Source organism: Copidosoma floridanum, unplaced genomic scaffold (assembly GCF_036245765.1).
Source record: "Copidosoma floridanum isolate Cflo_tuat_1 unplaced genomic scaffold, Cflo_Japanese_pri ptg000025l, whole genome shotgun sequence".
Taxonomy (NCBI): Eukaryota; Metazoa; Arthropoda; class Insecta; order Hymenoptera; family Encyrtidae; genus Copidosoma; species Copidosoma floridanum.
Genome location: NW_028321902.1, coordinates 7216340 through 7467579, shown reverse-complemented (window position 1 = coordinate 7467579; position 251240 = coordinate 7216340). Strand labels below are relative to the sequence as shown.

Here is a 251240-nt window from a genome sequence, read left to right as displayed (position 1 = left end):
GCTTGGCCGATGCAGTTTCGGTGCCAGATCTGCGACACTTGATGCTTACCATCTGGCACGGGCACTCGGTGCTGAGCGAAAGCTCGCAGCTGGGAGATTTGCGTTTCCCGCGTTACGAGCTCGACCAGCCCTGGAGTTCTTGAAACTGTGTGCTGCTCACAGAGGACGAAGCTGAGGCCCACTGTTGCGTTGGGGGTGGCGTGGGGGTACTACTCGGACCATCTTAAACGGAAGATAGGCTCAGCATTTTGGGTCACGAGGATGGACTTTAAGTAAAAGTCTTTTTTATTCTTTCTTTTTGTTATGATTTTGAAATTAAGGTATGATTTAATACATATCAACATAGAGCAGGCAATGATCATTAAAAGAACAACAATAATAATAATAATAATAATACCAGTAACAATAACATTTCTTTGCAAGTTAAAGATATTAAGTTAACGTAACATAAAAAACCCATTGACATTTTTTTGCTTACTCAGATTTTTATTATTAATATTAATATTATATTTCATATAAAATTAATAGTACTTCTTAAAAAAGTTTATGAATTGAAACTTATGAAAACCGACAAAATAGTCGTATTTTATGGCAAATGTGATATTATTTATTATCTTTTTAAATCTCTATCTCCTTTTTACTTATAAGGATGTATATTTCATAAAATTACATCGTTTTTTTCTAACGAACAGAGGCCTCATTGTATTTAAAGGACGCATTGATTTAAAGAAAAAAGAATAATGGACCGTGACGAGCAGAGAAGACGTCTCTACTACGGCAGAATCGGCCAAAACAACGTCAAATACAATAAATTCGTGAAATATCAGCCAGTCAATTTACTTTTTTTTATAGTGTGTCCGTTTACTTATTACCGAGAACAGTGCCAATAGAATTGACTGGAAAGCCATGCACATGGACTTTTGAATCTTGGGATAATATTCTTGAATATTTATCATAAATCAATTCAGATTCTCAAGGGGCATTAAGTAACAATACAATAATTTACAATATTTACTATGATGGATTCGTAAAGAAAAATTAAGTTTATTCAGTAGTTCTTCAGTTCTGATACCGGAAATACACGCAATTGGAGTAACCATTAGTGATTCCTCTGCCAGATTATAAGCTGATTAAATAACTCTAAGTACATTCGAGAATCAATAAAGTAAAATAGCTAATTTATAAAATTGAACATTAAATTTAGGGAAAAAGAGTAGTGACAAGCAGATGTACTTTGAGATTTAAGACCTAGAAAAACGTCTTTTAAACTTGAGAATATCACAAAATAAAGATGCCGACCACAGAGAAATATTATTAAAGGGTACTCAACAAATAATATCAAGAGTAGATTAATCTGCAGTAGAAGTCAAAATAATATCACTAGTCTTAACTGACGAGAGACTGGCGTACGTGCACAAAAAAAAAAAAAACATGCAAATAGAGGTTAAAACATCGAGCACGCTATTCGTAAACGGGAGTACAGCAAAGGAAATAAAACACAGGACCTATAAACGTCAATTATACACGCTTGATAGGAAGATCTCTGAGTTTTCTAACGCCGTCGAGCAATTGGTCAGTTTAAAAGAGATTATTGTAACGTATTGTGACTCATCAGCAGCAACGCACAAGAATAGGAATTCCATCTAGTCGAAGCGAGTGCGGCAAACGAAGCTATGATCACGGAAACAATAAAAATGAATCCAAGGGCAGAAATAAACTGGAGTTGGGAACCGCATTCTAGAAGATACTGTAGGAAAAACTAACGTAGGTGCAGGTTTACCGAGCAAAAACGAAAATAAGAGGATAGAAGAGAGTGACCGAGAGGTTCACCAATTATTTATTGTGAAAAAAATATATTGAAAAAAATATAATAAAAAATAAATAAGTAAAAGCAATTCAACAATATATTCATACGTACGGCTTCACCTCCCTGGTATATATATTTATTCAACCTTCTAGTAATAGAATATGACTTAATTTTTTGGATTTTAATTTCCTTTCTATCTATTATTCTAGTGTTGTCACAATTATTATACATTATAAAAACTATATAAGAATAATATTTTCCAGATCTTTATTTTTCTTTATAATATAAAACCTTATCATTATATAATCCTGTAACTTTCAAGTTAATGTCTTAAAATAGTAAGTCTTTCTGTACATCTTAAAAACAAGCAAAATTTACTGTTACAAAAAAATTAAATGAAAAACAAGATTAAAAAATGTCAGACTTCCTTAACACTTATGAAATTAATGCAAAATTTAGGAAAAAATTGTTGTTGAAATAATCTTCAGACATAAAAAAAGGAAAATTGTAGGAAAATATAATATAGCAATAATAGATCCTGAGGTTCATTAACAATTTCTGAAAGTTATTATTAAAAAAAAAAATGTTGGGTAAAAAATATTAATCAATGATAAAAAAAATTCGTAAAAATAGTTAGTCTGCAACATTTAAAGGTACTACAATTGTCCTACAGGTTCAATCGATCATATCACTAAAATTGATGTAAGTTTTGATCAAATCAGCACAATTATAATTCCTTTTCGATAACGGCAATTTTTTGCGTCGTTATTAATTTCAGAAATCATTTATGGCGATGATATACGAAAAAAAGCGTGCTCTCTTCTACACATTAATAAAGTTTTTAAATCTAAAGACAAATCAAACTTATTGTTTGATTAACTTATCCCAAAAAATATCATATATACATGGAATAGTGTTGACTAGTTCTTCTTTGTTTGTGGGCTCTATACCGATGCACGTATCTTGCTAAATACGGCAGTGATGTCACGCACGCGACACTTAGTAACACTAGAATCTACTTTGGTTTTCGTCAGTGACTCTTCAGACTTTTTCAAACAAGCATTTGCGCTGTTATATTCTAGTAGTTTTATAAAAATGAGTGATTGGGAAGATCCGATTACTGGTGCAACTAGACCGGCATCAGAAAATACTATGTATTCATGTCATCTGGATATGATAACTATACGCAATTCCTATTTGAAGAGCATGGGTCATCAGATCACGTCTCCTAGCAACATATCAAGAAAACTGGATGTTGAACTCAGCGTGGATTTGTCATCAAAGTACAATGCTAAAGTAAGGCCATGAGCTAGATACTCAAATATAAATTTATTAATCAAAATGTATATTAATAAGTAAAAACTTAAAAGTTGGCTTTGTTTCACAATGTTTTACAGACAGCAGTTTCGGCAGTTACGCCATTGTCAGATGCTCGACACACACGATGTGTATGTCGAGCATCTGACAATGGCGTAACTGCCGAAACAGCTGTCTGCGAATAATAAAACATTGTGAAACAAAGCCAACTTTTAAGTTTTTACTTATTAATATACATTTTGATTCGAAATGTTTCACCAACCCCCAAGCGAGAAATCAATTAATAATAAATTTATTGTACCCTCCTCCAAAAGACGACATTTCGTCTCTGTTTTCAGGAACGAAAGCGCAACATTCTTTTCCGGTGAAACTTGCGTTCTATGCTCATACGAAAGTGTTTTGTTACTATTGCATATTCATTACCTGTGCCCACGGCTCGGGATAAAATTTATACGCAGATTTAGCCAAAATACTTTCATAAAAGGCATATGATGCAAATTTTACTTGAAAGGTTGCTACGCTCTCTATCTTAAAAATTTTGTTGAAGGGAGGTAAAAAATTTAGTACGCTACACGGAATAAAAGTGCGGTATCAAATTTGGGGTGTTCGAACGACCCGATGGAACTATACCGTACTATTGTCCCTTGGGGCGTATAACTTTTATTTTTTTTATTCCTTGAATACTTAATAAAGTGGTATATTTGTAGGCCGTGAAAAAAATTGATTGCACGGAATTTATCATGGATTCAGTTAACGTTGTCGTAAGTATGAAGTTCTTTGTATCTTTTTCTCGTTTTTTTTTTTTTTTAAATTTTCAATTATATAAAATCCTGCAATGATGATCGAAAACTTTTCGATATGGCAATATTTCTCTTAATTGAGTAAGTATTTCCGTAAATAAGAGAGTATAAAAAATTGGCCACCAACGATCAGGCTTATGAGCAGCTTGCCTCGCACGATTTTAAGGTATAGTAATATTTACTAAGGTGGCTTTCTCGAACACAATTGCCTATCTTCCCCTTATCCTCCTCCCAGTAACCGAAGGCCACCCATCATCCCTTCCCTCGTCCCTTTTTAAAGTGTTGAGTGCCTATCTTAAGTAGAGGACCATTGTGTAGTAATATGCAAAAAATACATATGTGCGTGTGAATCTGCGTTTTTCTTTCCACTGCTTTTTTCATCTATGCGGTCCCGCAAATGGCGTCTTTAGCTACACTCCGATACTCTAGGCAAGGTGATCACAAGCCTACCCTTTGACTGCCAATTTTTTGATTCCTTCTAATTGACCAACTGATGAAACGTTACACATCACAACATTGGAAATTTGCAATAAATATTCTGCTAAGATTGTAAAAGACTGGAGCCGTAATATTTACAATTTGAAGAACATACACTCATAGTACATTACGCAGTTTGCGAGTGAGTTGAAAATGCTTCAGGCTTCATATAAATAAATAGTAAATATGAAATCTAGGGCACTTTTTAATCTCCAAACGTAGTGCGTATACTATTTTACGTTTCCTGATGCTTGGAAGTAAAAACTTCCAAGTGTTAATAAAAAAATATGTTGAATTTTAGGTCACTGATGAATCCATTTCAGTAACGGGCATTAGAAAAAATGAACAAGACGACGACTCTGTAAATGCTTTCCCACATCTCATTATAAAATATAATATCCCAGATGAGTGCGATGTGGATAGCATTGAGGCAAGACTTTGCTCTGACGAAGTTCTATGTATCCGGATTCCTGTAAAAATTGAGTCAGTTGTCGATGTACCAGATTGTAACAAAAATTAAAAATATCGAATGATTCATTGTTACAGGCAATAAAAGAAAATGTAGCAAGAAAAAAAATAAATAATGACGTTTCATTATATAATCTATATTATTTACAAATAATTAGCTAAAACGATTTTATTTATCTTATAGTTTTAATCATATCAACTTAAAGTTAAAAACACAATCCAATCTTTTTATAATATAAAATAATTGATCCACTTTTTACAGTCGTCCATTTACTGTCCAATAATGTTAAGATCAATTTTGTTGTCCAACACTCATTTCAGATACTTATAACTTGAGAGTCTACTGTAAAAATACCTGTTATGTAGTAAGCTTTGTAGAAAAAATTTTGTTTTAAGCTCTTATATCAGTAAGTATTATGATGATCTGACCAACAAACAAAATTTTAATACACTTTGTTAGCGTTCATCAGCAGTATAAATTTTTAGTTCTCAGATTACATCTGTTATCAAGTCATTGATTTTTACTCGCAATTGTCTGATAAGTTTAATTATATTTTATGTATTAATAAAAGGCATCTCATTAAAAGTTTATGGTTACAGTTCCGTATTTTTTTAGAATAAATTTTAAGAATGTTATCGTAATGTTTCATTTCTTTTCGAAATTATTTATAAAAACTTTTTCATTTTTACAAAAAAAGGAGTAGAATTTTAGGAGGTCCAACTTTATTTTCTCCCTTTTTTGACTAAACATAGGTTTACACAAACGGCTCATTATGGATCAATTGCGAACAGTGAATTAGGAAACACTGTTAATTTCTTTCACAAACGCTTAAAAAAGTTTGTGCGAGAATTCTCTTATTAAAATCATTTAATCTGAAAATTAATTTTTGTAGTTTGCTGTATCGATTTAACCGTCTTATGGGGTATAAGGCCACAAAGGACGTGGCTGCGTGTCCCTGTACTGAGAGTAAACTGAAAATGGCTTCCCATCATTGTACAAACGGTTGGTTTTTTTTGGTTTCCTAAGTTTCTTGATTTTCCTACATTGTTTTCTTACTAAATACAGTACTATCCGTCTGTGATATTTCTCATATAACAATACGATTAAGCTAAGGATAAATCCACTTAGTCAAAATACAAACAGCGGAGCGAGCTCAGTAATACCAAATGATGTAAATGAAACTTCTTTTACAACGAGATGTCTGGGATGAAGAGCGTTTTTTTCGAGACATTATTCCATTCTCTCTGTTTTTCTGCAAACTGAAAACAAAAAAACGTTGTTAAAATTCTTGGAAAATAATTTTTACTTACAAATACTTACTAATTATTTGAAAATCTAAGAATTGGGTCTTCTTTTCTCACAGCAATACCTTGTTTCCTACAATTACCTAGTGGAATGGACTTAGCAACGTAACTGTAAAATTACTGAATTTGGTATATACTATACTATACTGTACTATTTTCATTACATGGTCCAAAGTTGAATAGGCATAAAAATTGTAAAATACGATTTTTCTATATTATTGCGTTAAATATATGTTATGCTAATATTTATTTATTTCAGACAAACTTTTTTTTTTAATTTATGGATAAATTATAAAATCGAAGGTACAACAAACTTGTACGAATGTTATTCAAGTGTCCAGAGCAATCATTTAATTGTATGAGTAGCCAAAGTCGAGCTTTTTTGAAAATTAAATATTTCAATTTTGAGTGATCCTAACATACCGTCCTTTTGGCCGTATCTGCGTTATTCACGAAGATATAGCGATTTTAATATTTCAATGATTTCTGGCCTGAATATTACGCAAATAAAAGCAAGACACTGATTTTTTCAGGTCCTCGAAGGTACAACAAACTTGTACGAGTGATATCACAATGTCCAGAGAAATAATTTCATTGTATAAATAGCCAAAGTCAAGCTTTTTCAAAAATTAAATTTTTTCAATTTTAAGTGATCCCAAAATACCGTCCTTTTGGCAATATCTGCGTTATTAACGAAGATAGCACGATTTTAAAATTTCGATGATTTCTGACGTGAATATTTCGCAAATAAAAACAAGTTACTAATTTTTTCAGGTCCTAAATGGTACAACAAGCTTGTACGAGTGATATCACGGTGTCCAGAGCAATCATTTAATTATATAAATAGTCAAAGTCGAGCTTTTTTAAAAACTGAATTTTTTCAATTTTGAGTGATCCCAAAATACTGACCTTTTGGCCGTATCTGCGTTATTTACGGAGATATGGCGATTTTAGGATTTCGATTATTTCTAAATTGAATATTTCGCAAATAGAGGAAAGCCACTAATTTTTTTAGGTCCTCGAAGGTACAACAAGCTTGTACGCGTGATATTACAGGGTCTAGAGCAATTATTTAATTGTATGAATAGCCAAAGTCCCGCTTTTTTAAAACAAATTTTTTGGTTTTTTTAAGTGAACTCAAATAACCGTTCTTTTAGCCGTATCTGCGTTATTTACGGAGATATAGACATTTTAAGTTTTCGAGGGTAGTAAAGTTAATGATACTACGCCAAAATGATAGCCGCAAGTTTTTCTAGGCCCTGTGTGGTATAATGTGGCGTCTAGTCTAATACTGGGCTATTTTAAATGAATTTTTTAATGTTTTATCCAATTAAAATGGGACGGATCGAAAAAAAATTTTTTTTTTCTTTGATGACGAATTAACGTCCATTTTGCCGTATCTTCATTATTTACGGAGATATAGCCATTTTAAGTTTTCAAGGGTAGTAAATTTAATGATACTACGCCAAAATGATAGCCACAAGTTTTTCTAGGCCCTGTGTGGTATAATGTGGCTTCTAGTGTAATACTACGCTAGTTTAAATGAGTTTTTCAATGTTCTATACAATTAAAATCGGACGGATCGAAAAAAAAATTTTTTATTTTATTGATCTCAAATTTCCGTCCTTTTTTTCGTATTTGCATTATTTACGGAGATATGGCCATTTTAAGTTTTCGAGGATAGTAAAATTAAAGATACCACGCCAAAATGATAGCCATAAGTTTTCCTAAGCCCTTTGTGGTATAATGTGGCGTCTGGTGTAATACTGGGCTATTCTAAATAAGTTTTTTAATGTTTCAAACATTTAAAATCGGACGGATCGAAAAAAATTTTTTCTCTTATTTTATTGATCAAGAAAAACCGTTCTTGTCACCATTTAAAGTTTCTGTGAAATTTAAGATAAAAAATTGTAATGCTAGGATACAGTCACTAGTTTCTTAAGGCTTTGTGTGTTAAAATTAGAGAGTCTGTGTGAAATTTGACGATGTAAAATATAGGTATCATTACGGTTTTGAGCACCTAAAGTCTCACAGATTGAATAAAACTTTTTTTGTTAAAAGTAACCAATCTTTACTGGGATTTAGCAACTAAAAGTTTGTTGAATTTTTCAAGTGAAAACTCCTGTTTTTATAGGGAAAATTTATTGATCAAGTTACGGTTTGTTAAGCATGTTTCAAACATACTACAGTGATGTACAAGTGAAAGCCGCATGTTTTAATGATTACCTCACCTGATTTTAACATGTATCATATTAATGGTATAGGGACAGACCTTTGTGATAGACTTTATTGTAGATACACACTTTTCTGCCAGGTAAGCTGGTATTCTCTGCGTGAATGGTGCACTGAAACACCCGTTGCTATGCAATTTTTTTTTGGAGAAGTCTTTCTATTATTAGTTGCCTACTTCACACCGGTTGGTACCTGGCACCTTGCATTGGATTTGCTTATCTCTACTTAAAAACACCTTACTCTTTTTTGTATTCACTTAGGGCTTAAGACATACCGGACATGAAATGAATCTCTGGATTTACACCGAAGGATTGTCATACTGACAAACTGGCTTTGAAACAGCCAAAGTTGATGGCGAATTCTTTCTTTCTAAAAATAGCTCTCCGGAAAAGCCTGCGCATTCACTAGGAATGAATCCTTCGATCCCGAAGTCTAAAGTCAGTAATAAGCGTTTCCACCACCGAGTCAACACGACTTCGTGCCTATTGTATGGTATTTATTGTTGAACACTGTCAAGATGTTTATTGATTTTAAGGTATGGTTTATTGTACTTTTCTAAACTTTTTTTCAATAAGTAAATATGAAAGTCGAAATAAAAACATATACCTATATATCAGTAACAAAAACGTGATATATGCATTTTTCAGTCAATATTTGTTGTGAAAATTAATCGTGTATGGTCAGATAATTTCAAGTTCCGCCCAAATCCATAGTATCATGTCCGAGTTGTCACTTTTGAGTCTCTTCATGTATACGTTATCAGGCTATTCGTAATGACGATCTCCAAACTATGCAAGAAGGTTTACTTATTGAGACTTTCAATTAATCAAGTACTATACTTAATTTTTTCCAATGAAAACAAAAATTCTGAGAATCACCCTCAGTTTTAGTTGATCACTGTTATGTGGATGAAAAGTACAAAATCTCGTTCGAAGGCATGCTTTTTTGGTCAGTTTTAACAAGTAGGGAATCCACTCTACATACCGATATTTCATACCAGAGCGTTTGCTTTGAGAAAAATCGGCATCGTAATAATATTTAGTTGTCAAACGCTGAGTGCCACGTGTACGTATGGTCATGTATGTACGTACACGTGTAGGCCCAGGGAGCGCGCAGCGCGGGAGCTGATGCACTTCATGGTGGTAATTACTCCACTGACCCAATTTTCAACGAAAGTGACCTTGCACCGCGACGCAACCGCTCAAGCGCGCGCGCGCAGACACGTTTCTGCCCGATCGTCGCGGGCGACTTGGTATAAGCATAGACGATGATGGTTGTTGGTGGGAATTAAAATTCGTCTCTACGTATACTTATGGACGAGCGAGTAAAAATTATTTTGCAACGTTCGCGTTTCGAGGAGGAAAAAATAAAAGGCCCATCGGGGGCGCGTATAGGTTGCGGAGCCGAAAATACACCGATCGATCGGCCGATTAAAAAAAGCCCCGCTCGCTCGACCGGCCGGGAGCTTTTTTTTTTTCCTCCCTCCTCTCGCGCGCGCGACATACGTGTACAGGGGCCGGGAGGAGGAGGAGTAAGAAAAAAAAAAAGAATCCTCAGTTTTTCGGAAAACGCGGAGTAGGTGAGGTGGACAAAATAGGCCCCGCGACGCCTCATGTCCTGTCCTCGCACTCATAACATCTATTTCCAGAGCGACCCGAGAATTAATTTTAGAACCGACTGTTCCATATAGTCACACGCGCGCGCGCTCTCCCTCTCTTCTTCTGTAGGAGTGCATCTCTCGGCAGGCGCGTTGGGCGCAAGCTATACACACTCTTCGCCCACACGCTTTGCGAAAACGCACCAGCTGCTCGTTACGAGAGCGAGCTTTCGCGTCCGATGGCTCACCATACACTGTCTTATCAATTTTCTTTCTCTCCGCCGTGCTCTAATTGATTCGGGTAATCTCACCCCCCCCTCTCGCGGGGGCTTTGATCTTCCTCGCTTGCATTTTCACACCCCTGCGTTGTTCTTCCCGCCAAAGTCCTTCTATTTATACGTATTCCTCGTTAGGATAATGGCACTATTGTTTTTTCCCACCTTTTGCGAACTATATGTATCTCGTGCTAATATATTATTATTATTATTATTGATTGTGTAAAAAGGAAGAAGAAAAAGAAGACCCAACGTTTGGCTGCTCCGCAACTAATCACCCGCTTTTCCCTGACACGCGCAATAATAACGATAACATCCTGGTACTCGCGAATTTTTCCACCCGCGTACGCAAACACAGACGTATGGGCGTAAGAGGTGCGAGGAGTAGCGGAAGCTGGTGTTTTCACTTCGAGGGGTGTATTTTCATACGAGTCAAGAGCTTTTCCGTAGGTGGTTACCGGCAGGCGCCCGATGATTATAAACACGCTGCATAAAAAGGACGTGCGACAGGACCAAGTTGGCTGCGTACCGTGCATACCTTTGAATCCGAGAGACGGATGATGGACATTGGTAGGGGGAGAAAGAGGGGGGGGGGCAGCGATTTTTGTGAGCGGCTAAAAATGCCCGGGGCTCTAAAAATATGTCGAGCATGGCGTGGTGGCGCGGGAATTCGCAACCAGCCGCTATATGGCTATTGTGTGTGTGTGTATATGTCTTTCCTCCTCGGCTCTCGTTTTCTCTGTCTCGGAAAAAAAAAAAAAAAAGGAAAAAATTTAAGTTTATAAGTATGTTTCCTGGGAGACGGAAAAATCCTCGACTCCCAAGCGGTGCACCGAAGTATCACGCTCTTTTTTCTTCAACTCGAATCTCCATCTCCTCTACATGTACCAAGTACTCCTTCCAAAACGCGCGAATTTGAAGTACCTTTGCATTGGTACATGTACACGAATGACTCGTCAACAAAAAAATCTATTCTCACATCTTAACGTTAAAAATAAAAAATAAAAAAAATAAATTAGAAACGATCCGCGCATTGATGCTTCAACTATAAGTAGTCCACGACTCAACGGCGCGCACGACTCGAAAATCAAAACAAGCAGGAAAAAAAAGGGGAGGGGGGGGTTCAAGAGCACTTTGTCGCCACAACGTAATATCGCGGGTGCCCGTGTAACGCAGTTAGCGCACATAACGAGATTTGACGAGTGTTCGTCCTCTCTCTCTCTTTCTCGTGTACACATGAAACCCATCGCGCGAGCAACCAACAAAAAAAAAAGAGTATAGATATATACGTGTATCAGACCACGAAGACGACGATGATGCTGGGTTGGGTATAATGGGTGGAGGGGGGGGGGTTATATTTAGAAATTGGCCAGCTCGCCAAATCCCCAAGTTCGCCGCATCGCGCGGGCGAAAGAACCCAGAGAGAGAGAGAGGCACATTCGTATACCTATACGCGTGCATGAGCGATGACTCGGATGAGGGTGGGTGGTTGGCGGAGGGAGTGGGGCACACGCGCATCGTTATTATTCTTCGTCGATCGCCCAATTAATTACACCTCGACTCTGCTCCAATTAACGCGGCCTGCCAGCTTTTTCAACGCTCTCGGCTATATACGATCTCTGCTTCTCTCCCTCCCTTCGACTTCACCCCCGCTATACGTGTACACGAGAGTGCATGCGTGGCTTTTCGTTAATTCGTGATTAATACTTTGCGGTATAGGTGCCGAGAGAAATCGGTGTGTATCTTTTTACGCGCGTGCCTCGTTACGTGTACAAGCGTAATAAGCAGATTTTTTTTTTCAACTGTAGATTGAGAATTTAATTTTTGTGATTGTTATCCCGGGGGGTGAAAGCAATCGGGTGTTGAGACTTTGACTCATGTGCACCACTTTTACGTAACTTATCCAAAATATAGTGTCCGATCGATTTTTTTTCCAGGAATTTTTTAAGATGCAAATAACACTTTCAATGTCGTGTGCAGAGGTGCGTACCGTTTGATCCCCGTACGGCTCCGAAAATAAGCTCACCAAACGCGAGGCGGAAAACTTAAACAAACACGTCAATTTTTTCATTTTTGTTGTTAAACAAAACAAAAACAGAATGAGAAAAAAAAATAACATGCAAGTAATTTCTATATACACTTGGCTATTTTCCTTCTGTTTTATTTGGATGCAAGTACCCTTTGACTTTACGCAACACCCATAGATCTATATACTTTGCGTAGTGAATCAGAGTTGTTGTTTTTTTTTAAATGTCCCTATTGAACCTACGTGGACGTATACATGCCCCCAAACGGGTGAAAAATGTGGGCAAACAGTGCGGGCCAAAAACTTTGTAGCTAATGTGTAAGCGATGACGAGTCAGACCGAGAACACGAGCGATCCGACGCAGCCGAGCAGCTGAAATCTGACGTGGCTATAATTAAACCGGGCTATCCTGTCGCAAGTGGAACGGACAAAACTCATAATTTAATCGAAATAATTGAGCCGCCCAGCTATGTATACCCCCCATGGGCGGTGAATGGCTGGGCCATTGTGTACACGTAACCAAACGACAACAATTGAGAAAGGAAAAACTTTTACCTCACCCACGAGTATCACCCTCTTTGCTCTACAAACCATTATTATTACGTACAAGTTGAAAGGGGTATAAAAGTTTTAATTAAAGCTTTACGCGATTTTTACTGTACTGCAAAACGGGTTAGTATTGTCAACACCTTCAAATAGAGCCAAGGATTTTAGGAAAGATTTTTTATTGCCTTACACGCGTGTCACATCGTTTGCGTGTAATTGACACGCACCTACTCTGACATCATTAAATATTTGTAGGATACGGATGTCAGTTGCAAAATATTGTATAACGTGCTCAATCGTGTCAATTTATTAGTATAGGTTGTAAAAACTCACGTGTTTAAGTAGAGCTTTTTGTAACGTTTGCGAATCGGATTATTGACCCAATCGCTGAATTTCTTACCTGTACGATTTTTGGAGACGTTTTTTTTTTTTACTCTGTAAATCAATGAAAAAAAAAAAATTGCCTCACTTGTGTGCAGGTAATGCAAAATGGGCACTTTGGCTGTAGTTAAAATCAACGTACAGCGTAAAACAATTATTCATTTGGCATCTGCCGATGAAAGAACCAAGTGAGGAAATTTGCAATGATTGGGAGGGCGAGTTGTGGATCACCGGCGCGATAAATCGGATGGAAAGAAGAAGAAAGCGCGACACATGAAAATAGCCCGATGATACAATCGCGGGGCCTATTATGACTTGCGGATATCGCCTCTTCTCGGCGCCCGAGCCAACAAGTGCGGCAGAGACGGGGATCGTTTGGTAAAAGAAATAAAAAATAAAAAAATAAAAAATAAAAAAAAAAAAGAGAGAGAGGAGTGGCTCGTGGATGGGAATGAAAAAGCTTTGGGAGAGCTTTCGGCGGCTCGAGCAGCTGCCGCGGAATCAGAGCCAGCGGCGCTAGTGGTGGTGGTGGTTGAGTTTTTGAGATGGAGAAGGAGATTTAGGCTGGTTAGTTGACGCGCGGGGCCCCGGCGACAGGGACAGCCGACCACGAGAGAGAGGGAGAGAGTGCCGAGATACTCAATCAGATTTATATTGATTTTTTTTTTTTTTTTTTCCTTCAAAAAAAAAGAAAATTAAAGGTGCCGGATGATGTACACGTAGGAAAACAAAAAAAAAGAAAAAGTGTGCTCCAGAGTAGCGGAAGAAGAGTCGATGTAAAAGTGTGGGAAAGAGAGAGTAGGAGAGAAATTCGGGTGCGACGTTATAAAAAGCTGCAGTGCTCGGCAGAAGTGACCGAGGACCCAACGACGAACACGAAATTTCACAACAATTGTCTTTTTCTTTTTTTCTTTTTTTTTTTTTTCTCTCTCTCGTTCATTGTTTTTGTTTTTTCTCTAAATTCAACGAATCCACATTTCCGCTCGTTCAACGATATACAGTGTGCGACGAGGATACACGTATACTACAGAGGTCCCTTTTTCCTCCAAGTAAGTTTTCAATTCACTCACATTTTGGATTTTTTTTTTTTTTTTTTTTTTTTTTCAACAAAAAAAAAGTAAAAAGGTGCGCGCGTGTATATAATGTATGTGCGAGGGGATGAGCCAGTGATGCAACTTTGTGGATCAACGATCACCCGCAGCCAGTCGGTGTATAAATATACGTAAATATATTTATAACTCCACCTCTCGACAGCCATACTCTCGCGCATCTTCGCACTCCGCATAACACCAGAGGATAAAAGCTCTCGCCGACTCTGCGAAACCTGTCGCTTTACGTAAGCCGCTCTTTATTTTTTTTTCTTTTTTTTTTCCTCAGCTGCGCGAAAAAGACGGGGAGCGCGTATAGTATAGGACGATGAAAAGACGAAGAGACCGAGATGAGGAGGGAGGGGGCCGATGTAGGTAACTGGGCTCGTTGTTCGCTTATTTTTAGAGAAGAAGAAGAAGAGCCGCACAGCCAACCGATGCGTGTGTATCAGAAGCTCGATCGTCCCCATCTGTCATTGATGCGTGCGGGGGCCAGAGTAGGCCGCCTCCCCCCCCCCTCCTACACAGGTTCTATTTTCGGTGCTGAAAAACCCGAGATTCCGCGTGAAAAATCTCGGTATACAACTACTTTACGTGTTTCTTCTTTTTTTTTCTTCCCCTTCCGCCGGAAAATCCGCGGTTGTAAATTTTGCCGCGCCCGCTTGCCAAAACCGCGCAACTTGACTAATTCGGTGTCTCGAGCTTCGAATAAATATCCCTCCCGATGCTACGGACAGCAGAGTTCATTGCACGATTATTTTCAATTGTCCGGCAAACGGCTTTCCCATCGCCAAAAAATTTACCATTTCCTTTATTTTCGGTTGGTGGCCCGGATTCGCGACAAAAGTTGCGCTCCCCCGTCACGCGAGTCTCTGATATTGAAATTCCCGAGCGCGGCTAAAATAACGCCCCGGCGAAAATAGCGGCCAAGCTTGGATTATCTTTATTATCCTCCTCGTTGGCGTTAAAAAATAACCCACCCATTTTCCAGCCCCGCCCCCGTCTTACGTAATTCTTATTTGGCAAAAAGCACATATTCATCGATATAATATAACGAGGAAACTAAAATCCTCGTGGATGATTTTTTTTTTTTTTTTTCCTCCTCCCGTGCGCGGGTACGATATCGCTTTCCTCCGTTCGCCGTCGATGCTCGAGAGGCACGTATAGTTTTGGCGCCGGCCGCGATCGCTACGAGAATAACTTGGACCGAAATAAATGTCGGCAGAAACGGCACAAGAGAGAGTTTTCGTGCCGTACAATAACCGGCGCTCGTATGTCGCGCTAGATGCACCACCGCCGTTTTTACAGAAAAAAAAAGCCCACCTACCCCGTGCGTATGCCGTTGACCCTTTACCACCTATATTTACACGTAAAGAAAAAAAAAAAAAGCCAAGCCCGAGTTTGGTCGGCAAAATAACTCGTGCTTTCCTTCCCATGGATTCTAAGTGAAAAAAGAAAAACTTCACTCGGGGATCTATCGGAGGTGTGGTGTTGATTCGCGTCAAATTTAAAGGGGAATCTTTAAAATAGAAGGCGCCCGAGCGAAGACGGATTCTCGCGTTACTCAATCGGTCAAGCTCGCAAACAAAGTCTCTCTTGCCCCCACCCCCGCGGACGAGCTTTTTTGCGCGAATCTCCCTGTCCTCTTACCCACCGGCGCGACGTCGAGCCAAGTGCTCTCTGGCGGAAATTTGCTCGTTTACTTGGGTAATGTTTGGCTCGGCGCACCCCAACGTGACTTTTCCCTACTTTCCCACGCGCCAATCGTAAATCCCCACGTAAATGTTTTAGCGGCCAACAGTATATTATATGGTTGTTGACAATCCCTGTATCGCCGATAGGTTGCCTTTCGGGGGTGCACGTAATTCCGTCGTAGTTCCGAGAAGGCAGCCTCGCGGGGATAAAGGGAGCGAGGGTATATAGGCGATAGGGTCAAGGCGCGTTGCTAATTAAAATTGTTGAAGGTGGCCGAATGGTGGTGAAAGACGGCGGCGGGCCGCACTAGAGCGGAGGGCTCACCGGGACTAGTCCCGAGGGAAGGATCATCAAGGCTTGAGGGGGAAAAAGACAGCCGAGGGGAGAACGGGGGGGCAGACCCCCCCAATAGGATACCAGTAGCGGCCGGAGGATGGGGGTCGCGGAGGATTTCGCGCCTAGCTTCACGCAGAAGCCCCAACTGCGCCAGGAGGACGAGGGCAACCGGTTGATATTCGAGTGCCAGCTGGTGGCGGCGCCCAAGCCCGAGCTCGCGTGGTTCAGGGGCGAGACGCAGCTGCACGAGGACGACCGGACCAACTTTAAGATACAGAGCGTCGGCGCGAACAAGTTCCTCGTCGTTCTCGAGCTCGACGATGTCGTCGAGACAGACGCGGGCCTGTACAAGGTCAAGGCCAAGAACAAGATGGGCGAGGTCGCCGCCTCCATCAACCTCAACTTTAGCCGTGAGTGTACAACCTTTTTACGCGCACTTTTCTTTCTTTTTTTTCATTATCATCATGCATAGCTATATAGTATAAACGTTACCACAAGTTCTTTTTTTTTGCGATGGCTGGATCAGTAGAGCATGTTTTTTTTTTTTTTTTTCGCGGAAATCAAAAGTGTTTTTTTTCCTTTTTGCTTCGTACATCCTCCACGTCTCTCGATTATATCGCTCCGTTAACGTGCGTTGTATTTTCCAGCTGTGGACGAACCTCGAGAAAAGTAAGTTTAGAAGACGCGGACCAAAGTATCTTTTTTTTTTCTTCTTCGTTTTCGTTTATTTTTGCCTCTTTCACACGCACACACGTATGCGCTTACAATACCGCTTCTCACGTAAAAATGACGATCCCAAATATGCTGCAGGTTTTGGAATTTTTTTTTTTTTTTGTCTCTCGTAATCGGCATAACCGATTGAAACATTGTTTGGCGCCATTAACCGAATGTAATTTTTTTTTTTTTTCAATTTGCAAACTTTCACTGATTCTCGCCTCCACTGAGTTACAATGTAGGGTTTGCTATTCTCGCTTAATATCTCGCCAGGCGGCATGTAATGCTTTTCTTTTTTGTGTTTATGATTTTAGCGGCTGAACCTGTTTACAGACGGTGAGTCTGGCTTATGGTTGAAAAATCGCACGATTGCCCGCGTTTTCCTCCGTTTATTTATTTTTTTTTTTTTTTCATGCTACATAACACGCAGTGTGCAGGTTTTCATCGATAGCCGTACATAACTTGTTGTTTTTGTGTACGTGTGTGTGTGTGTGTGCGTGTTTTTTGGTGTGATCTACATCCCTTTAACCCAGAAGTAAAGTTTAACTCCCCCGAAAAATGTATTAACGATATCGTAATTTTGAGAGAAGCAAAAAAAGTACACATGAATTTTTCATCAGACAAATCGACGGTATCGCACCGACTTTTGCGAAAAAACCCACCATCAGACAGGAGGACGACGGAAAGCGCCTTGTCTTCGAGTGCCGCATCACTGCCGACCCGACGCCCAAGGTGTCGTGGTTCCAGGACAGCGTTTTGGTACAAGACTCCGCCAGGCACAAGGTAGCGTATTATTTTATGACCATACAAAATTGTTGGAAAAAAAAAAAAAGTATGGAAAGTATTGGTACGACTAAAAAAAAAAAAAAAACGCATCCGACAACAGCTGACCGTCGACAAAGACGGCCACTCCTACTTTGCGAGCTTGGAAATAAAAAACGTGACCGTCGAGGACGCTGGAAAATACAAGGTCACGGCGAAGAACGAGCTTGGCGAGTCCAACGCCACCATCTCCCTCAATTTCGACAGTAAGTTGCCTAGTTTGACATGACGCAAAAATATAATAATCATCATCATCATCATCACATTAATTAATAATACCCCACGAGACTTTGGTACACGCAGTGTAACATATTTATACACGATCAACCATCTACGCAAAACCGCACAAACATTTTACAAATAAGAAAATCTACATCACGATTGAGGATAACCATGCGTGCCCAATTTTTACCTCGCATATGTATTATTACGCTGTAAATTATTGTTGTTACATAATCATTCATGCGCATTAGTATGCGTCGCGTTGCATCATAATTGTGTGTGTGTGTTTTTCGTGTTTAATAATACATTTATTTTCGAGGAAAAAATGAAAAATTGGGAAATGATTCGGACACTCGGGAGGCAAAGGCTGACGGATTGAGCCACCCGAGAGATTATTTACGAGCTTCTCACTCTTCTGCGCCATGTTTCTGGGGCAGAGTCGGACACGGAGAATCGGGGTCGACCTTACAATAATAACACTATATGTATACATATATTTTTTTCTTTTTCTTTTTTTTTCTCTTCATTTTATGAAAATAATATAAAGCTCAAGGACAAAGTGGCCACTTTTCTCGCCGCTATATTTATTTCTGCGGAATTTCGCTTTCGAAAGGAGGGAAAACAAACAGGGATTACGAGGGTAAATCGGCCACACGCCACAGAGACGCGCAAAGTCAAAGAGAACGCGTTCAAATGGATGTATACGCAAATATACAAAGACATTCAAACGCACAGTCGAAATTTATCAACACGACAAAAAATAAAACCACACCTACCAACGCTGATCTGGAGTTTAATTAGGATTATTGATTTCGCCTCGATTAACTCGATTTTTTTTTTTTTTTTTTGCCTTCGGTCAGATAATGAGTAACAATTTTTTCGTTAATAGCCGAATAATCTGGAAGAGAGGCGTTTATGACTTTTGCAGTCAACGTCGCAATAACAATGCGTATATACACGTTATGCAGTGGCCAATAAATGTCAGAAGCGGTGTTTTTGTGGCATTTGAGTGGTACTTGCTTAACACTTTAACGCATACTCAATGCAAGTAAAGTTGGTTTTTTTTCTTTTTTACTTTTCGTTTCAACCGATCGAAAAGTAAAACGTAACGTATGATAACAAAGTCAAAGAATGTCACAGCCGATTTAAACACAAGTTCATGATATTTGTTTTTTTTTGTTCCTTTTCCATTGAAAAAAAAATAGCGTGACATTCTTCAAGTAAACATGTATTACGTAACAGTACTAGATTTTTTATTTCAATTAATCACATTCGTTGGGGTTTGCGCCAAAATTAATTAAGTGTACACTTTGTCAAACTCAGCGCAATAACTGTGTAATCAAATTTGAACTCTAATGACGCCAATCGTGCATATACATAAAGTAGGTATAATGTATTGATTTAGATAAACTAAACTTTAAACAAAATAACGCAAATAATAATAATAATAATAATAATAATCCAAAATAAAAACCAGAAATCGGTATGAATGGCGTAAGAGGAGTGTGTGTACCAGAATTGCATCGTTGATCTCACGACAAACAAAAACGTCGAAAGCGCACGTAGGATGTATAATGTATAATGTTATTGTGGCAAGCAAGTTGGTTCTCTGATTGAAATTTTTCAAGGCGACGAGGCCCCGGTGCCGGACGACGGTATCAAGCCCACTTTTACCGAACGACCGGTCATCCGGCAGTCAGACGACGGCAACACTATAACTTTCGAATGCCGATTAGCCGGTGATCCGAAGCCTAGTGTCATGTGGTAAGAGAATCTTCCTCCACACCGCAAAGTCACGCTCTCGTCCCCTTTCGTCAAATCTTTCAATTTTTCTCTCTCTCTTTCTCTCTATGATTACCACTCTTTGTGATAAAGATACGATATCTGCATGGACCACAACCCTCCCATCCGTCACCTACAAAAACCCGCATAAAATGGCACCTGGTCGGCCTTTTCTCTCTCTCCTCTCGCTCTCTTGGTGTTGTATACATATACTCTCTCGATCGGCACCGATGAGTCAATTAACCTACGCAATAGGTATACATACAACAACGTGGTTACGCGTCACACGGGCACGCGCGCAATTTGGCAAACAAATTCAAGAGACGGCAATAATTGGCACCGCGTGACTCTTTGGTTTAACTTGAATTAAACGATACGCTCCTTCCTCCGCCTTACACGGAATTCCTTATCTTTATTTTTGAAACCATCCCAAATCGGTGCAGGTCGAGAAGCACAGAGAGAGAGAGAGAGCACGGAGGGGTGTAGAGGGTGAGGAGGTACCAATTTATGGGGGAGGGTAAAACCCATACTCGATGTTCCTCCGAGTCGAAAAAAAAAGGGACAAGTGTCGCGGGACATTGTGTGCGTTACATGGTGAATGACCGTAGGTATCACGGATCGGAAGAGATCAACGATGGTAGCAGGTATCAGATGTCGATGGAACTCGACCAGAAGCTTTATTACTTGGCTAGGCTGCAAATCACCAAAGTCGCCAAGATGGACAGCGGCGAGTACAGAGCCGTGGCGAAAAATAAGCACGGCCAGGGCGTGGCCACCATCAACCTGAACTTCGAGGGTGGCGACAAGCTCAAGTAGGACTTCTCTCAATCTCACAACCTTTACACCTATAATATATTCTTCCACGTTTACCATCTCTCGTCTCTGCATGCCCTATCTCTTTCTCTCTCCAACGGAGGGAGCTTTCCTATCGTTCTTCTTCGATGTCTCTCTTTCACTCTCAACCTCTTGTCAGTCAATGAGACGCATGCGACAAAATGAGAATTGAAAAAAAATGTATCTGCCATGACCACCACCGTCACGACTGTGTGTACACAGAATACCGGACGGGAAACCGCCGCGTTTCCCGAAGAAGCCGACGATACGCCAGGAGGGTGACGTGCTGATAATGGAGTGCATACTGGAGGCCCACCCGGTGCCGGACATCACTTGGTACCAGGGCAGCAAGCCGATAAACGGGAGCTCGCGGATAAAAATGTCGCGCAAGTCGACCGGCAAAGACACGTATCTGTTGACCCTCGAGATATCGAATCCGACCAAGTCGGACGGCGGCCAGTACCGCTGCAACGCCTTTAACAACTTTGGCGAGAGCAACGCCAACATATCCTTGAACTTTCAAGGCAAGTGTTGGCCACATCCGTTTATTCCACATTGTGGGCATTGTTTTCCTTATCTTTTGGTTTTCGTTTTTTTTTTTTTTTTTTTTTTTTTGTTTTTCCTTTCTTTCCCCCCGAAACTGCGAACTGTTCGACCCTTCTCTCTCTACTCTTCTGTTTCTGGGTTGTTCTCTCACCCCCTATACTCTATGGAATGCGTTCACAACCACCTTTCGCACGAATCGCACGCATCGCCGGGTCACTTGTGCATGATACAATTTATTACCACCACGCAACCACTGTTGTCATTATAAATATGTCTCGTTCACGGGAAAGTACGTACCCTTTTTTTCAGTACTGCGAGTTGTGTATGGCGTGTATGTATGAGCGAGCTAAACCGTCAACCTCGAGGATGAAGGTTGAGTCGCCGAAACTTGGACCGTGTCTGATTTATCTGAATAACAGCTTGATAACAATAATTTTTGCTCGTCCATGAAAGCACCGTGCATGTCACACGTGTTAATCACCGTACTAACCAACTAATGCGACTTTCCGCTTGTACACCCTACCGGCAACCTCGGCACCGGTAAGTTGGCGCTTTCGCTGTGTCTCCCGACAAGCCGTGACTCAAGCGTGTACAGCCCGATAAAATCGATCCACCCCCGCGCGCGAGACCGTTACCTCCGAGATTCATGGCGAATTGTCAAGGTGCAGAGGACCCGGCGGGCTTCGCGCCCTCGTTCATCGAGAAGCCGCGGATCATACCCAACGAGACCGGCACCCTCATCACCATGAACTGCAAGTGCCGCGCCAAGCCCAAGCCGGACGTCACGTGGTTCCGGGCCAACAACCCCGTCAAGGAGTCGTCCAAGATCAGCCTCAAGTGCAACACCGTGCAGGAAGATGTGTACGAGCTGACGCTCGAGCTCAAGGTATACGAGTTTGACATATCCTTCTTTCCCGGCTTGTCCTCATCAGCTGTGACTGTGCGAAACGTGGGTTTTAGGATCCGACGGGTCCGGACGGCGGGGCGTACCGGTGCCACGTGAGGAACGAGTTCGGGGAGAGCAACGCGAACCTCAACCTGAACATCGAGGCCGAGCCGGAGCAGGAGGGCGACGGACCGACCTTCGTGGAGAAGCCGCGCATCCAGTCCACGGACAAAGGCAAGGTGGTGATAATGGATTGCAAGGTCAAGGCCAAACCGAAACCCACCATCGTGTGGACCAACGCGGGACGGGTCGTCCAGGAGTCGGCCAAGATATCGATGAGCGTGGTGGAGGAAGGGTCCGACGTCTACTACGTCAAACTCGTGCTCAACGACCCCGGCGCCGACGACTCCGGGCTCTACAAGTGCAACATCAAGAACAACCTGGGCGAGCTCAATGCCAATCTCACGCTCAACGTTGAAAGTGAGTTGACGCGTCTTTCGCACACGATGGGCCATTGGGTCAATGATCGTTTGTCGCTCTTTTTGCAGTTATTCCCGTGATCAAGGAGAAGCCAAAGGTGATCAAGATCGTGAAGAAGAAGACGGTGATCGTTGAGTGCACGGTGTTGTCCAAGTTCGCGCCGGACTGCACGTGGTTCAAGGAGACGAGGGCGGTGGCGGTGGACGACAGGCACAAACTCCACGTGGAGAAGGTCAAGGAGGGCGAGTTCGCCGTCAAGTTGGAGATTGAGCAAGTGTCCCAGGCCGACAGGGGCAAGTACAAGCTCGTGGCCAGGAACGAGAAGGGCGAGGCCACGTCTCAAGTCGTCGAGGTCCAGGAGATACCTGAGGAGCCCGATCCGCCCAGACTCGCTTCGGGACTCAAGTCCATCGTAAGTTGGATCAATCCTCGCTTTGTTTTTTTTTTTTTTTTTTCTTAATCAACGTAACATGTTGTGGTAGACCGTGGAAGAAGGCAAATCAGCCGAGTTCTATGCCGTGCTGCTCAAGGAAGACAAGAGCGTCCAGGTCACGTGGTACAAGTAAGTGAACGAAAAATTCGTTTTATTCGAATGGCAGTTGGAGATATTAAAATACACGTACGTTTTTTTTTTTAATGTCGAAAGGGATACCACGGTTATTAAATCCTCTGAGACGTACAGTACAAGTTTCGACGGTAAGGAGGTCAGACTGCTGATTAGTTCAACCACGCAGGAGTCGTCTGGACGGTACAAGGTCGTCGTTAGCACGGAAGCCGGAAAAGACGAGTCCTCGGCAGAACTCGTGGTTGAGGTAACGATTATACATATCGAGCTTTGCCTCGTGTCTTGCTGCTAAACAAGGATTCCTGTTTTACTGTACTAACAAATCAGCCACTTCCTGTACCTTTTGTTGTTTCCTGTTGTACTTTGATGCATTGGTACATCCTGGTTGTTACTCTTTGTTTCTCAATTCCAAGCAAATTCATACAAATGCGCTATTGTAAAAAAAGTACCTAAGATTTAGATGTGAAACTCTATCCTTGGCTTATGATTCAAAGCTTTAGTGTTGGTTAAGAAAAATAGCCTGAATAATCACAAAAAAAAAAACTCATAATTTAGAAGAAAGAGAAAAAGAAAAAGAAGGACGAAGACGAGGAAGAAAAAGAAAAGAAAAAAGTGGAAGAAAAGAAAAAGGAGGAGGAAAAGAAAAAGGTGGAGGAGAAAAAGAAAATGGAGGAGGAGAAGAAAAAGATCGAAGTGGAAAAGAAGGAGGAAATCATCGAAAAGAAAAAGGTCGAGGAGCGTAAGAAGATCGAGGAGGAAAAGACTAAAGTCGAGAAGAAAACCAAGGTACCGAGAACAAAAAAAAAAAAAATGATCAGTGTTCCGCTTGCAAAATCGCTTGAAACAGCTGTGCCGCTTTTGCAGCAACGGGGGGGCAAAAACAACTCTAGCGCTTATAATGTTGGCATCGTGTAAAAGAAATCGTTGAGCTCAACAGCCGAGGCGAGCCTAATGAACATTTGCTCCTCCAAGCGGCTCTTTGACTCTTAAGATTGGCTTGCGCATGAAATTGCAAAGCAGCTACGCGCGTGTCATTAAATTAATTATCTAAAAACTTTGTTATTTTCAAGGAGCTCGAACCTCAGCCAAATGGTATTGACAAGCCTCCTACCAAAAAGGTAATGACAACCACGAAAGCTTAGCAAGCAAGTATAGGAAAAAAAAAAAATTCAAATAGACACCCACACGTACCGAAACAACACACCGATACCAATAACCTCTTGACTCTGTATCCACTTTTTTTGTGTGTAACACTCGAATTTTTAGATGTACCCACCCCTCCCGACATCGTGTACCATTGTGTACAACCTTAATGACGGACAAATGTACTTGAGCCGCTTAATTAGTTGTTTGCAATCAAAGACGCTGTAGCACTCTATAACGTAATCAATTGTTTTGTGTGTTTCAGGTGAGTCACGCAGATACGCACGGATGTACCAGAACCGAGCCAATAATCCGTCCAAATATAGCCAAGCGTTCCGCAATAGATGGCTCATTCAGGCTAAAAATGGAGCCTAGCTTCTCCCACTTGCTTCTTGTTTTTGGTCTGAAAAGTTAACTTGGCTGGCTAGCTCGTTTACACATGCTTCTGCCGTATATATATATATATATGTATATATATATATATATCAATTGACTCGCTTCGATATGCTTTTTGTCGCAATTATATTCCATCCGTAGGTCGATTTCGCTGACGTTCATTGCTTCCGCTCTCGTACAACGCGTTTACTCGCGTGCTTTGCGCCTCAATTGCAGGGACTCTTTTTTTTAATTACGTTACATTTATTTGGTAAGCTTCATTCAAAATAGCTCTGTTGCTGCATTGAAATCCTTCAATGAATCAAGCTGACAAGCGCAAGATTATGCATGTCGAATATTTCGAGTCGATTAACTCAAGCTTGCCGTTTTGCCACTAACCGTTTTCTTTGCGAATCGAATGCTCACCATGTTTAATGCTAATCATTCATGTAATCGTGGAAAAACTTTTTCTTTCTTTTTTCTTTTTTTTTTTTTTTTTTTTCAACGCTATTAGGATAAAGAAGAAGTCATCAACAATGTCGAGGAAGTTAGCGAAAAAAGAAAGTCCGTCAAAAAGAAAGAGACTGATACGAAAAAAACCGAGGTGAGGGGATGTTTGAATCATTGCAAGCAGAAAATTCGAGGACCATATGTAACTTGGCGCCGTTTTTTTACTTTTTACAGCCGTCTCGTGAAGGAACTCCTGATAAGAAACTGCCTACTCGCAAGCAGTCCGTTAGCCGAGTCGAAGAGCTCAAATCGGAGAGCAGGAGGAGTTCCATCAGTAGAACAGAAGAAACGGTACGTTGATTTTTTTTTCATTATTTACAAGATTTTCAATGTGTAATTTAAAATTGCAGATTCACGAGGATGGAACTGGTACACCACAGAGAAGAGTATCCATTCAGTCAACGGTAAGTGTGACTCGTTTTTAATTTTACAAAAGAAATTGAGTTTGTTTCTGATCTGAATTTTAATGAGATTTTTTTTTTTTTGTAAATCAACAGATGTCCGAGGAAGAGAGTATCACCGAGAGCCGCCGATCCTCCATATCAAGCCAAAAGGTAAGTTTACGTGATGGGCGTAAATTAAAGTTAGAACTATAATTCGGTACGGATTTCTCAGGGGAATTCATCGATTTTTTTCTTTATTCCTTACATATAGGACGAAATCATTCCCAGACCAAAATCAAAACTATTAGACAAACAGAAGGTACACTTGTGCATGTGAATCCACTTGAAACAATTAAATATCAAATCACAAATTTTACCATGTGCGCTCAACCTTTTTTCAGAAAAAGGTCAAGGACGATGAAAGTCAGGTTGAGAAAAAAGATAAAAGGGATTCCGTTAAAAGGGATTCCGTTAAAAGAACTGTCGATAAAAAAGACGAGGTAAAATATAAACTAAAAATTAACATTACGAGTAATGTGACTAAGCGTACGATTAAAATTAACCGTAACGTGACTAACAAGATATTCAAGTCGCGTCATGATCATTGTACATTATTCATGAGACCCAAAACGTTTTCAGAAAAATCACCCAGTCCACGAAAGCGATATCGTTCCCAAATATTATGTTAAGAAGGGTTCTGTATCCACACACACTATTAAAAGAGGTTCTATTATCGAAACAAATGAGGTAAAGATGGAAAATCACACATATTTTACCGATCACTGTCGATTGTGTAATCAAAAAGCAGTTAATTACCCAAATATCCCCCACTCGATCCTTTTGCAGAATGTCACCTCCGATGACGACGAATCCATTTCCCAAAACTCTGTTAGATCGTATTATGTTACGAAAACCTTCATTAGAAAAGGTTCCATTGTTGAAACAGATGAGGTAAAATATCGCAGCATACACATCATGCACCAATGGATTTTTACGTTTTTTACAATCCATTATAACGACAGCATAATTAACCTCCTCATGTATTTCTAGAACCTCAATACTGACGATGAAACGCTTCCCAAAGATTCAATCATAGATGATTCCATTAGGGATGCTTCTATTGTTGAAATCGAAGAGGTAAATTGCAGACCGAAACATAATATGTTACAGACACAAACACGCATGCACTATACCTTGAAACACGATAAAAAAAACTCATGAAAATTAAACATTTGCGCTATTTTAGTTAAATTCAGATTACGACAGTGAGACGTACTCAAAAGATTCGGTTAAAAGGCATGTGATTAGAAAAAAGACGTCCCTCTGCACAGGATCATCTATTGACAAGGATGAGGTAAACAATAGACTTAGACGAATACGTACTTTTCTTATTTTTGATTGATTTTGGCAATTTTTTTTCTGAGTATCTTATATTTTTACTGTATTTTCTTCAACGTGTAAGTAAACTGTTATTAACAAAATCTATTTTGTTATTTACCATATAAGTTATATGGTGAATCATTGTAGTACCACTTTTAATTTTAAACTTATAACAAAGCTTTTTAATAATGATTGAGAACCAACCACCGATAATAATTACACTGTGCTACCTAAAAATTATGACATTAAAAACTATTATAAACAAGATTTACGTAAAAAATATTTTATCAAGTTAAATGAGGCATTTTTCGACGGAATATTTGCATTTGTATAGAATATTGATGGTGTTTAATGCATTCGAAACGTTTCCGTAACACATTTCCAGAAACATACTACGGATGACGATAGTGAAATGATTTCCAAAGACACTGACGAAAGACATTACGTCAGACGAGGCTCTGTTCAAAGAAAATATGTTATCTCAAAAGATAAACAAAGTTACGGGGACGATGAAGATAGAGTTTTCCCAAAAGATATTTGTAGGAGGGATTCTGTAAAAATCAAAAAAACCATTGTCGTACCAGTGGGCAAGGTACGACTCATTTTTTCTACATGTAAAAAAAAAATTTCTGTACTTAACAGACATTTTTTTTTTAAATTGATGTACTTTTCTCTATAAACACTTGCACTTGTCACGTTCATAGAAATTTGCATCGGACGACGATGAGGGAAATAAAATAACATACGAAGATATACATGAAACTTATCATGTGAAACGAGGCGCTCCTCACAAAGATTTCATTATTTTAAAAGACGAGGTATTTTTTAACTTTTATAGCCAAAATCATGGCACAATTAATAATGTGCGTAATTTAATTTTTGTTTTGCGAATTTTTAGAAATTTTTCGACGACGAAAATGCTTTAACTCCCATACCAGACAAGAGTAGAAAAAAAACGATTACACTTCAAAAAACGTATACTCCAAAAAAAAAGGTAAAGCTTCAATTAGATAAATCCAAACAAATGACTAAGTTAAAAAATGTTTTTAAATGACATACTTACAGACATGTGAGCCAGACGATGATATCGACACTGTGCATAAAGATATCAATAAAATTCGTTACGCCAAGCAATTTAGTAATAAAAAGAATTACGCAACTTTAAAAGACAAGGTTTAAGTTATATCCACTTCTATAGGGATTAAGAACTTTCAGCTCTGCACTATGAAAATATTACTCAAAATCTTTGAAAATTTGTATGTCATTTTTGTTGTAACTGTTTTTACTATTTAGAACATTTGACATTTTATTATTAAGTATATACAAACTAAACAAAAATGGCCGATTTTAAATAATGCAGGGTTAATCATAGGTAAATTTTCTTGAGTACTAATACACATTAAATTACGTACGTTTTTAGAATAATATTTCTGATGATGAAAACAACATACCAGAAAGTAACGATGAAGAAAGTACGATAGTAATAAAAAAATCTCACATAGTAAAAGACCAGGTACAACGTTTAGTAAAAACGCCACACTAGTCTGTATCATTAAAAATTCATTTGGTTATACATTAAATAATAAATACTTGCAGATTTGTAGTTCGGAGGATGACGATGAAACAGTACCAAAAGACGGTGGTAGGCACAAAACTATTAGAGTTAGAAAGACTTTTGTACACTCCTACGGGTCGGACAATGACAGTAAAATGACCCCAAAAGAGAGTGACTCGAACAATGTTGTTACGGTTGTTAGAAGAACTTGCATTCAATCTGATGAGTCAGATGATGATGGTGAAATAATACCACGAGACTCTAGTAGAAGAAAAACTGTCATGGTTACAAAAACTTGTGTTCAAACGTATCACGCTGATGATGATAGTGCAGTCATGCCAAAAGACTCTATCAGAGTTACTAAAACTTATGTTCAAACTTATGGCTCAGATGATGACAGTGAGACGTTACCGATAGGCTCTGGTAAACGAGTTACTGTCAAGGAAATTTATACTGAACCTAAGGGAGAGGTAGGAGTTACAATTTTTTTTTTTTTACGGTTATGGTTCAATAAATAATACGTATACCGACACCATGGCTCAATGATGTCAGCAGAGTTGTTATATAAAAATATATCAGTGAAACTGCATCATTAAGTTATACTCATCGAATCAATGATAACATATGTATTATTTTCGATTAGACGATTTCTTCTGATGATGAATTTCAAACAGTACCAAAACGCACAAGTAAAAGAGATACTCTTGAACAAAAATACATCACACATGATACAGATAAAATTACACGTGGTACTGATAGAGGTGTAACGCCTAAAGGTACAAAGAAAATTGAACATCAGAGACGTAGATCAGTTGAAAAACATTCGATTACGACACAGAAAGCTGACATTGATGACTGTAATGATGTTCGAAAACCAACGGATACTAAGAAACGGGGTTCTTTGGCCGATAAAACAATTAAAGATACGGCACTTGAAAAACAAGATATCCCCAGACAAGAATCTGTCAGAAAAAACTCTTCTACATCTAAAGAAAAGGTGTTTTGCTGTTTTTTTTATTTTTTTTATTTTATAGGTTATATACTTTTTAGTTACTTATACAAATTATATTAATATATTTGCAGAAAATCGTTTCTGATACATTTGATTATGATAAAGAAAAAGTTCCACGTGAAAAAGACTTCATCAAATCTGCAGACAAGGTATACATGATCACTATTTATACGGATTCACTACGATCGACTGACAATTTCACTTTGAACATACATTTCACGCGAAAACTGTATTTGTTTTATTAAATTTTTTTTTTAGTCATTTGAACCTAGTGGTGATTACGTAACTGAATCAATGAAACAAGATTCACACAACCCAGATCAACTTAGGCATGATACTCTTATACCAGATAAGGTAACAAATAATTTGTATAAGCATTTTTTTATATTTTTTATAACACTTTCTCACACATCAAAAAACTAGAAAATCACGTTAGATGACAAAAACGACGATACGCCAGAGGACACTAAGAGAAAAGGTTCAATCACGAAAGATATTGTTCCACCCAAGGAAGAAAAAAATAGTCCTTTTAAACTCAAAAATAAGTTGAAAAAAGATTCTTCTACCCAAGACGATAATAGCAAAGACTCTTTCACTCCTAAAGAAGAGGTGCAAGTCACTTCTAAAACAGATTTTATTAAAAGAGATTCTCTCACTTCGAACGAAGATACACCCTCGGACAACGAAAACTCTGACAATCTAAGAGACACTGACATCAAAAAATATGATCACCTTAAACCCGACGGGACTCCTAAAAGCACTGTCAAAAAAGATGTAGTGGAAGAAATTCCTGTCAAAAAATATTTGATTCCTAAGAGAGAGGTAAACAATCAACATTTTTTCATTAGCATCAGCGATTACAATTTTATTACGAGTATAACAAATAGAAAATGTTTTTTGTGTATTTAGATAGTTTCATCAGAAACTGATGAATTTCCCTTCGACAATGATGAGACAAATTCGCTCATTGAAATGCCAGAAAAAAAATTGGTAATACATGAAAAGCAGGTACTTGACAGAACATCGTAAATTCCTTCTAAACGCATTTAAAAAGTTTGCCTTTCAAAACTATACACCAATCTCTTTTAGGTGATTTCCTCTGATGATGAGCCCAACGAAAAAGTGAAAGATACATTTGAAAAAGATTCGGTCACAAAGACTCCAGTTAAAAAATACTTGATTCCTAAGAGAGAGGTATACTACACTAAAAGTCATAAATCATTTATCGGCTCTAATTGAGTAATTAAAGACGTTACATCAATGTATATATATTTTTTTTACACATATTTAGATAGTTTCATCTGAGGACGAATGTTATGAACTACCAGAAGATACCGTAACAAAAAACTCTCCTACAGAGACGCTTAGCAAAAAAGGTGATAGTTCAAAGAATGGTTCTCCCGTAAAAAATTCAGTGAAAAAAAATCCTGTAATATCTAGAGACAAGGTAGACATTGAAAAAAAATTGTCTGTTAAAATATAACGTGTAAGGAAAATACTACTGAGCTAACTTGATTAATTTTTAGCAGAAAATTACCCCAGATGACGAAACTGACAAATCTTTTGAAGATACTACCGCTAAACTCACAGATAAAGTAAATGATAAAAGCTCTAATGAAAATAAACCTGGTGAGCCTCCAAAAGATTTCAACAAGAAAGAGTTTCCCAAAAAACGTAGTTCGATTAAAAGAAGTAGTCTGCCTTTAAAAGATGAACATAATATTTCTGATGACGAAAGTATAAGTTCAAAAGATACTCCTAGAAAAGCTTCAGCTAAACTTGATTCTATTAAAAAAAATAGTTTGACACCAGAAGATGAGAAAGAAATCTCTGATAGTGAAACTAACAATGTTCCGAAAGTTAAAAGAGGTTCCTCGAAAAATGGCTCAGTGCTTAAAAGAGCCGAGGTAAATAACTTATGAGAAATGTCAATTTAATATATAGATTATTATGATTAGAATGATGGATAGTTACAATATTGGGTAATTAATTTTTTAGAAATCTGTTGTTAACGACGATAAAGAAGAGTCTTCTCAAGACGTTACTAAAAAAGACACAGAAAAACCAGAGGTAATTTGTACTTAAACTTTTAGCGAGTCAGAGCTACAATTTTCTATGTTATCAGAACGTGAATTAATTCATGAATTTTTTTTTATAAAACCTTAGGATAAACCAATTAAAAAGAAAACTATAAGCAAGAAAAAAGTCACCAAAGTAAGAAATTTGAAGTTTACTTTTTTTCAAATGATTTTTATTTATCAATTTAATTTTAATTCCATAATTTAAAAACAGGAACCTGTGGAACAAACTGAAGGTACCGTTGATAATGTCGATACAAAAAGTAAAAATAAGCCAAAAACAAAAGTTACCAAAGCAAAAGATGACAATACATCTGAAGTCATAACTAGAAAACAAAAACCTGTAACTTCCGTCGAATCAGACGATACTAGGAAAATCACAGGGCCATACGAAATTACACACCACACTCCCAACGAATTAATTGCACCGCCAATTAATTCCATTAAACCCCACTCAGATAATAACGACATTGACAAATATGATGTACTTGATAAAAAAACTCCAAAGGTACACTTTTTCAAGAAAACAATAACACTCTCTTGCACGAAAGTATTTTTAGGTCATAAGTAATTTTGCTACGCTCAAATAAATTAAAAAACTCTATTTTCTCTACATATTTTATAGTTTTTTATTTTCAGCTAAACCAATATGACTAGACTATCCTAAAAACCTTGTTTCCTATTCTTTGAACTGCATAAAGTTTTATTCGTAAAATATGTGTGATTTTATTATTAAAAGAAATCTTGAACTTTTTTCACTATCTATATACTGACAAAAATTTCCAGATATTTTCAACTAGACCTCTGCAATTTCGCTGTCTTGCAATTTTAATTCAGGACTCTGTATAACGACTAGAATTATAACAAATGCTAATATTTTCCATGTTTTTATTTTACTAAATAGCTAATTTGAAAAATATTTATCTTTTGCATATACAAAATATTGATAAAAAAAGACAAACTATTGATATGAATGTGTTCAAAATGGCTATTTGTTAGAGTTATTTTTTTTCTATGTTTTACAGCATTGCATTTCATCAATAACTTTATAATGTATTCATTCGAAAAAAATCTCATCAAAAACTGTACCCTAACATTAAAATACTTAACAATTTCTACACATGTATACTAAACAAACTACTTATAAATATGTTTATACATATCACAAGTAAAACATACAAAATATTTTCAGGATAAAGAAGTTAAAACAGACAAGGTTCGTGACAAATCTGAGGTATACATGAGAATTATCTTTTATAACATTATTGTTGCATATTGAGTTTTAAGCCTCATAAGAAATTGTATAAAATATCTGAAAGCAAATTATTACTTGAAAGTTAATATTCGTGAAAGAAAAATATAACTTAATTTTTTGTAATACACAAATGATTTTACATAATTACATTATATATCAACAGGACACACCACACATTACACCCAAGAAGCCAGGTTTGCCCGATGAATCAAAGGTACAAATAATATTCTTGAATAATGTAGACTAAGTTGATGTACATTCGACGACATTTATGCATTTTTTAATTATTATTGTGATCTATGTCACTGAACTTCATAACAAAAGAATATTTTACTTCGAATTTTCTATTATTTCGTTATCTTCGAACTTTATACAACACAATCACTTATTTAAGGATACATTTTTTGATAAAGTTAGAAGGTAAAAAAACGATATTGATGAAGTACACTTAATTTCTGTCTACTTTTGATTTTTTTTTTTCTTTTAATAATTATAATTATGACCATAGTTTTTAAACTTTATACAAAACACAGTTCATAATACATTACAAACCAAAATGATACCTACAGGAGTCATCACATACAACATCTAAACAATCTAGCAGAAGAGATGAAACAGAGGTACATTTTACACACACACTGTTGTACATATAAGTTTTTTTTTTTCTAAACAAAATAAACTCATTTTGTAGGATACTACACACACTACACCGAGAAAATCCAGCAAAAACTACGAACCTGAGGTACATAATAATATGTATAATTTAAAAATGTGTTGAATTATGGTAGAGTACGTTGATAATAATTACGCGTATTTTTAATAGGACACACCTTACACAAAATCTAGAAAATCATATAGAGATGAGATCGAGGTATATGCTTTTTGTCTTCATTGAAATAAATTACATTAAGCTCAGCCATTAATCACAAGTTATATATTGCATACATACATTGATATTAATAAAAAAAATCATAAATTTATAGGAAACATCAAATACAAGACCTAAAAAAACCGATGCAGTAGATGAATCAGAGGTGCATACCTAATGTTTAAAAAAATTTTTGTTTGATTCTATATTTTTTCATATTTATAGAAACCAATAAATATTTATACTTTGTAGGACATACCTTACACTAAATCGAGAAAATCAGATGACTCTAAACTAGATGACTCTCAGGTACACTTTTCATGTTGTTTTCCACTTTTTTCCACATAGCATCTTACAGACCTGAAAAAAAGCGATTCCACCAAATTATTTATTTAAATACTCTTAATAGGACACACCTTACACTAAACTAAAAAAATCTAGTATGAATGACGAATCTGAGGTATTTTTCAATTAGTATCATAAAGACACAATACTTTTTACACAAACATTTGCGAATATAAAAACCATCAATACATATTACAGGAAACATACACTGATCATAAGAAACGAGTACAATGGGATGAACCGGAGGTACAATTTGCTTTTTTAATATCTATCTGTACGGCCATTTAAGTTTCAATGAACTCGTAACACACAATTAGTAAAACTTATTGTATACAAGACCCCAAAGTATTAAAAAACTTGAAAATTAAAAAGGGTGTATAAGCTAAAAATTGCAAATTGTAAGTTTAAAAAAGTGCACTCATAATATCTGCAAGCTAAAATAATTTCAAGCTGTTCATCAATTGAAAGTTTAGTAGGCGATATTTAGGGTGTACACTCTACTTGTTTTTGAATCCTCTATTTATGGCTCATGTATCTTTAAACAAAATCGGTAGTGGATATTTTAATATTAAACGTCACAAACATTTATACATTCACAACATTTACAACACAAATATTTTCATTAGGAAACGCCATTTTTAACACCTAAAAAGCCAGGAGAAGCAGTCGATTCTGAGGTAGATTTTTTTTTAATTTTTAATAAAAACAAAAGTTATTTGAACTAAGATAGTTTTATCCAGCCAATAATATTTACAGACAAAACTCATTGCTGCTTTAAAAAACCCCAACAAAAAAGATGACATATGGGTAAACATTTTTTTAACAATTTTTTATAAATTTCATAATTAAAACTGCAAACTCTTTCTAAAAATACAAATGAATTTTTTACTACACAACTCATTGTAGGAGTCACCATACACAAAATCAAAGAAAGTAAACAAAAAAGATGAATTAGAGGTATATTTTTCCTGCAACAATCTTATCATCTTGGTTTCTACACACATATTCTTTACACACACCAACACTTACACTTCAAATATATTTCACAGGATACTTCTTACACTACACGAAAAAAATCAAAAATAACAGATAAAGCATGGGTATATATTTTACTTATATATTTAAGAGACCAATCAGACAATTATTATAATATATTTAATTACGCAAATTACTAATACCAATGATTATTACAGACTACACCTTATCTAATGGATGAGGAATCAAGCGAAAATGATGATGTAGAGGTACACACATTTTTTATCGTAAAAATTTCCATATACACATACTAACTAAAAAATTTTAACAGGATGAAATAGATACAGTACACGTTAAACCAAAAATGTCTGAAACACCAAATGACGTAGAAGAATCGGAGGTACACTTTTTATTCATGTTTACTCTACTTTGTTGTATTTTACATGATTTTATCAGATACACAAATACTCACATCACTAATTTTATTGGTAGGATACTCCGTACACTGTATCAAAGAAACGTGATAAAACAGACGATGTGGAGGTAATCGTGGAATAATTTCATTAATAATGTCTTTAAAAAGATTTTACAAAAGTACACAATCTCACTCAAAAAATTTTTTTAGAGTACACTTTCAACAAAACAGAAACAAAAACCAAAATCCACGGATAAGAAAGAGGTACATGTTAATATTACTTAGCTTATAATTTATGAATGAAAATTTTTCTTGATTTTGAAAATTTCACCATACACACTTACACCGATTGAAACAAAATATTATTTTTTAGGACAAACTATCTATCACTCGTTTAAAACCTATTGAAAGGGAAGATTCAGAGGTATAATTTAGATATTTTTAGCATCTCAAAAAAAATCTCATTTAAAGTAAATATGATTTGCCATCCTAAAATACTGACACTTTTACAACCCGTTGTAGGACACACAATCTACCCCACTTAAAAAATCAGAAAGTTCTGATTACAATAAGGTACACATTATTATTATTACTACTATTATCTTTGATACTGGCTGATCAAAAACGTAATACGCACAAAGTTTTCTGGGTTTATAAATTTGTTTACTCTGTATTACCTTTTACAGGATAATGTGGATAGTGTATACGCTAAGTCTAAAATATCTGAGAAATCTAGTATTAAAGAATCAGAGGTACTTTTTCATTTACATTCACTGTGCTCAATTTCATTTTACATACACTTATTACATACTACACAACTTTTAATTGAAACTGCAGGATGTTCCATATACTGTATCAAAGAAGCCCGATAAAAAAGAAGATGTGGAGGTACACAAATAAAATTTATACAGTTTTTTTTTTTTTTATTAAAATTATGAAAAAAACACACAAAATACATGCTAACACGATAAATACTACTTTCAGAGTACACTATCAACAAAACACAAAAAACCAAAAACTGAAGATGAAAAAGAGGTACACGATGTATTCTTTATATCAAACAATTCCCCTGATGAAAACTTTTTGATATTAAATATTTTATTACAAACATACGAATTTCAATAAGTAATTGTTTTCTTAGGACAAACTATCCATGTCTCGTTTTAAACCTGTCGAAAGGGAAGATTCAGAGGTATTCTTTCATTTTTCTCACAGCTAGGAAATAATTAGTCTTCTCTTTTAAATTATAAGTATTTTACACTCAACAATATTTACTCTTTAAATAATCTTCACAGGAGGTACTCTCATCAAAAGATAAAATATTTGACGACACAGATGACTCAGAGGTATACATTTCACTAAATTACAGATACATGATCATATAATATATTATACACAAAAGAATTATGATATTATAATATTTTTATTAGAACATATTAAAAACTACACATAAAAAGCTTGCCAAACATAAATACATTTCAAAAAATGTATGAAAATGGTCATACGATCCTAAGAAGAAAATTTTTCGTTTCAGTAGACTAAAACAGCCATTCATAATGTATTTTGCATCAATGAATTTGAACTGTTAATCATAATTGAAAGCGTTCCTGAAATTTGTTTTTATACAGTTCACATTGGCACTAATAACTTTAAGTCTAAAATTACGTAACTATAGTATGTTTACTTAACTTTTGAATAGTGGGGTCCGTTTTATGGACGACTTGAAATGTATACGGAATAAAATAATGGAAAAAATTTTATTCTATCTAGCTAGGAGTCTTGAACAAAGTAGATTTTTCTAGTATAGAATGTCCATTGCGTAAATTTTTCAAAAATTAGAATGCCGAAATCATAGATATTTGAGACTTCAATGTTGAAAATATAGAAATTTACATAAGTTTGTATGAAATTTTCTTTTTTGTTACATTGAATCATTAAGTAGTAGCTGTAATGTGAGAAAGATATTAGAGGAGCCATGTCATTATAATACTAATGATTATCCCAACGACAGCTCATTTCTGCGATATTGGGTTTTTTTTATCTTTATCTTATAATATTGTTTCAAAACAATTTCAAAAATTAATTTAATTTATTAAAAAATAGAGCTCAATATTTGATTTTCATTAACAATTCAGATTCTATGAAATAAAATACATAGGAAATGACTGACCTTTACTGAAAGAATTTTAATTTCTTTTGGAATCAGGTTTTTATTATAAAATACACAAGACTCAACATTTAAAACTGATCATCAGATAACCAAGTCTTAAAAAATAGAAGATTCGAAGGTTAATTACATCAATATATTGTTGTACCCAAATATTTATTCCTTGAAAGCATAAAAAGTTTTTGTAGCACAATTTATCATTTTCTTTCCAATTCATTTGAAATAAATATTATTTTATTTTATAAAAATGAAACTATTACTATACACTTTAAATACTCTCGATAGGCAACACCACCAATTAAACCCAAGGCACCTGGTAAAACAGACGAATCAAAGGTATATACTTGATTTTAAAATAATATTTCAAAATTCTATCACATTTCAACATTTCATTCACATTACTCTACGAATTAAAAACAAAAAAAATTAATACACTACATGCATTTTTAACAGGGTACACCACCTATTGCATCAAAGAAACCTGGTAAACCAGACGACACAAAGGTATACTCTATTACATCAAGATATGTTTTGAGTAAAATTTTTGCACACAAAAATTTTTACGCTGCGTATACTTTCCACAGGGAACACCTTTGATCAAACATAAAACACCCGGAGAGCCAGATGAAGAAAAGGTATACATATTACTTTAAAACAATATTTCAAAATCAACCTCTACTTAAAACTATTTAAAATTATTTTAAAACTTAACATAGAAAATATACTTTGATTAAATAAAAAATACCTAATCTTAAATTTAATGAATTGAATAAAAACATAAATAAATAAAATAAAATAATAATTTAGAAAAAAATTATATGCTCTAACTTAATACAATGTGTAATTTCCTAACAGGAAATACCCCTTGTCACACCCGCAAAACCTGGAAAAACAGAAGATACAAAGGTATACACTTAATTCTGAAATACAACATTTTACAAGTCAATTCAACACCCTCAATTCACACAACGTACATTTTTCATAGCTAAAGTATTCTACCATACCTGAAAAGACTGATGAGAACGAGGAAGTAAAGGTACATAATTTCCCATTCACTCTATTTATGATTTATTCTATTATTAATATGTTATTGAAGATTTGTTTTATGCATAATCTCTTATTGCTAAATTTATTACATGTATTCTTCAAATTAATTTTAAGAGCGCACTACTTTAACAAATATTTGATAGTACCAACTATATTACCTCAGTTACCAAAAACTTTTACTCTCTATGATCTACCATTATTTAATATTTATATTTAATAGATATTTTATTTTACACATATCACATATTCCAAATACTCCACAGAAAACGCCACCGATTAAAAAAACACCCCTTAAATTAGAAAAACAAGAAGTAGAGTACAAGGTACGCTTTACTTTTATTGGATTATTCAAAAATATAAATTTAAGATTTTTCTAAAAAAATTTGTGTTTAATTTTAAATCCAAAATTATTTTTGTTCCTCAAAAATACTCACATGTACACATACACTTGGCAGGATGCACCGTTTGGAGCTAAATTAAGAAAAATATCAAAGCCAGAAGATGAAAAGGTACACATAAAATCCTTATTTACGATATCCGTGCCTATTGAACAACTTTTATAGTATCCAAAGTTGTTAAAATGTAGATTTTTTTATCTACTTACATATTTACACTTTAGTCTAATTCTAAATATTGTATAGAAACAACCATCAGCAAGTGACAAAACGCTTAAGAAAGTAGAAAGTCAAACAATAGAATATAAGGTGCGTTATAACGTTTCATTTAAACAAAAACATTAACAATTAAAAATTTCTAGTGTTTCTAGATGTATTGTGAAAAAAATTTAATTTCCCTTTTTTTCATTTTAATATACCTAATAGGACGCACCATTCGGCGCAAAATTAAGAAAAATACCCGTGCCAGAAGATGAAAAGGTACACATTGAGTTTTTATTCACGATCGCTTTAACTACGCATTTTTTCTTCTGAAGAATAAAAGTCTAATTTTTAGTTATCATCTACTCTATACATACATTCCACTGAATTTAAATATTCTTTATAGCAAGCACAGGCAGCGAAAAAAACACTTAAGAAACCAGAAAAGCAAACAATAGAATATAAGGTGCGGTCCTATATCTTAAAATTAAAAAGTTTTTCTTAATTTGAATAGTATCAAAAATATATACGCAATTTTATTATTTTTAAATTTTATACACACTTGATAGGAAACACCGTTCGGCGCAAAACTGAGAAAAGTATCTATGCCCGATGATGAAAAGGTACACACTAAGTCAGATACATTTTTATATATTGATACACTAAACACTCGATAATAAGTTTAAAAATAAATAAATCATTAATTTCAATAACAAAATTTTCAAACCATCCATTTACAAGTAAATTTTCATTATCCAACTTACCATGTAATAATTAATTTTTACAGAAAACCCTCGAACAGAAACAAAAAGCGCTCATAAAAATAGAAAAACATGAAGTAGAGTACAAGGTACACGGTCTTCAAAAAATTTTGAATAATTATCCATTTTCCTTTTCTTTTATTTTATAATATAAAAAACTTGCATTCTAAAATTAAATACATACTTGATAGGAAGCACCGTTTGGCGCCAAACTGAAAAAAGTATCCATACCAGATGATGAAAAGGTACACCAAACACTCGATAATAATTTGGAAAATAAATAAATTATTAATTTCAATATGAAAATTTTTAAACCAATCATTTGAAAGTGTGTTTTCGTTACACAAGTTACCGTATAATAACTAATATTTACAGAAAACCCTTGAACAGAAACAAAAAGCGCTTAAAAAAGTAGAAAAACACGAAGTAGAATACAAGGTACGCGATTATTTCTTACATAAGCACATTCAAAATCTGAGACATTCAGTACTTCAAATTGTAATTTTTTTATTTTTGGATATTTAATTTACCAATAGGATGCACCGTTTGGCGCAAAATTAAGAAAAGTATCCGTGCCAGAAGATGAAAAGGTACTCTTGTCCTTAATTACGATTAAGTCGATTATAAATCTCTTATTTCTGGTCACAGTTATAATCAACTTAATTATTATTGTTTGCTATTCAATGCACTCGCACTTATCTATATTAAGTACAAATACTTTTTACAGAAATCGCCATCAGCTACACAAAAATCTCTTAAAAAACACGAAAAAGAAACGACAGAATTTGAGGTGCGAGTTTATTATTTTGAAATTATGAAGTTTTTTTTTTATTCTAATAGTATCAGTAAATTTACGAAATATTATTGTTTTTTAATTGCAATGGGCACATGCATTTGATAGGAACAACCTTTTGGCACAAAATTAAGAAAAGTGTCTTTGCCAGACGATGAACAGGTATTCACTTATACAGTCAAACATTCACTTTTGTTGATATGTACTAGTAATTAGAATTTACCGTTAGAGTTATCAATTATTCAAAAGTCAACTGTCCAGTTTTTTATGTAGTCAATAATTCTTACAGAAAACCCCAGAACAGACACAAAAAACACTTAAAAAAGTAGAAAAAAATGAAGTAGACTATAAGGTACGCTATTCTATCAAAATTTTACAAAATAATTAATTTCTTTTATTAAATTATCAAAAAACTTACGTGTTAAATACATACTTAATAGGAAACACCGTTCGGCGCCAAATTGAGAAAAGTATCTAGCCCAGATGATGAAAAGGTACACACTTAGTCAAATATTTACTCACATTGTTATTACACCAAGCATTCAAAAATAACTTCGAAAATTCATTAACATTAAAATTTGAACCACTAAGTTTTCTAACCATCTACTCGCAAGCAGATACATTAACATTATACGAATTTCTATGTAATAATTCATTTTTACAGAATATCCCAGAACAAAATCAAAAAGCACTTAAAAAAGTAGAAAAACATGAAGTTGAATACAAGGTATGCGATTAGTTTCCCAAATTAGAATATTTAGTATCTCATGAATTAAAAAGTTGAAAATTTAATCTTTTGATCGCTTAAATTTATTCATACTAATAGGAAGCACCATTTGGTGCAAAACTGAGAAAAGTATCTATGCCAGAAGATGATAAGGTACAAATTGACTTCTTACTTGCAATTGTTTTGATTGCTTTTATCACTCACTCATTTACAGTAATAATTAGAACTCATTTTTAACTATTTTTACTATTGAACACGTTTACTCTGAATACTTTGCTGTAATATCAATACCCTTTACAGAAAGCACCATTAACAACACAAAATAATCTGAAAAAAAGGATACAATAGAATATAAGATACTAAAGTGAAGACTTTAACTAAAATTTAAAAAATCGCTAGTTATTCGTATAACTAGCAAGTTATTTAATACAAATGTCTGAAACTTACCTGCTAATATTGCTTTCAAATTTCATACTCACTGCATAGGATGCACTTAGTCAAACTATTTATCGTTAATTATTTATTTTTTACTACAAATGGCTGTTTAGCTCTTGTATTATTTATATGGGAATTGATATAATTAAACAATACTAGCACAGTAACAGTCACAACTGTCATAATCTGTCAAAAGTGCATAAATGATTAACTTGTAATTAAACCATCTTTTACAAAATACTGAGTGATAAATGCTATTTACAGGAAAAATCAGCTCAGACACAAAAAACACTTAAAAAAGTAGAAAAACAATCACTAGAACTCAAGGTATGCCATAATTTTTTTAATTTGGGTACTCAAAATCGTAGACATAGAGTTCTGATTCCTACAATAAATAAATTTGGTTATTTCTGGGTTACAAACGTACTTTATAGGAAGCACCTTTTGGCACGAAATTGAGAAAAGTATCCATGCCAGAAGACGATAAGGTACTCACTCTATACCATTTTTAACTTCTTACTGATCCAACACTCATTTTCATTAAGAGCAACTTAATAAATGTTTTGCACACAATGCATGTTTCAATAGGACTCCTAAAATAATTTTTTAATTCGCAAAATAATCATCACTTTAAAAATACCATACACTAGTTTATTTACACGTATTTATACATATATGTGAATGTTTTCTTTACAGAAAACGGCAACATCTACACAAAAAAAACCTATCAAACTAGAAAAACAGTCAATAGAATATAAGGTACACGATAGTTTTGTAAATGGATTGTAAAAATTGTTTTTTTCTATCGCCATGCAAAATAACCTAAAAATTTTCTTATTACATTCCGATTTTTAAACACATCCCGTAGGAAGCACCATTCGGCGCCAAGTTAAGAAAAATAGCAAAACCAGAAGATGAGAAGGTACACATTCCTAACTTACAATTCATAGTATAGTTATTGCACTGTTGCAAATCATTATTTTGTTGATATTCATGCATTAATTTGAACTTATGATAAGTACCTTTGAAAATTCATAGCCTATCAGTAGATGTTAGTTAGTAGTTGTATTCTTATAAATAAGTTTCCCTAAAATGTTTTTCTATCTTTAAATATTTTCTACAGGACACAATGACACAAAAAACACCAGACACAAAGGTACACACACAAATATGTTTAAAATATGTACTAGCTTTTTAGATAAAATTAGTTGATAGATTAAAATCGTACAAATATATTTCTAAATGTTTAATACACTTGACAGGAACCATTAGCCAAACTAAAAATACCTAGCTCATCGGAAGACGTTAAGGTATATAATTATTCTAATAAAAAGTTTTAGATTCATTACTTGTACGTATAAGAGCATTGTATCAATTTTTTATTATTTTTTAATTTTCAAGCTTTCAAATTGACATTCAAAATGTCTCGTGCATCATGATAAATTAATCATAATTCATTTTGTAATACGTTAATACATTACTTCAACTCAGTCGATACAAAAATGTTTCAATTATAATCCTTTCTACAGGAAACACCCTTTGGCGTTCTTAGAAAAGTTCGAAAACCAGACGACACAAAGGTACACGAAATTCAACATGAACACACTTTTATTGATCCACTTACAAATTAATTTAAACAATTTTTGTAACTTACCACTTAATCATATCTATAACTTTTTTGTATTTTGATATTCGTTATATTAAATTAAATATTTGATCATTTTTTTATTTGATTGAATAACTACTAGTTTTTTTTAAACTATTCATCTTTTATGTATAAATTTATTTAATTCATTAAGCTTTTAAAAGATAATGTAACTGTGACTACTTTGTAAATATTAATAACGTGAATAATGTGATACTCTTGACAGCTAAACTCATTAACACCACCAGAAAAATCTTCAAACATAGGAGGATTAAAGGTAACAATGTTCTTAATTAAATAAAATAAAAGTTTCAAGCACACACTTATTTTTAATTTTCATGCATTAAAAATATAATAAAATAATATTTAAAATATTTTTAAACAACATAATATAAATTGTACATGTTGCTAAAATTTCGGTTAAAAAAAATTAATATAAATTACGGGTTGTTCTGATAGCTAAGACCTACAACTCCTGCAGCTACTAGAAAATTTGGAACAATGGAAGAAGTAAAGGTATACAAAACAATCTCAGCTAAAAACGTACGAAAATTAAATATATTTTTAGTACTCGCGAAAACCTTTACTCGTTATATATTTTCAATATCACTTGTGCATCCCTTGAGCATAACAATTTATATTTTTTGATGGAAACTGAAAGTTAGCCCTAAAATATTAAGAATTGTAAACATATATACTCTTTCGACAGCTAAAGCCTACATCACGTGCTCCTTATCAGAAACCTGGTAAAATAGAAGAAGTACAGGTACAAATGACACTCTTTCGTTGAAATATTGGCATTAAATTTTTTTTTTACAATGTCTTTTTGTCAGCAAGAAAGTTATGGAATAATTTTTAAAAGTTAAAAAAATTTTTTTAAGTTTAAATAATTCATTCAGCATACGAAGTAAAGCTCCATTCAATATTATTTCTATACACTAAAATAAATTACTGCAACATAATAATAATAATAATAATAATAATAATAATAATAAATAATTTGAACAGCTAAAACCAACTCAGAAACCGCAAAAACTTGGTAAAGTTGAAGATAAAAAGGTACCAATTAATTATTTTCTTTGCAATTTAAAATAAAAAAGTTCAAAATTTATTTCGAAATTTTTTTAAAGCATGAATAATTTATTTAAATGAATCGTATAAAAAAGCTTGAATTTATTTATAAATATTTACCTGAGCGTTGTTAACGTTATGAATATTATGCATGTAACGTAAAAATAAACTAATTGTCAATTATATACAAATATTTTACTTTTGCCAGAAGCCATCAACACTTCTACCTTTAAAACCTGAAGATATCACAAATGAAAAGGTATCTACTTACATGTATTGGATCAGTAACCATGTATTAATTATAAAAAAACTTTTTGAAAGTTTTTTGTCGTAAATCTATTTTTTTTTAATGAGAACATCTATTTACAACGGTAAAAGTTTGATGGTACAATGTGCATAAGTTTCATCATGTGAATATTGTTGACAGGAACCATCAACATTGACACATTTCGTCAAAGAATTTGGAAAAGTTAAAAATGTGAAGGTATACATATTGCATCCTTTGAATCGTTAATTTAGCTTAGTTAAATTATTCTAAATTCTTTATAAGTGTTATGTTATAAATGTATTTTTATTTATTTAATTTTGATAAAAACATAAATTTCTAAAATTTTCTTTCAATAAATTTAAATAAATTTTCTGACAGCTGATAAAATTTTTATTTATAATTTTTTAAAATATGAAATTCAAAAAAATTTCGGTTACGTAATGCAAAAAGCCCAATACACTTAATAGGAAACAGCTACAGTCACAACCAACAAACAAGGTGAAATAAAGGATATAAAAAAGGTACATATAACCAACCAAATAACTTAAAAAAAATTTTTTTTAATAAACAATTTTTTTTTTAAAAGCCTTTGGGGGTGCCAGCAAAAATAAAGCAAAAACTTTATTTTTAAATTGTGTAAGCAAATAATTTTCATACAACCGTACACGCACTTTATTTTTAATTTATGTAAGTATGTATATAAAATAAAATTATTTTAATATTGTTTATTTTAAGCTTTGTAAATATGTCAACTAGACAGTTACTAAATCTCTAATTTTTAAACTGTAACAAAAATAACACATCGATGTCACTGACGTATTTACACGAATATGCTCTCAAAAAATTTTTTTTCAATTTTTTAGTTGCTACAAATAAGCTGGATGTCTTAACGATGCTGCTGAGGAACCATGATAATTTTTTTTCTTTTTTTATTTTTCAGCATTTATGTACAAACCTTGCAGATCCAGAATAAAAAATCGTACTAATTGGGATCTAATTAATTTTACGGTAGAAGTGTTAATTAACAGGCTGTGTTGTTTACAGGAATCGGACAGTAGAAAGGCAAGCTTGAAACCTGGCGCTGTTGGTGACGAAAAGAAACTGCTGACCAAGGAAAAGGCTGAACTTAAGGTGAGCTTGCCAATGACTGTTACTGTTATTTAAAGTTCATGTTTGATTACATATTACGTTTGAGAAAGTATTTTGTAATTACCACATTTTGTTAACTAGTTTTTATGGTATTGTAGAAAATTTATTGAAATCCAAATATATATATATGTGAATTGTCATTGTAGATAAAACCATTAAAATTTTATTTAAATGTATTGTGATGCTTTCAACCAGTGCTTTCTTAAATTATGAAATACTGGATTTTCATATTTTTAGTAATTAGTTTAATCAGTTTCAGTAAAATAATCACGTGATTAAAAACATGTCATTTGTGACTAAAAACAAATATATACATAGCAGTCAATTTAAATGTAATTGTGAGCCTTATTATAGAAAGGGGGCTGTGCAAAAACACAAAATATTGAGACCTTTGTGTCCGAAAAAAAGGAGTAATTTATGTTAGCTTCGAGTAAAGCTCGTGTAACCCATTTGACATGTGATTAACCAAGAAAATAACTGTATAAACAAATTTTGTCATCAAATGGACCCACGCAGTCTGTAGATAGCAGTCCCCGAACGAGTCTGAAATGGCGTAGACCGCTTCCACCAAAGCAAGAAGCTCAGATTGATTTTACTCAAATCAAACTCAAGCCCGTCCCAAAAATAACGAAAGAACCCGAGATGGTCGAAAATGGCACTGTTGAACTAAAGGTATTCCCTAAAAAGCTGAGGAACAATAAAACAAAAGGCCTTCAAATCTCTACTTATCTTGTACACTTAATGGCTGACAATTTTGCCCTTTTTCTCGATACCTCACTTGGTTTTCTCCGACTCTCGCTATTTTTTCTCTCACTACTGCGTGTAATCCATTATGTTCTCTAAGTAAAAGCCGCTATGCTCACTTTAGCATCTATTCTCGAGGCAATAAATATCAATCCTCCGAAATAATTGAAGATGTTTCGGCCTGAGAAACAATGTTAACCCTTAACTACTTCTAAATTAAAATTTCAATTTATGGCTGCATTCTAATTTAATTCTCTCTGTGCTCTGACTTCTTTGACTTCAAAACTAAGTTAACGAGACAGAAAAAAAAAAAAAAAAAAAAAAAAAAAAATTAAAATGAAAAAGATTCGTCTCGAGAGCTTCAATAATTTATCGATTTTCCTTGAAACGTATAGGTATAAAGTCGTTTAATTATTTTCTTCTTCTTCTCCTTCTTCTTCTTCTTCTTCTTCTTCTCCTGCTAGTTCTTCTCTTTTTCAAGAGATCCAATTTCACGCAAATATTCTATCTCTGCGCCACTACCTTTGATTTCTCACTCTTAGCCTATGCACCGCAATTCTACAAAAATCTAAGAATCTTTAGCGTTTTCCATAATTATCGCTATAATTCACAATGTACATAGTTTATTATTCACAACCTTTTAAATTTACAATAAATTAAAAAACATCTGTTTTAACATTGGAAAATCTTGAAATAATCTGTACATAAAAACTTTATTAAAATACATATATATTTTTCACACCTGCACCTAATAAATTCATCATCTCAGTGATTTAATGTTACGGCTGCGCTCCCTAACTCAATACTATTAATAAACTTAAATTTCGATTCAATTATTCAAAGCACCAACTTAACCACATGTGCACAAATATTTTGTATATACATATATGTAAAAATGAGCTTTGTAATCATTAAACTTAATCCGCACTACGTGTCATCATCTTATCGATTGTAACAACAATGGCATCACATCTAACACTAAATGTATGGTATTATCTTCTTCGAATGCACGAATCTTTTCTCTGAGATGGTAATGATATTCAAAAAAAATAATAAACAAATAAATGGTGATGGGAAATCTCTTTCATTTCTGCACTTGGCATTGAAATCGACTAGTCCTGGAAAAATTCACTCGATTTATTTTACCTTCGCAGAAAGTCGGGGAAAAAGCCGAGAAGTTGGATGTGAAAAAGAAAAAGATGAAGGCCGACAAGGAAAAGAGCTATGAACTGCCCGAAATTCCAGATTACGAAAGACCGGTCCTCGAGAAGCCCCAAGAATTCGACTTTGGCGAACACATCAAGCGCGAGAAAACCAAGCTCGATCGTCCCCAAACGCAGGTGAGCAACAAAAACTTTTGGACTTTGGTTTTCGTACATAAGCCAATTCACTATTACTTATTTTTTAATTTTTTTTTTTTTTTATTCTTTCAATGCTTTGGGCCCATTCACGGATAAACAGAAGTTTGAGTCTAAGGTGACGTATAAGTCCACACCGTGGGAACGATTTATGCAACGCAAGCTCCGTCAAGTCGTACTCGAATCGACGAAACGCCTGTATAACGCTACGCTGACGCCACTAACAACATATATATTGCTTGCAATTGTAACCGATCAATGAACAGTACTTTTTACGATCGGTTTCGAATGACTGATTGACCCGAAAATCGATTGGATTACATTTAACATCGATACCTCACTTACACATCGCTCCTGGGGGGGTAAATTGTCCACTTGTGATAATGGCACGCGGGAGAGATCAGTGCTCGAGTGGCAGGGGGCAAGTCGAATGTTACAGCCTTCACCGGACCAGCATGAGCAGGGGGTTGAAACGGTGCTGCAGATCCCAAGATTAATTAGGATGCAGTTGTGGTCGGCTGGCCGTTCGGTCATTTGCGCTCGACTGAAAAAGAGAAAGAGAGGGAGAGACATATATGTATCTTTTAGTATGCTCATCGAGGGAAGAGAGGATGGGCAAGAGCATAATGGGACCTTGGATATTTTTGGAAATTATTACGAGGCATCTTGCAGCAGTAGGAGCAGTTACCTACCTACTTACGTGCCGCGGGGCGGGGGTCGCTAGCCGTGAATCTTCCTCGTCCGTTAACCAGACCAGTTTCTGCCCGACCACACTGCCGTCACATCTGATACCTCGGGGCTCACCCCACCCCCCTCACCCCCAAATACCCTTTTTTTAACCACCGTGTGTGTCTCGTTTTTTTTTTTGCCCCATCGTGCGTGCTGCGCTTCCGCTTCTTCGGCTATCTCTCTGCTACTGTAGCTTGGTTTTTTTGGTGCGGCTTTTTTGGTGCTTTCGACTAATCGAGTTTCCGAACCGAGCAGAGGGTACCGGAAATCAAGGCGCCAGCCGAGACGCCCAAGATCGAAGTTATCAAGGACGTGACACCCTTGACCAGCCGTCGAGGTAGCTTGGCGCCTGGAAGTGGTGCCAGTAGTCGTAGGGGCTCCCTCATACCACCCGAGGAACTTGGACGCAGACCCAGTCTTATTATCAGCGACGAGGTATGGTTTTTGCCCAGTACTTTCCATGGAAAATTCGATTATTTTTACCATCAATTTTTTTTTTCGTTTTTTTTTCTTCCATTTCCATGTCTTTTATTTTTGCCTTATATTGTTTGACTTGGAAGACAGGACTCAATCGTACTCCCTGACTTTGATACATCGAAAATAACTGTAAATTGTGAGTTATTTTTTTCTTTTTCTTTTTCCCCCAAGTACGATTGGGTTCACTTCTCTTAGAGAGACTGATGTTGCGATACTCGCGTTTCAACAAGTTGCATACTTTTCTTACTATAGTCGTAGATGTTAGTTCATAGTTGACTTGGTTTTCTTTCGAATTTTAGACGGCGTAGTATTTTTTTTTTTTTTCTCACTTAATTATTAGATTTTTACAGTTGAATTGTTGCTAAAAGCGATTTGATATCATTACTTTTTAGTCTGTTCTATCTATCTGTCTCTATCTCCTTAGATCCTCACGTTCGAATCCTCTCATGATACAGTACCGTATATATAGCACATCTCTTTCGTTTCTTTTTTTTCATTTTTTTTTTATTATTAATATTATTCAATCAAACGTACCAGTAACGTAATAGAGGTAATAAATAAAACAAGAGCCATAGCTGTACATTAAAAATTTTATCGTCGCAACTACGTCATCATGCACAGTAGATGTAACCCTTTGAAATAGCCAGTGCGGGCTATAGACATGGAAAAAAATGAATAATGGTAAAAATTTATTGACACGATAAGGACAGAGGAAGGGGTTTTAGTGAGGAACAGCCAATGTCCGTATGGTATCGTTGATGAAGAAAACGATTGCAATAGCGGCGCAAAGATGGATAGTATAAAATTTACGCTTATAGGTAAACCATTTCGAAAAGAGCAAATAATACAAAGCAAAATAAAAATGAAACAAAAAAAAAAGAAAAAAGAAAAGAAATCACGGTATGGTGCAAATTCACCAGAAACAACAAAAACATCGAACAACAAAAATAACATGTATCTCCATTACACATTGTCATGCTCTAAACAATTTGGTCCATAGGAAAATAGAAAGCTGCGCCCTGGCGAGGTGGTGGATGAGCGCAAGGTGAGAGACTACTTTATCCCCCTCCTCACGCTCTCCGTGACGGGGAAAACCAAACTCATCATCATAACCCAATTCTATACGATAACTGGCCGATATAATATTAAATTTTATCACTACATAATATTAATACCCAACAACAACAACAACAGCAACAATAATCTTAATACTTAATAACAATAACAATCATCACAGCCACAGTAATCAACATTAATTTCACAATATAATTATATAATTTACTATAAGGTCTTTCAACATTAATAATAATAATACAATAATAATGGATATAAGCACCAAATAATATTATTAATATAATGAAATAACACGACAATAACCCAAAGTTGGTCGGCGGATGATCAAAATTTTAATAACTTTTATTGAACCTCTTTACATACTTGTATACACACATGTACCCATGCACACGTACGTGTGTGTGTATAAATGTACATATATACACGCCTTAATTGCAAACTATCTCTTCTCTCTCTCTCTCTCTCACTTTGTAATGCCAGATGTACTTACACGACTTACCTTTACTCACTCGCTCCAACCCAGCTGATTTTATCTCTTTCTCTCTTTCCCCACTGCCAATTTTCGATAAACATCTCTGCACCGACTTTTCCGTTCAATCTCAAAAAAGAATTTCTGCATCTATGTCCATCTCTCGTGAAAAAAAACAACTTTTCTTCTTTGAACTGTACTGACACCCTCGGACACGTTTTATACACGCATTGAAAGAAAGAAAGAAAGAAAAAAGCAAAATATCCAAACAAACCGAATAACACCCCCAGTGAACAACCACACTCACCGATTAACTTGCTACCAGATCCCAAGGGGAAAAAAAAAAAAAAAAACCCCTAAATTGGTCAATTTGCGCAACGATGGCTGATAACCCAATACCCAGCGAACCTATACAGTAGAAAATAATACTAAAAAAAAAACTGGTGTGAGAAAAAAAGCAACCAAACAACAGCCAAACAGACTGGACAGCAGCCGAAAAGTACCCGTCTCAATAGAACATCCCTCGGTCATCCGTCCGCGAGAAAAATAGCTCGTTCACGCGCGAGAGGGAGCGCTCTGGAACGAAATCAAAATTTCACGCGCGGGGGATAATCTCGCGTACACCGGGGCACACGCGTTTCATAAATTATAAGACCGAAAATAAGCAGGCGATATGCGTAAAAATAGAACGAAAATCCTTTGGCGATCAAAAGTCTGGCAGAGTCGACGCGGACGAGACGAGAGGACCAAAGACGTAGGACGGCGATTTTTTCGGGAAAATCCTTCGTTATTGACACGCGAAAATTTTCGGGCGTAAGTATAACGTGCCCCACGGCGAGGTTTAAACGCAACGTTTTATAAATCGATTCCCGTTGCTTCGCTCGCAGGTATGCGTATATATATGCACTCTACGTATTAACGCGGGATAATATATCGCGTCTGCACGTGCGCTCCCGGGGCCAAAGAAAATAAGGCCGCGGCAGGCGCAAAATTTCGTGCCAATTGCTTATAACCCCGCGCTCACGTCGCCCGTGATGTACTGCCTCCCCACGTTCCTTAATCTTTGCGCAATTAAATATTAGTTATTCGTGGAAAATTAGCCGCTCCTCTCTATATCTCTGTGCCGATTTGCTTTTCAACGGAGCGCGGAATATAGAAGCCTTTTTTTTTTTTTTTTTTTTTTCATAACAAGCGCAGCACGTACTTATACACGTACACGGGTACTTTTCGGCTGAGGCGCGAGCACACGCGGAAACAGGGGAGAATGTCTCATTTATCACACGCGTACAAAGAACACCACACACACGCCAGCTACGCGCGTTTATAAATGTCAATTAAGAAGTTTTATAATGCCGAGCTTGTGAATTAGCTCTGATACGAGTTTTTGTTTTTTTGTTTTTTTTTTTTTTTGGGAGGGTGTGGAAAAATCGCTGTCTCTCTTTGTGCCACTTTTCAAAAATATACCAAAGTACATGTTACATTTGCCGAAGGAAGTATACGGTGATAAAATACCTGGTATGCATATGTGCCCCACGTCTCTGTCTTTCCTGTATACGTTTAAATTTATCGCCGTGATGTATCATTAATGTTTCACGCGCCGACGATGTGTTTATATGTGTGTCCAATGTGTAGCCGTGAGTTGAGAAAAGAAAAATCTTCATCCCCCTCGTGACCTCGTGATGCCTGGCAAAGTGTTGCTGTACATGGAGATGAGCTTACTGTGTGTGGAACATTTGCCCGACCGCTAACGGATTTATCAATAAAACCATAAAACCCAACCAGTAGCAATAACAACAGTATTCCTAGTTTATGTAGAAAAATGACTATAGGCAGATTAATATACGTATGCACGATTATCCTTGTTGTAACCGTACGTCTCGCCACAGTGAAGTACGTTGCCAGTAAGACTGATGGTACAAGCAAAGTGTGTGCATCCCTGTACTTCCTAGTTTTTTTTTTTTTTTTTTTTTTGTTTTTTTTTCATTTTCTCTGCCATTTATGAAGTATAAAATTGAAAATAAATAAACATGTGTCTCTATTATGTGTTTGTGTATGTGAACTTGTCCAAACCTCATGTTCGTCTCTTGTACTTTTTCTGCAGGTTAGATTACGGCCCGGCGAGGTATTGGATATCAAGGTGAGATTTGTGTTCGGCTATAACACAAAGCTTACCTTACAACCTCGGTCCAATAAATATTAAAACCAAGTAAAAGCAACAAGTGATTTTCCAGTCTGCCCCCTGACCCCCACCCCCAACACGCCCTTAATAATCAGCTAAGCGCGTTACCCTGCACAGCAACAATGTTTTTACCTCAGCAGGACAGACAAAAGTAACAAGCAAGCGCATTCTTTTTTTTTTTATTGACATACTTTCCGTAAAGCTCAACCAACGATGATGTAAAACAGTCACTTCTGTCTGTCCGTGTCATGCCACCCCCAGCTTTTGCAGCCGGCGCGCTGCAGGACCCCCAACAAATTAATCATCAATAATATATATATGTACAAAGTCTGTTTCGCTTGCAGAAAAACAATATCACTAACAGCAGGTGTGAAACCTTATATATACAGCCGTTGTTTCGCGGTAAAAAAAAGAAAAAAAAAAAAAATTATGCACACCTAGTTATAAGAACACACATTGGCAGGGTGGACACTTTCGTCATTTGTTTTTTGTTTTGTTGACGATTCAATAATAACAATCACAGCCACTGCATTTGGTGTCGATTGAAACAAAAAAAAATCCACCACACGTTACACGATCAATGAGTTCTCATTGTTGATTTTTTTTTTTCTTATTCCATTTGTTTTTTGGGAATCCACACAGAGATTTGGAAGGCCCGGCGAGTTACTTGAAGACGACAAGGTTAGATATGTTTCTTCGATGTAAAATTTATTTCACTTTTTTTTTTTTTAATGGTTGGTGGCTCGCTTTGACTATCAAAGCGGTCATTTGTGATTAAACACACCGTGATTAACAACGTGAATTACAAATTATAGAGAAAAAAAAAACTGTAGTACTCTCATTATTTCAATACATGTACATGAATGTGTTATAATACCTTTTTTTACCTTACTGTACATAGTTAGTGATCGTGACATTTTTTCACCAATTTTTGAATACTTTTGCATATTACAGATCTATGTGTTATCTTACAATTTTTGTGGCTCACTTATTTCCGTACACATGTATGTTAAATGCTATCGTAAAGTTAGTTAAGTGTTCAGACAAAAAATATATATGTATGTACTTTGCTCGAAGCAACCGAAGCGGCAGCAGAAACAATTTTCTTTTTTTTCATTGTACGCCCTATCACTTACGCTATAACTTTTTTTTTATTTATAATTTTATATTTTTGTCACTTTAATTTTTTTACTTTTGTTTTTTATTACAGACTTTGGTAATAGTACAATAAATGTAAATAAAATATACACTTGAATGCTGCCGCGCGTTTGTTTTGCTGCTTACCCATGCTTAGCATATTTGTAATCCTTGTATGCACTGTCATTCATAATGAAAAAAAAAAAAAAAAAAAAAATATTCATCACAACATACTTCAATTTGTGACCATACCTTGCTTTACGTTAATCATGTAATTTATGTGTTATGTGTTTCCCTTTTATATGTCATGCGTACTTTGATGTCGTCTTCTTTGTCCAATGAATACCAGATTAAACAAAAAAAATTTTTTTTTTCGAAAAACCAAATATTTTTAATATTGACTGCAATAGAGTTATAACGAGAAGTAAGTGAACTTAACGATGCTGGAGTTGACGAAGAAAAATAGCACTCGATTAAAACAATTTATTTCATTATTTAATCCCGTAGTGCACATCCTTAAGTACCAAGTAAATTGCTGAAATGGGTATGGCAAAAAAAACTCTCAGTACATGAAATGTCCATCTCACATTATCATACAATAGTGTACATTAATCAATCACTAAAAAAAAAAAAAAAAAAGTAAACTTCTAAAGACACGCCATTGACACACCAGTGAATTGACCGTAGTTCACAATGCGTGAAAGTAGCTAACTGCACCAAGGGTGACTAACCAGAACTTCCATTTTCACTTTTCTCTATTCGACAACATTTTATATAAAAATCTTCATACTAGCGTTTATAACCTAACTTGTAATCTAATCCCTCTATTGCCAAATACCAAATATTTTTTTCTCTTATACTAAGGTTGTATTAACTGCGCTCTCAAACTTATTTAAAAAAAAAGCAAGACTATAGTTGGCTTACAAATTTTTTCTTACTTTTTGCCTCCATAATCAATCAATACTCATGACAATCTTGATGATTTTTGCACGATATCCCCTCTTGCAACACGCTGATTTAACTATTGTTAAAAAAAAAAATAAAAAAAAAGGAAACAAAGGTAAGTGGCTAAAAATTAATAACAAAAAAATGTGCAAAAATCATCAGGACATGGATAACGAAATGAGGAATTCAAAACAACCATCATATTAATAAACTCCTGTGTGATTGCGCATTTGCCGATGCAGCGACGTCGTCCGAGTACGGACGCCCGAAGACTCAGCGTGGCGGATCTCGAGAATAAGATCAACCAGCCCAGCACCCCGCTCCGCGATGTCGGACCACCAGGACCCCCTCAAATCGTCGACGTGCAGGAGTCGTACTCTGCTGTCGAAGGTTTATTGCATTAAAAAAATTAATAAATAAAAAAATAAAAAACTTTTTTTCCCCTATCCTATGGGCGGAATTGATTGCATATGAGAATGTTTTACGTAGATTCGACGGCATACCTCACCGTACAAGTCGAAGGTACGCCGGCGCCGACTTTCAAGTTCTACAAAGGTATGACTGAAATCATCGAAGGTGGTCGATTCAAGTTCCTCACCGACTCCGAAACGAATACGATAACGTTATGCATGCGCAAGACAAAGCCGAACGACGAGGGTACCTACAAAATCGTCATCAGCAACATTCACGGCGAAGACTCGGCCGAGATGATGCTATACGTTTCCGGTAATTTGCAATTGGTAGAAATATTAGAAAAACAATTTGTTCCCCTCCATACGAATCATGACAATTGTGTTGCTCAGATGCCAGTGGTATGGACTTCCGTGCCATGTTGAAGAAACGCAAGTATCAAAAGTGGGCACGGGAGCAAGAACAAGAGAAGGTCGATCTCAAGGAAACCGAGAAACCAATGCCTGCCCTTAAAAAGGTTGAAAAGGTGGGTGTTTTTCGTCCTTTGTTCTTTGGTACAACATTTCTTAACTTTTTTCCAATAGGAAATAGTTGCCTTATTAAAACCAATTAAGGCTGAAACTTGTAAGTTTTCTCGACTTTTATGAGTAAGTTTTCATGTCCACGTGTTTTTGATAAAAAAATGTATTTTTTAAATCCCTGTGGTACCTTTAATTCCCCAACCCCCCTTTTTTTCATCAATCAATATTTTAAGTGGTTAAGACAAGAGCAAATAATTAAATTTAAGTTAACAAAGTAAAATATATGTTGTTATAGTTTTCAAATACCATGTATTATTTTTTATGTGTTTTATTGATATTAAAAATCGCTTGTCATTTTGATTCACGAATCTCTCACTTTATATGATCAGTATCATTCATATCGCTTGAATAATTAAGATAAAAAATACAAAACTTTTACCATAGGAAAAATCATTATTAATCATTTTCGTAGTTTTTTAATTCGTATCGTATTTCAATCGAATGCAGAAAATTATCCAAGATGGTACAGAAAGTAAGGCTGGAGAAGGTGTAAGCGACAGCAATGAGCGTCAACTTGAATCTGTAAACGTTTGTATTCATTAAACCTTGTATCGTAGCTGACATGCGTTTGGATTGACAAGTAGACAAAAACCTTTTTCAATTGGTCTCGAAAAAAAATTATCTATTTGATAGATGCTTGTATTTTCTTCGTTACTCTTGTTCTATCAATCTTTTTGTAGGATCCTATTTTTCCGTTCATTATGAAGAAAAATTATAGGTGAACAGTAACGTATCAGGCGAGCTGTCAAGGAGTATTTAATTGATCAATTTTTATCCACGAACTTGTATTTGCATGCACAATTTTTGTCATTAGATTTACTTTTTAATAATACTCTTTTTTTTTCTTTTTTTTTTTTTTTTGCTTGAAAAACTTCTCCAATGCATGAATACTTTATCAAGATTCAGAAATCATGTATGTAATTATAGTGTTAATGATATTCCGAGAGATTATTTATTTTAGCCTAGCATCGTTTGTTCGCGTAGACCTTCGTTAGCTGAATTAATTCCAGACTGGCCGGTGCTGCATCACTTCATCAAGACGGAGGTTAAAATTATAGTTGTCGTATGTCGATGTTCTTATCGATGTTCCGAAATCTTTTAGTTATTGTAATGGATATTAAAATTTTGTTTGCTGATATAAAATGCTTGTTGTTTTTAGTTGAAGTTCAAAATTGTCTTTCATGACTGTTGTTTATTAGAAATTTGCACGAAATTTGGCTGGTAGATGTTTTACTGCTTGTAGTAAAATATTAAGTATAAACAAATAAAGCTACTGCAATACCAATTAAACACTCAGCCGTTTCGATGTTGTCAATGTGAATGTTATTCATTGCTGTACATTATGAGGAATTTGTAGGCTGACGTTTTTGGAAAAGATTTTTTATAATTTTTAAACTGTTTTTCAGTGTCTCGTTGATAGGTCCACGTACTTCATTTTTAACCTTCATCAATTTTGTACTTTTCTGTTTTTAAGAAATAGGGATCTTAATTTTTTACATACTTTTTGACAGTTGCAGAATCACTTTGAATACTATTGTTTTTTGGTACATTTTAATTTTTTTATTTTTACAGCCTCAACAATTGCAAAACAAATCGATATTTGTCAGTGTTAAAAAACATAACTTACTAATTTTTTTATTTTTTTTTATTTTTCCAATTACATAGAAACCTGATGTGTTCTTAAAACCACTGATTGACCAATATGCAAAAGAGGGAAAAGACAAAAAGGTTGTTTTTGAAGCAAACTTCTCGAAACCTAATTGCAAACCCAAGTGGTACTTCAGAAAAGATGTGCGTATGAATACTATTTTAAATGATAAATATGTTGACTCAATACTTTTATTTCTCTTCATGTCACATCACAGGAGCTATTCCCGTCAGCTAAGTACAAAATTAAAAACGAAGAGGACTTGTATCAACTCGTTATTCTTAATCCAAAAGTGGAAGATACCGGAAAATACACAATCGACATATCTGGAGTTTCAAGCACAGCCTTTCTTAATGTCGATGGTTAATATATTTTTTTTTTTTTAACAAACAACGATGTATTAATATTTTTAATAATTAACATCGACTTTTTTTTAGAACCCGATCCTACATATACCTTTACCAAACCCCTCAATCAACAAACAAGTGGTTTCTATAAACACGAAGTGCAATTGGAATGCACTGTTAGTTCGAACATGGCTCAAGTGTCATGGTACAAAGGAAAAACAAAACTGGAGGACGGCGACGTTTATCAAATTTCAAAAGATATGGCTGGAGTTTGTCGCTTGACAATTAGGAGTGCTACATTTGAAGACAGTGGCGAGTACTTCTGTAAAATTAGCAAACAACCGGATAAGACGGACACGACTTTATCTATCATCGAATATCCATACAAATTCGTGAAAGTGCTGAAGCACCAAACGGCTACAGAAAAAGAAACAATTACATTACTTTGTGAGCTCGATGATGCTGCAGGAGACGTTAAGTGGTTCAAGGGTGACCAAGAAATAGTGCCTGATAAGAGGTACGTTTCACTTCATAATAAATTAGAAAAGTGAAATTACTGTTTTATCAAGACAATAATTGATTAAATATTTATCTGTAGAGTACAAATCAAAGAAGAAGGCCGAAAGAGAAAACTTATTATTAAAGACGCAAAAGTTACTGACGCGGGAATGTACTCTTGTGTTAGTAATGCTGATAAAACTGAAGCTGAACTGATAGTGAACTGTAAGATTATCAAGAAATATTGTATGGATGTGCTGCATATTTTTTAATTTTTAATTTTAATCGAATATATTTTATTGCAGACTTGAACCGATTTAATAAGAAACTTAAGGATACAGTTGGTATTGAACGTGAAAAAGTTGTTTTGGATGTTGAGCTTCAAGACCAAACAGCTCCTGCAGAGTGGTACTTCAATGGCAAACCTATCGTACCAAATGAAAGAATTGAAATTAAAAACCTTGGTGGTGGCAAACATCAGCTTGTTTTTAACAGAGCAGAAATGGAAGATGATGGTGAAATTACATGCGAAAGTGGCGAATTAAAGAGCTCGTGCAAACTAACAATCAAGAAAGGAGAAAGCAAACCTATTGTCGAAATTCCTAAAGAAGTGGCAGGGCCATGTAGTGCACCTATCGTATTTGTCATACCCTACAAGAGTAAGTTCTTATGCCATGACACTTTGTAATTTAAAGTCAATGTCTGCATAAAATATCAACTATTAATTTTTTTTAGTCGATGGAACAAAACAGTCACAAGTTGAAGCCAAACTTATGAAAGATGGTAAACCACTACCTCTCAAGGATGTAGAAATTGTTGTTGGTGAAGATAAAATCACCTTTAAAATAAAAAAGCCTCAACACGATCAGTCTGGTACTTATCAAATTAAAATTGGCAACGCCCAAGGTGACGTAGTTGAAGATGTTTTTGTAAACATGCAAGGTAAGACAAAACATTTAAAAATGTTAGTAAAAGTAAATTTTTTAAGTAAGTGAGTATAAATTCAATATTTTTCATTCTAGATGTTCCATCACCGCCACTTGATGTTAATGTAACCGAAGTCTTCGCCACCAGCTGTGTTGTCTCTTTCAAACCCAGCCAGGATGACGGTGGCTCGCCAATAATTAAATATGTCATTGAACGATTGGATATGAGTCTAAAGTCTCAGTGGGATAGTGTAGGGGAGGTCGTGCAAGGTGATAAAACTACATACAAGGTTGAGGATCTCGTTACAAAGAAACAATATAAATTCCGTATTCGTGCGGTTAATAAAATTGGATCAAGCGAGCCTGCACTATTTGCTAATGTTATTTTGGCAAAGGATCCATGGGGTAAAATAAAAAAATTTAAGCCACATACATATCTTGCAACGTAACACTAATAAACAAATTATATCTTTTAGATGAGCCCAGCAAACCAAATAATGTAGAAGTGGTCGACTGGGATGTAGATCATGCTGATCTCACATGGACTAAACCTGATAATGATGGAGGTGCTCCTATCACTGGCTATATTATAGAATATAAAGAAAAATTCGGCAAGGAATGGGCTACGGGTAAAGAAATCGAGGGTGATGTTACAAAAGGAACAATCGATGGACTTAAAGAAGGTCAACAATACGAATTCCGTATCCGTGCAGTGAACAAGGCTGGTCCTGGTGAGCCATCTGATGCTACGAAACCGATAATTGCCAAGAGCCGCTTTGTTAAACCTTTCATTGTGGGTGATGGTTTGAAGAATCTTGTTGTCAAAAAAGGTCAAATCATTAAATTTGATATTAAGTACGGTGGGGAGCCAGAACCAGAAGTCAAATGGTTTTTGAATGATAAGGAATTAGTCCCAGATTCAGCAGAAAGACTGACTATTGATAAATATGAAAAAAATACTGTATTAACTGTAAGAAAAACAGCGAGACCTGATTCTGGGAAGTACAAACTAATACTTTCAAACAGCTCAGGCACATGTGAAAGCTCGGCTGAAGTAGTTGTATTGGGTTAGTAAATCGATAAAATTTTTGTAGTCAAAGTCTTATTATTACAGTTTTTAAAAATATTTTAATCTTTACAGATAAGCCGTCAAAACCATTAGGACCTTTAGAAGCTGTAGAAGTTCGATCGGATCATATTACTGTCAAATGGAAAAAACCAAAAGATGATGGAGGTAGTGACATTACTGGTTATGTTTTGGAAAAAATGGATGTCGATACTGGAAGATGGATACCAGCTGGAGAAGCTGGTCCAAATGAACCGTACACTTTTACATTCTCTGGATTGACACCGAAGAAAAAATATAAGCTACGTGTTAAAGCTATAAATAAAGAAGGTGAATCAGAGCCTCTTGAAACAGATGAAGCTATTGTTGCGAAAAATCCTTACGATGAACCTGGAAAGCCTGGAAAACCAGAAATCTATGATTATGATAACGTTAGTGTCAGCTTAAAGTGGGCTCCACCTGATAGTGATGGTGGTCGTCCCATTACGCACTACACAGTTGAAATGAAAGACAAGTTTTCACCAGATTGGGTTGAAATTACTAAGACTAACGATGATAAATCGGAATGTAAAGTTGAAGGTCTCAAAGAAAAAATGGTATATCAATTTAGAGTTCGCGCACATAATAAAGCTGGAGCCTCGCAACCTAGCGAACCTACAGACAATCATTTGTGTAAACACAGAAACCGTAAGTACACTATCCGTCATATAAATACTGTAAGCCATTAAAAAACACATTTAACATATTTGTACATTACAGTCAAACCAAGAATTGATCGAGAAACATTCAAATCTATTACAATAAAAGCTGGTAGAACACACAAGTGGTCTGTTGATGTTACTGGTGAACCACCTCCAGATTGTAAATGGGTGTGGAGGGACGATGTGCCTCTCACAAATACAGAACGTATTAAGATCGAAAATGTTGATTACCATACGGACTTTACTCTTTTAAACGCAGTAAGAAAAGATACTGGAAAGTACACTTTAATTGCTGAAAATGCTAGTGGTAAAGATACGGAAACTGTTGAGTTAATTGTGCTCGGGAAACCTGCATCTCCCCAAGGACCTTTAGAAATTTCTGATGTAACGAAAACTTCTGCAAAACTTAAGTGGAAAAAACCAGAAGATGATGGAGGCAGCCCAATTAAAGAATATGAAATTGAAAAAATGGATACAAAAACTGGAAAATGGGTTCGTGTTGGTAAAGTTCCAGGAGACAAATTGGACTTTGAAGTTACTGGCTTAAATCCTGGCAGTGAATATAAGTTTAGAGTAACCGCCATCAATGACGAAGGCGATTCTGAGCCATTAGAAAGCGAAGCCCCAATTATAGCTAAGAATCCGTTTGGTAAGAGTCAATAATACAAGTACTTGAATTCTAAAAAAATTAAATGGAATCATGAAAAATTTTTTAATGATTAATAATTCTTAATAGATGAGCCTCTTAAGCCTGGAACTCCAGAAGTTATTGATTATGATAATGAATCTGTCAGCATTAAATGGACTCCACCAGATTTTGACGGTGGTGCTCCAATTGAAAAATACATAATTGAAAAGAAAGATCGGTACAAGCCAGAATGGGAAAAGGCCATGGAAGTTCCTGGTAATACACTTGAAGCTAAAGTGGCTGGTCTGAAAGAAAAAGGAGAATATCAGTTTAGAGTTATAGCGGTAAACAAAGCCGGACCTTCACCACCATCAGATGCATCGAAAATGCAAATTTGCAAACACAAAGCTCGTAAGAATATATTTAGCAAAATAAATTTATGTATTTTATTATTGTAAACTATATAATACTTACTTACAGTCAAACCAAGAATCGATCGAACAAATCTCAAGCCAATCGTGGTCAGAGCTGGTAAACCAATTAAGTACGATGTTGATGTCCGAGGTGAACCCCCACCAGAAACTACATGGTATCATAAGGATACCTTAATCAAATCTGGTGATAACATTGAAATCGTCAATGTCGAATACAATACAAAACTGAGTATTAATGACAGTAAAAGATCAAACACTGGAGTATGGAAAATCAAGGCTGAAAACGCTCATGGATTTGATGAAGCTGATGTAGAAGTAACTGTTTTATGTAGGTTATTTATAATCAAAAATTTGTATTCTTTCAACAAATTGGTTAAGAAAAAAATAAATAAATAAATTTTAATCTTAACAGCGGCACCATCGAAACCAGTTGGTCCACTCAAAGTTTCCGATGTTACAAAAAGTAGTTGTAAGCTCAAATGGGAGAAACCAGAAGATGATGGTGGTAAACCAATTACTGGCTATCAAGTGGAAAAACTCGACAAAGCTACAGGCCGTTGGGTCCCAGTTGGACGTACAAATGATACAGAAATGGATGTAAAAGGTCTACAAGAAGGCCACGATTATGAATTCCGAGTAAAAGCTATCAACGAAGAAGGAGAATCGGAACCTCTTGTCACAGATAGATCTATTACTGCTAAGAATCCGTATGATATACCTGGTAAACCAGGTACGCCTGAATTTGAAGACTGGGATGTTGATCGTGTCGATCTTAAGTGGGATGCACCTAAAGACGATGGTGGTGCACCAATTACTGGATACATTATTGAAAAAAAGGAAAAACTTACCAGCCATTGGGAAGAAGCGGAGACTACAACGTCTTCTCAGCCCAGAGGTCGTGTATCCAAGAACTTGAAAAAGGGTGCCACTTATCAATTCAGAGTACGTGCTGTTAATAAAGCTGGTCCAGGTGAACCTAGTGAGCCAACCAAACCACATGTGATGAAGGCACGCTTCTGTAAGTACTGTTTAAACTAATTTTTTTTATTAAAAAATTTTTGTGAAGCATGAACTAATGAACGATTCTAAAACACAGTGAAACCACGTATCAATCGTGAGAAACTCCAAACTGTTAAAGTAAGAGCAGGACAACTTGTGAAGCTTGATGTTGATGTCGAAGGTGAACCGCCTCCAACTATTACATGGAGCAAGGGAGCTAAGCCACTATCTTCAAGTGCCAACGTTAAAATTGATAACGAAGATTACAATACTAAACTTCATTTATCTAATACAACTCGTGCTGATACTGGAAAATATACAATCAAGGCTGTAAATGATTCGGGCTCTGATGAGGCTGAAGTTGAAATAATTATTCTTGACAAACCATCAAAGCCTGAGGGACCGCTCGAGGTTTCAGATGTATTTAAAGAAAGTGCCAAACTCAAATGGAAAAAGCCTAAAGATGACGGCGGCTTACCTTTGACAAGCTATATCTTAGAAAAAATGGACGTGACTACTGGACGCTGGGTACCTGCTGGTATTGTAGACCCAGAAAAAACGGAGCATACAGTTACTGGATTGGAGCCAGGAAGAAAATACGAATTCCGTGTGAAAGCAGTAAACGAAGAAGGAGAATCAGAGCCACTTCAAACTGATGCTCCTACACTCGCTAAAGATCCTTACGGTGGAATTCACTTAAAATTTAATATTCAATTGTTTCCTGTGTAAAAGAATTTTTCAATATTTTATGTAATTGATAAATTTTATTTTTTAGATGTACCTGCTGCCCCAGGTTTACCAGAAATTGTCGATTGGTCGGAAAATATGGTAAAACTCAAGTGGGAACGACCAATCAGAGATGGTGGTTCCCCAATCACTGGATATATTATTGAAATGAAAGATAGATTTGGGACGACTTTTATAAAAGCTGCGGAAGTTGAAGGTCCAACTTGTTCTGGCACTGTGCATAAATTAGAAGAAGGCAATCAATATCAATTTAGAGTAAGAGCTGTCAATAAAGCTGGACCAGGTGAACCTAGTGAAGCTACGAATCCACATACTGCTAAAGCTCGATGGCGTAAGTAGTTTCTGAGATTTGAACTAACTATAGTGCATATTTGTATAAATAAATAAATGGAAGATAATACTTTGTATTTATATTGCAACAGTTAAGCCGTACATTGACAGAACGAACCTACAGCAAACAACAATTAAAGTTGGTCTCACACTATCCTTGGATGTTAATATAATTGGTGAACCTCCTCCAACAGTTACCTGGACTTACAAAGGAAAAGAACTTGAAACCGATGATCAACTGAGAATTGATAATATTGATTATAATACGAAATTTTTCATTATGAAATGCAAAAGAGCGCATACGGGAAGGTACACTATTAAAGCTAAAAATGAAGTTGGCGAAGATATTGCTGAATTTGATCTTCTTGTCCTCGGTAAACCGAGCAAGCCAAATGTACGTTAAAAAGACTTAATTTTGACACTAAAATTGTTTATGTTAATTCTAAAAAATTTTATTTTCAGGGGCCACTTGAAGTTTCAGATGTTACAAAACATGGTTGTAAACTTAAGTGGAAAAAACCTGAAGATGACGGTGGTGCTCCTGTTGAATATTATGAAATTGAAAAACTAGATCCTCTATCTGGTCAATGGGTTTCTTGTGGCAGATCAACTGAACCAGAAGCAAACATCACTGGATTATTAGAAGGCAAACCATACAAATTTAGAGTTAAGGCTGTTAACAAGGAAGGTGAATCTGAAGAGTTAGAAACTGATAAATCTATCATCGCTAAGAATCCATTCGGTAAAACTTTCTAATGGCTGAATAAAATGCATAAATTATATTACTACTGGTCATGGAATTATTTTACAATGAATTTCAGACGAGCCAAGCAAACCTGGACGTCCAACTCCAACAAATTGGGATAAGGACTTTGTCGATTTAACGTGGACTCCACCAGAAAATGATGGTGGTGCACCAATTGAGAAATATATAGTACAAATGCGTGACAAAGAAGGCAGACAATGGGTTGATGCAGCAACAGTACCTGGAAACGTTACAAATGCTAAAGTTACAAATGGAATTCAAGAAAATCACGAATACGAGTTTAGAATTGTTGCAGTTAATAAAGCTGGACCTAGCGATCCTAGTGATGTATCAAAGAGCGTTGTAGCAAAACCTCGTTTCCGTGAGTACACAATAATCAATTTAAATAATAAGAGAAATTATTAATAACTGATTACAAGCATTGTACAAATGTTTATTTTTAAACAGTTGCTCCTCGCATCGATCGCACAAATTTGCAGAAAAAAACTATGCGTGTTGGACAAATTCTACGTATGGAAGCTAAAATTATCGGTGAACCACCACCAACTGTAACTTGGAAGTTGAAAAATGCCACTCTGAAAACTCAAGATCGATTGAAAATCGATAATGAGGATTACCATACGAGTTTTATTCTCAATAAACTGGAACGTTCTGATACTGGAAATTACACTGTCTTTGCAAAAAATGATAGTGGTGAAGATCAAGTTGAAATCGAAGTTGTCGTACTGAGCAAACCAGGCAAACCTAAGGGACCACTAAAGGTTTCTGATGTCACTGCTGAAGGCTGTAAATTAAAATGGGACAAACCCGAAGATGACGGTGGAGCTCCAATCGATCATTATGTGATCGAACGAATGGATGTAGATATGGGAAGATGGGTACCTTGCGGGACAAGCAAGACACCAGAGGCTGACGTTGCTGGATTAAATGAAGGAAAAGACTATCAATTCCGTGTTAAAGCTGTAAATAGTGAAGGAGAATCCGAGCCGTTGGAAACAACCAGTCCAACGACTGCCAAGAACCCTTACGGTGCCCCAGATGCCCCTGGAAAGCCTGAATTTAAAGATTGGGACAAAAATCATGCTCATATTAAATGGACACCTCCTAAGAATGATGGAGGTGCTCCAATCGAAAAGTACATTATTGAGAAAAAAGATCAGTATGGTAAATGGCAGAAAGCTGCAGAGGTTCCAGGAAACAAAAATGACGCAAGAGTCGGAGATCTTCAGGAAGGGCAAAAATACCAGTTCCGTGTTAAAGCTGTCAACAAAGGAGGTCAGAGTAAACCTAGCGAGCCTTCAGAGACTTTGTTAGCTAAAGATCGATATGCAGCACCAAAGATCGATCGCACCAATCTGAAAGATGTCACGGTAAAAGCTGGAAATCATGTACGTCTTGATATTAAGGTTACTGGTGAACCCCCACCAACAAAGATGTGGTATTTGAAAAAAAAGAAACAAGAGTCCGATGAAAACGGAGTTGTAATTGAAGAAGAAGATTACAGAACTAAATTTTCAATTGGTTTTGCACTTAGATCCCACACAGGTCCTTTAACACTGAAAGCTGAAAATGATTCTGGTAAAGATGAGGCAACAATTTCTCTAACTGTGCTAGATAAGCCAGCTAAACCTGAAGGTCCTCTGAAAGTGGATAATATTCACAAAGAAGGTTGTAGTTTGAAGTGGAATCCACCACTCGATGATGGTGGCGTCCCGTTAGATCATTATGTCGTTGAAAAAATGGACACACTTAGTGGCAGATGGATTCCTGTTGGGCGTTCATTGGAGCCAAAAATGGAAGTTGAAAATTTGGTTCCTGGACAAGAATATAAATTCCGAGTGTCTGCAGTTAATGCAGAGGGTGAATCAGAACCATTAGTTACTGAAGAAGCAATCATCGCTAAGAATCCATTTGGTATGATATTTATGTTTACTACAAGTTATTGATCGCATGAGAGTCTTAAGTCTTGTACTTTGCCTAATGAGTTACAATTAATTTTAATAAGGCACTTTTACGCAATTTTTATGCCCAAAAAGTCAAAAATTTATTGAGGTAAAACCTTTACAGATGAGCCTGGACCACCTGGAAGACCAGAAGCAACAGATTGGGATAAAGATCATATCGATCTCAAGTGGACCCCACCAATGAATGACGGTGGTGCTCCAATTACAGGATACATTATTGAGAAACGTGAAAAAGGTGGTCCTAAATGGATTAAGACTGTTGAAACTATTGGGCCAGATTGTAAAGGAAAAGTTGACAACTTGGATGAAGGTGTCGAATATGAATTCAGGGTGCGGGCTGTTAATGAAGCGGGGCCAGGACAACCTTCTGATGTTAGCAAACCAATTACAGCGAAATGCAGAAGGAGTAATTTTTTTCACTTGTTATTTACCAAACAAAAATCTGTTATAATTACTAATGAAGTTAAATACTAATTTTTATCTTATTTTTAGTGCCACCTAAAATTGATAGAAAATATCTTAGAGACATTACTGTTCATGAACATGAACCTATCAAATTTGATATAAAAGTATTTGGAGAACCAGCTCCAGATGTCTCATGGTCAATAAATGGAAAGATTGTTCATCAGACTACATACAGACGAGTCGAAAATGTCCCATACAATACAAAGTTTTTCAATGATAGACCAGAACGTAAAGATACAGGAACGTATAAAATTACTGCTAGTAATCAGTATGGTACTGATACAGCGGAAGTGGAAGTCACTGTAGTCTGTGAGTTTCCAAATTTAAAATATCAAAACAATAAATTGGTCATACCTTTTTTTAAATATATTACTTCAACTAAACATTTTTTATAATAGCTAAACCCGATAAACCAGAAGGACCATTAGAAGTGACTGACGTACACAAAGATGGCTGTAAACTGAAATGGAAGAAGCCGAAAGATGATGGAGGTGAACCAATTGAAGGGTATATCATTGAGAAACTTGATACGGATACGGGAGTATGGTTGCCTATTGGTAGATCATCTGTACCTGAAGCAAATGTCGAAGGGTTAACACCAGGACATGAATATAAATTCCGTGTGAAGGCCGTCAACAAAGAAGGAGAGTCTGAGCCACTCGAAACTATTGGAACGATCGTAGCTAAAGATCCATTCAGTAAGCAAAGTATTGTAAAAAACATAATTACTTTCGATGATTATTTGAGACATTATCAGGTTAAATAACAAGATTTATGAATAGTTAAAATCGTTACTCATTGCACTTAACTTAAGTATACTTTGCACAATTTATGCGGTAGTAATTGATAGATATAGAAATTCGAAAATATAATATTTTAAAACTCAAATATCTTACACTTAATATATTTTATTTTTATGTTCATTTTTAGTCCATGCCATCTTACTTTTTGAGATTTATAACTACTCTTTTGTATACGTATACTTGATATTATATATTTACACAAAGTTTATTACAAATCCTTCACAATGTTCGTATTGATGACAATTTTTCTTCAAATTCACTTATGGCCTATTTCGTAGCTATTCCATCTCCTCCTGGTGCTCCTGAGCCAGTTGACTGGACAGCCAGCCAAGTTGATTTGAAATGGAACGAGCCAATTAGTAATGGAGGCACACCTATCACAGGCTATATTATTGAAAAGAAAGATAAATATAGTACTATGTGGGAAAAAGCTCTTGAAAGAGATGTACCAGTTTGCTCAGGTTTAGTCACTGGGCTTATTGAAGGCAATGAATATCAGTTCCGCGTTATTGCAGTAAATAAAGCTGGACAATCAGAACCTGGTGAAGCAAGCAGAACATTTATCGCTAAACCAAGATTCTGTAAGTATAATTATTTATCATGGTCAAATTTCCTCTTTTTTGTAATTTTATTATTATTGATATTATTATTTCAGTGGCTCCAAAGATTGATAGACGTACACTGCGCGATCTAACACTATCCGCTGGATCAACACTTAAGATTGATGTTAATGTAATTGGTGAGCCCCCTCCAACAATGAACTGGCGTGTCGGATCGATGCCACTTACTCCAAGCAGAACAGTAAACATCGACAATGCAGAGTACGCGAGTAAACTTACTGTCCGTCCAGTAAAACGTGACGATAGTGGTGACTACACAATAATAGCTACTAACTCATGTGGAAAAGATACTGCAACTGTTAAAGTTACCGTAACTGATAAGCCATCGCCACCTGAGGGTCCACTTTCTGTCACTGATGTTCATAAAGAAGGGTGTAAACTAAAATGGAAACGTCCTCTTGATGACGGCGGTTTACCGATCGAGTATTATCAGATTGATAAGATGGATCCCGAAACTGGGTGTTGGGTACCGTGCGGCCGGGCACTTGAGCCAAGTATGTAAAATTCGAAAAATGTCACATTTTTAAGCACGCCTACTCCATAGTACTGACTCATATTTTTTGTTAAAAATATTTTACTCTATAGCTCGATAAACTTGGCTAAAAAAAATAGATTTTTCCACAAAATCAGTAACATTATTTAAAATACGTGTATTTATTTGTATGTATAGTTGGAAAAAATATTTATAAAATATGGCTAAGAATATATCGATCTTTATTGTAGGTTTAGATGTCACTGGATTAACACCAGGCAAGGAATACAGATTCCGCGTATCAGCAGTTAATTCGGAAGGCGAATCTGAGCCACTTGTTGCAGAACAAACAATAATAGCAAAGAATCCATTCGACGAACCAGATAAGCCAACTGATCTCGAAGCAACAGACTGGGACAAGGATCACATAGATCTCAAGTGGAATCCTCCATTAAACGATGGGGGTGCCCCAATAACAAGTTATGTAATAGAGAAGAAGGACAAATATGGTGAATGGGAAAAAGCTATTGAAATTCCAGCTTACGGAAGTGACGGTCCAGTTCGAGCAACTGTTCCAGACCTCATTGAAGGACAACCTTACGAATTCCGTGTACGGGCTATAAACAAAGCTGGACCGAGTGAACCTTCCAATCAGACACCTACGATTATTGCTAAGCCACGTAATTTGGCACCTAAAATTGACAGAACAAACCTCATCGACATTAAAGTCAAGGCTGGACAGAACTTTAGCTTTGATGTTAAAGTCAGCGGTGAACCGCCACCAAATACACGATGGATGTTGGATAACAGAGACGTTAGAACTAGTGACCGAGTCAAAGTTAAACATGTCGATTATAATACTAGTTTGAATGTCCGAATGGCTACAAGGGCTGAATCTGGAAAGTACCAGATTATCGCCGAGAACATAAACGGCAAGGACATTGCATATGTAAAAGTTACTGTTTTGGACAAACCTGGTACACCAGAAGGACCACTTAAAGTATCAGATGTCACAGCTGAAGGTTGCAAGCTGGCTTGGAAACCACCAGAAGATGATGGTGGGTGTCCTATCGAAAAGTATGTTGTAGAAAAACTTGATGAAACTACAGGAAGATGGGTTCCAGCTGGTGAAACTGATGGTCCTGAAACCAGCCTCCAAATTGATGGACTTATACCAAATCATAAGTATAAATTCAGAGTAAGAGCTGTAAACAAACAAGGAAAAGGAGAGCCACTTGCTACCGAGAAAGCCATAGAAGCTAAAAATCCATTTGACGAACCAGGTAAACCTGGTACACCAAGAATTAAGGATTACGATTCAGACTTTGTAGATCTCGAATGGACTCGCCCACTAACTGATGGTGGTTCACCGATTACTGGTTATATTATTGAAAAACGTGATAAATATAGTCCCACATGGGAGAAATGTGCTGAAACTGAAGGCGACTTACCCTCTGGTAGAGTAAAGGATCTTATCGAAGGAACGGCTTACGAATTCCGCGTCAGAGCAGTTAATAAAGCTGGACCTGGTGAAGCTTCTGATGCCAGTGCATCACATCTTGCTCGTCCCAAAAATCGTAAGTTGTTATATTTAGGTTTTTTTATACTTGTTATTCATAAAGCACACCACGCAAACGTTACGAATAGTTGTATGTCCGCCAAAAATTTTACAAAATCAATTTCCTCATGCTACGTCCAATGACTTGAAAATTGGCCAACATGCTTTAATTAGTATATATTGTGGTTTATGACGTGTTCGATCAGACAAACTCGTGGTGACGTTTATAAATTTGATACAGATCATTACTTTATCAGACATCAAACTGTGCGGATGAAAAAAATTATAACTTTGACAAACAATGATTAAATGAGCCAATACTTTTTTTTACGAAATTTATAAGTGCATGTAGTAATATACAATGGCAACGATAAAAATATCAATTTTATTAGGTTTTGAAATTATATTTAATTACATAGATATTGTTGTTGGAAGTACGTATTTAAATCAAAATTTTTTTTAGTTCCACCCAAAATCGACAGAAAATACATGCTGGATGTCAAAGTTCGTGCAGGCAGCTATTTCGACTTTGATGTTCCTGTCAGTGGTGAACCACCTCCAAAGAAGGAATGGAGTCTCAAAGGCAATGTGGTCACCGCGAGTGATCGTATTAAAATTGTGAACGAAGACTACAATACTCGAGTTCGTGTTTTAGAAGCTTTACGAGCAGATTCAGGCGAATATACTCTCACTGCACGAAATGTGAACGGTAAAGATAGTGCTACTCTACGAGTCATCGTTCTTGACGTTCCTGCTCCACCAGAAGGTCCTTTAAAAATATCAGATGTCTCAAGAAATGGCTGTCGACTCGCCTGGAAACCACCCAAAGATGATGGTGGTTCTGAGATCCTTCACTACACTGTCGAAAAAATGGATGCTGAAAGTATGCGATGGGTACCATTATGTGAGTCAGTGGGTACTAGTGTGGTGATTGATCACCTGATTGAAGGACACCAATATAGCTTCCGTATTCGAGCTGTTAATAAACAAGGTGAATCCCCTCCACTCAATGGCCTTGACAGTATTATTGCTGTTGATCCTTTTGGAAAACCAGAGAAACCTGGTACACCATCTGTTACTGACTGGGATAAAAACCGTGTTGATTTGGAATGGACACCACCGAAAAGAGATGGAGGAGCACCTATTACAAGTTATATCATCGAGAAAAAGCCTAAATTTGGACAGTGGGAAAAAGCTGTGGAAGTCGATGCTGATAAAACGCATGCTAGGGTACCTGATTTAACTGAGGGAGAAGAGTATGAGTTCCGTGTAATTGCTGTTAATAAGGCTGGACCTGGGGAGCCATCTGACGCATCCCTTCCTATTGTTGCAAAAGCACGCTACAGTAAGCATAATTTACAAAAAATTTTTGAAAGAAACAAAATATAAATTTATTTAATTTCTATGATTCTTTTTAACGCTTGATTTTTCTTTTAGTCAAACCGTCCTTCGATCCACATTTATTACATGACCTTGTTGTGCGTGCTGGTCAAAAAATCAACTATGACATACCGATCGAAGCATCACCTAAGCCTGTTGCCAAATGGACCATCAACAGCGTACCTGTCGTAGCTGATGAACGACATGAAATCTTTACGACAAATACCAATACCGTGTTCGAAATCGCATTTGCTCACCGATCAGACAGTGGACATTATGTGTTAACCCTTGAAAATGAGCTGGGTGCCTTTAGGTGATTGATTATATAAATTTAATAATTTTTAATTACATGTATTTTTTATATTTAAAACAATTCATCGTATTTGGACAACAAAATAATTTACTTTGCTGTAGTACAATTTAATTAAACACTAATCATAATTGTTTAACTTATTATTTTTATTTGGTGTAATTTTATTATGCTATTATCTTTATTTTAATCACTTCAAAATTTTGTTTTGTGAAAAAATTTCTATTTTAATTATAATAAAATTTTAAAAAAATTGTTATGTTTACAGTGCAAGTGCTAACGTAACTGTAATTGATAAACCATCACCACCACGCCCACCTTTAGATGTCACAAATATCACGAAAGATAGTTGTCATTTGTCGTGGCAAGCTCCACTGGACAATGGAGGTACACCAATTTTACACTACATTATTGAGAAGATGGATGTATCCCGTGGAACTTGGACAGATGCTGGTATGAGCATGGTGACTAAGCATGAAGTTGCTAGACTAATCCATCGTAAAGAGTATTTCTTCCGGATAAAAGCTGTCAATAGTGTTGGGGAATCCGAACCCCTTGAAACCACTAAGAGCATTATTGCCAAGAATGAATTTGGTATGCAGTTGACAAATTCTAAATAATTTTTCAAATGCATATTTCGCTTTATTCAATTTTATCAAAATTTATTAATACAGACGAGCCAGGCCCCCCTGGAAAACCCAGAGTACTAGACTGGGACAAAGATCACGTCGATCTCGACTGGCCTGTACCAGAATCCGATGGAGGATCCCCTATCACCGGATATATTGTCCAAAAGAAAGAGAAGGGTAGTCCTTACTGGACTAACGCTGTTCATGTGCCATCCAACCAAACTAAAGCTACTGTGCCTGATTTAACTGAAGGACAAGAATACGAGTTCCGTGTAATAGCTCAAAATGCTGCTGGCCAATCTGAACCTTCAGAGCCTAGTGACATGGTCACTGCTAAACCAAGATACTGTAAGTTAATTTTTTTTTCATACCAAAAATGTAAAAAATTTTGATTTGACGTAACAAAATTTTAAAAATATTTTGAATATAATTTTATTCTTAATTAAATTATATTTTTAACCTTTTTTTTTAGTGGCACCGAAAATTAAGACACCACTAAACGACGTAAAGATCAAAGCAGGTCACATATTCCACTTTGATGTAGACTTTATTGGTGAGCCGATTCCAGAAGTCATGTGGACTAAAAACACCAAAGATATAGAAAGTAATAAGAGAACAACAGTCACATCCATCGGCTACCACACGATCCTTCATATTGTTGACGCCAAGAGATCAGATTCTGGAAGCTACCATATATTGTTGAGAAACAGCAGTGGAATTGATGAGGGATCATTTAAATTAACAGTTCTTGATAAACCTGGTCCTCCTGAAGGTCCACTTGAATATGAAGAAATTACTGGACAGTCGGTTACTTTGTCCTGGAAACCACCAAAAGACAATGGTGGAAGTGAACTAACGTATGTATTCTTAATCAGTTATCAATTTTTAACCTTAATTGAATAAACATTTTTTTCAAACACTCAAATTGTTTTATAGTGGCTACATAATTGAAAAACGTGATCTTACTCACGGTGGAGGTTGGGTGCCTGCAGTATCACATGTCAATCCTAAATTCAATCATGCAACGGTACCTCGTCTTATTGAAGGTACGAGCTACGAATTCCGAGTTTGTGCTGAAAATCTTCAAGGGCGCTCTGAACCATTAAATACAGACAGATCAATTGTTGCGAAAAATCAATTCGGTAAGTGATCTAGTTCTCGATAGTTGATAAATTTTTAAGAACTTAATCATCTTAATTACCTTTTTTACAGTTGTTCCTGGTCAGCCTGGTAGGCCAGAATGTGTCGATGCTGACAAAGACCACATTAAAATCGAATGGAAGCCACCAATAAGTACAGGTGGTTCACCAATCATTGGTTATGATGTCGAAAGACGTGATCGAGCAACTGGCAGATGGATTAAACTCAACAAAGAACCAGTTAAACCCACAGAATATTATGATGATCACGTTAGCGAAGGTCACCAGTACGAATATCGAGTAACAGCTATCAACGCCGCTGGTGCCGGAAAACCAAGCGACACTTCGCACGTAATTACAGCCAAGCCCATGAGGGAAAAACCGAAATTGTATCTTGATGCACTTATTGGCAGAAGGATAAAAGTTCGCGCTGGAGAACCAATTAATATTTGCATACCGATAACTGGTGCGCCTACTCCAAAGATTGAATGGACCAAAAACCGTGTAAAACTTGCAGAAACTTTGCGCATTTCGGTAAAAATACGTTTATTTTAAACAGTCACTGAAAATTGATTTTTATATTTCGTAATATTCAATTTTATTTCACAGACTGAAACAAAGAGCGATCATACTCAGTTGCTTATTGAAAAATCAGTTCGCGATGATGGTGGAAAATACACCATTACAGCAACAAATGATTATGGTCGTGATTCTGCAGACATTGAAGTTATTGTAGTAGACAAACCTGGACCTCCCCAAGGCCCTATACAATATACAGCTACCACACAAGAAAGTGTTTCTCTTGCTTGGAGCCCACCATTAGACGACGGTGGTTCCGACATTACAAATTATATTGTTGAAGTTACTGACTTTGGATCTGAAAATTGGAGACAGTGCCCTGGTTATTGCCCAACAACCCATTTCACTGCAAAAGGTCTCACGGAAGGCAAGCGCTACGTATTCCGTGTTCGCGCCGAAACGATATATGGTGTTTCCGAACCTCTGGAGGGTAAACCTGTTACGGCTAAATGTCCATTTGATCCACCAGACGCTCCCAGTCAGCCAGAGATTCTGGGATATACTCCCAACAGCTGTACATTGGCATGGACTCCACCAGTGAATACTGGTGGCAAACCAATAACTGGTACATAATTTACATAATAAAAAATGACTACAGTTGAACAAAAACTGAATTCTCTAAAAATTATAAAAAATAAATATTTGACCAAAGTTTGGGCGATGGTGCACGAAATAAACAGGGGAAAAACCATTATAAAAAATTTTTTTTAAATGAAAGAAAAGATTATTAGTCTTATAAAATTTTCTAAATTATTTAAAGTATTTTGTAGTAATTCAACTATACGTTACTAGACCAATTGAAATCAAAACTTTTGAGAAAGACGAAAAATTAAACTACAAATAAATCTAATTGATTTTCTGCATTTTTCAAGCAACATTTAATATATGATTTTCTTCTTGAAAAGAACCTATTTAAGTATTTTTTTAAAATATTTAATTTTTTATAGGTTATATTGTTGAAAAACGAGAGCGAGGTGGCGAATGGATAAAGGCTAACAACTATCCGACACCGAATACTACGTTTACAGTTCAGGACCTTCACGAAGGTGGAAGATATGAATTCCGTGTCATCGCTGTTAATGAAGCTGGACCTGGACGACCAAGTAAACCAACGGAACCAATCACTGCTGGTCACCAGAGAAGTATGTCCATTCAACACAATGAAGCTTCAGCAAAGTAATGCAAAAATAACTTATTTTTGTATTTTTATTTTATAGCTGCTCCAGATGCTCCAGAGCAACCAAAAGCTGACCGTATCACGAAAGATTCTGTTACTATATCCTGGCGACCACCACGTAGCGATGGCGGAGCAAAGATCCGTGGTTATATTATACAACAAAAGAAAGCTCGTGGAACCGATGACTGGGATGACGTTAACGGTGCTCCTGTACCTTCAACTTCATTTACAGTGCCACACCTAATACTTGGCGAAGAGTACCTATTCCGCGTAATAGCCGTTAACGACGTAGGCAAGAGTCCACCAAGTAGAGCCAGTAATCCAATTACAATTGAAGAACAACCTAACAAGCCAATAATGGATCTTGGCGGTGTACGTGACATAACAGTTCGTGCAGGAGAAGACTTCTGTATTCACGTACCTTACATCGGTTTTCCAAAACCAACAGCTACTTGGTATGTCAATGATGTCGTCACGGATGAGGATATAAATAAACGTGTGCATTTACAGCTAGCTGATGATTATGCTAGCCTTGTAGTAAAAAATTCAAAACGTTCAGATGGCGGCCAGTACAGACTACAGCTTCGCAATGCATCTGGCTTCGACACAGCCACAGTCAATGTGCGCGTTCTTGACAGGCCTTCACCACCTCAAAATCTACGAGCTGATGAATTTGCTGGAGATGCACTCACACTATTCTGGAACCCACCAAAAGACAATGGTGGTGCAGAAGTTACAAATTACGTTATTGAGAAAAAAGAACCAAAATCATTTGAATGGGTCAAAGTAAGTGCATGCACCACGTCTACGTTCGTACGTGTGCGCAACCTTGCCGTAGGATGTGTGTACGATTTCCGAGTGATGGCAGAAAATCAGTATGGCACTTCAGATCCAGCTACAACGACAGATCCTATCAAGGCAAGATATCCGTTTGATCCACCTGGTGCACCTGGGGCACCTCGTGGTGTTGAAACGACTGAAGATAGTATTACTATAACTTGGACAAAGCCAAGACACGATGGTGGTGCACCTATTACGGGTTATGTGATTGAAAAACGATTAATTAGTGAAGAGAAATGGATTAAAGCTACTCAAGCACTTGTAACTGATACCACATACAAAGTAGGAGGCCTTATTGAAAATCATGATTACGAGTTTCGTGTTGCTGCTGTAAACGCAGCAGGTCAAGGTCCATTCAGTGCAGGTTCTGATGCGATCCGAGCCAGCGCGCCATCCATATCACCAAAGATCACAAGCGACCTCAGCATTCGGGATATGACTGTTATCGCTGGCGAGCCATTCACTATTACTGTACCATTTATTGCTAAACCCAGACCAAGACCCACGTGGTGCATAAATGGTGAAGATGTAGTTACCGATGATAGAATTAAATTCGAAACTAACGATTATGAGACACAATTTATCAACAAAAAAGCCAAACGATCAGAAACCGGCAATTATACAATTTATCTGACAAATGATGTAGGAACAGATTCTGCTAGTTGTAAGGTTCTCGTAGTTGATAGACCATCAGCACCACAAGGACCTCTAGATGTATCGGATATTACTCCAGAAACCTGCACAATATCTTGGAAACCACCGTTCGACGATGGTGGATCTCCAATTACAAACTACATCATAGAGAAATTGGAGCCCATTGGTATTTGGACAAAACTCAGCAGTTTTGCTAGGCGTACAACTTACGACGTATTTGGCCTTGAACCCAACAAAAAGTATAACTTCCGTATAAGAGCTGAAAATCAGTACGGAATTTCAGAGCCATTGACTGGAGACGAGCCCATTATGGCCAAATTCCCATTCCATGTTCCGGATCCACCTGGAAGGCCACGTGTTACAGATTGGGATTCAACGAGTATCACAGTTACATGGGACAGGCCTGTTTCTGATGGCGGCTCCCGCATCCAAGGTTATAAAATTGAGTTCAGAGACCCATCTGATGACACAACGTGGCGTATTGCTAATGATTATCTTGTTAAAGACACAACCTATATTTGCTATAATCTTCTTGCCGGTCATGAATATGAATTCCGCATTCGTGCTAAGAACGCAGCTGGTTTGAGTAAACCTAGTCCACCATCGACACCATTCAAGCTTAAGAGCAAGTGCATGGTACCAGATGCACCACGAAACCCACAAGTTGTCAAGGTTGGCAAAAACTATGTCGATTTGCGATGGGAGGCACCAGCTTCCGATGGTGGCAGCCGTATTACTGGATACATGATTGAAAAACGTGAGATTGGTAGCGCTATTTGGATGAAGTGTAGCGACTATAATGTAACAGATCTTGAATATACGGTGCTACACCTGATCGAAAAAGGAGACTACGAATTTAGGGTATTCGCTCTCAATGCAGCCGGTAGATCGGATCCAAGCGCATGCACGGCTCCTGTTAAAATCTGTGAAGTCGAAGGAGGTGAGAAACCAGAGTTTGTTAGAACTTTACCATACTCGCAAGGAGTTGCACTAGGAAAAACGCAAGTACTTGAATGCGAAGCCACTGGTAAACCAGCACCAATTGCCAGGTAAATTCTATAGTAAATTTTATTATCAATGAAGATAAAAATTTTTTAATAATACAATGTTTTTTTTATTTCTCGATATTTTTTTAGGTGGTTGAAAAATGGACGAGAATTAACACTTGGAGGTCGATTCCGTACAGAGGCATTTGATGGTGTGTTCCGCTTGGTAATTACAGAAGTTTACGAATCAGATGAGGGAGATTACACTTGTCAAGCCACAAATGCTGTAGGGTATGCCAGCACGACTGGTAGGCTAAAGATCGGTTCGCCACCACGTATAGATCGCATACCAGACGATTTATTCCTGCCAGAAGGAGAAAATACAAAGATTAAAGTCTATTACAGCGGTGATCAGCCGATTACGGTTACATTAAAGAAGGATGACAAGAAACTGCCCGAGTCCACGGATCATCTTAAATACACAGTGTTTGACGATTACATCATTATATTTATCAAAGAAATTAACAAAGATCAAGACACCGGAGTGTATGAAGTGCTTTTAGAAAATGAAAGCGGTAGTGTGAGTGGGGTGTTCAACGTTTACATAACTGGTTTACCTGGACCTCCACAAGGACCACTAGAAGTATCACATATCGACAAACACACTTGCTCACTCAGCTGGCATCCACCTAAATTTGATGGTGGTCTTAAAATTACTCACTACGTTATTGAAAGACGCGATGTAACTCACACGCAATGGATTACGATCTCTATGTTTGGCTGCAAAGAGACCTTCTACTCAGTCCAGGGTTTGACTGAAGGTCAAGAATATCTATTCAGAGTCATGGCTGTCAACGATAATGGTATGGGCCCACCATTACAAGGAGCTAACCCCATCAAAGCTAAGGCACCATTCGATCCACCAGGGCCTCCGGGAACGCCTAAAGTTACTCAAGTGGGTGGAGATTTTGTTAACCTTTCGTGGGAAAGACCAGAGAATGATGGAGGTGCAAGAATTCAAGGATACTGGATTGATAAACGCGAGATCAAAACACCTGAAAGCTGCTGGCTGCGCGTAAATCCATCAATCTGTTTGCCAACTCAGATCAATATTAGCAATCTGATTGAAGGTCGAAAGTACGAGTTCCGTGTCGTTGCTCAAAACGAAGCAGGTTGCGGACCCGAATCCAAGGCTTCAACATCCGTTGTTATCCGCGATCCTCAAGCTGCTAAAGCACCAGAAATTCTGAAACCTCTACCAAAGACACTGAATTGTGCTCAAAACCACAATGCACACTTTAAATGCATCATCACTGGCATTCCTGCTCCAACGATCTCGTGGTTCAAGGGAGCTCGAGAGATCGTTAATGGCTCGCGTTATAAGATATACTCTGAGGGTGATTGTCACAATCTTATTGTACATGATATCTTTGGAGAAGATGCCGACGAGTATGTTTGTCGGGCTGTCAATAAAGCTGGTGTTAAATCAACTAAAGGTGAGCTTATGATCATGACGCCACCAAGACTGAATGTGCCACCAAGGTTCCGGGACACAGCCTTCTTCGACAAGGGCCTCAATGTTGTTATTAAAGTACCATTCACTGGTTTTCCTAAACCTAAGATCGCATGGGTGAGAGAAGGTGAAACCATCGAATCCGGAGAACATTACGACATCCATACTACGGAAAGACATGCTACTTTAACGATTCGAGATGCCAGCAAAGTAGATTCTGGACCATACAGATTAACCGCGGAAAATGATTTGGGTCAAGACTCTGCGATCATCAAGATACAGATAAGCGACAGGCCAGATCCTCCGCGATTCCCGATAATAGATAGCATTGGTCATGATTCGCTCGCATTAACTTGGAAGCCACCAGTATGGGATGGTGGCAGTAACATCACCAACTATCTCGTGGAAAAGCGCGAGCATCCAATGTCCACGTGGATCCGAGTGGGCAGCACGCGAGTTTGCTCTATGGCAATTCATGGTCTTAGTCCCGGACACCAGTACGATTTCCGCGTCTTTGCGGAAAATGTATACGGACGTTCAAATCCCAGTGAAACGACGCCTTTGGTGCAAACAAAGGGCGAAGCGAAGAAACGACGCGAAGAACCTAAGAAAAAACTTGACGTTGACCCTGTCACTGGCAAAAAGATTCGTGGCACGGATGAAAAAGTTTGGGATTATGATCAATTTGTGTCAGATATCTATGACAAGTACGTGCCGAGACAGCCTGTTGATATCAAACGAAACGTTTCAGTGTATGACCGCTATGACATTCTCGAAGAAATCGGTACTGGTGCGTTTGGTGTTGTGCATAGATGTAGAGAACGAGCGTCAGGCAACATTTTCGCAGCTAAATTCATTCCATCGGCACATCCTATGGAGAAGGAGCTTATCAGGCGAGAAATCGATATAATGAATCAACTGCATCATCCCAAGTTAATTAACTTGCACGACGCCTTCGAAGACGATGACGAAATGGTCCTTATCTTCGAGTTCTTGTCTGGTGGTGAACTGTTTGAACGTATTACCGCGGAAGGTTACACAATGTCGGAAGCTGAAGTTATTAATTACATGCGACAAATATGCGAAGCCATCAAACACATGCACGAAAGAAACATTATTCATCTCGATGTCAAACCCGAGAACATCATGTGTCAGACGCGACAGAGTACAAATGTAAAACTCATCGATTTCGGACTAGCCACTAAATTAGATCCAAATCAAGTAGTAAAAATCAGTACGGGTACGGCGGAATTTGCAGCTCCAGAAATCGTTGAAAGGGAACCCGTCGGTTTTTACACGGACATGTGGGCGTGTGGTGTTCTTGCATACGTTTTGTTAAGTGGACTGTCGCCGTTTGCCGGTGACAACGACATCGAGACCCTCAAAAACGTCAAAGCTTGCGACTGGGACTTTGACGAGGAAGCATTCCGAGAAGTTTCCGAAGAGGCCAAAGACTTCATTAGAAGACTACTTGTCAAGAACAAAGAGAAAAGAATGACTGCACACGAATGCTTGATGCATGCATGGCTGACCGGTGACTCGAGTAAGAGAACGCGCGAGATCAGCTCAAGCAGATACATTGACTTCAGAGACCGTATCCGTGCCAAATACGAGGACTGGAAGAAATACGTACTGCCCATTGGACGTCTTGCCGAATACTCGTCGCTTAGAAAATTATTGATCGAGAAATACCAGATCCAAGACACAACGTTCGATCGTAGACAAGCCGCGCCAAGGTTCGTCATCAAGCCACAGAGTGCCTTCGCTTACGAGGGACAGAGTGTCAAATTCACGTGTCGTGTAATAGCGATAGCACCAGCTGTGCTCACGTGGTACCGAAATAACCAGGAACTCAGACAGTCCGTGAAATTCATGAAACGTTACATCGGGGACGACTACACCTTTGTCATCAACAGGGTGAAATTGGAAGACAGAGGGGAATACATAATCAGAGCAGAGAATCATTACGGTTATCGCGAGGAAGTTGTATTCTTGAACGTTCAACGTGAGTATGAATATAATTTTTATTTATTATAACTTATTAAAAAAAAAAAAAATTTAGTCGCACAGGTACCATAATAATGTTTGACAATAATTGTTTTCAGCTCTACCCAAAGACGTACCGCCATACAAACCAGAAGCCTACCAGCCAGTCAGAAGACGCGAGCCTTTGCCGTATCACTTCTGGATGGAGACGAAAGAATCCGCTCCCGACTTTACCTTCCTGCTGCGTCCTCGTGTCATGCAAGCCCGCGACACCTGTAAACTGTTGTGCTGCCTGAGCGGCAAACCAACGCCCACGGTCAAATGGTACAAGAACCAGAAAGAATTGTCCAAATTGGATTACACGATGACGAACGCGGACGGCGTGGTGACGATGGAGATTGTCGACTGCAAGCCCGAGGACAGCGGCAAGTACAGGTGCGTGGCGATCAATTGCCACGGCACGGACGAGACGAGCTGCGTTGTCATCGTCGAGGGCTCAGGCGAGACCGAGGAGCAAGAACAGCTGGCCCACGATTTCTTACATTCCGGAGAGCGCCGGTTCATCGAAAAGCCGCTCAAGCCGGCTCCGTATCAGCCGGTCACGACCACGGTCATCAGGTCGACGCCGTTCAAGCCAGGCCACACTCCGGTCGCCAACATACCGATAAGCGAGCGCGAGCTACACCGGGTCACGATTCCGGAGCCAGAGCCCGCGCCGGTCCCAGTCGTGGAAAAGAAGCCCGAGCCACCGAAACCTGTCACACCCGAGCCCGTTCCCGAACCCGTGTTCGAAAAACCCGAACCCAAAGCGAAGAAATCGGCCAAGAAGTATGGCTCGAAGTTAGACACGACGGGCAGCCCGTCCAGATCGAGAAGCACGACAAAAGAACTGATTCGTAAGTTTTACCATGTTTTACATCAAGTTAAATAATCTCAATAGTATACATTTTTGTTTGAATGAAATTGCACTAACCTCTATCTGGTAAAATGTATGCGCGTAGCTGCCCCTGACACAACGATGGGACCACCGGCATTCGTCCAGCAGTTGGATAGTGAGCTAAAGATCGACGACGGCACGAGGCTCGAACTAACTGTCAAAGTCGAGGGTGATCCCGAGCCACAAGTTACGTGGTTGAAGAACGAACAGATCGTCACGTCGTCAGATGTTGTCGATTTAAGGTATAAGAATGGAGTAGCGTCACTGACGATCGCCGAGGTCTTCCCCGAAGACGAGGGCGAATACGTATGCACGGCTAGCAACAGTATTGGAACCATATCTACCACTTGCAAGTTAAAGATCAATCGTGAGTACTACTCGTTGAATACTGTTTCTACTTTCTTACTTCAACTGTCACTTTCGCGGCGGCTGCCATGATATCTCGTTTTCGTCACGTGATCAGCTTTATTTGGTCACGTGGTTTGCTGTTTGGCGGGAAATACAAATTAGATACAACGAAAATGAAAATATCATAAGACAATCGACTTTGAATCGGTCGAGGCCAAATTTTACACGATTGTCAATAAAGTGATAACAAATTATCCTTTTCAAAGACAAAAATGTTAAACAATTCTTTAACACGTAGTTTTTCGAGTGTTTGAATTATTTAGCGTGTACGGTACATCCTAACTAAATGACAAGGGGAGAAGTGAAAATAAAGTTGATGGATGATAACAATAATAAATATTGGCGTTGCAGCTGTAGAAAAAGCACCAGAGCCCAAACGAAAGGTCGAAACCGATGATCACGCGCCACAAATAGTCGACCACCTGAAGAGCACAGTGGTGAACGACGGTGACGCGGTGACGCTTAGCTGTCGTATCATCGGGGCGAACAAGTTCGACGTCATTTGGCTGCACAGCAACAAAGAGATCAAACCGAGCAAAGACTTCCAGTACACCAGCGAAGCCAACATCCACAAGCTCATCATCGCCGAGATCTTCCCCGAGGATTGCGGCACTTACACGTGCGAGGCGTTCAATGACGCGGGCGAAAGTTTCTCGTCTTGTACGCTCAACGTTCTCGGTGCGTGCAATTGCATTCAATATTTTTCGAGGGGAAAAAAAAAAAACCATAGAATTGACAATTTTTACTTGACTTTGTTTCAGTTCCTAACGAAGAACCCAAGAGCCCGGTGTTCAAGACATTCCCGCAGTCGGCGACTGTAACAGAAGGAGAAGCCGTCTACGCATCGTGCAAGTTTGAAGATGCGCCTCTCAAAGGTAGAAATTTTCATTTTTTTTTTTTTTTTTTCCACATTGCACCAGGAAGTTTTTGGAATTTTTTTTACAAAAACGTTTGTAACTCAACAGTAACTTGGCTGAAGGACGGTAAATCGATAGATGAGAAGAGTAGTAGATACCGTTTCAGCAAAGACGGCGAGACGAGCTTCAGGTTTGGCATAAAGGCAACCAACGCTCAGGATATCGGCCAGTACACAGTGCAAGCGATCGGCAAAAAGGGCGAGACTTACGCGGCATTTTCTATAAACGTTGTCCCGCCGAGCGAAAGTGTCTGATGAGGAATTACAGGATTACTTTTTTTTTTTTTTTTTTTTTTTTCTTAACAATCTCGTTTACCAATAATGAGATTATCCTCTCTTATACATATTATTGATTAATACTTCTTCTTCATCGCACATACTTTTTAACAAGGTGTTACGGGCGTGTATACGCGTCGTGCGCAACTATATACACGCCATCATTGGAAGAGAAAAACGTTTTTTTTACATTATACATATTATAATTATATTACAAATGCAATGATCGTTGACATCATGTTTAACATTAAACAAATTTTATTGCGCACGTGTGGTTAGACGGCAGCAGCGGCAGTTTATTGGACGCGAAAAAAAATTCACGTATATATTTATTATTCGATTGTGCCTGTATTTTGAATAACATTTCTTTTTCTTGTTTTATTAATTGTTAGTATTTTTGTATATTGTTTTTTTTTTCCTTTTTTTTTTTGACGAAGTTGATCGCTTTTAACCGTAGTGTTCAAAGATATGTATATCGGCCGCTGACTAGCCGTCAATCGAAACGAATGATGTGTTACATTATTATAAAATAAAAAATAAAGTATTAAAAAATTATATGCCATCTTTTATTTTAGCCTCATAAAAATTTCCTTGAAAAAAAAAATTTAATTAAATCTAATTATAATATATATACTTATATCATTATAAAATAAAATTCAATTTTGATAGAAAACTGGTACTTTATTTACTGAAATACCCTATAATATATATATTTCTATCCCTGATTGGTACAGTATTTGAATAACTTATACATATACATACACGTACTGAAATTATTTTGGTACATAATTTATCTAACAAATGAATCCAGCTATAGGTATTAATTGATTGTTTGTGTATTAAAAAAAAAAATTGTTTTACATGATTTTCTTGTTAAAAAAGCGCTCAAAACAGGTTTTCATGAAGAATAATCTGCATGAAAATGATCAAAAGCTAGCACAGTCTTTAAGAGTTTTTTGCGCAATTATCATTCGACGTGACAATTATTATGATAATTTTTTCAACAGCCAATATATAGAAATATTAACAAAATTTATACAATCAAAAAATAATTTCAATTTTCGTCACATTTTATATCACCTGTCGCGTCAAAAAACCCACGACGGCAGTAGCGAACAAAGAGCTCTGGATCATATTTATTTGTTTTTTCAAATTGTTGATAATACTCCATGTTCTCGCAAAATTCCAGCTCTAAAATTAATCTAATAAATTGTAAAAAATATGGATCCAGGGACATTACATTTTTGCATAGCATAAGGCTTTCCCCGGACAGTATCGTCATAGTAAATACCACATCATCATAATAATCGTGTTTGGCAAACCTATTTAAAAAAAAATAAAGTTCTGAAGAATACAATAAATAACTAGGAGTGGCAGATCATTGTCTTGCGTTGTGCTCGGTTTCATTCAAGCACTCACGAACAATAATCCTGGCGTGTTGTATTCCCATTTTTAGACGTTCTGCGGCAGACCGACTGCCTGCATAGGAAAGACGAATGTCTCGACCCAACTCTTCGATTATGACAAGCAGCTGAGTGTATTTACCTTGTCCAGGCACTGATGGAAAGTTTACATTGCCTGGGCTAGCCTGTGCCACCTGATAAGTCAACACGAAATGTATATAAAAATTAAAACTTTTTTAATACAAAGCATATAAATTTTATCATACCTGAACAGTTTGCACGTTCTGCAGATTCCTAGGGTTGGGCACAGTGATCACAGGTTCTGGGATCCTTGGAATATCTTGAACTTTTGGTTGAGGTGGTGGTGGTGGCGGTGGTGCTGGAGGATCATTTAGTTTTGTAATTGTAATTTCATTGAGTTTAGCCAAAGAAATTTCAGCCATTTTGGAGCTCTGAGGCATTTTGTTCATGTCATTTTGCAATTTAATCATCTCATTCAACTTGGCAATCTCATTCATTCGTTGCACTTCATTGATCTTTGCCATCTGTAAATGTAATGCATGCAATAATTAATACAAAAGTTGGTTATGGAAAAAAAAAAACTATTTGAACCAAGTATTTTACACCTACCTCATTTATCTTGGCCATCTGAGAGATTTTCATCATTTCATTCATTTTGGCTATCTCATTCATTTTGTTAATATCATTGTACTTGGCCATTTCTGACAACTTGACCATCTCATTCATCTTAGCCAGTTCGGACATCTGCATTTGCATCTTCATGTATTCATTGTTTTTGGCATATTCTGCCATCTCATACCGTTTAGCCATATCCTGAGACATAGCCTTATTGAACTCGCTCATTTTACTGAACTCGGAGAGCTGGGCCATCTGGACTATATGTTCCGGAACCTTTCCCCTCTCCATCATCTGCTTCAGCTCAGCAGAGATCTTGTTCATATTGAGCTCGGTCATTTCAGCAATGGTAGCTGCGTCTGGCATCTTCGAGAGCTCGGCTATTTTGGATATTTCCCTGGCAAGATTTTCGTCCAGGCAACGCTTTTTCTTTGCCCTGTGACGAGCCATACGCTGGGCCTCCTGTATACGCCTCATCTGCGCCTGCTCCTCCGTCTCCTTTGGCCTCGAATTCTTCATCCTCTCCAAATACAACCTCAAATTCCGTTCTTCCAACGTCTCGGACATTTAGGATTAAGGTTCTCTTACTTGTATTATAAAGTCCAATTCAACTACTCTTCTTATTGCACCCTCCGAATATAATTTTTTGCTCTAATCTAATTACCTAGAGTTTTATAATGAGTAAAAACGATCAATCTCGATTTCTTGCAAAATAAGCATTTGAGTGATTAGGAAAATAGTGCTCGCATGCTTACCTCTTAAATATTGAATTGATGCTACAGATAAATTGTGGCTTCGGGGCAGCCAAAATTGTCAACAGTCGGAGTTGCATGTTACTTCTCTTCTTCTCTCCCTTTTCATTTAATAATATGTATTTTTAACCAATTCAACAAATACACGTAGGTGTGTCTGTACGATGTCCACTCTCTTACACAGCAGTATCACTTAAACGCGTGTACTCTTGACAAAATTGATGAAAATATAAAATTTACTACGCAAACGTCGCAAACCACCTGTAAGAAGTATACACGTGTATAACTACTTAACTGTTAAGAATTAATAAATAATACAGATAAGACACCGACAGAATTATATTTGTGTATTGTATGTATAATTTTACCTACTCAACTAAAGAACAAAAGACGACGACAAGCTCTCTTCGCTCTGCAGCACTATTTTCATGTATATCGGTTTTTTTATTCGTGATTTTTTGCTTCGGGCTCCGTTTTTCACATTACCTATACCGCTACTGTTTTTTCGGAGTTATGTTTCGTTAGTTTCGTAGTCAACTCCCCCCCCCCCTCCGCGAAACTGAAAACGCTTTTCCGTCTCTTTTCCCGACCCTCCCCTCTCAGGGCAATTCGTTAGAATTAAAAGCGCGAAATTTAAATAATTAACCGGTCGTATGATAATAAATTGCTTTTGAAGAGATAATCACATCGTGTATATGTAAGGTATTAATCGTCTTTCGTCAAAAAAAAAATAAAATAAAATAAAACAGGAAACGATGGAGCAGTGTGACAAAAAGCCTGTGTCATTAACTTGCAAGTAAATATTATATACACATGAGTTGTGATGTGTGTTTTTTAATCGAAAGACAGAGGAAAGAAAAGAGGCAAACTCCCCCCCCCCCTTTGCCAAACACAAAAGATGTTCCAACAGTGGGACCGTCCGGGTGTCTCTCCAACTCCACACGTCAAAACAACGAGACGATCCGGAAAAACACTTGGAAAGGATCCGCCGAGGTGAGGAGAGGTCGTGCCGGTATGTAAAAGAAATTAATCTCACCTGACGTTTTTCGAAATACTTCAACTCTCCACAAAGGTATGACTGCTATTACGGTTTTGTTGCCGATGGTACGTGATCATTTTATTGAACCATAACCCTCCTGTATGTGATCGAACGGCGTCTTTGAACTCTCCGACTGTTGTATATTAGCGTGAGTGTCTGTCTGTACTACTACACCTTTGGCCTTCTTTCTTCTCCTTATACTTAATATATATATTCTCGATTCTCCTCTCTTTCGCGAAACACACTTTGATGTTTGATCCCCCGCGCGTGTATGTATACAGATGTATAATGTAAGCGTGTAGGTGTATATCGGCGCGCCGCGACAAAGGGGCGGCTGGTGAATAAGGGAGAGAAAAGGGTGTAGACGAATCCCTCCGGATTGCATGGGTCCTTATTGGCTGGGTGTCCGCGGTCTCTTACATATACAGTCCCGAAGACGTCGATACTTTAAGGATCTCTACCCTTCCTTGGGAGGAGGAACGAAGGGGAGATCATGTACATATAGCTTCTTTTACATTTGTTTTTTACCTTTTCCCTCCCCTTTTCTTCTTCTTCTTCCTCCTGCTTTTTGCAAGGATATGTGATCGGATGGCAAGGGGAATTCCTCGAAGAAGTCTGCTTCGACAACAACAAAAAACCGTTTTACGATTTGTTTCCTATATTTTTTTGTACAAATACATGATTATAATCACTAATGGTTAATAATATAGCGTAACATTTTGTAAAAAAATAAGTTTTTTCCTTTATTTGTTTCACCAAAGGCACTCCCACAAGTATAGGTACTACAAAGTGCTGTTTCAAAGATCCTTTGCATACTCAAATGATTTAATGAACGTATTATTTTATTGTAAGACACGAAGTAATTAAATGTCTACTTTTGTAAGCACATCAGATGTTTTTTTTATTTTTTATTATTGATTAAATCAATGTCGCAGTTTGTACAATAACACACGTTTTAACACAGCTATTATATCCGAGCGTTTTCGAGATAAAAGTACACACAATGTCCTCGTTGTGACATTCATTAACGAGTGAATATCTACCGGAGAAAACGCGATATTAAAAAAGCACTGCATTGTTACACCTATGTAGGTATATATATGTATAGTCTCATACACAGCCCGAGGTGTAAAACGGAAACTCAATTTATACCTAAAAATCCGCAAAACCTTTAATTTTTATTCACGAACCCGACAAGTATGGCCAACTATATGTATGTAATGATTCACTGCCTGAGATTGAGGCTCGTCTCTATCAGGCAGTCGCGCACCAAACTCCTTGCCCTGACGATGCCGCATTTGAGCCGTTCCGCCGAACTCCGACTACCCGCGTAAGACAACCTCACGTCTCGACCGATCCCCTCGATTATCGCCAATAGCTGGGCATACTTGCTCTCCGTTTCCGGGCTACCCCCCTCCGGCCGACCCTCCGACTCTGAAACAAATGTCACTTCAGCTCCCTCGATTGACTCAGAAAACAAACATATAAGTATACACACACCCGAGTCGTCGCGCCCGTTATGATGCAGCTGCTGGTCCTCGAGGGCCTTTTTCCTGCGCGCCCGAAACCTCGCCATGCGCTGGGCATCGTGGAACCGCCGGATGATCGCCTCCTCCTCGGTCTCGTGCGGCCGGCTCGAGCGCGGCCTCTTGCCCACACTTCCCTCCCGCGAACCCGATCGGCCCCGGCTCGGCGTCTGATGCTGCTTCGATGACAACTTGATTCCACGACCAAAAAAACAAACAATTAATAATGTAAGCTTACACCTCGATTGCCGGTCATTCAAAAGTCTTCATTCGTTTCGGTCTCTTCGGTGTGTGTTGTACCTTGGCGAAAATCTCGACCTCGTTCTCCATGTCGGCGAACCCGTGCTCCCCGCTATCGTTCATGCCGGCATCTCTCCAAAAAGCATCTTTTTCCCCTTTTTTTACAATAATCTCGATAACCGCCAGTACATGTCATTATCAACGGCCCGCGAACTCGCGCGCGCACGTACACCGCCAACAACTATAACTCTATCTCCCGAGATAAAAATCATCGTTCAATCACTCGCGGTGGCGTTTAAAGGTCCTCTCGGGTCGTGCACTTGACAACAAAATACACGAAATCGTTATCGCGCACCCACACCCGCGGCAAGGTAAACTTGGACCCCGTGGGGAGTCACTCTGTTTCGTTGCAGTTTGTTTTACACACGCCAAGTAGGTACTGCAGTGCTGTGATCGACAAGTGTGTATATACAATGACCGAGAGCACCTTGATTCGCACTTGTCACCGTCTCGGGAGTGTGAATATGAAAGAAAACAAAAGAAAGAAAGAGGCAAGATAAGCTGCAGCGGCGAGCGTTGTTTCTTTTATCGGGGATTAGCCGAGCGCAGATCTCTCTTTGGCTCCGTGTGTCGCGCGCGGGCGTTCTTCTCTCTGCACTCCTCCTCCTCCTCCTCCGGTCCCACTTTTACATGTATGCGTATTTCATCAAGGTGATTCGTTCCCGAAATAGTCGACGGACGGACGGACGCGATTAATTGCCACCCAAGACAAGAAGGACAGCAAGAGAGAGAGAGGGAATAAGTGACCCAGCTTTACTTATTAGGCGGTGTACGAAGCAACAACCTGCTCTCTCTCTCTCTCTTTCTCTAGTGTGCGATGGATTTTCCTGTTAGGTAAACCTACCTATGACCATTGCTCGACTTTTCCTCCACTTTGACAGATGTGCGTTGCGAGGTGTACACAATACCCGTTCATTTCGTCTGAATATGCTCGACAAATCTAAATTTAAACTCAACGCAAATGGTCTTGAACTCCGGTTTAATTTTTTATGATATATATATATATATATTTTTTTTTTTTTTTTTTAGGTTTTCCTTGGAAAAATAAAATCATGCACATCTCGACTTGGGAATACTACTTTCTCCTCGCTTTGGTACTCATTCCCGTGTACTTGTTTTTCCGGCTTTGGTCTTGGCTTGGATGGGAGCTGTTTGTAAATAACTAACAACGTTACTTTTTTTTTTATGATAAAATAATTTAACTATATATTATATATTTGGTGTAAAATAAATATAAAAAAAAAACTTTTCGCAACGCACGATTTCTCAATTGTATAAAAATATCATGATCAACGAACATTGAATCAATTAATTCGTGAGTCGTTTGAGTGAGAAGGGAAATAACACATTCTTGACTAAATTTTATTCGTTATCGAGAGTTCGCTGAGACCCATTCGTCCAAAATGCTTCCAAATACGGTATCGCGCGACGTCTACTCTTGTTATCATTCCAATAACTTCGTTAATATCATTAACAACTGGTAAGTGGCGTAAGCCCAGGGCTCTGAACAACCTGAACGCTCTAGGTAATGTTGCAGACTAGAATAATACAGGAAAAAAAAAAACATATTAATGTATTAATGTTTCTTATTCTGATAAACTGATAAAATGTTGAAAAGATGACACGATCGATACTCACGTGTTTCAGCGTGTAAGGCGACGGATTCATAAAAGGTCTGAGATCAATAGTAAAGGTTTTTTCTCTTTCCGTAACGATAACCTTGGCGACAGTTGGATATCGCGGATATTCCTTCCTAAACATCTTTATGCTCAAATCCTTTTCCCAATTTTCTTCGTACTCGTTAAATACTTTATTTTGCAACAATACTATCAGCTGCGAGCGCAGAATCATACCGCGCAGTTTTCCGTAATTACTTACTTCACTCTAAACAATGATTTACTTTGTTACTAACAACTTTACGTTTTTTAAAATATTTTTAAAACCTACCTGATCACTTTTTGGAGGATCAACGACTGGGAAACCATTAAAAGAAACGCACCTTAACATTTCTAATATATGACCCACGTTTTCTGTCGTTTTTAACGTCACCACGGGGTGGCTCATTATTTCGCTGGCATAAATATTATTTGATAAGGGTGGCGGTTCCCATGGTAAAAGTGGTATGCCAGCCATTTGAATGTGAATTTCATAAATGCCCTGAAAACATTTGTGGATCATCGAAATATCGCGCATTAATTATTTTTTCAAAATTATACGTGTAAAATGTATGCTCACCTCGTTAAAGAAATCGCCCACCCACTTTGCCATAGTCAAAACGATGATAACTGGCAGACCAAATGAAATCCCTTGGGTAGATTCTATTAGAATGGCTGTCAAACTAATCGTCATTCTTACAACTCCTCCGAGTTGAGCTGCAGCACCAAGGAAAGCATATTTTCCAGGATCAGGAAATACCTACCAAAATGTTTGTATAAATCCTAAACTATCGATAATGATTTTTTTCTTAATTGCAATATAGTATATCTCACATCAGGATAAAAATGTGATAAACTTGAACCAAAAAGTCTACCCCATGCAGATCCAATCAATAAAGATGGAATAAAAAGTCCACCAGACATAGATACTCCAAATGTTAAGGCAGCAAGGAAAAAATATAAAACCACAAAAACTGCCAACGTTGCATTATTGTGAGATCCTGAAATAATAATGCAAGATAAAATATTAAATATTTTCTTACAAAAAACACCTAGTTGAAATTTTTTTTTTTTTTTTTTTCAATCACCTAATTTATCATGAAGAAGTGAACGAACGATACTCTCTGGTGTCTGGAACCACAAAGCTGCAACAGCACTGTAATGGTCTTTAGGACAATACATCTGTACAGGAATTTTCGGGACATCTTTGTCACCTAATGGCTTACAATCATCAATAAAGAACATCATGAGGAAACCCATAGTAGCACTCATTATGGCTATACTAAGCGCCTCGGAAACCTTTAACCACTTGGATTTCAAGTATTTTTGTCGAAAAACAGATATCTTATAATTTAAGTAGTTCCAAAGAGCGCCAAGCACTCCTCCTAGACATCCAACGAATACAAACAATGGAATTTCATAAATTTGATAGCAGATTGTTTCAAACTTTCCTAAATTCAGGAGACCTGGGTAAGACAAGTCTCCAGGGCGACCGTGGTAGGCACTGAGGACAATATTAAGGGTAAAAGTGCTTATCATACTAGCTAGAAAAGTTCTCCATGTCAGGCTTTGGTTGAAGAAACTCGTGCCCTCTTCAATACTAAACAGCACACCTCCGATCGGCGCGCCAAAAGCAGCAGATACTCCAGCTGCTGCACCACCCGATACAAAATCTCTTTTTTCATGGTCTTCTCTAAAATATTCAAAAATTCCTATGTCTTTTTTGAACGTTGTACTCTTTCCCTGCGAAACACCAGCAGCCACGACTGCTCCAGCATGTATCATAGGTCCTTCCTGAAAGAATAATAAATTCGTGATTTGGACTTTGGACGTAATTAACTTAATTAATTTTCTTTTCTTTGAAATTTTGCAAGTCTTACTTTTCCACCAGCTAATCCACCTACAACAGTCCCTATTACACCAATAATCTTGACAGCTAGAGTCTTAATCCTTACTACTCTTGGAATTTTAATACCATTGAGATAACATTTGACTTGCGGAATACCGCTGCCAGTGGCCACAGGCTCAACAAAAGTAACTAATAATGTACCAATCAACACAGGGACCATATTTAAAATGGTCCACCCTACATATGGAATCCATAAGCAATCTCCTTTACTATTTATACAGTTGTCTACCACTGTTGAGGATATTTGGTTAAGAAAAATTAATCGTAATAAAGAATGTTCAGATATTTATATCGTCTTTCACGTAAAAAGGATACATTGCTTGAGAAATCCATATTTTCTGCTTGACAGCTCTTCTATGGAAATATCTACAAAGCAGGCTATCAAGGCAGTCAGTATACCAATAACTAGAAAAATAAACCATCTTGCCAGATTCTTCTTCACTACAAACTTGTAGCCCTTGTTCCTCTCCTCATCCAACAGCAAATTGTTCTCGCAAGTGTCATAATCCAGACTCTGAAAATAAATGTGTAATAATTTGCATTTATCAATCATTGGGGAAACAAAGTGCGCCAGTGCATTTTGATAAAGAAAACGAGGGCAGCGTGTTTCATTTATATCTCTTTTTTTTCTCGATGAGATGAATCACGCAGCAGCGTCGCAACTGATATAACGAATAAGTAAAAAATATCAAACCTCGTAGTTGCTGGACAGAAAATTCGTAGCTCCAGGATGAATGTCGTCCAGGTAGTTCCTTATCGACTGTCGCGTAAACACGTTTTCGATGATATTACTGAACGACCCACTTCCAGGGTAATCAGCATTCTACACCAAGAGGAAATAAAACATCGTTGAACGTTTAAACAGAACAATGTCATAACGAATGAACAAACATCACCTACCCGAAACCTGACTCTGACATCCTGGTTGGAGTACGAGGGGAAGTTGTTCCTGGGAGAATTCCTGGCGACGACTGGAGAACGTCCAGTTACGAGTCTCTGCTCGTCATTCTCGTCTCCGCTGTTGCTGCCACTTATACAGGAGTTGATGAGGACGTTGATGTGGGCCGACGGGTCCGTCGTCATTGTTTAGGTGCATGTCACACGATGACACTACTTATATATACACTCAATTGAAATCTAGCACTACGAGACGAGACAAAGAGTCAGAGAGAGGAACTTTGGAGTTGAAAAACTAACGTTACAGACTGAAGGAAAGTGAGAGAAAATCGGTATACTTCTTGCACGGGGTTTCATTTGCATGTGTATGATATATCTATGATGATACGATATGATGATAAGAAAGCAAGAAGCGCGCGCGTGAACGACGAATTGGAATTGACGATGAGTAAACAACCATTATTTTATCAACAGCAAATAGCAGAAGCAGACGATCTGAGTCATCATCTGACACACAATAAATATATATATATATTGAGCTCGTCGTTGCAACGTTGCCAACGTTGGCTCAGTGTTTGCGTGCTAAAGCAGTGTGCTCTCGACAGTAGCACCCAAAGAAGCGCGAAGTTCAAATTAGCTAAATGGAGCAAGACGTGAAAACCCAGATTTCACGACAGTATTTCATACACAATAAATAAATAAATAAACACCAAGCTATTTAACCCCATTACCCAGTCAGCCTACTGGTCGCTTTGTCATTAAATAAATTAATGAAACAACACAAGCGCCAATCCCCATACGACCCAAGCACTTACTGGTCGCTTTGTTATCAGAAAAATTAATTTAATAACACAAGCGCCATTCACCACACGACCCGAGGCGCTTACTGGTCGCTTTGTCATTAAATAAATTTGATAACACAAGCGCCATTCACCACACAACCCGAGGCGCTTACTGGTCGCTTTGTTATCAGAAAAATTAATTTAATAACACAAGCGCCATTCACGACACGACCCGGGGCTTTTACTGGTCGCTTTGTTATCAAATAAATTAATTTAACGACACAAGCGCCATTCACCACACGACCCGAGGCGCTTACTGGTCGCTTTGTTATCAAATAAATTAATTTAACGACACAAGCGCCAATCACCACTCGACCCGAGGCGCTTACTGGTCGCTTTGTTATCAGAAAAATTAATTTAATAACACAAGCGCCATTCACGACACGACCCGGGGCGCTTACTAGTCGCTTTGTTATCAAATAAATTGATTTAACGACACAAGCGCCAATCACCACACGACCCGGGGCTCTTACTGGTCGCTTTGTTATCAGAAAAATAAATTTAATAACACAAGCGCCATTCACCACACGACCCGGGGCTTTTACTGGTCGCTTTGTTATCAAATAAATTAATTTAACGACACAAGCGCCAATCACCACACGACCCGAGGCGCTTACTGGTCGCTTTGTTATCAGAAAAATTAATTTAATAACACAAGCGCCATTCACCACACGACCCGGGGCTTTTACTGGTCGCTTTGTTATCAAATAAATTAATTTAACGACACAAGCGCCAATCACCACACGACCCGAGGCGCTTACTGGTCGCTTTGTTATCAGAAAAATTAATTTAATAACACAAGCGCCATTCACCACACGACCCGGGGCGCTTACTAGTCGCTTTGTTATCAAATAAATTATTTTAACGACACAAGCGCCAATCACCACACGACCCGGGGCTCTTACTGGTCGCTTTGTTATCAGAAAAATAAATTTAATAACACAAGCGCCATTTACGACACGACCCGGGGCTTTTACTGGTCGCTTTGTCATTAAATAAATTTGATAACACAAGCGCCATTCACCACACAACCCGAGGCGCTTACTGGTCGCTTTGTTATCAGAAAAATTAATTTAATAACACAAGCGCCATTCACGACACGACCCGGGGCTTTTACTGGTCGCTTTGTTATCAAATAAATTATTTTAACGACACAAGCGCCAATCACCACACGACCCGGGGCTCTTACTGGTCGCTTTGTTATCAGAAAAATTAATTTAATAACACAAGCGCCATTCACGACACGACCCGGGGCTTTTACTGGTCGCTTTGTCATTAAATAAATTTGATAACACAAGCGCCATTCACCACACGACCCGAGGCGCTTACTAGTCGCTTTGTTATCAAATAAATTATTTTAACGACACAAGCGCCAATCACCACACGACCCGGGGCTCTTACTGGTCGCTTTGTTATCAAATAAATTAATTTAACGACACAAGCGCCAATCACCACACGACCCGAGGCGCTTACTGGTCGCTTTGTTATCAGAAAAATTAATTTAATAACACAAGCGCCATTCACCACACGACCCGGGGCGCTTACTAGTCGCTTTGTTATCAAATAAATTATTTTAACGACACAAGCGCCAATCACCACACGACCCGGGGCTCTTACTGGTCGCTTTGTTATCAGAAAAATAAATTTAATAACACAAGCGCCATTTACGACACGACCCGGGGCTTTTACTGGTCGCTTTGTCATTAAATAAATTTGATAACACAAGCGCCATTCACCACACGACCCGAGGCGCTTACTGGTCGCTTTGTTATCAGAAAAATTAATTTAATAACACAAGCGCCAATCACCACACGACCCGGGGCGCTTACTAGTCGCTTTGTTATCAAATAAATTATTTTAACGACACAAGCGCCATTCACCACACGACCCGAGGCGCTTACTGGTCGCTTTGTTATCAAATAAATTAATTTAACGACACAAGCGCCAATCACCACACGACCCGAGGCGCTTACTGGTCGCTTTGTTATCAGAAAAATTAATTTAATAACACAAGCGCCATTCACCACACGACCCGGGGCGCTTACTAGTCGCTTTGTTATCAAATAAATTATTTTAACGACACAAGCGCCAATCACCACACGACCCGGGGCTCTTACTGGTCGCTTTGTTATCAGAAAAATAAATTTAATAACACAAGCGCCATTTACGACACGACCCGGGGCTTTTACTGGTCGCTTTGTCATTAAATAAATTTGATAACACAAGCGCCATTCACCACACAACCCGAGGCGCTTACTGGTCGCTTTGTTATCAGAAAAATTAATTTAATAACACAAGCGCCATTCACGACACGACCCGGGGCTTTTACTGGTCGCTTTGTTATCAAATAAATTATTTTAACGACACAAGCGCCAATCACCACACGACCCGGGGCTCTTACTGGTCGCTTTGTTATCAGAAAAATTAATTTAATAACACAAGCGCCATTCACGACACGACCCGGGGCTTTTACTGGTCGCTTTGTCATTAAATAAATTTGATAACACAAGCGCCATTCACCACACGACCCGAGGCGCTTACTAGTCGCTTTGTTATCAGAAAAATTAATTTAATAACACAAGCGCCAATCACCACACGACCCGGGGCTCTTACTGGTCGCTTTGTTATCAGAAAAATTAATTTAATAACACAAGCGCCATTTACGACACGACCCGGGGCTTTTACTGGTCGCTTTGTCATTAAATAAATTTGATAACACAAGCGCCATTCACCACACGACCCGAGGCGCTTACTGGTCGCTTTGTTATCAGAAAAATTAATTTAATAACACAAGCGCCATTTACGACACGACCCGGGGCTCTTACTGGTCGCTTTGTTATCAGAAAAATTAATTTAATAACACAAGCGCCATTCACGACACGACCCGGGGCTCTTACTGGTCGCTTTGTTATCAAATAAATTAATTTAACGACACAAGCGCCAATCACCACACGACCCGAGGCGCTTACTGGTCGCTTTGTTATCAGAAAAATTAATTTAATAACACAAGCGCCATTCACGACACGACCCGGGGCTTTTACTGGTCGCTTTGTCATTAAATAAATTTGATAACACAAGCGCCATTCACCACACAACCCGAGGCGCTTACTGGTCGCTTTGTTATCAGAAAAATTAATTTAATAACACAAGCGCCATTCACGACACGACCCGGGGCTTTTACTGGTCGCTTTGTTATCAAATAAATTATTTTAACGACACAAGCGCCAATCACCACACGACCCGGGGCTCTTACTGGTCGCTTTGTTATCAAATAAATTAATTTAACGACACAAGCGCCAATCACCACACGACCCGAGGCGCTTACTGGTCGCTTTGTTATCAGAAAAATTAATTTAATCACACAAGCGCCATTCACGACACGACCCGGGGCTTTTACTGGTCGCTTTGTCATTAAATAAATTTGATAACACAAGCGCCATTCACCACACGACCCGAGGCGCTTACTGGTCGCTTTGTTATCAAATAAATTAATTTAACGACACAAGCGCCAATCACCACACGACCCGAGGCGCTTACTGGTCGCTTTGTTATCAAATAAATTAATTTAACGACACAAGCGCCAATCACCACACGACCCGAGGCGCTTACTAGTCGCTTTGTTATCAAATAAATTAATTTAACGACACAAGCGCCAATCACCACACGACCCGAGGCGCTTACTGGTCGCTTTGTTATCAGAAAAATTAATTTAATAACACAAGCGCCATTCACCACACAACCCGAGGCGCTTACTGGTCGCTTTGTTATCAAATAAATTAATTTAACGACACAAGCGCCAATCACCACACGACCCGAGGCGCTTACTGGTCGCTTTGTTATCAGAAAAATTAATTTAATAACACAAGCGCCATTCACGACACGACCCGGGGCTTTTACTGGTCGCTTTGTCATTAAATAAATTTGATAACACAAGCGCCAATCACCACACGACCCGAGGCTTTTACTGGTCGCTTTGTCATTAAATAAATTTGATAACACAAGCGCCAATCACCACACGACCCGAGGCGCTTACTGGTCGCTTTGTTATCAGAAAAATTAATTTAATAACACAAGCGCCATTCACCACACAACCCGAGGCGCTTACTGGTCGCTTTGTTATCAAATAAATTAATTTAACGACACAAGCGCCATTCACGACACGACCCGGGGCTTTTACTGGTCGCTTTGTCATTAAATAAATTTGATAACACAAGCGCCATTCACCACACGACCCGAGGCGCTTACTGGTCGCTTTGTTATCAAATAAATTAATTTAACGACACAAGCGCCAATCACCACTCGACCCGAGGCGCTTACTGGTCGCTTTGTTATCAGAAAAATTAATTTAATAACACAAGCGCCATTCACGACACGACCCGGGGCTTTTACTGGTCGCTTTGTCATTAAATAAATTTGATAACACAAGCGCCATTCACCACACGACCCGAGGCGCTTACTGGTCGCTTTGTTATCAGAAAAATTAATTTAATAACACAAGCGCCATTCACCACACGACCCGGGGCTCTTACTGGTCGCTTTGTTATCAAATAAATTAATTTAACGACACAAGCGCCAATCACCACACGACCCGAGGCGCTTACTGGTCGCTTTGTTATCAGAAAAATTAATTTAATAACACAAGCGCCATTCACCACACGACCCGGGGCGCTTACTAGTCGCTTTGTTATCAAATAAATTATTTTAACGACACAAGCGCCAATCACCACACGACCCGGGGCTCTTACTGGTCGCTTTGTTATCAGAAAAATAAATTTAATAACACAAGCGCCATTTACGACACGACCCGGGGCTTTTACTGGTCGCTTTGTCATTAAATAAATTTGATAACACAAGCGCCATTCACCACACGACCCGAGGCGCTTACTGGTCGCTTTGTTATCAGAAAAATTAATTTAATAACACAAGCGCCAATCACCACACGACCCGGGGCGCTTACTAGTCGCTTTGTTATCAAATAAATTATTTTAACGACACAAGCGCCATTCACCACACGACCCGAGGCGCTTACTGGTCGCTTTGTTATCAAATAAATTAATTTAACGACACAAGCGCCAATCACCACACGACCCGAGGCGCTTACTGGTCGCTTTGTTATCAGAAAAATTAATTTAATAACACAAGCGCCATTCACCACACGACCCGGGGCGCTTACTAGTCGCTTTGTTATCAAATAAATTATTTTAACGACACAAGCGCCAATCACCACACGACCCGGGGCTCTTACTGGTCGCTTTGTTATCAGAAAAATAAATTTAATAACACAAGCGCCATTTACGACACGACCCGGGGCTTTTACTGGTCGCTTTGTCATTAAATAAATTTGATAACACAAGCGCCATTCACCACACAACCCGAGGCGCTTACTGGTCGCTTTGTTATCAGAAAAATTAATTTAATAACACAAGCGCCATTCACGACACGACCCGGGGCTTTTACTGGTCGCTTTGTTATCAAATAAATTATTTTAACGACACAAGCGCCAATCACCACACGACCCGGGGCTCTTACTGGTCGCTTTGTTATCAGAAAAATTAATTTAATAACACAAGCGCCATTTACGACACGACCCGGGGCTTTTACTGGTCGCTTTGTCATTAAATAAATTTGATAACACAAGCGCCAATCACCACACGACCCGGGGCGCTTACTAGTCGCTTTGTTATCAAATAAATTATTTTAACGACACAAGCGCCATTCACCACACGACCCGAGGCGCTTACTGGTCGCTTTGTTATCAAATAAATTATTTTAACGACACAAGCGCCAATCACCACACGACCCGGGGCTCTTACTGGTCGCTTTGTTATCAGAAAAATTAATTTAATAACACAAGCGCCATTTACGACACGACCCGGGGCTTTTACTGGTCGCTTTGTCATTAAATAAATTTGATAACACAAGCGCCATTCACCACACGACCCGAGGCGCTTACTAGTCGCTTTGTTATCAAATAAATTATTTTAACGACACAAGCGCCAATCACCACACGACCCGGGGCTCTTACTGGTCGCTTTGTTATCAAATAAATTAATTTAACGACACAAGCGCCAATCACCACACGACCCGAGGCGCTTACTGGTCGCTTTGTTATCAGAAAAATTAATTTAATAACACAAGCGCCATTCACCACACGACCCGGGGCGCTTACTAGTCGCTTTGTTATCAAATAAATTATTTTAACGACACAAGCGCCAATCACCACACGACCCGGGGCTCTTACTGGTCGCTTTGTTATCAGAAAAATAAATTTAATAACACAAGCGCCATTTACGACACGACCCGGGGCTTTTACTGGTCGCTTTGTCATTAAATAAATTTGATAACACAAGCGCCATTCACCACACGACCCGAGGCGCTTACTGGTCGCTTTGTTATCAGAAAAATTAATTTAATAACACAAGCGCCAATCACCACACGACCCGGGGCGCTTACTAGTCGCTTTGTTATCAAATAAATTATTTTAACGACACAAGCGCCATTCACCACACGACCCGAGGCGCTTACTGGTCGCTTTGTTATCAAATAAATTAATTTAACGACACAAGCGCCAATCACCACACGACCCGAGGCGCTTACTAGTCGCTTTGTTATCAGAAAAATTAATTTAATCACACAAGCGCCATTCACGACACGACCCGGGGCTTTTACTGGTCGCTTTGTCATTAAATAAATTTGATAACACAAGCGCCATTCACCACACGACCCGAGGCGCTTACTGGTCGCTTTGTTATCAAATAAATTAATTTAACGACACAAGCGCCAATCACCACACGACCCGAGGCGCTTACTGGTCGCTTTGTTATCAAATAAATTAATTTAACGACACAAGCGCCAATCACCACATGACCCGAGGCGCTTACTAGTCGCTTTGTTATCAAATAAATTAATTTAACGACACAAGCGCCAATCACCACACGACCCGAGGCGCTTACTGGTCGCTTTGTTATCAGAAAAATTAATTTAATAACACAAGCGCCATTCACCACACAACCCGAGGCGCTTACTGGTCGCTTTGTTATCAAATAAATTAATTTAACGACACAAGCGCCAATCACCACACGACCCGAGGCGCTTACTGGTCGCTTTGTTATCAGAAAAATTAATTTAATAACACAAGCGCCATTCACGACACGACCCGGGGCTTTTACTGGTCGCTTTGTCATTAAATAAATTTGATAACACAAGCGCCAATCACCACACGACCCGAGGCTTTTACTGGTCGCTTTGTCATTAAATAAATTTGATAACACAAGCGCCAATCACCACACGACCCGAGGCGCTTACTGGTCGCTTTGTTATCAGAAAAATTAATTTAATAACACAAGCGCCATTCACCACACAACCCGAGGCGCTTACTGGTCGCTTTGTTATCAAATAAATTAATTTAACGACACAAGCGCCATTCACGACACGACCCGGGGCTTTTACTGGTCGCTTTGTCATTAAATAAATTTGATAACACAAGCGCCATTCACCACACGACCCGAGGCGCTTACTGGTCGCTTTGTTATCAAATAAATTAATTTAACGACACAAGCGCCAATCACCACTCGACCCGAGGCGCTTACTGGTCGCTTTGTTATCAGAAAAATTAATTTAATAACACAAGCGCCATTCACGACACGACCCGGGGCTTTTACTGGTCGCTTTGTCATTAAATAAATTTGATAACACAAGCGCCATTCACCACACGACCCGAGGCGCTTACTGGTCGCTTTGTTATCAGAAAAATTAATTTAATAACACAAGCGCCATTCACCACACGACCCGGGGCTCTTACTGGTCGCTTTGTTATCAAATAAATTAATTTAACGACACAAGCGCCAATCACCACACGACCCGGGGCTCTTACTGGTCGCTTTGTTATCAGAAAAATAAATTTAATAACACAAGCGCCATTTACGACACGACCCGGGGCTTTTACTGGTCGCTTTGTCATTAAATAAATTTGATAACACAAGCGCCATTCACCACACGACCCGAGGCGCTTACTGGTCGCTTTGTTATCAGAAAAATTAATTTAATAACACAAGCGCCAATCACCACACGACCCGGGGCGCTTACTAGTCGCTTTGTTATCAAATAAATTATTTTAACGACACAAGCGCCATTCACCACACGACCCGAGGCGCTTACTGGTCGCTTTGTTATCAAATAAATTAATTTAACGACACAAGCGCCAATCACCACACGACCCGAGGCGCTTACTGGTCGCTTTGTTATCAGAAAAATTAATTTAATAACACAAGCGCCATTCACCACACGACCCGGGGCGCTTACTAGTCGCTTTGTTATCAAATAAATTATTTTAACGACACAAGCGCCAATCACCACACGACCCGGGGCTCTTACTGGTCGCTTTGTTATCAGAAAAATAAATTTAATAACACAAGCGCCATTTACGACACGACCCGGGGCTTTTACTGGTCGCTTTGTCATTAAATAAATTTGATAACACAAGCGCCATTCACCACACAACCCGAGGCGCTTACTGGTCGCTTTGTTATCAGAAAAATTAATTTAATAACACAAGCGCCATTCACGACACGACCCGGGGCTTTTACTGGTCGCTTTGTTATCAAATAAATTATTTTAACGACACAAGCGCCAATCACCACACGACCCGGGGCTCTTACTGGTCGCTTTGTTATCAGAAAAATTAATTTAATAACACAAGCGCCATTCACGACACGACCCGGGGCTTTTACTGGTCGCTTTGTCATTAAATAAATTTGATAACACAAGCGCCATTCACCACACGACCCGAGGCGCTTACTAGTCGCTTTGTTATCAAATAAATTATTTTAACGACACAAGCGCCAATCACCACACGACCCGGGGCTCTTACTGGTCGCTTTGTTATCAAATAAATTAATTTAACGACACAAGCGCCAATCACCACACGACCCGAGGCGCTTACTGGTCGCTTTGTTATCAGAAAAATTAATTTAATAACACAAGCGCCATTCACCACACGACCCGGGGCGCTTACTAGTCGCTTTGTTATCAAATAAATTATTTTAACGACACAAGCGCCAATCACCACACGACCCGGGGCTCTTACTGGTCGCTTTGTTATCAGAAAAATAAATTTAATAACACAAGCGCCATTTACGACACGACCCGGGGCTTTTACTGGTCGCTTTGTCATTAAATAAATTTGATAACACAAGCGCCATTCACCACACGACCCGAGGCGCTTACTGGTCGCTTTGTTATCAAATAAATTAATTTAACGACACAAGCGCCAATCACCACACGACCCGAGGCGCTTACTGGTCGCTTTGTTATCAAATAAATTAATTTAACGACACAAGCGCCAATCACCACACGACCCGAGGCGCTTACTAGTCGCTTTGTTATCAAATAAATTATTTTAACGACACAAGCGCCATTCACCACACGACCCGAGGCGCTTACTGGTCGCTTTGTTATCAAATAAATTAATTTAACGACACAAGCGCCAATCACCACACGACCCGAGGCGCTTACTGGTCGCTTTGTTATCAGAAAAATTAATTTAATCACACAAGCGCCATTCACGACACGACCCGGGGCTTTTACTGGTCGCTTTGTCATTAAATAAATTTGATAACACAAGCGCCATTCACCACACGACCCGAGGCGCTTACTGGTCGCTTTGTTATCAAATAAATTAATTTAACGACACAAGCGCCAATCACCACACGACCCGAGGCGCTTACTGGTCGCTTTGTTATCAGAAAAATTAATTTAATCACACAAGCGCCATTCACGACACGACCCGGGGCTTTTACTGGTCGCTTTGTCATTAAATAAATTTGATAACACAAGCGCCATTCACCACACGACCCGAGGCGCTTACTGGTCGCTTTGTTATCAAATAAATTAATTTAACGACACAAGCGCCAATCACCACACGACCCGAGGCGCTTACTGGTCGCTTTGTTATCAAATAAATTAATTTAACGACACAAGCGCCAATCACCACACGACCCGAGGCGCTTACTAGTCGCTTTGTTATCAAATAAATTAATTTAACGACACAAGCGCCAATCACCACACGACCCGAGGCGCTTACTGGTCGCTTTGTTATCAGAAAAATTAATTTAATAACACAAGCGCCATTCACCACACAACCCGAGGCGCTTACTGGTCGCTTTGTTATCAAATAAATTAATTTAACGACACAAGCGCCAATCACCACACGACCCGAGGCGCTTACTGGTCGCTTTGTTATCAGAAAAATTAATTTAATAACACAAGCGCCATTCACGACACGACCCGGGGCTTTTACTGGTCGCTTTGTCATTAAATAAATTTGATAACACAAGCGCCAATCACCACACGACCCGAGGCTTTTACTGGTCGCTTTGTCATTAAATAAATTTGATAACACAAGCGCCAATCACCACACGACCCGAGGCGCTTACTGGTCGCTTTGTTATCAGAAAAATTAATTTAATAACACAAGCGCCATTCACCACACAACCCGAGGCGCTTACTGGTCGCTTTGTTATCAAATAAATTAATTTAACGACACAAGCGCCATTCACGACACGACCCGGGGCTTTTACTGGTCGCTTTGTCATTAAATAAATTTGATAACACAAGCGCCATTCACCACACGACCCGAGGCGCTTACTGGTCGCTTTGTTATCAAATAAATTAATTTAACGACACAAGCGCCAATCACCACTCGACCCGAGGCGCTTACTGGTCGCTTTGTTATCAGAAAAATTAATTTAATAACACAAGCGCCATTCACGACACGACCCGGGGCTTTTACTGGTCGCTTTGTCATTAAATAAATTTGATAACACAAGCGCCATTCACCACACGACCCGAGGCGCTTACTGGTCGCTTTGTTATCAAATAAATTAATTTAACGACACAAGCGCCAATCACCACTCGACCCGAGGCGCTTACTGGTCGCTTTGTTATCAGAAAAATTAATTTAATAACACAAGCGCCATTCACCACACAACCCGAGGCGCTTACTGGTCGCTTTGTTATCAAATAAATTAATTTAACGACACAAGCGCCAATCACCACACGACCCGAGGCGCTTACTGGTCGCTTTGTTATCAGAAAAATTAATTTAATAACACAAGCGCCATTCACCACACAACCCGAGGCGCTTACTGGTCGCTTTGTTATCAAATAAATTAATTTAATAACACAAGCGCCATTCACCACACAACCCGAGGCGCTTACTGGTCGCTTTGTTATCAAATAAATTAATTTAACGACACAAGCGCCAATCACCACACGACCCGAGGCGCTTACTGGTCGCTTTGTTATCAGAAAAATTAATTTAATAACACAAGCGCCATTCACCACACAACCCGAGGCGCTTACTGGTGTCTTTGTTATCAAATAAATTAATTTAACGACACAAGCGCCAATCACCACACGACCCGAGGCGCTTACTGGTCGCTTTGTTATCAGAAAAATTAATTTAATAACACAAGCGCCATTCACCACACAACCCGAGGCGCTTACTGGTCGCTTTGTTATCAAATAAATTAATTTAACGACACAAGCGCCAATCACCACACGACCCGGGGCTTTTACTGGTCGCTTTGTCATTAAATAAATTTGATAACACAAGCGCCATTCACCACACGACCCGAGGCGCTTACTGGTCGCTTTGTTATCAAATAAATTAATTTAACGACACAAGCGCCAATCACCACTCGACCCGAGGCGCTTACTGGTCGCTTTGTTATCAAATAAATTAATTTAAGGACACAAGCGCCAATCACCACTCGACCCGAGGCGCTTACTGGTCGCTTTGTTATCAGAAAAATTAATTTAATAACACAAGCGCCATTCACCACACAACCCGAGGCGCTTACTGGTCGCTTTGTTATCAAATAAATTAATTTAATAACACAAGCGCCATTCACCACACAACCCGAGGCGCTTACTGGTCGCTTTGTTATCAAATAAATTAATTTAACGACACAAGCGCCAATCACCACACGACCCGAGGCGCTTACTGGTCGCTTTGTTATCAGAAAAATTAATTTAATAACACAAGCGCCATTCACCACACAACCCGAGGCGCTTACTGGTGTCTTTGTTATCAAATAAATTAATTTAACGACACAAGCGCCAATCACCACACGACCCGAGGCGCTTACTGGTCGCTTTGTTATCAGAAAAATTAATTTAATAACACAAGCGCCATTCACCACACAACCCGAGGCGCTTACTGGTCGCTTTGTTATCAAATAAATTAATTTAACGACACAAGCGCCAATCACCACACGACCCGGGGCTTTTACTGGTCGCTTTGTCATTAAATAAATTTGATAACACAAGCGCCATTCACCACACGACCCGAGGCGCTTACTGGTCGCTTTGTTATCAAATAAATTAATTTAACGACACAAGCGCCAATCACCACTCGACCCGAGGCGCTTACTGGTCGCTTTGTTATCAAATAAATTAATTTAATAACACAAGCGCCATTCACCACACAACCCGAGGCGCTTACTGGTCGCTTTGTTATCAAATAAATTAATTTAATAACACAAGCGCCATTCACCACACAACCCGAGGCGCTTACTGGTCGCTTTGTTATCAGAAAAATTAATTTAATAACACAAGCGCCATTCACGACACGACCCGGGGCTTTTACTGGTCGCTTTGTCATTAAATAAATTTGATAACACAAGCGCCATTCACCACACGACCCGAGGCGCTTACTGGTCGCTTTGTTATCAAATAAATTAATTTAACGACACAAGCGCCAATCACCACTCGACCCGAGGCGCTTACTGGTCGCTTTGTTATCAGAAAAATTAATTTAATAACACAAGCGCCATTCACCACACAACCCGAGGCGCTTACTGGTCGCTTTGTTATCAAATAAATTAATTTAACGACACAAGCGCCAATCACCACACGACCCGAGGCGCTTACTGGTCGCTTTGTTATCAGAAAAATTAATTTAATAACACAAGCGCCATTCACCACACAACCCGAGGCGCTTACTGGTCGCTTTGTTATCAGAAAAATTAATTTAATAACACAAGCGCCATTCACCACACGACCCGAGGCGCTTACTGGTCGCTTTGTTATCAAATAAATTAATTTAAGGACACAAGCGCCAATCACCACTCGACCCGAGGCGCTTACTGGTCGCTTTGTTATCAGAAAAATTAATTTAATAACACAAGCGCCATTCACGACACGACCCGGGGCTTTTACTGGTCGCTTTGTCATTAAATAAATTTGATAACACAAGCGCCATTCACCACACGACCCGAGGCGCTTACTGGTCGCTTTGTTATCAAATAAATTAATTTAACGACACAAGCGCCAATCACCACACGACCCGAGGCGCTTACTGGTCGCTTTGTTATCAAATAAATTAATTTAACGACACAAGCGCCATTCACCACACGACCCGGGGTGGTTACTAGTCGCTTTGTTATCAAATAAATTAATTTAACGACACAAGCGCCAATCACCACACGACCCGAGGCGCTTACTGGTCGCTTTGTTATCAAATAAATTAATTTAACGACACAAGCGCCAATCACCACACGACCCGAGGCGCTTACTGGTCGCTTTGTTATCAAATAAATTAATTTAACGACACAAGCGCCATTCACCACACGACCCGGGGCGGTTACTAGTCGCTTTGTTATCAAATAAATTAATTTAACGACACAAGCGCCAATCACCACACGACCCGAGGCGCTTACTGGTCGCTTTGTTATCAAATAAATTAATTTAACGACACAAGCGCCAATCACCACACGACCTGAGGCGCTTACTGGTCGCTTTGTTATCAGAAAAATTAATTTAATAACACAAGCGCCATTCACCACACAACCCGAGGCGCTTACTGGTCGCTTTGTTATCAAATAAATTAATTTAACGACACAAGCGCCATTCACCACACGACCCGGGGCGGTTACTAGTCGCTTTGTTATCAAATAAATTAATTTAACGACACAAGCGCCAATCACCACACGACCCGAGGCGCTTACTGGTCGCTTTGTTATCAAATAAATTAATTTAACGACACAAGCGCCAATCACCACACGACCTGAGGCGCTTACTGGTCGCTTTGTTATCAGAAAAATTAATTTAATAACACAAGCGCCATTCACGACACGACCCGGGGCTTTTACTGGTCGCTTTGTCATTAAATAAATTTGATAACACAAGCGCCAATCACCACACGACCCGAGGCGCTTACTGGTCGCTTTGTTATCAGAAAAATTAATTTAATAACACAAGCGCCATTCACCACACGACCCGGGGCTTTTACTGGTCGCTTTGTCATTAAATAAATTTGATAACACAAGCGCCATTCACCACACGACCCGAGGCGCTTACTGGTCGCTTTGTTATCAAATAAATTAATTTAAGGACACAAGCGCCAATCACCACTCGACCCGAGGCGCTTACTGGTCGCTTTGTTATCAGAAAAATTAATTTAATAACACAAGCGCCATTCACGACACGACCCGGGGCTTTTACTGGTCGCTTTGTCATTAAATAAATTTGATAACACAAGCGCCATTCACCACACGACCCGAGGCGCTTACTGGTCGCTTTGTTATCAAATAAATTAATTTAACGACACAAGCGCCAATCACCACTCGACCCGAGGCGCTTACTGGTCGCTTTGTTATCAGAAAAATTAATTTAATAACACAAGCGCCATTCACGACACGACCCGGGGCTTTTACTGGTCGCTTTGTCATTAAATAAATTTGATAACACAAGCGCCATTCACCACACGACCCGAGGCGCTTACTGGTCGCTTTGTTATCAAATAAATTAATTTAACGACACAAGCGCCAATCACCACACGACCCGAGGCGCTTACTGGTCGCTTTGTTATCAAATAAATTAATTTAACGACACAAGCGCCAATCACCACACGACCCGAGGCGCTTACTGGTCGCTTTGTTATCAAATAAATTAATTTAACGACACAAGCGCCATTCACCACACGACCCGGGGCGGTTACTAGTCGCTTTGTTATCAAATAAATTATTTTAACGACACAAGCGCCATTCACCACACGACCCGAGGCACTTACTGGTCGCTTTGTTATCAAATAAATTAATTTAACGACACAAGCGCCAATCACCACACGACCCGAGGCGCTTACTGGTCGCTTTGTTATCAAATAAATTAATTTAACGACACAAGCGCCATTCACCACACGACCCGGGGCGGTTACTAGTCGCTTTGTTATCAAATAAATTATTTTAACGACACAAGCGCCATTCACCACACGACCCGAGGCGCTTACTGGTCGCTTTGTTATCAGAAAAATTAATTTAATAACACAAGCGCCATTTACGACACGACCCGGGGCTTTTACTGGTCGCTTTGTCATTAAATAAATTTGATAACACAAGCGCCAATCACCACACGACCCGAGGCGCTTACTGGTCGCTTTGTTATCAGAAAAATTAATTTAATAACACAAGCGCCATTCACCACACAACCCGAGGCGCTTACTGGTCGCTTTGTTATCAAATAAATTAATTTAACGACACAAGCGCCAATCACCACACGACCCGAGGCGCTTACTGGTCGCTTTGTTATCAGAAAAATTAATTTAATAACACAAGCGCCATTCACGACACGACCCGGGGCTTTTACTGGTCGCTTTGTCATTAAATAAATTTGATAACACAAGCGCCAATCACCACACGACCCGAGGCGCTTACTGGTCGCTTTGTTATCAAATAAATTAATTTAACGACACAAGCGCCAATCACCACACGACCCGAGGCGCTTACTGGTCGCTTTGTTATCAGAAAAATTAATTTAATAACACAAGCGCCATTCACCACACAACCCGAGGCGCTTACTGGTCGCTTTGTTATCAAATAAATTAATTTAACGACACAAGCGCCAATCACCACACGACCCGAGGCGCTTACTGGTCGCTTTGTTATCAGAAAAATTAATTTAATAACACAAGCGCCATTCACGACACGACCCGGGGCTTTTACTGGTCGCTTTGTCATTAAATAAATTTGATAACACAAGCGCCAATCACCACACGACCCGAGGCGCTTACTAGTCGCTTTGTTATCAGAAAAATTAATTTAACGACACAAGCGCCAATCACCACACGACCCGAGGCGCTTACTGGTCGCTTTGTTATCAAATAAATTAATTTAACGACACAAGCGCCAATCACCACACGACCCGAGGCGCTTACTGGTCGCTTTGTTATCAAATAAATTAATTTAACGACACAAGCGCCATTCACCACACGACCCGGGGCGGTTACTAGTCGCTTTGTTATCAAATAAATTAATTTAACGACACAAGCGCCAATCACCACACGACCCGAGGCGCTTACTGGTCGCTTTGTTATCAAATAAATTAATTTAACGACACAAGCGCCAATCACCACACGACCTGAGGCGCTTACTGGTCGCTTTGTTATCAGAAAAATTAATTTAATAACACAAGCGCCATTCACCACACAACCCGAGGCGCTTACTGGTCGCTTTGTTATCAAATAAATTAATTTAACGACACAAGCGCCAATCACCACACGACCCGAGGCGCTTACTGGTCGCTTTGTTATCAGAAAAATTAATTTAATAACACAAGCGCCATTCACGACACGACCCGGGGCTTTTACTGGTCGCTTTGTCATTAAATAAATTTGATAACACAAGCGCCAATCACCACACGACCCGAGGCGCTTACTGGTCGCTTTGTTATCAGAAAAATTAATTTAATAACACAAGCGCCATTCACCACACGACCCGGGGCTTTTACTGGTCGCTTTGTCATTAAATAAATTTGATAACACAAGCGCCATTCACCACACGACCCGAGGCGCTTACTGGTCGCTTTGTTATCAAATAAATTAATTTAACGACACAAGCGCCAATCACCACTCGACCCGAGGCGCTTACTGGTCGCTTTGTTATCAGAAAAATTAATTTAATAACACAAGCGCCATTCACGACACGACCCGGGGCTTTTACTGGTCGCTTTGTCATTAAATAAATTTGATAACACAAGCGCCATTCACCACACGACCCGAGGCGCTTACTGGTCGCTTTGTTATCAAATAAATTAATTTAAGGACACAAGCGCCAATCACCACTCGACCCGAGGCGCTTACTGGTCGCTTTGTTATCAGAAAAATTAATTTAATAACACAAGCGCCATTCACGACACGACCCGGGGCTTTTACTGGTCGCTTTGTCATTAAATAAATTTGATAACACAAGCGCCATTCACCACACGACCCGAGGCGCTTACTGGTCGCTTTGTTATCAAATAAATTAATTTAACGACACAAGCGCCAATCACCACTCGACCCGAGGCGCTTACTGGTCGCTTTGTTATCAGAAAAATTAATTTAATAACACAAGCGCCATTCACGACACGACCCGGGGCTTTTACTGGTCGCTTTGTCATTAAATAAATTTGATAACACAAGCGCCATTCACCACACGACCCGAGGCGCTTACTGGTCGCTTTGTTATCAAATAAATTAATTTAACGACACAAGCGCCAATCACCACACGACCCGAGGCGCTTACTGGTCGCTTTGTTATCAAATAAATTAATTTAACGACACAAGCGCCAATCACCACACGACCCGAGGCGCTTACTGGTCGCTTTGTTATCAAATAAATTAATTTAACGACACAAGCGCCATTCACCACACGACCCGGGGCGGTTACTAGTCGCTTTGTTATCAAATAAATTATTTTAACGACACAAGCGCCATTCACCACACGACCCGAGGCGCTTACTGGTCGCTTTGTTATCAAATAAATTAATTTAACGACACAAGCGCCAATCACCACACGACCCGAGGCGCTTACTGGTCGCTTTGTTATCAAATAAATTAATTTAACGACACAAGCGCCATTCACCACACGACCCGGGGCGGTTACTAGTCGCTTTGTTATCAAATAAATTATTTTAACGACACAAGCGCCATTCACCACACGACCCGAGGCGCTTACTGGTCGCTTTGTTATCAGAAAAATTAATTTAATAACACAAGCGCCATTCACGACACGACCCGGGGCTTTTACTGGTCGCTTTGTCATTAAATAAATTTGATAACACAAGCGCCAATCACCACACGACCCGAGGCGCTTACTGGTCGCTTTGTTATCAGAAAAATTAATTTAATAACACAAGCGCCATTCACCACACAACCCGAGGCGCTTACTGGTCGCTTTGTTATCAAATAAATTAATTTAACGACACAAGCGCCAATCACCACACGACCCGAGGCGCTTACTGGTCGCTTTGTTATCAGAAAAATTAATTTAATAACACAAGCGCCATTCACGACACGACCCGGGGCTTTTACTGGTCGCTTTGTCATTAAATAAATTTGATAACACAAGCGCCAATCACCACACGACCCGAGGCGCTTACTGGTCGCTTTGTTATCAAATAAATTAATTTAACGACACAAGCGCCAATCACCACACGACCCGAGGCGCTTACTGGTCGCTTTGTTATCAGAAAAATTAATTTAATAACACAAGCGCCATTCACCACACAACCCGAGGCGCTTACTGGTCGCTTTGTTATCAAATAAATTAATTTAACGACACAAGCGCCAATCACCACACGACCCGGGGCTTTTACTGGTCGCTTTGTCATTAAATAAATTTGATAACACAAGCGCCAATCACCACACGACCCGAGGCGCTTACTGGTCGCTTTGTTATCAGAAAAATTAATTTAATAACACAAGCGCCATTCACGACACGACCCGGGGCTTTTACTGGTCGCTTTGTCATTAAATAAATTTGATAACACAAGCGCCAATCACCACACGACCCGAGGCGCTTACTAGTCGCTTTGTTATCAGAAAAATTAATTTAATAACACAAGCGCCATTCACCACACAACCCGAGGCGCTTACTGGTCGCTTTGTTATCAAATAAATTAATTTAACGACACAAGCGCCAATCACCACTCGACCCGAGGCGCTTACTGGTCGCTTTGTTATCAGAAAAATTAATTTAATAACACAAGCGCCATTCACGACACGACATGGGGCTTTTACTGGTCGCTTTGTCATTAAATAAATTTGATAACACAAGCGCCATTCACCACACGACCCGAGGCGCTTACTGGTCGCTTTGTTATCAAATAAATTAATTTAACGACACAAGCGCCATTCACCACACGACCCGGGGCGGTTACTAGTCGCTTTGTTATCAAATAAATTATTTTAACGACACAAGCGCCATTCACCACACGACCCGAGGCGCTTACTGGTCGCTTTGTTATCAAATAAATTAATTTAACGACACAAGCGCCAATCACCACACGACCCGAGGCGCTTACTGGTCGCTTTGTTATCAGAAAAATTAATTTAATAACACAAGCGCCATTCACGACACGACCCGGGGCTTTTACTGGTCGCTTTGTCATTAAATAAATTTGATAACACAAGCGCCATTCACCACACGACCCGAGGCGCTTACTGGTCGCTTTGTTATCAGAAAAATTAATTTAATAACACAAGCGCCATTCACCACACGACCCGAGGCGCTTACTGGTCGCTTTGTTATCAAATAAATTAATTTAACGACACAAGCGCCAATCACCACTCGACCCGAGGCGCTTACTGGTCGCTTTGTTATTAGAAAAATTAATTTAATAACACAAGCGCCATTCACGACACGACCCGGGGCTTTTACTGGTCGCTTTGTCATTAAATAAATTTGATAACACAAGCGCCATTCACCACACGACCCGAGGCGCTTACTGGTCGCTTTGTTATCAAATAAATTAATTTAACGACACAAGCGCCAATCACCACACGACCCGAGGCGCTTACTGGTCACTTTGTTATCAAATAAATTAATTTAACGACACAAGCGCCATTCACCACACGACCCGGGGCGGTTACTAGTCGCTTTGTTATCAAATAAATTATTTTAACGACACAAGCGCCATTCACCACACGACCCGAGGCGCTTACTGGTCGCTTTGTTATCAAATAAATTAATTTAACGACACAAGCGCCAATCACCACACGACCCGAGGCGCTTACTGGTCGCTTTGTTATCAGAAAAATTAATTTAATAACACAAGCGCCATTCACCACACAACCCGAGGCGCTTACTGGTCGCTTTGTTATCAAATAAATTAATTTAACGACACAAGCGCCAATCACCACACGACCCGAGGCGCTTACTGGTCGCTTTGTTATCAGAAAAATTAATTTAATAACACAAGCGCCATTCACCACACGACCCGAGGCGCTTACTGGTCGCTTTGTTATCAAATAAATTAATTTAACGACACAAGCGCCAATCACCACACGACCCGAGGCGCTTACTGGTCGCTTTGTTATCAGAAAAATTAATTTAATAACACAAGCGCCATTCACCACACAACCCGAGGCGCTTACTGGTCGCTTTGTTATCAAATAAATTAATTTAACGACACAAGCGCCAATCACCACACGACCCGAGGCGCTTACTGGTCGCTTTGTTATCAGAAAAATTAATTTAATTACACAAGCGCCATTCACCACACGACCCGAGGCGCTTACTGGTCGCTTTGTTATCAGAAAAATTAATTTAATTACACAAGCGCCATTCACCACACGACCCGAGGCGCTTACTGGTCGCTTTGTTATCAAATAAATTAATTTAATAACACAAGCGCCAATCACCACACGACCCGGGGCTCTTACTGGTCGCTTTGTTATCAGAAAAATTAATTTAATTACACAAGCGCCAATCCCCATACGACCCAAGCACTTACTGGTCGCTTTGTTATCAGAAAAATTAATTTAATTACACAAGCGCCAATCACCACACAACCCGGGGCGCTTACTGGCCGCTTTGATAATTAATTAAATAAATAAAATAACACAAGCACCAATCACCACACAACCCGGGGCGCTTACAGGTCGCTTTGTCATTAAAAAAATTTAATAACACAAGCGCCAATTACCACACAACCTGAGGCTTTTACTGGTCGCTTTGTCATTAAATGAATTTAATAACATGATGCTAGCCACCGATGAAACATCACAGCTCTCGAGGGGTCGTGGGTTCGATTCCCGGTCGGGGGGAACCTCAGATTTTTTCTGATGGTTCTGGCCGAGTATCGAATTCATGAAACCGACTTAGGATAGAGATTTAGTTTTTAAGATGAAAAGAAAAATAAAAAAGCGATTGAAAAATAAAGAATTGTGTGACGAGCTCTCGATAACCGGTCATGCGTGACCGGGGAGATAAAAAAGATATGATATGCGAATAATATAGAACGAAAATGTAATGACAAGCGAAAATAAGAGAAATGTACAATGATAAGAAGAAAACGACATGTTAAAAGACAATGTAAATGTTGAATGAATGAAGACAGTGTACATACCCATAGTAAGGTCAGTACTCTATAATATAAATATAAATATATATATATATATATATATATATATATATATATATAAATGCTGCCAGCAGCTATACTTAAAAATGCGCGTTATGAAATAGAGATATTTGATTTTGTTGAAAAAAATATTTTTTTTAAAGTTTGCCTTACCTTATTATATTTATAATATGCTGATAGGCATCGATAATAACAGGGAAAAAAATTTTTCTTGACACTTTATTTATATTCAACATTTGATTTCAATTCGTTGTACGCATGTAGATACATTAATGCTACTCCTTGAATAATTTTCTGAAACATATAAAGGTATGGTAAACATTGATATGAAAACGAAAACTTTATGTGTAAACAATAGCATTAAAATTTGTTTACAACTACCTAAGATTACTCTACGTTAAATTGTTGTTTGTGAAGTAAAACATTTTATACATTTTAATTAAAACTGATGAAAAAATTGTAAAATTTGTAAAACTACATGTATGGTACAACTACTAAAATTCAAACGTGAAATTAGATGACTTGAATAATGATAAATTCGTTAATTTTGGCAATATTTATTTTTACTTCCTCCATTGCAGTACAACTTAAAATTTTCAAACGAAAATTGCATCGATCTTGATATAAACAATTTCACATTTTTTTTGCTTCGTAAATGTTACACGGGAGTTTTGACTTGCAGATCTTGCAGTCACGAAACGTATACTCCTCGTATTTTTGTTTTTTTATCCTTTGGTACTATTCATTCCAATTTTAGTCACTGATTTTTATATTTGAATACTCAAAGCGTCTCTAGTGTTTATAAAATACACACCGTAACGAAGATTTTTAGCGCAATACAAAAGGAAAAGAAAAATCACTTGATTCGGTAGTTGTTTTACAATTTATTTTTTTTTTTTCTACGTAAAAAAGGGGGTGGGGAAAAAAGCTAAATGTCAGCTGGTCACATCCATTGTTCTTTGTTTTCCATTGAAAATCGCATACCTATTTACTTATTATATCAACGTATGAAACTAATATTCGCGCTTCATTCTTTTCTCTCGAAATTTATTTTATTTGGATATTGTTTACACTGCACTCTCGCTAACTTTTTTTTCCTTCCACTCTCATTCGAACCACTCGCTTTTTTTTCTTTCACTTCAACTATTTTCACTTTATAAATACATCTTAGCTAATACTTTTCTTTTATACTCGCAGCATCACACATACCTTCGTTTATTTCTGTATAACTTCCCAGCATATTTTTTCCCTTCGTAATTTATTTATTTTTTTTTTATTTTTTGTTACAGTTGATTAATTTTTCATTTGCTCTTCGAAATAAAAATTTGCTTTTTTTGCCGAATAAACTCAGAAATAACGTGACTTATGATTGATTGTTTTTTTTCTTTTTCACAATCAATGTGCAATATCAAAGGAAGTGGTGAATACCTGCATTTTTGAAGAATCACTTGGACCAGCTTTTTTGCGCGGCTGAAAATAATTTTTTTTTTCTCGTGATATCGATATACATTATTTGGAAGGGAAAATAGCCTTTATTTTTACGGGACGGCGACGTGCCTTGACAATAATCATTCACATCGGCTTTTTTCTTTTTCCTGAAAGTTCATCAAGTGCTGAAATGTTTTCTTTTTTATTCGTTGCTTTTTATAGCGAAAAATAATTCCCGGATCAATGTTTGCGGATTTTGATATAATATATATACACAAATTTTCATATTTTTAATATCGTTGAATAATATCATTTGATTTTTTTACGTTTTATGGGAAAGTTAATTGATACGAGGCAAATTGACGTAAAAAATGTATCAGTTGTGTTAAAAAAAAAAAAAAATTATTATTTTTATAGTACGAGCATTCTTATAGTTATTAAGCGAGTGGTCGATTAACGATTAAAGAATTGCGTTGCGTAAACTTTTAAAATATTCAAATTGCTTGTTCGAAAACAGAATTTTTCGTATAAGAGTGAATTTTAAAACAAAAATGATTACTTTTTTCATGAAGGGATGTTCCGATGAAAATATGATTTAACACGGATATTTTAACGAGACACATTTAATCATAAAATTAATGCCAACGCTAAAAATAATAATAATAATTATAATAATAATAAAAATAATAATAACGATAGTGATGACAATGATATTGATGATAATGGTGGTGGTGTAATACTAATAATAGTGTAATAACAATGATAAAATCATAAAAATAAGAATAATACGAGAAAACACAGAGCATGAAACGATTCTGTTTGCTTACGTATTCAAATATTATTGTTCGACATTACAAGCTGCGGGAAGACTCATAAGCTAGCTGACAGATTGTAAGTAATAAAAGGAAGCAAAAAGGACGAAGATTTACGAGGAAAAATTTTTTTCGCTCTAGTGAAAAATATTTGTTTCCACTTAATTGAAATGAAAAAAATGAAATATTAAAGCTCATGATTATAAACGAAAAAAAAAGCAAAATTCTTTTTGTTTCCTTTCGTCATTGTTCATTTCCTTCATCTAATAGATGATGGATAAATTGACTCACTTTCTCTCTATCTCTCTCTCCACCATTCTATACTCGCGCGTTAATAACTACTTGTGTAATATTAAGCAGAATAAACACATTTTTCATTTCAATTGTACGACTAGCTGAGGCCTTTAGATGAAAAAAGCGACGTTACAAAAAGTCACTTGATATCACTATATTTAGTTTATCATTATTCTTCGTATTTTTTCTTCTAATTTTCTCACTTTATCACGTTCAACCATATCACTCGCACACATGCGTACTCTACATCCGAATTTACGATCACAAGTATACATCTAATAGAAAAAGGCCTCTACATCCAGTTTACACAGTTAACATTAGCTACAAGTATTTTAATTTTTTTTCGATTACTCCACAATTCACTGCCGTTTTTTCTTTCAGCCACATTTATCGTTACACAGCGGCACATGTTTGACACTTGGCTATATACAGATGAGCTGTTTCTTAAATATATCGTTACGTATATCGTAACAACAGCGACGATTATTCTCCTTTTCATTTCACTTTGCTCTTTAGTATTAAAATACTCGATAAAATATGTAAAATATATGTATAATAGTGTGACTCGAGTTTCTTTTTTTTCTTTTTCTTTTATTTTTCATTATTATCTATCAAAAAAAATATGTTAAAACGATAAGCGTTTTTCCAAGTTCAAGGAAGTAAACAATGGCAGACAAATAACTTAAAATCAGGTTTGAAATTACCCACGAAAATTAATCTAATAAAAAAATTTCATCAAGACAAGTTCATTAACTATATTTTTTGCAATTTATTAAAAAAAAAAAAATCAAATAAATATAAGAACAAAAAAAATTCATTTTCTTATAAATTTCATTACGTTGGCCGATACACAATCGAAATGTGTAGCATTCCAAATGTCAAAAAAACGCACATTATAGAGGGCTGATTATTCCTTCTCTTCTATATATTTTTTTTTTCATTTTTTAGTTCTTTTGTTTTCTTCTTTTTATCACCAGACATATAAAAACTCTAAGCGCACCTGGAACTTACACACACAGATGCTTTACTGCAGCAGCAGACGTATGAATGGGAAACAGACGAATACGTACACACATAGATTACACGCCACGCACTCACGAGCTTTTTTTTTGCACACACACAGAGTTACGGTTTATGAAACTTTAATTTGAGTGTTGTTTTACAAGAAACAAGAGAAAATTCTCTTTGACACTGGAACGTTACATATATTACAATTTTCCTGCCTTTCTACTCGGGCTGTTGCGAACCAGCCGCAGCCTCGTAGTGCTGAGGTTCACCTGGTGGCGTGCCATCGTGACCACCTATCTGAGGCGTAGCTGGGGTCGTTGGCTGTATCTGGGGTGTCGGTACTGTCGATGTCGTCGGAGCCATCGAGTTTGACTGTGTCGGCGCATAAATCAGCCGGTAGCCCGCAGGCAGGAAGAAACCCCCAGGTGACGCGTAACTGAAGGTTTGCAGTGCTGGCTCGTGGTAGGTTATATAGCCGCTCGAGCCCGCTGTACTGGCGGTTAACGCACTTGTGACTAGAGTACCCGCCGAGCTTCCCTGTAACGCGATTTGCAAACAATTGGTCAACAAAAGTCTAGCATTATTGAGTCAGAAATGTAAAGATTAACACAATACGCACTTGCGTGTTGGAGTCCGGCAGTGTCGTTGGAATAAACTGATACTGCGGCTGCTGCCCGATGATCTGGGGTGTCGTCGGGCCATTCGTTGAGCCGAGCATGCCAGCTACTGCAGCTGGGTCAGGCATCTCACTAGCAGTCGAGATGTTCTGAAGATTATCCGAAGGCACTATTGGCACTGGTATGACGTATGCATGGGGTATCGTAGCCGAGGGCCCACCGGATCCCTGCACCCCAGCCGTCGGCTGCTTCAGCTTCTGCGTAGCCAGCCGCAACGTCTCCTCGGTGTCCGGGGAATAACTCATTTTTCGCTGCATCGGGGTCTGCGTTGCCGGACTGAACATTATGTAGTCCTCCAGGCCCGGCAGTCGTGTTTGCCCTGCACAAATAGCGTTGTAATACAGATCTCTTGAAAATTTTAACTTAACTGAACACACCTGTTATGGTATGATAGAGCATCGGGTGTTGAAATGCGGTAGCCTGCTGTTGCCGTTGTATCAGTAATTGCAATTGATGCTGCTGAAAACGTTCTAACTCTTCTCGATGTCTCCTTTGTAGGGTTTCGAGTTCCATTGTTTGCCTGACATTAGTGTTTAAATGATTATTAATTAGTTTCGTTTAAATTTTATGTATATTACCGTTATGTTATGTGTATTACCGTTTAATCAGAAGCTGATATTCTTCACTTGGTGTTAATGATGGGAATCTTTCCTCTTTATCATATTGCTGCAAATAATAAGCGTGAAAAGTTATTTTCTACCAAAATATAAAACTTCAAGACTTGGTTACCTCTGTAGATGATGAGCTATGTGAAATGGAGTTTTGAATTGGCGGAACAGAACTTTCTCGACTATGTAACATTTGCATTGGTGTTGTACCAACTAAAAAAAAAAAATTACGTTCAAGTTCGTTTTATTACAAGATACAACATACCGTTAAAAATAAAAGTTATAAATAATATTAACCTAAATGCTCATCAGTATGATGTGCGACTGCACTCGACCTGTTCTCGATAGTTTTGTTATCGTCTGTACTGTGACTTTGCGAAGTCGACGCTTCACTTGCAGGTGGACCAGCCACTTTTGATACCATGAACCTCGAAATTTTTCTCGCAGGTTGTTGAAGTGTGATACGCTATAAAAATATTGTCGGTCAATCGTAATTATATATATATACATCTAAAAAAGAATAAGATTAATTACCTCGGTAGATGTAACTGGTGATTCTTGGTGATCATACTGAATCGAGGTTTCATTATTAGCAAGTGGAGTGACAACACTAGGCGCAACAGTAGCCACTGGCACGCTACTAACCAGAGGAACACCACCAGCTGAGATCAGCGTTTGAGATTGTTGTTGTTGCTGCTGATATAGTGCGTTCTGCGTCTGACTGGAGTATACTGTAGCAACTGGGACGTTCATAACACTTGCGGTCGATGACGTTGCTATCACATTCGTTGACTTTTGGTGAATCTTAGCAAGCTCGTGCTCAAGTTCCAGCAGTCGAGAGCCAGGCCTCAATGCACGAGTCTTGGCATTTTCTTTGCTCGGACTTGCCATCTCTTGGCTAGTTTGACTGCTGACTGCCGGTGGTGTTGGACTATCGAGATCGATGGTGCTCTACAAATTTTAAGGAACTGTCAGTAAAATGATTTTCAAAAGTATAAATTTTTTTTCAACTATCGCTCATGTGCGTACATTTTGTGAAAATGTGTTGTAGAGCATAGCCTGTTCCGCCGCTGTCCCGACCGCAGAACCATCAATCCCGTTATTGGTGTCTCCAGTATTAATGGAGCAACCAGAATGGATTGTAGACTGAGGCGATAAGGGAACCTTGAAAAATGTTTTTTGTTTCGTTAAATATTGTAAAACTTTAAAAAATCAGGAGTTACATTTGCATATAATCACTATACTAACCAACGAATGGAAGTTAGTTACCGGAACACCAGGTACAGTGCTGAGCTTTTGTTGCAAGCTATGCGTGTGTGAATCTTGCAAACCACCTTGATATGCCTGAGGTGTAACCGGGTGACTGATTGGTGGCGTACTCACATTCAACTCTGACGGGTGACAAGTTAGCTGAACCAATTTCTGCTGCAGATCGGCTATCGTTTGCGGTCCTCCTGGCACACTAGTATAAATGCTTTCCAAAGGAGGTTGCTGCTGTTGCTGCTGTTGCTGCTTGTCCAGAGAATTCTGATGGCTTAGCTTCCGATGTTGTTCACGCATCAATCTTTGCTGATAATTAGCAGTCTCCTGCGATGACTCGACGAGCGTATGTTCTGGAGTTATATCATGACTCGAGTACTCATTCTCCGAGGAAAGCACTTGACAATCAGAACTCGTACGCCTACTAACATTGGACTCGGAATTCACGTCACTGTCCACTTTAGCTGAACCAGGCGTGATTTGTTTTTGTTCTGGAAATTGTAGTTGTAAATTATGTAGTTCCACAATTTTCATGTGATCTACATGTTCAGGCATGTTTTGTTGTATTAGCATTTGAGTGGGTGGAGGCTGCATCTGGACGGGCATTTGCATGTGGTGTTGCATGGTTGCTTGATTCTGAATGAGCTGGACGTGCTGAACAGGTTGCATTTGAATGACGTTTTGTCCAGGTAGTGTTGTTCCATAAGAAGGAACGACCCACTGGCCTTGAATTGTACCCGGAGGGTGCATACTAGGCTGATGGTTATGAACCATTTGCGGCTGGAGTTGAGGATCCATAGGATGCGATATATTGGCTTGAGGCACGGTCTGGACTAATCCTGACTGCTGGATTACTTGAGCTTGTGTTGGAATGTTTGATGTGAAAACTGGTTGGTTTTGAATTACCTAGTTGATAAAAAAAAAAAAAAAAAAAAAAAAAAATAACCGTTAATAATACCTGCTTTTACAGATATGACTTAACGTTAACTACATACAAATTCTAATGATTAATTAATCAAGTGATAAATGATGCACTAATTCTACTTCTAAATTAATTCAATCTCATTAAAATATATCTAATTCTACTTTTGAATGCATACATATTTATAAAAAAAAACTAAAAAATAAAATGTTTTAAGTTATAAAAATTATCGTATCTTGACCTCATAAATTTTCAATAAAAGAAATGGCTCTTTTTTCTTCCTTTCTTTTCAGCTATAAAAATCTCATTAATAACAATGAATTAAAAGTAAAAAAAAAAAAGCACACACATACACAACTACAAATAATAAAAATTACCCAATACGTATTTCCTAGATGGTGCAACTTTCTTATTACCTGTTGCACATTTTGCTGAACCTGCTGCTGCTGAATTTGCAAGCTCTGCAAACAAACCTCTGGCTGTATGGGCTGAAAGAATTGTTCCGAATGCAATGTCTGCTGTATTATTGCCGGATTAGGAATCGCTTCGTGACCTTGACTGGACATATGGGTTGACTTGGACTTTGGATTGGACAAAATGTTGGCAAGATTCTGTGCGAGGTCTGGCAAAGTTGACGACACCTCCTTTGCTTTGATCTTTGGTACGGTTTCTGTCGTTACGACTGCAGCTTGAGTAGGAATAGGGGTGCACGGAGCTGGTAGTGGAGCAACCATTGTTTGCACAACTGTAGGATGTACGAGCGTTTGTTGCGACATTTGCTGAGACATATCGACGAGTCCGGTAGGTGCGACAATACCATTAGGGATTATTTCCTGCTGCTGAGACGTGTATACTTGTTGCACTTGTTGGTTTGGCACGATTGTCGTGCTGGATGGATCAGACTGCTGGGAGTCAGTCGAAACGTTCGAGTTGCTCGATATATTTGATATTTTGCGGTATCTTTCGTCATTATTTGACTGAAGATGCTGGATCGAAGCTTGAACATTAGTCTGCTGCATCTGAGATTGCGATAAAATTTCCTGCTGTGCCTGCACTACGACCTGCTGCTGAATGATTCTTTGACTCTGTACTGCTACTGGCACCGTAGTGATAATTTGCTGAACATCGGCAGCAGGGATACTTTGTTGATTTTGCATCATCGAATCCATTTCTTGAGATTGTGTCATTTGGCTCGGATAATTGACGGAGGTGACTTGAGTAGCTACCTGCTGCACTTGAGTGGTAGCTAGTTGCTGTACTTGGCTTGCATCAATCTGAATCTGACTGGCATTCTGAACCACCTGCATCGCTTGGTACTGCTGCTGCTGAACCGCTGTCTGTTGGAGCTGCTGCAATAAAAATTTTAATTCTCAATCGAACGTTCACAAGAATGGAAATTAATGTAATGTTTCTTACCCCAGTATCTATTTCCTCAATCGACATCTTAGCAGCTTGATCAATGCCACTAACAATCACAGAAGTTTCAGAACTGACAGCGTTGTGCTGTGATATCACAGTTGGTTGCTCGACAACCTCGTGTTGAATAGTAGTTTCACCTCCAGAGACAACAGATCTCTGCTCTACTACGGGACTAACGAGAAACCGAGAAATTTTCCGCATTGGTGGCACGTCCAATTTCGTGTATGCATCATCCATATCCTTACATACACTATCATCATGAGAATTTTGTTGATTTTGGCTAGTGTCTTCTTTTGCAGTATCTGCTGAAGAGATTGTTTCATCTATCTGAGCTGTAACACTAATTTCCTGTGACTGGCTTGAGGGAGTCTCCTGCAATGGATCTACAACGGTCGTATCAGTTTTAACCTCTTGAATCTCATCTTCAACAACAGTTGCAGCCGATGTGGCAGAGGTCAGACTCTCGTGATTGTCCAACACATCGATAGGATTTGTTGGTGTCAAAGTGTCTGTCGTATACTGGGTTGAGGTAGAAGAACGTCTTGATACTTCGGTTGACTCCGACACACTTGGAGGTGGTGGTTGAGGTACTTCAGCTGGATGCGTCGATGTTGGAGTTGTAACCGCTTGCGGTGGCTGTTGTTTTTCTGTAAGCCCGGAGTTCGTAATTTGCGAGATTATCTGGTCTATTGGCAGCATTTTTGTTGGCGGAGACGCGTTTGAAGTGTCATCTCTCTGTAAAGAAAAAAAAAAAAATATTGAATGAGTCAAAAGTATTTAAAGACGCATCAGGTGATATTCTTAGAATGCGTGAGATATATTGGACTTTTACTACTTGGACTGATAATAGACACTTAGCAAACGATGTATAAAGTTATAAGTTTCTTGCCACAGGTAATAAGAAACTTTTTTTTCTATGTGACAAAGAATAAAAAGCAAATCAAAAAATCATACAAGTCTGGTTAAAAACACATAACTTAAATTAAGTGCAAGCGAAAACATTAATCCAAATAAAACTGATCTCCTGAAGGCCAATGGTCGTAGAGTAGATCTGCTTTGATAAATACAAATACACTAAAACTAAAAATAATAAGATTTTAATCATGCAAAACAAACAAAAATTAAATCATCATCCTCTCTTATCTGCATCATTAGGTAAATAACTGAAAAAAAAATAAATAAATAGAACGTAATTTTATCGAGTCGATAAAATAAGAAAAAATAGAAAACAGCTCTGCCAATCACCTATAAAATAAGATTAAAATCGACTTATGTAAACAAATATACGACACTGAAAATAAAAAATCTAGCACTGACTCTCTTGTACCACTGATGAAAATTGTATCGAAACAAGAAACACAGAAGTAAAAAGAAAAGAGGAGGTTTTAGTAAAGAAAAGAAAGGAGAGGAGTGAGAACTCACCGAGCGGTGCCTACGATGAATTTTGTACGAGGAGCGGTGGCTGCTTTGCCGCGTTAGCGAGCCATGTCTCACCTGCTGCGTCCAGAATCACACACGGCAAATTTACATAACGAATTTTCGAATGTCTAATATTTTACCAAATTCTAAATATTTTTTCTCATGTTAATTCAACTTTTGTGGCTTTCACTTGTGAAGATACGAAATGACAGAGCTAGAACTATGGAGAAAAAAAGTCATGTACCTTCGAAGTATCGAGACTATGATCACGTTCTCGCGGTCTACGGCTCGTGACAGGACTGCCACCAGCAGATTGATCCGGAGGTCCGTGAGCGACTAGAGGCAGACTCAAGGATGGATCAAGTCGCAACTGCCTCACAATGTCTTCTATCAGATCAATGAAAGTTTCACGCTGAGATTGTGGCAGCAAGTTCTTAGCCACCTACAAAAAGAATACTAATTTAGAATCAGATATTTATAAGTTTATTATTTATAAAAAGATGAATCAGTAATTACCAAATTGTTGGCTATATCGGCCGGCACCATGTCGTCTCGGTCGAATTTGAAAGTGACGGTTTTTTGCTTACTGGTATCCAGCTGACATTCAACAGATACAACTTGTCCTTCCACATCACTGACCGAAAGAACTGTTAATTTGATTCCTGGTTTTTTTCGTTTTGTACCAGATCGTTTGACTTTAGCCTTTTCTGTTGCAGCCATGGTTACTGAACTTTCAGCCACTTCAGATGAGTAACTAAAATACGATTTTCAAAAATATAAACTTCAAGATAATATTTAAAATATGGATGCTAAAATGTATTTCCTTACCCATCTACTGCTCCAGGTATATAGTTGGACAATATATGATTTTCCTGTAAAATGTTGACGACATTTTCCAGTGGTACTGTATTTGGTACTTGAGGCTCAAACGATTCTTGCTTTATAACAGTCCTTTCTACTATTATAGTCTCTGTATTTTGTTGAAAACTGTGTTGTTGAAGAGAAGGCTGTTGCTGAATAGGTGACTGTTGATGCACTTGCACGTGCTGCTGCAACGGTAATTGCTGCGGCTGTTGAGGTATAATCTGTTGTTGAGGCATCGTCTGCTGCTGCAACATACTCTCTGTATTTTGTTGAAAATTTTGTTGCTGAAGAGATGGTTGTTGCTGAATAGGTTGCTGCTGATGCATCATATTCTCTGCATTTTGTTGGAAATTTTGTTGTTGAAGAGAAGATTGTTGCTGAATAGTTGGCTGCTGATGCATCATGTTTTCTGCATTTTGCTGGAAATTTTGTTGTTGAAGAGAAGGTTGTTGCTGAATAGGTTGCTGCTGATGCATCATAGCCTCTGTATTGTGTTGGAAATTTTGTTGTTGAATAGGTGGCTGCTGATGCATCATAGCCTCTGCGTTTTGTTGAAAACTGTGTTGCTGAAGAGAAGGCTGTTGCTGAATGGGTGGCTGCTGATGTATTATAGTTTCTGCATTTTGTTGAAAATTTTGTTGCTGCATAGAAGACTGCTGCTGCTGATGCATTATAGTTTCTGTATTTTGTTGGTTTTGTTGGAAATTTTGTTGTTGCAGAGACGCTTGTTTCTGAATATGTGGCTGCTGATGTATTATATTCTCTGTATTTTGTTGAAAATTTTGTTGCTGAATAGGTGATTGCTGATGCATTTGTATGTGCTGCTGCAGAGGCAATTGCTGCTGCGGCATGGCCTGCTGCTGCATCGGTGCTTGTTGTTGTTGAGGCATAGTCTGCTGCTGCATCTGTGCATGCTGTTGTTGTTGTTGGGACATGGTATGATGCTGCATCGGCGCCTGTTGTTGAGGCATAGTCTGCTGCTGCATCGGTGCCTGCTGTTGTTGTTGTTGTTGTTGGGGCAAGGCCTGCTGCTGCATCGATACCTGCTGTTGAGGCATGGCTTGCTGCTGTATCGGTGCCTGTTGTTGCTGTTGTTGTTGAGGTATAGTCTGCTGCGACATTGATGCCTGTTGCGGTGGAGGCATGGTCTGCTGCTGCATCGGTGCCTGTTGCTGTTGAGGCATGGTCTGCTGTTGCTGTTGAGGCATGGTCTGCTGTTGTTGTTGAGACATGACCTGCTGCTGAATTTGTGCTTGCTGCTGCATAGGCATTTGGTGTTGGGCAGATGCTTGTTGTGATTGAATTTGCATAGGTTGTTGTTGTTGTGGTTGTGTATTTGATCCTTGCGAGACTAGATTTAAATTTTGGGTTAATTGATTAGCAGAAGTCACCACGTTAGCCCCTTGTGGATACTGCATTTGCATGACAATATTCTGTTGCGGTTGAGATTGATGAGTTCCATTTGTGAGCAGAGCCGGAGTTGATTGAATTGTTTGAGGCATTGTTGACGTCTGTTAGAGAAAGTTAAAATAACGATTGTAAATAATTACAATTCAAGGTAAGCATATTTTGTAAAAAAACCGTACATATTACGGCATAGAGTAATATTTATGATACTTTATAAGTAGGTGGAAGTTTTGAGCCAGCTTACCTGTATCGTTTGGACAGGTGGAGTCCCAGTAATAGAATTTGGCACACTAGCAGCTTGTTGGGGCAACGAAACCTGTACGGGCATTGGCTGCATGTAACCGATTGAAGTGGCAACAGAGTTGTTCGTCGCTTGATTAGGATGCGTAGCATAGACTTGCTGGGGTTGCTGATTCGACAAAACATCTATGTGTCCGCCGGTAGAGCCCGTTGAGTATCCATGAAACATTTGTTGCGACACATTCGGCGAATACATTTGGGAAGTCGGATAAGCTGTCATTGTGGCAGCACCCTGATGGTAAAACTGCTGACCTTGGATATTGGAAACGGCAGGCGAACCGGAGATAGGATTCTGGTGTATTTGCTGAACATGTTGCACTTGCGTTTGCGTATACTGAATAGTTTGCTGTATTTGCGGTATTTGTATTTGCTGCTGAGGATGTGACAACTGTTGAGCAATACCCATTTGTTTCAGCTGCATGTACTGCTGCTGCAATTGTTGTTGAGTTACTTGAGGAAAAGGCGATTGAGTAGGAACAGCCTGTGGAGTGGAACACTGAGATGAGTTAGCACTTAATGTTTGGGCCACTTGAGTGAGTTGCTGGTACTGCTGCTGTTGCTGATATTGAACCTGCTGCTGAGATTGTTGTTGTTGTTGTTGCTGCTGCTGCTGCTGTTGTTGTTGTTGTGACTGATTCATCTGTTGAATTTGCTGAGCTTGCTGTGGTTGCATGACCGACGTTTGCTGCTGCTGCTGCAACATTGGCTGCTGCTGTACCATTTGCACTGGCTGTGGCTGCAGGCTATGTTGAATTTGCACAGTGTTTTGCACTTGTTGAATACTAATACCGGACTGAACCTGCTGAGTCTGTTGCTGCTGCTGCTGCTGCTGCTGTTGTTGTTGTTGATGCTGTTGAGCTTGCATTTGTTGCAGTAAAAGCTCGTTAGCAGCATTAGCCTCTGCATCATGCCTTTCCTTTTCCTCTTTTAATTTTCTTTCTTTCTCTTCCTTCACCTTTCTCTCTTCTCTTTCCTTCTTCAAAGCTACAATTTGTGATTTCAACATCTTAGCTACAGTTTTAGCGTCTTCTTCTAGAATAAGGCTCGATTTGGCCATTTCGGATGCCACTTCCTCTGCATCATCACCTTCGATGTCAAAATCAAATTGAATCGCTTCATTTTCTTTGTGTTTATTGCTGCGCTTTTTTGGATCTAATACTCGCAAGCGAAACTCTACACGCGATAACTCGGCCTCAGCCACTGCAGTATCACGCGATACCATTTCTAACTTCAGACCTACATCATCTGCGAAAAATTCGTGATTCAGAAGATCCTTCACCAAAGGCCTCTCCTCTTTCTTCAGTCGTATGCACATTTCGATTATCTCACGCACTTCTGGGTTCTCTACTTTATCATAACTCTGAGGCTTAACACCCTGTAAGAAGATACTTTATTAAATTTATTCATCGAAAATTGAAATTAAATATTGTAGAGCAATATTGTTGAACTAACCGAAACGACTCGCTTGTAGATTTGTGCGGGACCAGTACATTCAGAATATGGATACTCGCTAGTAGCCATTTCAAGCATGCACATACCAAAAGCATAAACGTCAACTGACTCGTCGTAGTGCTCTTCGTACATTTCTGGTGCCATGAATTCCGGTGTACCAATAACGCTCTTGGCGAAACTGCGATTTTTAAGAGTCGCTAGACCAAGATCGCCAATTTTCACACAGCCCGTTGGTCCGGTAATAAAAATATTATCGCATTTTAAGTCACGATGTATGATTGGTGGCGATCTCGAATGAAGAAACGCGAGACCTTTTAATATTTGCCGACACCAAGATTTCACAAGTTTGGGAATTATTTTTTTGAATCTCCGCAAATATCTGTGTCGAATTTTCGAATGTCATTATAATAATCATCATTATTATTATCATTTTATTTAGAATTGTATAAATGATCAAAAGTAGTAAATACGTACGTCTTCAAAGTGCCAGAAGTCATGAGTTCTGTTACTAAAACAATATATTTTCGTCTCGTGAGTGTCACCTCCCAGTAGTCATAAAATCTAACTATATTTGGATGCTGCAACCCTTTCAACATTTCAGCTTCTTCTCGAAACCTCAGTCTTTCTACTTTGTTTAATTTTTTCTCCTAAAAAATTATTAACGCAATATTAATAAGCAAGTTGACAAGAATGTTTCATATTGCCAAATTAAGGCTTGAAATTACCTGTAATTCACACCAAGCGACGGCAACGCCAGTCTGTGTATCTAGGCCTTTATAAACAGTTTTGAAACTACCGCGACCTATCTCCTCCTCGAATTTCAAAAACCTTTGGTCTGGAGAAATCTCCACAGCTTTCTCCTCGTCGTCGTCGTCTTCGACTGTAGCTTTAACCAATAAATTTCTCATGTCATCTATTGCCATTGTCTTTTGCTCTAATTTTTCGTCGACTTTGAAATTCTCATCTAAAAGTGGCCCAATGAATCCCTCGACTGTTTCATCGTGCACCACAGCGATCTTTGAACTAGCTTCATCCTCTGTTTTTGGCATATCTTTTATCTCCTCAATCTGAATTTCGGGACCCGGCGGCGGCACCTTACCCATTTTGCTAAGAGATTCGTGAAGCGCCTGGGTCGCGACTATGTCACTGATGCTCGTGCCATTATCATCGTCGTATATGGTCACTTCTCCCTCAACCTCGCTGCTTTTCTCACACTCATCTCGGAATTCCTTACTCTCTAAGTCTATCGATTCGCCCATCACGCTGGACGTTATAAATCGAGAATTTTTCATTTGTTCGCTATTTATATTATCGTTATTTTCTAAAATGCTCTCACTACTCTTGCTTGAGTCCATTACATCTGTCGATACTTTTTTACATTTGAACTCGGAACTTGACGTTTTTCTCGACGTTGACGGCGTACTACTTTCGTTCGATTCGCTATTTCCAAAAAAATTAATTTATTATTCAAGTACCAAAAGAATAGTCTCAAAGAGAAAAAAAAAAACATTTTTGTTTGATTCATTTACCTTTGATCATTTTGATTACTACGAGGAATTTCTAAAACAACATCCAAATCCTTTTGAGAACTGTCATTAGAATTATCTTGTTTAAAATTTGATCTTCTATTGGCACTACTACACTTATTAGTATCGAAGTTAACTAGAGCGTAAACGGAGGCTTTCCGTTTATTTTCGCGGACTGACACAATGTCGTCCGCGTTTGGCTTCTTTTTCGTAGAAACGGGCGCATCGAAACTCTGGATAATGTCCTCTGTCGAAGTGTGCCCGTCCCGCGATTGATCTGACGCTAGCTTACGGCTGCTACCATCGCAATCCTCTTTCGACTCGGGATTCGCCGAGTGCATAGTTTTGTGTGCAGTCTTTTCCTCTTTACTTACTTTTCTAGGGTTATTCTTTACCACTGGAGTGAAAGGCGTGCTGGAGCCTGGGCGAAAAAATTTGTTTTGTCTGTTATTAAATGTTGGAGAAAAAAAAAAAAAAAAACCATTAAAAAAGCTATTAGACCAACCTGACATCCTCGAACGATTTTCCGTAGCATCAATTGCCTCCTCTGCATCACTAAAATTGTGGTTATTTTCATGATCACAGGATGATACGAAAGAATTCTTTTCAACAGGATCCAGGGTGTTATTCTTTTGCCTCGTCGACTGCGAATTCGATGAGATTCCGTTTTTTGTTACCGATGTCGGTGGTGACTGTGAACCATTTTCCACTCGATTAAACCTTAACTAATAAAGTCATTTAACTCTTTAACAAATTTAATCTCAACCAATCGTTAAAAATCTTTCTAGTTATCATTTTGCTTACTAACTCGACTTCTTTATGCGTCCTTTAACAATTACATGGGTACTCGTAAAAAAGGTCACATTGGTTTGAGCATGAAAAATACATAAAATAAATAAAATGTAAGCAAACTGACCTTTCTGTCGATGGAATTACCACCACAAGAGGTTGGCTGGGAATTAATAGTAACTTTTCGCTGACGTCGACCACTCTTTTGAGACGAGTTCGACATCGAACTGTCCGGAGGGGCTAAGTGGTGGCCCAAAGAGATATTACTTTGACCGCTACTTCCTGCGTTGGTCGTGGATGTGGCCAGTTTTGGACACAATCCTGAAAGGCCGCCAACACCACTGCCACCAGTGCCACCTCCGGAGGGCCGTTGCCTGCTAGTCTCATACCTATAATTTGATGCGTCAGTTTACGGTCTACTGCAATCACCAAGAGACAATACTATTGATAAAGTTTATCATAGCCATTGTGATGGAGCGTGAAAAGAGTACCAAAAATTCGATGTAATGATTCTCACGAGAAAATTTTTGACTAAACTAAATATTGTTTTCATTCCAGAATTGCTTGAATAATCTATAGAAAAGCGTAATATGCAGCGAATAAAAAAAAAGTAAAAAAAATTATATCAGCCTAGAATTATAAATTAAGAAGTAAAGCTCGGCACGACATTGACAATATTTTTTAAAAATAATTCAAAAAATAAAAGAAAATCATAGTGTAAAAAGCGTGACTTTGATACGGACATCATTATACCTGTCCTGCCTACTATGGCCTGAAGGGAAAAGTCCACGCACTACGTTGCCTATAGCTGCTCTCTTTTTTGCCTCTCTTTCTCTATCTCTATGTCCACTACTTCCAGGACTGTGTTTTACTTGATTTTCTTGTCGACTGGATTTGTCCTACAATACTTGTATGAAGTAAAACTTTTACAAGCAATCATATATTTTTATCAAATACTAATTTACCTTTATACCAATTAACTTGATGTAATTGGAATTAGTATTGGTAGGGACAGGACTAAGATCACAGCGTACCCTCCTGTGAGATCTTTGAACAACAACCACAGGCGGATCCTCTTCTACATCTAACTGCTCTCCACCAGCAATGGAATAAGGTCGAGGGTGTGGGAGTAAAATATTATCTGTGCCGTGTTGCTGATTGCTGCTCACCAGCCTCAGTGATTTGTTCTCATTGCAGCATCTCGGCATTGCATGTGTGTGTGTGTCTGTAAACAAAAAAAAAATAGTAATAAAACTTTGTACTTTATCGCTTTGTATACAAACAATATTTTCCTCAATCATAAACATGTTTTGTTTATGAAAACTGCTAAGGGAGAAAGAGTGAAAATTTTCTTTAAATTTCCTTAACAGCCAAAAATCTTACCTTAGATCCACTTCAAAGCAGTGACTAGCACCATTTACTCAAAAAAATATACATATATATGTATTTCTTAGAATCAAAATTTCAAGCTGATGATGGTAATGATGATAGTGATGGCTGCAATTTTCTCAGCTAAAGTACGTGTGAGCAATTGTAAAATTTGCACATCACAAATTCTTACGAAGTTTCATCTACATATATGTATATATACGGTATTACTTAAAAAATGTTCAAATATAAAATATGTTTTTGTACATCTGCAAACATAAAAGAAAAAAAATTGGAAAATGGAATTACATTGTTAAGCTAGAGTGGATAATGACGACAAATTGCGTTACAAATAGTAACTTTGCCAGTAACTTACCAAAGATAATAAAACCATCTGGCCTAACATTGAATTAATAGACACATTTGGTTGCTTCGTATATGCCACTCAAATCACAAACACATCATATAATCTCAGTGTCAAGTCTCTTGTACCGAGAACACCTCTAACTTCACTAGCCAGAAATCATCTCCAGTTCGATTGTGATAACACTGCAACATAAAGAAAAGAACACCACTTTATAAACAATATAGCGACACACACGCACACACTCGCGTACAATGCATATACGTGCATGCAAATATTCAACTCTGACACTCTCTGTCTGCTGCTTGATCAAATCAAAACATTAGCGCGTGCGCGCACATATACACGAGCGCGCGCCGCGTATACGCTAACGACAACACACAACTCAAATTTCGGAGCAATCGACAACGACAGCAAAAATAATATCTTGTACACAAAGTCAATTCTGGAAAATAAAGAAGACATGAAAACTGACACTGCAAGGGGAGAAGGAATTAAAAAATAAAGGAAAAAAATGCCCGTGTGCTTTGTGGAACGAAATATGTACACACACACACACACACAAACATATACGCGTATGCGAGAAAATAAGTAGGTATGTATATGCGTTCAATTGCAAAACACAGAGAGACAGACACTGCGCTGCTGGTGCTCGAGGCCGAGCTATTATAGCGCATAATATCCACGCGAAATCAAAATAAACTGCGTCTCTCGCACGATGTGCAGGCGCCTGATGGTGCAGTCTGCACGATGACGATGATGATGATGCTGCTGCTATATGCTATTATAGTGTGCGTATATGTATATTATGTCTGATTTCTTTTGCTTGAGCGAAATTCCACGGGAAGGGGAGCGCAAAAATCTCTCGCGTCTCTCTGTTTATCTATTTACCGAATTGTGTGTATAGTATAATACTTACACGTACAAACGTTACCGCGGAACGTAGAGCGGAAACTCCGATACCGAGGCGACGATGATAATAATTGACAATACGGCAGAGCTGCAGGTGACATCGCACTCCGATTTGACAACACTAATGTATCATACAGCTATATTGCGCCAGGCGCCTATATATCCTATATAGCTCTCCCGACTGAGCTGTCTGGGGCCCTATCCTCTAATATAAGTGTGTCGGTGGGTGACTGCACAACTGACACCAGGCCAACACAGTCAATTTCGATTAATCAGAGAGCTCCTTTAGCTGTGTATTGGCTATGTCGCCTGCCAACACGTTTAGAGGATATAGGGCCCCTGTGTCTGGTCTGCTGCTCTCTCTCTCTCTTTCTTTGTTTTTCGCGTTGTTTATGTCATATTTTTCAAGCTTCGTGTTCTGCTTTGCTCACCACCTCTCCTCCTTGCTAATTATTTATACACCGTCACTTATTCACCTTCTCGTTATCATTGACTCATTACTACTAGGTATAGGTATAATAAGCAATAATCATAAATGTGCATACATACATTCACCAATGAATAAAATTACGTACAGTGTAAAACTTGGAAAAGAAAAGTTGAGAAAAAAATGGAGCCTACAAGTATTTATATCTGCTGTACCTAGTACGTTCACTTATATATTATACTCACAGTACGAGCACAAAAACGTAGTACTTCGAGAGGAGGAAGAAAAAAAAAAGATACACGATTAAGTACAGAGGATAGGAGACGAGGAGAAGATAAAGGCGCTTCTTGTGTGTGACACATCCGCAAGAATCAAGAAAGAGCGAGCAAGAGAGTGAGAAAAAAATGTGTGCAGGCTGCGCATGCAGAATATATAAGTATATACTATTGGGTGTAGATGTATATATATGCAAGAGGCGCCCGATCGCACGCACATATTTCGGAGTCGGAGCTGTCTCGGAGAGAATAAACTGAGAAAGAAAAAGAACGATTCGTGTGTATATGTGTGTATGAGCACACACATGTACACATAACGGAGAGAGAGATGGGGGGGGAGGAGGCTGGCGAATTTTTTCTTTTTTTAGGTTAACGGTAAGAGGATAAATTAAAATATGTATGGCAGATTCGCTCGATCCTTCATTTGGTACTTACAAATTCGTTACTCGCAATCATCATCGTCACAACCGCATATCATTAATTCACATTTATCATCACACTGGCACTTTTGGCATTTTACACGCGCATGCTTTCGTGTGCGCATGCATTATTTTCATTATTATAATATATTATATTTTAAATATATGGTGTATCCTCACACTCTTCTTATCACTCCACGTCCTCGATATACCGTATATACGTTCTCTTCCTCATCTCTGTCTAATCTAACTATAGGTAAAGTATATATGTATGTAGGCGCTGCACGTCACGAAGTTCAAGTATATCACGAAATGAGTGTACTGACTACTTAACTTACGACAGTGATGATAAGTTAAATACTGATGATTCATTAGGTATCATGTGTTTACATATGCACACGATACGATGATGATGATGATGCGGGAGGAGTTGGACTAGGTGGAGACACACTGCACAGTGCACTCTCTCACGAACATATTACATTTTGATACACACACACATGCGTAGTAAGTACTACGAACACGAACGGACACCCGCGATCAGGAGAACAACGTTCAGAAGGGAAGGAAAAAGAAGAGAGAAAGAGAAGATAAGACAGTACTTAAGTAGCGACCGGTTCTTCTTCTTCTCTCTGCAGGTTATATACTTGCAGCCAGGGTACCTACTACCTATATGTATATATTTATACACTTACTTTATAGGTATAATATGGTGTACCACCAGCACACACGACGACTTCCTCGGTCCCTCGACGTCTTCTTTTCCCCTCTAGCCTCTCGTCAGCTGTTGCTCTGATGCGTTCTTCTTGAAACTTTTTCTCTCATCTTCTCTTTTCATTCGATGCATGGGTCTCTTGTTATTGTTTATTTCATTTGCCAAAGTTACTGATATCGAGGGCTCCTAAAGTCATACGTATATATACTTATTTAAAAGCAATCATCATCAGGAGCAGAGAGTCAGCAAGACCCAGAGGGGAAAGAGTTACACTTACACATGCATATATTTAATTACTTCGCGTTCTACTCACACAAGATCGGTTTGTCGGAATCAAATTTAATTTTCCTACGGGCATTTTATAACACAGATCGATCACTGTGCCGACGGTATAATATATGGCCAAGTAAGCGTGCGAAGGGAGCTTCGGTGACTGCTAAAAAAACGTACAAACGCGCGGGGAGAGGTGTCCGGTTAATTAGAAAAAAATAAAATAAAATAAAGTTGCCGTCGTCGGGTACACTCCGACTACACCCATCGAGAGAACTTTACCATGCGCCTCCGCCGCAGAGGCCGATTCAATTCACGTAAACATAATATCGATGCCCCGCATCCGCCGATCCGCGTTGGTAAAACGGATATCTGTCCCGATGTACCAATTATATACACTTTTGTACGAAGATTTATTGTAATTTTTAATAATCACACATGGCTCGTGAACACTTTGCCATTATTTCAACGCTCACGATGTTCCAAAGATATATTTATTCGGTATGAATTTTATGTCATTAGCTCAAATCGGCATGGTAGGAAACACCACACTTGTGTCTGCAGTGGGTGTTTGACGCATTGACCGCGCCAATGTATACCGCCAAACAGCAAATCAACCCCCTTTTCAAGTTCAAGCAATTTTATTTTTTTTTTTTTTACTCCTTTCGAAACGAGTAAGTATGTAAAAGTCGTTGGTGTTTCAAAATGTCAACCAGCAGTTTTACCGTTTTATGTTCATATATATTATATGCCCATTTCTTTCACACTTTTCTTCGCGAATGCTCACTTTATTCAACATCCAGTTAATGTAACGTAAAATTTTACTCATATCTGCTATAGATTGGCTACCGCTTGAGTCGCCACAACGAAACTTTAATCTTTTTTTCGCACATACTTCCAAAAACCAAGTAATCAAGCCGCAACATGTACATGATAAAAATATATATGTATATCACGGACGCAGTGTGTAGTAGCGTACAATTGTAAAAGATACACATCAATTAAGGGAACAAGTGCATCGAAGGGCGGCAAAAAACGTGCAAATCTATATTTACACGCTTGTACGTATATAGTGCTCGCATATACGTGTGTAAAATTGTTACCGCGCCAAGTTGCATATGTTCTGTTCGCGCGCCGCGACTTGACTTTCAATATAGTATACGCGCACCTATACGTCACGTATTTATAATATTGTACACAAACGTGCAATGTTGTTGTGCTGCTGTTGGCAATAAATCATTCGCGATAAAGGCCCGTAAATTGCGAAAACGACGCGAAGACAGAAAATTAAGAAAATGAGGGGGAAGAAGAGATGGGGGGCAAAGACAGAATTGATACAATACTCACCGCGTGTGACGCAAATTGGCACGGAAATACGTACAAACGTGGCTCGTATTTTTTGGTGCACGTGAAGTAAAAAGACCAACCGTTCGAGATGGCAAGTACACGCGCAACTTGCGGTAATCTGATGACACTACCCAAGCCTTCTCCTCCCCTTTTGGACAATTCCCCGCGGTCGAGAATAATAAATTTTACCTCCCCGATGAAAAAGAAAAAAAATTACGTCCAACTTGTATACGAATTCAAGCCAGTGTGGGGTTCGTGTAAATGTTACTTTAGCAGAGAGTAGCGCGCAGGACATGTATATATAATATCAACAGTGGATTGCTGCTGGGGTAACTGCGCCGTGTGCGCCCCCCACTGTCTTACGTGTACACCACCGCCTACCCCTATAGCCCACTAACCCCCCCGCGATTGACGTTGCACTGCGCGGCCCACCCCATAAACGACGGGACGATAAAGCCCATCGTACTTATACCTGCGTCTTTTCTCGTCTCTTCTTTTGACAGTCTTTCGATTAATACTTACACATGTACAACTTTGCCGATCGACGCTATCGGGTGTATATATGTATATGTATGTATATATGTATAATACCGTTGGCGGTGGTGTGCGGTTGCCGTTATCTTATCGTATAACGAGACATATCTCCGACAAAAAGTAACGCGTATGGACGCGTGCAGTATATACTACTTTACTTCGAGACTTTGGTCAAAGTTGTATAGGACAGAAGGAGCAGGGATAAACGTACATCTAATAAGAAATCATTGCAAGCTTGGTGTGTTGAATTGTTGGCAGTGAAAAAGCTGCAGCGGCGATAAGTAACCGCAGGGATATTGCTTTTGGTCATCGGGACGAGGCCAACGCGACTTGGTTATAATGCGTGAACTTCCAAATTTCAACCCGGCAAGTAATTATTCCCCTCGCAATAAGGTTTTTTAAAACAATTTTACTTTTTGTCTTTTTTTTTTTCTATACATTTTCACATCCGATGCTTCGTCTTGCACCTCTTTTTGCTTGGCCGCATCTCTTGTTTTTTTTTTTTTTTTTTTTTTTTTTTTTTTTTTCTTACACCGCCTACAACTGCACTTGCATCTTGTTTTCTCTTTCAAGTTTAGCCGACGAGAGCGTGTGTGTATACCTAACAGGTATACATATCTTACATGCTTCTCAAGTGCGTTGCACTCGTGTGTGAGCTGTTTTTGTTTTACTTCTTATCATGCGTATAATTAATGCAGTTTTGTTTGTTTTGAAAAAGCAATACCTATAGCTCTTGAATACGCTACTATAATGGGTTTGACTCCGAAACAGGTAATTAACTGGTGCTCGATTCCGAAATTAGTTTTAGCTCCCGGCATCGGGCAGGAGAGAAGAAAAACAAGGAAAATAGAATGGAGATTGCGAGGGAGATTGTCAAGAACGTGACGATGACGACCACGTCGACGAGCTTATCGTCACCTCAGTCCGCGTCCTCGCCGACATCGAGTTTGGTAACGGCCACAGCTGCGGCTGCAGTGACATCGGCAGCAATGACAACAACGACCACAGACAGTACCAGCACTACTCCGAGTTTACACAGCAGTTCGACAGTGTTGGCGACGACCATCAGTAACATTACGTCGAGGCTGCTCTCCAGTAGCAGCGAACTGACCAGCACCGCCACCACCACCGTACAACGGCTTTACAACCAGACGATCGAGGCGTACAACAACACGTTCACCACCACCACCACCACTACCACGACGAACATTGGCAGTTCGACGGCATGGAACTTGACTCGTGCCGGCGAATCACTGCTGCCCAGGGCTACTACGAGTAGTGGTAGTGCGACAGCAAGCTTGTGCACCACGACCATGTCGACGACGAGTACGGAGGACCCGTTTGACGAGTTCGGACCACCCGAGGGCGTCGAGTACATTTTCGTACCCCTCGGTGTCATGATATTCGTTATTGTACTTTCCGCCGTGGTAAGTTTATTTCTTTCACGCCTCTTCCAAGTGATTATGATACATACAACACAATCACAAGTCTACAGATAATGTACGCACATCTACATCGGTGAAAATGTTACAATGATCAAAGGATATTGCTTTCGACGTTGAGCTTTAAATCTGTGGGTTAAACGTATTGAAACAAGCATAACGCGGACTTGTTTATGAGATTTCCAAGCCTCCGAACTTCGGAGGCTTGGGGTTATTGGGTTATTCGGAGTCCGAAGGTTAAATTCCACTACATGTTTACACACTCTCGTTAAATAATGTGTGTAGCCTACCATCTATTACATCTAAAGTATTACGTATGAACCGGCAAAGTATACTTATTGGTAATGGAGTTTTGTAAAAAATTATATAAATACTGTTTAATCGATATTCGTGGTAAAAAATTAATGTTTGTCTTTTACAAAATTTACTAATTTTCGTTTTTTTAATTTTAATACGCCACAAGAGACTTATTACATAATTTTTTTTTCCTAATGTACGATTCTGTGGTAACAAAATTTTATTTTAAATTCAGAGCACAAAACGGAATTAGAGTTATTGGTTTTTTTTAAAACTGATATCTACACTCATTAAAAAGAAATACACGTGTTTGTTGAAAGTTCTAATACCGAGAAAATAAAGTTAACTTCAAATATATGAAATCTGTCCATTACAGGTGATAATTATATCGAGAAAGCGTAAGTTGGAAAGACTTCGTCACAGGCTAATGCCACTGTACAATTTTGACCCTGGCGAAGAAGGAGAAGACGACTGGGAAACTGAATTGCTGGACGAGGGCTTTACCAGTCGGCAAAGACGCGTTAGTAATTCTATAGGCTCTTGAGCTTAAACAAAAAAAAAAAAAAAAAAAAATAACGAATGGCTTAATGTAATTGCGCAGCAAGGATATCAGTCTATGGATAGCGAAGAAAACGCCGAACTCTTTAATCCTGCACACATGCAAACTCTTGGATAGTCTTTTCGATGTTAAACAATTTACCCTCCGTTTCTTATACTCATCCTCCATCTTTTAATGGTGTTTTTAAACGAACCAAAAACACGCATTCCATTTATCTGTAAGCAAGAATAATACTGTATAAGCAATCTTGGGACAATGCACATATACAGGTGATTTTTTTATTTTAATCGTTTTTACTCATCCGAATTTATTGGGACAGAGATTGATTGAGATGTTTGTTTTTGCAGAAAAAAGCTGACTGGACAATCGCTTAGATAAAAAAAAAAAAAAAAAAAAAAAAAAAACCTAGTTAATATTTTAAAATCTTAACAAGTAGTAGAGTGTACTTGGAGCTTTCAATATTATGCTTTTTGCGTAAGACGACAGCGATCGAAAAATTCCATTCTATTAATCCAAGCCGTGTGTATATTTTCCACACTTCACTTGACTCTTTCCAAATATATCATTAAGTATTCTATAAGATTCATGTAAATACATTTGCACGTAAGTGAGACATTGTGCACACACAAACATTAAATTTTCTCTCGTAAGTACGTTTTTGTATAATGTAAGTAGATGAATTAATTTAAAAAGTCACAGTAACAAACGAGTACAATTAGTGGCTCTAAATATGCAATAGATAATACTAGTCAATTTATTAATTAATACTGTACTTATGAGATTGTTTGAGGGGTGCTTTTACTCTACAATACTGTATTAAAAGACATGGGCGGCTAATTGATATTGAAATTATTTGGGAAATAGATGTAATAGCCAAAAGATAATTATGAGACACGAACAACTGTACTTAACGCGTACATAAATATAATTGTTTTTAAATAACTAGTTCCTAGTCATTATATTGAAATTAATTTTTTTTTTTTTTTTCACTAAATTTGCGAAATTTCTTAAATTTATGAAAAAATAGAGTAAATACATTCGTCATAAAAATAGTTGAAACACGTTTGTTGTAAAAGATATCTCATTTTTATATTTCACAACTCAAAAGTAAAATATTACTTAGCGAATACTTTATAACTTGTTAAAGTTATTAAATTTGCTGTAACTACACAGGGTTTTCCATGTTAGTTACGATCCCTGATTAACTTAATTAAAAAACATTGACACACTTAGCAGAGCATAATAAACATAAAGATTTTCATACAAAATGTTGTATAGAGTTAAAGATTGAAAAAAATCATTTAAAATCGTTTTGTACGTACAATTGACAAGTACAAAAGTTATTCATGACTTGGTCATGTAGTATTTGCTTTATTTAATTTTCATACATTATTTTAAAATAAATATTACGTATATTTGTCACGATTCACTATAGAAAAAAAAGAATGTAAAATCCAAAATGTTTTGTAACGGAAAATGAGCAAAAAATTATGTTAGCAATTTTTTTTCAAATGCTAAAAGGTTGTATATTTAAATAGTTATGCACAATTAGAAAGACTTTTAGCATGTATCTAATATTTGTAAGGCTGAAGAAACTGGAAATTGCGATTACTGGATTTGTGAGAGCTATCTGGATCTACCTCATACCATTTGAAGTCATTCTTAATGGCTCTTACAAACGAATCCATTTAGTATTCGAATAACCGAGAGGTATAAATGTTAAATTATACGAAAAATAGATTTAGAGACGACTGAATCAACGAATATAATATGGTGATATGACAGTATAGTCTATTGGAATAGAACAAAAAATCAACAAATGAAAACTTTTTCAACTGTAAAAACTTTGTAACAAATTTTTTCAATCTTTTTTTTTTTTTTTGTTAAGTAGTGGTTATTAATTGAAAATATATAGAGAATGCAATACATTATTGTGTATCGTACTTTGGAGTATGTAACAAGATTTAGCAATGAGAAAAAAAACAAAGACGTATTTTTGTTGATTTATTTTACTTTAATACAAATTTGACACTCATTCGAAAAACATTTGCATAGAAACAAGACTTTTATAATTTTAATTTTTAATTATCAATAAAAGAGTACTTTCTTGCACCCGTGATGTACACAAAGCATCATCAACAAACCTTTTCATGAATTTTCAATTCATCAAAACACGTACTAATTGAATTAGCGCAAGAATCAATTATTACAAGAAATAGGACACGATGAACAATGCAGCACAGGTGGAAAAAAGAAAATATTAAATAGGACTCGTGTATTTTAATAATTGAAATTTAATTGGGACTTCCAGGTTCGACATACATTAATCACTAAGTTTAAACCCTTTCTGATCAGTGAAAATTACACGACTACAATTAAAACTGTTTCTTACAAATACACATCGTTTATACTACAACACACAATTAATCAGACGCGATTTCTTCTATTAGCTGTTAAAAAATTCGACGCTTATACGACAAAATGTATCATAATACTTTTGATGATGTATTTATTTATTGGCGCTCTTTTCATTTTTAACGACTTTCCATCATCATTTCTAAATTACAATTAAAAAACAGAGTTGCCTATAAAAATGTATATAACTATGAAAAGGGGCAGAGAAGGGCCTAATTAAAAAAAAACCCCGAAAATTTCTTTCATATTCAGGCTGAATGTTGTAGTGAAAATTAATGATTAAAAAATAATATAATCTAATAATAGTAATTATAGACAGGTGTGATTTGTCATTATTGACAGCATCGATAGAGAATAGAGGAAGGGCGTATTCATGATTTCATAAATTCTTGTTTTATAAATCATCCAGATTGATCAGGCTTATCTTGTTCAGTTCTCCTCTTCCTCTTCTTCTTCTTCCTGCTCGTCTTCCTCGCCAGTACTCTCGGGTTTCTCTTCTACCTTCTTGGGTCGACCACGACCACGTCCTGAAGAAGTTTTCGTCGCTGCAGTCTGAAAGTATGTAAAATTTGTTATTTTACATCCTATATATCTATATATTTCATTTACTTATTTTAAGTTTTGAATTTATTTACCTTCTTGTGGCTTCCCTTGGGCCTTCCACGCCCCCTCTTTGCGGGCACCGCGGGTGCTTCCTCCTCATTGTCGGACTTGTTACTCTTTGTCTTTTCTGCTGCGGTCCTACCCCTCTTTTTGGGTTCTTTGACTGCTTTGTTGTTTTCTGCCTTGGGTTGTCTTCCCCTTTTCTTCTTCTGGTCTTCGACGGCTGTCGTGTTATCGTCCGACATGATTATTTATATTTGCTTACACCCAAACGGAACTTTTAACACGTGTTCTGAAAATTAAATTTTTTTAACGAATTATCACGTATTGCCTCAAGACCAATTTTTTCTATAAAAATTTTATGAATAACGATAATAATTCATGCCTCGCCAAAGGTGAAATTTTTAACAAATTTATATACCATTATTATAGATAGATTACGAATAAATCTTTTTGTGAGTAACGTGTATTTCAGAAGTGATACTAAATTAATTTATTTTTACAGATGCGCTGAAAAAACAAATTGTTCACTTTGATGAGTAATTGCTCAACTTTAATCCACATTTGTAAATAAATTGATTGAGTTGTGAAAATTTTTTCGTCAGACGCTTAATTGATTAGCTGATCAAATAAATCTTTCGAGTGAAATATGTCAAAAAAATGAAAAAAATTTTAATTTGGGTGAAAAAACCGTGGAAAAAATCTAAAAAAATGTCGAAAAATTGTTGGAATAATTTAGGGGAAAGAGCCAAGACCGTAAGAGCTCTTAACTCCTAAAAAGACGCCTTATTGTCATCATGGATGCCGGGAGAGAAGCCAAGAGGGCCTGTGTGTGAACACGAACGCTCGCCGCTGATGTTCAGCTCACGAGCAACATAGCGGAGTTCGGCACAGGTACCGGATAGCGGTGCGCGCGCGTTCTCTTCTCTCTTTCTCCAACACTGCACACAACAAACTAAGTCGCGCGCATCTTTTACTCTGAACTTGGATTATTAAGACGGAAAAAAAAAAAAAAAAAAAATTAACAAAAAATGATCAAAGAAAAATGCAACCGTTGCTACAAGACTTGTCTATACCTATATGTACCAGTAGAAATGATGAGGCAGAGTTCGGTTCTTGGAACGGCATTAATTAACATTTTCGGACTAGTGGCGTCCTAAGCCGTGCGCCCTCGAATGGCATCGACCTTTCCCGCCCTTTCTCGCGAATACACGCGCCGAGGAACATTCACACACGCGCCAACACATCCAAAACCGTCCCCCACCCTCCGCTCACCCGGCGTCCAACGATGCCCATGAGCAACTTCAACGAACGCTCGTATCTCGAAAAATAAAGAGCCTCGAAGAGCGCTACATTTTTTTAAAAATCCCGAAAAAAAACGACTCGTACTCCCCGAAGCCTTCGTCTTCTCGGAACGCGTAGTTTATTGGCAAGGGCGAATTATGAGCTCCCACTGGAGCGGCTTGACGACGCCGCCATGACACGGCGGCCAACAGTCGTAGAGAGCTCGGCGTTGTGTAGTAGGTAGCGGGAACCTCGTATTCGACGAAAGTACGCGGATACTCGCTTGGAAAAACGTGGAGGCTAACTCGGTGGAAGCCCAGGCACGAGGAGAGCCCGACCTCTGGAGCGAAGACCGGCCTCGAAGGCGTCAGCACTTGATTCAAGATCGAGGCGCGCGCGCGCGCGCGCAAGTGTGTTATTTACACCAACCGTTCGCGACAGGCAGAAACTACTCAGCTGGTTGAGGGTGTATTTAATAATTACGGGACCTTACCTCCTGGAGGAGAATCAGCAACAACGAGGAATGCAGGTGAGTGACAACTCCTTGACTTTGGCAAGAAACGCTCACTACTGTCCGGGGACTACTGGCCTTTGACGATCAACAAGCGACGACTGACTACTCAAATCTCCAGCGCAGAGGGTCGTGTAAGCAAGGCCTCCAAGTCCAAGCTGCTTTGACGGTGGCAGCGTGCGGCGTTGGCGGCGTCACTTGTCCGCGCGCACGAGCCACCTCCCTCTCCTCTATCCTTCCCTTGCCCTTCCAAATGAGAAAGAGAGAGAGGGGAGCTTTTTTTATAACCAATACCAACCCCCTCTTCTATGGTTTTCGTCAAATCTGCCAACTTGGCAAGCCGCTACACAAGTACTTTGAAATAAGAAGTTTTTTCATGTTTAAGATCGGTTTATTCTGTAACCCTACGTAAACTTGGTATGGAAATCATATTAATATAAAAAGTTATCTATCCATTATTTAACACCTTCGTACATTCATCTCAACCTTCCCCTGTTTATTTCCCTCGTAATTTTTTTCAGCCCCCCCCTCTTCTCCGCAAAGCTACCCTACCGGGTAGGGGTAGGGACTACCCCCATCCCCATATCGCCCCCCCTAGAACTACCTCCTTTTTATATGGATATTTGCCATTGTAGGTAACTACTGTGCACGTTTACTTGGGCGCTTGTATCGATAAATTAAGCTTCAGAGATGAAGAAAAAAATCAAAAAGGAAAATCCATTAAGCCGAGTGCGATCGAAATCGGTGGCGTAGTTATTTTTTAATCAACAATTAAATAACAATTCTGAATCAAACAAGTACAACGGTAGGGGAAGTGTCGATGATGGCTATCCGTACATATACATTATTAATTAATTAAATAACATCTGAAGCATCGATTTCGATTGAATAAGGCTTGATAGATTCCTTTAGAATTTTTTTCCCCATCAGATCGCCACAGTTTGATGATTATAAATTTTTCCCGTAAAGTTTCCCAAAAAATTTTGCTCAGATACATTATAGGTTATTCAAAAGGGCAAATTTTTGTATCCAGATACTTTGTAAAATTTTTTAGCTTATAGCTTATTTCTCCTGTACTGTGATGAATGCGCATTCCCGCCAAATAATCAACCTCCCGTTCTCCTGATGGAACGGCTGCAACTCGCTCCTTTTTATTTTTCTCCATTAGCCTTTTTTATCCCCTAGATATTATTTATTTCACGAGAACATATCAGTGAGCAAATAACACAATACCCATAATTTTTTTTTTTTTTTCGATACAGGGAAAGGGTTGAAATTGCTAACTACTTGGCAAAAAGATGAGTCGAAACTGTCTAAAATCCATATAAGTAAGGCGTTGCACGGCGGTTGACTTTCATAAACGAGCGTTAACATGTTATTGATATATTGATTCTCGCTCGCTCATCGTTGTTTTCTCTTGTTTCCTCTCTCACTCTCACCCACCCTTCTGCTTTTGCTGTTTTCTGTTCTCAACTTTTTCTTTCGCAACGATTTCGTTCTATACCTCTCTCCTTAACATTATATATATATATATATATATATATATATATATATATATATATATATATATATATATTTACGTCGATCCTCATTATGCTTATGCTTCCTCAAGATTCTCAAGAATAACAAGTTAAGTGTATATATGTATACATATGTATTTGCCGAACTGTAAAATTTTAACACACACTGTTGCCAAATCATTTTGCGGAGAATGTGGTCCATTTCGAGAGAGCAGCTCTCAAAGAGAGGATCGAGGCTTCTATTCGTGCATCTGTCTCTCTTATCGTACATTTCCTCTTCCACTCCGATTTCACTTACGTTTGCAAACCCAAACCCTGTAACAATTGGTGATTTTTTCCAATTTATTTTTTTCTTAAGCTTTTGCTTTCCTGTACATGAGTTACTGAAATTTCTTTTTTTTTTACATTAAATGTATATTGAACGAGCGATATACCCACAAATAAATTATTCAGACTTTCACGACGCTCGATAAAAGGAATATTTTGAGAACGTCTTCGTTGCTGCGAACCATGTAGTTTTCAAAGTGAGATGTGTAGGTAAATATGCGCAACTTTTTTGTTTTGGTTAATTTCACTGTATGATCGAAAGATGTGTTTTTTTTTATGCACAAACTAAAAAATGACGAAGAACAATATCAATTAAAAATTAAACTTTATATTTCATGTAGGTAAGAGTTAATTTCCAATAATTCCGTGAATCGTGGAAAAAATGCAGGAGCCTCTTTTCTCTATCAACTTTGGGGATATCGGAGAGGAGAGAATACCAATGCATATACACTCGGCAATTTTATCCTCCATGAATTTAGTAACGAAATTGTTGGCTTCGAAGTTGTTGATAAATCGAAAAAAAATATTTCGACGCCATCTCGTGATGAATATAAATGTTTTTTTTCCCCTTTTCGTGGGAGTTCTTCAATCTCCAAGCCAGCCGATGAATTATTAATTTTCTTTACCTCTTCCGGCCACTCGAGACGCTCGATCGATTTATCTCAAAAACTACTTCTACTCTACTGCAGTTTCTACTTGCCGCACCATCACTGTACAGCCACCACAGTGCGCATGATATACGCAACTCGGTTGATGACCTTAAAATAAGCCATTTTTAGCAAAATAATAAATAATTACTCTGAATGCAAACATTAGTCATTGTTTGCAATCGAGTCTTTTATTAATATTAAAACGATTGATTGCTAGGTGGGGGGGAGGCGCAACCTTCCCATTGGTTTGCACACGCACCGAGAAATAATTTGATTGGTTGTCTCAATTCACTTTTGCCGTTTTTTCTACCGTGTCGTCTGCTCCGTGCTTGTAAACACTCAAAAACCTTCATGCGTTCCGGTGTTTTTTTTCAAGATCTTTCCTCAGCCTCCAGCTCCGGTGAGAAAAAACTTTGTTGTTATTGCCTGTTGGTACAACACATGTCATGGATGTCTACCAGAATGAGAATATCGAGCTCGCTGCGAGGAGGATTTTTATCGTCTCTTTGATTGTAAGTCGATTGTTGTTAGAATTGTGCGAGGTTACAAGAATTTATGATTTTTCAAAATCATGCATTATTATCTATTAATTAACTCGATTTCTTTCCGTAAGGATTTTGATTTTTCAAACCACCATATACTTGCAAACGTTGTTGCGTCGTTAACATCAATTTTTATGACAGTCAGGTGGTTTGGCCGGCACTTTAGTGGACATTGCATTGTTTCCCATTGACACTCTTAAAACTAGATTACAAAGTGAAAGAGGCTTTTTACAATCTGGGGGTTTTAGACAGCTGTACAAAGGATTGTCGCCAGTTATATTAGGATCTGCACCTACAGGTTAACAACTCTAATCTTAGATTTTTTATATAATTGTAAATAATCTTAATCCATGGTTTTGGACTTTTACAGCTGCTCTATTTTTCGTTACTTACGAGAGTTTAAAAATGTTACTTGAGCACAGAGTACCAAAAGAGTTCTCTCCACTCGTTCACATGGGTGCTGCATCATTTTCGGAAGTAGTAAGGCAATATTTTGTTTTTTAACCATGAGACTGCCATTTATACATTTTGTATATTCCCACAGGCGTCTTGTCTCATTCGTGTACCTGTTGAAGTTGTGAAACAGAGAAAACAAGCTTTACTGCCAGATCACAGACATTTCAGTATTAGATTGCTTTATAGAGGATATTGGAGCACAGTCTTGAGGGATATGCCCTTCAGCCTTATTCAGTTTCCTATCTGGGAATATTTTAAACAAGTATGGGGTGAATATGCTCAGAGAGCTATTTATCCTTATGAGGGGGCACTTTGTGGGGCAGCTGCTGGAAGCATTGCTGCTGCGATTACAACGCCTCTTGACGTTGCCAAGACTAGAATAATGCTGTCAAGTAAAAGTGTTGAAAAGTCGTCAGAGTTGACAGTGTGGGAAGTTTTATCGTCGATTTACAGAATAAATGGAGTAAGAGGGTGAGAGTTTAAATATTTTTCCTTTTTACAAGCTATTAAAATTGTGCTTAATTTGTATAAAATTTTATTTCAGCTTATTTTCTGGCATAGTGCCAAGAGTTACTTGGATATCTATTGGGGGTTTTATTTTTTTTGGAGTTTATGAGAAATCTAAAGCATTACTGTCGTAAAACTCAATGTAACAATTAGACACTACTGATGACGTTTTGTTGAAATTACAAAAATCAGAATAATGCGCTACCTTTCTGTGATCATCTTTTCTCAAATCAGTTGATAGCAATGTATTTCCTATTATATAAGAAACATATTATGTACATTCTTATGATTTTTGCGTTACTTTTGTTAAATACTTATTGTTAAGGTTGCATCAATGTAAATGACGAGAAAGCTGACTTACCAAAAAAGTTTTATAAAATAATGCATTTGATTATTATATGAAAAATTTTACATAAAAAATATATATATATTTTACAAATACTAATATCATTATTGTTTATGCCCTTACCTTGCATTTTTGCACAAGTATATAAAAAGTTTCAACAGCTGCTTAACATATTTATAAATGATTATATAAAAATTTAAACAATAAATGGTTTTTTTTCACAGCTTGGCTTTCAAACTTTTCATCATTGTTTCCAACTTCATGACTTTTTGGAAATTACCAGTGACTTTCAACTTACCCATCATAAAAGCCGTTGCCGGTTTCAATTTTCCTAAATAAAAAAAGCGTATTGTTAACGTTAAATTTGTAATTGAAATTACAAAAAAAAGGTGTTTTACCCGAAAACATGTCAAAGAAATTGTCAGAGGTCATGGTCAATGTGGCATCTGCAGGTGCTTTAGGTGGATCACCTTGGCCACATGATCCACTGCCATTTTTAAGATCTAAATACCAAGTACCGGGTTCATTACCTGAAAAAAAAAAGAAATTTGAGAAAGAGTTTTGGCAAACTTTTACAAACTATGACTCATACCTTGAACAACGAAGGTGTAGACAGCATCGGTTTTATTAACAAGTTCGGAATTAATTTTTTTCTCAATGGCAGAAAATATCCTAGGAATTTTTTGAACACTTGCTGTTGTCTGAGTTTTTTCAGCAGCAGCTCCTATTATTCTCGTATCAGTGCTATTTACATCCAAGAAGAAGTCTAACATCAAGTTATCCGCGTTTTCTGCAAGTTGGCAAAAATTTTATATAGAATTATCGCGTTAATCAAAATCTTTATACAACGGAAATACCTGGATCACAAGCATACTGTTTTAAATCAGTTATTCCTTCATTTTTTAAGATTTCTTCATCAACAAGAAATTGCCCGGTTACAGTTTTACTATTTTTACACATTAAAGCATAGACAGCATCAGACATGATTTCAGGCTTTCTACTAGTTCTCATCGACTCTTGTCCTGCTAACATTTCTATGGCTGCTGTGTGGATGGCTACATGTATTTGTAAATAAAGGTCATTTGTATATGGGTATACTTCATACCTTTACATAAGAATAAAATATTCATTGAATGCACTAGTACAAACCAGTTTTGGGCCATACAGCATTAACAGCAACTCCTTGGTCCTTGAATTCTTCTGCCATGCCCAAAACACACATAGACATACCATACTTTGCCATGGTATATGCTAAATGATTCTTGAACCAAATCGGATGCATATTCAGTGGAGGACTGATGTTGATTATGTGCGGGTTTTTGCTCTTTAGTAGATGTGGTAAGCACATTTTGGACCTGATTGATTGAACTTTAAAGTGAGAGCTGTATTTTTATACTTGTTTTTATGAGACAAAACATAAGCACTCACACAAGGAAAGTTCCTCTGGCATTGATGTTGTTCATTAGGTCGTATCTCTTCATGTCCGTGGAAAGAGTTCCTGTTAAAGAAATGGCACTGGCATTGTTGACCAGAATATCAATGCCTCCAAATTTTTCCACTGCAACCTTGACTGCGCTTGACACTTGGTTTTCATCTCTCACATCAACAACACAGGGTAGTGCCTTACCTCCGGCTTTCTCAACTGCCAAATTGAAAATTTTGACATTCATGATCCCATTTTTTTATGATTATTTACTTGTTTTGAAAATCCCAATCAAGCAACTAGGCACAAATTTTTAATAAATCAACAAATAAATATGAGATTATCAGCAGTAAGTTATTATTACATGCAAGAAAATCGTTCTAGTGAAAATTCAAGGCTTGAATAATAATGTGAAAAACCTTCATCAGCTGCGGAATAAATAGTTCCAGGAAGCTTGGGATGCGGCTCGGCAGTTTTAGCCGCCAACACAATATTAGCTCCATCTTGAGCAGCCTTGAGGGCAATGCTTTTGCCGATTCCTCTAGACGCACCAGTGATGAAGATGGTGCAACCGGCCAACTTCCTAAAATGGAATTCAATTACGAGCCTCCGACTCAACAAGTGCTTTCACACACTGAAACGGATACCAACGAAAAAATGTATGTCAAACATATTATGCTGCTCACCCTGTGTTGATCATTTTTCCTTGATGCTTCTGTTAATTTTGGCTGCTATGCTCACTGTGCGTACACTATGTATGTACTTAGATCGAGAGAGAAAATCAAAAAGAGGGAGAAAACTGCAATTCACTCGACCGTTTAATCAGTTGTATCCTTGTATCCAAGCGAAATTTAAAAAATAAAAAATAAAAAAAAGAAACAAGTGCTGAGGCCCGAGTGTGCGAATAGCTAGACTTTGTATGCTGTGCGATGACGTGTAGATTTATTTACATATCGAGTTTACTGTGCACAATATACCTATACGCGAGGGAATGTGATTGGACGGATGAAACGGCTCTGATCATGCGTGATTTGAGAGACAATCAGAATCTCATAGACCGGGATTCCTTCAAAAATATCATGGACTTTTTTCAAGGATAATAAAATATGTGATAAATCGGAAAATAGCAAATTTCGTTAATTGAAAAGACATTGTAGATGCCATCATGATTTTTAATTTGTTATAAAAATACTTAACATCCTTGTTCGTTTTAAAATATTCACGACCTACACAATTCATGAGAAAAAAAAAAACAACAACAATGCCTCAATTTGAATTCCATTCCACTGAAGTTGCTGCATCAAGCAACTTGTCCGCAAGTTGTTTAAATTCTTCCGACCCTTCACAGTGTTGCAAGACATTAGGCGATAATTTTTCATCGCCATAAAACGCACCTGCTATTGCACCCGTCATACATCCAATGGTGTCTGCGTCTCCTCCCAAACTTACCTGAATTAAAAAGAACAAAATTTCAATTTTTTTTTGTTCCAACCTGCAAGACGAAGTACGAATTTTAAAATTAATTTACAGCATATTGGATTGCCCTCCTTAGAGGATTTTCCGTCCTGATTCCTTCGATTGGGCTCTGAGCCCTCAAAAAACAAAATATTGCTGTAGGCACGGATCCTACACCCGTAATATCGTTTCCCAATTCATGAACAACTTGATCAGGTGTTGGTTTATTTCCATTTTTTTCGGAAAGAAGTTTTTTCACCAGAGTTAATCTCTTTTTGTAAGGTTGTGGTTCTACTAGACCTAAACTAGTAAAATCCATATTTTAATTAAAAGTCGTGCAACAGTTTACTGTTACACAAGTGATTTAGTAATCCTAACTTAGATTTTATTTACCCTTCTTCGTCAGCCTCTACAAAATTCATTTTATCAATGAGGTCATCAACAAATTCTCTGGCATCGAATTCATCCTTGGGATGAGAATGTAAGCTTTGTTGAATAGCCATTGCCTAAACAGATGATTAAATGGAATGAATTTCTGTTTTAAGCAACTATTAAAAAGTTGTCCATAGAAGTTTTACCTGCAGTATTGCTCCATCGATTCCAATTTTATGGGTATGTGTAAGCAACGATTGTTGCCTAGCCATATCGATCGTGCGCTCATAATTATTGTAACAAAATAATGCGATCGGAGTAACTCTCATGGCAGCTCCATTCCCAAAAGAACCTTGACCATTGAACTGTTCCCTTGCTGGAAGTAAAACGTCCGTAAATTTGGAGCCTCTGAGCTTTTTAAAAACCTGAAAGCCAATGAAACACCTTAAATTCAAATTTACTCGCAATTTATGCCTTTTTTATTGCCATACACACTGTAACAACGCTCTGACCATATCCCCTGTGAGGCTCTTGGTAATAACTCTTGACGAACTTTTTAGCCATATCGACGAGGTCAAGGTCCTTTTTTTCAATCAAAGACTCTGCCACTGACTTTGTCATTGCAGAATCATCGGAGAATTGCATAACTGGCGCTAAAAATGAATATTAATTATTCATCGGTGCAATCGCAAAGAAAAAAAATAATGATTAAAAATTACCTCTGTACATGGGTCCCTCGAGCTTGTCGTAGGAATTTTGCAAAACTACCCGATCACCAGAACTCATGGTTTCCCCTTCGTAAGGGCCTCCGATGCAATCACCCGCCAGACAACCGAGCATGGAGCCTCGAAATTTTTTCCCAAGCAACGAAACATCGAGCTTGGTCATGTTTTTTGTACTGTTCATCTTTTTCGCTGTACTCGAATAAAAATTATTTTCACAAAACAGTCGATCTATTCGAATAAACGCTAAACTAAATATATTTTTAACTGTCAAACACCTCGGAGCACACAGTGATCTGGCAAGGGCGCGTAAGTAGTAGAGTTTGTTTTGTTTCGAAACCACATGGGCCTCTGTGGCCTGTGGCCAGTTGGCCACTTGTAGTCACGTGATTAAGTATAGGTCAGGTCAGGTTAGTCTTGCTTAAAAATTGAAATCGCCTGTTTGACAAGTTTTCCACATTTGATTTTCTCTCTCTGGTCATGACCTGCAAAAGCTCTTTTTGCGATGTCCAGTTGTGAAATTGTTGTTTGACATTGAGTGTGTAGGTTGGAAAAATGTTCCGGACGCCGTTAAAAAACAGTAAAAATGTAAATAAACCGTTCAAGTCACCGTTCGATACTTCTACCACTCCCAACAAGGAGTTAACGAAAAGTGGCCAAAAACCAGGAAGGCTGAGTTTCGTGTCAGAGTCTCCTGTGTCTTTAAGGTTTTTAACAATTTCTTAATTTTCATAGAAAATTTAAAAAATATTTTCAAGCCTCATGAATTTAATCTCTAGAGCTCATGAAGCCAAAAGAGTATTACAACTAGACGACAGTGAGCTGGAAAATAAAAGATCAAAGTTGACGCGATATGACAGTGATGGAATTGAAAAAATCGTTCCGGAGAATGCGACAAAAAGCGATTTATTGTTGTTAAAGAGAAAAATCTTTGAGATCCGTCAAGAGCTGGATTGTTTGAAATCCAGAGAAAGATGTTCAAAGAAAGTTCGTACTGAAATTTTACATAAAAAATATCTGTTAACTCACACTTAATTAATAAGTGGTATCATTTTTTATTTACAGCATGACCCCAAAGACTTACGAGCTTCCATAGACAGGTGGCAGTCAGCCTGCCAAAGTGCCCTTGAAATCGTTTGTTCCGAATTGACGGAAAGAAATGGCCAGAGCTCAAATATTTCAGATGTCCTAAGTATGCTAGGCATACCAGAGGAATTAGTTCATTACTCAAAGAAAGAAGATGCGTTCATCTAGATTTTAAGTAAGTTACTTTGATAATTAAGTTGTGATTATTTATTTATTCTGATATGCACAATAAATTAAACTAATATTGTATGAAAATAAAAATCAAGTATTTTTGAAATTGTAAATACATTTATTTACAAGACGTGATATTGTCGTTCTTCAACATAAAAAAATGATAGTCCATGTATCATTTTACATTTCGTGAAATAATATTCCATAAAAATTATATGCTGTGTTTCTTCTTCTTTTTTCCCTTTTTTTGTTTGTCAGTAAATGTCGTTTCTTGTAGGGTTTGATTTACGTCGTCAGCTGATTTTCGTTTTTCTCCACTTTTAACTGTTAGCAAATTCTTATTTTTACCAGTTTTCAGAACTTTTTCCCACTCTTCTTCATTGCCTTTGATGGCGTACTGAGCAAGCACAGACTTTTCAAGCATCTTACGTTCCTGCTTTGATTTTTCTTGTAACTTTTTAGCTGCAGCCTCCAGTTCTAACTCTACAGCTTCCCCGTTTTCCACATTCACCTTAAGATTTCCTGCTTCGGTGTTTTCTGTTATTTTCATTTCAGTTTCGATTTTTTTCGTGATAACTTCCATAAAATATTTCGTGGCCTTGGATGCTATTCTATTAAAAAGTCCCAGAATTTGTGATTTTGCCAACGAAGAGGCATCATTTGACGTAGTTTTGTTCAATTCATCAAGAACTTGGTCAGCTCCTTTGTGCTGAAGACCCATAGATAGCAAAATAGCACATTGTACAGGAGAAAAATGCATGTTACCCATTAGATTTTTGAAGTAAAGTTGCGCAAGCGGAGGTATCAGGTCAAATATAAAATGGTAGTCAGTTTGATTGTTGCCATACATTTCAAGCCTTTCCAAATCTTCAGGTTTCAAATACTCGTCCAGTTTTTCTTTTTCAATTGTTGTTTTAGGTAAAGCGATGTTATTATTCATCAAAATTGAAAGTGAAAGTGCAGGCGGGTAGTCCCTATATAATGAAAATAAAAAATTAGCTTAAAAAACTTTCTTAAACTTTTTAACGGAACAAAGATTCAGATACATACTTGAATGCTGAGGAAAGCAGACGAATAAACCGTTGTCGGAAATCTTTCCAATAGTTCACCAGCCAATCCGCAGATTCGTCTTGCAAGTTGGACAGCATGATACAGGAATGTTCCCCAGTTATTTCATTGGTAGTTTGTCTTAGATAAACAGGCACAAATTTAGCACGTTTCCAGAACTTGATAAGGGATTCTGTAATTCCAAATGATACCCCAAGATAATCCAAATGCTCGGGACGCCTCTCGGACAGTTTGAGCAATAGAGGTGGCAGGTTCTGCTTAGGCTCGATCGTCTCCTCCAACAAATCGATTTCCGTATCTTCCGATATCTGAGCAATGGAGGTCTTGTCTTCCTCAATGTCATCTGTTTCTAAACTTGGTATGCAACCCTGGTAGTATCTCCTCAGTAGAGCCAAGGCCCGGCTACCGTAGCCCATACCTTGATAATCAGGGTGTGTCGCAATACGAACAATACGAGCACCACTCAACAACGGAAAATTTTTATCAACGAATTGTTGAGCGATGGTCCACGGAATCAGATCGCCAGCCGCTCTCTTGCCTCGCCTTAGACCATTATTTACGGTTGATTTTGAAATCTGCCCCTCGAGACATAACTGAAATTTTACAATAGATTGGTTAATGCAATTTAAAATGAAATTTAAAATCGTGAAAAATTCGTACCTGCACGACAACCAAGATCTCTGGTAATGAATTGCGATTGGGATCTATTGGTCCCAATAAACAGAATAAATGGTGAGCAGGTGCGTCGGACATCATCTGCAGATCATTGGGGGTATTTTTGTAGTGAGAAGAAACGCAAAGGGCCATCAGCCTTTGCAAAAATAGTTCAGAAGCTTTGTGGTAAGAAAAAAGCGTGTCTCTATTGATGTAGTAAAGCTGGCATTCCTCTGGTGGAGGGCAGCCTGATGATATGGAAGTGACACCAATGGTGGCATCGAGGCACAGGAGATCGCACAGCCACTTTTCAACACTGTCTCCAAGATTATATCTTATTGGTTCATCCAAAGTAAGCTCTTGCAGATTCCTTCCAATGATAGCCTTAGCCTCCAAGTCCTTGTTCTGCTTACTTGCCGAGTTTCCTTGCACTGTCTGAGCTCTTAGCTGCTGCAACAACTTGAGAGTAAGGGAACGTCCTGTGCCTTCATAACCATTGATAGTGGATGCCATGAAAGTTAAGTAGGGCCCGAGCATAGCTTTGACGTAAGGTAGTGGAATGGCTGCAGCCTCGTCAATGACAAGCAATTCGGCCAAATTGAGTTTACCTTTGGCATCTGCAGGATGAATGTATTGAATCGTCTGTCTATGATCCCTGAATACGTTTGCTCTGATGGTTGCTTGATTAAATTCCGGATTGGTCGACTGGAAGAATTCGTAGTCAACGTGTTCTTGGTAATTTAGTGCGTCGAATCCTTTAGCAACAAACTCAAATAGAGTTTTCAAGTTTTCAGGACTGGGACTAGTAATGTAGATATTGGAATAACCAAAGGCAATTGCTCCAGCGATCGCGAGCCCCAAGGCTGCTGACTTACCACGACCCCTGGCAGCTGTCAGTGAAATAGTCGATCTCAAAGTCTTTTCAGAAATAGCTTCGATGAACTTGAGCAGTGCCTTAGCCTGATCAACAGTCTTGCAACAGTTGACAATAGAACCAACAGGCTGAGTGTCCTCCAAACTTTTCTTCATTAAATCTAATTCCGATGATTCTTCGGTTGCTTTTGGAGTGACTTCGATATTCAGATTTTGTGATGAAATTGGCAACACGTGAAGCTGGTCGTCAATAACTAAACAACGCTTACAATTAGCCAGTGACAATAAAAATCTCTCGTTGAACCGACAAACCACATCCTTATGAGCTTCTGTCCTGAACCTTTGATGAACGTCCATGTTCATAGTGTACAACTGTTTTAAAGATTTGACGCTCTGCAGAAGAAACACAACGACTCCACCGCCGCGTACAGTTTCTATGGTCCTGGCCAATAAGTTTGGAGTGACAAATTCGAAATCTTGTATTATACACATGTCGTAGGTATTACCCAAGATCTTGTGGGTTTCTTTATAATAACAATATCGTATTTTTGATGACAAGGCAAATACTTCAAAGGGATCCTCTTCCTTGACATTGAGTTTACCAGCAGTGGCCTTTTTCTTTATAGCCTTCATCTTCTTCTTCCTGTGACTAGAAAAGCCAAGATTCTTGTCGTAGCACCATAGTATTGATGGCTGTGCCTTGACTGTCGATCTCAATAAAATATTGTGGAGAAACATCACTTGGTCTTTTGCTTTGTCGCCAATAATAACAAACATTGTCCTATGCCCACAGCTGACTCCATCCTCGATGATAGTTCTTATACGGTTGTCTATCTTTTTCCTTACCATTTTTTTACTTTTTACTCTCTCGATTTATCTGAAATATCTTTAAACTATTACTTACGATAAATTATGTTTTATTTGCAGTCGTTGGAAAGTCAAGACTTACCCTGTCAAATTATTTACAGTGATAGGTTAGTTTCACAGTGCGAGAGATTCAACACGTGTGTACATTGTACATATTGGACATATATAGGTGTATTCCGCATAGTGGTGTCCGATAACTATCGATATCTGAATTATCGATGTTTTTGGCTGCGGCAATCGATTGTTTCTATCGATATTTTCCCCACTGATGTATCGACATCGCATAGGTCTGTTCAATCTGTTCACTCAATTTGAGTTTAGCGGAACAGTGGAACCCCCTTTTCAATATGAACGTTCACAATGAAATAAGCAAAAAATGTCTATGTGAACAGCACCATTAATAGCTCCCCGTGGTTAACACAGGAATGGCGAAATGGTACAACCCAATAACACAGGAACGCTGGAATGGTATAACCCGAAATAACCCAATAAAACAGGAACTCTGGAATGGTATAATAACCGTAATTTGTGAACAAGTAGTTATATTATATCTACCTGTTGCAAAATAATAAAGCTGTCTCAGTATGCTTGCATTTTTCACTTAATCCAACTTCACAAGTACATGTCATGAGTAAAATTTGACCACTCTCATGAATTCCTCCAACAATTTTTAAAGGCTTATTTTTAATACCAGCTGTTTGTAAACAAAATCTCACGATATTAAAATAAGCTTTTTTTGTTCACTAATAAGTATAATGAGTATTTATATAAATTAACTACATTCGCTCCGAGCCGATACAGAGGTTGCGCCCCCTCTAGCCAAAATCAGGCAAAATTTCTTGCATGTAAACAAACGGTTTAGAACATATATACATGCGTACAGCTGCTTGTGATTGGCTGAATAAGACAGCAGGAGACGATCGTCGTTCTCTCTCTAGCCTGCCAAGTGCCAATCACAAGCAGCTGTACGCATGTATATATGCTCTAAGCCGTTTGTTTACATGCAAGAAATTTTGCCTGATTTTGGCTAGAGGCGGCGCAACCTCTGCATCGGCTCGGAGCGAATACCATTGTAAACGTGACAAAGTTTGTTGAGGAATAAAAACTGGCAAGTCAGTTGCTTTGTCAACAATACTACAGGGCTGTTCAAAATACACTTTTCAATAACCTACCTATTACACACACTATAAAAATTGTTAATTAATCTTGATAAAGAATAAATCCAATTGAGTTGACACACTGAAAAGTTTTGGATGCAAAGACAAAAATAATTATTTTGAACAATTGAATTGAATTGAATTGAATTTATTATTAAAGAGCTAAGAGCAGAGCGCTCTTCATAGCTCGAATAAGGGACATTTATAGAAATAATTTGTTCTACAAATTAATTTGGATGGATTGGAAAGACTCTCGTCACATTGGAAAGGTTCCCACCTTATATATTTTTAAATGGATCATAGGTGAGTAGTCAAACTTGTTTTAATTCTCCTATGCTGGTAGCATACGTTGTAACTTTTACAGAAAACTAAGTCTTTCCACAGTCAAATAATTGATGTACTACATCAACATTTACATTTCATCAAATTTTTGTGCTTACAACTTATTTGACTGTGGAAAAACTTGGTTCCTTTCGAGGTTCCTTTATAGAGGGTAAAGGGGTAATCTGTAATCTGTACAAGTACATGTACCTATAATGGTTTTCGAAGGAATTCGGTCTCTTTGGGATGTCTTGAAAATGAAGAAGGAATCAGAAATGTGCCTTATACTATATTTTTATTCGAGCATTCGCCAGTTCTTTATTGGTAAAAAATATAATTATCGTTACAGCTGTAGTCGCACGATAACGCAATATTATCGACGTGCTTTTAATCTATAGTTTACATCGCTAATCAATCTTGTTTCGAATTAATCAAATGGTTTTTTTTTCCCCTCATCTTTCATACATCAAAGATCGAGTGATGTATACTGATTTTCCTTCTATTCTTTCATTTGAATCACAGCAGTACACTGATAATAAATTATTATTATTAATCGATACATATTTTTTTCCCGCTTCATCACATTTTATCATTGCTTTGTTTTGTATACTTTTCAAATTTTTAACATATATATATGTGTGTATAAGACTTCAAGAAAGGGAAGCGCTTATTATTATAATTAATTTACATTTTACGTGTTACGTAATGATTGAACGGCAGTGAAATCAAGTCTTTACACAAATTTTATGTTTTCAGGAGAGATCGCGGCTTTTTTAATTCGCCGTAACTTTTACAATTATTTTATACAAATCTGATGTTCTGATGTTTGAAAAAAAAAAAAAAAAAAAAAAAAAAAAAAAAAAGAAGTGTCCCGACCTCGAAATACCCCACTAAAATTTATTGATTTTTTAAAATCGTGCACAATATAATGTACATGGTATTACATACGTTTCATGCTTCAATGCGTGCGAATTTTATATACGTAGCCATACAGGAAACAACATCGTTTTGTTCCCCAAAAGCTGTCAAAAAAGCTACTGATGTATAATAAATTAATTACTTCTAGAAGTGGGTGAGATATTACGTATACACAAGTAAAAGACGCGTACTATGTGTGTGTCTGTCGAAAATTCAAGGTGGTGAACGTGTGTATTTTATATGTATATGCTAAAAATATGAAGACGCGCCCAACACTCTTTATCCCTTTCGCGAATATTTTTTATTTTAATCGAGAACAATAACTCGCCACCGCACAATATGTGTACTTATATATTTACAGTGTCACTTTGCGTTGGGAATTTCGGCCATTCGTGTTTGTTCATCGCAAATCAAGGCTCCCTTTCTCCCTTGCAAGAATTTACTTATCCCTTTCAGTTTCATCTACCCTACTATCAAACGAACCGATCAACCTTTTTGTTTTCTTTCGTTTGTTCAACTCATTATTTTCTCTCGTTTGAATAACTCGAGGTACATACAATAATAATAATAATATCTTTTTGTACTTTAGCACTGAATAATAGTACGATTGCAAACGTTTGTTTATTTATTTATTTTTTTGTGCTCTCCTCACTGCAACCGTATCGTGTCTTTAACCGATGGCTGTATTGTTTATTTAGAGAATTGCGTGTCACACGGCAATGGAATACTCATACGTTATAGAGAGTTTCCCCTTACCTCTTTCGTAGCGGATCTACAATATTTACAAAATCGTTTTTTTTTTTTTTTCCCTCTCCCTGTCTCTCCTCAACTCCAACAGTTTTACCGCTATGTAATTGCGAGAGAAAAAAATCTATGTGCTATTACTTATAATATGCTTATATCGTAATACTATGTTTATGTAATATGTACAAGTCGAGTGATCGGTACTTACATCACTTTATAAATTTAAAAGCTTCGGGAAATGTATAATTACTCGTAAGTATCCTGAAACTGAAACGAGTGTAATATGTGTGTGTGTGTGTGAAATATCGAAAATCAGCTACGCTTACAATTTACTTTAATATGTAATTGCTAAACGATTATTTTCCCTCCTTCCCTTTTCAAAATTTATGTGTCACGCAGAAACATCCCCCCCCCCAAATCTTAATTGTACCGTTACTCTGCACAACCCAATCGAGCTCCCCTCCTTTTTTATTTCCCCATCATCCCGCATCAATTAGTAACAATAAGCCTTACAATGCCATCCAATTAATACCATTTTTGCGTAGACTATACGCCCACACACGCGTGTGTATGCAATCGATGATTGATTAACGTCATTGAATCATTGAAAAGCTCTCCCCATCCCATCTCATCTCGCGCGTGAGCATATAAGTATACCTATATAACAACGAACAAACGGTGATTGCATTCTGCGATAACAATAAGCGCCGCTGCTGAGGGGGCTCCAAATGAGCCATCATCACAATGTATGAACCCCGTCCAAACACACGGGTGTTTTGCCGATGACGGGGCGTCGTGGGGGAGAAACAAACGGAAACTAGCTCGCCTAACCTCAGTAGGGCACGTGTATGTCCCTCGAGTTGGATCTCTTGCCGCAGACGCGACACGTGCACAGTAGACAGCAAAAGCCGAGAAAAACGGCAAGGGCCGCGCCGATGCCCGCGCCCCCGAGGCCCGTCGTGTTCACCAAGTCGGCGAGGGTGGCGTTGACCTCGTCCCCGGGCTCGAGGTTCCTCCCGCTGCACACCTCCCGCGACTCGTCGTCCGCCGGCCCCGGCCCCGTGCCGTTGCCACCGCCACTCGCAGCTCCCGGCGGCCGCGGACAATTGACCACCCCGTTGCACAGCAGCCGCTCCGGTATACAGCCCGCGTCCCCCGGACAATGGAACGCGCAGTCCTCGAGCTTCTGGACGTTCAACCCGCCCGAGCGGTCCCGCGGCAAGTGGTACAGCTCCGTCCAGGCTATCTTGAACTCGGCCCGCGCCAGCGCCATCGAGCCGACGAACTGGATCGTGAGTCCCGGCAGCCGCTGCGTGTCCCCGGGCGCCAGCTGGGCGGCCGTGATGATGGGCAGCTCGCGGGCGTAGCTGATGTTCTCGCCGCAAACGGCGATGAAGCGCTCCGGTGGCAAGCCCCGCGCAGCCGGGGGCAGGTAGACCTCGAGTTTGCCGTCCTCGCAGGAGCGCGAGCCGAACTTTGTTTTGACAAAGTGCATCCAGAGGTCGCGCTCGCGGCTCACCTTCAGCTCCCAGATGCACTTGATCGACCGTGGCGGCGTGACGTAGCTCAGGGCCTCGTAGTGGGGGAACTCGAGCTCGCCCTCTGTCGTCGGGCCGATGCTCGCCGGGCCGCACAGCGGACTGTGGACGAACTCGTAGCTCGCCTCGAAGAGCGGGCCCGGCTGCTTGAAGTAACTCGTGGCCGCTTGCTCGCCGTCGAGGAGCAGTTTGAGCTCGAGCCTCTCGCCGCTCGACACTATTCGTACCGGGGGCTCGCCGGGGCTCATTTTGCACTTACAGTGGCCCTTGCTGTTGGCCGCGCCGCCACTGCTTACCGGGGTCGTCGTGACCACGTTGCCTCCGCCGGACGATGACGAGGAGGTGGGGGACGGTTCGTAGAGGATGACGCGGTCGGCGCGGTGGCTGTCCCAGCAGTGGCCGCACGGGGCGTAGGGGTGTTCCTTGAAGTTGACCGAGTGTAGGGTTAGGATGACGCGGGCGTAGAGACGGCGGTCGGTGACGAAGCTGTAGGTGCAGGCGAGGTCGGCCGGTGGGTCGCCGGGCCGCTTGTACAGGAGGGTGTTGAGGGGCGAGCGTAGCCGGCCGCTGCGGCTCTTCCACGAGGCGAAGACCTCGTCGCACTCGGTGCCGGGGACGGGTTCGCCGAATCGGGTGGCGTTGAAGAAGTCGTAGTGGGCCCAGTAGTAGAGCGAGCTGCCCGAGTAGCTGCCCGTTTTACTCTCGAAGCGGACAAAGAGGGCGTTCGAGCTCGAGACGAAGTCGTGCTTCTCCATGGGTTTGCTGAACGTGTCGCAGAAGGTCTTGATGATGCGGGCGTCGTCGGCCCACTCGGCGTCGTAGAGGGTGAGGCTCTCGGCGCAGTCGCCGTCGTACGGCTGTATGGGCGACTTGATCCGGTTGACCCGGAAACTCGGGAAGTACAGTCGGGCTATCTCGCCCTTACGGCCGCGCAGTAGGTAAGTGCAGCTCGTGTGCGGCGGGTACCAGTGGGCCACGGAGAGAAATATGCCCTCCTTTTTGTCGGCCAGGCTCTCGCTGCTGAAGGTCCAGTCGCAGCTGCCGTTTTTCGCGCTCGCCGTGTCAACGTCGCCCGGCCAGTTGCCCACGTTGAAGTGGAAGCCCGTGTTCAGCAGAGGACCCGCCGGCGAGGACACGAACTCAACGTACAAGTCCTGCCCCGTGCCGATTATGCTGTACGGAAACTTGCCCATTCCTGGAACGAATTTCGCTGTTATATGTATAGGTACTTGTTCTCAAATAAATACGCGTCTTTAATCCTGTTAATTTTTGTTATTATTATTGTTTAGGGCAAAAAAATCGACTGACCGCAAAAGGTGCCAATGACCGGGGCAGTCTCGTTGAGTCCATCGTAGATCCTGATGTAGTCGTACGGGCAGTGCTCGGCCCCTGAGCTGATGGGCCTCATGGGACAAGTCATGATGTTCTCGCATCTCTGGCCGTCAATGTTGAACTCCTCGTTCTCGATGTAGAGCTTGATGAAGGGCTGCCTCGTGTTGAGCCTGTACTTGCAGTGCAGGGCCCGCGGGTATATACCCGGGTAAGCCGGGCTTTGGACGTAGCAGGTCTGCAGCCTGCAGTCGTGGAAGCTGCGCTCGCAGTACGAGTCGGGCACTATGACCCCACGGCGATTCGGGTAGAGCTCCGGGTGTTGGCCGTAGCGCAGGTAGACCTCGAGTTGCTGCTCGGCCCGCGAGTCGAAACTGAAGTACGTCTGGTCGGTGAAGTTGTCCGTGTGGAAGAGCACCTTCACGAAACTCGTCTCCGATATGAACGTCTGCGTCTGCTCGCTCTCCCCGCAAAAGACACCCTGCTCCTTGCGATTGTTCACCCCCGTTTTCTGGTTACCGTCCACTATCTGCAACATACAGTTTTTTTTTTTCTTCTGATTACTTGTCAGCTCATGAAACAATCCCCGAAACCCCCAAAACAAATAAACGTCCAGCAAAACACACGGTCCATTAAAAAGCCATCGAGTACGTTACACACGTGTGTGCGTATACGTATAATATATATGATCGATCGTCATCCACACGTGTGTATACCTATAAACGACGCATCACGAAAACTGGCCTCATTCGCTCATGATCCAACTCGAGGATGAGGAAGGATAATCGCGTTATGCTCGGATAAACGCTGGCTATTTGACTTAATCAGACGCTCTCGTTCTCCTGTTTACTACCCCCCACGCCCCCCCTATCGCGTGGAGAGGGGGGGGGTTGCAGAGAAGCTGATGGTATATAAGCGTAAGCGTCAGATTTCTAGCGCCCCTAGGCTTGGCCTGCCCCCCCCCCCGGGGGGTCCTCTCTCGCTCACTCGTTAATATTAACGAGCCCGCGGCCTCCACAAACTTTGGCCCGCTGCAGCTTTACCCTTTGGCCTTCCCTTTCCTGATTACGAGGCACTCTCCCTATGGGGAGCGCTATATTTTGGCTCCGCGGCGGGCAATTAGTTGAATTTGTTTCCACTACCCGCGTGTATACACGTACACATATATAGGTTGGGCAAAGGCACAGATAAGAACAACGCAGTTACCTGATGGGGATGTATGGGCTGACCGTAAAACTTGCACGTTACCGCTCGATCGCGGGCTAAGTTGGATGGGGTGTCCGTATGTACCACATGTATATACTATATATGTATTGCGGAGCGCCTAATACGTGCTATAAATCGGGGGAAAGGTTGGCTGCGCGATGAGATAAGGAGGAGAAAGAGGAGGCTTTGGCAAATTTATTGTCCGGTGCTACATATACATACATACACACCTGTATACGCGTGTACAATGATTTATTTGTATTTTATTTTTCAATGATGAGTAAATTAAGCCAAATTGCAGGGGGTAAGAGTCGGAGAGGGTGGGGATTGCGCACGTGCTTTTCGGACCATAATTCTCGCCCAACCCCCTAAAGAGATAACCCGAGCGCGCTCGTCCTTTTCGTATACGAGAGCTCTGGTTTAACACCTCGAAATTTCGGACTCCAGGCCAGAGGCAGCGCACACGCACGAGTTTTTTTTTTTTTTTTTTTTTTTTTTTTTCGGCGCAGATAATTGTAAAACTCGACGCCCCCCACTGAAACTCAAACTTGTATGTTTCATCCACAAAAGCTCTTTATTTTCCCTCTCTATTTCGTAAAAATGCATTTTTCAGCAACACTCGTTTACTTTTCGTTTCTGCCGGCCGGGCGCTCTCTCTTTCGTAATTAATACATATTTAAAACCCCCCGCCTATCGATTTCTGCCGGTCTCCGTGTGTACACATACATACATATATATACCCGTTAAGGCCGATCGGGTGCGGTGACCCTCCCCGAGCATGGAAAACACTTGCGAGATCGATCCTATTGGAATATGGATGAAACGCGTTCCTCGGGTTACACAAAGACAGGGCTCCGTTGGTTCTTTTAATTTATCTCCCAGTGATTTTACTCTGGTGTAAACAAAACAAAAAAAAAACAAAAGAAAAGAAAAAATACCGGCATTGATGGATAGTCGGCACGTGAGCAGCGTCATCGTGACGAGGAAGAAGAGCGAGATGTGGTAATACATATATATATGTACAGGGGGGGGGCTATTCCCGGGAACTTTTGCATGTAAGCGCCGTGACGGTGTAAGACATAAAAAGAAGAAGAGCCGCGATTGAGACGCACATATCTCAAAGGGAGGGGTAACGATCCTCGGACTTGTTCGAGATGCAAAACCGCACAGAATCACAAAATGGATCCCTTTGAGCGGTTGGAAGAAAAACAAAAAAACAAGCTCCCCAATTGTTGTTGTTTCCCTTACCGTAAACACACCCGCGCGTATACACGAGAACAAGAGAGCGTCATTTTTTGCTCTCGGAGTGCCAAAGAACTCGGCGGATCCACCCGAGAGCGAGAGATAGTACGGACGGCAAAAGAAAAGCCGGAACCGCTTCGACGTCGTTAATGACCGCCAGCCGGGAGATAGTTGTGGTTTTTTGCCCGACGAGGGAGGGAGAGGGAGTCATTATCCTTTTCGGCGCATTGTGCTGCCGCTCTCCCGGGGGACCGCATTAACGAATATCCGGAGCTCCGACCTACACGCGCTCAGAAGGGCTGGAACGAACGCAATTAATTTCGGGGAAATTAGTCGTCGGCTCTTTTCCATACATCGTGCATAATGTAGTATACAAATCACCCGCACAGCTCTCGGAGACGGACGTCTGACCGAACCCGGGCTTTTCTACTTGAACCACCGAGGCGCGTCAGATAAACGCGCATATAAACGAGCAAACAAACAAACGGATGGACGGGCGTTCCCGCAAAACAAAGATGAAAGAGAGAGAGAGAGGCCGAGCAGAGTAGCGCGGCAGCAGATAGACATCTTCATTTGGTTAATCGAGCGGAAAGGGTAGGTGGGGTTGAATCTCGGCGCGTTTTCAGTTCATCATATACACACAAAGGTATACACCGGAAAAAAAAAAAAAAAAATTTCTGATGCTTGGCGAAATGAATGTATAGGGTTGGAGGGAGGGCGAGAGGGTAAACAGATTCATTTACGGATAACACTGAGTAACAGCGCAATCGGGGCGTACTTACTCACCCTCTCGTCCGCGTGTATGTAGCCAACAAACTGTAAACCACAGTGGGTATGTACAGCGGGAGAGCAGAGGTGCAGGCATTTTAGCTCTCTCTCTCTCTCACTAATGAAAAACAAACGCCAGGGCACGCGAGAACAAAACGCTTACGTGTTGTACGCTCTGTACTTACTTACTCCCGGGGAGAGTTGTTGTCGGCCTTTGGCTCGGCTACAATTTTCTGTTTACCCGCGTGTACATGTATAACTATACATGTATATATTGGGGTGTATATACATTGCACCAGCACCGGAACGATGATAATTAACGAGAAACAAGGGAATATATATACGTATAGTGTATAAAGTGTGGGGTTTGTTGTACACGTACCTGCATGTAACCACCGAGGCAGTGGGTCGCGTTGAGCAAAGTGCCGACCTTAAATTTCTTGAAGCGAATCCTGAGTATCATGTCACGGGGAGCTCCGCGGAACGCCCGGAAGCGGTACCAGCAGGTCAGAGGCTTGCCCCAGTTTTCGGGACTCACTCCCGGGCTCGACACGTCCTCGTAGATGTCCACGGTTTTGTTGCAACGCTCGCGATCCGCTGAAATTCAACATCATATATTTTCATCGTTGCTATATTTTTTTTTTTTTTTTTTTTTTAATTACTACGGGTTTTGCAAAAATGATTTTTTTTCCTATTTTCGCCTCCAAGGTGCAGAGGCATGAAAAATAAATAAAACGCATGGAAAGGTAAATTACGAGGTTTTTCAAAAATAGGAGGAAAGTTAATTGGTTCTATCGTCAAATCCTTTACAACTGTTTGATGAATATGTTGTGTATGAATAACTGAATAATTTAATGTATGAATTTATATGACAAGTTTTGCGGAAATTCAAGAAAAAAGAATCCAACTTTTTCCCCCCCCCCTGTAATTTTTTCCATTAGTAGCTTGTCAGGAGTTAAAAGCACGTTAAGCAAAGTTCGCGGAAAAGAGCGCGCGAGATTAATGAAGTTTCGTTTACGCTGACCCGAATCTGGCAAGATTCAATTTATCGTCTGTGACTTTGGTTCCCGTGGCATTATTTTTCGACCCAACGGGTCTCGCTTGGGGGGTATTTTTTTTTTTTTATTTGGTTATTATTTTTTTTCTTTTTTTACGTCCTACTTTACTTTACGATCGGCAGAAGCGACATTTTTCACCAGACTTCAACCAGAAAAGGGTCGCCGATCGTGCGGTTTTTCTTTTCGCGGAGCACGTCAATGGAGCTTTCAAATGCCAAGCCAAAGCTCCGCTGACACACTTTATTTTATATACACCCTCGTCCCCGTTTTCAATTAAACACGAGCCTTTTCACCACCAAACGAGTATAGTTTCGTCACATTTTCCAAAAAAACAACAACATTTTTTCCTCCATTTCTAAAGCTCGTACCTCATCACGAGTTCTTAGGGAAACAAAAATATAAAATTCAAGTCTCCCCTCGTACATTATCATTTGAATAATTAAGCCGTGCAATAATATTCCACGCATTCCACTCCCCTCGCAACACACATAATTAATCTGACGCTCGTCGAGGATTTCAGAATTCCGTGTTAATTTGGAATTCAACGAAATCCCGGTCTAACGAACATTGCTTATTACCTAAAGAGTGAAAAAAAAAAACAAAAAAAAGTCCACATTGATCCGGACGTTGTACGCGTATTAACAACAACGCAAGCGCATCGGGCAGGAAATACAAGAGAGGAAGCGGTCGAGCGTAAAATAATAGCGTTAGCGCGTACCGCAGCAGTCGGAGAATCAGAGGGAGAAGGGAAGAGGCAAATAGCCATATAGAAATCATCGTGTACGACCGCCTCCGCAACGATTAAATTACGTTGTGTGTCCGCAACGAGGTGTGCACGATCGGGGGGTTGTTATTCCCCCTCCCCCAAGCTATTACTATATACGCGTACATCATGCGCGAGCAGCTCGAAAATAATGATGATGGCAAATTCAATTAACCCTTGGCTGGACTTGAGGGAGGGGAAAAAAAAAAATAGGGGAGAGAGAGAGGATGGAGGTAACAAGTCTATCGCTGAAACCACTCGATTGGAAAAACAGACGACGGAGAGAGGATAGGACGAAGATCGTGTAATGCGTTAAGTGGGCGAAGGGTACGAGGAGGAGTGGGTCCGAGGCCGGATTAGAGGCGCTCGGGCGTGTATTCTAATAAGATTTTCAGATCGAGAGTAAGAGAGGGACAGCCTTGCCGAGGGTATCGGAATTAAGTCTCTGCGGCGGAAGGCCGGCCCTTTTCTCGTGACCCCCCGGGGGGGCTTGCTATAGCTGCTGAGAGTGCCACGGCCACTAACTTTTTTTTTCCTTCTTCTTCTTCTTCTTCGTTCTCTGTTACTTTTTTTTTTTTTTTCTTTTTCCTTGGCCCGAGGGCAAGTGAGCAGCCGAGACGAGAAAAGTCGAGCAGTGGTGCAGATTTTTCGGATTACCACCGCGACGGCGAGCGTCGATGGTACATATATATATATGTGTATATTATATTGTCATTGTTATCGGAATTTCACCGTGGCATCGGCCTACTTTGTATACTTCTCGGAGGAGAGGGAAACGTATACATAAATGAAATTACCGCGTTACCATTTAAATATGTATTTTTGTGCCAAGGTCTGTGCACGTCAACCTACAGTGTGTGACTTAACAATATGACATCCGGAAAAATCGATATTGCTTTAAATTTGCATTGATTATACGATTATATCAAGTATTATTATTATACAGGCGAATTTGAGCTCAAAGGTCAAAGGTGATACACCTAGAGTGCTGCCAAGAAAATGAGGCACTGCGATCTGGCTCATTGGCATTTCTTGGTATAGATACCAATGACGGAACAAGCCCTATATATTTCTTGCGCTGCAAAAAATACGGTTTGTAGAAAATTTGCAGCCAAAACCGTCGTTCTCGATCACAGGATTTTTTTTTCTCTACCAAAAAGTGGGCCATCTCTTTTTCCCTCGGATGGAGACGGGAAGAGCTTGTCCATACATGTGCACCCTCTCTTATTTCCCTTTTTTTCATTTAGTTTGTACGCGCCTCTATTTGCAGATTTAGGTATTACAGAAGTAAAATTAACATGTTTGATGCGCACGTCTATTTCATCATTATTTGAAAGCAATGTAAACTAATTTAACTTTTTTCATTGCAGGTACGGTAGCCCGAAGGAGATTTTTTTATCCTCAAGTACACTGCAAGTGAGGACAAAGAGACGCAGTTCGTTTGAGTTGGAAAGAAGTACGTTCAAGTAATGGTAATTATTTTTTTTTTTTTTTGTGCTTTTTGTTTCAAGCCATTGTATTACTCGAAAGCTCATTGTTTTACCGTTGTACAAAATAAAGTTGTAAAGACTCACGATGTGGATGAAAATTAATATTATTGTAATACTAATGATTTTCAAAAAGAGCTTATTTGGCGCATCCCGTAAGGAACAATAATTCATTCTTTTTGCGTGCTTCTCCCGAGCTTCGCCCCGTTCGGTAACAAAAGAAATCGTCATCATCATTATCCCCAGAAGCAGCGCACTCATCGCTCATGCATGAACGCTAATGCGCAAAACAATCCCTGCATGCGTCGGGGAGGAGAAAAAGGGCCACAAATCTCTTTTTGTCATCCGAAATTGCGCACCTCCCCGACCCCGGTAATCGATATTCGACCTCTGCACTCTAGCGATCATTTTAATTCCAGGTCTGGATTTCCATTTCCCTCCCCCCCCCCCTCTTCCTCGCTTCCTTTGTCGCTCCTTGATTTTTTTTCTTCCCCAAGATCAACCGAAGCTCCTCTCTTTCACGGGTGACGGGAAACCAAAGACAGAAAAATCCCTCGATCGCCGATTGAGTCCCCCCCCCCCCATCGTGTTTTTAATTCGCCAGCGAATTCAATCTCTCGCCCTTTTCTTCGTACATACATACAACTCTCTCTCAATCTCTTGCCTTTCATAGCTTGATCTCCTCCCACGGGCTCATTGGCAAGAGCAATGGGAAAAGAATGAAAATCTCTCTCTCTCTCTCTTTGGCTCGCGTTACTTATCGAAATCTCGCACGCACTGCACGCCTCCGGAGGAGTTGGCACCGCGCGGCGTTGGAAAAACAGGTTAGAGCCCCCCCACAACTCCCCTTTTGGGGGGGGAGGTACGCGCGCGTACACCGATCGATCCACTTGCCCTCCGCCTCCTCCTATATTATACATACCTACACCTGCAGCACACAGCCAACTGCTCGTGAAGGTACAGGGCTCCTTTTCCTCCTCGTCCAACGCAGCTACGCGTCTCTTTACATTCGTTCCAATTGCGAGATATTGCTGCTCTCTGTACTCTCATTTCGCGAATCCACTTCAGCCCCATCATTGACGAACGCGCGTCTCTTTGCCTCTCCCGAGATTGCGCACTTATACAATTCGTTCGAGGGAAAGAAAGGAGAAAACCCCCTTTGCACACGGGCGTAAATGTATATACTTTGTTATAATATATATCCATACAGAGCTCGAATGAGCTGTACGGAGATTACTTTGTTTTCACGCCACGCGCGAGTATACCCGAGTGAAATGGTTTTTAGATATTACGTATACCTCGGAGTCTTCTCTGCCCGAAATTGTTATACATGTACGCTTTTAGCGGGTCATAAGGCCGAAGCGGCAGTACCGCGTGCACGTATATATATGCATGTGTATTCAGGGTGGGAGAGGGAGCAGCTTATTACTTTAGAAGTATAAGCCCCGCGTGCTCCCCACGCGCTCTCCTTTCTCCTTAATTTCCTCCGCCGCGTAATTAAAATTCAGAGCAGCGCCCCCCTTTGCCCCCCCCTCGCCGTCGTCGACGTCGCGTGTAATCTGATGCACTGTGCGTCAAGCCAAGGGGGGGGGGGTTTTTGGCTCTTCGAATCCTCCTCCTCGTGCCGACCATGTAATTCAATCGAGGGAGTGCCGGCTCTATTAGCCCGTACATGTCGTACACGTATAATATGGAGCGGAAAATCCCTTCAGTCGAGAATACTTTTGAGCGTATTTTTAATGTAGGTGTATACATATTTGCCGTTGCACCGCAGCGCTGATAAAACACACATAGATTCGCCTTTCGAGTAGCGCTGGGGTTGAATTATACCGCACTTAATTCCTCGATCTCCCTCGATTCGTGGGTTATCGCGTCGTCTCCCTCTCGGTGATGCTATTCACTTTTTTTTTATCTTCCTCCCCCCTCCCCCCTTCCCTCGCGCGCGCTTTTCTCCCATTTTTCCACGTCTATGCCTCTTTTTCATTCTCCGCGCGTGCATTTTCCATTTCGCGCGCCCCGACCGCTCTCTCTCTCTCGGTATACCTCGAAGCGCCGTCATTTGCTGCTATTTTTCACCTGTCGTCCATCGGCCGAGAAAGAAAAAAAAAAAAACAGGGAGCAACTCCCCGAGATCAACTCGATCGCCCCGAGTAAAATTTTTTTCCATCTAAAGAGTACACTCGAGCCCTGCGTGTTCATACACATATATGTGTATATATATAGGTGGTACGTAATACACTGTGTGTAGTAAAGGACATGCACGGTTGAATGGACGTCGAGAGAGCGTATACAACGAAACTAAAAGTTCGTGCCGGGCACGTCGTCGTAAAGGTACGTGTTAAGTATGTGTGTGATGATTACACACAAGCCTGTATACACATGTATAATGGGGAGTGTGGGAACTAGAGGACAAAAGAAAGACGTGGACAACGAGGCTCACTGTAGTATCCCCTATATACCTATAGCTCTCTTGACTCGTTTGCCGCTCGGATGTTTTCGCTACGCCGCCCAAAGGGAACATCGACTGGTAGGTATATAACGTATACCCAGCGCAGGGGTGAAAAGAGGAAAAAGGGCGAGGGCCACTCCATATACACACGGATATTTTAGAAGTGGGAGGCTGTACTTACACACGGAACACCAGTATAGTATGCCAGCATAATATACACGTGTTGTTACACTTGTAGCCCCCGTATATATATATATATATATATACCCACGTTATTAACGCCGCATCGAATCAAGTGCCACTCGGCCAAGACAAACCCTATACTCTTCGACTTTTTCCCTCTCTACTCCTCTGCTCTCTCGATTCGCCAACCTGCCATTGTTTTGTTATACGTTCTGTTTTATTTATGAATTGCCGTCAGGTCTTTTTGCTGCCTTTCAAGGGAGAGATTCCCGGCGGTGGGTCCGTGCATGTGCTTCCACGCCCCAAAAAAAACGTGCCCTGCTCCGCGTTTTCTCATTTATTTAACGCGTTGTTTCCCCATACACACCGACTCCAAGCTCTTTTGCCTGCTCTCTGTTGTTCCACTCCTGTACGAACGCGTTCGACGGAATTCAACGCGGAAAAAAGCAGCAGCAGCAGGGATTGCGCCCTGGAAAATAAATCACAAAGCGTAATTGAAGGCGCTTAATGAAAAATTCTCCCGTAGGAGATCCGGGGGAGGATTTCATTCCATCCGCCTCTCGGAGAATCGGCAATAAACTGCGCACAGCGGCACTTTTTACTCTTCTCTTCCTCCCACGCGTGTGTACAGCCTTCCAACGGGGAATGACGCGCGAAAAAAAAATCGCATATTCATCGCGACTCGCGTCTCTCCCTCGAATTATACATATAACATCCGCCTGCTAATAGCCGCTCGTCGAATGAATTTTTCTCTTCTTCTTCCCTCACGTGCCCGCAAAACAAAGTTGGGCGGCTCTACGTACACGCGCGCTGGGAAAAAAAAAAAAAAGTGTCACCGAGTGAAAGGACCTTAACGAGCCGCACCGCTGTACCCCTTTGATTTTTTTTTTTTACCGTTTCGTTAAACTTCCTTGGAGCTCGAGCGACCGCCCATTATATACCCCGTCTCTTGCTCTTGTCGTTGATCGATGATGTACATATATATATGTACATGTTTTTGTGTTTCAATTTGACTCTCGCGGCTCCCCGGCGATTAATTCCCCCCCTGGCCCCCCTTTTCGACTAATGACGCTTGCCCCGGGAGTAATCACCGGACGGAGAACAAGACGAGAGGAGGAAATCGAGAGTGGCTCGCGTAAGCACTTGTTGGGACGGGGGGGGGGAGAGCTTTTCCATCAAGCCTAACGAGTGCCTTCCGCTTAAAGACGCGACCCCCTTCTTGTATATATACCTACTCTTTTAGAGGGAGACAATTTCAAGTGTGTATATAGATACATACCACTTGCTTTGTACTGTGCCCTTTGATTGGGCGACCTCTCTCTCTTTTGATATATATTTTCAACGCTGGTTGTTATTTGATGCTCCTCGCCGCCTCGGATTATCCGTATATATTAGCTGAAAATTGTTCATAGTTGCTGATGTATACGTGATTATGTAACACACGCGGGGCTAACAGTTGGCTGCCCGAGCATTCGGAGAATTAAGCGATCGCTCGAGCGATAAAGTGCCATTGAAAACGTATATATTTCGCCGCAACAGCAGCACATCACGCGGAGGAGGAGGAAATAAGAGTTTCGAGTGCCGTGCTTATAATATGCGTATAAAACACACTCGCTTTGAAGTGGAGCTTTTGCTGGGCTCGTCACGTTGTTGTTGCTATACATTTATCGCGCTCAAACATATTATACATTACATACACATAATTTATCACGAATGAGCACTGGTGCTATAAATATAATGCACGCGCGTAATGAATTCAAAGCCACATAAACACGCGCCGAATGTGCTGCATCATGATACATATCCGCTCCAGCTCTCCCATCCCTTCGATGTACGATATATAAAATACACATTCGTTCCGCACCCCCTACCGCGTGTAGTATATGTACGTTTTTTTTTTGTTTTTTGTTTAGCGTGCGCGCAACAAAACAAATAAACCGTGAAAATTATTGGGTGTATAGACGCGCTCAAAGGGGGGATACTATATGTACGGTCATCGGGGGGTAAAATACACTCGCGGCGCACTCCCCACTAAACCTGAAATGCAGGGAAATGATTACATATTCTAGTATGCGTGTAACGCCACGGACATGGTATATTATATGTATTATACAAACACAGAGAGAGAGAGGGCAAACGCAAAGAGATGAGGAGTATCCTGCAGTAACCTATGAATTCCGGCCCATTCAAAACCTCTGATGCGCTGCAGTGCAGTGCGTAGGTATACATATATACGCGCGGATCAAAAGCTCGCGAATACTATATATATAAAACGCAAAACTAAGCTACTGCCTTTCATTTCGCCTCCTCTGTGTACATGTTGATATAACGTTTTTTTCTCCCTTTCATTTATACATGTATAGACGTATATACGGCAAACTAGTGGTTTTTATCGAGGCGCAAATCATACATCGGATAAGCCGCGCGACGTTGTATTCCGTCCTTTTCCTCCCTACGGCTGCATATTATGTGTATCTTTTATCACATCCCCGTCCTTTTTCACGCCGCGCTCACCGGATGAATGGCACGAAGGAGAGGTCTTTGACGCGTAAACGCGCTCGCGATGCCTCTATTTTTCGGGTTTTAAAATAATTGCGAGGAATTTTCCCCCGAGGAATCCGCCGTGCGTTGGCAAAGGAGAGAATACCTACCGCGCCCACCTTTTTGTATACATACATTGATTCGGTCGTAACGAACGCGAAAAATACAAAGCAAAACAAACACGCGCGTTCGCGTTACAATAACTCCAATGGATGGGCAATTTATTTCCGAGTGAAATGTGTTTTGCCCACCTTGTTTTGTTTTCGAAAAATATACACGTGTACATGCAGAGAGAAACAGAATCGAATTTCCCGCGTTACGCTCGCTCGCTTCAATCGAGAATTGGTATAACACGAACGAGGGGGGGCGTGGGGGGCAAATGAATTTTTCGTCAATTTTCAGGGAATCAATTGAGAAAAGTAATAATAAAGAAACGAAAAAGGGTGCGTGGAAGCACGGCAACGGGGGAGAGATAAAAGAGCGCGCTATGTAGATTCGAGTTGAAAAAAAAAAAAAAAACTGGCAGCAGGAAGAACACGAAAGAGAGAACGAACGAATAACACGCGGGGGGGGGAGTGTATAACTCGCGCGTTTCCGGGAGAGAGCGTAGCCTTTTCCTTCTCCGAGAACCATTTGCATAATGCGAAGCGGCCCCCCTTCTTTATATACGTGTGCCTATGAACCCCCCTTCCCCCCCCATAGCCACGCTCTCTCTCTCTTCAACATTTTATTCTCTTCTTTCAGCCCCCCCCCTTTTTTTTTCACTCTATTCGCTGCCTCTCTCGGCGTATTTATTTTTATAGTTTGATAGCCGGATGTGCCGTATTTGCGCGGCAAACGCTTTCGGATCTCTGACGTAACGAACGACATGGCAAGAGGTACATCAATAGCGTGATTAGTCGTCTACTAGACTTATCACGTAAGTGTGTATAACGAAAAAACAAATTTGTTTTTTTTTACACGCTAATAATTATACATCTATACATACACGTATTACTCGCGTCGTGCAGTGATTTCAACCAGATGTACGTTGGGCTGTGACTTTGGGAGACCGCGCTTATTTACCACCACCTCCCGTTTCTCTCCTTTTAATGGGTGTACATGCGTTCTCGCGCGCTATTATGTATGTAACCCGTACCCGTGTTAATTGAAACGCACCTAGGAGAAGTAGATGTGTGTATGTATATTATATGCGTAGAGGGTGCACCGAAATCCTGACGTTTCAATTTTTAATTTACTTGAATTACTTAAACAAAACGTACAGTTCCTCACTTGACACACTTTCAATTGATCCTTTCTCGTTGGCTTTAAAATCCACCGCGTGCTTAATAAACACTTGGCTGAAAAAAAAGAAAAAAAAAAAAAAAATGGGAAACAAGCTCGATTGCAACGGGTGGATCATTCGCTCTGAACGTGGTTTTTTTTGTTCTCGCAGTACAACTCTCTCACGTTCACGACCAAAGGAAGCAGCGTCCGAATAAATTACAGGGCGGGTGTGTTCATGAAACAGCACTCTAGTGGATTTCTTATTTTGGGCTTGGGGGGGGGGGGGTGAGGGGAGCACTCGGCGGAATGTTATTTCGAAAGTTCCCGGGGGCTGGGAACAGCTTAGGAGGGAGGCTCGATATTGAAATGGGAGCTTTTTCCGGGGAGCTAAGCGGGTGATAACGCCCTCCCACCCAACTCCGTATAAATGCTGAATAAGGAGGAAGAGGAGACCCTCTTTCCTAGCGCGTCGCATCTACGTTACACACACGCGCCCACGAATATATATTAGGAGGTGGTGGCGACGTGCGCCAGAAGGCACGCGAAAAGGAAAGCTGTTGCTCGTATACGATGTACGTATGGAAGCTATGTAGCCTAAAATGCAAAACTGCGAAGGAGAAGAATCCCACGGAGACTTGCCTAATGAGATTCGGGCGCTTAACATGTGATGATGATTCGTCGTCGCCGCTGCCTCTCGCGCGTAATCTCGTCATACCCTGGGAAAAGTAGGTTGGTGGTGGTAGTAGTAGTAGTAGTAGTAGTAGGAGCACACGGTTTATGTAATACGACGCTCCGAGGAGTTATGTGCACGCGCATACGTATATACCCATCACCTACCCCGAGTATATGCAAATGACGTGGTACAGCGGCAGCGGCACGACTTTCGGAATGTGTTTAGGCAACTCTGCCGCGCTTCTCCCTCTCTCTCTCTCTCTAAGCTCCCCTGCCACGCGGCTGGAGGAGAGATTAAATTCGCGCGAGATTGCGGGAGAGAAAAATTCATTACTATTAGCTAATGCCTGCACCTCCCGTGTACACACGTAGAGAGGGAGATTTTATTTTTCATTTTCGGGGGAAAGGCGAAAAAAAAAAAAATCACAGTTGACGCGCTTTTTTTTCACTCCTCGATTTACATATTTTTTACGCCCGCTTGTGCCCTTTAAAACACGACGGAGGAGCTGCCAAAGGGGGTAACTTATACGCGGGATTATTATTTACGGGGAATTGAAAAACCTCCACGCACAGATTTCGAGATGCGCCTCTGAAGAGGAAAAAAAAAAAAAAAAAAAAAAACTACCCCCGGTGTTTATAGAAAGGTCTCACGTCGGCGGGGTGACGAGCGCATCCGACAGGAGCCGAACGAGCTCGATACCGCGAAGGGAGGAATAATAGAAACGGAAAGAGCAGAGAGAGAAGAGGAGCGTCCCAAGTGTCGGCTTCGAAATTATCCGCGTAGCGCAATTTTTCCCCCCCACCCCCAATCTCTCTCTTCCCGAGGGAGCGTTGCTCCGCCCGTTTGGCATTTATTTTTCCGCGACGCCGGCGCGTCGCCTCGGGGTAAATTGAATCTCGGTGAAAAAGAAAGCGGATGATGGAGAAACATACATAAATACGACCAAGTCTTTTCTCCTCCCCCTCCTCTATGTCACGCGTTTGGCATGACGCGTGCAAGGCTGGAAAATAAAAAATAGACTCCGTCCACGCACGTGTACGATATACTTACCAAAGATGCGAGCAATTATACACTACTCCTACAGTAAGTATAATATATCCTCGTTTCCTTTTCGCGTGTGCGCGTGTATGAGTGTATAGGATCGGCGGGGCGAAAATAGATCCAAGTTAGCGTCGGACCGAATTTCCCGGCGGCGCTAATGAAATTTCCTCGGCTCTCCGGGATAATAAATTCATCCGCCGCGATGCACGTTCCGAGAGATACGAGGAAGAAAAATCTGCATGCATGTTCGGGCGCGTGCACTCCCCGGTAAACACATACACACAAAGCGAGAGCCCTGTCACTTGGGAGAGAGGGCCACCTGCACCTACCGCACACAACAATATACCTGTGGGCGAAACTTTTAATTAACAACTCATATTTATTCATAATCCGAGCTGCCGTGTGTATATATGCTGGTTGAGCCTTGGGGGGGTCCGGAGGCGACCGATGGAGCCATATTCTCGCGCGACCCGGTCCCTCGGGCCAGGGCCAAAGGCGCCGCGTTACACCCCCCGATTATACGCCACGATAATGCGAATAAGCCCTGGATTATACGCCCGTAACTCCACTGCTGCTACGGCTAATAAATGTCCCACCCCTCCAACCAAAGGATATATATACATGTATGGTTTTGCGCGTAAATTCAATTGCTCCCGGAAAAGGAAAGTAATACCATGTACAGGTGGTGTATACTACCCCTATTTCAACGATCGCCCCTTGTCTCCCTCGTTTGGTATAGCGTCGAGAAATGACATTCCAATGGGGAGGGGGGAGAAAAGTCAAGAGTGAAATTATACAAAAGCCGGACGGCAGAGGTACAGCGAAATCGTTGATTCGGCCCTCTTCCCCGGCCGTTGAAAATTAATCCCGTTCACAAATATTTGCCCCCGGACGGTGTGTATACAGTATTATTACAACTTTCTCTCGGTGTATAGGCACCTTATATATGTGAAAGCGCCGAGGAGGGAAAATCTCGATCCTGCTGGCGGATGGAAAAGGAGCTCCTCCCTTTTTTTTTTTTTTTTTTCCCAGCCGAGAGACGTGCCGCTGCTGGGGTAAACACACGCCCTCGAGGGTACAGGCGTGTACGTGCGGCTAGCTGCGTATTTTCTTTTTTTCTTTTTTTTTTTTTTCGGCAAAGGTAGAGGTTGTAAGTGTAAATTCTCCCTTTTGATGACGCGCTGCGGTATTGATTTCACGGAGGGCTGTTGTATTGTTCCCGAGGCGAGTTTTTGGTTGAAAAGTAAAAAGGAAAAAAAAGTTTCGGAAAAATTTAATTCAATGGGAGATTCATGGCGGCAACCGGCGGAGAAGAGAGACGTTTAAAAAAGTGAAGTGAGAGTTTAAAGAGCGAGGGTTGGCGGGCGGGTTGCAGGGGTACACGAAGAAACGAGGAACTGGCTGGCGGGAGGAGAAAGTTTGACGGCGGCAGAAGGGCATTATCGCCTGCTCTCCGGCCGCGATCGTCAAAACTTTCAAATCCCCCAGCTTTGCCCCCCCCCGCGTTGGGAAGAAATAACCTTTGAGCCCGGGCACGTACGTATATTTATATATGGGGGGGAAAGAAAGAAATACCTAATTCACTGCACTGATAATTTTTTTACTTGCGTGCCCTTATAATATACACACACACACGTTTTCTCGTTGCAGCTTTTTTTATACCGAGCTCATCGTCGACTTTTCGGTCACCCTTTCGTTCTTTCTTTTTTTTTTTTTTTTGCCAACTTAGTTTCCTTTCTCGCCCTCAACTTTGCCGTTAAGATTTATTGCGCTTTTACGATTCGGAACACACAGGCTCCGATACTCCGCGAGAGAGCCTCGATTTATAGCCTCCCCCCCTCTGGCAACTACAATCTTGAACTTGTTATTGTTATTCCTCTTTTTTCTTTTTTTACTGCTTGATTCACCGCGTACATAGACGTAAACCCATCGAATGGCCCTTGAACGAGCACCGTCTGACTATAATCAGGCTGTACTACTTGGGTGAATTTCCATCGGCGATGGAAGGTACAAGCGTCATCTCAAAGGTGAAAGCCAACTCCTAATCCGGTTAATCTCAGAGGGGGGGGGACAAGCCACTCGAAACAGCAAAAAGGGGGAGGGGGCAAGAAAAAGAGAGTCAAGTGGTGGGAAAATACATGTACACCCTCGTGTGCTCGTCAAGCGAATTTTTTAAGAGAGAGGGGGAGGTTTGCGAAGAGGAGGGAAAGAAGAAAAAAAAATAGAGTCGACTTACACTTGCGCACGGCGGCGGGGGTGCCGAGGAGCAGGAGGGCGCCGACTAGCAGGAGCCCGAGGCCCCGCGGCTGGAACTCGGCCATGCCTCTCTCTCTCTGTTGCTGCTGCTTTTCTCTTCTTTTTTCCCTTGTCCTTGTGGCCGGCCGTGTCTGCAGCCTCTGGGCGTCACTTGTCCCTCCGCCTACCACTTGGCCTTGTCACTCTCATTTGCGGCGATCACCTGTAAACCAACGGAACGTCACTTTGTTTTTTCCCCTCAAATGTTGGACGGCAGTGCTGCGTCACGCGAGTTTACGAGACGCGAAACGGGATAGGGCCGGAGCTCTTAAAAAGCTCCTCGTCACCCCGTTAAGTGCCGAGAAACGTAAAACTAACTCGGGGGCTGCTCTATACGCGCGAAAAATTCTTCCCTCCCCGACCTAACTTGGCTCTTACGACTACGTGGAAAAAAAAAAAAAAAAAAGAAAAAGTATCCTTAAAGCGCCGTGGCCCGAAGCTAATTAAAAAAAATTATAACGCCAAGTTCCCCACCCCCCCTTTCCTCAATTGGGCGTGAAGAAAAAAAACGGCCCACTCGTCCCGAAAAATTTATTTCGCCGACGAGTTTTTTATTAGCTCGGGAAAACATTCGCCCTCCCGGACAGAGACGTAAAAGCGCCAGCCGGCGCTCTCGGGTTCCCCAGAAGCGGCTCACGTCACATTTCCCACCGAAATATGTCATCCGAGAGGAAAGTAGAGAGAAAAAAAAAAAAAAAAAAGGGTATAAGCCGTCTCCCTTAAGGTCGTCGAGTAGAAAAATCGAGGGTCTCGGGGAAGATGAACCGCTCGTGCGTTATTAAGCAGGCGCCGTCGCGCGGAAAGGCCGGAACGCAACGCGAATATAAAGAACATTTATACCCCCCTCCCCCTTATCTACTGCTGCGGTCGAGATGTGCCTTTTGACGCTCCATGTCCCGGAGAATCATTCGGCGCGTTTTTTTTCTTTCTTCCGTTCCCCGGGCTCGAAACTTTTACGGAGCCGGCGAACTTCTCTCGTTTCGACCTCTTTCCCACTTTCTCCCTTTGTTTATTGTATTTTTATGAACACGCGTTATCCCAACGCATAGAGCCCCGATCGTAACGCATGGTCCCGTGAGAGGACTACCGCACGCACAGCTGTACAGGTGTGTATAGTGGTCGAAAAGGGGCTCTGGGTAAATATTGACGGCTGGAGCATCGATTCCAAGGGTACTCGTACCACTTGTTTTCGGTCGGGGCCAAGGCAGGCGGTGCCTCTAATCGCGAGAACAACAGAGCACCCCGAGGAGCGAAGGAGGGTGAAACTTTTGCAAAATGCACGGCGGGGGGGGGGAGGAGGGAGGGTAGCCAAAAGCGCAAGAACGAGTGGCAATGAAAAGCCCTTGGGCTCCCGAGCGGAGCAATAGGAAACTCGTTACCCTTTTCGTGGGGGGCTCAAAAAAGGGAGAAGCTCGACTACTCCTGGCCTGATAAACAATCGGAGACGATGATAACACACAGCAGGCGCGAACGGAATTGTACATCGAGAAACTCTCAAACTCGACGCCGATTTACGCGTGTATGGGTGTATCGGGTTACCGGGGGGAGGGGGGGGGAGGGAAAATTTCCTCATCGGCAGGAGGATCGGCGCGAACGTGTAACAATTACCATGGGACACGACCCTCGAGCCGAATTTCACGTGTACCGCCACCGCGTGTGCATGGCTGTCCCAATGTATTCGGGGCAGTTAACACACGCGCGCGTATGTATACGTTACACCATTGGGGGTAGGGGATTAATAGCTGGCACGGGAGTCCGCCCTCTAGGATCTAAATTCAATCCGATTAACGGGACGCGGTAATTACGGTTTAGCCGCGGCTAAGGTTGCACACCACCCATACTGCGCCTACAACGGTCTTATTCCTTTTTATTTTATTTTCGAAAGCGCGAGGGTTTTACATAATATCGACTCTTGTCCGTGCGATTATCGCTTACCTGGGATTCCAAGCTGAGAAGCCTGCATTAGCCCCGACGATCTTTTTTTTTTTTTTTTTTCATAGCACCCCGGCTTGACCGTGTAAATTAATCACTGGTATGATATTTTGTTTTTTTTATTTGTTTCGGGCAAAAAAAAGGGGTGGAGGACACAAACTGCGGCGAAAAAAATGTGTTCAGCTTAATGGTGAACCAAAACGTAGATAGAAACACGGGCTGCCCTCCCACAAATATGATATTTATCGGGCTGATTGAGAGCGTGGGAGTACCTACACGGGTTAAAGTCACGCGTGTGTGCACGTATTCCGTTATCGTGCGGCGCGTGGGAAAAGGAGCGAAATCAGCTACACAGCCGAGCACGTGCTATTTACGTGCCCCCGTTGGTCCTCGCTTTGCGATGGGAATTCATTTCCCCCACAGCAGCTTCCCCAATTAGATTTCATTCCGAGGAAATCAAAAAGCTCTTCGCCCCTCCTTCCAACTTGGGTTATTTTCAGAGGAGTTACATCCCGTACGTATACACAGGCGTTAAAACCCACCCCCTCGACCAAGCACCGGCTAATGACCTGGAACAACCGAGCTCCCCTCACTCCTTTGTCGTCTGCATCAGGGAAATAATAATGGTAATGATGATGATAGTGGCAGCGAAAAAAAAAAAATCAACAAAACCCAAAGAAAGTATAGGTGCACGATGCAAGAGGCCTTAATGGAGAGGGGGAGGGATGTATTAATTTTTCCTTTTAATTAACGATTTCATTACGCGGGATAATTCACGAGTGGGTGGGAGGGCGCGAGACAAGATACACTGCGGGGCTCTAATAGAAAATTTGCTGCCCCGGCGTGTCTCACTTAAGCTCGTTTTTCTTTCTTTTTCTCGCCCTCCCTATCGTTCCCCAAGACTATATACATTTTTTTTTTTTTGTTTTTTTTTTTTTTTTTCTCGGCGTCCATTAAAACGCGAGCGCTTTTAATCCGCCTGTGACCTACATGGGGCGAGTTATGATGTTTCCCGCCGATTAAAAAACCCACCCGAACCCAATTTCTCGAGCCCATCCGCGGGGTCTTCCGAAATATAGGACCATTCGGGGTGGAAATATCAAAAAAAAAAAAACAAAAAAAAAAGAGAGACCAACGGCAATCGTTTGATCGCCCTACAAGCGAGAGATAGAAGGGGTGGCGAAACAGATTGGTTATTCGAATATCAATAGCCGAAACGTCAGACCTATACGCGCGCTTGAGGGTACACAAACGCAGCAACGCGGCAGAGGAAATAAATCCGCGTTTTTATTGCTTCGGAGGTAAAATAGAAACAGAGATGGATCCGCGATTCGTTAGCCGGGCAATTTTTTCGAGTTTTACCCGTCAGGTGTCACGCTCGCATCAGCAGCGGTGATCGAAAAGAGGAGGAAAAACAAAGAAAGAAAATAAAAAGAGGCTCACCTGCGTGTTGTTTCGAGGCTCGGCGAACAAAGAAAGGGGGTATCGTCCCCCGTGGCATGGGCAGCTGCATCAGCGGCAAATACACCGTCGAGGCCCTTCCATCGGGGGCATGTATCCCGACGTCAAACGTCCGGGAGACAGACGGAAGAGAGAGAGACCAGTCCAATTTCTCCGGGTTGGGGGGGGGGAGGGGGCAATAATAGGCACTCGCGCGCACCCGACGGCCGACGCAGCGGAGCACCGACTGGTGGACTACTACTCTCTTTCTGCACTTTGCTCTACCGCGCAACTGTGGCTATTGGTCGTAGCTCTCGTTAGAGGGGCGAGAGAGAGCTGTATACTTGCCCGCACACACGCGCGCGACGACTGGGATCGAAGCTTGCGCAAGCTCCGCATCGCTCCCCTTCCCCTCCGCCCTTGCGTTGTACATGCGACTACACGTATACCCTCTCTTTTGCACTTTGCTCCCGGCCGACTGGGACTCCCGTGTGCTTCTTCTTCTTCTTTCCCTCCCTCTCTTCGCTCGGCATTCCCAAGAGCTTTTCCTGCATGCTTTCTTTCCCCACCCCCTCCGATATTATTGCGTTGTCGTTGCCTAAACATTTCTTACCTCTTCGTTTGTACATACATGTGTATGCATATACACGTATACGCGTGCAAATGCGCCTTCGGGGTGTCTCGAGTCTATATACGTGCGTGGTCCTTGGGGTCATCTACATCTATAGTTGCGTTTGTATAATTGTAAATGCTCGAGTTTCGGGAATTTCAACAGTTATATACAGCGTCGGGGATTATACATATTGCATCTGCGTGTAATTTATACATACGAGGACCGTGTGTTTATTGACATTTCATGTATACGACAATGTGTTCTTTGACAGTTTGTTTGCTGTAATGATGGGCTCCTGCGTGGTGTACCCGATTGATTCTGTTACTCTATATTTTCACCGTTTTGCAAATATTTATCATACGGTGGAAAACCCGACATTTTTTTTCAGCTGTATAACAAGGTTTGTTCAATATTTGATGTTTCACAGAAAAAGTGATTGCTTTGGAGAAAAAGGGAAAAACTTCAGGTGATTCGCCAAAGTAATTCAAGAAATACGAAAACGCAAGGAAAATTCCTTGAATGCGTCATTTAGGGAGTATCTCAGTCACAAAAAAAAAAAAATAAAAAAAAAAAAAAAAAAAAAAACTGCAGCCACGGAGCCACCGGCTTGGCCGATCGAAATGACTTTATCTCCGTTTATGCCATATACGCACGCATCGAAAGGCGCAAGGGAGCCAAAAAGCCCCGCACTTGTATCAACCGCAAAGCACCAGTTTAGCCATTCTTTATTTATCAAAGCACACCCCCGGTGGCAGCTTCATTATATCTCTCTCGTTTAGCTTTGTTTTTCCTCCCCTATACCGGGCGCAAGAGATTTTTCATCCGGCTTATTTCCTCGGGCCATTGCCACGTAATCGGGCTCTACTTAATGACGAACCTACAGCTGTTTACATAGCTTTTTCGTGTACATACATAAATATAGCAATCAGCTATTCTACAACAGTATACAGGTATGTGTACGCATCACAATAGCGCGGCCGTTTGCCTCATCCTCTCTCCTGTTTGTTGTATCGTATACTGCCGTCCATTGTAATTTTGCACACCCGAAACAACGTGATTTTTTTTTTTTTTTTTTTTTTCCATGCGTGCCCTCGTTGGAATTTTAATAGTCCCTCGAGCGAACTTTCGACATGCCCGGCGTTCCTTGTTCCGATTCCTCAGTTTTAACGAGCAATCCATCATCGGAGCCCGAGTGTCCGGTATCGAGCCAAGGAGGGAGGGGAACGTATAAAGGACAGAGCGCCGAGTTTGCAAAAATTTTTCGGGCTGTCCGCACAATGGCTCGAACTCGTAATTAGCGCGCGGCTACGCGAGCGTGGCCATTTAATTAGTTCCTATAGGTGGTACGCGGGGGTAGGGATCGATTTTGGCTATCCAGGGGGGGGGGTGTAAAATTCCGGCCTCGTTACATCTGAATTTCCCCCCGTTCCACGGTAATGGCCCCCCGGGCGCTCGTGCGAGTTGAAATTAGTTGATTGGATCGCTGGAAAGACGGGAATGATCCGCGAGGCCGGAGGAGATAACGCTGTGCACCGAGTGTACACGGTATATGGTTACCGGGGCGTCAATTAGCGCATTTGTTGCTGGGTATCGTTACGACGACACCTGCCCCCGCGAGCCGATCGCCGATTATTTCCTGGCACTGTAAGGGCTTTGAAAAAGGTTGAGGCGCGGGTGATGCAGAAAGTTTACAAGTTATCGTGTTTTATGGAGTTTGAATTATTTATTTGCCAGGTGTAAAACAATTGATTTATTTTAGTGTGAAAATACTTGAGGTGTATATTATTATAACTGCAGATATAACTGCGTACGTTTTTCTATGTTTTTAGTACAAGTACTTATATATGATTTGTGTTGAATGAAAGTTCGATTGCATCAAAAATGATTTAGTAAGGATAGAAAATTGAAAATTATTGCAAGAGAGATTTACATCAAGTAAAAACCAATATTGATCCGTTTTTTTGAAAATACTTGAGGCTGGTCCAAGGAAGTAACTCTACATTTATTCTTTGATGTTTTTCAGTACAATGTCTTCTATATATATACATATACTTTGCGTAAAATGAAAATTTTATTGCATAAAAATGAACATTCCGCTAATAAGTTGTTAATCTTCATTCGGACATTCAAATATAGCGAAAAGACGCGTAGGTAAGGTGAAAAAAATATATCAACGTCTTGGGATTTCGTGAGAAAACGAACAAAAAGTTATTAAAAAACGTGCCACTGCCGCGAATAAATATCAACACCAACCTCCACGCCCGCGCCGCATCATCATGACAAACATGCTTTTTTCGTCCATGGGACACGCGTCAATCTGTCCAGACCCTCGCGCATGAATAGCTAAAGGTGAAAAGAAAAAAAAAAACAAGTTATCCGCCACGGCACTTTGCAATGGGCCCGAAAAGCATCTCAAGAAAGGAAACCCTGAAAAAGTAATCACGATAATCTCCATTCGAGTCCACGGCCCCGCGAGAACCACAATAGCCCGCGCCTCGTGCATACACTCGCAGCCAAAGGCATAAATAAGAATGAGGCGAATAAACAACAAGCCAAATGGTATACACAAGGTACACATAGTTCAACAGATCAAGCGCCCACACCCCCGCAATCACGCAAGATCATCCTCCTCGTATAGCTTTTTGCTCTCCTCGTATATACATAAGCAGTATAGATCATGGCCAAGCACAGCCCTAAACACAATATACATATACCGATCTCACGGTGTGGAGCATCGGAAGCAGCCGATTTTCCAACTCCCGTAATAAACCCAATCAGCCCCGGGGGCGCGTTATATTTATGACGGCTGGAAATGACGATTCCTCCCCCCCTCATCGCGAAGTTTAGGTTCTCGGACTCTCCCCCTCTCTCTGTATAAACTTACGTTACAATACCCCCCCCCCCACGAAGAGAGAGGGGGAGAACTTTGATCTCTAATTAAACTCTCTTGGCTCGGCAGAGCGAGAAGAGGCGATCCTTTTTTTTCCCTCCCACCTGTGCCCCCCCACCCCCCTGTCTCTGCGATGGCTAAATATAAAACGCGCCCGGGAGACTCGTTAAAAGCGCGCCCTCGGTCCGCGAAATAAGCCGGGCGATTACGGGGGTGAGTGCGATGTGTACTTTGTTTTAATTTTTTTTTTTTTTTTTTTTTTTTTTTTTTATACGTGTTGGGGGTCTCTGTATGGGCTACAAAAGACATTTAGATGCTTCACATGCAATCAACAAACGTGCAGTCGTCGGCACGGGGATGTTGTGGTTGAGTTGATTATCGACACCACGCTCGATTAATTTGTACGCATATCAAATAACAAGTCAAAGCAATGATGGTAATTTGGTTATTGATCAACTTCACGGGCAGTGTGTACGATTGTACCGTATATAAAAAAAAAAAAAAAATAAAAAAACAAAGCGAGATACGAAACAATTATTTCCACGTGTGTGTGTGCGGGGCAATCTGAGCCGATAGAAAAAAGATCGATACCGCGATCTCGAATATCTCGGTTCGACAATTTTCGGGGGAAAAAAGAGATCGGTATACACCGAGCCGAAAAAACTGCTCGGATTCATTGTTTGCTCTTTGAAAGTACACGTGTGCAAAAAAAGCTCCCACCTCGATATTCCGCGAAGATTAAAGGAGCGCGAGATAGATAGTAATAATGAATGGAAAAAAAAAAAAAAAAAAATACCCTCTCGGATAGTAAGAGGCAAAATTATTGGTCGGGACCCCTTGATTAAAGTTAAAGACGAGTCGTACGTGATGGGACGGCTGTCGAGGCGGCCATTAATGAACGTACAGTTGGAACGTACACATATATATGCCGCGCCGGGCGTATGCGTCGATATATTCAATATGCGAATTTTCCCCCACCGGCTGTATATAGGACACGACGTCGCTTATCGATAAAGCAATAAAGTCGAACCCCCCCCCCCCACCCACGCGCGCGGGCTTTCTTTATATATACCCCGCGACGCTCATGAAATATTCACCAATTTGCGCGCAGTATAACCGCCACACGCGCAAACGGCTATGTACATATATATATATACCTGCACATTGGAAATTAATTCCGCTCATCGATGCGTTCGTTTTTTTCCTTGTCCGGTTCTTTTGGCTAATCCCCGAGACGGCGGTTCGTTCGATTATTATTGCTGCCCGGGCAGTGTCCCCTGCGCGGCCGATTGAACCAAAAAAACAAAAAAACAAAAAAGTAATTCATACATAGGTATCCCTCTTTTTCGTACGGTATATACCCAAGTGTTACGTCCCTATAATGTATGACGCGCGTGAGCAAAAGCAAGTGCGCATTGCATATACAGCCGGCTATATAACGAGGATGTAGCCAATGAAAGGGAGCTTTGCTATTTTTCAATCGGGGAAGTGACGCTCGCCCGCCACTTGTCGTTGACTCTCTATACACTTGTACACAGCAGCTTCTTCTTGGCACTCTATATATTTACCTTTCTCTCTCTAGCTTTATCCGCGGTGCCGGCTAATTTCACCTCAATCCCCTCTCCCCTTCGGAGTCACTTTGTTGATGATGCAGCTGCCGAGTGAAGGATTTGAGAGTGGATTTAAACTGCTGAGCGACAACAACAACAACAACAACAACTGCTACGACGAAACAGCTTGATCGCTCGTTTTCCCCGGCTCTGCTGCACCAACACCACTCTGTATTACGTGTGTGTACTTAACTGTTCCGAGGGATGAGGAGGAGGGCCAGTGATGGGTTTATTCGCCCGGACGAGCGCTTTGTCTTTTCTTCAAAATGTAACGAATAAAATAGGCCCCGGATCGAACACATTCTTTTTTTTTTTTTTTTTTTTTTTTTTATTCTTCCTATAAGTTTGAGAAAAAACCACATTGGTTTGAAAAAAAAAAAAAAAACGCGCTTAAACGTCTCAATTGTGAGATATCGTGTACACTCTCAGGTACTTATTCCGCGTACATGTATACATTATTTGTCAAGTATTACACAAAAGCGCTAACGATGAATATATACCTATATCCCTGCACTCGGGATCAAGACGACGAGGGGTTACATATATACAATTATACAATGTATACGTATATACAATAAGCATATATCAGAGGGTGCGACCTGCGACTCGTAACTCGAGTTTAAGATATAGGGTATGTATATAGGGTCTCCCTGTACCTCGCGTGCACGGTGCGTTATCCCCCCCCCCTCCCTGCATATGTATACATATATATACATATGGGAGGGCGAGCGAGCGAGGAATTTGTCGGCTCGGTCCAAGGAGGGTTGGTACACATATATACATACATTACTAATACCAGGGAGAGGAAGCGAGCTATAGGGCGAGAGGAAAAAGGGGAGCAGTAGAGAGAGCAAGCCATCCGGTCTGGAACTCTCTTGCTGTAACTAATTGCGACTAGCACGCTGTCACGTAGACAAATGGCGGTGGTACGGCAGCCCCCAGTATATATACCACGATACACTATATGTATATATACGTTGTTATACCTATACTCTCTCGTCGGTATACACATGTATATATATACATGTAGGGGTGAAAATGCCGCGAGAGTGTGAGCCATAGTGGCGTGGCTGGAACTGGATGATGGCTGTATACATGTGTGGAGAGACGAGCTGGGTTGTTTTTGCGGCTTTGCGCGTGACGAGAGAGCACTGTGTAATCACATATACCTACTAGGTATAGGTATATCTTCTAATGATCCGTAGGGTAAATTTTATAAAATCACGGTATAGGGTATAGCTAATACGTATACATATATATATGTGTACATTTACCTACGGGGTGGGAGGGGGAGATCAAGAAGGAGTAGCTTTCATTCGCTCCTTTTCTTGCATTTCCGTGTATGTGTGTATACGATGCTCATACACATATACTAGGGCGTATATAATATTAGGTACGCGGTGGACAAAAGTCCGAGAACGAGTGCCAAGCTTTTTTGCGCGGCCCCCACTAGGTACACACATATGTACCTCGTCTACTAATACACGAGGGTCCGCGTTTCTGTAGCTACAGCACTTTTTTACTTCTTTTTTTTTTTTCACCAGACGACGGACGACCCCCTCGTTAACTAGCTTCTTGTCTCTTCCGTATACCTCGCTCGCTCACACGGGTAAATTCATTTTGTTTTGTTTGTTTTTTGCTAGCGAGACGAGCTTAATTTTATTTTACGCCCTTCGCGACTTACCCCGCATTTATGAAGGTAGAAATTAAACGCTCCGCATGATCTTCACCCCCCCCTCTCTCTCTCTCTCTCTGATCACACAAACGGTCCATTCTAAACCATGTGATATGTATACATATACACGCGAGTGCCCATCGGTCGGAGTAAAGGTACATAATATATATCTATACCTAATAAGCATAAATGTACATACATATATACCCAAGGTATACCCCCGCATACCCGAACACAAAATTCAGCCACGTATATATACATACGTATGTTACGCGTGTATATATTATATACTTGCGTACAATTTGGGTAATCCACACGTTGGGTGTATGAATAAACATATACATGTATAATTAATTAATGCGATCCGGCTATCTATGGAAATAATACATCCAACACGGCGCTGACAGACGCCGGGCTCTTCGCGCCCGCGACCCTCGTCTTAATATCCCGACGCTTTATACAATACATCATGCGCCGGAGACGTGTATATATATATATATATATATATATTGAATCAAAACGTCGCGCACATCGTCCCTCGTGTGAGCTTCGCATGCAACTCTCGAAAAACATACACACATGTAACTATGTACATGTAGCGCGAAATGTATTGTAGTATTACACATACGCAACGAGCCGTCAATAACGAGGCCCGTGTACATATACATACTCTCATCCCGCCCTCCCGATTTCCGATAAGGGCTTCGATAAATATACGTGTACGTGTACAAGAGGGGCAGAGCGAGTCCGTATACATTATTAGTATATATATGTGTACGCGTAGGGTAGTTATATAGAGGCCATTTTCAGTTGGACCTCCACATATATATATATAGATCGAGCAATGACCACGTGATAAATAGAGCAATGCACGAATGTAGCGTATATATACATACGGCTCCTGGCCGATTGGCTGGAACGACTTTCCGGCGCTATGATTCCCTCCCTCTCCCCCCCATCCCCATTTCCTGTGTGTGTACATGTATATACGTTGGGTTGTTGGGGGGTCGATTTGCCCCCTACCTATATGTACGGACCCTCCTTTGAATTGCAGTAGCCGCTAATCGAATTTCATAGCAGAGGGAAGATCGCGGGCTGTTGGAGGTATTTGGGGTGGGTTGGAGGGAGGGGGAAGCCGTTTTAACGCTCGGTTTTTGATTGCTCTCTCTCTCTCATATTCTCTGCTATATACACACATACAATACAGTGGGCACAAGCGTGTGCAATTGGTGCAATATATATATTTATTCGCGATGCTCTTCTGATGCTGTTTGACAAATTAAATTTGAAGCGAGCACTGCGCGATGGAGGGGGGCGTACACACTCGTTAGCCTTAATTATAATCGTATGTGTATACATTAAATTATTATTAATTTAAGGCAGAGGAAAAGGGTACGTACACGCGCGTGTTTAATTGGCGTGCGTTTTATTAAATTGGATCAAAGAAAGCGGAAGGAAGGAAGGAGGAGGAGGAGCAAATGAAATAAAAAAAACAGGCGAGCAAAGCTGTGCGATTCGATACCTGCGCCAGAGACGACGGTGAGGGGGGGGAGGCGTGTAACAAATCAAATCTGTACGGTAGAATAGACACAGCAGACGTCGGCGAAAATAAACGATAGGGAGGGAGGGGGTGGGCAGAAAAGCGGAAGCAAACAATAAAACCGTCCGGAGACGTTGTAGCGCGCGCGCGTGTGTCTCTGATGTTGACAGAGTGTATAGTTTGATTGGCAAAAAAAAAAAAAAAATAGAGAGAGCGATGAAGGAAAAATCGTCGATGAAATCAATGTAGAAAAAGAGAGAGATTTGGCGAGAGTTGGATTCTATGTATGGTGTATATACCGTATGCGCTTGTGTTTAATGCAAAACGTACGCACATGTAGAGGGGGGGGGGGTCTGAGCAATCGCGCCACTTTAAGTAGTTTGTGCGCTGAGCGACTACGCCAACTTCCCACGGAGTTGGTAAACGTGTATATATACATAGGGTACAATACACAAATATATATATATATATATATATAGGAAGCAACGCAGACCCAGAGAGAGAGGGCGATCCGTTAAGTGACTAAACGCTTTGTCTCTGACACTTGGCTTTTCTTCGCTTCCACCCCGTCCTGTCTCCGGGTCTTACTTTACCTCCCTCGGCTATATACAATACACACTCGCGTCCGTGGATTTATTTCTCACTGGGCGAGCTTTTGCTCTGATTCTCCCTGATGATGTACCTTATATATTATATACCTTCGTTGATGATGATTGAGATTAATTCGCGCCCGCGCGCGGGTTGTCTCGATTTTTCTCCCAAAAAAGATTTAATAATTTTGTTGTGTGTTGTGGTCGCGGTGATTTTTTCAAATTATCTTTTAAAATCGTACATATAGCTCGCCCCTCGACGTTTATACAATTGACTGAAAAGTACTTGAAGCTGAGCAGGCAATTTGAATATTCGTGGTTTTTTGATTAAGTAGAATACATGATGTGCAACATATCGTTTGAGTTTTCGTTCAAGTATGTGAAAAAAAAAAAAAAAAAAAAAAAAAGAAATAGACCAACCGGAATTTCTAAAGTATTGGTTTGCCATTTTTAGAAAAATGTGAAAAGAAAAAAATAGTTTAAACGATACAGAGCCTCCCCCCAAAAATAACAGTACCCCCACAGCGAGCCCGAAAGGTATTTGTTTCGCGGCGGGTCACACACCCATATATATATGCAGCGAGGGCGTGAAAAATCGCCGGCAGGAGTATACATACACATTATAATACGTGCTCTCAGAGCGAGCCATCCGTGTTGGCCGTAGTATATTGCGTACGACACGTGTACACACGCAAAGGTGAAACGAGCGCGTCTCTTGTGGTTTTTCCATTTGCGCATTGAAGGCATTCGCGCGGAGAAAAGCCATTTTATCCCGTACATAGTGGCGCTTTCATTAACGCGAGCACTGACACGTATTATACACCCAAAGGGTCAAAAGACCGTAATGCACGCGGCCCAGAAAACGGAGAGGGTGGAGTGGCGCAACTCCCAAAAGCGGAGGAGGGAAAAATTTGGGGTTTTTTTTCACACAGGTTTTCCCGGCGGGTCAGGAATAAATCGGCCGTAAATTCGGGGCTCGACCATAAATCGGGCTCTCGCGCAAATCTGTCCGATTCCCCCTCTCTCTCTCTCTAGGCTCATTTTCATACGTATCGGTACTCGCGATCGCGCGACTCGATTCCCTACCCCCCTTCTCTCTTCCATCTGTATTATCATCGGCTGTAAATATTTGCAGATCGGTTCTAAATAAGCCGCTGCCCTTTTCTACAGGAAAAAAAAAAAAAAAAAAAAAAAAAAATGCTTTGTCGTTTTCGAGAATTTACCATTGAGATGATCTTGCGAGAGTGGGGCCAACAGGCGGATTGAAATAAAATTCATCACCTCGAGGAGGATGAAGTGTCGTATAGTAGTAGAGGGTAAAATATATATCAGCGAGGCAATTCAAGAGAGTAATTGCACGAGCGGAGCTCCCGTTGATAATCGACGCGGACCCGACATTATTGATGTGCCATTATCCGCGCCCGGGCGTATATAATATATTACCATAGCGGTATACGTATAGGGGATACATCGTGGAAAAGCTTTTAAGCGACAAACTCGAAAAATTCATCCCTCGACATCTATTATTTACCGAAGGAGTGAAATTTCCCAGCAGCACCTTCCTTCCTCCCTTTCTTTCTCACTTGCCGATGTGTGACACTGCCGGGGGATGAAAAAAAAAGGAGAGAACGATAGGGGATGAAAAGAAAAAGAAAAAGTGAGAAAGAGTACAAGAAGTCTATCCCGCGTTTTATACAGGTGCAGTTCGGAAATCACTTATTGCTTGCGAGGCGAAAAGAGGAGTATACGACGACGACGACGACGACGTACGACTCCGATAAAGGAGAAAATTCTTCGTGGGCTGCCAAAACCGTCTGGTGCTGTCGAGAGACGGAGCGGTTTCTCCCCCTCCCCAATAACTCTCGATTCGGGGAAAAATAGAAACGTATTGGTATCTCTCGCGTGTGTCGACTCGTAAAATAAAAAAATTAAAAAAAAAAGCGAAATAACCAACTGTTTGGCTCCGCGGCTAATCTAATACAACTAAATTGCTGCAGCACATCAGAGGATGTTTGGGACGCCAGGCCACAATGGTCAAGTGAACGCAACAGCATCGCGAGAGAGTGAGGGTTAAAACTCACGGGGGTGAATCCAAAAGAGAGGAGTATAGCCCGGAAAAATCCAGGAGCATAATTGTGTTGCCTGTACAGTGGAAATAGCGCGTTGGCGAGTAATTTCCACGCGTGGAGTGTTATATTGTTTTATCCTTTTCTCTGGTGCCCCGAATCGCACGGTGAGAGGGAGTGGAAGGAAAAAAGAAAAGCTGATTCTCCAGGGACGCGAGAATATTTTCCCGTAATTCGTTAGGAAATCCTTTGTTGCTCGCAACAATATTACGCGTGTTTGTACGTACGAATCGTCTACTTGTTTGCCTCACCCGAGTATATTTACCAAACTCTTGCAGAACACAGAGAGAGAGCGGTGAGATGTGCAAATACACCTGTGCACTGTGTATGACGAATGGGGCTCCATTTGGAACATGTGTGTGCAATGTATATACGCGCTATATCTTATTGTACTGTCTCCCGCGCCAACAGCGGTGGAAGCCTCTTTGCACCTTGTCGCGCTTTAATGAATTTTATCTGATTTTTTCTTTTCCGCGGAGATTGATTCTTCGACCCACGAGCCGATATACTATACAAAATCGGAGCAATTGGGTGTTTGGCTTGAATTCACACCCCCTTCTTCCCCCCCGTACCACGTGCTGTATATGCAGACAAAAATCTCATTTCCCAAAGTGACACACACACGTGTATTACTCTGGGCCTTTGACGCTCCATCTATTATCTATATCTCTCTGTCCAGCGCGCGTGATGCAAATGTGTGTGTGCATAGACACTAGCTGACGGAACGAAGCGTCACCCGATCGAGCTGCACCACCCGGAGAGATATATATATATAGATACAGATGGGTGATAGTAAACATTGACCATCGGATCGGCCTATTTTACATCTTCTCCTCTCTCTGCGTCAACCCTGTAATACCTACCCCCACCCACACAACATGAGGTGAGAAACGGCCGCAATGTGCACTCCTCCATACATACGTGTCCCTGGCACACCGGCAACCCATATATATATATATATGTACCTCCAGAATATCCCGCAGGCAGCGGCGACGGCCCAAATAGCTCGCGCCACCCCTGCACGTGACGCCCGTCGCGTCGTCGTCTTTTTCACGTTCACATACATATACCTGTACCCCCTTTATTGCGTGATGCTCGGTGTATATACTATAGGTGTGGTTGTACCTATATATTATATATACCTCTATTTGCAGCAGCTCGGAATTTCGTAGCTAATCAGCGCCTCTGCCTTATTCGCGTGCCACCGAGCCCCGGCTAATTGTATACCCGGACAGGACGGATTACCCATATGTACAACACAGCCAGAGCTTTTTACGCGATGTTGTACACTCCGACTGTAAGTATACATTTTGGGAGATTTTTTTTTTTTTTTTTTTTTTTGTGCGTCGAGGCATTTTGATTATAATGTATACCTATATATACACTCTCTCCCTGCTGGAACTCGCTTGTATGCGATTTGTTGATTGGATGATAATTTAATTTGATTTTGACGAGTTCTCCTCTGTTTCCGTTTTATAAGTATACGGGTCTGCTGTCCGCGCGCTGGAATGTCAAATTTAAAATGTCGAATGAAAACGAGTGGCCTTTTTTTTTTTTTTTTTTTTTTTTTTTTTTATCTAGTTTGTACGAAACAATTTAAAATTTAATAAATTTGGAATTCCTTTAGCTGGTGAGGAAATAATTGGACAGTCATTGGAATAAAATACGTTGAAATTGCAGTAAAAATGTGCGAGAACAAATTTTAAAGTAAAAAAAAAAACAACAATAAAAGAGGACATTCCGTGCGCCAATCGGCTGTCACTGGTTTTTTTTCTTCTCTTTCGAGATACGTCGATCAGTGAAAATCCATGCCCGGAAATGTATGACGCGACAGTCGGGATGCGTCGAACGGTAAAATAAAAAAAAAAAAAAGGTACCTGCTTGCGCTGCAGAGTTAAATCACATTCGGTACAGATTCTTGAAGCGCCAGCCAACGAAAAATTGTACAATCATAAAAAGTGTATGAAAAAAAAAAAAAAATTCGAGAGCCAACACGTCGTACACATGGTATTGTAATTAAAAAACGCGCAAACGGAGAAGTGAGTAATGTATATTATACGCACCCTCATATTTTTGAATGAGCTGAAAGTGGGACGAAAATAATTTACTCGGTTTCTTTCAACCTCGCGACGCGAGCTCGCATATATAATATTCATCAAAAGGACGAGTTGTTGCAATACTTTTTTTTTTTCTTCATCCGAGCTTTGCCGATTTTTCCGTCGCAATCGTTCGAGGCACGGTAACGATGCTTGCGCTCCTTTCAAAGTAACGCGGACAACAGAAAATAGTTCCCCAAAGGTGCAGGGTTCGATTAAAACTCGGGCTTCGGCTAAAAATTACTCGTTCATATATTGAACTCGGGGGGAAACAGCGCATGGAAATGAAAAAAAAAAAAAGAAACTGCAGCCGCGCTTGAAAGGGAATTAAAAAGCAACGAAATCACTGGCGAATCTATACGCGTTCTCGAAAGGGCAAAATAACAAAAGTACCCATGTAGAGAGGGAGTCCTCAATTTTGTATATCTGAAAAAGAGAAGCCCCTCTTTCGGACGCGCTCGTCGTTTCATTAATAAACGTCGCCTCCCGCTGCTGCCCCGTACACAGGTATATGTATATACATACGAGGGAGTAATTTTTTAATTAAAAACTTTTTCTCGCTGTATACGCCCGTGGAACCTTCTCTCTCTCTCTCTCTCTCTCTGTTCATTGAAGCTATTCTATACGCATATATACCTACAGAGATGCAGGTTGCCATTATTTTTCTGTATTTACGCGTCACGAAAGCGTCAGAGTTAACCGGCACCACGTACGTATATAAACAATCATCATCGCTTCGTTCGCGTACGGGAGAAAAACCACCGAAACGCGGTGTTAATGAATTGAACGTAATTTCTCCAGCGCAGCAGCCCTCGTAAGCCGCGAACTTTTGGAAAATGAAAACAAGGGCGAAAAAAGCGCGAGGCTCCATACACCGTGTATTTCCACCCTGGGCCGATGTAATAAAATTCCCCGTCGGTCCTGCTGGTATACGTATACGTGTGTTTGTTGTACTTCTCCCCTGCCCCTCCGCTTTTATTTATTCTTCGCCGTCGACGAGCACTGATTATGCGAGTCGCGCTCAACGAGGACTGATTAATAAGCGCCAACGACAGCCATCAGCAGCACCGAAATCGATTGTCCCCCCCCCTCCCATTTCCCTCCACCCTCTGCAACTTCCCTCCCGTGGTGTGTTTATTAATTTCCGCGTTGATTCGCACGTGCGGCACGAAAGGGTATAAAACTCTCATTAACTCCCGCGTGTCTCTTGCTTTTTTTTTTTTCGTGAAATATTTTAAAAATCATTTTTGTCGCTGATGTTGGTTGAAATGTAAAAAAAAAAAAAACAAAGCATTTACTCTAATGACGTGCACCTCTAACAATAACACTGCGTCGCGGCGTTGAGGCCTTAATTGTTTTCTTTCGCGACTTGAGCGCTGACATTTTAATTACACGAGCTGCGGGAGACGACGACGATAATAATGACAAAGTTCATCGCGCAATAATACCTACCAACATTCATTTCCCGTTTGTGTGGATTATGATGAAAATACAGAAACGCCGGTGCTGTTTTACATCTATACATAACATGTATTATATACACGGCAAAGTATGACAAATAAAAAAGTAGGTATATATAATATAGGTGTACCGAGGTGTACAGAGGCAAGGATAAGTATAGACAGTAGAGCGCGCGGTGGCTCGGTCGGCTAGATCGTAGAGTGGCACGCGGGGGACCGTGGTTCGATTTCCGGCCATAGTGCGACATTTTCGGGCAAGAGTACCTCTGTGGCTTTTTCACCACGCAATGCTCCTCGAGGAGGGTTTAGGCGACCTTCTCGCAGCAAAATTGCCTAATTCCCCCTACCCCCCTCCTGTAATGGGAGGCCTCCCATCCCTCTTCCCTTCCTTCTCCCAAGTGCTAACTGCCCATAGTAGTGCCCTTATTAAAGGAGCCGGACGTAGAGCACTATAATATATATATAAAAAAAAAAGTAGAGAGAAGAGAGAGTGAAAAACAAAGCAAAAACAAAGATTACCGACGAAGAAAAGGATTTTTCCTCGGATTTTTCATGGGATGCTCGTGAAAAAGACAGCTGTATATACATGTACAATGGAAAGGAGAGAAAGAGGAGACTGCGTGTATATAAAAGCAATAGCATAATAAGTAGCTGTAAGTACACCGTGTACAAAATCAAATACCTTACCTTCGATAAACCACAGCGGAGCAGCCAAAAGGGCCAAAGAGGCTGCACGTGTACGCTCTATAATCCCTGCGGGTGGGCAGCTGGGAGCGCGAAATTCAATAGTAATGAGAGTAATCTCTCCATCTCTCTTTTTCTGACGGATACCCCCGCAGAAAGTATGTATAGAGCTGCCCCCCCACACGCCGAATCGATCGATTTGCCATTTCTCTCCTCCTCGGGCATAACTATATACATGTATACACCTATATTCCCTCCTTTTATATTCCACACACTGTGCCCTCACTCACCTGTTACTTCGCTCTCTCTCTCCTTCTCTTTTTTTCGATCCCCCCCCCCCCATAGGTCCCGTACAATTCCCGATATTGAGACGTTATTCGGATTTTCTTTGAGATTCCTTCCCTGCCTTCTCGAGGGCTGATGTACCTACCCGTTTCCGATAAATTTTATTTACTGCGCTCCCCGTCACGTCCCCCCGTCCCCCCCCATCCACCTCTTCCTGCCTTTGACGGCTATACTTTTATTACTGCTGGAATGCATCCCTCAATTTCATTCCCCACTGTTTATTTTATTTTTGGTTTTTAAAAAAAAAAAAAAAAAGAAAAAAGATATAGGTTACTGTGAGCCAGAAGGGGTCCAGATCACCCTGTGTTGTATTTAAACCCGCCTGTCACCATCTCGCGCTTCGAAGCGCATAATTTGATTAAACGAAGGAAACTGCATCTCGAAAGGAGATGAAACATCAAACAGCCAATGCCCTCCCCCTCCCCCTTATCGGTGAGGTAAACACGCAGTTTCGCAATTCCTCGCTCTAAGCAGCGAAAGAGTATACGTACGCTTCTGTTTAAATGGGGGGGGGGGGAAAAAAAGAGCTTTCCAATTAACTTGATACAGAGAGGGGGATACACGCAGAAAAGCGAGGCTGTGTGGTCCTTGTTTATAAAACATCCCGTAATTTTTAATATATATAAGATACGCTGTGTATACCGACCCCCTTCGCCCCCCCCCCCTAGACCCCCACGACGTTTCTATACATACAGGGCTCTCGATCCATCTTCGGTGGTGGAATTTCACGGCGGAATTTCAATTTCGCGAGAGAGAGAGAGAGCTGTTTTTCTTAGATGCTCGCTCTGGGTGTGATAAAGAAAGAGAGAGATATCATACGGATGGATTCCCCGGCTGTTTTAATGTCTTATCGATCTCCTGCACAGATAGATGGGGGCGGGGGGAGGATCTATATTTGTTGTTAAGTATATAAGGTATTTGTGTAGGGCGGCATCGCGTCGCCCTAATTTTAGTCGTTAACTCTCGTTGCATCGTTATTTTATCGATCCTTGGCGGTCGAACAGAGCCGTTGCCCCTATTCCGGCCTTCCTAGCCCTCGTTTTGACCTCTCTCCGTACCATCGTCCACGCTGGACCTCTTGTGCATGCATCGGAGGCTGGCTGCGGCTTGCACGAAATTTTTTATTTCCCCGGAAAAGTGTAAAAAAAAAAAAAAAAAAAAAAAAAATGCCTGTATGGAGAGAAAGGCGAAGAGTGCGGTGTGTGCCCGCGTGCCTTTTCCTAAAGTTTTTCCCTCTCCTCGACGCTACTCTCTTGAATTGTGTGTACTTGCGGCGAATGAAAATTTGTCCGTAGAAAGGAGTTGTTTACTTGAGTTGCAGCTTTCAAGTAAGAAGTAAACCTATACACTTACAAAAGAAACTTGCTCTTCTTTCGTTGGAAGAATCGAAAGTATGTGTATATTATGGTAGGCGGACGTAGCACGCAATTCGAGTATACGTATACATAAGTTCAAAAGCTATCGACGGTTCCATTTTTCTAGCCCGCTGAGCTGCACCAACTTGGGATTTATCTATTTTCGCCCATCACCTATTTTCATACATACAGTCGTACGCACAAAAGTTACCATATATATATATAGTGTCGTGGCTTGTTCCCAACAGCCCTGCATCACACACAAAGTACCTATATGTATATATATATACATATATATGTAACATTGGCTTGGGGAGGCGGCGACGTCCCAATTTTATCTGGAGCGTGTGTATACGTATAAGCAACAACGGTTCCGTTCTGTCGCGTTGCTGTATCGAGGACAACTCGTTGCCAATATAGACCATAGCTATATACGTGTACCTTTCGGGATTGAAACTACGAGCAAACGAGTCTTCTCCTCCGATCTTTTTTTTTTCCTTTTTTTACGTGTACTCGTATAGGTCGCGGGGCACGTCCTTCTCGCAAGGGGTGTCTATGTGTGGGTGCCGAGGCGATGACTGTAATTTTACGGCCCGTAAATTTCACCCCACAGCCCTCTCGATCTATCAATGGCCCTTTTGTTCTACTCCCCTCGGCCGAGAATTTGGAGTTTCCCTTTAAACCCGACTTTTTTTTTTTTTTTTTCTTTTCATCCACCCGCGAAGACCAAAAATAGTACAAGTCACAAAGAAACGCGAGACACCTTGTACCTGTATAGGTACATTCTGAACTTTTCACCCGTCGAATCAAGTGCACACCGAGAGAAAAATGTTCTTGATGGAACCAAAAAAATGCATGTCCGAGGATAAAGTACCGAGTAAGTATTGAATAATGTTTGGTACTAGATGGTAAGAAATTTTCTCCCCGTGCACAGAGGTGGAACGGCTGATTGATTTTTCACCTGTGTCCTGTGTACACACACGTGAAAATCCAGCGACTCTTAAACATTGAAGGAAGGTAGAGTAGTCCACCGGTGCTACGAGGGGAGGCACATGCTCGAGTATACTCTCGGCGCAATCTCCCCTTTTCTCCTCCTCCTCGTGTTTTAATAATTTACGCGGTTCGATTGCGCGATTACTTTTTCAGCAGGGGATGGGGGGTCGCTCACACGTTGGAGCACGTTTTTCGGGATATTATTCGTTAATAGGTATATACACACGAGAAAATTATTTTTCAAACTATTTGGTCAATCAATAAAAAACGTAAACTCACGCGTTTACGGAGAAGGACCATAAAATCGGAGCCTCGCTTGGGTGTGTGTGGTTGGAAAGGGTGTCCCATCGTGTTTTCCCTCTCGCTATCCGATATCGAATCCTCTTGAAAAAGCAAACACGGAAGGAAGGAGTCCGAGCCAAGAATATCAAAGAGAGAGAGAGAGAGAGAGAGTGTATATGTATAGGGCGAGGGGGGCTGAAATAATGAAATATCTATTATACACACAGAAGTGGAAGAAGAGGAGGGAGTGTACACATTCGTGCAGTTCCTCCCCTGCCCCCTCGGCTTCTGTGGCCATCGATCGCTGGGGGAACGAATGTCCTCCGCTGCGCGGCGGGAATTTATTGAATCCGAAGCCCGCCAATGGAGCCTCGTCTCTTGGATTCCACCTGCCGAATTTCAACGATACTCCGCCGATACCTACTATGTAATATTTACAGAGAGGGGTATATCAAAATATCGGAGGGCCCAGATATGGCAATAAAAGGCCATTCGGGGAGTGGGCCAAAAATTGCAAAAAAAGAAAAATTCGACAAATAGAACGTCGAAAGGGCGCTCGAGCTATGTTTTTTTAATCCGCGCACGAGCCAACTTCAGCCGAGCTTGAACTTTTTGGCCATCATTTTGGCACTTTGAAACAAGGCGTATTTTAAGAGATTACAAAATTATACATTTTCGGGAAAACGCTTCACTTCGAACCCTCCAAAGTTTCATTAAATTTCAAATGGTAAAACTTTTTTTTTTAATAGTTTTCTTGGAGTTGTAGCTTGGATTTTGTGAAAAACGTTTCTGATCTCAAAAAGTTTGTTCATACAAATTACTCGTTTTTGCAGTTTGAGTTTCTTCATGTACGTATACTTGCAAAAAGTTGTAATTACCATAAATGAATAATTTGTGAATGACCCATTGAAAACTGTTTTGTTTGTATTGTATTTTCATGATTTCCTTTTTAAATCTCAAAAATTTGATAGAAAAAAAGAAAAAAAAGTGAACGGAGAACAGCAACCCACCGCACGTTACAATCCACCGTAAACCATGTATATACAGATGGATACAGGGGCACGTATAGCCGTTATCCGTGCACTGCATGCACATCACCGAAACCACACTCGGCTGATCCAAAGAGGAGAGCACAGGATACAGGAGGGGGGGGGCGGTCGGGAAAAGCGTTTTCGCGTTAAAATTTAAGCCGCGACAGCGTCCGCATGCACGTGCACTCGACTCCCTACCCCATAACTCTCTGCGGTCGGACTCCCCCCCCCCTCTAGCGACTGACCGCAAATAAATCCTGATAATCGATCCGGTGGTTACGTAACGCGCATCATCTTGCCGTACGAAGAATCACATCTAATGGACATACGTATAAGGTGTACAAAATAAACGAGACAGTTTTTTTTTCAACGTTTAATAAATTTCATTAGCGACAAGTTGATTTTTTTCTTCTCTTCTTCATCCATGTAGGTACTCAAGGGCCGATGGGGGTGAAATAAAAGAGACACACACACTTTTTCGTCCTCCCTTGCATTGCTCGTTTCGTTTTTTTTTTTTTTTTTTTTTCTCACACGCGCACCAATACTCCTGTGATCCCCATCAGACTCTCTCAAAGAGTCGTCATCGGTTCTTTTTCTTTCCGCGCATTTCTTTATACAAAATATCGAGAATCATTCACACGTACACTCTCATCGTTTCTCATCTTTCACACAATGTTATTTTAGTATCCAAAACAAGCGAAAATTAGCATCATTGCAACGACATTCATTGATCGGAGTTTACTTTTTTTCCTCTTTTGATCGGAGGGGAGTACGTTATTATCCCGCAACTTTGTTCGATACAGTGTCAACAACCGCCAATATCATTCGTCACCCTATTCTCGACCCGCCAATTTTGTTGTACGTGCACAGTTACCATCGCAAAGACGCCAATCACAATTTGGTCGAGTACTCTCCGATCTTTTCTTCTTCTTCTTCTTTTGTTGTGTTTTACACAAGTCGTGTTTATGATGAACGGACACACGCATATCACTCAATATTGATTTCTCACTTTTTTTTCCCCGCAACGGTACAAATTATGATGCGTTGACGAGGGGGGGAAAAATATCGTTTTCGTGTTGTCGGTGGAAAAAAGGAAAACGCGGAAAACGAAACTATACACGTCAAGTTTCTTTGTACTTTCGAAAACAATGAACTTTCCTCGCAGTGGTGATTTTTCGAGCATTGACGTTTCGTTCGGTTATTTACAACGGTTGAATTGGCGTTGTAAAAAAAAAACAATAATAAATAATGTTGGATGTTTACTGTCGAAAAACGAGGAATCGTCGAATTTACTGCAAAGTTCCTTTCTTCCTTACGACAAAAATAGAGATCGTTTGCTGTTAATATGTAATTATTTTATTCTCTTCCGATACACTCACGCGTTAAGCACAAGTACTTACTCAACTTTGTATACCTCGCTAAACTTTTCTAAGCATCGTTTTGTCAATATTACATTGTTGTTGCTTCTTTTTTTTTTTCTTTTTAATCCATTCAATAAGATAATATTGCGTCGTTCGGGATATCATAAAAACTCTAAATACTGAGCTTTACAACCGAGGTGTTAGTTGAAATGTCACTTTCTTTTAAAAAAACAAACAAAAAAAAAATTACACTTGGAAATTCACTAGTCATTGTGTGTTTAATGTTTTTGTTTTTTATTTTTGCCAATTTTCTAATAGGTAGGTATTAGACGTAACATGTACACACGTGTTAATAATACACAAGTTTTTAATTTTGATTCCAACAACACGTTAATTTACGATTGGGTTAGACACATCTCGCGAGAACGTTATAAGTTACGAAACGTTATCATTAAATGCATTTAAAAATCTAAAAAAATAATTTCGACTTACTATACGTGTGTATATAATTATGTGTATGCGTGTATACGTATATATACATGTAATATGGACTCCTTAGATAAAATCTACTTTGGTTAAATTTAGGTTGTTCAACTCTCGTTCGGTCGAGAACTTGGGGTGAAATTCCAAAGAAGTAAGTAGGTACATGTACAAACATTGAGATTTTTGAAACAGTCCAGTTTTAGGGGCTTACCGAATGAGTAAATTTGATTAAACGCGAGTTGAAACGACGGCAAATACCAAAACTGGACTACGGGGGAGAAAAATAGAAAAAGAAAAAAACGAGATGAAAAGCGTGCAGCTCCCACAGGACTCGAGACGGAAAAGAAAATTATTCTCAACTGCATGATTTATTCAACATTCGTGTAACCGGAGCTAAAAACCGTTCCTGCGACGAGAAATTAAATTTTTGGGTCCATCCACGACGAAAATTGAGGTATAGATAAAAATTTTACTTATTAAGTAGCGTTTTTTTTTTTTTTTTTTTTTTTTTTTTTTTTTTTTTTTTATATCGGGTTACCGCGACAGCCCATATTGGCCCAGTCGCCGGGGCCACCCACTCACCACCTATGTGTGGGGGTGTATTGCCACACCCATTAAATCCTCTCTTTTTAATTTATACCATACAAATCATACAGTGGAAGTATCTCCGGTGTAACACACCTTGTCAGTTAAGCTGACACTCTCTGCACCAAGTAGCGTTTACGAAAACACGGTAAAAAAGCCTTGCAACTTTGTCCTGTTATTCTCTCGGTGCGAAACACGCGTGTCTTAGATATACAGCAACGCAGTTATTTATACGCGTTTATCCGAGAAAAACACCACCTGATTCAGTAAACTTGAAATGCACGGCGATCGATACGAGTTTTCCGAACAAAAGAAAAAGAGAGGAATTCACGGGCTGCATCACTACTAATGGCGTAAGAGACGGTAAATCTGATTCATCTAGTTCTAGTTATGATAAAAGTATCGAGACTACTGTAAACAAAATTTTATCCACATCAAGCGTAACGAATTTAAAAAAAAAAATTGTCCCCTGATTAAGGTGGCTGGTCGCGCAAGTTGTAGTGTTGATGATAGAGATCAACGACTAACAGGGATGATTTTGAAGTAATATCTCGTCGACAACTTTTCGAGACAGTACGGTTGAAACCACACGCGCAATGGCTATAAATGGCACAATTTTAATAAATTTAAAGATTACGAACGGATTACAGAGTAGTACGTTGAACACCAGTAGATTATAAGTGGACAAAGTAGTGGAGAACCTCGTTTTTGGTTCTGGTTTTACTTCAACAGCTTTCGGACTTGAGATAAAATCGTCGTTTCTTAAATTTTTCCCCTCTATGTCATAAGGCAAACTAACAGGTATCTATCATTTTTTTTTTTTTTTTTTCAGGTCTAATACGACTATCAGTAAAGCTTGTGATGGTCAACAAAAAAAAAATTTGTTTGTCGTTCCGTCGGGAGGTTTCACTCCCAGGGGAGCCGCAGAGATGAGTGAAACATGTATAATTAGAACTATAATCTTTAAGAACTTCACCAAAAGTTATCATTTAATTTCTAGAAAAAGGACGCGAGTCGAGACTACGAGTCTCGCATTTTTCAACATGATATTATTTATTTACTCATTTATATATATATATTTATTTCAATATTTTAAGTGTAATGTTTATTGATTACACCTACATCCTATATGCTTATAGTGGTCATCTTTTTTTTTTTTTTCTTTCCAATGGGCACGTTGGAAATATCAAAGGGTGTTTTTTCTGCCGTGTAAAAACTTTGGTGCTGAAAAATCATATATCATAAGCTCAGGTTCGGAATATAATATATTGAGGATGATCCTGATTGACGCTTCGTAACTCGAACAAACAAACTCAATTTAAATATCACTTTGCTTTTTATTGATCGTATAATTAATATGTGTACGTTTAATTATACGACTATAATTGTATGCACATACACGCATTTAGTTTCATTTGCTACATTCTTACTGTTTCTTTTGCATAAGCGCAGGCTTTCGTCACAATTACTTGGCAAACGTTCTCCAACAAAGCAAAAGAAAAAAAAAATAACAAAAACACGTGCAACCGATTACACTAGATGATACTAAAAAAAAAAAAAAAAAAAAAAAAAAATAAAAAAAAAATAAAAATATTGCGAAGCAACAAGTTTTATAAAAGATACTTTTTAGAAATAAAGGAAAGCTTCGGGTATAAGACGATTGAAAAATTTGCTATACGATCTCTATCTATACATATTTCTACAAGTGCACCGTTCGAATGCTTTCTTATTGGTAAAAATTACGCGCTTTCCTTGCCTTGTCGTTTCTAATTTATACATCAACTATCATCAGATACTTTGCGTCGTCGCTTTTTTTTTGCTCGCGTCACAAACTAATTCGTAACTTGCAAGAAAACGTCGTTGTTACAAGCTTAAAACACACCAATAAGTATTTTTTTTTTTTTTACTATATATATATATCATTAACTCGTTTGCAATCAACAAACGCAACTTTTTTTTTTTTTAACAAAAATTTTATAATCCATAAGATATTCATTTTATTTTTGGTACAAATATAGTATATCGATCCTATACCTTAACTCTCCTGTTCTCTAGCTTTTGTAGGGCGGCAGGCACATTTTTGAAATCATTGGCCAGCGATTTTCGGTTTTCTTTAGATACATTTCAAGAAAAAAAAAGAAAAAAAAAAGTTACTAATTTCATCATTGCAATTATAAGATTCTTACACTTGCAATCCTTTCTTTGTACAATAACTATGATAAACAAATAAATCTCCTGAATTGTTTAATAATTTTTTTAGTACCTAAACTATATATATATATGTAAACCTGTTTCAAAGCAAAAAACGTTTCGAAGCAGGGTCGCGCAAATAAAAAAATTATGATTTGTGAGACCAATTTGTTTTCTAACTATGTTTAGCATATTCATTATTTATTTTTTGTCCAGCCGCTCAAAAAGAAAAAAATACTATATTCATTGCAGCAGTACTTTGATTGCATAAAACTTAACGAGATGAAGTAAACGGTGATCTATAATTCACAATCCAATATTAAAAATTAAAAAGTGAATTAAAAATCGACATACATCACCTAGCAAATAAGAAAGAGACTATTTAATATATTTTTTTTTTTTTCCAAGCAACAAAAACAACCAATCAATTTATAATTTGTTTTTCCTAAAAAATAAATATCAATTATCAAGTTTATAACTCTAACACTTTCGCATTGTCTCTTCAACATCGCCAATTTCTTCATTTTATTATTATTATTATTATTTTTTCAATTCACTTTCGTACACAATAATAACAGATATTAAATTATTGATCGTTTCGCGAATCAAAAAAATATAAAGAACTAGAATCGAGCCAACATACGATTGATTCGCGACACCATAGTCAACATATTCTCCTGTCCTGTCTTTTGAAGTAGCGACCAATATTGATTATAATAATGATTGATAACGCACGAAGATCACGACAGACAGGTAGACTGGCACGGAGGAAAATTTATTTTATTCATTTTAATTATGAATGCGAGTTGTACTACGTACGAAAGAAAAGCAAAAGACTTGTTGTTCTGGTGTGCAGCGAGAGCGCATGGTTGAGCTTTCCTTGTACTGATACGCAGTGTTCAGTGCTCGTCGGCTTCGTGTAAGCGTTGGCGTTTCGGCAGAGACTGCAATGCTTGCTGGTGCTGGTGCTGCTGCTGATCAATCGGCTCGGGACTTTCAACGATTGCCAACGGTGCTGGAGATCCTGGTGAACTATCTGGCTCCTCATGAACTGCTCGCTTGCCCAACCCAACGCCTGCGTCAGGACTCATATAATTTCCACTGAAACAATTTTCACGTTCATGAAATAATTAGTCGATAATTTGACGAGAGCATCAATCAACAATAAATATGCCCACCTGTAATTATAATTTGTTTGTACAATAACAGGAGCTGGACTGTACTGGCCAGCTGGCGATAAAGCGTGCTCTTCAGTAACACTTTGAGGAATTAAATACTTATCTGTAAAATACAAATGTCTCCTTAGATACGAATCTGAAGCAAAGTAGAACATGAATAAAAATGCATCGATGAAAGAAAAATGAAAAATAAAAAAAGTTTTTTCACCGTCTCTATTATCACTATTAACGCCGTTAGTTGCAACGGTGACTTGTGGCATCAAACGCGGTTTATGCAGAGGCGGTGGAGCGTAAGGATGACCAGGAGAACCGGGAGCCGATTGACTACTCAGCTGACCGGCAGGAGAAGGTACCGAACTATCAGGATACGATTCCGGACCGGGCGAACCTTCTCTACTTAGACACTCGGGAGTCATTATACCACTGATACCCCCATGCGAAGGAGAGGCCGGGGCGCTCCTGTAAAAAATATTAAATTTTGGTCAACGCCTAAAGATCAGGCACTCGTTTCGAGATAAAAGAGGGTAACGAACCTGGACGATAAGCCAAACGGAGCTCGGAAACACGGCACACCTCGTTGCCTTCTCCGTCGAAATGCTTGCTCTATCAGCTTGACTTCAGACTGCGGATCTATTCTCCAAAATGATCCTTTACCAGGTTCTTCTTGACTTCTAGGCACCTTGATGAAATATCTGTTCAGAGACAGATTATGCCTTATCGAGTTCTGCCAGCCCTTGTCCGCTGTTCTGTAGTACGGGTAGTTTTTCGTTATGTAGGAATAAATTCCAGACAACGTTAGCTGCTTGTCGTGTGCTGAAGCTATTGCTTGAACGATCAACTGAGCATAAGAGTACGGTGGCTTTGAATTATCCTTTGGTGGGCTATAATGTGCTCCAGACGCGTTGCCATTAGCTGAAATGTCCAAGTAATCACATTTAATTCTTTATTTTCTAGTTTATTGATACAATACTTGTAGATTCAACATTATTTACCGTGCAATCCTCCTCCTCCTCCACCAGCTATCCCACCTCTAAAACCAGGTTCAGGACTAAGTTGACGACTAGTGCTTTGCGTTATCTCGTGCCTCTCCACTAGTGTGTTTTGAGGATCACTATTGGCAACTGCATACACAGCTGATTGCAGATCCTGGGAGATATCCGCGGATATATTTCGTCGACCCGACCGAGGACTTGCTGGGCATGAATTAGCGGCACTTATCGTGCCTGTAGGTGATGGGAGAGGACTGCTGTAGTTTGAATCTGGAATATTGATTCGAAGAGGAGGCAGAGGAGCGCGTTGCTTGGGAGGTGAGCCTAATAGCCTTTGTATGTTATTCTGATCCAGGTCGTCTATTAAAGATTGAAACGAGAGCTTTATATTTGTACTTGGAAATCTAAATACACACCTGCAAATGAAAATTCATTCTATTAATATACTTTAGTACTTGAAGTATTTGGTTTCTATCTATTATTTTAACCTATCACTCCATCATCCACTCATTTTGCTTGTATCTAACTGTTTCTTATTTATACCTCAGTTTGCAAAGGGGATCACTTTTCATGGATTATGTAATAAATAATCAGTAAATTCATATTCATACATTTCAAAAGCTCATCAAATTGATGCATAGACAATGATTCTGGATACACGTGTTTACACATTTCAAAAGTTAGTAAATATTTTTGTTTACCAATGATTGGTTCATAAATGATTTATTAGTACACATGAATCATTATTACAAACGTCAATGCCGTCAATGTCATAAATATGTATCCCATGATGAATTTACTTGATTAGAATCAATGGACAAATAACAAAATGGCAAGTACAAAGCTTGGCTTATGAAAGATTTTGTTTGTTTACATTAGAATTAAGAATTATTTTGGTACTGTGCTGATGTGAAGTCTCATGTAAAGAAAAAAAAAAAAAGAAAAAAGAAAAATCTTTGGCAATTCGTTGATATTTGTTCCAGAAAAAGTTTAAAAGAAAAACTTACATCTTTGGCAATGTTACATTAACTCCCTTGCGCTGAAATGCTCCATCCACAAAGACTCCGTTTTTTCCATTGCAAGTCATTAAAAAATTTGGATGGTCATAGACTATCTCCATATGCCTTCGTGATATGAAGCTGGAGTGTCCCATGTTGACATCGACTTCTCCTCTACTGCTGTTCCTGCCAATGGTGACCTTCCCTTTTCGGACCAAGTATTCAAACTCTCGGCCCTCCAATCGTGCAATTGGTGCATTGGGCTCTGGATTCCATTGAATCTTGGAGGGACTAGCTGGTGCCGATTTGAGTGCCAGTAGTGCCCAGGCATCGCTTTCTTGTGTCCTTGAGTAGCCTGACATTTTATATACCTTGGGGTACTCACTCTTCTAGCGAGTCTTTGGCGACGTGTTATTTTCTTGTTTTTTTGGCTCTCTCTTCTCTCACGTTTCTCAGGAGAAAAAGAGAGAGCACCTGTACACTACTCGTTCTATCTGAGAAAAGACTCCTCAGCAGCAGCAGCACATGAACTTCACGTCGTCGCCTCTTGTATACATACGTGTGTACCTATATGTGTAATATCTCTCTATAATATATGTTTCTCTCTTACTCGTACTCCTCCTCCTCCTTCACCTTCTACACATGGACGTATGTATGTGTACGAATATATATGTAATCAACGTTCGCGTAATATGGCCGGCCTCCGTTTTGTTTTATTTCCCTCTCTCCCAAGAAATAGATTCACAACCTGAAAAGTATATAACACCTCAATCTTAAGTCTTGCTCAAAAAAACACATACTTTTTTTTCTCTCCCATTCACATTCCAATCACTTTCTTATCACTTTGTTGATAACATTGCCGACTTTTCCTACGAAAATATAACAATAACAACATCAACAACAACAACAACAACAACAACAATAACAAACGATTGCAACATCGTGTTTATATGGGTAGGTGTATATACATATATATACATATGTGTATACTCATACTTTGGTATAACCACACGACACGAGAAAGAAGGAAAAAGCGATAGGTAATGAAAGTGCTTGGCTATTTACAAAGTAAAAAATAGCAACGGTATAAAAAACAAAAAAAGGCACTTACTCAGTTACTTTATACTTATGAGAGTTGATGTAAGTAAGTAAGTACTCGAAGAAATGGAAGAGCCTGCCTCACGTGCGCACTCCGCGCTCTAGTCCAGTCTAAAGCTGTGTATACTTACTTCACTAAGCTCGGAGAGAAAGAGAGGAAAAAAAACTAAATATATACCTATACATACATACAGCAGAATGAGGTTGATGAATGTTTACTTGGATCAATTACACGACAAAGTGACATAAATATAAGATTTTTATTTTTTTTTTTCATGGCAATCCAAAATTTTGTTGGACTAAAAAAATGATAGAAAAAATTACAACGAATCGACTGATGTAAAAAATTAAAAAGTTTATTTATAGTACGTGTTTTGCAACAAAAAAGAGAAAAAAAAGTAAAAAAAACTGCGCGTCGCAAATGTGAAGGGAAAAGTTGAGTTGTAGGGTTATTAAAAATGTTCTGGAGGATTTCTTATAAATAATTAAACTCCATGCTTTCTTTTTTTAGCACCATCTTATCTTTGTTTACTCAATGTTCGAGCTAGCCTCTCCTAGCTCATTCTCTCACGTGTGCGGTATGTGCGGGACACGCACACGACACACAAAGGAGCAAACTTTTGTTTATTTACCTCAGTTCGCCACCTATTGGCTCTACGTGTTACTCTTCAAAAGACACTGTGCACCTGCAGCGCTAATGTCCCATGTTAATTTGCATCATGTGGTTAATTTTTGAAGCTGCGAGAGTAGGTTCTTCTCTTGGGCTCTAAGTTCGAATCCTACAATAAATTATTAAGGCCATCAAAAAAAAAAAAAAAATTCTCAATATTTCCCACGTAACGTGACAAATAATAAATTATAATAAGCATTATTAATAAAAATGCAACAATTTTATAAAAAATATGAATATTAGTTGTAATAGATGCGTTTTTTTTTTTTTTTTTTTTAATAAATACTTCTCTCGACTAGTTTTTTTTAGATTAAAAATGTTTGTATTTTATGTTATATAATCATACATTGTGTATACATGTTTTACTTGTTTCAAGTTAAAACCTAAAAGATAAAATACATGATACGTGTTGTTTGTTGCTTCAATAGCTAAAAAATGGCATCAGCATAAAAAATCCTGCAACGGGGGGCAATCATGTCCCTTGGAAAAGGTTAAAAATTTAATGGCACACAAAAGTTTTCTCCTATAGCCAAAATTGTTATTGTAAAATATTATTATTATTATTATTATTTACCACAAAAAGAAAAGAGAGTGTGCACAAACGGTATACGTGTATTCGAACACAAAAAATATATTTAAAAAAAACCGTTCAATCGTCCAACTGGCAGAGACAAGCAACGCCCCTGTCGATCCAGTGCGACTGATCGAGCGAGCTCGGCAGCAACACGAACATAACGAAGTTCGAGGAGTGTCCCGTAGTCGCCAAAACACCACGTCTCTCGCTAGTCTTGTACAACGGCGAATGGTACACCGGCGCGGGAACAAAGTCCGCCTTTATCCCCGGCTTCAGCCAAATCACCGGCACCGTGTCGAACATGATTTTCGGCAACGACTCGTCCAACTCCATTGTCTCCCGGTTCCACCTGGCTCCCTGTACGTACAGGCCGTTCACGTACACCCCGTGTTCCGGTGCCGCGTCTATCTCTTCTGACGAGTCGTATCTGTTGCGCATACAAAAAACAATAAGTATATATTCATATAACCAAAATGATAAATAAATTAAAAAAAAAAAAAAGCTCTCACCCAGTGATCTCGAACTCGAAATCCAAGTGGTCGATGGGTATGGTGTGCTTCCTCGCGTAGTTCTGCAAAACCCCGGTCAAGAAGGACTGGGTGAAGAAAAAGCCCGACAGCCAGAAGACATCCGGCACGTTGTTGTCGATCCAATCCTGGAGGAAGCCGATCCTCTGGAGCAGATCGTTGATGTAGCTGCTGAGGGGCTTGAGGGTGGGGTACGACTTTTTGGCCCAAGCCTCCGGCACCCTTCCCACGCACATGCTGTTGAATATCTCTTCCAGGTCCGAGGACATGACGATCTGGCCCTTTATCGCCTTCTTCACGTTCACCAGGCTTCCCTTGATCACCCCGGTCAGCCGGTTGAAGCGTATAACCTCCTGGCGGAGCACCGTGTTCATGCTGTTCTCGTACAACACGGGATACTTGTCCTCGATTGCCTCGCAATCGAACTGCTTTGGCATCTTTTGCAGGATCTCGGTCGCCAGCTCGAACACCATGCTCTCGCTGCTCATCTCCGCCTCGGACTCCCCACCTGGAATTTGTGTTTTTATCGCGCCTCGTAAGCACTTTCAGGTAAGCGCAACTTTTTTTTGTCAATTGATACAGTATGTAAGAAAAAACAGAGCCCCCGACCTAATTGAGATTGAGCCAGGAGGGCACCGGAGAGCAGTTGCATGGATTCTCTGTTGTCTTTGGTAATGTCCGCGTTTTGATGTAGCCCAAAGACCTCGGGCAATTGGCTCAGGGGTAGGCTCCTGATGTAGCTCATACAGCCCTGGTAGCTCGTGTTTTCGGGCAGGTGGTATATCCCACTGGGTGAGAACGCGTAGTCCTTCTGGGAGACGACCTCGGGGCTTATGTATCGTTTCAGGAGCGAGTTCAACAGCCTGCGGTCCTTGTCGTCGGTCACCCGGCCACCGTAGTTGCACTCGCCGATGAGGTACAGGAGCGCCTCGAACGGCACCTCGGTGTACTCGTTGAGGAACATCTGCAGCTGCATGAGGCTTATACGCAGATCCGACTCGTTGAACTCGTAGCTGATGTTCCAGCCGAGGGCTCCGAAGTTCCTGCGCTCCTGCACCACCCCGTGGAAGAGACAGAGGGAAAACAAGAGACTCCGCCACTCAGTTAGCTTCTGGCAGCCCTGGATTTTTTGTGAAACAATTGTTCAAAACGAGGGGATCATCGACCATGTACGTATATATTGTATTCAAACTGACGTTGAAGAAAGCAGGATCGGAAATGGGATCGCTGGCGTAGCTGCGCAAGAGGTTGTTCCTGAGACCCTCGGGCGGCTCATTGGTCATCTTGACGGCATTTTGCAGGATCGACACCGGAAAGGCCTTGGACGGATAGCTCGTGAGCCAAAGCCGAAACTTGGGGTGGGTGCTGGCGGGGACGATGACCTCGTCGCAGATGCGATCGAGCTCTCGCATCCAAGATTCGGCCAGGTGGCAGTTTTGCAAGACGAGCCACTCGCCGGTCTCCAGGGCGCGGTTTATGGCTTCCGCGGCTATGGGACCCTGACCCTGGCCCAGCGATATGGACTTGAGGTTCTTGGCCGACATGCCGATGTCGTCCGCGAACTTGAACAAACTGCTCATCGGGTCGGAACCTTGAAAAGCGCGTTTATTTTTTTCGTGCATATTCTCTACCCCCCTGAGATATTGTGAATAATAGTGTTGACAGCTAACCCGGGGACAGGATGAAAATCAGCGGCGTCACGTTGTCGGAGTCGTCGTACGAGTCCTGGAGCTCAAAGGGCGGCGGTTCGACGAAAGTCTGGCCCATCTTTTCGATGATAAAGTTGCGAATGGCCGGGACGAGCTTATCGGGCCTAACGCACCGGAGCACGACGAGTCTTTTCAAGCTAGCCCGCGACTCACCCTCGAAAGGTTCCGGCAGGGGACTCTCGTGGGGGTTCGTCAGGTCGTAGTAGTCCTTCCAGGCACGGATGTTGTCCTCGAAAGACGACCGAAGAAGTTCGAGGCCCTTGAGGGAACTAGACCGCGCGACCTCCGACCAAGCTTTGTCCGACAGCCAGGATGGATCTGGATTGGGGTACGGGTTGTCGAGGGCCACTCCACCGGTCAGCAAGAATATCCACTGCTCCTCCTCGAGATCGTCCTTTCCTGAGGTTTTATTTTTTTCAACGCCATCAGAGACCTTTTAGGAGTAGCACACAACACGTACGTACCTCTCAAAATACCCACGCACAGGGTCAGAGAGAATATGAGCTTGTGCTTCTCGAAGAGAGAACGGCAGACGTTTCTGTACATGGTGGCCGTGAACATGGCGTTGAGGGTGTCGATGCGCAGCTGGAGGTCAAAGTTGGCTCGATCGGTTCGCTTGGCTTGCTTCTTGTCCTCGATGACGAGGGTGAAGAGCCGGACGAACCAGGGCAGGGAGTACTGGTACATGGGATCTATGTTGGCCAGCTCGGAGATGCAGAAGAAGAGGGTCGAGGCGTGTTGGGAGACGGGCTTGTAGCCGTCGCGGGCACGGTCAATGTCCATGGACGTTTCTACGGCCACCTCTTGCTTGGCGCGAATGTCCTCGGAGAGGATCTTCGATGACGACAGGATCTTGATGGCCGTCTCGTCCTCGAGGATGTTGCCCTCGGAGCTCGAGAGGACCTCGAGGATCTTGTCTTCGACTTCCTTGAGGATGCGCTTGTTGTTGGCGCTCTCGACAATCAGCTGGTTCTTCTTCTCCTCGAGGGCGGGCAGCTCCTTGGCCACGACGATACCGAGCAGTTGGTCCTGCAGCCCCTGGGGCGTTATTGTAAAGTTCAACAGGCTGACCTTGACCGCGAGCTCGGGCAGGTAGTGGGGGTTGCGCAGCCGAGTCGTCATGTAGAATCGAAAGTCCTGGTTGTACTCCAGCACGTTCTCCGCGAACTTGATGCAGAGCACGCCTCGCTGGATGAAGAGGTTTTTCAAGAGGATCGGCTCGAGGATCGCGTCCACTTCCTCCATGATGTTCTCGAGCAGGACGGGCAGCCCGAGCTGCACCGAAGTTTCGATGACCCGGGTGTAGTTGGGGTCCGAGAGTTTTATCACCGACAAGCCGTTATCCCGCTCCAGACTCTTGATCCACTTGTTGGCCTGCACCTGCGGGTCTATCATCAGAGGCCAACGATCGGCGGCCTTCACGATTATCCCGTTCTCCACAGAGAACTTGTCGGCCGGCAGTCCATGGATCATCCACGATCGAACTTTGGAACGGAATTTTCTATCATTTTCACTTTTGCAACCGTACGAGCGATTCCATGATTTCTTGGGGGGCACGGAGATTTTTATCCTTTTCATCGGATTTTTCAACGAAATATGATCAACGTTTACGTCGTGAACGTTAAAAAATAATGATTGTTCAACACATAAGACTCAAATCGGAGAAAAACCTCCACCCCAAAGGTACAAAAATTTTCAAAGAATTTCAACAGTATAAATACACGCTTTGAGAAAACAAACGCACTCAGGACGGGGTCGCCCAGCACATCGGCGAGAGCAAAGGGCGGCGGGCTGCAGGGGACCCCAGCCGTCTGGCACGCCTCGTGCCAATCCCGCACCAGCGAGTCCCGGTAGAGGACGGTGAAGGCTCCCAGGTAGGCCACCACACCCGAGGCCAGCAGTATATCCCCGATGACGTTCCCCAAGCTCTCCCCGAGCGCCACCGCCGTCTCGCCCCAGCGCGTCTTCTCCCCGCCCAGGCCGCCCAGCAGCTTCTCCGCCCGCTCCAGCTTTTGCACGCACAGCTCGATCTGGTCCTCGAGCTTCTTCTTCTCGCGCATGCACTCGGCGAACTCGTCGTTCAGCTGCTGCAGCTTATCCGAGACCTCCTGGAGCAGGGCCCTCTTGGAGTTGAGGGTCTCCATCTGGGCCGCCAGTTCGGCCTCCGCCTCGGCTAGCATCGCCTTCTTCGGTGCCACGACCTTGATCACCCGGTCGTACACCTCCATGGCCCGGACCCACTTGCACAGGCCCTCGCAGGCGGTCGACACCTTCTTCACGACCTCCGGCTGGAAGCCCCGGTCCTTTATGAACTTGTCCCTGATGCGCCGCATGTTGCCGGGCGGTATGCTGTCCTTGTCGAACTCCTTCAGGTTCTCCAGGAACTTTATGTCCCCGAGCATGCGCACCGAGGGCGGCCAGTAGTCCTCCACCATGGCACCGGTGTTGGGGTCGGGGACCCGGTCGGGTTTGACGCCCTTGAGGACGCAGACGGCCTCGAGGACGAGCCGCACCCCGGGAGGTGGGTTCTTCATCGACTTGACGATGGTCACGTCGGCCGGTTTAAGCGTGTCCAGGGCGGCCAGGGCAGCCTCCAGGGCTGGGGTGGCCTCGGCGAGATCGCTCTCGCAGTCATCCTTGATGGCCTGGGCCGCGGCCGCGGCTTCGTTGGCCAGGGCCTCGTCGGCGGCCACCACCTCCTTTTTGGCCTCGACGTTTATGGTGTCCTGCTCGATCTTGATCATGAGCTTGTCGCTGAGCTGCGACTGCTTGACGAGCTTCGGCTGGAGGGCCTGGAGCTCCTCTTGCATGAGGAACACCTGGCCGGCGGCAAAGTCGAGCTTCTCGAGGCCAACCTCGTAGCGGGTCTGTTGTTTCCGGATGCCATCGACCTTCTGGCCGTGGAACTTGCGCAGGCACTTTATGAGCTCGAGGTAACTGGTCGGGGTGACGTAGTTCCTTCGGTGTTGGCTGCGGAAGTAGTCCTCGCTGGCTCGGCTGACGCTCGTGTGTAAGTGCTGGCACAGAGCGACGCACTTGGTCTTGGTCTCGTTGTCGATGGCCAGGGAGGCGAGGAAGCGCTCGGCCACGCGCTCTAGGGCCTCCTCGGGCCACGAGGTGTACCAGTCTATGGTGCAGCAGTTTATAAGGGACGGGAACATGCGCAGCCGGACGCGGAAGGCCTCGCCGATCGGCGACATGCACACCACCGCGTGGACGTTCTTGCGAACGCGCTCCGAGAATATGCCGTACAGGGCCATGGGACTCGTCTCGGTTCCCCGACCTGTGGGAGTTTTGCAATATTCTCGTTTACGAAAATCATTCTTTTTTTCTTTTTTTTTTTTTTTCTTTTTAATCGAGAAATGGTAAAAATTAACATTAACTTATTGAATGTGGTTTCAGAAAGTAAAAAGAAAAAAATAATTAAAACTGCATAACTTTTATACTATTTCAAACTAATTTAAACTTGTAGTTTGTATCGTCTATTGTTTTTTACATTTTAATTGATATGAAATTTTCGAGTATGACTGATAATTTATGACTAATTAGTTCATTGTTTATGGTTGGTTACTTTTAATCTCGTTTTTAATGACGAAACCGAATCATATTTTTCAATTTAGATTTCATAAAGAAAAGAAAAAAAATAACTGACAGTAACGGTTAAAAAAATTTACTAATAGCATATATGTATAATAGATCAATGATAAATCTTCACTTTTTTAATCGTTATTCCTAGTTTTGTTATTTCTCACCTTTATTTATAACTAATCAACAATAATCAAATGAACATAATCTAAAAGTCTTTGTTCTAAACGCTTCAGTTAATATTTTGACACAAGTTGAAATTTTTACGTTTTAATTGTAAGAAATTGATAAAAAAATTTTTAAAAACTAATGAATATATTGATTGTAATTTTTCTATAACTAACATTACAACAAAATTCGAGCATACCGAATATTACTCTTGTGCATGATGGATTTCGTAATGTTCTTTGATAATTTTCTACTTTTATCTAATTATTCTGAATGTACCGTATCTGTCGCGACTGTAATTTACTTCAAAAAAGTGCAAAAACCGTTATTAAACTTCTAGAGATGTATGATTTGAAAGATCCCAGTTTTCCAAGTATTACTCATCGCAAAACTACAAAATAGTAAAAATTACTATTTCTTGGATTTACGCAAGACGAAATTCTAAATTTGAAAGCCAACAACACACTCCAGTCTCGCATTTTCAGATTAGATAACTGCGCAGCTATTTTGAGAAAAAAATAAAGTAATTACGATTTTTCAAGTATTTACTAGCTGGTTGCTTATCAAACATCGATTAGCAGCCTATATCTTAATGGACGTCACAAAAATAGCAATTTCACCTAAACGTTGTATCCTTGGACGGATTTCTAGCAAAGTGACTAAGAATAAAAAGAAGAAAAAAAAAAAAAAAAAAAAAAAAAATCACCTTGCGTCTGGGACTTGATCTGAATTTCCCTGGCGACCTCAGCCATCTTATCGAGTATCTCGGCCTTCTCCTCCGAGCCGTACAAGTTCGGTACGTCCCCCGTGTTGAGCAGCATGCTCAGGTCCTCCAAGAACGACTCGTCCTTTATTTGACTGTCGCTGAGGAGAAACACGGTCGGCTTCCCGTCGCAACCCGCCCGACGCAGCATATTCTTCAAGTCGTCCCGCCACTCGTTCAGCCCGTAGCTCCTCGTCATCTCGATGGTATAGAGCGCGTAGTCGCACATGCTCGCCGCCAATTTAGCGCAGGAGCTCCGACCCGACCCTCCGACCCCGACCAGCAACGCGTGCCCGTTGTCCTGCTGGAGGACACGGGAGACGCGCGACACGTGCTCTATCGCGTATCGGAACAGCACCAGGGACATCGGGGTCTTTGACAGGCTGTTGTACTCGGACAGATAGAACTCCATTTTTTCCTGCCAATATTTACCATCATCATGAAAACACTTGAAGGATATATGCATGACGTATCTTACCTTCAAATCCTCAAAGTCCAAGATCTCGTCGTAGATCTTGGGATCGGCGTCGGGCTCCATGAAATTGCCAAACAGTAGGTCACCCATGTGAGCCCTGCCGATCGCAGGCCTGTCCTGGCTGAGCAGGTGGTTCAGCACTTTGTCGAGGGGCTGACGGAGATGCTCGTAAGTCGCGTTTTTGACCATCGAGAACAGTTGCTCGCGATCGTCCTCGTCGACGAGCCGATCGTGGAAGACCCGGTAGATTTCGTGGATCCACAGACGAACAAGTTTGTCCGGGTCTTTCATTCTCGAGGCGGGCACCAATAGTACGCCGCTCATGACGCGCGTGTAGTCGCGCAAATTGAAGCAGTAGTGGCTTTTGCTGGGGATCGGCAGGAACGTGTCGATCGCCTTGCGATAAACCTCCGTTGTCGCTGCCAAGATCATCTTGCCTGTGGAAACAATTATCGCAACGAGTTTGGAGTAGAGTCGAGAAATCGTGGGCCGCGGTCATACCGACCCAGTCTGGTGACGCTGGCATCGAAACCCCGAGCAAAGTGCCACTCGAGTATGGTGCCAAATATCCTCGTCATGGTGGAGTCGTCGAAGGAATCGATACCGATCACGACCATGTGTCGCGTCAGCCGGGGCGTCAGTTTGTTCGAAGCACCCCCGGGTGGTAGCATGGCCGCGACGAACCGAATGTCCACCAGCTGCAGCATACTCGTGTCCTTCAAGTCGTACCAGTGCCCGTGATCGATCCACTGGCGCAGCAGCTCGATCGGCGGCTGAGCCCCGTACGTCTCCGTTTGCGGCATGCTCAGATCGTCCACGAACATGACGCACCTGTTGTTCGAAAATTATGACCACTTGTTCGATTATTGGCTGGATATATATATTTTCTCACTTTTTGCCCATAGTGGGCCCGTAAACGCCCTTCCTGCGCCTGTCGAGCTTCGACATGACGATCTCCTGGGTCTGGGCCGCGCTCGTTCTCGCGCTAAAGTTCAGCACGTTCTGCACATATTTGTCCTTGTTGAGGCTCAGCATGTAGTTGAGAACTACGGTCGATTTCCCGGTACCGGTTGGGCCAACGAACAACAAAGGCACCGAATTATCGAGCAGCAGCGACAAGAAGTAACGCTGAATCGACATGTCGTTCGTTTGCACGATCAACTCGCTCATCTTTGCGTTCGCTGGAAGTGGCGTCTAAAAGCAACAACGATTTCGTATGGATTGATTATAATCGACGGTACACATTTGGTTCATCGTCACCTGAGCCATCGTGTCCATCCACGAGATCCACGTGCCGTTGTTCCGCTTGTCGTAGACCCAGTCGAAGATGGTGTTGCGGTCGGGGAACAGCTGCTGCTTCGTCAGTTTGAACGATTTCGGCCTCGGGTAATCCTCGTCGTCGCCTATCAGTATCTTCCGCAAGAACTCGTCCATCAGTGCCCGGCTGTCGCTCAACAAGGTCGAACAGATACCCCAGACTATGCTGAACAGAAGGGTGCACTGGAGCCACTGCGTGCTCACTTTCGACTCCTGCTCGAGCAGCGTGTCCAACAGCTTCGTGAAGGTCTGTGGATAAACGCAACGACAGCTCGACCAACAATACTATAATATCCAGCAACGGAATAAAGGTACACATATGTCACGGACCATAAACATGTGGAGCTCGCCGATTTCGACAAAGGTTCGGCAGCGGTGTTTCACAAAGTCGAACATGGGCTGGACGAGCCACTCGATAATGTCCCCGAAAACCTCGAGCTGATCTGGCAAGAGTCTGTCCGCTATCTTGGTCCGGTACGACTCGAAAAAGGCCGGCCAACCCAACTGGGCCGGCTCCATGTAGATCATGCCGCATCGGCTGACGGTGGCGGGGGAGGCGTGCTCGAGATCGGCGGGCTCGAACATCATGTTCATGCGCTGGGACATTTGGATGATCTCGCCGGACATGAGGCAGAGCTTTTTGTTGTCGTCGAGCACTGTGTTCATGTTCTCGATCCATATGGCGTCCACCGGCCCGTCGAAGATTATCCACTTGCGCTCCCGGGAGGTCGACTGGGCAAACTCGCGAAACGTCGTCGCCAAAACGCCGTCGCTCCACTCGTGGGACACGGGATCAAAGTTGCCGTACATCCGGCCCAAGGTTATAGCCTTTGGGTTTATCACCCTGAAAACGAGGGGGTGGGAGATGCGTATCAATTTTCCGGACCCAAGGAGAGTAGGACGGGGGAGTCGGTCACCTGTAAGCCACGCGCATCTCCTTGATCGAGGCTCCGCGGACGGCAGACAGATCGGTAAGGGCGTCGGCCAGAGCCTGGTAGGCCTGGGTCTTGCCAGACAGAGTGTCCCCGACGATCATCAAGCCGTGCCTCACGAGTATCATCTCGTAGATCTGTATGATTTTGTCCAAGTACCAGGGCGTGGCTTGCAAATTTCTCTTCTCCAGGTGGACCTTTATCCAGTGCAGCAGCTCGTCTCTGTCGGGGCTGGGCAATTTGACCCCCGGAAATAGGTCGCTGTAAATACCCTCGAACAGGGGTAGGTCCTGGGACAAGAATTTCGGGACATTGACGTCGATGATGGCGCGCAGTACGAGTATCGATTCGTTTTCGTTGTTGTACTTGAGCTTCAAGTTGCCCGCGGCCACCAGGACCGTCTTAACCGCCCGCATGCCGTAATCGTAGTGGCTCTGCGAACTGTACCGATATTACATTGTCATTTTTGTATTTGGCTACAAACGTTATCATAAAATCAAGTTGACGCGTTCACCTCAACTGCTCGGAGCACAGCTTGTACGTGTGCACGATCTTGTCGGCGAGTGCTTCGGCGTCGACGAATCCGTACGAGTAGAGCGTTATTTCTCCTATCGTGGGTATATTATGTATTATTAAAGGGAGTGCATAATACATGGTACACTTATAAGAAAGTGGGTTTATCTTATAATAATTTAATCATTAACAGATAATAAAAATATTCAAACGCGCTTTTATTACAAAAAATTTACCTACGCATATTTATACACACATTGACTTCTTATCTTACATGTTAATTGTTACCTACCGAAAAAAAAAAAAATAATTTATAAATCAATACGTTACTAAACTATGAACGATCAAAATATTTGAAGGCTTTTATTTCTCTAGGTTGCAATACCACCACTGTGGGACTATGGAGCCCTTTATTTCAAATATTTACTATAAGACACCAAGTCGGATGTTCTAAGAGTGATGTCATGTTAAAATACTTCTCTATCTGGCAATGTCATTATTCTATAGGCAAAGAAGCCACGTGAAGCAAGGATTAAAGAACTCCGTTACGAATTTAGATATTTTACTGGTCGGATGTTTTAAGATACCTACCTATCTGTCGATACGAGGGCACCATCATTGCGACAGTCCTGAAGAGCACCTTCAGGTTGTCCGGGAGCTCCTGCCTGCCCGCGTAGCCGGGGTTCATCGTAATGATGACATTGCACGTGGGGTTGAGCTTAATCTCCGTTCCCTCGAACATGAAGCGCTCCAGGCGTTGGGCTATAGAAAACTGCAGGTCAACATTTTTAATTTTCATTCCAACAGCCCAAAGGGAGCTTATAATCACAAATAATGTATATGTCGCGATTGCCTGAATGGAGAGTATCTGCTGGGCGATGACGGACAAAACCTCGAGCTCGATGCGGTTGAACTCGTCGAAGCAGGCCCAGGCACCGGATTGGGCGAGGCCCTTGAAGAATTTGCTCATGGCCGCGTAATCGAGACCTTCGGAGCAGTTGAAAACGACGCACTGCTTGGCCAGGGCCTTGGCGAGGTCCTTGGACGTCTCGGTTTTCCCGGTGCCGGCCGGCCCCTCCGGCGCGCCGCCCAAGTTTAGTTTCAGCGCCCCCATGAGGGTGCGGTAGCAACGATCCGTCAGCGGTGTTATCACCAGTCGGGGACTGTTGCCCAGGTACTCGAACCCGTACTCCACGTCCGTCGTTATCATCGACACCGTCACGTTGCCCTCCAGCCAGTAGTACCTACAATACCAAATAATTTGTCAATGAAACGTTGGATTTGTAAAAAAGAGGGATGAAGCGACAAATATCCGAATAGTGAAAAGAAAAGGCGCACCTCAGCTGGGCTATCCAGTTGAAATCGGTAACGTCACTGACCCGCCTCTCGACGAGCAGTTTCAGGACGTCGCGAGCGTGCACGTCAATGACGATGAGAGCGTTCAGGGTGATCCTGGCGCCGGAGTCCAGTTTTCCGCGCACCAGTGCCACGGTCTCGTCGATCTGCGCCGAGCACTTGGCCAGGTAGGCCTCGGTCGATCGGTCCTCAAATGACTCGCACACCTCGCTCGTCCAGTGGATCTGACTGGCGCACAGGACTATCTGGCCCGGCCACTGGACCACCCATTCGACGCGCTTGGCCGTAAAGTACGCGATGACGCTGTCCTGGGCTATGTCTCGCAGCGAGGCCTTCATCAGCTCCTCGATTTGCGCGAGCCACTTCTCGACCAGGCCCTTGGCGTCGCCCGGGTTTATCTTCCCGCTAAACGGCACGTACTCCTCCTCCTCCGACAGCATACCCACTATCTCGTCCTCTTTGGCGAAGCGCAGGCTCTGTATGCCCTCGAAGCACTTTTTCAAGTGCGGCTGGACCCGCTGGGCGTCCTTCGTCTCGGAGAGGATTTCCAGGAGCTCGTCGTTCGACAGGAAGAAAAATCTGAAAAATTGTACATTTTTTACAAAGAGAATAACAGAGCGAAAGGTAGCGAACCTAGGGAAGAAGAGTCGTTTCTTCTCGAGGTAGTCGTTGAGGCCCTTTTGTATGTCGTCGAGCAGGGCGTTGCACTCCCTGAACTTGTCGAGCATCTCCGGCATGTCGGTGGCTTTGAGCACCCTCATGTCCTTCACCACGTACTCCATGATGGCCCTCCACGTTTGGTCGACAATACGAAAGTTCTTGGCCTCGGTGGGCATCTGTCTCATGATGTCCTCGCTGCTGAAGATCGGCTCCAGGTACATCCAAGTGGCCTGGCACACCAACCACTGGTCAATGATGTCTTGCATGGTGATGAGCTTTTCCTCCCAGGCTTGCATCTCTGCCTCGAAGGGCTTGACGAAGGGCGAGCCCCTCATAGTCTGGGCCTTGAGTATGTGGTCGTCCAAGAGCACCTGGGTGTCGTCCACGGCCGCGAGTATGCTGACCCCGGAGTCCCGGTAGGGGCTCAGCTCGAAGCTCACCTCGAGCCAATCCTGCTGCATGTGACGCAAGTTGCTCTCCAAGGTGTGCTCCTTCGAGGCCCCCGAGGATATTTCCTCGAGTTTGGGCGCGTACACGAGAAGGCCGTGCTCTATCATCTGGGAGAGGCTACTGTTCGGCTGGGGGCTAATGGTGACCCCGGCCATCTCGCTGATCTTGAGCCAGTGCCTCGGCTTCAGGCCGGGATTACAGATGCTCTGCAGGAGCCCAAGGAACTGCTTGAACTTGTCGACCTTGCCCCTCGTCATCTCGGCTATGCGCCTTGCCGCCGGTATCTCCATGAGGGTGCGCGACAGCTTGTACAGGACCTTCCAAATGGCCTCGGTCTGCTCGCGAACCTCGTCGGCGTCCAGGTCACGGAAGGGCCCGTACATCCAGCGCTCGTAGCTCCTGTGGAACTCGAGGACCGTGTGCCAGAGCTGGTCGAACGTGGCCACGGTCGACGACATCGTCGGGAGGCTCAGGTACGGGCTGACATCGAGGTCGAGCAGCGACTCCTCGACGTTTATCTCCTCGGCCTCGACTTCGATCTCCTTCATCTCTGCACCGAGTATTCATAAATCATCGCGTTGTCGGAAATAAAACAATACGATGTATAACCCAATCCCTCGTATACAAGTATCGGCTCCACCAAACACCTCGAGAAATGAGTTCGATCTCGCGGGCCGAGTTGACCATCTCGTCCATGGTGACAGCGGGTGGGTCCTTCCTCTTGAACACCTCGATCTTGGCGCGCACCTCGATAATCTTGGCGTCAAAGGCCTTGCGGCGCTCCTTGAGGACGCCTTCGACAAACTCCTTCCTCATACCGAGCCTAACGCCAGCCAACTCCATGACCGTCTCCATGTCCCGGGGCCAGGTGAGGGCGCGCGAGTTCAGCTGAATGTCCTCGTCGGCCAGCACCGACCTACACTCGGCCAGAAACACCAGGTACGACGAGCTCTCCGCCAGCTGCGAGCGCAGACTGAACATGCTCGAGTCCCGGCTCTCCACCATGTAGTTGTACAGCTCCACCACGTCCCTAGTCGCCTCGGGCATAGCTTTGTTTTTCAACAGTGGTTTTTACACCCTCTGCTCGACAGTGATTAGTTACCAGAAATGCGCTCGGCGATCTCGTCGAAGCTAGCGCAAACCTCCCGGTGGATGGTCCGAATCTGGCTGGAGAAGTGATCGAGCACGGTGCCCCGCAAACCGAGCAGGACCTCCCTCAAACGCTCGTTCAACCGGCTGCAGTCGACCTCGACCAGGTTCAGCGGGATCTGCAATTTTTTTGTTTTTTTTTTTTTCTTTGTCTCTTTGGACTCGCTGAAAGTCCCTTACTCTGTCGCGAAAGAGAAAAATCTCCCGCCTGAGCTCGTCGTACCCCTGGATCTTGGCCGCGTAGTCGCGCAGGAAGGGCTCGCTGCCCATAAACGCCCTCAGTTCAGCCTCGGCGGTGCCGTCCAGCAGGTAAAAGTACGGCTCGTACTGCCTCAGGTAGATCTTGGGGCCGCTCGCATTGGCCGCTATCGCCTCGAGGGCTCCGTCGACCAGCGCGCGGATCTGGAAAATCCAACTTGCACCTGCCGCACGCAATTACAAATATATATGTATTGGGGCATTGGAGGGGATTAACGCACGTCTCCCATTTTCCGGCTGACGGGGAAGAGGAACGTCTTGTCTTGGATCTCGGGAAACAGGAGGTTCTGTATGCCCGGGATTCCCGAGGCCACCTGGATGACCGCGTTGAAGCATTTGGACATGACTGTGCGCATCTCGTTGACCGATGGCTTGCACTGGAGCTCCTTGTTGACGACGACCGGCTCGACAATGAGCGACATGAAGGGCGTGCTGCTTTTGCCGAGACTCGTGTCATTATTTTTTTTTTTACGGATTATAGTGTATACTCTGTGACAAGTTTACCGCAGAAAAGTCAGGTCTTGGTAGTCTCCGTCGAAGAAGTTGCCGTCGGCGTATAGCGCGAAAAAGTCCCTCAGGTGCTCGATGGTCCGTATGACGATGAGCCTCAGGTGCCTCGACAGTAGGCTGTTGACGCTGGCAAAGTACTTCTCGACCAGCAGAGTCGAGGCGTCGGGGCTTTTTTCGAACAACCCGCTCCAGGCGTCCTTGCGCTCGAGAAACAGCTCGGCGACCTCTGCCAGCCACTCGCCGATCAGCCTCTCCCTGGCCGCGGCGCACAGGCGTTGCACCCGGTCGGCGATCTCGAGCGCCGGGACCGGTAAGTTGCCGATCTCGCCCTCGTCGATGATTTTCAGCGCGCAGTACCTACATATTTGTGTACCAGAGAGCTGCCTCGATGATTGAGCTTCTTTTTTTTTTTTTTTTTTACCGATCGACTCACCTGTCGTCCCAGATCTGCCGGATGCAGCGGTGGATCGCGTTGTCGATGAACAAGTTGTGCTCCATAAAGTGCGATGCTGTGATCTTCGCCTGGTGCCACGGCACGGGAGCTCGGATCACGAAAATCGGCCGAGGGATCGGTAACTGCCGTTTCCGCGGGGGATCGCTCAGCAAGCGGTCAATCAGACTGACGAGCACGTACTCCTTGATCACTTCGCCCTCCAGGAGCCTCGTTCTCTTGCGGAAGCTGGGGGAAAAAAATCGGTTCTAGTTGATCCCCATTATCTATCCTTCATAGCGATTTGGCGGGTGGAACATTTACTCGCTGCGCCTGCGGAGCTTGCCGAGGATCCATCTCTCGGCCTCGCGAAGGTTGGTCCGATCGTAAGGTCCGATGGCCGAGACGTGGCTCCTCGTCAGCACCACGGCCGTCGGGCAATGGACGTATGCTGCCTTCCGGTTTCGATCTTTCACTTCCTCCCTGTACAACTGTCGCATCTCGTCGAGCTGGTCCTCCACGGTTCTCGGCATGTCTGCCTCCCTGAATCCCACGTTCTAGTGCAGCGCAAGGACGTTTTTTTTACGGACCTTACAACGTGCTTTTAAAAAATAAAAGTTACTTGTTCCGGCTCGACGACGATTGGTGGTTTTTTCTTGCGCCGCTTTTTCCTCGGTACGTCACCCTGGTCGTACTTTCGTCGCAGCTGTTTGAGGCCGATAACGTTGTCGGGTAGCTCGACCATGTTCCTGGCGCGCTCGATCTCGTCGCGCTTTCGGCGCTCCTCGTACTCCCTCGTCAGTTCCAGGGGCGGGTACTCCAGCCGGCCATCCGGACCTATGGGGCACCACTTGATCGAGCACTTTGCACCCGGTGCCTCCATTTTTTTTTTTTTTCCACCCTCACGCAAGTCGATTGTTACGGGTTAACTGAAGGTTACGCGAGTAAAGGACGCGCTGTTGTCATGGCTACGATTCGGGTTTTTCAGAGGATATAGGATGGTTGGTTACACGCAAGCGACTTGTTACTCTGGTTTTATTTTGATTCTGAATAAATAATCATTTTTATTTACATGAGAAATACATAATATAATGTTTTCGTGTGTGTATATATATATATATTACGTGAGCAGTACAAATTTATAAAATATATATAAAATTCATATATCTCGCTGGCATTTGGCACAGTTCCGGCTGCAGTCTTTTATTCATTTGATTATTTACTTTTGCTAAATTCGTGTACTCAATAACTCGTGGCTTATTCGCTCGCGTGGGTACGATCGCGCGTCGAATCGGTTATGTTGTCGGGATCTGTTGCTGTTGCTTTCAAGGTAGGACGGTGTCTCAGCGAATCTAAAAACAAATTGCGCAATTTTAGCACAAGAGTCATTTACACGCAACGTGGGTTCGTTTATTCGTTTGGGATGATAATCTTACTCTCGTTATTGGCTGAGGAGAACGTTTTGAGAAGGAACTTTTTGTCTCTGGCTTGCCAGACAAGCATATCGCGTAAAATGTTGACCATCTGCCTGGAAGCCTCCGCTTTTGCTCTCAGATAGTACACGGCCACGCTATTATTAATATTGGTAAATTATTCAACTTTAAATAAAAAAAAGTAATTAGTCTAGTTATTACGTACCACATCGCTACAAGGATGGCAACGCCCGTAGCTGGATTTGCGATGCTTCCAAGGAAATTCCAAAACTCGCTGTCCCGGCTCACGCGCAGCACCTTCTCGACAACGATTTCCCAGGTGTAGCTTCTCCCGGCGAATGGTCCACAGGCGCTCGTATCCACGTAAATGACGACAAAGCCGAGTACCAGGACAGCGCACAGCATGCCGAGGAAGACCAACGCGAGAAAGAGCGTCTGGGTTTGAGCAGCTAGCCAGTACCTGGACGGTGGCTCGCAGAACCGGAGCAGCTCGAATTTTTTCACGTAAAAAGTTAGGAACAGCTTGACAATCACTAGAATCGACATGGGCGGGCTGAAGTAGTGAACGAGCCAAAACAGGCTCTGGTTGTAGATGAGGCTGAGGGCGCTGGAAGCCATGTCGAACCTGGGAGGGCCCAAGTATTCGCGCAGAGCTGAACGTGCGGCTTGGAACACGAAGGTAACGAGAAGCGAGGCAATGAGGTCAAGGACGATGAGTCGGTAGACGTCTTGGGCGAGTCGCGTCTGCCAGCAGTCGTTGCTCAGACTTTGAGTTAGCTCAAAAGTTAGGGTTGTTGCCACCGCTATGATGGCGATCGCAAAGGCACGTAGCATCGTTATGTAGAAGGCTATCCTGTCTCGGGAATATTTTTCGTATTTTACCTAAAACATACGATTTCCCATTAGACTAAATACACTAGAAATAAAAAACAAGTTCGTTTGACTGGGTTTTTGCACTTACCGACCAAGAGAGCAGTGGAGGAAGCAAATTAATAATAATAGTCATGGCCAGAGGCACCCGCAATGCCGACCAATCGTTAGATCCATCGGTCTTGTATTCAGCCAAGAGTAGCCAGAGTAGAACCACGATCCCGCACATAACGGTAAATATCAGAGTCGTCATCGCGACTCGGATCAACAGCGTCCAAAACTTCATGGAGCAAGAGACCGGCGCCGACACATTCTTCGTCTCCGAAAGTAACTCCTGTAGTTCACGATAAATCGAAGCAGATCGAAGACTCACAGCTTTGGACGAGGATATTCCCCAGTCCCAGCTGCAAAATATTTTATTCGCGTAGCGATTATATACGCCGCTAGACGTCTCAATAAAACACTTGCGGTATGATTGAGCCACTCTATGAAAGAGAAAAAACAAAACAAAACAACAAGCGACAATAGCACAAATAAGCACAAATGACTGAAAATTTGCAAATCAAGGAATAAGCTAGCAACTCACTTGAAACATAATAAAATAAAGGTAAAAATGTAACAAAATAAAAACGTCGAAAAGTAAGCTGTTGGCATGTCGTAAGCAGTCTTAGAGTCGAAAAGTAAAGTGCTGTTAGTGTAAAATCCGTAATAAAAAATACTGTTTGTAAAGAAGCCCTGAAAATATAAATCAAAAATAAAATAAACCAAAACAAAATGCGACTCTTGTGGATTCTTACATTTCCTAAGAATAAATCCTTTGTGCTAAAATTCTCATTTTGGTGCAAGCGTAATAATGCTTGTGGCAGAGTGATAAATGAAATACTGAAAACGCAACCAATTGCATTTATAATAAACAACCATCTTAAAATTTTGAAGTAACTTGCAATTCCACTTCCAAAATGTCCTTCTACAACTTTTATTGCTTGCTGCCAAAGCCCTAGAGACGAACCTACGTGGTATACTGCCGATTTTATCTAAAAATGGAATTTTCAACAAGTTATGGTCACATTTCAATGAAAAATAACGTTTGAATCTTTGTAAGCTAGTGAAATTACCTGTGAAATACTCATAGACGTTCTGTACTTTAATTTTTTCCAGTATCCAATAGGTCTTTTCTTTGAATTTTGATCGACAGACAAAGATAGTCTAGCTTTGACAGATCTCTTGAGAGTTAAATTTTGAGGCATGTTCCGTATCATTTCTAGTCTCATCAGTTCCGATACTGGATCAGTTTTTATCAGCTTTTTCTTGCGCTCAATTTTATTAACTATTGCCTCAGCTTGCTCTTCTAAAGTTGCTGGTGACATCTTTGATAATCTGATGGTTGCAGATGGATACAGTAAATGAAGTGTCTCGCTGTTTTCATAAATCTCGCTGTTTGAGTCTGTAATAAAGTAAATCGGTTTGTAGAAAAAGCTATCTATTTTTAGAGGATTAAAAAAAAACGAATTGGGAAATTTTTTAAATAAATTACCTTTCTCTCCCGTGGTCGATAATATATTTCTACCATTTCTTTCAGTCTTGCGTTCCAAGGCAAAATCAATATTGCTAACATTGACTTTATTTTGTGACTGACTACCGGACGGATTCGCTGAAACAGAACAAAGGAAACTTTCATAGCACTCCAGTGAATGCAAGAAATTCGCAGCTCAACAATTTATACCTTCGTTTAGTTCGATAACAACTTCCGGAGAATCACTGTTGACATTATTAACGGATCTCAACATTTTTAAACCATACTAAAAACAAATCACACGAATCAACTTGAAATCCAATAAATCCACACTGCACTTCTACCTATATACTTTCTACTTGCGGGTCAATAAGCATCCACTTTATTTCTGATACTCAGCCTTGTGCTTAGCATGATTCACTCTCGACTGTTTATGGGAGGCAGCTAATTAAAAGACACTTAACATCAATTACTTTATTACCTCCCATAAAAGTTAACAACCTCTTTTGCCAGCCAGACGTTCTGGACATGCTTCATATTATCGTCTTGGCTTTTCTTGCTTTATTGTCGCATATCGGAGTGGACAAGTTTGGGGCAAAAGAAAGAAATATATACCGTACCGTTTTGACATTTATCGCGCGACAGATCTCGTGGTCTATGATGGAAGTAACAAAAAAAAAAAAAAAAAGAGAGAGAAGAACAATTAGCTAAAGAGAGGGAAGAGTCGGAGTCGGAGAATAAGAACATCACAAATCACAACACCCGACGTCAACTGCTCAACAACAGCTCTCTTCTCTCCTCTTCTCTCACTCTCACGACGACACGACTCACAAAACTCTCTCACAACTACTATCTCTGGTACCGGTCATCGGTATGGCAGGTTGAAAATAAAGAGGGATTTTTAAATATAAGAAAACATTTTATTCACAACCCTACAAATACTTTACGAAACAAAGTACAAATATAAAAAATATAAAATATAAAATTTGAAATATCTGAAATATGAAATCTGTCTAAAACTTGACCAGCAATCATTTTGTATTGGAACAGGTTTTCCTTAATCTAGTATTATAAAAATATATAATCACAAAAACGGAGTCCATCCAACCCACATTCTTCCCAAGAGGTTTAAATCTTTTGCTTGCTCCAAAAGGCATTGTACCTAAAATTTCACAAAAATTTGTTGTAAACGAAAAAACATTTTTAAATCAAAACTCCATTGAATGACAATAAACCTGTTCTTCCGGCGTAAGATTTCCATCAAAAAGTTTCGATCTCGCGGAGTTGGGGTAGTCGCTTCCGGTTACGATGGTTTTGTACTTGGAGTAAAGCACATCCGTTTCCAACGATTGGCAATGAGCGTCTGCTAATTCTTTCAACAACACAGCAGCCGGATTCATACCGCTTAATTTTTTTTTAACAATATCGATCTTATCATGCGGGATCCATTTTGAATCTAAAAATACGGTAAAATTTCACGTCATACCGTAAAAATCTTATTTGCCATATCCAGATGAGTAAAGGTATACATACGTTGGTTTTCATCGAGGTCTTCGAGGTTTTTGTTAACACTCTGGGTCCAGTCCAAAGGCTCATGAATGAAAATGTCCAAGTACGCGGACAACGGACCATGTTCCTTTCTCAAGGCACTGAGTACGTGTGTCATTGTGATTCCCAATAGCGCGGTCTCGTCAAACGGCTTCAACAGCCCCAGTATTTGCCCCAATCTAAATGGCACCAGTTCAGGAACCGATTGATCAATACCAGTTCCAAAGGCCAGTCCAAAATCAATGCCGCAGCATTTGCCGCTTTTCACCTCGATCAGAAGGTTCTCCAGATGCCGATCTCCCACTCCAGTGAGCCAGTGTATCACGGACATGGTGGCGTAGCTAGTTATGAAATTGTGCCTCAGAGACATGAAACATTCCAACGACGGGCTGAGAGTCGCAAAGGTCTTTTTCAAAATATCGTCCTCCACTTGACTAGTTAGTTTGGTCATCTTCTCGACGACCTCCTTCGTGCTGTACTTGACTAGAGCTTCTCTGTAGCAGACGCTGATCTGATTCGACTTTGCAGCTTTTTGTATCCAAGTCTGATACTCGCTTGCAAGATCTCCCGGAAGGTCCTTGTCTTTCATTGAAAATTCAATGTACTCTTTGAGCGATTTCGTGTTGTCGACCCACTGAATCAAGCCCAAATTCGACGACAGGGGCAGTACGTGGTAAGTGTTGATCGACAGATACCTTTGCCTACAGTTAACGTCAGCATCGAGCGTCTTATTGGTCGTCTTGAAAATTTGTTGTAGCCTTTGGTCCTGCCTGAGATCCTCGCCACACTTTACGAGGTAACTGTAGCTCCTGGCATCGTTGCCAATCACATTGATTTTAATAGGATTGCATTTTGATTCCATTATGCGGACGAAGCGATCAAACTTGGCAACTTTGACGTGAAACTGGGGCAGTGGTTTTTTACTGCCGTCGTATTGCCCTGGTATTTCGATCTCGTAATCTTCACCCGAAAAATATGCCAAATGCGGGCTATAATCCTTCAATTGCAATGCCTGTCTTCTATTGTTCTGTAGACGTCTCTTCATGTCCCTTTGCAAAATATCGCCCATTTGGTATACATACAATTTCGACGTCTGGACGTCCATAGTCTTCAGTTTCTTGATATCTTCTTTATAATTGCTCAGTACAATTTTATAAATGGTGCCCTGCTGTTTACTCTTGGCATCTTCCGTGCCCTCATTGTACAAATCGGTCATCAGTGTGTCGACGCCTTCTTGAAAGTTTCTTCCGTCAAAAAGATCCAACAGCTCGTGCTTCAGGTACAGTTCAGGCTGACAAACGTGGTGCAGCCCTTTGATAAACTCCTTGATTCCTTTGACATTGAAAAAATGTTCCAACTTTTGACAGATGTCTGTACCTACGTCCCGTCCAATGCTTTTTTTCAGCTGATTGAAATCATAAACAATAGCATACGGGTAATCGTCGAAAATCCTCGCGACTATTGGCAAAAGGAGATCCCTGAGATACGAGTCACTCAGATACGAGACCACTTGATCTTTGCAAGTCAAAAACATCCAACTTGGCACGTCTACGACCATAGAAGAAAAGGTCGTTTTAAGCTCCTCGTTTTTCTGATAGAGCTTGCTGTTTAGTAGACACGGGAAGTAACGAGCGGCTTCGGCAGAACCGAGCATCATTCCATTTAGTATCGAGCTTACAAGCTGCTTATCCAGCTTGGGATCGCGGATTTTCGAATTTTGTGTCAAGTTGTAACAGTATCTTCCCAACTTTGCAAAACTTTTGCTCTTTTCCTTTTCTGAACCCATAGCACAAGTTTCTTCCAATTTTCTAAAACAGTAGTCCTCCAGAGCTTGCAAAGTCGAATTAAATCTGTAAACTTCCAAAGTGTCGCACGCAAATATATTGTTGGTCAAGAGTTCGAGCATTTGTCCGTCATTTTTTGCTTCTTCTAGCAAGCATGACGTCAAATCGAAAAGGTGACGTTTGACATTGAGCAAAACCGTAGGGTCGATGCCATCGCGGTCGTAAAATTCTTTGGCCACTTCCCAAGAGCACAGGTAATAATTAAACTTTTTCTTTGAGTCGGTTGCCGTTTTTCTATTAACAAACTTGTACTTTGAGGCGTTCAACTCGAACTCGTTGCTCAATTCCGGATGGGTTGTACACAACTGTGGGAGTATTGGCTCAATTTTTATAAGATTCTTCTTTAAAACGGACGCATTACCGTTGCGGATCGCTAGTTCGCTCATTCTCGTTCTTTGCCTTACACTCGAGACTATCAATTCGTTTGACAGACTGAAAAAAAAAAAAAAAAACTTCTATACAATGATTCCTCCTCAGTACTATCAATAACAACAAAAAAAAATAATCTACTTACTCTGAATCCTCGGAATCATTCTGAATTTTTTCGTGCAACAGGTGCATGAAACTCAATCTGTAAGTCAGCAGCTTACTCCAAGACAGTAAATTGTCGGTCAGATTGGGCAGATGCTGATCCCAGTATTTAAGTAAATCACGCGTGTCCTCGATTTTCGCGCTATCCGACGAGCTGATAACCTTAACGTAAGCATCTATGTTGAACATGGCCCGAAACTGCAGCAGCATTTTGAACCTCGGATTTTCGGAGAGCGGACTCGAGCGTACCCAGTTTTCTCGGACTTGTTCCAGGCAGCACTTTAGAGCGTGCCGGGCCTTCTCCTCAGGAGCCGAGCCACACAGAAAAAACATGGCTATCTGCTCGCCAAAGAGACGCTTCATTTCCACCTCCCTTTCGGAAATCCACTGGCCAAAGTGCCTGAGAAAGTCCGCGTTGTCAGGCTCCTCGTCCGAAGCGAAGCTCACCAAAGCTGCTTGCAGCTGTGCTTCAAAGATCCACGGCAAGAGTTGATTCTTTCTCGGGTCGTCCCACACGTTGTCGTAATTGCCATCCAAGATTTGATCGGTCTTGCGATTGATTTTTTCCCAGTTGCCCAGCTGAGCCAAACTCTCGAACTCACCGTCCAGACAGTGGTCCCTCTCGGCACCCGACGTCACGTTGTAGGCTGCCTCGTACGCCTGTCTGGCCTTTGTCCAGTTGCACTCGAGCCGAGCCAGCGCGGCCTCTTGCAGCTTTTCCGGGAACATGTTTGGCTGTCTGAATATACTCGCGACGACGTCCGTCATGCCCATGGACTTGTACAAGCTTGCCAGCTGTATAAAGTTATCCTTGTGCAGAGGTGCCAGCCTCGGCCTCTTGCTGGGAGGACAGCCGGTGCTGTCTCTCGGATCCTCGCTGCAGGTACTCTCCTCTTCGAGCAAGAGTATACCAAGGGCGTTCAAGTTCATGCTCCGGCAGATTTTTCCAACGGCACTGGCATCCACTTTGATGTGCTTGGCGTGAAGGGCGATCTCCAAGACGACGGGGGCAAAGTCGTTTCTCTCGTCTTCCTGCTGCAACACGCGCCTAAAAATCACCGACAGACCGTCAACGAAGGCCCGGTGCTTGTCGCTGCTCTTGAGCTTATCGAGCAGCTTGCAAACAAACGCCACCGCGAAACTCTTGCACGCCAGCCAGTCCTTCATTATGAACCGACGCAAACTCTCGACGAAGGTCGCGTGAGTTATTTCGACGTCCGGGAAATCACCGATTCTGTACTTGCGGTAGACCTTGGCGCTGCTCCGACGAGCCTCCGACTCCTTTTTCAATTTCTTATGAAACTCGTTTCTCCTGTGCAGCGCCATTTGCTGGTAGTCGCTGTAAGTCTTTGTGGACTCGGCGATCAGACGCTTCGACAGACTGTTCTGCGAGGGATCGGGCAATGTCCTTGAAACAAAAAATAACCACGATTATTGTAAAAAAAAAATTTACGCGTATGCACAAAACAAAGATACACCTCGCCTGTGAGCGCACATCCCGCGGGACAGCGAACTGAAAGGTGGGCTCGAAGCTGAGGTCCTTAGTGGCCACGAGTCTCAGGCTTCCTGCAGCAAAGTTCTGGGTTCCCATCAAACTGAGCCGGTTGATCTGGCTGGCCAACGAGGGCGCAAACAACGGCGCCATGGAGCCCAGATTAAGCCTTCTGCGGGGCACCAGTACCTCGTAGTCCCGAAAGGTGCAATTGGCGAGCGGCTGGAACATGACGCTCTTGTCGTCGATCGACTTGCTCGTCAGCTCGAGCGCGAGGATGCACAAAAAGCGTGCGAACGCGTCCCGCGACTCCGGCTCGTAAAGCTCCAGGACTGCCAGCAGCCGCTCGCAGCAAGTGTCGGGCAGGTGGACGCGCTCTCGCCAGAAGCCGAGCGCCAACTGCTGGATCTCCTCGGCCGGGTCGGTAAGGGCGCGAACCAACGCCCTGCAGCACAGCTCGGCGATTCCACTTGGCGGCGGGTAGGCCGTGTACGCCTCGGCGAGGACGGCGTAAGCCAGGCGTCGGTGCTCCAGCAGGGACTTGTGCAGGCCCGTGTAGCCCGAGGCCACAAGCTCCAAGTAGGGCCGCAATTCGGGCTCAGCGAGCAGCGGCACGAGTCTGGTCACTATCTTCAGGGCGGCCTCCTCGCAGCCCAGGATGCGCTCGCGCAAAATCGCGCGGAGATCCAGGAGCGTCAGCTCCACGGGCAGTTCGAGGGGATCGATGTCGGGCACGCGCTGGAGAAAGAGCTCGAGGCAGCGTGGTTTGAGCTCGTCGCCGAGGCCGGCGGGCCGGGCGAACTTGAAAAAGTCCCGACACCGAGTTTCGGAGCGACAGCCCCGGTAGAGGGCGCAGATGCACTTGACGCACACTCCCTGGGACTTTTTGCTCATCTGCTGGAACACCAGGACCAACCGGCTTCTCTCCGCCTCGAAGCCCTCCTCGTCCACGTGGCCCAGGTACCAGCCCATGGCCTCGAAGCGCATCGTCATCATCGTCTCGCTGCCACTGTATTCGGCGACCGACTCTCTGATCAGCTTCCGCAAGCTGGGCCGGGGCAGCAGATCAAACTCCACGCCGCAGCGCAGGAACACTACCACCACTTGGATCGCCAGATCGGGGCTCTTGGTGGCGAGCTCGTCCAGCGCCTCGGGATAGCTCAGCCTTTTGCCGAAGATCCGACAGAGGTCCTCGAAGATCTCAAGGTTGTACCGGTAGACCGAGCTCGACTGGTCGGGCAGCCGAGGGATCAGGTTCTGCACGAGCCGCTGAGCCGCCAGCTTGTCGGACTCCGTGATCGGCTCGAACCCCGACTCGATGAACAGCACGAGGACGTCCCGAATGACGTAGTTCAGGGGGTAACCGGCTAGGTAGATGTAGGCTGCCTCGCAGACCGGCAGGAAGAACTCTCGCATGTAGTGCAGGAAGACGGTCTTGGTGTTGCAGATGATCCTCATGAGGAGGAGCCTGGCGTTGTTGTGTCTGGTGAGGAAGCCGCTCCGGAACATGTCGAGGAAAACCGGTAGCTGCCGGTTCTCGGACTCCGGCAGGGTGACTATCTCACTGTTGTACATGTGGATGATCACGCCGACCAGCATCGGCATGCACTCGTGCTCGTTAAGCTCGTCGCTCTCAAAGCCCAGGTCCAGCCTCTGGTCGTCCTCGGTCGAGGGCTGCTTGGCTTGCGCGAGCACGGTCGTGTCGTTCAGATCGTACGCGTGGATGTTCTCCAGCAGAGTCAAAGACGCAAGGTCGTAGGGTCGGACGTAAGAGGGGTCCTGCTCGTTTTTCAGGGTACGCCTGATGTTGATGAGCTTCTTGCGCTCCTTGCGGATGCTCGATGGCGCCTGGCTGAAGTCGTACTGTCTGTCGAGGTCGAAGATCCTCTCCCAGAGCAGCTGTTCCTTTTCCTTGTTTGTGAAGAACACCAGTTTGTAGAATTTTTCCTCGTCCTTGAGACTGATCAAGGCGACGCTACAGTTAACGGCCGCGCAGTGCAGGAGCCGCGTGATCTCCTTCTCGTCGTCGCTCTGGGCACTGAAGGTTCGTAAATCGATTATCTGCTTGATGAGGATTCGGTTCAGCGGCTCCACGTTGCTGTTGTTCATGGGATCCGGGACGCTCTCGAATTCGACCTCGTGTTTGGCCAGCATCACCTCGAACATGTTGTAGCAGGCCATCTGGGAGACGATTAGTTTCTTTCTATCCACCGGGTCGCAGTACAGTTTGCCCATGTCCTTTCTGACGTGCTCCAACATTTCTTGGGACTTTTCTCTGTAAAATTTCTCGATCACGCTACTCCTGCACAGTTCGATCGACGGCAAGAGAAACTGCCTCAGGACGTCTAGTCTCGCCTGGGTCAAGGTCGACTTCATGCACACGTTGTAAGCTGATTGCAGCGACGTGAGGGCCTTTTCATCCGATACGGTGGAAAAGTAGGGCCCCAGGTAGTCCTTGATGTTTTCCTTGGATAAGAACTTGTGGATACCAGCTGCGAATCTCATGGCCATTTCGTAAATGATCGTCGACCTGGTGACGACGATTAATTTCAGTAGAGTTTTAAAGCACAGTGACGACTGGAATTTCAAAAGCTCGTCGTTCCTCAGCTTTATCGAGTACTGTTCAGGATTCATGTCCCTCAGCTGATACAGGATGACTATCAGGTCCCTGTGATAGGTTTCGTTATCTTCGTGCACCAAACAGGTAGCAAAGTTTTTTAGGATCAAGGTTTTTCTACTCAAGTCGGAATCACCCCTGGTGAGCTCCAAGAATAGCCAGGTCTTAAACTCATTGGTCTCTCCATTGGTTTTCAAAGCCGTGGTTGGATTTTTTTTCAACTGGACGGCTTTCTTGTTGATGTTGAAAAATAGTGTTTTTCTACTCTCAATGTTATTCGTGTTTTCGGAAAATAGAGAAAACCTAGCAATCACTTCGTCAGATAGAATTTCTGTTTCTTCCGAGCCTCGTTGACGTTGAGCAAAAATCAACAACTCATTGACTAGGTAGAAAATCTCGTCACTGTTTATTCGTGTCTTGAGGACTTTCTCCATGACTTTTAGAGTATTCTTTGGATCCTTCAGCATAAACTCCAAAATTGGTTCTTTGAACGTTTCAAGAAAGTACTTGCCGTGAGTTATTTCAGTTCCATTTGGTGCCGTCAACGATGAACTGTACCGACTCGCAATGAACTGCACCAACACCTCGACCACGTCGGATTCACAAACTTCTAGGAAAAATTTCATCAACCTGTTCAAATACTCTGAAACGTGATTGTCTAGTTTTCTGCACGTTTCAGAGTTCATTATCACAGTTTTCAGAGCGTCAAACATTGCTTTCAGCTTCACGTTTAAAAACTCAAAATCAATGCTGAACTTTTGTTGGAAATTAAAAACGTCACATTTTCTCAATACTATCAAACCGTCGACAAACTCTTTTAATGTGTACAAGTCTTTGCTACTTATGATGTCTGTTATTTCTGCATACTGCAGAAAAAGACGCCTCGTACTTTTCAAGAAAATTTCTTTAAACTGATCAAACTGTTGTTCTGGTAATTTTTGTTTCATGGATTTCAAGAGACTCTCCAGTTGACTGGGCAATTTTTCGAAATTTTGTAAGTTGGCCGTTAGTTCGACCTTGGACGGTTCTGTCAAGCAATAAACTACCAATAAAAATAAATTTTCGCTCCAGGACACGCATTTGGCACAATTGTCGTTTTCATTTAAAATTACTGTCAAAAAGTTTAAAATTTCCGACGTCACTTCGTTAATGATCCTTTTATTTTCTTCGACCTCTTTGTGTGGACATATGTTTAACAGCGCATCATCTCCAAGACTACTTGCTCCAGTAATCATCGAAACGAAACAATCCACAGACCGGATAAATTTTCCATTATTTTCTGTAAAACTATCCAACATTTCAGTGCGATCAATGGGAAGAAACTTTTTGGTGAAAATCCAGCTGTAAAAATCCAAGCTTTTCAAGAACGTTTTCGCCCTCTGTGGTGTAATGATATCGAATTCGCATTCGAGATTTGCTAAAACTACTTCGTTTACTTTGGCTAGGGTGAAAATTCTCGCAACTTCAAAGTCGGGGATGAAAGGAAGCAAATTTTCAAAGATCCTCATACACTGGCGTCGGCATTTGGTATTGATCGAACCACACTGATCGAACAGCCACAAAAGCACGCCCTTGAGCGTTTCATCCGTAAACCCGGGGGGCTTCCTCCTGCCAGGGCTCTTGGCAACAAACACGTTTTTCTTGACTACCATAACTTTTTCCACGTGGCTGAGAGCTTTGCTCGTCTGCACGTCGTCGTACTCCTCCATACTTCTGACGAACGCGTGTAAAAACTCAAGCCAGTAGTCGTTCACGATGTTGACATTCTCTCTGAGAATAGTGTAGAGATTATTGAAGGCAATAGCCGCAGCCAGGCGCTTTTTTTTGGACGGAAACAGAGCGAAGCTCGTGATCCGGCGGACGATCGCTCGAATGTTGGTCAGATCGGCATCGGTAGATTGTCTCATGGACCACTGCACGAATTCCTTGAGATACAAGCCGCAAAAGTCCCGCATGGACGTGTGAAACTCCTCGGTAAGGCAGTCGAACAGAGAGTCCACGAAATCCTGCGGTACTCGAGAATCTTTCATAAACTTGGAGCTCAGGTAATGCGTCAGTTGAATGACGAAAGGATGGTACAGATTCCTCACGGCGTCGTCCAGGTCACAGCCCAATCTCAAAACTTCGAAGCACAGCTTTTTGTCGAAACACTGGTCCATCAGCTTTTTGCCCAGTATGATTGTAATCAATGTGTGCAGCAGCTCGCATGCCGAAATTTTCACTCCAATGTCTCCGCTTTTTGTCAATTCAATGACCCTCGGGAGAAAAGTGTCGAACTGAATTTCCAAACGAATGTCCGGGAAAAGCAAGTCGCACTGCAGATCGTTTTTTTTGGTCCACGAAGCGTTTGTTCGATTGGACGTTTCGTGAATATAATCAAAAAGTATGTCGGTTTGGGTGAGGGACCCATAAAACAGCAAAATTCTCTTCTGAAACTCCTCCAGGCCTTGATCGTCAAGGACGGGTGTACTTTGTAAATTGTGTCCCCTTCTTTTCTCGACACCACGAAATGATTCTACCAAGCTCTCCTCGCTCGAGAGGTACGGCTCTAGGTAATAAATAATGTTTTTGATGAGATCAGCTGGATACTTGTATTCAATGCTCTTGATCCACTGTTCTAGTGTGCTGAGCGCGCAAAACGCTACTGAAAGGTCTGTTAGGCCCATGTGGAAAGCAATCTTGAAAATTGATGACATTTCTTGGATCAAATCTTTTATGAAAAATACCGGGCTGCCGAATATCATGTAGATGCACGTGAGTTGCAACTCGTCGGAAAAGCCGCCAACAAGTTTCAGAACATCAGACAGATACTGAGGAATCAGTTCACGCGTGGATTTGCCGAATGAAGTTTCGTAATCTGTGAATACTTCCGGTTTCTCAAAAATAACTTTGATAATTTTATAAAATCCAGAGACCATTGGATGCTTGTACGAGCACTTTATGAAATATTCCAAAAGTTTTTCAACCGATGCTTGTAGCAAAGAGCTATCAACTTCGCAAAAAATTTCTGAATGCAAGTCAATAAGATTGATGAAAAACAAAAAGTCTGACTCGTTTTCTGCTTTGAATAAAAAGGACGAGCCAGAAAGCGTTTCATCATCACAAGTCTTTATGCTCAGATTCAATTTATCTATAAAAGAAACGAATACTGATACCATCTCATTAAAAATTTGATATATTAGAAACTTGGGATACTCTTGGTTGTCCATTTTAAACAAATCATTCCATAGAAGCAAATAGTTTTTGTAGGACAGCTCTTTGGTATTTTCAATTTCTTCTTTGATTTCCACATCAATTAGCAGAGTATGTGAACAACTTTGAAGGATTCCTTCTCGGACTAAAAATCAATGGTTGATTTAAGTTATGGTAAAAAACGTGAAAAGTTTTTCAAAAAACAGTTATAGTTACAAAATGAATTGAAGTATTCATGCTGAATGTTCTTTTCCAAATTGCTCATATGGTAAAATGTATCTTTTAATGCATTTGTCGCATGAAGCTTGTTTTGAATTTTTGTTTCTCCATATCGTTTCACAAAATATATGCTTAGTTCAATAATAACACCAATGTGATAATTCGAAGCATCAGGCATGTAGTGCACGAATTGCGCCAAAGCCTTTAAAAATTGAGCCACACATTCGAAATCGTCATCCGCCTCTTTTTCCCTGAAAATAATAAATAAAGCAAAAAGTTGTAAGCTTCGTCATTGCTCAACAAAATGCATGTACTTACTTTGTGTAGTAAGGTAATGCTTGCATGGTAATTTTTTGAAAAACATCATGCATTTCTGAGTTAGCGTATCTTCTGTACAAACAAGAAAACTCTCCAAGACCGTAGATTAACACCCTTATGTGATGAGAAGATAAATTTTTATTTTCAAGGTTTGATGTTAAATGATTTTTAAAAAACTGGAAAGGTGCCAGTGCAGTCTCGTTGTCACACTTGTAAAGATATGACACCATACTTGTGTAAAAAGATCTTAGTGCTCCAATATTCGTAAAACTTTCGTATTCAACTAAACATCCAACAAATAAAGAATGCCATTTTTTGTACTCTTCAAAAATAAATATTGAAAACAAGTGCATGTGACTGCTAATTAAGTAAGTCGTTTTGCTTTTGATATTTTTAGCCATACGTTCAGAAAAGCATATATCGGAAATACATGAAAAAAGCTTTTCCAAATATTCTTTTCTTTTAGCACGATCTTCTGCAAATGGCACAAAGTTTTTTAACATGTCGATGTAGCAATCTATGTAGATTTTCATTTCTTCCGTTGACTTATTCTTGCAGCTGACATACTAAAATTTTCAATAGGTATACAAATATGTTATAAGTAGCAAGATATTAAAGAATACCAACCTGATATTTTAAATCCTTAAGCAATAATACGTAAATTTCATTGACACGTTGAGTCAACTTTTCTGATCTAATAGGACAACTCTTGGCAATTGTCCCAATGAGCATGTAAAATACACAGCCCTCTAAAGAAAAGTTTTTTCATTTATCTTCTGTACAAAAGTTATCCCTGAGACAAAAAATTATTTACCTTTCCTGTTGTAATGCCGCAAATACCTCATAGTGAAATGCTCAACTATAAAATCCAACTGCAAGTCATGATGCGAATAATGTTCAATCAATTGTTGATAAGTTTCAGTGGCTGCTCTTCTTGTATAATACCAACAAGTACTTTTTATACAAGCAAAACACAATTCCTGAAATCATCCAGCTCTGTAGTTTTCTGTCACAGAGAAAGAAGCGAGAAGAAAATTAAGAGAGAATCTTACTCTGGTTTGCTCAACGTAAGGCTCGTAATCCTTACTGTATAATTCTATAAGAATCTGCAAAACTACAAAAGCTTCTTTCAAAGCAGTTTTCAAATTTTCGATATCATGTTTTCTCATGTCATTCAGCACAGTATGAATGAACTGAAGCACACCCTGCTTCTCATCGAACAATATCTGCAGAGCTCTGCCTGCATGTTTATAAAAATGTTTACAAGTGTATGATTTTACCATAATACATGTATTTTATACAAATCGTATTTTATCTTACCACCATCCCTGTGAGTCAAATTTCGTATGTATCCAGGTGCATCTTTTAAGGCTCTCAAAGCCGCTTCATTATTTTTCTCCTTCCAAGAACTCCCAAAAGTTTTCAATAGACTTTCAATCACCTCCATTCTTCCGCACTTGAATCTTCAAACTCATTACAAACAAAAAACCAACACGTTTTATTGCAGTGCTGAAACTGAAATCCAACTTTTTTAAATCAAAACAAACTTGTGGACATGTTAATTTCTACACATATAATATATATGTAGCGCCACATCCTGGCGCACAATCTTCGCGCCGAGCACGCAAGCAGAAGCTGGAGCAGAGACAAGAGTTTGACTAGCCGAGTCAAGCTCCTTGTCGCCCGCGCAAGCCAGCAGACAGCAAGCAGAGCCGCGCCTGATCAACGGGGTTCAGCTGCTGTCTCTCTCGCTCGCATATCACCTGCGGACAACTAGAGCTGAGGCGACGGAAGCTAGCCCGCCGTCTCCTTCTTTAATCCAGCGTCCAGCCTTCCAGCTGCTCGAAGCCGCGCGCACGGTGCTCTATACTAAAGCACGTGCGGGAAAAGACTTTCTTTTATAATCTGAGTTTTCTTTATCAATCATGTATTTTGTAATTGATTTATTTTCTTATTTGTTTTAATAATTAGTGAACAAGTTTAAGCGAGTGTGTATTTTTCACCCGACACTGATTCCTCTCCCGAAAGTATTCTATAAGTGGTGACCCGGACTTTGAACATTTTCCTGACGTGAGTTGTTTATAATAATACTTTTCGGTCGCGGAGAATCAGTGCACGCGGTTCACTACATTAAAATGTAAAAACTCATCGGCTTTCGTAAGGCACATAAACTTTTAACTCGCGAGTGCAAGTGCCACGTGGACGCTCTCAAGACGGAGACACGCAGCCAGGCACGCCTTCGAGGCCGTGGCCGTCCCCCCCCCCCGCTCGAGCTCGACGAACATCAAGACCCAGACCACCCTCCCGGTAACCGCGCCCGCAGCTGGTCTCCTAGACGCGGCAGAGGGAGAGGTCGCGCTGCTGGGTCCCGCCGAAGCAACAGCGAGAACAACAGGCCTCTACGCGGTTTCGACCTCGCCCCCGTGCCAGGCAGCCCAGACGACCCGCTGCTAGGTTTCGCCATCCTACCCTTTGCTGACAGCAACTACATCGACAGCGAAGAAGAGTCGATTTCGTCGAGAGGATCACCTCGTAATTCTCCCAAGGTAGGCGGTATCCAACATAACCTCACAGAAAATCCGACAGAGACAGAGCAGACCATGTCGGCACAAAAGACACTTCAGCCATTTTGGCGTGAAATGCCCGCGTTGTGGTTTATGCAGGCGAAAGCGCTTTTCCATACCAATAACATTACCGACGATGCGGCTAAATTTTACGCTGTTTTTGGCGCGTTGGACCGAGAGACAACATCAGAGCTCGAGGACATTGTTAGTGCACCCCCGGCATCAGACAAATACAAGACGCTAAAGGAGGCAATTTTAAAGCGCACTACAGAGTCCGAGGAGCCGAGGCTTCACAGCCTTCTCACCGACCTGAGGCTGGACAACATGAAGCCTTCGCAACTGTGGAGGAAGATGAAGGGCCTTGCGGGTACTCGAATATCCGACGAGACACTCAAAGTTAAATGGCGTTCTCTTCTTCCAGTGCACACACAAAACCTTCTTAAGATTTTTAAGGCTGAAGACACGGATGATCTTATACAAGCAGCAGACGAAATCACCAGCACTGCAGGGCCAACAGTGTATGCAATCAACAAGGACCCGATGATCGAGAGGCTCGCTGCCCTCGAAGCAGCCATGCTCCAGTTCATCGCAAGCCACAAGGTCCCTCAACCAAAACAGCAGCAGCAGGCACGAGGCCGCTCACGCAGCAAGTCACGGTCCAGGAAGCGCAGCCAATCAACAGGGGGAGATCAATCCTGGTGCTGGTATCATGACAAATTCGGGGACAAGGCACGCGCTTGCCAGCTACCCTGCTCGCACCCAAACGCGACGAAGGGCCCCCAGGGAAACCAGTAGAGCCACCTCTGGGCCAGGCGGCAGAGGTCGGTTTGCAACCCGAAATCCGCCTACACTTACACGATGCGCAATCTTCCACGAGGTTCCTGGTGGACACAGGCTCGGCTGTTTCCTTGCTGCCTCTCTCAGGAGCCACTAGAGGTTTGCAGCAACAAAAGCTGGTGCTCTACGCAGCCAATGCAACGCCGATTAACACCTATGGCCAACGTCAACAAATTCTCAGTATCGGTCTTCGACGAGAATTGGCTTGTGACCTCGTCATCGCCGACGTCCCCCACGCCATCCTGGGAGCAGATTTTTTGGCGAGGCACGGCCTGCTGGTCGACATGAAGAATGGCTGTATCATCGATCCACTGACAGGGCTGACTTCTAAGGGGACGCTCGCCCGTGCGGTTCTCCATTCAGTTTCCACGGTAGCGCCAACTACGTCCAGACTCAGCGATACCCCGGCAGCCAGGTACGCAGCTTTGCGCCAGGAGTTTGCAAGCATCTTCGAGCCAAACACCAAGCCCAGCCCAGTGCCCGGACTCCCGGTAAGGCACACTATCAACACCACAGGGCCACCCGTTTTCGAACGCCCTCGCAGGTTAGTCGGCGACAAGCTGGCAGCTGCGAAGAAAACTTTTACAGGTCTCCTGGAAAAAGGCATCATCCGACCGTCGGCCAGTCAATGGGCAAGTCCACTACACATGGTGCCCAACAAGGATTCGTGGCGCGTCACAGGTGATTACCGTCGCTTGAACGCCTGCACCCTCCCGGACCGCTACCCGCTGCCCATCATCGAAGACCTCCTCCAGGAGAGCCAGGGCAACGTATTCTCAACGATAGATCTGCGCAAAGCTTTCTACCAAATCCCAATAGCAGAGGAGGACGTGGAGAAAACGGCCGTAGCAACACCTTTTGGCCTGTTCGAGTTTCTGGAGACCCCCCTAGGACTGCGCAACGCCGCGCAATCAATGCAGAGGACCATCGACTACGTGCTGCGCCAACTCCCGTTCGCCAAGGCCTACATTGACGATATAATCGTCGTCTCGAAGGACCATGAGGAGCATCTTGTCCACTTGCGGCAGCTTTATAAGACGCTACGCGAAAATAAACTTCATGTTAATGAAGCCAAATGCGCCCTAGGGAAAGATGACGTCATTTATCTTGGTTACCAGGTTTCTTCGAAGGGTTTTCAGCCACCACCAGCAAAAATTGATGCCATCAAGGCCTACCCCAAGCCCACCACAACTACAGAGCTGCGCCGTTTCCTAGGGATAGTCAACTACTATCGACGCTGCACTTCACATGCCGCGGAAGCCCAAGCGCCACTCCACGACCTGCTCAAAGGCCTACCCAAGAAAGCCAAGCTGACTTGGACTGTCGAGGCTGACCAGGCTTTCCAGGATTGTAAGAGTGACATCATCAATGCCACCTGCACTACCTTTTTCCTGCCCAGCGCTCCA

The 251240-nt window shown here is 40.9% G+C and overlaps 21 protein-coding genes and 2 long non-coding RNA genes across 37 annotated transcripts; 10 read left to right on the top strand and 13 right to left on the bottom strand.

Annotated features, from left to right (window-relative positions):
• The first annotated feature begins 2902 nt into the window (after positions 1 to 2902).
• LOC149373975 (uncharacterized) lies at positions 2903 to 4921 on the top strand. Its single transcript, XM_089595506.1, has 3 exons — positions 2903 to 3103; positions 3832 to 3885; positions 4703 to 4921. Exons 1-3 carry the CDS (start codon positions 2903 to 2905, stop codon positions 4919 to 4921), a joined length of 474 nt encoding a protein of 157 aa, XP_089451632.1.
• Positions 4922 to 13732: 8811 nt separating this feature from the next.
• On the top strand, positions 13733 to 33139 carry LOC111643650 (muscle M-line assembly protein unc-89-like). The gene is made up of 23 exons (XM_089595505.1): positions 13733 to 14280; positions 16284 to 16760; positions 16998 to 17019; positions 17685 to 17847; positions 17951 to 18092; positions 19737 to 19872; positions 20499 to 20702; positions 20947 to 21248; positions 21939 to 22156; positions 22231 to 22636; positions 22705 to 23048; positions 23119 to 23198; positions 23283 to 23448; positions 23757 to 23987; positions 24272 to 24319; positions 25234 to 25323; positions 25404 to 25520; positions 25580 to 25633; positions 25727 to 25783; positions 25884 to 25931; positions 26014 to 26112; positions 32830 to 32871; positions 33056 to 33139. The coding sequence occupies exons 2-23, from the start codon at positions 16448 to 16450 to the stop codon at positions 33137 to 33139; spliced, it is 3366 nt and encodes a 1121-aa protein (XP_089451631.1). The 5' UTR covers positions 13733 to 14280; positions 16284 to 16447.
• A 320-nt stretch (positions 33140 to 33459) lies between these two features.
• Positions 33460 to 33766, top strand: LOC149373974 (uncharacterized). Its single transcript, XR_016293252.1, has 3 exons — positions 33460 to 33512; positions 33584 to 33634; positions 33716 to 33766. It is a non-coding gene; the product is annotated as an uncharacterized LOC149373974 (long non-coding RNA).
• Position 33767: 1 nt separating this feature from the next.
• LOC149373973 (uncharacterized) lies at positions 33768 to 35780 on the top strand. The gene is made up of 13 exons (XM_089595504.1): positions 33768 to 33776; positions 33876 to 33926; positions 34013 to 34069; positions 34170 to 34220; positions 34304 to 34351; positions 34732 to 34782; positions 34862 to 34912; positions 35012 to 35062; positions 35155 to 35205; positions 35299 to 35349; positions 35412 to 35480; positions 35573 to 35623; positions 35706 to 35780. Exons 1-13 carry the CDS (start codon positions 33768 to 33770, stop codon positions 35778 to 35780), a joined length of 666 nt encoding a protein of 221 aa, XP_089451630.1.
• Positions 35781 to 36248, top strand: LOC149373972 (uncharacterized). Its single transcript, XR_016293254.1, has 3 exons — positions 35781 to 35919; positions 36018 to 36068; positions 36182 to 36248. It is a non-coding gene; the product is annotated as an uncharacterized LOC149373972 (long non-coding RNA).
• Positions 36249 to 36349: 101 nt separating this feature from the next.
• bent (projectin protein bent) lies at positions 36350 to 85515 on the top strand. The gene is made up of 83 exons (XM_089595453.1): positions 36350 to 36383; positions 36480 to 36530; positions 36637 to 36687; positions 36791 to 36841; positions 37948 to 37998; positions 38116 to 38166; positions 38247 to 38297; positions 38518 to 38568; positions 38648 to 38698; positions 38973 to 39032; positions 39165 to 39218; positions 39351 to 39413; positions 39531 to 39584; positions 39712 to 39771; positions 39875 to 39928; positions 40093 to 40155; positions 40258 to 40311; positions 40442 to 40504; positions 40603 to 40656; positions 40794 to 40856; positions 40968 to 41021; positions 41149 to 41211; positions 41300 to 41353; positions 41524 to 41586; positions 41686 to 41739; positions 42286 to 42348; positions 42456 to 42509; positions 42718 to 42780; positions 42890 to 42943; positions 43145 to 43177; positions 43284 to 43331; positions 43551 to 43601; positions 46050 to 46136; positions 46671 to 46826; positions 48053 to 48238; positions 48360 to 48374; positions 49241 to 49420; positions 50463 to 50507; positions 53827 to 53865; positions 55509 to 55656; positions 55756 to 55992; positions 56070 to 56203; positions 57924 to 58049; positions 58124 to 58268; positions 58344 to 58770; positions 58852 to 58976; positions 59057 to 59410; positions 59487 to 59693; positions 59774 to 60082; positions 60154 to 60744; positions 60819 to 61430; positions 61503 to 62093; positions 62181 to 62483; positions 62553 to 62834; positions 62919 to 63524; positions 63603 to 64190; positions 64281 to 64583; positions 64675 to 64976; positions 65045 to 65324; positions 65404 to 65709; positions 65796 to 67262; positions 67416 to 67718; positions 67805 to 68086; positions 68176 to 68475; positions 68859 to 69161; positions 69236 to 69694; positions 69924 to 71249; positions 71694 to 72575; positions 72668 to 72923; positions 73189 to 73514; positions 73595 to 73897; positions 74022 to 74406; positions 74486 to 74691; positions 74762 to 75222; positions 75298 to 75832; positions 76215 to 76409; positions 76485 to 78987; positions 79075 to 82442; positions 82543 to 83319; positions 83425 to 83727; positions 84120 to 84446; positions 84530 to 84643; positions 84734 to 85515. Exons 3-83 carry the CDS (start codon positions 36649 to 36651, stop codon positions 84937 to 84939), a joined length of 24912 nt encoding a protein of 8303 aa, XP_089451579.1. The 5' UTR covers positions 36350 to 36383; positions 36480 to 36530; positions 36637 to 36648; the 3' UTR covers positions 84940 to 85515.
• Positions 85516 to 85640: 125 nt separating this feature from the next.
• LOC106646084 (uncharacterized) lies at positions 85641 to 88279 on the bottom strand. Its single transcript, XM_014362109.3, has 5 exons — positions 88124 to 88279; positions 87755 to 88012; positions 86994 to 87663; positions 86630 to 86908; positions 85641 to 86557 (listed from the first exon to the last, which is right to left on the bottom strand). The coding sequence occupies exons 3-5, from the start codon at positions 87564 to 87566 to the stop codon at positions 86339 to 86341; spliced, it is 1071 nt and encodes a 356-aa protein (XP_014217595.2). The 5' UTR covers positions 87567 to 87663; positions 87755 to 88012; positions 88124 to 88279; the 3' UTR covers positions 85641 to 86338.
• A 421-nt stretch (positions 88280 to 88700) lies between these two features.
• On the top strand, positions 88701 to 91831 carry LOC106646081 (phosphatidylinositol N-acetylglucosaminyltransferase subunit Y). Of its 2 annotated transcripts, none has more exons than XM_089595570.1 (2): positions 88701 to 88744; positions 91646 to 91831. In XM_089595570.1, exon 2 carries the CDS (start codon positions 91669 to 91671, stop codon positions 91780 to 91782), a length of 114 nt encoding a protein of 37 aa, XP_089451696.1. In that variant the 5' UTR covers positions 88701 to 88744; positions 91646 to 91668; the 3' UTR covers positions 91783 to 91831. The 2 variants fall into 2 exon arrangements, with proteins under 2 accessions (XP_089451696.1, XP_014217591.2); XM_014362105.3 differs by having other exon boundaries at positions 88705 to 88763.
• LOC106646085 (uncharacterized) lies at positions 89890 to 91101 on the bottom strand. The gene is made up of 3 exons (XM_014362113.2): positions 90617 to 91101; positions 90291 to 90507; positions 89890 to 90224 (listed from the first exon to the last, which is right to left on the bottom strand). Exons 1-3 carry the CDS (start codon positions 90677 to 90679, stop codon positions 90016 to 90018), a joined length of 489 nt encoding a protein of 162 aa, XP_014217599.2. The 5' UTR covers positions 90680 to 91101; the 3' UTR covers positions 89890 to 90015.
• On the bottom strand, positions 91660 to 95575 carry ClC-b (chloride channel protein 7). Its single transcript, XM_014362108.3, has 10 exons — positions 95081 to 95575; positions 94875 to 95003; positions 94496 to 94694; positions 94152 to 94411; positions 93360 to 94065; positions 93106 to 93272; positions 92852 to 93031; positions 92564 to 92773; positions 92255 to 92500; positions 91660 to 92154 (listed from the first exon to the last, which is right to left on the bottom strand). The coding sequence occupies exons 1-10, from the start codon at positions 95261 to 95263 to the stop codon at positions 91972 to 91974; spliced, it is 2463 nt and encodes an 820-aa protein (XP_014217594.2). The 5' UTR covers positions 95264 to 95575; the 3' UTR covers positions 91660 to 91971.
• A 22285-nt stretch (positions 95576 to 117860) lies between these two features.
• On the bottom strand, positions 117861 to 137783 carry Wnk (Wnk kinase). 10 transcript variants are annotated; one of them, XM_089595180.1, is made up of 28 exons: positions 136823 to 136909; positions 136158 to 136271; positions 135251 to 135423; positions 134890 to 135143; positions 134472 to 134731; positions 134260 to 134405; positions 133634 to 133895; positions 133223 to 133442; positions 132721 to 133138; positions 131917 to 132631; positions 131666 to 131838; positions 131192 to 131570; positions 129684 to 131114; positions 127997 to 129543; positions 127685 to 127922; positions 127413 to 127610; positions 127172 to 127246; positions 125747 to 126484; positions 124708 to 125679; positions 123397 to 124314; positions 123178 to 123312; positions 122683 to 123099; positions 122446 to 122614; positions 122270 to 122361; positions 122139 to 122206; positions 121918 to 122060; positions 121483 to 121859; positions 117861 to 121400 (listed from the first exon to the last, which is right to left on the bottom strand). In XM_089595180.1, exons 5-28 carry the CDS (start codon positions 134712 to 134714, stop codon positions 121083 to 121085), a joined length of 10392 nt encoding a protein of 3463 aa, XP_089451306.1. In that variant the 5' UTR covers positions 134715 to 134731; positions 134890 to 135143; positions 135251 to 135423; positions 136158 to 136271; positions 136823 to 136909; the 3' UTR covers positions 117861 to 121082. The 10 variants fall into 10 exon arrangements, with proteins under 10 accessions (XP_089451306.1, XP_089451305.1, XP_089451310.1 ...); XM_089595179.1 differs by lacking the exons at positions 136158 to 136271; positions 136823 to 136909 and adding an exon at positions 137452 to 137783; XM_089595184.1 differs by lacking the exons at positions 136158 to 136271; positions 136823 to 136909 and adding an exon at positions 137452 to 137783 and having other exon boundaries at positions 123418 to 124314.
• A 2399-nt stretch (positions 137784 to 140182) lies between these two features.
• On the top strand, positions 140183 to 143726 carry LOC106637699 (uncharacterized). Of its 2 annotated transcripts, XR_016293228.1 has the most exons (5): positions 140183 to 140503; positions 140940 to 141564; positions 142253 to 142396; positions 142478 to 142704; positions 142783 to 143726. XR_016293228.1 is itself a non-coding variant. In XM_014350584.2 (4 exons), exons 2-4 carry the CDS (start codon positions 140989 to 140991, stop codon positions 142550 to 142552), a joined length of 795 nt encoding a protein of 264 aa, XP_014206070.2. In that variant the 5' UTR covers positions 140183 to 140503; positions 140940 to 140988; the 3' UTR covers positions 142553 to 143726. The 2 variants fall into 2 exon arrangements, 1 of the variants encoding a protein (XP_014206070.2); XM_014350584.2 differs by having other exon boundaries at positions 142478 to 143726.
• A 700-nt stretch (positions 143727 to 144426) lies between these two features.
• D1 (D1 chromosomal protein) lies at positions 144427 to 147416 on the bottom strand. Its single transcript, XM_014350585.2, has 3 exons — positions 147231 to 147416; positions 145486 to 145745; positions 144427 to 145402 (listed from the first exon to the last, which is right to left on the bottom strand). The coding sequence occupies exons 2-3, from the start codon at positions 145696 to 145698 to the stop codon at positions 145280 to 145282; spliced, it is 336 nt and encodes a 111-aa protein (XP_014206071.1). The 5' UTR covers positions 145699 to 145745; positions 147231 to 147416; the 3' UTR covers positions 144427 to 145279.
• Positions 147417 to 149940: 2524 nt separating this feature from the next.
• On the top strand, positions 149941 to 151629 carry LOC106644526 (mitochondrial S-adenosylmethionine carrier protein). The gene is made up of 5 exons (XM_014360073.2): positions 149941 to 150257; positions 150429 to 150585; positions 150658 to 150767; positions 150832 to 151214; positions 151288 to 151629. The coding sequence occupies exons 1-5, from the start codon at positions 150192 to 150194 to the stop codon at positions 151382 to 151384; spliced, it is 813 nt and encodes a 270-aa protein (XP_014215559.2). The 5' UTR covers positions 149941 to 150191; the 3' UTR covers positions 151385 to 151629.
• Positions 151531 to 153932, bottom strand: Hsdl2 (Hydroxysteroid dehydrogenase like 2). The gene is made up of 8 exons (XM_014360070.2): positions 153706 to 153932; positions 153439 to 153602; positions 153025 to 153238; positions 152746 to 152951; positions 152454 to 152651; positions 152189 to 152386; positions 151995 to 152126; positions 151531 to 151927 (listed from the first exon to the last, which is right to left on the bottom strand). Exons 1-8 carry the CDS (start codon positions 153717 to 153719, stop codon positions 151815 to 151817), a joined length of 1239 nt encoding a protein of 412 aa, XP_014215556.1. The 5' UTR covers positions 153720 to 153932; the 3' UTR covers positions 151531 to 151814.
• A 241-nt stretch (positions 153933 to 154173) lies between these two features.
• LOC106644525 (ADP-ribosylhydrolase ARH3) lies at positions 154174 to 155930 on the bottom strand. Its single transcript, XM_014360071.2, has 6 exons — positions 155566 to 155930; positions 155342 to 155499; positions 155053 to 155271; positions 154868 to 154980; positions 154548 to 154779; positions 154174 to 154468 (listed from the first exon to the last, which is right to left on the bottom strand). The coding sequence occupies exons 1-6, from the start codon at positions 155750 to 155752 to the stop codon at positions 154286 to 154288; spliced, it is 1092 nt and encodes a 363-aa protein (XP_014215557.2). The 5' UTR covers positions 155753 to 155930; the 3' UTR covers positions 154174 to 154285.
• A 94-nt stretch (positions 155931 to 156024) lies between these two features.
• LOC106644527 (uncharacterized) lies at positions 156025 to 156874 on the top strand. The gene is made up of 3 exons (XM_014360075.2): positions 156025 to 156275; positions 156348 to 156555; positions 156634 to 156874. Exons 1-3 carry the CDS (start codon positions 156124 to 156126, stop codon positions 156820 to 156822), a joined length of 549 nt encoding a protein of 182 aa, XP_014215561.2. The 5' UTR covers positions 156025 to 156123; the 3' UTR covers positions 156823 to 156874.
• Positions 156875 to 156938: 64 nt separating this feature from the next.
• On the bottom strand, positions 156939 to 160442 carry l(1)G0020 (RNA cytidine acetyltransferase l(1)G0020). Of its 3 annotated transcripts, none has more exons than XM_014360069.2 (4): positions 160370 to 160442; positions 158554 to 160306; positions 157876 to 158486; positions 156939 to 157799 (listed from the first exon to the last, which is right to left on the bottom strand). In XM_014360069.2, the coding sequence occupies exons 2-4, from the start codon at positions 160267 to 160269 to the stop codon at positions 157037 to 157039; spliced, it is 3090 nt and encodes a 1029-aa protein (XP_014215555.2). In that variant the 5' UTR covers positions 160270 to 160306; positions 160370 to 160442; the 3' UTR covers positions 156939 to 157036. The 3 variants fall into 3 exon arrangements, with proteins under 3 accessions (XP_014215555.2, XP_089451400.1, XP_089451401.1); XM_089595274.1 differs by having other exon boundaries at positions 158554 to 160297; XM_089595275.1 differs by having other exon boundaries at positions 158554 to 160313; positions 160370 to 160440.
• Positions 160443 to 163859: 3417 nt separating this feature from the next.
• LOC106644503 (uncharacterized) lies at positions 163860 to 186677 on the bottom strand. Its single transcript, XM_014360028.2, has 5 exons — positions 186642 to 186677; positions 183208 to 183429; positions 169893 to 170107; positions 166274 to 166823; positions 163860 to 166160 (listed from the first exon to the last, which is right to left on the bottom strand). The coding sequence occupies exons 2-5, from the start codon at positions 183290 to 183292 to the stop codon at positions 164260 to 164262; spliced, it is 2751 nt and encodes a 916-aa protein (XP_014215514.2). The 5' UTR covers positions 183293 to 183429; positions 186642 to 186677; the 3' UTR covers positions 163860 to 164259.
• A 22831-nt stretch (positions 186678 to 209508) lies between these two features.
• On the bottom strand, positions 209509 to 214914 carry FoxK (forkhead box K). Of its 2 annotated transcripts, none has more exons than XM_014360079.2 (7): positions 214824 to 214914; positions 213722 to 214460; positions 212718 to 213130; positions 212259 to 212637; positions 211934 to 212184; positions 211726 to 211861; positions 209509 to 211648 (listed from the first exon to the last, which is right to left on the bottom strand). In XM_014360079.2, the coding sequence occupies exons 2-7, from the start codon at positions 214072 to 214074 to the stop codon at positions 211447 to 211449; spliced, it is 1734 nt and encodes a 577-aa protein (XP_014215565.2). In that variant the 5' UTR covers positions 214075 to 214460; positions 214824 to 214914; the 3' UTR covers positions 209509 to 211446. The 2 variants fall into 2 exon arrangements, with proteins under 2 accessions (XP_014215565.2, XP_014215566.2); XM_014360080.2 differs by having other exon boundaries at positions 211726 to 211828.
• A 1215-nt stretch (positions 214915 to 216129) lies between these two features.
• Dnah3 (dynein heavy chain 3, axonemal) lies at positions 216130 to 231739 on the bottom strand. The gene is made up of 27 exons (XM_014360009.2): positions 231479 to 231739; positions 231181 to 231413; positions 230860 to 231105; positions 230421 to 230783; positions 230138 to 230348; positions 229839 to 230060; positions 229612 to 229777; positions 229157 to 229558; positions 228033 to 229059; positions 227382 to 227978; positions 226897 to 227287; positions 226635 to 226815; positions 226045 to 226138; positions 225516 to 225971; positions 224929 to 225442; positions 224542 to 224847; positions 224174 to 224475; positions 223787 to 224112; positions 223285 to 223718; positions 222750 to 223224; positions 220035 to 221573; positions 218755 to 219774; positions 218252 to 218689; positions 217778 to 218172; positions 217191 to 217701; positions 216564 to 217089; positions 216130 to 216481 (listed from the first exon to the last, which is right to left on the bottom strand). The coding sequence occupies exons 1-27, from the start codon at positions 231737 to 231739 to the stop codon at positions 216130 to 216132; spliced, it is 11988 nt and encodes a 3995-aa protein (XP_014215495.2).
• A 161-nt stretch (positions 231740 to 231900) lies between these two features.
• LOC106644509 (transmembrane channel-like protein 5) lies at positions 231901 to 235304 on the bottom strand. Its single transcript, XM_014360048.2, has 10 exons — positions 235293 to 235304; positions 234883 to 234958; positions 234694 to 234810; positions 234275 to 234603; positions 233957 to 234193; positions 233746 to 233894; positions 233251 to 233644; positions 232495 to 233171; positions 232293 to 232426; positions 231901 to 232208 (listed from the first exon to the last, which is right to left on the bottom strand). The coding sequence occupies exons 2-10, from the start codon at positions 234944 to 234946 to the stop codon at positions 232114 to 232116; spliced, it is 2196 nt and encodes a 731-aa protein (XP_014215534.2). The 5' UTR covers positions 234947 to 234958; positions 235293 to 235304; the 3' UTR covers positions 231901 to 232113.
• Positions 235305 to 235667: 363 nt separating this feature from the next.
• Positions 235668 to 248135, bottom strand: LOC106644487 (DNA-dependent protein kinase catalytic subunit-like). Its single transcript, XM_089595571.1, has 11 exons — positions 247754 to 248135; positions 247486 to 247673; positions 247248 to 247413; positions 247061 to 247182; positions 246434 to 246999; positions 246113 to 246366; positions 240074 to 246041; positions 238579 to 240003; positions 236206 to 238496; positions 235908 to 236128; positions 235668 to 235834 (listed from the first exon to the last, which is right to left on the bottom strand). The coding sequence occupies exons 1-11, from the start codon at positions 247878 to 247880 to the stop codon at positions 235757 to 235759; spliced, it is 11406 nt and encodes a 3801-aa protein (XP_089451697.1). The 5' UTR covers positions 247881 to 248135; the 3' UTR covers positions 235668 to 235756.
• Positions 248136 to 251240: the final 3105 nt, after the last annotated feature.

Bases quoted from the DNA above. Each gene is read 5' to 3' on its own strand.
- ClC-b (XM_014362108.3), bottom strand. From the start codon at position 95,263: ATGACGACGGACCCGTCGGCCCACATCAACGTCCTCATCAACTCCTGT. The intron at 93,273-93,359 runs GTGATTGAAAAA...TTATTATTTCAG, and splicing joins ACTTCTTCATGATAAATTAG to GATCTCACAATAATGCAACG. The intron at 92,774-92,851 runs GTGAGCATACAT...AAATGTTTTCAG, and splicing joins TGGGCGATTTCTTTAACGAG to GGCATTTATGAAATTCACAT.
- LOC149373973 (XM_089595504.1), top strand. The intron at 33,927-34,012 runs GTGCATACCTAA...TATACTTTGTAG, and splicing joins ATGCAGTAGATGAATCAGAG to GACATACCTTACACTAAATC. The intron at 34,221-34,303 runs GTATTTTTCAAT...TACATATTACAG, and splicing joins GTATGAATGACGAATCTGAG to GAAACATACACTGATCATAA.
- LOC111643650 (XM_089595505.1), top strand. From the start codon at position 16,448: ATGGGGGTCGCGGAGGATTTCGCGCCTAGCTTCACGCAGAAGCCCCAA. The intron at 20,703-20,946 runs GTAGGACTTCTC...GTGTGTACACAG, and splicing joins GAGGGTGGCGACAAGCTCAA to AATACCGGACGGGAAACCGC. The intron at 21,249-21,938 runs GCAAGTGTTGGC...GTCAAGGTGCAG, and splicing joins CATATCCTTGAACTTTCAAG to AGGACCCGGCGGGCTTCGCG.
- FoxK (XM_014360079.2), bottom strand. From the start codon at position 214,074: ATGTCAGGCTACTCAAGGACACAAGAAAGCGATGCCTGGGCACTACTG. The intron at 212,638-212,717 runs GTAAATAATGTT...TGGACATTTCAG, and splicing joins AGGAGGAGGAGGATTGCACG to CTAATGGCAACGCGTCTGGA. The intron at 211,862-211,933 runs GTGAAAAAACTT...ACTTTGCTTCAG, and splicing joins TAATAGTGATAATAGAGACG to ATTCGTATCTAAGGAGACAT.
- LOC106644503 (XM_014360028.2), bottom strand. From the start codon at position 183,292: ATGGCCGAGTTCCAGCCGCGGGGCCTCGGGCTCCTGCTAGTCGGCGCC. The intron at 166,824-169,892 runs GTACGTGTACAA...TGTATGTTGCAG, and splicing joins GCCTCGGTGGTTACATGCAG to ATAGTGGACGGTAACCAGAA. The intron at 166,161-166,273 runs GTCAGTCGATTT...AATTCGTTCCAG, and splicing joins GGTCATTGGCACCTTTTGCG to GAATGGGCAAGTTTCCGTAC.
- LOC106646081 (XM_089595570.1), top strand. From the start codon at position 91,669: ATGCACATCTCGACTTGGGAATACTACTTTCTCCTCGCTTTGGTACTC.
- Wnk (XM_089595179.1), bottom strand. From the start codon at position 134,714: ATGCCGAGATGCTGCAATGAGAACAAATCACTGAGGCTGGTGAGCAGC. The intron at 122,061-122,138 runs GTAATACACATA...CACTAATGTCAG, and splicing joins TATCAGCTTCTGATTAAACG to GCAAACAATGGAACTCGAAA. The intron at 121,401-121,482 runs GTGCGTATTGTG...ATCGCGTTACAG, and splicing joins TGCCGGACTCCAACACGCAA to GGAAGCTCGGCGGGTACTCT.
- Dnah3 (XM_014360009.2), bottom strand. From the start codon at position 231,739: ATGGAGGCACCGGGTGCAAAGTGCTCGATCAAGTGGTGCCCCATAGGT. The intron at 221,574-222,749 runs GTGATTTTTTTT...AAACTCCCACAG, and splicing joins GATCAAGTCCCAGACGCAAG to GTCGGGGAACCGAGACGAGT. The intron at 219,775-220,034 runs GTGCGTTTGTTT...TCCGTTCCAAAG, and splicing joins GCTGGGCGACCCCGTCCTGA to TTCGATCGTGGATGATCCAT.
- LOC106646084 (XM_014362109.3), bottom strand. From the start codon at position 87,566: ATGTCCGAGACGTTGGAAGAACGGAATTTGAGGTTGTATTTGGAGAGG. The intron at 86,909-86,993 runs GTAGGTGTAAAA...TTACATTTACAG, and splicing joins AGATGGCCAAGATAAATGAG to ATGGCAAAGATCAATGAAGT. The intron at 86,558-86,629 runs GTATGATAAAAT...TTGACTTATCAG, and splicing joins AGAACGTGCAAACTGTTCAG to GTGGCACAGGCTAGCCCAGG.
- LOC106644509 (XM_014360048.2), bottom strand. From the start codon at position 234,946: ATGTTGAGATCCGTTAATAATGTCAACAGTGATTCTCCGGAAGTTGTT. The intron at 233,895-233,956 runs GTAAGAATCCAC...TTATATTTTCAG, and splicing joins AGGATTTATTCTTAGGAAAT to GGCTTCTTTACAAACAGTAT. The intron at 232,209-232,292 runs GTAAGATTATCA...ATTTGTTTTTAG, and splicing joins CTCCTCAGCCAATAACGAGA to ATTCGCTGAGACACCGTCCT.
- LOC106644527 (XM_014360075.2), top strand. From the start codon at position 156,124: ATGTTCCGGACGCCGTTAAAAAACAGTAAAAATGTAAATAAACCGTTC. The intron at 156,276-156,347 runs GTTTTTAACAAT...TTTAATCTCTAG, and splicing joins GAGTCTCCTGTGTCTTTAAG to AGCTCATGAAGCCAAAAGAG. The intron at 156,556-156,633 runs GTTCGTACTGAA...TTTTATTTACAG, and splicing joins GAGAAAGATGTTCAAAGAAA to CATGACCCCAAAGACTTACG.
- LOC106637699 (XM_014350584.2), top strand. From the start codon at position 140,989: ATGGAGATTGCGAGGGAGATTGTCAAGAACGTGACGATGACGACCACG. The intron at 141,565-142,252 runs GTAAGTTTATTT...TGTCCATTACAG, and splicing joins TTATTGTACTTTCCGCCGTG to GTGATAATTATATCGAGAAA. The intron at 142,397-142,477 runs GTTAGTAATTCT...GTAATTGCGCAG, and splicing joins TTACCAGTCGGCAAAGACGC to CAAGGATATCAGTCTATGGA.
- LOC106644526 (XM_014360073.2), top strand. From the start codon at position 150,192: ATGGATGTCTACCAGAATGAGAATATCGAGCTCGCTGCGAGGAGGATT. The intron at 150,258-150,428 runs GTAAGTCGATTG...TTTTTATGACAG, and splicing joins TTTTTATCGTCTCTTTGATT to TCAGGTGGTTTGGCCGGCAC. The intron at 150,768-150,831 runs GTAAGGCAATAT...ATATTCCCACAG, and splicing joins CTGCATCATTTTCGGAAGTA to GCGTCTTGTCTCATTCGTGT.
- Hsdl2 (XM_014360070.2), bottom strand. The intron at 152,127-152,188 runs GTATGAGTCATA...TTTTTTTTTCAG, and splicing joins CTACACCTTCGTTGTTCAAG to GTAATGAACCCGGTACTTGG. The intron at 151,928-151,994 runs GTAAAACACCTT...TTTTTTATTTAG, and splicing joins TTTCTTTGACATGTTTTCGG to GAAAATTGAAACCGGCAACG.
- D1 (XM_014350585.2), bottom strand. From the start codon at position 145,698: ATGTCGGACGATAACACGACAGCCGTCGAAGACCAGAAGAAGAAAAGG. The intron at 145,403-145,485 runs GTAAATAAATTC...ACATACTTTCAG, and splicing joins CCAAGGGAAGCCACAAGAAG to ACTGCAGCGACGAAAACTTC.
- LOC106646085 (XM_014362113.2), bottom strand. From the start codon at position 90,679: ATGAACGATAGCGGGGAGCACGGGTTCGCCGACATGGAGAACGAGGTC. The intron at 90,508-90,616 runs GTACAACACACA...CGTGGAATCAAG, and splicing joins AGGTCGAGATTTTCGCCAAG to TTGTCATCGAAGCAGCATCA. The intron at 90,225-90,290 runs GTGTGTGTATAC...CATTTGTTTCAG, and splicing joins TAACGGGCGCGACGACTCGG to AGTCGGAGGGTCGGCCGGAG.
- LOC106644525 (XM_014360071.2), bottom strand. From the start codon at position 155,752: ATGAACAGTACAAAAAACATGACCAAGCTCGATGTTTCGTTGCTTGGG. The intron at 155,500-155,565 runs GTAATTTTTAAT...ATTCATTTTTAG, and splicing joins CGAGGGACCCATGTACAGAG to CGCCAGTTATGCAATTCTCC. The intron at 154,981-155,052 runs GTAAAACTTCTA...TCATCTGTTTAG, and splicing joins TCGATGGAGCAATACTGCAG to GCAATGGCTATTCAACAAAG.
- bent (XM_089595453.1), top strand. From the start codon at position 36,649: ATGTCTCGTTTTAAACCTGTCGAAAGGGAAGATTCAGAG. The intron at 43,178-43,283 runs GTACACACACAA...TACACTTGACAG, and splicing joins AAAAAACACCAGACACAAAG to GAACCATTAGCCAAACTAAA. The intron at 43,332-43,550 runs GTATATAATTAT...TCCTTTCTACAG, and splicing joins GCTCATCGGAAGACGTTAAG to GAAACACCCTTTGGCGTTCT.
- LOC106644487 (XM_089595571.1), bottom strand. From the start codon at position 247,880: ATGGAGGTGATTGAAAGTCTATTGAAAACTTTTGGGAGTTCTTGGAAG. The intron at 247,674-247,753 runs GTAAGATAAAAT...ATAAACATGCAG, and splicing joins TTTGACTCACAGGGATGGTG to GCAGAGCTCTGCAGATATTG. The intron at 236,129-236,205 runs GTATGTATACCT...CCGTATTTTTAG, and splicing joins AGACCTCGATGAAAACCAAC to ATTCAAAATGGATCCCGCAT.
- LOC149373975 (XM_089595506.1), top strand. From the start codon at position 2,903: ATGAGTGATTGGGAAGATCCGATTACTGGTGCAACTAGACCGGCATCA. The intron at 3,104-3,831 runs GTAAGGCCATGA...GTATATTTGTAG, and splicing joins CATCAAAGTACAATGCTAAA to GCCGTGAAAAAAATTGATTG. The intron at 3,886-4,702 runs GTAAGTATGAAG...GTTGAATTTTAG, and splicing joins TGGATTCAGTTAACGTTGTC to GTCACTGATGAATCCATTTC.